Source organism: Xiphophorus couchianus, chromosome 20, assembly GCF_001444195.1.
Source record: "Xiphophorus couchianus chromosome 20, X_couchianus-1.0, whole genome shotgun sequence".
NCBI lineage: Eukaryota > Metazoa > Chordata > Actinopteri > Cyprinodontiformes > Poeciliidae > Xiphophorus > Xiphophorus couchianus.
Window position 1 is genome coordinate 4,597,830 of NC_040247.1, and position 217,157 is coordinate 4,814,986.

Sequence of the window (217,157 nt, forward strand, 5' to 3'; positions counted from 1 at the left end):
CTTTCAGAAATCATGTAGCTACTATTTATAGTTCACCTGTTTGTAATTTGTTTTTTGACAACCCAATAAGTCTTTTTGAGAACAAACAGCATTGTGAAGAGAAAGGAACATAGTCAACACGAAGGTTGTAGAGTAGAGTTGTAAAAAGCATTTAATACGAAACGATTTAAGATTAGGAGAAGTTCATCTTCAACCACAATGGCCTAAACTTACCTGCTTGTTTGTTAGAAAGGCTTTAAACCAGGAGTGTCAAACTCCAGTCCTCATGGGCCGGAGTCCTGCAGTTTTTAGATGTGCACTGGAGTGAAATGGCTTAATTACCTCCTCCTGGTGTAGATCAGTTCTCCAGAGCCTTGCTAATGACCCAGTTATTCTATTCAGGTGTGGTGCAGCAGAGGCACATAAAAGTTGCTGGACTGCGGCCCTTGAGGACTGGAGTTTGACACCTGTGCTTTAAACGGATCAAAACATGAGTTAGAATGGCCCAGACAAAATCCAGAGCAAAATCTAAGTGAGCATCTGTGCAGAAACTTGAAAATGTTTGCTTGCAGACGCTCTCTATCCAGTCTGACTGAATGTAAGAAGGATTTTACAAAATTCCAGTCGCAAAGTAGAGACTTACTGAAAAGCACTTTCTGTTGTGAGTGAGTGAAATAGATCTACAAACTTTCACAGCTGTTAAAGTTAGAGACATGGCAACCATATTCATGTCAGATTATGTGTAACGGTTGTCATGGAACCCACATTATAAACTTAATGCTTACATTAGAATCTTAATTAATTCTTTGCAAGCTTTTTGGTTGTTTTCCTCCTGCCCTTGGTGCAATCTAATTGGGTGCTGTTGTAACATCTCCAATGTTCTTTTAAAATTATTTTTTGTCAGTTATTATTATTATTACCTTTAATGGCAGAAAGAGAAAACTTGAGGCTCTCGGAGCTGCCTGAAACTATCAGTGAACTGCTTTGCTTTTCAGTGACATCCTCCGTGATGTAGTTTTATTCTAATAGCCGCTTCGGATGCGTGTCTGACACAAGTCGTGTGTCGCCGACGCTGGACTCCTTCAGCCCGCCGTCCTATCCCTGCTCTCTCCTGTTTGGGACGAATGGAAGTGATCCAGGCAAGCCGCCACCGCAGCTGCTGACAAGCTCCACTGAATTCAGAAGGAAAGGTGTTTCAAGCAGGAACAACCTCCTTTACTCCCTGGTAGCCTTCGCTTTTTTTCTCCTCACATAAACTTGAAGATATACGGGGGATGTGAGTGTGTTTGGCGTGCTGCTCCCCGCATTGTGGTGAAGGAATGGATGCGAGCAGAGGCGCACCGACCGAGGCAGCTCTGACACAGACCCAGCTCCAGCTCCTGTGTGATGCAGCTGTGGAAAACCCAGGAGGACGAGCCGACGACTGCTTTTAAAACATCAACAGACGAGAGATCAGCGGCTCCTTGTTATTCAGCACGTGTTCGGATTTGATTTGAGGATCTGGGAAAAAGCCATGTTGCCTGTCGACTCTCCTGCCTTACAATGAGAGAGAATACACCAGCGCTTTGATTTCTTAATTCCCTTCTCTTCTTGCTCTGATTATTCCCCACTCGTGTGTTCCTGCGCTTTGCTTTTTTTTTGGTGATCACTGTGGAAACAACTCGCTTAGATTGCAGAAGTGTGCAAGAGAAGAGGACAGCGCTGGCATCTCTCCATGCGCGCTCCGCTGTTTTTTTTTTTAAATATTAAAATTATGGAACTGTGACTTTAAACTGAGGCAGCAAATATCGCATGCTTCCTACATCTGCTCTGTGTACGGACTGAGTGTTCAGATGCGATTTTGAGTAAAATGCTCTGATTGAGGACCTTCTCTTTTTTTTGCCGGCTGTCAGTGACGCAACATCTCACACAGACTGCATGAGAAATACATGCGTAGAAGGGCGTGAACTTGGCAACGGCTAACATCCTCCTCATAAATAAAGCATCAACTTATTCATAAAGCCAATTCGCGCGGTTTGCAGCCTCCCAGTCACCATCCATCCAAACTCATCCCGCTGGAAATAATGGATCTGAAAGCGGACCCGGAGGACGTGGACTACAAGCGGCCGGCTCCCATTGAAGTTTTTGCCACCAGGTCCACGCTGCACGGCATCTCGCACATGTTCACTTATGAACGAAAGTACGTGAAGCGCAGCCTGTGGATTGTGTTCTTCTTGGCCTCTTTGGGGGTGCTGGTGATGGTGTGCGTGGACCGGGTGCAGTTTTACTTCGAGTATCCCCACGTCACCAAGCTGGACGAGGTGGCCGCGTCCATGATCGTGTTCCCCGCGGTCACCTTCTGCAACCTCAACTCCTTCCGCTTCAGCCAGGTGACTCACAACGACCTGTACCACGCTGGCGACTTCCTCGCCTTGCTCAATGGCAGGTGTGTAGGTCTAATTGAAACTATTAACCTGTGGGCGGTGCTTTCTGTCTGTCTGTCTGTCTGTCTTTTTGCTGATTCCAGCAGAAATCTGTTGTGTGGTAAAGTTTTGAGCCTATCCTGAACAGAAATTGGTTCATGAAAACATTCTTCAAAAAGTTAAAAAAGATAGACACATTTAAACTGTATGATTGGGAAAAAAATGAGTACACATTTCTTTTTGTCTATAGTTACGAGTTATCTCAAATTATTTTTTTCGGGTTATCAATAGCCGTGTTTATATTACAAATATGCGCAAAACTTTATATTCCGCAAATGTCGATAAAAAACATTTCATGAAATAAGAAAGCAATTAAAATCACACACGAATGAGTTTGTTCACACAAGTCGTTAAAAACATGCAGATTCTACAACTATTTCCTGTCTTCTTCTTCTTCTTCTTTGTGGTTTGTGCCAACACCATCCGGTTGTTAATGACATGACTGGTGAGATGCAGAAAAAAAAAGTGTTTTCATTTACAGTTTTGCAAAAAAAAAAAACCCACCTTATCCTAGAGCCCAAACATTTTATTGGAAAACAATATTTTTTTTCTCTAAATTGGTGTGTTTCTATTAAGCAACTTTATTTTTGAAATGTTAAATTGCACAAACATATGATCAATTAAAATATAGCTCGGGATACTCCACACACAAAGGGTTACCCCCAAAACTCTCTGCCTAGTCCAACTTTATCCAAACATGCTATTGGAAAATTTAGTGGAAGAAAAAATGTGCACAAGCAGAAGGGATGACTGCAGCCTTTAGAGGTTATGTTGCACAGCCGCTTAAAGAGTGCTTCACTGTCCACCATCGCTATGTGCTTACTCATGTCGAGGAATGGCTGCTAAGTCCATGATTGCAGTGTATAGATGGAGGTTTAGTAACCTTTAAAACTGTCTAATTGTGAGAATGTTGCAGAAAGGAACTCTTACGCCACATGATTTATTTGAAAAAAGCCCACCACCAATCTGCATCAATCTAAAGAATAAATTGTGGAAGGAATCTCCAAAAAAGCCGCCACCACACCTGAGTCTTATATACATCTTTAAAAACACACATTCCCATTATATCTGGTTTTTGTTAAAACTCAGCTGGCACCTCTGATCCTGCTGAGGGAGTTTTGTTATCGGGATGTGCCTGAAGAACCATGTCTTCTGTAGAAACCTCAGACAAATAGGGAGATATCAGGAGCCAGGGCTTATTACTGTCTTATAGTGAAGGAGTGCGTCTTCTAAAAACATTCCCACGTCTGTATTTTGGCTATGACACGACTCCCTTTTCTCCCAATAGGAATGAACTTATGATGAGCTGATATGAGGAAAATAAGTGTTAATCCATCATTTATGTAAGCTGTCGACGTCCCGGGTTGTTGTAACTGGATTTTTATATTTACACATAGACACATCCTGGACATTGGTCACGACTCCTTGCTTTTGAACTAAAGAAAACGTCAGAAGTGTCTTACCTGGGTGAAGCAGAAAAAGGCCCGAGCTGCTGCTCAGTGGTCCAAGGGCTTCTTTTATGATGAAAGTAAACTTTGTATTTCATTTGGAAATCAAGATCCAAGAGCCTGAAGGAAGATTGAAGTGGCACAGACTCCGAGTTCTTTGAGATCCTGTATGAAGTTTCTACAGTTGATGATTTGAGGAGCCATTTTATCTGCTGATGTTGGATTACTGTGTTTTTATTAAGTCTGAAGTCAGCATGCTTCCCTCTTCTGACAAGTTTTATGGAGATGTTGGTTATATCTTTCAGCAGAACTTTCCACATTCTAACATTTCCAAAATATCTGCCTCAATGTGGATGTTAATAATGCTATTCTTAAGTTCTCTAGCAACTTGATTTAGATTTTTTTCCCCAGCTGCAAACCATTTTCATAAAAATTATCCAAACCACATGTTTGATTTAGGCCATTGTATGGAACAAATCTATTTAATGTGCAAATTTTACTTTTGAATTTGATTTGTCAGCATTTAGTCAGAAAACTGAACACTTCTCCACGCCAGTGAGGTGATCTGATCACAAACGCTTCTTGAACCAGCTGGCTAGACGCTTCAGGCTACCGTTTCACTCTGAAGTCGTACAAACTGTTACTTTTGTGTCAAATCCTGTTTTCAGTAAAGAAGGCAAACTAAAGTCAGCTATGACGTCTGAATTGTCTTGGGTGATGCCATTTCTGCCACGCAAGTGCAGAGCACTGTTAACGTTGGCCTGCTTTGATTGTCACCTGAGGAGCTCTGGGAGATCTGGGAGATGTGCAAAATAACATGGACAAAGCATGCAAAGCCTTTTAAAGCTCTGAACTCCACTGCTCTTCCTCTGATGCAACTAAGGAAGATGGAGGGTCATGCATGAAAGGTGGCCCCTGAAAGCAGGGTGACAGCAAATTAAAGCATTAGCATGAGAGTTAATAATGAAGAGAATTATGAATCGTGTTTTATTGGACATTAACCCTTCCTGTGACGGTTATGTAATATTTTCAACATGAAATATGCTTCTAACATCAGTTTGTTGAGCTGTGATAAGTGTTTGAAAAAAAGTACATTTATGAACTGCACTTGGATAAGAAACCGTAACTGTTTCTAGGGTGATTTCACAAAAATACTTAGTCTTAAAAATAAAATAAAAAAAGAGTAATCTTCAGTACAAGTACTGATTAACTAATTTTTAAAAAATATTTGAAAAGAGCTAAAAAGGTTTGTGAAAAGATCAAAGATATGTGATTGCACACAGCGGTACAATAACAAACCTCTGTTTTTTTTGTTGAGTTTAGATAAAATGGCAGCATTATTCAATAGATTTAAAAAAGAAAACAGCGTGACAGAGCTGCGAACCGACCAAGTGACAATGTTTCATGTAAGAACATTCTGCTGATTCAAAGCATTCCTTTATTATTTTATTATTCATGGTGCACAAATATCCATGCATTAGATTAATGACTCCAGTTGACTTTAACGTCTCCTGCTGACAGTGTGGAGAGATGTGCGTTATTCACAGCTGCCATCTCTTCCCTCCTCACTTGTTGCTCCCTGACGTGCTTTGATCATATAGTATCATCGCAGCCTTGACAAGCTCGCTGTCTCATGTTGAAAGTGTTGAGTGTGAATATATTCACTTTTTGTTTTCAGTGCCACCCCTTCTTATTCTGATCACAATCCCTAGAAGAATACTGATGGAGACATTTGACTTTGTTCTGGAGCAGGCAAAATTCACTCGTCAGAAAACGCACAAAAATTAATATTTCATTAAAGCGAAAATAAAATATATGTGGAAACCTGACACATCTTAATCCCACCTTGAAAACATCACTCCATTTATTTTTAGCATATTGATCCACTAAGCTCAGCAGCCTAAGGCACAAAGCACCTCTCTGCATGCCGTACATGTTTGGCTGATGTATATCTAATTCCCTATTTTCACTCTGAGTATTGTTTTCCTATGACCTCTGTACATGCATGTATATTCCAGCCATTCTGGAAAGTAACATTTCCCTCTTTCTTGAGTCTGTAGCACAAATGCTTCAGACTCAAGTGTGTGATTTAAAAATCAATACGTGTATACTATATAACATGTTTTTGTGTTTTTACTAGCAGTTCTAATAAAATATCAGGCTGTTACACCTATTATGTCTCAGACAGAGAAACGGGTGAAAGACCAAGGAAAAATCAAAACAAAAAAGGCAAAAAAGAAACAAACAGGAGGCTGAGGGAAAGTAAATGTAGTTGCATTTGCTCCGAGTGACTTTGATGAGCTGACTTTAGATGGAGGGAGGGGACTACAAGCTGAGGCAATTAACTTGTGTCTCATAAGCTGTGTGATGAACACGTCTTTATCCCGCCGTAATTAGTGCTGTTTGTTAAGCTACAGAGTTGTCCCTCTGATTAACACTCTCCCATCTCCCATTGTTTCCTGCCCTCTCTGTTATGTTGGCTTTGAGGGGACTTCTATTTTAATTTTCTGCTACTCAGAGAAGTGAAGCATGAGAGATTTTTCTTAAAAAAACATTTTGTAGGCGGGTATATTCGGTTTTCCGTTGAAAGTAGAATGAGTCGTAGCTATACCAGGACCCATGTTCAAAACACATTGAGTCATAAAGTGCTAATGCTGAAAGTGGAAAGCTGATATTTTAAGTCTACTGGGCCATAATGTCTCTGTATTCAGTAATTATGACCAGGTTGTGTGCAGTTTGAAATATAATAAAGAACAAGAGGTACCTCCAAGCTAATTTACAAATTAAATTAAAATATTTCAGAGTTTAAGAATGTTTCAGAGTAAAACTTTGCTGCTACTTGATGCTGAAAATGAGCATTTCTCTTCCCACAATCAGAAAAAGGCAAAGAGTGATGTGACAGAATAAATAACTGTGACTTGACTAAAATGTGGTTTAAAATGGTGTATTTGCATAATATGTCCAACAGTAGTACAAAAAATGTTACAACCACACAGAGGAGGGATATTTCCTGAAATTAGTCATTTTTTCTCTATGGCTCCACCAATGGAAACCAGAAATTTAAAGTATGCCTGTATGAGGAGGCAATTCCCTTAACTTGAATGGAGTATTTTTAATGGCTTGTGTTACAACAGCTTTATAAAACTCCTGAAACGTAGCTACAGTTTTTGGTTTTGGTTTGCTACGCCAAGGTTACACACTAGACGCTCCAGTTTTGGCTCTACTGCCAACATTCAGACCCCTGATGTTTGCCAAATGTCATTTCTGAGACTTAGGAGGAAAGAAAAGTTCTCCATGACGTATTCCTCTCCCTACTCACAGTATTCTTTAATGCTGTAGATAAATCATTGATTTTCTAAACTTTAAAAGAGACGTATACCTCTTTTGTTTTTCTACCGGTGCATCATTTTCTGTGGTCTTAATATAAGCTTGACTTCTGCTTTAGTACAGAATGCCTCTCATATATATCAATATATATCTATTTTTTCTTTCTTGCAGAGAGTAAACTTTGTAGTATCTGACGATGCACTTGGTTCCCCTCCAGTCTTTTATTTGGAAAATGTATTTAAAGATGTATAAAGAAACTGCCAATATTGACTCCAGAGAGCAATCATCATCCACTGTGAATCATAACAGCACACAGAGCTTAAACTGCAAACTGGTAGAAAATCAAAGTTTCATGCTCAACTAAATGTACAAAGCTGTGCAAAATCTTTTATGCCCCGTTTATATTTTGTCACATCAAAACTGAAACATTCATTTCAGATTCATTTGGGTTCTGCAGAACAACTACACAAAGACATAATTGTGGACAGCAAGAAGTTAAAATTAGTTTTAGTTTCTTCTCTAAGTGTTCTAAAGATTGTGGTGCATTTCTGTTCAGCTGACCTGAATCAATTCTTTCTAAAATCACTTTTCCCTGTGAGTACAGCCGCAGGTCTTTTATGCAATGTCTCTACCAGCTTTGCACATCTGGAGATCAACAATTTCTCCATTTAATCATCTGCAAAACACATCTGAAAGCAGATATTTATATATCCGGTATACAAAAACACATCTTTTTTCATTGTCTGGCATTAAATCAGACATTGAATCAACATACAGTATGTCAGTTAGGGTTACCACAATTATTTAATTATTGGGTGACAGCATGAAAAGATCAGAAGAAATCATCAAGTACAGACATTTTTTGGCCTTAGCAACTTTCCTTCATCCCTTGGTACCATTTCTAGATTCCCAAAGATTACACATGCATTTCTTCAAAAAATTATATTCAAGTAAAAAGTATGAAACTCTCCAGGACTCTCGTGTAATTAGCTCCAGCTTCTCTCTTCTGTGCAGAAAAAAAAATCCCCACATGATTCTGCCACCAACATGTTTCTCAGAGGTGTTGTGTTTAATGTGATGAACGGCTTTTTTTTATAGCTTTGCATAGTATTTTGTGTCTACTCTCATGAAGTCAACTGTTTATGACTTTCTTTAAGCCACAATTTTTCTTCTGGCTTCTAAAAACAGTCAGTAGTTTTGTATTTTGTCTAATTCATCACTATTTGTGTATCTCATAAATCCCAATAAAACTTAATTTAAAGGAGTATGAATATTTATGAGGAGCACTTGCAAGTTCTATCTGTGGTTCAACCAGAAATGTCTAGAAGTCCTTATGAGTGTTTTTTTTTTTTTTTTAGAAATAGTCTGACTTTATTAAAATCCTCTACTACAAATACAAACTCTCTTCAGCCCAATAGCCAGCTGGGTCAGGTAATACATGAGTCATACTCGGTCAATATTTTCTCCATTACGCACCAGCTCCATAAATCTTTGGGTTCAGTTTGAATCATTTCTGTAATGTTTTACTTTATGTCTTTGACCACTTCATCACTCTGTTATTTTTTGAGAACTGTAGTTTTCTTGGCTTTGGTTACTGGTGCGTTCAATGGCAGATGGGGAAATTTAATCTCCTTACAGGGAAAGTAGGTCCAGCAAACTGCCTAAAGAAAAATGATTCTAATTTTAATATAGCTAGTCAGAATTTATCACAAAAAGTAGCAAAAATCATGGCAGAACATTATCAATGCATTCTTTTCTCATTCCAGTTTTTGTTTTTATTGGGAAAGAAAAATGCAAGGATAAAGCAACTTTTTTTGCCCTACAAATGGACTGTAAATCTGTAATGATCTTGAGTTAAAGTCGGAAGATCGAGATGCTTCTGAAATCTTTGCCTTCTAAAAATCTGAACTTCTCAGGTTGGAGGTTGAACGGAAAACAACAGGTCAGACATTACGTAGTGATGGGTCTGTGTTCATTAATGTCCTCATCACCGCTGCCACACTGTTTTAGACAACCTCAAAACTGAGCCACTACAAATTAAACCAACTCCACCTTCGCACTGTCTGTAGCAAGAAAAGGTGTGTGGGAAAAAAATCAATCTGTTTTCCATCGCACATTTGCAGGTTGACGTCACACCTGACAGTGCAGAACATTGCAAGTAAATTGCTCAGTTTTATTTTGATTATGTCGCAAAGGCAATTATAAGATAATTAAGAATAAGGTCATTTTGGAGTCGCTGTTGGCGGTGAGATGTGCTCCATCAGCTCATGGAAGTCACAGAGGCGGGTCTTCTGCTTACCACGGAGCACGGCTCCAACATGTTTCCTGAGCTTGCAAACCTTTTCCCCGATTCACATGAGCTAAGAGTCCAAAGCCACAATATATAACTGCTAGGTGGCTTTTTTTAATTATCTATTTCAGCATAAATGTGTCTTACAGGGTTAGTGTCTGAATTTGAAAGCACTGCTTGAAAATAAATTCAGAGAAAGATGATTTGTGCTTTTTAAATGTTGCTGCATTTGCATTTATTTAGTTTTTTTTTTAGTGTATTTGTGGACAAGTGAGAGAGGAAAGTGAGGGCAGACATCAAAAGCAAACAGTAATGACATCAAATGAGACTCTGCATGAAATGAGTTGCATGTTTCTGCTGTGTTTTGGATCGGCGGTTTGTGTAATTGCTCATTAATATGACAGAGGCTTGTTTTAGCTTGCTGCTCTTCACGGTGGCCCTAGTTTGCATTTGTATGACCTTGTCCAGAGCAGGATAGTAGCTGTGTCAGAGCCATGTTCAGAATCACCAATACGCAGGCAGGTAGGCCTTGTTAGTGCACAGGCACAATTAGCAACAATTGGAGAACCGTTTCAGATTGTTCATCTGTCAGATTCAGGTGTTGAATAAACAGAAATGCTCATTTCCTTCGTCTTACTTTAAGAACTGAATTTAGTTTTTGTGATGCTCAGAAAAGCAGTAGCTGTTTGGACTCACCCATAAGGTGGCAAAGTTTTGCAGATGCGCCTTCATTCCTTTTAGTTCCCACAAGAAAATTAAAGTGCTTGTGGCCCATAATCCAATTTTGTCTCTCCCACCCATACACAGAGAGTTTGCAGTGATTGCTTTAGGGAGCGGTGGCAGGGCAATATTAAAAATCTAGCCGTATTATTGTGATTGTATGCGCTTCAGCTAAAGCCTCCTGACTCGGGGATGTGAGCAGAGCTTCTTAAGTGCTCTCCTGGCAGCTTTGTGTTGCTTATAAGACAGGAGCTCTGGATACAATTCAATTAAGTTCGTAATATACCACAACAAGCTGTAGCTTCTTATTAAATTGTGACAGCGTAGTGATGTAGTCATAATGTAAGCCCGAGTTCTGGGCTGTGATTTTATGTCTTTTTCACTGAGTTTGTGTGATTTGTGTGACGGGTCTTTTGGAGTACCACTGATTAGGTCAATTCAAGCACTAATTATACTTTTTAATTCAAATTTTTTTAAATGAAATACATTATCTTGCTTTGATGTAGTTTTCTGATTTATTCTGAGATCTGTTTATGTTTCTTGATTATAACATTTAAGACGGTAAAACCTGTTAAGATTAGAGTAGAAACAGGACATTAAGTTCAAAATTATAGCTTCACCCAGTTTTACAAACATGCCTTTTAAATAAAGATGCAATCTATTAAAAATGTAACAAAATAGAATCGGATGATTAGTGAATACTGGTTGTTAAGACATAAAAGGCAAATAAATGAGTTTAATTATACTTTCTGCTGAACTTATACTGGGACAAAACAGCTCCGGTCAGGACAAACGTCCTCAAATAATAATTTTTGTTTGGTCATGGCTTTTTTTTAAGGTGAGAAATTAGCAGAGGAAACTTGCTCTCAGCTTTCTGTAGGATTCAAACTCTACAAATAATCGGTCAGTTCAGACTCACTACAAAACATCTGTTGGTAGAAAACAGCGAAATTCAAATCAATCAACATTTGCGACCCGAGAGGTTTTAGAATTAAAACGAATAAAACATTTACTGTCAACTAAAGTCCTAAATCTAGATAGCCTGTCTGCTTTATTCATTAAATGGAGCTGACTTTATTGCCAGAAATCGCAGAACACAACGTTTTATTTTTATTTTGTTTAAGATAAATGAGATATTGGTAAAACTGATCGATATTTAATGAGCCTGTGCACATCCTCTAAGTTGGTTTGCGACCAAGTTTTAACTCCCTTCTGATGTCTTGAGATGTTGCTACAATATTTTTATATATAATCTTCAATATAATGTTCCCGTCGGCCCATCAAAGTGCTGCCACCATGTACTTCACAGTAGGCCTGGTGTTGGCATGCTCCCGTTTTCCTCTCTATGTAACAATGGCCATTATGGCCTAGCTCTTAATTTTTCGTTTAGCCAGACTCTGGATATGTTTCCAATAATTTAGGTATTTTTCCCTGAGTGGGTTGAGTGTAATCTGGCTTTTTCTAATGCTTTTAGAGTAATGGTTTCTTTCACCCCATGTTGGTACAGGACTGGGTTCATTGCAGATAATGACACGATCTCAACAGCTTCAGCGAGCATCTTAACGAGGTCTTTGCTTTTGTTCCATCTCACACAGAAACATGTTGATATCTGGGAACAGATTTCATCTCCCTCCTGTTTTATAAATCAAAGCCGAGTTTAATTGACATGATTTTATGTTTCTTCTTGAAAGTTGTCACCCTGTAATTGATCTGGTTGTTGAAGCAAACAGAAAAGGACAAAACAAATGGATTTGTCCAATGTCCACGTCTGGTTTGCCATGCCTGGTCTGCACAAAAACACATTTTAATCTGTTGGAGTGACAATATATCAAACTGTGGGTGTTTCTCAATATGACTTACTGTGTGGCATTCACTTCGACTGTAACGCCAGCCGCAGTGTTCTCACTCATATTAACTTCATCCAGCATGAAGCATGACTGACCTAAATCTCTGTTCAGTTGCAAACATAGAAAAAGAAAATTACCCCCCTTTCAAATTACACCACACTCCGCGTGGCATTCATATTCTGAGTCTGAGGCGTGTATGCAAGCCCGCCGTGTCCACTGTGGAACATATGAAGGTGCTTGCAAGAGAGTTGGGAAATGAAACAAAATTGATCTGTGGTTTAATATTAAGGAAGTGCTCTCTAATTTTCTTTCATCTCTTTTCTAAGCCCAAACAGACTGACCTTGTGAAATTTTAAAAAATCCCATTTAGTTTTTTCCACTAATAATGATTTGAAGTACTGCCCATGTAAAAAAGAAATAAGCTGAGTGTCAGCATCAACAAAGCTTTGGACAGATTTATTGTTTAAACTTTCTCTTATTTTAACTTATAATTTTGAATCCTTTGGCTTTAGAAAAAGAGCTATTGATGCGTGTAAGTGTAAATTGAGCAATCCAAAATTATCACAATAGCATGATACATGAACTGTTTAATGGGATGACTGCCACTGTTTCCGGTACAGTTTTCATTCAATGAATAAATTAATAGTTATCAGTTATTTCTTAAAAAAAAAAAAGCACAAATCATTTTCCGTGTTCCTCAGTTTGCGTGTTTCACTTGTTCTTTTCCACAGTGCTTAAAATGAGGTCTTCATAATTTGGGTGCTTGCTCCGCTGATGGGTCATTGCTCCTGAGAGGTCATCAGAGGCCCATTCTGCTTAATTGAGGTGCATTTGGTTCTGTGAATGATGCTAGTTTCCTAATTGAGGAATATTATAAATGGTTCCCAAAGTGTTTAGACCAACATATTCATCATTAGTCATTCTTAGTCATGTGTTTTATGGACAATAAACTGAGCCTGAACAAAAGAAATTAACTATGTGTTTTGTTATACAAAGTTTTATTTAAAGGGGCAGTATTAGTGTTTTCCGGGCAGATAGTGACATTTTATAGCACAATCAACTAACTATGTTATCTTCAGTTGCTATATATATATATATATATATATATATATATATATAAAATATGTCTTAAAAGAAATTTGACTTTGTAATTTAACATCTTGAAATTGGGGGAGTGTCTTTTTAAAAACTCCTGCTCTTTCTGAAGCTCAGCCTTCAGGAAGTCATCATAACATCGCGCCTCTATTTATTCTTTAACAATGTTTTTACTAGTGTTGCACTGAGAAGCAGCTCGTATAATGAGCACAGCAGATGTAGTTCCACCAGGAGATGTGGCTGCTAATTGCTGCTGGCTAGTCTGAAGGAGCTGAATGGGGAGTTGTGGGGGAGGGATGTGAATTGCTGCAGTGCAGTGCTGGAGCTAAGTGTACAGTGGACCCCAGGATATTTGCTTTTCAGTAATTGCAGATTTACCTATACAAGGAATTTTTCTGTGAAATGTGACCCCAATTTATTTGCAAACTTTTTCACAAAGCATATTTAAAATTATTAAAGAAGAAAAACAGCTTAGGAAGCTGAAATATTTTGTTATAATGCAATATAAAATAATGCTGCTTCTAAAGAAGAGCATGGGTTCCAGTTGAGTTAAGGTAATCAGAATGTTTAAAAATCTTATGACTCGGATTCAACATCTTTAACCAGATAATATCTGTCCTCTGTTGTGATGGTTATGTAAACTTTACTTTATCTTTAGCAGATGTTTATTCTGATCCCTTCTCACTTCAATCCTTTGCCGGTTCATCGCCACATTTCTTACCCAACAATCCCAAACAAACCATTTCAGACCTCTTTACCAAAAACCACCAGTTTGCTGTTCTTTGTAGTTAAGTATTTTCATAAATTATCCATTACGATTAATAAAAATGTTTAATCCCATGCGTATTAAAATACAATTATATCATATTTTAAACTAAACGAGTTTGAAATGTGACCCAAATAACAATCACATATCAATTAACATCATTTTATTGACTCAGAAGATCCACATTGTGTTACAATGGACTGGCCAGAATATAGAGAATTATTTTAAGTCATTGTGCTGTCAAAGTGGTTTCAAAATGTCCCCAACGGAGGTGAAACTTCACGCCTGGTTGGTATCCTGAGGCAGACGGATTGTTTCTGTGGAAGAAGAAGTTGGGAACTACATCAGCAAAATTGCAAAGTTATAAAAATCTAACTGGACAGAATGAATGGCACATTTATCAGAAATTATTGTTGTAGTTCATTATTAACCACTAAATCTTTTTTTGCCACTACTTTGCTATGGAGGACTTCTTACATCTTTATATATGTGACATATTCTTTTCTATTAGTATTCTTTTTTGAAAATCTGTACTGCCTTTCTTTATTAGAACTAAAAGATTTTATAATTGTCTTTTTTTAAACAACCTTGCTTACAGACCACTGTGAGGGAAGTTGCAAGTTTTACTTTTGCAAGATATCTGCAGTTCATGTTGACTTTCATCGATGACCATTCCTCTGTATGTTTACCTGAGCTTAGTCATGCATATTTTTCTGCATAAGTTCTTGTCTGTATGCAAATTTCACTGATGCATTATTTTATTTTTGCACTTTAAAGACACAACTCAGATAAGTTCCTTTTCCGGGTGTTGAGAAATATCTTTTGAATAAAACAACTAACACAAAGAGATGCTTTAATTTTAAGAAGACATTTGATATGGACGGGCTAAAATTACACAGTTTTTGCAGCTTTTCTGCCTTACTTTTTATTTTAAACTAGTTTTATTATCACCATTGTTTCCCTTACTTTTCTAAATGATTAGAGGAAGGACTGTTTTGGATTTAAAAGTTCTTTTGAGTGTCTTGTTTTATGTATTAAGTTGAGTGCCTCTCTGTCCAGGTATGAAATTCGGGACCCACATCTGGTTGAGGAAAGTGTTCTGAAGATCTTGAAGGAGAAGACGGACTTTGCCGACTACAGGCCCAGACCCTTCAACATGCGTGAATTCTACGAGCGAACGGGCCACGATATTAAGGAAATGCTGCTGTCTTGCTCCTACAGAGGGACGGAGTGCAGCGCTGAACACTTCAAAGTGGTAAGTCTTAATACTTACACTGCAAAAGCACAAACTATTACCAAAGATTTCTGACTATTTTCTAGTGACAAAACTAACTTACAATTAACTTTTCAGCGAGACATTGGAGCTTGTTTAGAGTCAATAATGCCTTAATTTTGATGAAAGAATACTGGTCCCACTGGCAGATTATTTCACTAACAACATGTGAAAAATGTCATGTTATTAATGAAATAATATGCCAGTAGAATTAGTATTCTTTCATCAATATTAAGGCATTATTGACTTAAAACAAGCTCCTGTCTTGCTGAAATGTTACTAAGATATTTTTACTAGAAACTATTCAAAAATACTTGGTAAGATTTTATATTTCTGCAGTCAGCAGAGTGGTTTTATGAGCATGTTTGTAACACATGGTTGGTATTGCTACAGTTTTTCTTTTAGGGGTGTTTTTTTCGTTATTTTTTAAAGGCCTTCATGATGTGAGCACTGTGGAACAATTCTTACTTTTTCTTGCATATAGAAAATATTTTAATGACATAAAATGCTACGTTTAAAACATTTTTGCTCGACATTTAACAAAAAGTTAAATGTCTTTTAAAGGAAAGACACACCACTCGATATGCAACAGTCTCTTATACCATGTGTATTTGCAACAGTTAATTAAAAGTTATGCAACTCCTTCAGAAGAGCTGAAAAATATCATAATGTGTTTTCTTAAAATTGTCTAATCTTCTTCAGTAAAAACTGTGACGTTTTGCTTCAGCTCTTGTTTACAGCACCAGGAATTTAGTCATTTTCTTCTGTCATTGCTCCGCAGTTGTAATAAAATGCCTCATAGGGCTTGTTGGACAAGAGCTGCTTATTGCTATTGATGCAGGACTGATAAGTGCATTGATTCTCAATTAGACTTTAAATTCTGTGCAACAAAGTATTGAAGGAGGCCGATATTTCTTTGCACATTTGTGGCATGTCATTAATGACATCTTTAAAAGTGTGTTGAATAGATGATTTCAATTTCCTTAACCAGTCATTTACAGTAGTAGAGGTTTTTTTTTAACACCACTAAGTCACAGCAGAAAATCATCTCAGCGAAGTTTAAGTAAAATTAAACTTTTGAAAATACAGCCTTGATAGAACTCCTTTGGGTGACTCTTTGTATTTAGTTTTTGATCTTTGTGAAACACGGTTTTTGATCTAAAAGGCAGAGATGTGTAACGCCAAAACAAACCGTGGTGTAATCTTTCACTGCTACGGTGTTTAGTTTGATTAGAAGCAGGTCGGTAACATGAGCGTCCCTCAGAGTCCTCTAGAAGTAAGCAGGAGGCGTTTTAACATCAAGTGAAAAATACTGAGTGTAAATAAAACATTAAAACTCATCATTATTTTACAGGAAAACTGTGAACATTTCATCAAACTGTCGAGATACATTTGTGTGTATCTGTCCTGTCCACATGTTGACATTGTTTTACTTTTCCGTACATGTTAAATACTTCTCTTTAAATGTTTATAGTTTTCATAATTATGACTATTTCCATTGCAAATAGGAGCAGAAGCCATGGTAAATATTTCTGCAGCACGTTTGTTTTCACATTAACATGGGTGTATTTTGAACAAATGCTCAAACAGATTTTTAGTGAAGATGAGTGATGTCTTACCATTTCTGCGTCTTATGAGAAATATAAATCGAATTAATATATTTTTGGAAATCTATCCCTCTGTGCCCTTCATAGTTTCTTAAGGGTGAAACATCTCAGGATCCTCCAACCCCCATTCCTATAAAAGCATGTAGTACAGCAATACCCACATCATTTGGCTCCTCTAATCTGCTGATGTGTTCACATTAAGTCTAGGTAGTTGTGTTTATGGCAGATGGTGCATAATATGGCTGTACTGTATTATTAGCAGTAGAGGAAATGGGTGAACAGCTCAGCAGAAAGTAACTAATGGTGCGGAAAGAATCTCCAGTGTGATAGAAAGTGTGACAAAAAGAAATGATAACAGCAAACCTGATTCTCACTGTGTGGAGCTTCTGCAGGTTTGTTCTATGATGTGTTTTGCTAACGGACATCGATACATTATGCTGCTTCGTCAGAAGCAGAAAATGGGAATAAAGTTGCTTTAACTTGACAAATTACCAAAAAGCTTTGATTTTAGATTATATTTCATCATATATGACTGGATGTTTAAATGTAAAATAAACTTGTAAGCTTAATAACTTCGATTCATATATTTTACAGTCTCAACAACAGCAGAAGTTGATGCTAACATAGCAGGGAGTCAAAGTTGCACAGAAGACTCTAGGTATATGTTATATAGGTATAAAGGCCAACCAAAGGTCAAAGCATACCATGGAGGATAAGGGGATGAGGGTCATTATAAATAAAAGAAAAAAATAATATACCCATGAATATACTTGGATTAGCATGTACAAAACACAAGAAACTGAACACCTGACATAAGCTACATAAAAAATAGAAAGTTGTGTGATCAAAACGTATCATCATTTTAGTATCTATGGCTTTATTTCTACGTGAGTGACATGTGAACTGTCACAAAGTCAGTTGTACAATCTTGAGCTCTGGGGAGCCTGCTGCAGATAATATTCCTGTAAGTGTTTTTCCACTTTGAACACTCAAAGGCAACAGCGACAGACCTCAATCTGCAGCGAAAACTCTAACTTTGTGAGGCTCACCCTGCGGGTGCTAGCAGGGAGTCCAAGAGAAAGACAGATGACCAAGAGAGAAAGGAGTAGATATACAGAGACTGAAGCCTAGGTAACAACAAAGACTTGGGATGTAACTGGACATAATGGTCAAGTGCTCCAAAGAGACACAAAGGCACAAAATAACAGCTGCCACAACAGCAGCAACAAAGAAGTACTATCGGTGGACACCCAGCTTTGTGCTCATTTAACCTCCCAAAGACCACAGAGCTCCTGTGTATCTCCCTTCTCCAGCTGTCTTCTAGTTTTCCCTACACAATGCAGCGTGGCATGTCTCTTCTTTCCACTTATTTATTCCCCAAAATGTCTGCTTCTCCACTAACAAATCAAGGTAGAGAAAATCATTTTTTTAAATGGGTTGCAGTGATGTTTGGCTGCACTGGACAGATTAGAAAACATACAGAAGTCTTTGACGCACATAATCCATCAATCAGTTTGATATATCTATGTAGTGGTATTATTTTTACTACAAGCAACAAAGGTTTCTTTTATGTTATTGGCGTCATTTGTCCTCCAGCTGTAGAAGCGCCAGACAGGATAAAAGCTGCAACCTTGAGAGATTTGAAGAAGATCTCAACTCTGACTATAATCACAGTTTACAGTCATTTTTACTGATGTCACAAGTTACTTTATCCATTTTAAAACTGAACAGACGTGACAGAAGAAAACCAGTTCAATCATGTACTGATTTACAAAAGAGACAAAAACTGTTCTGTGATAACTTTTTAAAACGTTTTTCTACAAATCCAACAGAAATAAACAAACATTTTAATTTCTTTAGCTCTTTTGTCATTTTTGTAATTTTTTTCAGGATATCTGGGTCTTCTTATTATGTTATTCTATTAATACAAATACTATTTTATTATTATATACATTTTATTCTAAAAACATGAAACAAAAGAAAGCGTCAATTTGACCAAATTCTCTGCCAATTCTGAGCGCTGACAGTCGTTACAGTAATCAGGAACATGCACATTTTTCTCTTTTGACCTAAAGAAATCCATCATTAAGGTTTGTACAAGGTGCAACAATGAGTCCGAGAGCCTGAATAGGTGAAATGCAGAATGGTGCACTGAGCTTTTCAAGAGGGAAGATGCATACTGCTGCAAAAAAACAAAAAGAAAAGATGGTGCAAGTTTTTCGGACTGATTTTGACATAAATATTGCCCAGTTTAGGTTTTTAAGATATGGCCAACATTAGTATTAAATAACTTTTTTTTTTGAAATCAGGTTTATACCATCATTTGTGATAGACACCTGCCTTATCATGACACATTATTGTCCTACATTTAGTCTTCTTTGAGTTGAAAAGCAATCACTTTCAGTATAGATGTCTGTTTAGAAAAGCTTCCTGTAAAATCTTCAATGGTTGATTTTAGGAAACTGCTGCTGCATAAATGACAGAGTCATCAGCATATAAATATATCTTGGATGCAGTCACTGATATTAAAGTGGGGCTAAAAGGATCCTAGGAACACTCTTTGACATCATAGGTGAATCTAACAGTTCTGCATTGATTGTTAGATAAATGTGGCAGACTCCTATTTCCCAGTCTGTTCTACAATCTGCTTGACTGCAATGTCATTGTGGCATAAATTTAACCAGTCACAGGCTGGAACTAAGAAAACAAGAGATGACAAGCAAAGAAAAGAAAAACTTAACAAAGTCTGTTTTTAAGAAATGTAATGTAATAAAAAAAAATGTACAGTAGAGTAGAAAACTGTTATTCAACAGACCCAAGAAGTAAGAATACATGTGTGTTATTCTTCAAGGTACAAACATTGTGTGTTTGTGCACATAAATCAGAATGTGGAGATCTTGTTAAATTATTCTTGACTTGAAATGTTTATTGATTACAATAAACATCTGACTTTTTTTATTTCTCCATTGATATTCAGATTTCTCTGTTTGTAGAGTAAAGAGACTGGATCAGTACAGAAATCCTGCTCTCGGATTGAAGTTCACAAACTGTCTAAAGCAATATGTTAGCTTTATGCAGGACTTGTTTTGTCTTCTTAGAGAATTCAGTCATGAAATTTGAAAATTCATTTTGCTTTTCTTTGGTTTTGGTTTAGAAGTTCATCCTTTGGAGGCAGGAACTGTTTTCCTGGCTGAGTTGCTTTGATTGTTTTGTTCTGTGTAGGTTTTGAGCTGCAAAAGGTTTTTTTGGTACTTTGTAGGTTTATTACTGATGCATAACTTAAATTAGATCCGATAACCTGGATCCCGGCGTGTGTGTGTCTCAGACTTTTTGGAGTGTGTGGTCATTTATAAATCCCCGAAACATGCCATAAATCCGTATAATCATCAACTGTTTCTGACAGATTTCCCCTTTGTTCTACTCTTTCTTATTTATTTCTATTCTGGTCTCATCCATCAGCTTGAAGCTGATGATTCTGCTGTTCTTTTTTTGGCTGGCTGGCTAATTCCCACCCTTTTCCCTCCTGAGGATAATTCAATCAATTTGCTATTACTGTAGAACTCAAAGACATGGATCTATTAGGTTGTTGCTGAGTAATGAATGATTTTCTAATGAAAACAAAAAAAGAAAACAATTTCTCTTTTAGGGTAACAAGACTGCTGGCCTTCCCTGACACTAATTTTTCTTTTATTCTTATCTAGGGACAAAAATCTACTTATTAGGTAAAAAGATTTTGTAATTACTCATTTCAAGACATATTTTAATTTTTGATATTTTCCCCAGGCGTGCTTGTGCTGTTTCTCAACTTCACCACTGTTTGCTCATTTGTCATTTAAATGTGAAACCGGAATATGTGTCACAATTCAAACAGTAATGACTCTAACAAAAAAAAAAAAATTAATATCATGCTATTAAAGTTACAAACTGAGCTATAAAAACACACACCATAAAATGTGGCCATGGGTGAACTGCCTGGAGCCTCCATCCCAGCAGAGAGGAAAGCAATGATAACAGGCGACAATTATCTGTCAGAGGGATTTGGAGAACGCGCATCCCCTGCATAAATAATGCACCCCATCTGACCCCATGGTCATACTTTTAATTACAAAACGAAGGCCATGTCTTTATTTATATAAGATAGGCTGGTGATGAGTATGTGGAGTCGAAAAGGGTTCAGGGACAGAGGGTGAAACGAAGATGAAAGCAAAATTCAGAGCATGAATGGATCTAAGAAGCGGTTTAATCCGTGTAACCCGGCCTGGTGTGTGTTTGTGGGGGGGGGCACGCAGAAGGTGAGAGTGGTAGAAAAACGATTCACTGAACTGTACAAGCAGTTTGTGTTAACAACCATGCATGCTCACTCTCACACCTGAGGTCAGTTTAGAATCAGTAGTTGACCTTTAAGCACGTGAGTGTGGACCGTGGGTGGAAACCCCTGCAGAGAGAAACCCACTCTGCAGACACGGAGAGAACAGGAGAGTCCACACAGAAAAGCTCCAGCTCCAGGATTCAAACTGGTGACCTTTAAACCCTGGGCTTAACATGCAAACACACACACACACCGAACAGGAAACATTAAATACAAACATTAGCCACATTTCCGTTGACTCTCCAATTGTGGATTTTGAAATTTCTAAAATAAATTTGCTGAATTGATTCATGCTAATTTAGAAAAAAAAAACTTGTATTTCAATAAAACGTTTTGGCATTGGGTTGAGGTATTTTTTGGTCTTATCAAAATTGGTTTATTTTGCAAAACTGTAATGGAAAAACCTTTTTTGCATCATATGAATCACATGAACAACAGGAAAAAGACGACAGGAAGTGGTAGGATGATGATGGTGCTGCAGGTTTTTTAATGTTTTATCTCCTGAACAAAATTATTCACATGCGATTTTAACTGCATTTCTTATTTAATGAAAAGAAACACAGTTGCATATTTTTTTTCATTAGTGGAATGTTAAAGTTTTGTGCATATTTGTAATGGAGACGCAGCTACTGATGGTTACCTCTTTGTTTTGGCTTGTGATGACTGTGACACACTTATTGTCCTTGGTTTTAAATATTCATGATTGCATATGTGAATAGTTTAAGGTATTGTTTACTGAATGTTGTGGCCTATGAGACCATATGGTTGTAGAACAAATTCTTAATCTCAAAATCTGTTTACCTCTCTGAAAAATGAATAAAATACGAGCAAAATGACTGCTTATGCTGTTAGAGAAGATTAGCAGTTTGCCCTTGATGCATCTCGACTGAATTGATTCTGCAGGGCCAGGAGATTTGTTTTTCTTTTTTTACCCCATTTTTTGTTGTTTCCTGTATTCTTATTAATCAATAAGTTACTCTGCTGTGACGCTCATATTTTACACCATGTTATAAGGATCAATTCTGTTTTTCAAAACTCAAGTATTTCTAATTGAAACCAGAAAAACGTTTCAGAAAGTGTGAGGTCTCTGGAAAGCAAACAACCCTAGTTGATATTCAAAAATGATTTAAGCGCTTGGCAGAATCAATCAATCAATCAATCAAATTTTATTTGTATAGCACATTTCAGCAGCAAGACATTTCAAAGTGCTTTACATCATTACAAACACAGAATCACAATGCAATATAGAATCAATAATCAAAACAAAGCATTAAGTCAAGTTCCATCCATAAATTTGTAATTGATCACATTTCAAATACAATTCTAAACAGGTGGGTTTTTAGTTGAGATTTAAAAGAAGTCAGTGTTTCAGCTGTTTTACAGTTTTCTGGAAGTTTGTTCCAAATTTGTGGTGCATAGATGCTGAAAGCTGCTTCTCCTCGTTTGGTTCTGGTTCTGGGGATGCAGAGCAGGCCAGAACCGGAAGACCTGAGAGGTCTGGAAGGTTGATACAATAAAAGCAGATCTTTAATGTATTGTGGTGCTAAGCCGTTCAGTGATTTATAAACTAACAACAGTATTTTAAAGTCTATTCTTTGAGCTACAGGGAGCCAGTGGAGGGACTTTAAAACTGGTGTTATGTGCTCTATCTTCCTGGTTTTAGTCAGAACGCGAGCAGCAGCATTCTGGAAGTTGCCAGAATAAACCCAATATTGTAGATGCCAAAACTCAGAGTGGGTTGTGGGCACTGGTGGGAAAATTTAGGAAAATTTTAGTTATTCTTATCCCTCCGTGCAAATATTCAGCAGCAATTATCACATTCACATATTTCCTGACATTGTGGAGGCCTAATATTAATTAAACCTCAAAGCAACACACTATTTTACATTGAATTACATACCAGTCTAAGATAGGATTCTTTCAGTTTTGTCAAAATGATTTGTTATCAATATTATTGTTACATCCAGTCCTAAAGAGCTAATTTCACCAACATGTTTGAATCAGATGAACGGTTCGTTACCAGGCGGATGACATGCCGAACCGGGAATTCAGCCAGTTGGTTCAGGTGTGCTGGACCAGATATGCATGTAGAAGTTTTTAGGACTTTGGCTGCCTGTGGTAATGATCTGTGCCAGACTGAGGCTCATTTCCGGCTGTGGTTGGTTTGGCCAAGCTGAATGTCGATGCGAGACATGCAGTGGACGGGCCTGAAGAATTCCAGCTCAGCAGCAGAATATGAGGCAGGACTCGGCCGTCCCGGTGAACAGATCTGGGTATTCTCCACGCCGGTGCACAAACAGCAGACGTAAGGCTGAAATTCTGCAGATAGTTTGAGTTATTATTCACACGGTACTGACAGGTGGCAGCCTGCTTTATTAGGCAGCTAATTACCACCCAGTCATATTAGTGAAGAACACTTTTTTTCCCCTTCTATTTGTCCTCTCCCCATCATGTTTGTAATTTAGCCGTTCTTTTAGAAGCTTAATAGTCTGCCGTGGTACATTGCTATCGGAAAATTTCATTCTTCTCTACCACATTTGAATTAATTGAAGAAAAATGTGATTAATGGTTTTGGCATTTGAATTTGACTCTGATGATTACATCTGCTGATGGATGATGGTTGCCATAGGAGTCCATACTGTTCCCTCTGATTTTATGATATAGCTTTTGTCCTAACTGTATTATTGAATTTAAGACCGGAGGGGATGAATGACAGACGGGTCAAAAAAATGTTTCTTCATCCTGCGGATGACAGGGTACAGCTGTCATCTTGCACTTCTGTGTCTGGAGAGAAAAAGTGTGAAAAAGGAAGATGGAGCTGCACTGTGTCCTGATGGATTTTTATCTCACCAGGCATGTCTTAATTATTTTTTCCATTGTCTTCCTGGTAGATGTCCTATCATAAAAAACACCCAGCCTTTGATTCCCATCTCTCTCTTTTTTAGGTATTGATGTTTCATTGTATGGAAACAAATTAGAAATTGTTGGTTGTGATTAGAAAAAAAAAACTGTTCATGTATTCTTCTGTAGATAATTTTTTTCTTACTTCCAAATATGTCAAATATTAAGATTAAGTTAATTGGTTTTCCAGAGTCTGAAATGGTGACCATGAAGTTTTCTAGTTAAATTAAATGAACTTAAAGAGCCCTGTATTAAATGAAAACAGTTTACATAAACTGAAGAAAATCTAACAATAGAAAGTGATGAAGTATCTATAAACAGCGCAGAACAAAGTCTTCTGCTGCTGATAAATCCTATTGTTCTCTTTGTGAAGTACATCTGTGGTTTCCCGGCTCAGAAGTCTTGTGATGATTTGTTTTTTGATGTCGCTGCAACAGCAGAATCCACATGTTGTATCTGCCCCAGTTAGTCAGCGATTCAGTCACTCAGCGGCATTTTCATCTGAATTAATAAAAGATGCTTTAGATATTTTTCTGATGAGAACAGAGGCTTGTCACTCAAGGCACACACAACCTCTGTGTGTCCTTGCTTTTGTCTGTTCCAGCACCAATGCCTGCAGGCAGCAGAGCAGCCATTGGTTGTTGTGCATGTTGTTCAAGGTTTTGCAGTTAATCTTAAAAGATTCAGCTTTCAAAAAGTTGGGATCAGAATTTTATTGTTTTTTTTTTTCACTTTTTTGTTTCAATAAGAGACACCATTCCACAGAATAAAAAGAGAGAAATATTTAAAAAAGAAATCTTTTTATATGTTTTTCGGACTTACAGTACTTAACGGATGAAGGACTAGTGGAAGTGAACTTAAGGGCAAATAAATGCAATAGCTATTTATTTATTATAACATAGAATATCCACCAGTTTCTTGAGTATTTACATGACTCTGCCATGGCCATAACTATTTAAAATGTTTCATTGAGATTTCGTTTCTAAACTTGTTCTAAATTAAAACTAGCTTAATAATTTCTATTTGCACAATTGATCCTTTTTCTGTTTTCTTTCGCTTTCTACCAAAAACTGGATGAATAAAGTCTTTTGTTTGGTGTTTTGGTCTCAACTAACCTTTTTTTGGAAGGACAATTTAGTTTACAGAGACTTCATAATTAATTTCATTTGCTGTTCCTGTTGTATTGTTCTTTATTTTGGATATTTAAAATGTCTTCCAGTGTTAAATGTTCATTAGAAGTTTATTGATCTTTCAGAGTTTATTGTCCATCAAAATTAATCTTGACAGCCTAGTCATTTCAAACTTCTCACACAATGTGTTGCAGTTGTTCTGAGCACAACTTTATTTTTAAACATTTTTTGTAAACTCAGACTTGTTCTATTATCAGAGCTCGATTGAAGACGTTGTACGACTCAAATGTTTTAAAAGTCAAAACCAGATCCTGAAACTTTGATTAAATATCAGATATTGCTGCGTTGCAGACTTACGTTTTAGACTGACATAGCTTTTTGTCAGATTAAACTCATAATGGTAAACAAATAGAGGCGAGTAGATTCACAAAAAATTATTAAGATGTTTTATGTTAAAGATATTTTTCTTGTTTTTAAATTGCACTTTTCAAATTTTTTAAATATCATCGCACGATAAAACAGTACAAGAAAATGGATTTTCTATCATAAAGCATCAAAAAAGATTGATATTCTGAGTAAATACTGTTTATACTGTGATATAAAGAATAAGTGACTGTAAGAAAGTAAAGCATTTCTGACTGGTGCTTTATGATTTTGTATTAAAGATGAATATCAAAGCCTTGACATAAAAGTGATGAAGTCTTGGTGACACTAAGATGGCTGTTAGTTGCAGTTCTTTGAGCTCCAGAGGATTTAACAAAAAAAAAAACTTCCTCATCTTCCTTTGTCATTGCTTCAGTTCTTTTAAACCTGTTGATTCTTCTTATCATACATATAATTTCCTTGTAGCCCTCCTCTGCCTTTCTTGAATGGCATGCTCTCTTGTTTTTCTCATTTTGAAGAGACTGTATGTATACAGCAGGAGAAGTTCTGGATGACTAATCAACACCATGAGAATTTCAAAAGTACAGTATAAATTAAGAAGTAAAAGTAGTTTGTAGGAATTTCTTGGGGTGGAAATAATTGGTATAGCAGTGATTTGAAGAAATTGCAAGTTACTTTTGTCACAGAATAAATATGCACCAGTGGAAGATTTTACTTTCTCAGAACATGCTACTGGAATAAAAACTAGCGCAGTTTGGCTACAGACAGCTGGTACTGATTCCCCTCACAGGTAATTTTGCAGAATTCATGCCTTGCATTAGCTCAGTTAATAGTGCAAGACAGTGAAAATTAGGATGCATATTAATGATACCTAAAATTTCTAAAACCCTTGACTTCAATGCCAGCCTATACCTTCTTTCTTTTATTTATTATTTGAGAAGATAATATTCAGAACTGTTGATTACAGGGACGACTTTTCATCAACGTTTACCATTTCATCTTTTGAAAGGCTGAAGGCCATTAGTCTGGATGGAAGCTGAATTTTAATGAGGGAAAAATTAACATAAAGAATGGCAAGGAGGACATTTTGTTAGAATATAAATTATTGAACAAAGTAAGTATTGAGTGTTGTTAGTTCTTAACTTCAGTGGACTGTAAAATTGCTGATGAGAATTGGCTAATAATAGCAAATCAAGTTTCAGATTCCAACTATCAGTGCAGCAAATGATGCATTATTTAAAGATGAATTTGGACCATAACACAGAAGCGGATGCCTGATACTTCTACTTTGAGTGAGCTCTTTGATTTAACATTTAAAACGTTACAAGATACAATTTTCTGACTTTTTTATAATGTATAAATACATTCTTTGCTCCTCCTGGACATTTACTGTCCTGCAGGGTTTAGATGCAGCCCTGCTCCAAAACACCTGAATAAAATGAATGACTCAATATCAGGCCTTTGCCAAACTTGATGTCATTATGTCCGATGGTCTGAATAAATCTAAATCAAAACATCATGTTACCGATCAAAAAGTTATAAGCATGATTTTATTGATCAGGTGTTCCATACTTAATTCTATTTTTGTTTTTGCTGGAAATAAACATCATCTTTATTTTAACTTAAAAAAAAACAAACTCTCATCATCTCATCCTGCTTGTCTCTGTGTTTACTTATGATTAAAATGTCACTGTTATTTATTTTTTATTTTCTATCACCACAGGTGCTACTGGAAAAAAATTGGAAAGCATCAGACCTCCCTTAAATATTGCTGAATCCACAATTCACACCAGCCTAGATTACCATGTGGAGACCACAGAAAGGAGCAGGCAGCACATTCATGCAGTCCATCTAATTTATATCTCCATTCAGGATTTAAAACGTGTGTGTGCGTTCGTTGGCGTGAGTGTGTGTGTGTGGGCTGGTTATGCACTTATCTCAGGCTTGTGCACACAAACAGTAATCAGTAAAATTCCAGATTTAATATCCAACTTTAAGAGCTCTGGTTGTGCTGACGAGCAACTTTGTTAGTTAAATCTCTGAAAAGCAAAGGTCATGCTATTTTTAAATGTAGCTCTCTCTTTTGAGTCTGAAAAGTTGCCAGTTTGTAATTTAGTAATCTGGTGCAGCTCAGCTGCTCCTGCCTTTTTTTCTGCCTTTGATTGTGTTTGCATTACTGTGCTGCATGTGCATGAATAAACATGTAATAATTTCAGCGCTGCATTTGTTATTTATGGGGAAATATGTCTATGGGTTGCAGTTACTGTAGCTGCTGCAGCACTTCTTTTAATATTGGAAAGTATTTTTGTCGTAATGGCAGACTGACAGCTACAGCAACTTTGCCAAGGCCAGGTTACAAATCAGTGGCTGGAAGCTGACAGCAGAGATGAACCAAAGCTTAAAATACAGCTAGTGTACAATTAATCTGTCACCAACTTTATGCTTCTGCTTACTGAAGGAGCAAAACGGCTGGGTACATAAGTACAGGGATGATTGTTTATGGGAGGAGGAGGAAGGTTGCGTTGTAGTCTTCATGACCAGATTTTTTTCACTTTTTCCAAACAGAAGCACTGCGTTCAAGCTGCTCTGGGGTTTGACTTGCTCTGTTATCCAGTGTTTGACCCCCTGTGTTGGTGTGAGTAAAAGGTAAACAAGTAGTGCTCAGTATGCTGTGAAAAGTTTCACTCTGTCGAGGCCTCACAGCATATTTTCTGTTTTGAGGGATTTGAGGAGTCTTGTGTGTCAGCATGCTGCCCAGCCCCCATCCCCCGCTGATGTTTGAATATCTGCTTAGTTGAACTTTCCTGTTGACTCAGTTATATCTCCCCCAGGATACATTTTTATCTCAGCCTTGTCTAAAGAAGACTTTAGATAAGGCTGAAAAGAATCAACTTGGGCTATTATCACTTCAGCTGTTTAGTCCACAAACTAGTTCATTTCATCCCTTGGCGGGGTTCGTTTGTATGGATGTGAACATGACAACAAGGGTGCTGACCGAATCCTTCTGAAGGCAGCCTCCTCCAAACGGTTTCCCAAACCAACTCTAGAGCGCTTCGTTTATGGTGTGAACGTGATCTGACTGTGATCCAAATCAACTACCATATGAACACTGCAATCTGGATCCAAACACCTTCCTGTAGGCAGGTTTGTGTTGCATTGTGGGATGTGGTAAAGTAAGCTAACCACATTGGTGCATCTTTTTTCATATGAAAATTTGAAGCTCTCTAAATCATTCAATATACTTTTCAACTGTTTATATTTCTAGCCATTTGTTGGAGTGTTGTTGTTTTTGTTGTTTGCATTGACCTGCAGTAAAATTAATTGCCCATTAGGACATGAATAAAGAGTAGAATCTGAATCTTAAGGAAGCACATTGGTGTCCAAATGTGGCTAAAATGCTGAGTCATTGCTTGAGCTAAATTTTGAGTCAAAAGGACAAAATAAAGTACAATTTTTGCTAAGGTTGTACTAATAAATCAGCCCCAATTTCCTTAATTTTCATTGAATCGACCACCACTTTCATGTGAAAACAATTTGATCTCAGCAAAAGGTCAGCACAGTTGTATGAAATCTGTAATTCTTTAATACAGTCCAAGGCAAGTACAAAAAAAATTCTGTCCAAGCAGAGGGATCCAAGTCCAAGAAATCAAGATGGAAAAGAAAGTTGGAACAAAGGCTTGAATGCTTGATAGAAAGGATGAAGACAAACTGGCAAGGAAAAGCTGCAGACAATGAGATAAAAATAGACAAAGAAAGAAAGACAGAGACACAGGTGGATAGCATAAGGGTTTGGCAGAGTCTGATTATCAGAGAGAATCTCAGGAAGTTAACTTGTCTGAAATGAAACTAAAAATTAGCGCACAAAATAAAACCGTAAGTTCAAAAAGAACAATACCAAATATACAACTTTAAAACCCTTAGAGCTGGACATAACAGAAACGAGGCTTAATGCTTGGATTTGTCGCAGTATTTAGTTTACTGACAGAGTTACGAACATAGAAACTTTACCTTTATTTGAAGAGCATTAGATTTAAATACGTGACATTCTTGACAAACATTTATAGGATCTGTAATCTTGGGGGATGGAACGGCTTATCTTAAACCTAAACTGATCAAAGCTCTAAAGATTTGTATTTTTGACCTTTAAGATCTGAAAATACCATTTTTGTTTTTTAAGGTTGACGTCAGTAACGTTAAGTGGACTATCTTGTTTTGTGAAACTGTACAATCACGGCACAGACTGTCTTTGCCAATGTTTTAAAAAACGGACCTTATTCAATGTCATTTAGGTTTTATAAGTTTAATAATATTCCATTGAAGAAGTAGATGTATTGCTGCTGTTGATTTAATTTTTTTTTATGGCATTTATGTGGAATATGTCCAGCTTTGCACAGTTAGAGGCAGCAGTTTTTTCATGTTCTTTACAAAGTAGCTCAGTCAGATTAGATGATGCATGACTGACTACAACAAATTTTAACGGTCTCATAACTTCTTAGTTGGTTTTAGGTCTGCTAATTCTTTTTTTTTTTTTCATCCTCCCCTCCAGGGGTTCTTTTGTGGGCTCTAGTGTCCCTTATATGAAAGTAGGCTGACAGGAAACGGGAAAGGAGAAGGGGGAGATATGTGGTAAATGTCGCCGGGTCCGGGAATCGAACCCGCGATGGCCGCGTCGAGGACTCAAGGCCTCCAAACGTGGGTCGCGCTATCCCTTCAGCACGCCCCAGGTCTGCTTATTCTACCACAGTTTGATCAACCGATTACATTGTAGCTCTGGCTGTTTTTAAGTATTGTTGTGCTAGAAGTTGAACCTCCTTCTGAATCTGAAGTCTTTTGAAACCTACAACAGCTTTTTGTTTTTTTTTTTGCCAATCAACACTGACCAGCCCTTGTGTGTTTGCAGTAGACAAATAATCCCACAGCCCAATGTAGCCACCACCATGTTTCACTGTAGGCATAATGTGCTCAGAGTGATCTAGAGAGTTAATTAAGGCTATCCAAAAAGTTTCAGTTTGGTCTGATTTCACCAGAAGACCTTCCCCTTCATGGCTTGTGACAAACTCTAGAGCTTTTACTTTTTGACTTGTAGCATGCAGAACTAATAGCTGCCCTGTTGACACATTAGCTGTCCTCTTCTTGCCTGACCGTTAACTTTAGGTAAATGATCTAGTCTTTGTAGGTTCACAGTTGTCATTATTGGTGATGATTAAAATTTGGAATGTTTTTTTAAGACCCAAATTGTCTACTGTAGTTTTTGACTTTCAGTAGGCCTATAAATAATAAATCAAACGCATAAAATAAAACAAGCTCAATAAGTTCCATTTGTATGATTTATTATTTTTCTCTTTTCTCTCTCTTTTTACCAAAACTAGTACATTTGCCTCAACTAGCTTTTTTTTGAAAGATAATTTTGTTTACAGAGCCTTTATATTCCATTTTATTTGTTGTTTCTGTAGTTGTTATTTATTTTGAATATTTAAAATGTTTTTCAGTTTCAGTGTTAAATGTTTATCGGAATTTAGGGTTATTAATGTTTGAGCATGTCTTATTGCATTATTTTGCCCTTACCTTTACATTTTTAGAAAATGTTAAAATTAAAGCAGCAATATTATCATTTATTGCAAAAACTTCTGGGACAATTTATCATCCCGTAAAATGTGTTATAATGACAGGCTTATTTTCAGGATGCAGTTTGTTCACTTATGTACTCAAACAAGCAGAATAAAGTAAAGATGGATAAATACAAATGCATGCTTTATTTTAAATCAAGATTTATTTATTTATTTTTTTTCCCATTTTTTTCCCCGAAGAGTTTTTGCGGCGCTAGTGGCTCGTATTTTTTGTACAGTAGGCAGACAGGAAGGAGGGTGAGGAGAGGGGGGAAGACATGCGGTAAAGGTCGTCAGGATCGGGAGTCGAACCCGCGACATCCACGTCGAGGACTAAGGCCTCCAAACGTGGGGTGTGCTTACCCACTGCGCCTCCACAGCACGCCCCTAAATCAAGATTTTTAAACCATTTATAATTTTCCTTCCATGTCAGAGTTATATGTGCTACGTTGTTTATCTTGCGGTTATTGTGTGACAAAATGTAAAAAAGTTCAAGTGGAATGAATGTATTTTTCTCTGTTACCACTCTCTGCAAACACACTACGATATGAGTGTAGGTTTTCTTCACCTTCCTGTTTGTCTTCATGTTGCTTTTTTTTATGACCACACTAAAACAATCTTTATTGCATGTTTAAAGGCACTTGTTTTCCCAGATAACGTCACTATAATTAAGCGTCAGAACCCCCTATTTGAAAAAGATCACCTTATTTCTCTACCATTTGCTGCTGATCTAAATGCATGATGGACGATGTATCTTATAGCCACTAGTGTCTAGACGTCTTCAGCACTCTTCAGAAAACAATATCTTGGGTTAAATGTTTATGAGTTTTATATTTTTGTATATTTTCAAGCCCAGGTTGTAATTTATTTTGTTCTTTTATCTTTTTTTTTGTCATCTTATTGTTTCAGCCATGTTTAAAGTGTGTCTGCAGAGGTATTTAAAGCTGCCATTGTTGATTTGATTATTCCACTTGTTCTACAACTGCATTATGTGGTGGTGGAACAGAGTTTGATTGCATAAAAACATGCCAAATATGCTTCCAGTGCAACACGGGCTGATGACTTAGACATGTTTACCGATGGTTGGCGTCATTTATCCTTTTTTAAATCAGACTTAATTAATACTGACCCATTTTCCTATTTACTGTCACTCTTAGAAAGGCACAAAAATGACAGTATTGTGATTTTAACAATCACATTGAAAAAATAAAAACTATTTAGCTTAAAATTTACTGTATATCTTGTATACCCTTACTGACCCTTACTGTCAAATAGACAGGGACTATTTGAGTCATTCTTTCTAAATTGATTATTTCTTGGATAATCGATTTGCATTTGACAAAATGTAATGTTTGTTGCTTGTTTCACAACTTGTGACTGTATGATGCTTTTGGGATGTAAAGCACTTTGGCCTGCTTTGTTGCTGAAATGTGATATATAAATCGACTTGACTTGGAATAGATAGGACACATAAATTAATCTTATCAACATTCAGCCCTGCAGTGACCCAAAAACCTTCACTTTCTTATTCAAGATGCACCACACAGTCACAGCCAGACTAATCGGTTTGTTGAGCAGACTATAGAAGCTGTTTTGTACTTAGAAAATCAGACCCTTCTTTTTTTATTTGGCTATTTTCTGAAAATCCCACCACTGTTATATCTGAGTCTCACAGTGTCCTTTCCTTCAGAAGTACGGAGATGGCCTTTTTCTAGTTTAAAGCCTGGCTCAGCCGGGCAGTACAGCTGCACTTGATGTGCTGAGGAAATAAAAAGGTTTCACTTAACAACTGCTGTGCATGACTTCATCCTGCAGATTATACTCAATCGAGTGAAGCCTGAAAGCAGGGATTGCTGTGCCAAAGCAGAGGGTCGGTGCTGGTGTTGCCACTAAGGTGTCAGCATGGCACCGTGTAGAATCCATGTTAATGTCACAAATACTGAAGTTACTTTGTAATCAGCTAAATGTCATGAAATTATACAGCACTGTTTAAACACCATGAGTCATCCCCCATTTTATAGTAGCCTGAGTCTCCTGTGTGCTTTCCGAACGATCTTAATAAACATTTTTTCAGGCGTTCTGAAGCTTCTCCATGCTTTTCTTTCAAATGTCCCTGTTTTTCAATGATCTTCTTTGTGTCAAGTGTTTATTGGATTTGCTCTTGTAGTCTGGATCAAGATTTAGACTAAAATTTTGAGAGGTAAATAAAATCGAAAGGATGACAAACCTCCAGAAAGCCCAAATAGGTCTTAAGAAAATGTTTAGAAATTGTAAACAAGTATTTACATCATTTTAGAGTAATTCCATAAAGTCTGGTCTGTTGGAGGAAAAGTAAGTCGATAAGAGTTGATTAAAACTTTAGTACAAAGCTTAGCATTGCTATTTTATGTCACTAAATAAATTATTAGCAGTGGTGGACACACTTCCACTAATGTACTAATAGTTCAGCAAATTTTGTTTAGCGCTTTAGCACTTTTTCTAACTTTGAAAATTCTTAGCACACTTAGCTTGCACTAAATAAATTCTAAACAGCTTTTTCACATCTGTCGAAGTTTTAGTTATTAACTGTGTTCGACATTTACATTCATGCAAATATCTTTAAGTAGTTAAAGAATGTCTACGCAGCAGTTTCATTTCCTGTTTTGTTTAACTTCATATCAAACAAGTAAATCTGGTAAATCTACTGGAACAAAATAAAACATGTAGCATAGAGAACAAGATAAACCAAATATATAAGAGCAATGTAGAACATGTAAATTATGTCATAATTAAATTGGGGCTTGAGGTTGGTAGTCTTTCAAGGGCAGATATAATTTGAATTTACGTTGGTGCTTTAGCTTGTTAAATACGGTGTTGCTATATTAGCATTTGTGGTAATGGTACCTAAAAAGTTCAACTAACTTTTTAGTTAGCTGTTCACACCACTGATTATTAACTACACTTGCTCCATGTTGGGCAAAAATAATGGTTAGCTATTCCAGTATGTGTGCACTATATCCAGAAGACATCCTGCTCTGAATGTACTGAAGGTATATATTAAAAATATTCAAATATCAGCCACCCAGAGAAAGCATACAGGAGTAGATCTTGGTGCAAGTGTGTGAGTAAACACTTGATGTGTACTGATATGCATGATTACAAGTATGTAGATATCCGGGGCTCTCAGCTGGGCAGCCACAGGTCAGGGCTCTCTAACCTGATATGGATCTCAGATTTTCTAAAGGAGGCAATACCTGCCGCATTTTTACCAGCAATGTAGAGAGGAGCAGTAAACAGCTATTACTATGCGCTGCCACAGTCTGGACCAGCATTACAGATACTGCCTATATTTTGTGGATCTGCTTGCCCATTAGTGTCACACTTTAAATGTGTGGTACTGGGGGAAAATGCATATTTTTTAGCCGTTAAACAGGTTTTAATGAATCATCTGGGTAATGGTGCGGTAAGCCATGAGGCAGGGAGGAACAGGGAGAAACATGGCAGCTTGCAATGGCTTGTGTGTCCACTTTGTTATCACACTGCCCTTGCCTGTCACTGGGAATAGGTTTCATTTCCTGGTATTATTCCTGGTATTATTCCCTTCCTTTGTTCACTTACATCAATATTACACAGGCTAGTCATAAGGATGATATATGTGCATTATATTTCCTGGGTTTTAGTAAAGAAAGTCCAGCAGAATTACAATCCTAGAAAAGTATTTTGCTTTGTCAACATGTGCAGTGTTCCTGGTAAAGATGGATAATAAGCTCTGAAATGAATCCATCTTTTGTTGCTGCACCATAAACTCACATTAAAATTTTTAGTAAATTGTTCATTAAATCTGGGGGGAATTGTTAAAAATAATTATGCTTTTTCCAGAATCACTGGTGCCAGAAGGTTTTGCACCACTGCTGTCAATACTTTGTAGACTCTCTTTTGCCAACAGGACATCATTTAGTTTTCTCCTATAACCTTTCAAAGGGTTTGACCATTTTTCTTTCTGCAATCTCTCCAGACTGTCAGTTCGGTTCTCTCTTATGGTTTCTTCTCTTCAGCTCAGCCCAGAGCTTTTCTGTGGGATTTATGTCTGAAGTCAGAGACGCCGTGAAGAAGGTTGATTTTGTGTCTGATAAAGTATTTCTCTGTCGATTTGACCACATTTTGGATCATAAGGTTTTGGAAGATCAAATAAAGAGGCATTTTGAGTTTATGATGCCATACAGAAACTGACTCTAAATTAGATTATTGACGACACATGATGATGGGCAGAAGTGGCTTCTCCACATCATTCTTCAAAATGAAAAAAAACCCCTGAAAGTTTGTGGCAGAAGAATGTGATCACAGCCTCATTTGCCAGTTGAAGTTCAAGTAGAGCTGAGAAAATTTCATATGTTTACAATTACAATGGCTGTCTGGTTGTCTCATGTTCAAATTGACGTCATTATGATGACACTGTCTACAATTTTAGCTTCTTTTTTAGTGTCATTGTTGGAAAGTTGTCCCTGATGGAGAGAAACTCACTGAACTCGACTCTCTGATAACGACACTCATACTTTTTGATGAGCTCATACTCCTTCAGTCTGAAGACCAAATGTTAAAGGAACAATTTCATCCTGACTGCTATTTTGTTCTTAAACAAGTCTTAACTGAAGTATGCCTTTATCTTCTCACTTGTTTGAGATTACAGAGTCTCTTACATCCATGTCCAGCCTTGATGTTTTAAGCATTTTATGTTTGTTAGGCAAATGTTGTTTTTTGAGTATGTATAATTTTATTTTACCTAAATAGTTATTTAAATGGATGCTGGTCTCTGTTGTCTGTAAGACAAATCTACCTAAGTGTAGAAAAAGCTTTCTTGGCATATTGATGTCTTTTATAGAGACTTGGTGAGCTAAAGAAGACATTCCTGACAGTTTGTGTTGTGGCAAAATTAAACATTGAACCTCATTCAGCCTAGTGCAGACCAATGGCTGAAACAAATGTATGTACAGTATGTGTCACATCATATCTTTACCCCGGGGAAGCAGAAAGTCCTGAATCAGTTAGATGTTCCAGCAAACTCCATCTTTAGGAACCATAATCGCTGAAATTTGCAAATACTTGAGACTCTCTCTAAAACATTTACAACTACCTATTTTAATAGGTCAAACACAAGACAGCAGAAATACCTTGGCACTAGACACAGAAAACCCTGCAAATCCTGAACTGCAAATAAGTGGGAATCCACTTTGTATATTTAATCTAAAGGGATTTTACCCTTAATCAATCTGGTTTGTTTTGCACTTAAATTCAAGGCTGTGTTCTATATTTTTCAATGTGATTATTCTTCTGCTGCAGCAAAAGTAATTCATTTTAAGGCGTTTTAATCATCTTTACCAGTCAAGCCAATACCTGTGATACCACATCATCTAAGCATTTGCTCACCGTTTAATCAAAAAAGGTTTTATCAAACTCTCCCTTGGCCTGTAAGTCCCAATATGTCTTGTGGGCTGTTAAGTTTTAGAAAATATCTAGATGATGTGAAGGACTGTGATGTGCGAGGAGGTGGAGGAGTAGTTTACAACTTATCTGGGAAACTTTGAGTCAAGGCTTTTAATTTAAAACAAGCCTTTCTTCCTCAGAACCTACAGTGTAAGTATCCCTGAGCAAGATGATGAATCCAGCGTCTTCTCAGTAGCCATGAGTAAAACATTGGTAAGCCTGTAAGTGCTGAGGAAGCCGAGCAATAGAGAAGAAAGAAAATCCGATGAATGAAGATGATGAAAAGGTTTTATCATTTGTATTCCGAGTGTCGTCATTGATGGAAGGATGTCATCATCTTCAGAGCACATATTTCTGCCCTGAGGAAGACTTCTTATTGAAATTTTACTCTCTAAATTTATCCTACATCTATCATATCTTTTGAAGTGATGAAATAAAAAACAATATACAATTGTTATGAAAATTTCCTGCAATATGGTCAAAATTAAAAAGGGTCTTTCTAATTTTCCACAAGAATATGGTAAGCTCTGATAAACATAGTGTGTATTTCACTTCTACTGATTTGAGTATTTAAGTAGTGACTTTTGCTTCTGTGAAGTAAATACTCTTGTGGCACTTTACACTGAGAAGATTTTGTCAGTACATAATCACCTCTGTGGCTCTGTGCAATGCGGTGAGAAAAATTCAAATATTACCTCAATCAATGTCTCCTCTCAGTTGTTCAGGCAGCTTTTCCAAAAGCTCTAGCACATTATTTAACATTTAGCACATCTGACATCTCCAGACTGAGTTAGCTATTACCTTGTCTGTCATTACTTATCAAATAACAGTTATTAATCTATAATGCCTTACAGGTGTTAACATCTAGTCTCTCACAGCCCTCTGCAGAACAGTCACAGATTAATCATTTACAGGAGTCAAGTCTTGACTTGTCTTCCTTTGGCTTCTATTTTCATAAAAGATTCAAGTTGCTCTAATTCTTAGAGATTGAATGGGTGTATTTTCTGTCCTTACCTGAGCATTGTTTATCTTCTACCTGTAATTTTGCTATATATATATAAAGCAATATTACAAAAACTAAAAAGAAACAAGCGGTATGTTCTGACAGATTCTAGTCAGAACAAAGTTGATCAAAGTGCTGAGCAAGTTTAATTATCAATAAAATTACTTTCACAGACATATTTTAGTGTTTATTTGATGGAAAGCAAAATAAATCTGATACTTGGACAGACTGTTTTAGACTGCGGTCATGTTCACAAAATCGTTTCTCATATAAGTTCAAAACAACATCTGTTCTGGTGTTAAGGATATTCTTACCTGCATGATAGATGGAGACAAAAGTTGCAAGTGTCAGAATGCATTAAGATGCAGGATTATTTCTATGTTTCTTTTTATTCTTCCAAACTTACCTGGTCTTAAGTCACAGGAGGCGTTGCAGTAAAAACAAGATCAGGAGTTTTTATGGTTGAAGTAAAAGTATTTAAGATTAAAGCAAGGCAAGATGCACATATTCATATTAACTATGACCCAACATGTTTATGTTTATTGATATCCCCATTTGCATCAGCTATTTTTCCTAGGGTCAGTTTACATAAAAAGACATTACAGTTACAAAAATTTTTAGAGAGAGACAATTTTTTTAAAATATTTCATTTAAAGTTTCATTTAAAGTGTAATCTACTTGTCTGATACACTATGATGCTCTCAAGCATACCCATATACAATAACATTTCTACATTCATAAACACACAATCATATTATAGTATTATCAATAGTTTCATGAAATAAGAATATTTATTTAACAAAATAATGTTTACAAAGTTTTGTTTTCTATTCATTTTCTGAGCTCAGTGAAATTATATGTATGCTAATATGGCTAGAATCAGAATTAAATTGCTCTAATACATTGGTGTTTTATTTAGATTTTCACAAAAGACAGAGTAATTATATGCTTTGCTTTAATCAACTTCTAATTTTACAGAACTTACACAGAAAAAATAAAAGACAATGTTTGAAATGTTATATCAGTAATTTTCACATTTATTATGCTTATAGAAAAAGTTGGATATATTTAAATATCTTCTCCCAAGAGGCTCGTTTAACTCAATTTTGTCCAGGCAAGCAGAAATCTGGGCTCAGCTAAGTCTGGAATACACTCTCATGAAGTGAAAGCAAGACCTGGCAGGAAGGCAGAACAGAGCATAAGCATTTGCTTTTGATTGTAAGACTCAGACCTTGAATTTTTATTGTTAAGTTCATCCTGAGAATGAGTTCTCCTTGGCTCCCCTGATAAACATGTACATATAGAAAAACCTTAAAATAAACAGTTCTGGACATATTAGGACTTTCTGGCCCCCAAAATCCACTTTTTCTCGCACTTCTCCAACCTGTTTTACCTTTTATGAGTTGGCAAGAAAAATTTGGGTTCCTGCCCAGTCTTTTTTGTCACATTTCCAGTTGTTTATGTCTTTAAGTTCTTGTTCTCACTCTTGATATGGCCAAGTAAAATAAACTTGGCAGCCATTTTATGAAGATCAACACATTTCTGTCTTACTTGAGCATCAGATTTTATTCCCATTTTTAAATAAATTTGTTCTCTCTATTACTTCATATTTATACTCCTGTAGAACATCAGTTCAAGGTTCCTATGAACTGATCATCTTAGAAAAGCAAATAAATGAAAATGTGCTTTTTAAAAAATGTTTTAGAGGTAGCAATTATTCTGGCAACAGTGGATAAAAAGATAGCTTCCTATGAGGGGATTATTCTGGTATTAAATGAATGATTTTTATGAGTCTTAGAAGACTGCTGAAGAACTACTGACTGTCAAGATTTTCCCACAAGATAACAATCAAGATTTGAATTATTGTACATTTTACTAAACATGGCTGGAAAATGTCCATGACTGATCCTTAGATGCTCTTGGGCAACATGAGAAATGTATATTTTTAAATAACTGACAGTGCCTGGTGTTATAAGGTCGCAGTCACATTCAATGTTCCAGTTTTATTTGATTGAAAATCATTGAGCAATACTCATGGAAAAATACAAACTTGTTTTAGCTGCTAGAAAATTATTTGCGTATTTAACCTTTTTGTGTTAGAGTGGTCCATAGCCTCCACAAATATCGAGAGTCCAGAGTTAATTGCAAGAGTGCAAGACATTGTAAACTTTGTTTTACAACTGAAGAAATGGTAAAACATAACAATAACTCCAGACTGTTGTCTTCAAAATAACATGTCAGTCAAGAGGTTTGATTCAATTCAGATTATTTCTATGTTGTCAAGTCACAGCAAATTCCATCTTACAAAACTTTATTTTTTACAAAAAAATCATTGCAGTTCAATCACATACATTTCGTTTATCCTAGTCATCAAACAGTTGTGTTTGATGACTAGGATAATGTTTGATAATTACGCTCAATTATTCCAAATAGATTTAAACGTTTCTATGGAAACAGATTGCATCGTCATTTTTTCTCTTCTATAAGGTCTTTATGTTAGTTTTGCTAAAAGACATATTGGTGACATTTTATGAGATATTTTGAGTTGCATAACAACCATTGTTGATACTTTCATCTATAGTTTCATTTTCATTTTGTTGACTTTTTGCTTTCAATTAGAGATTATTATTTGGAAACGTTCTAGTTATTGGTGATAAACTAGCAATTTAATTAGATAACTAAAACAACTGGAATTTGGCTAAATTTATATATATATATATATATATATATATATATATATATATATATATACATATACAGTATATTTGAATCATTTTTAAACAAGAAGAATTAAAAACAAGTTTAAGTATCTTCTGTTTATCACTGAGTGGGGAGGAGATGTTAGACAACATGGTGCACATGGGTGCAATTAATATGCCAGAGTTCACCACGCTTGGTGAGTGTCAGGTGGTGAAAACGTGATCCAGCTCGCTCCCCAGGGCGACACGCACATCAATACCATTTCAGCCAACACACTGGGGGGAAATATAAGTTCCCCGTTCTCTGCGAAGACTCTGTAATAGGCAATTAAACAGCTCATCCGGTTGAGGAAAAACAAGGTTGTAGAAAATAAATGGTGCATTTAGAGTTTGACTAATTAACACTGGACTGGAAATTCATGCTGTCTATGCTGTGTAATGAACTCAGGCAGGTGACGAGTGAGTCTGAAAACTGCAGCGTAAAAAACCTGCATTTTACTGACACTTCTTCTTTAAGTGCAGCGTTGTTCATTATCCTCTGTTTGAATGCCAATCCAGTTCCTTGGAATGCCATCATCTACTATAATAGCAGTGCTCTCCGTGTGCCTAACAGTTTATTGTCTTCATTTAAACAGCAATTAGGTTTTCTTATAGGTCAGAGTGAGTCTTTTACTGTTCCCATGTGCCTTTAGGTAACAAGGGTGTGAAAATCAGAAAACATGATCATTGATCTGACACCTATAAACTTCCCACATAACCCTTGGTAACCTGTGCACCACAAGCTGAAACTCCTAGTGCGTCTTTGGATGAAATGAATGAAATTTTTCTAGCCAGTAACATAAAAATTCTTTACAACATATAGAAATTATAAAGGCTGTAAAGGGAATTGAACTTTTAATTTAAAAAAATCTCTGAAGCAGTTGGGTTGATGCTTTACTGCCTCCTTCCAGTGCTGCCTGTTCTCCAGTTGCTTGAGCCCAGAGCGTTGCAACATTTGCCACCCGGGACTAGATTTACTCCACATTCCTGTAATTACAATCCAGCCACGCCAGCTGAGATACAACTTGGAGCTTACTCAGTCTGGGAATTTGCTGCCCATGCAGCTGCAGCTCCTTATGCTTCAAAATATACAGTAAAGGTAAATTTCAGGATGTGAATCACCTGACCCTTACATGAACTTCCCACAGGGTATGTGATGGTATTTTTCTCCCATAATATTTTGGCAGACATAAGCATTGTTTGTGCTTCTTATCATCCTTTATGTTACACAATAATGCCAGAATGGTTCTTTACCTAAAATTGGGAAACTTTTAAACAGAAATCTCAGAGTTTGTCTCCATCTCTGTTGCCATGGCCGTCTCTGACCCCAGATCTCTTGAAGGCCTGTTCACATTCAGCGAATAGAAAAGCTAATTTGTTAGTCTAGTGGGTGATTATGGCTTTTGATGGTTTCCCATGTGAATTAAATGAAAAGCTTCACACTTTCAAAATCTGTTTACTTTGGCCTTGAGCGCTCTGTGTGCTGCAGAGTCCTCTAAAACAATTTGTCAATTTGTTCCGATTATTTTTGAGTGTTTTCTAACTAGTGAAAAAAATATTCAAAGTGTATTTGAGGTTTCGTCTCTGCTCTTATGATGGCAGTCTCTTAGAGAAACAATAAAAAGCAACAAACAAAAAAACAACAACAGGATTTTAAATGCTGCTTATTCTCCACTGCCTGTTTAAGGAGAAATCTCAAGCCCTGAATTGATTACATTAAATTTTTTTATGCCTTTTAGGAAATCTTTGCATTACATGTTCAAAAACTGCATTTTCACTTAAAGCCTTCCAGTACAGCTGCTATCAAAGTGCAGTAATTACTTGTGTGCTTTATTCATTCTCAGTACACCTTAATTATACTGCAGCGGCTGTTTGAACCACTTTCTCTGGGCCATGTCTGAACACAAAGTTAGCAGTGTGAGCTGCAGCAGTGAGTGCTCTCCTCCCTGTGTGTGTGTGTGTGTGTGTGTGTGTGTGTGCGTGTGTGTGTGTGTGTGTGTGTGTGTGTGTGTGCGCGTGTGTGTGTGTGTGTGCACAAAAGGCTTTCAGGTAATTATCTTGACAGAAGACCATTTCACACATTAGATGCGTCCGAAACACGAGCTCAACCCCTTTTACTGTAAACAAAGTAATCTGTGTGGCTTGTTGTAGAAAATCAGTGGCTACATTTCCAGTAAGCATGAAATTATGTAATACAGCATAATTTATAATTTTCTGGGGTCTCAATGTTATTTTTAATGTTATGTACCTTCTCTTTACGCTTGTATTTCATTCTCTTTTCATTAAGTGTGATGTTTTGTCCTTTGTTATTCCGTCTGCTAGTTTTTTCTTCATTTTTCCATTAATTTAATTTACAACAACAACATCCTCTTCTTCCGCTTCCTCTGTTGGTTATTTTCCTTTGCCTGTTCCTCACTCTTTTCCCTCCTTTCAGATTTTTTTATTCATATCCTTGTGGTAGAAGCAGTACTTCCGTCTGTATCATCATTTTTTGCTTATTCAGATTAATTTCTTCTCCTCCACTGCACGTCCAACATGTTCAGTGGCGGTCTCTGCATAAATGGAGACCCATCTTCTGCTGACCAACACTATACCAGAGGCACACCCACTTTCCCATAAAACAAATATGCAAAACAACAAAAAAAATGTTTATCTTAGGCAGAGTGACAGATCGTTTTCACTCTTGTCTTAATCTATAATGACACAGTAACAAAAAATCATGTTTTTTTTTTCCAAATTATGATAAAGGTATTTAAACATTTCTTTTGAATCATCGTTGTTCAGTAAATAATAATGCGATGGAGTTGCAGTTCAAATATCTGAGATTTTGGATGAATTCTGTTGAACTTCCTAAAAAAAGTGCAGAAATTGCCCTTTAATTTAGCAGAAACATCAATTTTAAATAATATACTAAGTTCAGCATCATCATCTACATAGATACACAGCAATATTTTCTGTTGGAAAAATAATTCCTGAGTGTGAAAATAATCAGTTGCAGAGTCATTAAGGATGCAACTAAAGATTGTTTTAATTTTATTATTATTTCAAATCATTTTCTCCTCCGTTGTGGCGCCCCTTAGTGTGTGCCACCCTGGGCTGTAAGTCATATTGTCTATCTCAGGTTCCACCACTGACCGTGAAGTTTGCCCTTCTTCTACCAGAAAACTGCCATTTTCTGCTAAACATCTTTCACTTTATGTTTCATATTTTTACTACTTATTTCTTTCCTTGTGAGCTGTTGCATTTAAACATTGTTCTCTCGTGGTATGCAATATTAATAAATATCATTTTTACAGCATTTGATTCCGCTGCACCGAATGAGTGCCAAAGAAAAGATTTAAAGAAAAAGAAACGGAAGTTATCAATTGCAGTTGCAGTTTTTTTGCTCTGAGTAATTTATGAATATAAAAAATATGCTTTGGTTGTCGTATCCATGAGTATTTTTTCTCATGTTATTCATATTTTATGGTGAAACCAAACAGAATGGCAGCATAAACATAAATCGTAATCCCCCCACAGAAATGAAGGATTATGATTTCCACCCGGACAAATTGCTTTTCTTCTGTTTTTCCCATTATGTTTAATACACTATGCTGCAAAGAAACAAATAATGACCAAACAATTACACCCCCCATTGTAAGAATGTCTTCAGTTTCTTCTTTGCTGCAAGCTCAGACATGTGTGGCTTTGTATTTTGCATACCGGGCAATTTATTTTCAATGTTTTCAGCATTTATCAACTCACCACGCTGAAGACTGCACAATCAAACTGGGTGATTATATTGCTATCGCCACTGTGTGTGGATTAGAGAGAGGTGAAGAGGGATAATGTGCTGATTTGTGTGCCGTACGTGATACGGTTGGCTGCAGCCTCTCCGTCGCTACGTCATTTCAGCTATTCAAAACAGCAAGCAAAGACTAAATGGGGAAAAAAAACCTCCAAAGAAACGCAACAATGTTCAATGTTCTCACAGTGGGATATATGTACAGTGTAGATGCAGACGCTGTTGAATGCTAATGTAGCTGGCCTGCTACAGCCCTGGCTGGGATGATGATGATGATAAGGTGCAAATCTAAAAGCCATTACACCTCCCTATGAGTTCTATTATCACCCGGACTGATAATTGCATTGGGCTGCTGTGCTATGAGCGAGACAGCCTGGTGCCTTTTTTTTACGGCGCAGCCTGATTTGATCTTCAAGCGCACTGGTGCGAATACTCGCGACGTTTTATGATGTCCTTTTGTGCCACACGGACCAGACGGAGCTGAGACGGTGATATAGTAATGAGAGGAAGAAGTTAATGCTAATTAACGGAGAAGAATGTAGGAGGGGAAAGTAAAATCAAATCCCATTTATGAGAATATTTACTGGTCCTCTGCCCTCCTTTTTATTCAGCCTTTTCTTTAAAGAAGAATGATGAAGAGGCTGGTTTCACTATGAAAGGGAAGATGGCTAACGGAAAGAGAAAAGGGAACTAAATAGTATCTCTCCTTTAAAGTGGTTATTACTGATGTAAGAAGACTTTCATCTTTTTCCATACTGTTGGTCAGTCATTGACATTTAACATTTTAGATGGACTTGGCTAAAAGGACTCCTATCGGAGTGGGTGGTTGGGATTTCTATTCTCCAAGAGAAATAATGAGGCAGCCGTGGTTACGAGTTGAGCCTAATAACCTTGTGGTTCCCTGTTGAGATCCTCAGAAACTCAGCTGTGGCTGCAAGAGAGCCCGCTCACTTACATTATCATTGGCAACAAAGATGCCTTGAAGCGAGTCACTAGATTTAATTAATCCACAGGTACAAGAGTAAAGTGTTGAGCTGATGTTGCACCAAGTGGTTGTCAGAAGAAATGAGACATAAAATGTGGGTTAAAACCCAGACAAATAAAAAAATTAAAAATTAAAACATGTTAGTTTTAGCGGGACACATCTTGCTAAATCTTTCACAACTACAAAAAAACTTCACTGAAACTAGATGCTACATTTTAGGTTTATTTCCATTTCCCTGCAGCGACATCATCCACATTTACATGGATCTTGTGAAGCACTCACAAGGTTGCTTATCTCCCTCTCTCTTGATCTTTCAGGGTAAAAAAGATGCATCTGCAATTATTTTCTCTTCTTTCCTGCCTCATTATTTTAGCAGCTGAGATCTCCCCACATCTCCCGTTTCGTCTTGGTTGTCCATCAAAGGCTGAGCTTTGATATTCAAGCAGATACATGATTGGGATTCAAAACAGATGCTTGCTGGGTCCTGGGTCATCCTCTTCTCTTCATCCGTTTCCTTTTCACCTTTCCTGCTGCTTTTATTTTTAACTCTCGTATCCTTAGGGTGTTTTGTGAGTTAATCTGAGTTTCTTTTCTGTTTGGTTCACACAAGAACACCAAGTTTTACACCTGGTTGAAAGCTGTTTGAAAGAGAGAGTGCTAGAAAATCAATATGGGGCCTGCATGTGCTTTTACAGGCCTAGGAAAAGGCTCTCTGTTGTTCATAGGGTTATGAATCAACAATTTATATTCAAATGCATCAAGGAGAGTAATTTCTGAACATGGATTTGAGGAAAGTTCTGACCCGTTGAGGAAAAATAAACACATTTAAGAAATAATTGAGGCAAAACCACTTGATCCGGCTTTTCCAGAGATTTGTGATTTCTTCTTGTAGACTGAATTAAACAAAACCTTTCTGCAATTTGCCTCCTGGTGTGCCTAAGCTGATGTCTGGGACATATCTTTTATTCAGTTTGTCACACACTGAGTCGGAACCAATCTAAACTGATGGTAAAAGGAAAGTAAAGTATCCTATGTCATGGCTTAATGTGCAATGTCAAACTCAGGGATAGAAATTTCTTGCTGTATTTCCATTACAAATGTGCGCAAAATTTTGTCAATATTCCTCTATTGTCAACAATTTGAAATTGTGGCTTTTTCATTACATAAGACACGCAATTAAAATCCAACGTGAATAACGTTCATGCGATAAGTCATTAAAACATGCTGCGCCATCATCCTCCAACTACTTCCTGTTGTTTTCTTTGCAGTTTGCTACAGTGGTGGCAGTTGATCATGTGACTTGTGAGATGCTAAAAGTGTTTCCATTGCAGTTTAGCGAAATAAGTCATTTTCGAATTGACTTATTTCGAATTTTGAACACCCCCACCACGTCGTAACGACAAAACCTTTTATTGAAAAATTTGTTCTTTTTGAAATTGGCATGCAGGCCTGATGCAATAAGCAATAAATCAATTAATCAATTAGTCCCATGATAAATTAAAACAAGCTCAATAATTTCCATTTGCATAATTTAGCGTTTTTCTTTCAACCAAAACCTGGACCATTAAAGTCTTCAGTCTGGTGCTTTGGTCTCAACTATCCCTTTTTTAAGGATGATTTTGTTTACAGAGACTTCATAATTCATGTTAAATTGATCTTTGTGAATGCCATTACCATTATATTAGTTGAAAATGGTCCCAAAACAACAGTATTATTGTTTATTGCAAAAGCTTTTGGGACAATTTATCATTAAGCAAAATTTGTTATCATGATAAACCGATTGGTGTGTTTCCATTAAGAAGATTTGTTTTTCCAAATGTGAAATTGTTTAATTATGGTCAATGGAAAGATAACCAATGACACCCACCTGCTCAGTCGTTTTTTCACAGAAACACTCAAACAAATGTTGTCGCCTGTGTACTGTGATGCAAACATGGCCTTTTGTGGATGTTAGAACCCCGCACCACCACCATCCACAGTATTTACACCACTGACCTTTTCAGACAGGATAGCTTGTACTCGGCTACAACCGTGTCCGTAAAACCAAAGCCAGTATCCGGTGATTAATTTCATTTGGCTCCTTGAGCACATCCTCTCTGCTGAACTGTGGCGCCCCAGGCAAAGAAAAAGCTGCAGCCCGAACCCGGCGGGGATGCTGCGCCCCCATCGTCCCTCACCATCAGCTCTCACACACTGTCACTTCCCCTTCCTGTAAAGCCGAGCTCCAGAGATGCAACAGCAATGGACAGGGATCAGCATTAAAAGGTTACTTGACTTGAACTCAGGTTGGGAACACATTGACTCAACAAGCTAACGGTGAACTTGCACAAAAGAAGAAGGGATAGTTGTCAGCGGGGTTCTGTTTGACAAGCAGGTCATATCTTTGGGATTCAAATCCTGTTGTCTTTTTCTTAAATTGAATAAGAGCAGTGGGGGGGAAGAGGCAGGGAATTGGGGGAAGCTGAAAACAGGCTTTGGAGGACATGAACCAGTAGAGCTTTGCCTGCAGCTAAAGCATTTGGTATTCACCCTCTGAGGGTTGTGTCAGCAAACTCTCAGAGGTCAGCATGAGAAAACGCGCCCTTCCCACACACTCCCACTCACTGAGATTGGATAAATATCAGAAAGTTTTTCAAAGAGATTTTGGAGCCTCATCTCACATGGGTATGTTAAATGTCATCCGCTGCTTCCTGGGTTTTCGGGGCCTTTGTGCTTGTGAGATAATTTCATGGTTTTATTTAGCAGATCATGTTCGCTGTTTTTGTGTCTTTTCTTTATCTCCATTAGGCTTATTTGTTCTGATATGAATTACTGATGCTATGTTTTTAAGAATAAAGTGGCTTGTCTTGTTTAACATATTTTCTTGTCCCTGTGGGGTGAAGCAGGAGATGGGGATTCGTCCTGTTCGAACCACGGCTCCTTCCATATCAGTCTTTGTGTCTTTGGGCAAGAAAATTCACCTGCCTCACCAGTTGGTGGTCGCAGGGCTCAGTGGTGCCTAGGGCGATGTAGCTTACCACCTTCAGGATATGAATGTGAATGTATGGGTGAATGACTGAGTCCTCAGACAAGATAAGGCAGTATTCCCATCTTTAGAAATGTAACAATCTGGTTTTGGGGACCAATGCGCTTGTCTATATCTGGTACTTGGACTTGATACACAGAACAGTTGAGAACTGGACAGAATTCACATGTGACCAATTTCCCTGAAACAAATAATTGTGAGGAACAGATTATTGACATAATCGTCAAGTAATTTAATAATCCATTTGCTGGGAGGACAACACACACAGAGCAGTAATTAAGTCAAAACTGTACAAAACACATATACATTTTGCATTTAGGACAAAGAAAGACAACTTTGTCTGTACAAATGTCCTACTCAAAGCTCCTCAAATGGCAAAGATCTCAATTCAAATTGAGTTTTCCACATGTTGGTGTTAGAAGTGCAACGTTTCCCCCAGAAAACTTGCTAAGCCCGGTGGTTGGACGCTAAGACAGTCATTCATCCAGCGGCTCGTCTTGCTTTTGAGTTAAAAAATGTTGACAGGAAGTTTTAAAATATCTCTTGATAATTACTGGTATGTGCTATTAAAAGATTGGAAGATTAATATCTGAACACCAACTGTATGTTTTTACATATTTCTAATACTGCGTAAAAAAAAGGCTTACATGAAAAATTTGCAGAATGCAACAATTTTTTTTATCTAATTAATCATCAGAATAATCGATAGATTAATCAGGAACTAAAATAGTTTCTTTAAAGTAATGAACTTTTCTTTAGGTGTATGGCATTCTCTGCAGTTCAAATTTTGAAGATAATTTTAAAGCAGGATTAGATTATAAAACAATTTCACAATTTCTGGATGTATCCATCATCTAGAAAAAGAGAGTATGGAACTATAAACCTACCAAGACATCACTGTTTACCCAAACTGACTGAATGTAAAGAATATGTGTCAACAGGGGAATTTTAAGTTCAAGTATTTACTCAAAGGGGTTGAATATAAATGCACACCACACTTTTCAGAATTTTATTTGGAAAAAATTATGCAAAACTTTATTCCATCACACACTTTTCAGTTACTTATGATGTAGAATCTCATTCAAATTTCTAGAATTTTGTGGATGTGATATGACAGAAGAAATAATTGTTACAGATTAGTGATTAGCTACTTAATGTTTCAGAAGAGAAAGTGAGTCATCTTGAAAGAAGAATCTAAAATAAAACTTTACATTAAGTGTGAAATAATTCATGTACTTTTTAATGTTGTTTTTGAAAAGCAAAGGAAGCATTTTGAGTCCTATAATGACTAAATATCACTGCACTAAAGTGTAGCATTTTGTTGCTACATTTGAATCCATTAGTAACATACACTCAATTTTGTTTGGGTTGTTTTTCAAAACAGAAGAGGTAATTACAAGAGAACATCTTATCACTGGTTCTAAGTGTCCATTAGCATCTATCAAACTGGGAAAAACATCCATCTCCCCCTCTTCCATCAGGAAATGATGGAATGATAAAAGCCGAGCTTCTGTCTGATAAATATACTGTGGTACTTGAGTAAGAGTTGCACCTCTTACAATGCAGGCTTCTTTGATTACAGGGTGAACACAGTCGCTGCCACCTGGAGTGTAATGACAGAAAAACACTCCTGTTGGTTATGTATGTGTATGTAAAGGTAGACTTTTTCTGAATGGCAATTTCAGTATTATAACTCTATTTTAATGCCATAAGAATCTAAATAACTTTTAGAGAAGGTAATTTAAGGTAATTGTAGTGAAATACTTAGAATTAAAAGTATCAAACTGCTGGGTGAGAATAAGACTGAGTTTGCTTTTAAGAAACGAAAAGGACGGAGAGACGTGATAAATGTTGTTGCTTGCATCACTTCTTTGATATTATATATATATATATATATATATATATATATATATGGAAATAGAAATACACTGAATATGTAAAATATATTTAAAATATATTTTACATATTCAGTGTATTTCTATTTCCATATGTTCTTTTTATTAGATTTTTTTTATTTTAATTGCATTTTCAGGCACCTGTCACTTATTCAGTTCTAATAAAGTCTATGCTTCACATACAATTTTATGTTCTCACATCTTAGCTGCCAAAGTTACTTAACCAAAACCTACATCAGTGAAAAAAATTCATACACTTTCAGAATAAATGTCTGATGGAAGATGTGAATTCTCTTGCAAAAGTGAAGCTGGATAAAATCATTTTCTAGTTTCTGTCTTCTTGCAGAAGAGTCTTAAATCTGAATGTCACTCAACATTTTGTTTTGTCAAACTCTCCCTGGTCAGTCGTTCAGATTTAATGAGTAAACATTCAAATCATATCAGCAGTATCATGGCGGGCGTAGTCAATTTAACTGTGATAAGGTCGACAGTGTTTCTCTAGTAATGAAAAACATTTTCAATTATTTCATGTGTTTAGTACTCTACTACGGTTTGGATTCTCTTCTCCCATCTCTTCGAGAAAAACACTTTGACTATTCATTGAGGCTACGTGTGATTGTTAATTAGGTTCAGAGAAAAACCAGCATGCTAACATTTTCACAATTACATGTTAACGTAAACATTTATTTGATTTCAGCGTACACAAAAATTTAATTCGACAAAAATTTGTAAGTCACCATATTTTTAATTAGGCAAAGTTTTCAGGTATCTTTACCAGATTAATGGGGAGTGTGAGCAATGTGAACAGAAGGACAAAGCAATGTATTTGATATATGCGTCTCACTCAGTGTTTCTTTTAATTATGTGCTGCAGAATTTGACGAAACGCTGGGCCTCAATTAGTATATCAAGGTTTAAGGGATAATTACATATTCTTTTTATTCTGAACACATCCCTCCTTTTTAATTATTTTAACAAATTAATGGCGGAACATTCATTGTTCAGCTCATTTCCAGTTCCAGTCGGATTTCAAGGCACTGAACTAAAGTTTTTCCAATGTCCTCAGCAGGAATCATTTGAACATTAATCTGTGTATTTGTTGAACACTAGTGAGTCTTTTTCTCTTTACAGCAAACCATACAATGGTCTTTCTGGAGTGTTAGTGGGTTGCTAATTACTTCTAATCAAGTTAGCACAGGTTGACATGGTGATACTGCAGAACCTTCTCAGTGAAGAGTGTATTATTAGCGATTCATGTTTGAATTTTATTTTCTCTACAAGCTTTCTGTTCAGTTAAAGCAGATGCTCTTTACAAGTATTAATTACAGATGAATTGTTTAATATGTTGTCATGTTACAACCACAAACTTTAATGAATTATATCAGTTTTAGATATCATAGAATTTAACATCATTTACAATTATGAAATGGAAGATACGGAATATATCTTTATAAATAAAGTTCTGAAAAGTGTGGCATGCTTTTCTATTCAATCTCCCTGAATGAGTATTTTTCATTCTTTTCAATTAAACATGAAAGCCTTTATGTTTATATGATCTGTAGACATCTGGAAACTGCGTGGGTAGCATAATTCAGCCTGTGTCAGAATGGATGCAGAACATCTAATGAACAGAGATTTCCCCATTTTTCTACAGATTCTCATTTTGATTTAGATTTGGACTTTGCACCGTCTTGTGAATGTGCTTTAATCTAAACAAGATGTGTCAAAACTGAGGCTCAGGGGCCATTTATGGCTCTTTGGATGATTTTCTGCTGTCTACAACCACAGTTCAAGAAAGTTGACCAATTTGTACTTTTTGAAATATTTTAGGAATTTATTTGTTTTTACCAACCGATTAATTTTTTTCCCCAATGGAACAGAATAAGACTGAAGAACACAAAGTATTTTTCTTTTATTAATACAAGTTTTTTTGCTGGTTGAAAGTAACGGACTGGAAACATTCAGCATTTCTTGCTCAAACATAAACTGGGCACGGTTTTCCATAAAACCTGGCTAAAAACAAAGGGAATTTGATTTAATTTAAGTTCTTGTTCTTCAGTCACAAAGGTGTTCAACCCTAAAACTGTAGAAAATTATTAAATTTGTTTCTTTTATAAGTCATTTCTTTTTTTGTTTTAATTAAAATGATTCGAGGATCCAACTTTTTAACAGACCACTTTATTCTTCTAATTAGAATATTAAATGTATTTTTCATTGTACAGAAGATAAAAGAAAAAAAATCTAATTTTTAATAGAAAATATTATGGTGTTTTTATCACACAGAAGATTTTCTTTTAATGCCCAGATATCCATATTTGGTCTCTTCTGACCAGAGTCTCTTCTACATGTTTGCAGTATCTCATGCATGTTTTTTTCTTTGCAAACTTCAAACAAACCTCTCAGCAATGACTTTCTTCTACAATGTCTTTTATACAGGAAAGGTTTCCCAGGTTCTCATTTCTGAGCTCTGGATCTCTGCAGCCATTCCAGAGTTTTTCAGAAAGCAGCTGAATTTATACTGATATTAATTACACACAGAATGACTTTATTTGCTAATTAGGTGACATCTGAAGGCATCTGATTGCACTAGATTTTATTTAGTGGCATTATCTTAACAGAGGCTTCATACACGTATCATATTTCCCGAAGCATTTGCGAATAAATAATTTTATTCCCCTTTCCTGTCACATAAAGTCCCACTAAAATAAACAGAAGTTTGTTGGATTTTAAAAGTGAACTTTTGTTGCAACCTCAGGGATGACATAAAATCATTCAACCTCGTCTTTGTTTTCTTGATAACCCCAGAGAGAGAGGGAGAGGTGCAGTTATCACTTTTGACACTCCATTGTGCTGGATCATAAGGAAGGGCGGTAAGCTATTCAATTGTCTTTTATGGGACAGTTCAAAAGCCTCAGTGAAGTCGTTCCCTCATTATGGGTTCTGCTGTGTCGCGGACAGCCAATGATCTCCTCGGGGTGTGAGACCACCGTGCGTTCACAGATTGGACTTCATTAAAGCACAGACGATTGCACCAGACAGGGATCACTGAGCCCCTCTTCTCTCTGTGTTTGCCTCTTTCCTGACTTCAGTCGGCCTCTCGTCGACAGACTGAACCAGTGTCCCGACGGCGGAGATTAAACAGAAATGGGAAAAAATGAAATAAATAAGTAATGTGAGCAGGGAAATTGGCGAAAGTTATCTTATTAAAACTTGAAAGAGGCATGTGAAAGAGGAGGAGGTGCAGGGTGCTGGAACTGAGAAGCATTTCCAGCTGAACTTCAGTTGGCCAGATGGCCATACAGATGGGTGACAAATTAAAGGGAAACTAGCATGAAGCTACTTGATAAGTTGTTTCACCACAAAGCGTTTCAGAAACTGCTTAGCTGTTGCTTTGTATTGATTCTACAAATCTTAATTTGTAGAATCATATTAAGATTGATTCTTAATTTGATCAAGAACCAAATTAAGAATTTGAACTTTTCCAACTTTCTGTTGGAAAAGTGAAACCCTTGGAAAACACTCCAGTTCAGTGTTATGATCAGCAACTAGCTGTATTTTCGTTACAAATGTGCACAAGTCTTTGTCTATATTCTGCTAATTTCTCAATTGCTGTGTTTCCATTAAATAAATTAAATTAAAATCATATGTGAATAAGCTTGTTCACACGTTAAGTCATTAAAATTATGGCAGAATCGAATGTAAACGATTACATGAGATTATACTCATAATTCAGCCATCAAAGAAGACTTCAGCGTCTTGAATAAGAGCTGTTTGATTGAACTTTATCTATTGATTGTTAAACACAGGCAGATTTTACTTGGATGTTAAGTTGAAGTTCAAGTTTAAAAGAACTTCTACTTCAATGAATTCTGTTTGCCTCAAGCAAAGGTATGAACTTCAACAGAACATTATTCTTGAGACATCTGGTGTGTGAAGGCACACTGGCTTCACTCTCCCTCTGTTGGAGGTTTCATTACATGAACAATAACTCTTCTGACCCTCTGCAAACAAAATGTTCCTGTTTAGCTTTCCCGTGAACTTCAATTTCTATTTTTTTCACTAACAGCCTCCAGATGTTTAGTTGTGCAATGGCTCTCTTTTCTTTATCTGGTGAAAGACACTCTTTTGAAGTACAGAAAAAGCATCCTGTGGTCAAACCAACATTTTCAAGCAAGCTTCAAAGACTTTAAGAAGGCAAGGAAGGGATATGAAAGACAAACCAGTTTAAAAAAATGAAAACATTGCTTTGGAGAAGGTATTCCTTTTTCAGTGTTCTGTTTTTGAGAACTGCTTTAGTAACAGCTTGAAGTGACTTTAAAAAGTTTTCTTCTTTTATGACAGATGGAAATGACTTTGTTTGAGTCAAACTGACAAACTAATAATGGATCTTGTGGCTGTAAAAGGGGCAGTATTATGCATTTTCCGGGCACATAGTGACATTTTTTAGCACAATCAAGTAACTATGTTACCTGAAGTTATATATAAAAGTGTCAAATATGTCAAATATGACTTGAAATCAATTTAACTTCATAATTTAATGCCTTGTAATTGGGTCTCTGTCTCTTTAAAAATTCCTGCTCTTTCTGGAACCCCGCCTTCAGGAAGTCATCACAACATGGCTCTTCCAGTAATCATTTAAAAATGTTTTTACTAGTGTTGCCCTGAGAAGTAGCTAGTATCACCAGGTGTTTGCTAATTGCTGCCGGCTAGTCTAAGGTGGAGCTGCGCCTCGAAGGCGGGGCTAGGTCCACCAGGACGTTTTTCACAGCTTAATGGTTGCCATGGAGACAAAATTGATTTCTCAAACATGCATGAAAGAATCAGGGCAACACTCCAAGTAACATTATAATATGATGTAGAGCTAAAAAAAAAGAGTTGATTTTACATAGTGCTACCCCTTTGAGTCAACACAGTAGATATAGGTAGACATCTTTGCGTTTAATTGACCTTTTTGCTACATTTTCCGTTAATCTCTTTGCCCACTTTGGTTTTGATCTTGGTTTACCAGTTGCTGGTCTATTACTTTCTTTCACACTTGGTTGAAAGATGTCCTTTGGGACACAGAGCTGCTTTCAAAGCAAGAGGAAAGTATAGAGTGTGGAATATATAGGGACCTAAACACAATTTTCCACATGCGCTACATCAAGCTTGGAGTTGATGTTAAGCTTAGATATTCCAGCTTTATATTCGTGTCAGTAGAACGTCATGACAAAACACTGCAGCTCAAATTCCAGTTGGACTTAAATTCTTTCTTTTACCGTCTTTCCTTCTGCCATCCTCTTCCTCACATAGTCTCTCTCACTACCTCCCCCGGGTCTAAAGGCCGTCCTGCACCGTTTCCCGACCCAGCAGCGAGTCAGCTGATCAGATGGCTCCAACTGCAGGGAAATTGGAGCCATGCATCACCTCCTGGTAGAATGACGATTTAAAAAAAAAAAGAAATTTCATTACAGTTTGTTGCGAATCTCTGAAGAGATATCAAAATATGGAGCTGAGAGCGAAGCTGAAGATCAAAAGGGACAGTGTGAATTTTTAAGCAGACAAAGAGAACAAGGGGATGTTTTTGATGAAAAATGGCCGGCTAGGGGACAGACAGGATAAAAGGGGTATTGGCTAGAAAGCATCACCATTACAATGCATCACTGTCAAAATGGCGGGACCAGAGCAGCAGTGGGACCATTTGAACCTCTTCACCTCTTCAGCTCTCCAAGGAACAGCGACACTGGAACTGACAACCACAGAGATATTTAGGATAAAAACTAAAACAGAAGATTTTACAGAGTTCAGAGTGGCTTTTGTACAAGATCTGAATGTTAATTTGCTTAAACCCTATTAGACCTTAATGATTACATATCTGGTTCTCAAAATTTTAAAGGTCAACTGCAGTCCCTATTTGACAATGCATTTTTTGTTCTAAAAGTAAAAAGTGACTCAGATCATGAGATTATGCTGAGGAACTGATATTTAATACTCATATCTTTTGGATTTTTTTAGAGCACAGTTTCAGCTTTGTGTTTTTCCAACATGCTGGAATACAGTAAAATATAAAGATTAAGTACTTTTTAGTGTAAGAACTCAATGCCTTTTTCAAAAGGAAGACACGTCCACGGCACCTCCAAGTCCAAACTGCTGATGTCTCATCATGTTGATGGATCCACTGGTAACAATTAGACATTATACCTGCTTTCAAACATTCAGCAGTAGTCTGTTACTGTCCAACTATGTTAATTATAAAGCTGCAAGTTGCATTCCAATATTTTTCACAGAGGCATATATACAGATGAGGTCAAACAAGATCAGTCTTAATCTATTTTTATTATTATTTGACATATTCAATTACATAAACTTTTCATTTTTCAGTAATATTCAATGAACAGATGTGGATTCATCATTCCATCTCACATCAAGCAGATGAATTCATGCAATCCTTTCTCCGCAGTGTCAAAAATCACAGACTGGTCCCTGTAGCTTTATATTGAACCTATCACACTTAAATTATGAACATGGACATGAATTGTGCACCAGTTTCTGTGTAATGAAGCATCTCAAGGCTTTGATCTTTAGAAGGAATCGCTCTACTGCCACACTGAAGACTGGAATTGCGAGCACCGTCAACCAAAGTTTTGAAATCAGTGAACATTTCTCTAATTGAAATGATCAGAAGTCAGTAAGAAGGTTAGCGGGAGGAAGTCCCTCGGCTGTGGTTCAACTGCACCAGACACGCTCCAAAGCCTCCATTACTTTTCAACACACTGTCAACTCCCAGATAGTGAGATACATTGAGTTCAGAGTCCAGGTCAGAGATGAGAATTATTATATTTTGTTATTATTGATTACTTTAGTCACCTGCACAACTTGTGCCATTTGGTGAAATTGTCTGCACCAAATGGTGTTTGAATTGTAATCCATCAAAAAGTTAGATTGGCTTCAAATTTTTCCGTCACCGTTTTTAAAAAAGATTAAAGGCGGAAAATATTTTGTTAATGCAGCCCCTGTCAGCTAAACAAGACATTATACGCATACGTAGCTACTATCTTCGGAATGTAACTGAGCCATTTAGCATATATGATGGAAGATAAGTAACTATGGTGTTAAAATATTTACAGCATTTTTTGGATTTGTAAAGTTGGCAATGCCTGTCTTTTTTTAGCCCCAAAACTTGTTGAAAATTTGACCTTTTATTTGTCACAGTTTGGTCTAACAAGGCTTAGTTGGCCCCTTTAGTTAACACTATCAGTCTCAGCCACACATAAGCATCAGTAGGTGTCTTTATGTGAACATTTTGTCACAGTTCAAACATAATTTCGCTTAGTCTAAACTGTAGCAGTTTTCTATTTTCTATGTTGATACTTTGAAAGTTTGCTCAGAATGTTGTTTGTTTTAGTTCAGCTGGGATCTGAAAGTCATTTAGAAGCAGATGAGATGTTGTGTGATGTCAGACAGCTAAATTGGAAAAAAGTAGAAAAGTTTCCATCTGTTGTTTTTAGCTGACAGGAAAAAATTTTACACGTCAAATGAGAAAAGTTTGCAAAGAATATGCACAAAATAAAGGACCTTCAGTCACTCAAACCAATACATTAATTCACATTTTCACATTTGTGTTATTACAGCACAGAAAGTGGAAGGTGTCTGTTCTGTTGTAAAATCAAGAAAACATCTCCGATGTCTTTGTTTAGACATGCTTGTACATATATTCCTGCATTTTTAAACTATGAGAAAATACATTTTTGTAAAGCTGTTGAATCATATGAACTAAGATGCAGCTGCAAAACTCCTTGGAGAAACTACTCACAGATGATTGAAGGTGAATTGCATGAAATTCCTATAATCTTACACTTGAAGTGATTTAAGCAGCAGAAAACCACAGTTGAGTTTGCTAAGAGGAAGTTTTTTTTTTTGCCACTTTAGTTTCATCTGTGCAGTACCTTCCAGAACCCAAACACCTCGGAGCAAGCAGTCAGGCAGCAGTGACAGCAAACTGATTTTATTTAAAAAGAAAAATAATTTAACCTAACATATCTAAAACATGGGCTGCACAGTGGCGCAGTTGGTAGCACTGTTGCCTTGCAGCAAGAAGGTCCTGGGTTCGATTCTCGGCCAGTGTCTTTCTGCATGGAGTTTGCATGTTCTCCCTGTGCATGCGTGGGTTCTCTCCGGGTACTCCGGCTTCCTCCCACAGTCCAAAAACATGACTGTTAGGTTAATTGGTCTATCTAAATTCTCCCTAGGGGTGTGTGTGTGTGTATGAATGGTTGTTTGTCCTGTATGTCTTTGTGTTGCCCTGCGACAGACTGGCGACCTGTCCAGGGTGTACTCTGCCTCTTGCCCGGAACGTAGCTGGAGATGGGCACCAGCAATCTCCCGACCCCATTGGGGACAAGGGTGAACAGAAAATGGATGGATGGATGGATATCTAAAACATAAAAATCATACCATGTAAACCTGAAAATGCCTCTCAGTTCTACTTGACTGTGATAAAACCGTTAGTGGTTCAGGACAGTGCTGGTCATTGTTTTTGTCAGTCTGGTTCGGATCTTCAGGTCTTTGGTTGCTGTCACGGCTCTGGAGTGTTGTTCTGTAAAAGAGCAACATTTTACTATATATAGATATATAACGATATGTCACGGAGTGAAAAACTCCTTTCTTATCATGGCAGAACTCTGCAGTCGCATCTATTAAAAGCTTGTTCAGCTTTCTCGCCAACATTAAGGTGCTTGTTCATAGTCACAAAAGCATATTTACCGTTTTCAAGCAGCAGATAATCTCTCAAAGCTAAAACTAGCGGAATAATCTTTGAACCTCTGTTGCTTTATGAACTCTGTCACATCTGTTATGCCTTTATCCCGTTATCTGTATTTGTCTCTGAGCCTGGCATCGTTTCCACTCTGTTGTCTTAAAAAGCAATCCTGATCTTTTATCTGAAAGCTAAACATCCAGACTCAATCTGTTTCTTTCACTGACAGCAGCAACTAAATTTGGCTTTTAATTAGGGCTGTCAATGTTAACGCATGCGATTAATCTAAAAAGGTTAGCGCATTAATATTACATAATGCAGATTAATCAGATTACCTATTTTGACCTAAAAGCCTCTCTCTATAAAAGGTTTATAGTTCACAGCAGTGCAGTCTTGTACTGCGGTCAGCAATGTAGAGGCGTGAAAAGATGACCGAAAAGAGTCAGACTGATGAGCTGAGTGGCAAAGTTTGCCTTAAAAAACCACAGTGATGGACTTTTGGATAAAACCAAGCTAGTTTGTAGTGTACTTACTGCAGTGACAAATTATCCTTCCACCGAATCACAACCAGTTTAACATTTCTAAATTAGTACTCAAAACAAAGGAATATAAAAATCTGGAAAACTGAGAGGTTTGGTTTGAGATAATAAAAGATATTTAGGAAAACATGCTTTGTTACATTTCAAATGTACAAAGTTAAGCATGCTCACAGCACAAGAGTATGATTAATTTGATTACATTATTAATCGATTGACAGAACTAGTCTGAACCGTAAAAAAAACTCATTAGTATAGCTGTATAATATATAATATAGCTGTATCCGCTATGTAGCAGGTATTTTGAAAGAAAATTTGTTGTGTGCAAAAACCTTGCCAAGCAGCCAATGACAGCGGCAGATTAAGGAAGCGATAAAGGGAGTAGAAGACACAGATGGGTTGAAAGAAATCAGAAGGTGGAAAGACAGACGCTGAGAAAATCAGATGGGCTGGGAGCAGACAGGACGCTGCAGAGGGTTCGCACAGCAGACGTGGGGGAGTTGATGCACCTGCTGAGATCCTACGTGAAGGACATCTTGTCAGTGTGTGTATGTGGGTGGGTTTATGTTTGTGTGTGTTCCAGGTTGTATTGATGCGTTGCCTTGTTTGAATATGTCTCCTGCTCTGTTTGTGCTCTGAGGTTTTATCTGTGCATGTGGTTGTGTCACTATATCTCTCTTAGCTTGTGCTGCTGCTTATCAGCTGAGTGTACTGAGTGTGAACAGATACCAAACATGCTGCGTTCAAAACATACTAATACATTTAGCGCCTTGAAAAGTGTTCACATCCCTTTGACTATTTCATATTTTGTGACATCATGGACACAGACTTCAGTGTATTTTCTATGATCGAGCCTCACAAAGAGCATTATTATGAAGTGGTAGCAAAATGACACCTGCTATTTTTACATTTTCGAAATGCAAATCTGAAAATGCGGGGTGTCTTTTCATTTACCCTGCTGTTCATATTTCACTGTGCGGATGGTGAATTCAGAATGATGTTTTGTCAATTTTCGTCTCGTATCACCCCAACATCTTCTTCCACACGATTGGTGTGATGACCAAATGATTTGTAGTAAACTGCAAATTTTATTGACACATAAATGCTAAAATTGTGGCCTAATAGTAATTCTGTCAGCAGATTTACCTGAGCTGAGGAAGAATCTGTTTCAGTGGACAGCCATGTCTTCATAAGTTCGCCACACTCTCTAAATCTTGGATGATGGATTGAGCATGTTAAAAATTTATGACAGATGTGGTCAAAGTGTGGCATGTGGGCCATTTTCAGCTCCCTGGAATAACTGTGTGGCCCTCCACTGTTATCCACAAGTTTATAGATTATACACAAAGTATTTTTCTTTTTGCAGCCATGTTTTTTTCTAGGGTCACAAATATCCAGCAATTTTTTACTCAAAAACAAACTTGCGCACATCGATTTATTAACCTTAAATAGAATCCTGGAAGAGTTTTTGAAGAAAGTTCTCATTTTTGTTGCTTGGAATAGACCAAAAATGTTTTCTAAACCATCAAAGCAATTCATCCAACAGTTACATAATTGTTGTACACCCTTCTTTTATGAAAGAAAACATCTGAGATCCTGTTTGGACATATAAGAATTTATTCTTTTCCTCTTCATTTCATCATCATGCAAGACAAACATCAAACTCCTGAGAAGGGAGTATTGTATCATATCATATAATATATTACTGCCTGATTAATTTATTTTTGAAAAAACAACAACATAATTTTTAAGCATTTTGTAATTGAGAAATAATTGATAATAATAATTTTGAGAACTTTACACAACAAATGTACTAACACTGAGATAAAATGACTACTTCAGAGACTTGTAGGTATTTACTTGCATTTAATTTTATTTAGGGGTCTCACAGTAAAGAGGCTAACCCCAAAAGCTCACCAAACATTTCAAAGTTTTGTTTGAAGACCGTAACATTTTTCTTCTGAATTGAGTTTTGTTAGATAATGTGAAAAGGCTGAAGGATTAATTTTGCAAAGCACTGAATAATAATATTTTGATAATTTGTTGTAATATATTTCCATTGGAAGGATTCTACTTTGCTGACCAATTTCTAAAGCTTATTGACTCATATGTACTTGTCAAGCTATTCCCTTAACATCGAAGTGAAAGGACTTTAAACCAGGACTTTTCATTTAAGAGTTTAACCAGAATGCATATTTATGACGACTCCTTTGATACCAACATGAGAAAGAAACTGGCTCTCTGTAATTTCTAATAACAGTTCCCTGTTATCATGCTGTAAGTCTATCGACAATCCACTGCTGGGTTATTGTGAAACACCAATCTTATCCCCAGACTCTGTTAGAGGAGGAGTAATACGTCAAGATGCCAGTGGCTCGGTTTGAGAAAACCTCCAAGGAAGGTCTTTATTAACTCAGTAAGAAAACCAGCAAATCTGGACATTACAGGCACTGCGCACCAACAAACCTGTTTAGAACTACTCTGGCTGAGTGCAGTACTGGAAGTAGAAGTTTGGTGGATTTATACCCATAATTACCCAAGGCCACAAAATAACATGTAATAAAAAGACAGATATGAGAATATAAAGATTAATGGCCTTATGGGGGCCAAATAATAACTATTTATTATGTATTTTACTACATTTTTATTAAAATATAAGGGTTTTATCAATGCTGAAGTCATTTATTGACGTCTGCTGGTTATGGTATTTTGCTACATTTGTCACGCTTAACAGTATTAGAAAACCAAGTTATAATGTTGGCTTCAAAGCGAAAGATAGGCACTAAAGATGCACCAATCTGATATTAATATCTGTATCAGCTATAAATAAATTTGTAATTCAGTACATTTATGTCTGAGTTAAATAAACACCAAACATTTCAAGTCAGTTCAGGATTGGTATTGGCTGATACTAAACCTCAGATATCTGTATCGGTATCAGAAGTATAAAAAGTGGATTAGTGCAAAAATTCACTCGAAGAGCTTGACAGCTGTAGTGAACTGAGGCATTTCCATTTTCTTGTAACTGTTTTACACAAACAAGCAATGGTAGAAATCACACTGAAGGACTTTAGATCAGGAGGACCTTCAAACTCCGCTTATTTTTATGGTTTACTCTTAAAACTTCAAACAACATTTTACCTGATTTGATTCAACTTTGAATTTTGTTCCTAAAATGTGATATATTTTGTCATGGTGCAGAGTCGCTTTGCATACTAGCTGCTTCCCCTGTGTGTGAGGACTTCTTTTGTCTGTTCCAAAAAACAGGCAACAATTCATCATGCATACAAAGCCCCACTAAAGTATGAAAGTTGGGCAACATTGTTTATGAGGTAGAATTGAAGTGTAAGCAAAGCAACAGAAATATTTAAAGATTTCAATAAACGCCCTCATGCTGTTGTCTCGTACTGTGAAACATCCCCATAAACAACACCTAAATCCCAGTGGCTCTGAATACTTTTTGCGACTGGAGTTGGCTGGTTTTGCTGCCTTCAGCCACACTGAATGGCCCACTGCTGGGTATTATCTCTACCACTGCCATATGCCTATGTGCTCTGCTGGCTCCAAGCTGTTGTCTACCTCTTTCCTCACGCTGCGTCTTTATGATTCCAGCGTCTATATATACCTACCTTTATCCTACACACATTTAAATATAGTAAAACAGCAAAACATTGAGAAGATTGTTTCTCTCTCTCTGCCTTTTTCTTTTTACTGTAACTATGAAACAAAAGTTTCCCTCTAAGCATCTCTCACAGGTACGTGCAGTCAGATAACAAATATACGTTATTATATAAATATTCTTATTCGTATTGCTTTTTGTTAAGAGCCACAATAACAAAAATGCAAGAAGTGAGAATAATGAAGGCATACAGTACATGTCTCTGCATAGACTCACACATTTCAAGTTTCCAGTGCTATCAGTGGGAAGTGAGCAGTCTATGGGATACTTTACATTATTGCAGTTTGGAGTGACTGAGAAATTCTGTTTTAAATATGCAACCCACAATTTCATCAGACACATAATGACTGTCATCAGGTGCACCTCCTTGATTCCTGATTTGTTATTTGATGAGAAGTTATTCTGGTTGACTTGAGACTTGACTCTGACTCTGGAGTCTTTCGATGCAATTAGATTTAATTAGGGTGAAACTAAACAGATCTGTTCAAACCATTTGACAAAATGATTAATTTTGTCCCCCACAGAGTTACTATAGGATAAAGAAATGCTTATTATTTTATCTTTACAGTAGTGTGGACTGGGACAGGGACTAACTTGGGGTCCACCCTGGCTTCTGGTTGGGAGCCCGTTGGTTCTCTGGGTGATGCATGTTTCCCAAGTGGGTAGGTAGCCATGGTGACTGGAGCTTGGGGGGAAAAATGTTTTGTAATGTTATTAAGTATGTAGACTTTAAAATTCAGGCTGGTTGCAAATATTCTTTACATTTAATTTTGGCAGAATAATTTGTGCTTCAAAAAACCATAACAAACTCAAAAAATCCCTAAATTTTGTGCTTAAGTTCACACACATTTCTAATTACTGTTTTCAAATGGCATGTATTATGCACAATTCACACTTTGCATATTTTGTACTTCCATTTGGGTTTCTGCTGATTCTAAAAAGAGCCCAAATGCTTAAAATAAAATAAAAAAACAGCCTGTTTTTGCTTTCTGGTTTCTGAGAAATGAGCCGTTTCAAAAACCGCTGGAATGTAAATGTCACAAATGAGCAGGCACTGCCCCTCTCCTAGCCTTCTAATGAGCCATCACTTGATCCAGGGTTGTTAAACCAGGTGATGTTAGATGTTCATTCTCCAAACTGTAAGTTTTATTAACAAATGTTACCATAATGACACATTTTATTTTTGCTTACAGCATTAGAACTTCTTCTATTTATTTAACAAGACCAAACAACATACAGTACGTGTAAGGAAATTTATACAGGAACAAGAATTTGTCTAATCTAATCTAAATGTAATTATTTAGATTTAGGTTATTTTGATTATGGGTATAGTTTAAGCAGTTTTCCATATTATTTCCAGTTCTAAACAATCCACAGGTTTTTCTTTCTGCTCAAGTAAAATTCCAATTTAATCATCATCAGCCAGAATTTGACAGTTTACCTTAAACAGTACAATCAGCGGATGGTGCAGTACCCACATGTATTAGTAGTGATTGGTAGACAGGCAGTCAGTCTCTGACTCTTCTGGTTGTCCCGGAGGCTGGATGTCTGTCTGCTGCTCTGTTCTCAGAAACCTGCTGGGAGGCACTGAGGAGTATGCCAGAGATATATAGTCCCTCAGTTAGTGTTTGTGGGGGTGTGCGTGTGTGTGTGGTTTTCTTTATGAGCATGTCTCAGACAGCAGAGATTGATAAGGCACTGGGCTTGGGTGATTAATTACACACTGTGGCTGAATACATAGGTGTACATATACCGACGTATGACGATTCACCCTCAGGCTGATACTCTGCAGCAGCAAAACATGCTTACTCTACAGCACACTGATCAAACACCTTAACACGTTTCCTTTTACATGCTATGCTCACTTATGTGCTTTTTTTTGTTGAGGAATAGATTTTCAGGACTATATTTTCCTGATTTAGATGTATTTTCTGTTGAATATCACATAATTGTCACTTACAGTAAGTAAGATTAATATGATTTTTGCCATCACATGAGGGAAACCTGCTGGAGCCTACCTAGTTCAGCTTTTCTAGAGTTCAACCCTCTTCTCCCTCCTCACCAGCAGCTCAGCCATCCGAAGTGATAAATAGGCTTCAATTAAGGGCTTGCTTCGTAGACTGCAATGTGTCATCTGTGCCTAGGTCGCCTTAACATTGATTCAATAAAGATTCAGCAGTGAGCAAGAGAGAGGGAGCAAAGACAAATGGATCCCAGACATAGCAGGTCATGTTTGCTGGCTATCTGGGAAAGAGCCTCCTATGATCGTTTCATTGGCGTCACTGCGGCGGTTTAGCATTGGCGTTGTATTTATCAAAACAGGCTAGAAGGCTTCTCGGTGTGATTAGGTTATTCCTTGGTTAACTAATAACTATTATTCTTCATGACAGGAGATTTACTCTGTCGCTGTGTTCACACAGCGCGCTACCTCAGGCTCATCTGAGCATAGGAGCAGTGATGCTTTTCCTGTCAGATCTTAATTAAAGGATAAAAAAAAGGAAAAGTGAGTCAAATCTTGCCTTCGTAAAGTTTTAGTTTAGACTTCTTGTTTGCGTCGTCACTGTTGGTGATGGAAATGCAGCGGTTGAGAAGGATGAGGGTTACCTGTCCTGTCGCTGGTTTTAAACTGCTCATTACTGTCACTTGGTGCAGAGCAAAGCAGGTCACCTTGGAGAGAATTGCTTTCCTGTTAAATTTGATTAAGGGCCCACTATGTCTTGTGTCATTTTAAATACCACGGAACTTTGCATCACCCCAGCACAAAGGGACACTTCGGGAGAAAAAAGTGCTGTCATACATGGTGGTGGTGTAAATTTTGAGAGAAGGGAGGGTGGGCAATTATATTTTTTTTCACTTAGTTTTATGAGTCACTTCATGAGGCCTGTTATCAGCTGCACTCATAGTGTACATCAGTAAAATGGTGGGATGTTTTAATTAAAAAAACACTAAAGGGGGCAAACTGCAGGTTTTGTTTTTTTTTGTCCGTAAATGGATCTCAGCTGTTAAATCTATATGTACCTACAGGCAATCCATGCTAGATTTCCGTTTATATATTGCAAAAACACAAAATCCTACAAAGTATTTTGTCTAGTTTATAGTACAAATATCTTAGTTCACTTAAAAAAAGACAAAACTAACTTTTCAGCAAGATATATAAGCTTGTTTTAAGTCAATAATTCCTTAATATTGATTAAAGAATTCTAGTTTCATTGGAAGATTATTTCGCTTTTAACATGAGAAAAAAAGTATTGCCATAAATGAAATAATCTGGCAGCAGAACTAATACTTTTATATCCATATTAAGGAATTATTGAATCGAAACAAGCTCCTATATATTGCTGAAAAAGTACTTGAAAGTTAGTTTTGTTTTATTTCAAATGCACTGAGATATTTGCACTACAAACTAGACCAAAAATACTCAATAATGTTTTCAGCCAACTGGAGCCACCAGTGGCCATGTAGTGGTGTTGAACTTGGACCCTTCTTCATTTATTTGTGTTGAAATTCTAAGATCATTGTAACCTCTGCTGTGTGAGAGTTTCTTCGTTGTGGATTTGTTACAAAGAAAACTTCTCTGCCAAAGTTTGAATGATGGAAAGAGACAGACAGGTGCTAGATGAAGGTCAGATCCTACAGAGGATGGATGAAAAATGAAAGAAGGTCTGTGTGGACTTGGAGAGAAATGTGACTGCAGAGCCTGGGTGGTGAACTGGTGTAGGATTTCTTCCAAAAGAAGTTTCACTTTGTTAGCTTTAAGGCTTGCAACATCTGTATGGATTGAAAGTCCTATGCTGGAGTCACATAGTGCACTCTGTGTTTATTCATTTCCTGTTTTTGTGTGTGTGTTTGCAAAGATGTGCACTAAGAAATACTGTGCAGCATGGTTCCCCCTGCCCATCTGTTCGTTCCCTGCTTCTCTTGCATCCCAGCTTGCCTTGTTTTGGTTCCATATCCCCCTGCAGGCAGTCATTTAGAGACATGCATCCTTGTGAGTCTGGCTCACCTCTACTGGAGCCGCTCAGGGTGGCTCTGCTCTGTAAGCAAGTTGACCTACGAGCCCCGTGTTGGAGCGTGAACTTCCCAGAATCCTTGGTTTCGATGGAGTCTTCGCCGGCCAGCTCATTATTTTGGCTGAGGAGACTCGAGAGAGAGGAAGGCCGGGTCTTAGGAGCTGCATCCCTTCTGGCTGTGCTTCATAGAGCTTTCCTGGCACATTATGCTGTGTAAACCCTGGTGTTCGTTTCTCTCTCTTCTCCCAGAATTTCATTGTTCCATCACAACAAATGAAAATGTTGTTCTAAACACAAACGCAGAGCTTTAATTGAGGCTTGTGCCTCTAAGGTGCAATTCATCCAGTTTTAACTGTATTGTTCTTGAACCCTGAGGTCCGTGCGCAACGTTAATTATCTGAACTCCAACAAACAATTAAACACATGGCTGGAGTTGCGTGTGTTGGAGGACATAAGTTTATGAAGAGATTGGGAAGACTTTATAAAGTACCTGATATTTGTATAACAGATCAATGGGTCACTGCTCACAGGAAATTGAAAATTATTCTGACCTTGGCAGTAACACGACACAATTAAAATTCATTGTAGCTTCTGTAGTGAAACGAAATCAATTTCAAACACATTTTAGGCATTTAAGATTAATAAATGCTTAAGTTAATAGAGTTAAGGTATCCAGTTTCAATGCACTGAAGCACTTAATTGTCATTTATGTATCATATGTGACTTTGCTATAAACTACCTGTAACTACCATTGGATAGATGTAGAATGAGAATACGTTAAAAAGCAGGATGCAGAATGAGGATTTTGTTTCAGTTTGATGTTCAGATTAAACTTTTTTAGCTAACATGACTGGTTGTCAAACCTTCCTACTAGCAACAAAAATATGTTTTTTAAATGTGTAATTATTAGAAAAGCACTTAACTAGCAATCAGTCATTTGTATGGATACAGTCTGGTATTCACAGGGGATAGGAACCAAAACTGCAGATGAACAGTTGAAATTGACAAATACTGGAGACGCCCTCTAAAAACTTTTATAACAGTTCAAACACCAAATATACCTTAATATGCATTAATGCGCACAATGGAAGCCATCTTGGTGCTACTGGAGAAGTTAACATCTGCAGTCTTCCTCACCTCTGCTCTTGGGTATTCAGTCAATCAACACCAAGGAAAATGAACATCGCAATATCAATCTAGGAACAGTCCAGCCATTATTTCTTGGCAGAATCCATATGATTAAAAAACAATAAGTACAAGACACATTTATTTACTCCTATTTAATAGATTATTATAAAGACTGCCCCTGCCATAACAGCAGATTAGTCAACAAGTGTCAGTTGTTGTGACACGATTCATTTCTTCTTTGATACAGAAGGAGGGGTATACATTTTGTTCAGATTCTGATCCTTTAAGACCTCTAAAGACTTCCCACCTGTGTGGTTTCAAGCAAATGCCAAACTTTGTATTTGCCTCCTTCTTGTTCGCTGAACTCAAACTGAAAGTATCAGACATCTTAATAATTGCAAGAAAATGTAACTGTTATTACAACATACAGTCTCCCACTCATGTCCCCACAGGCAGGACTACATATATATTTTAGTGATCCTGTCTTGACAACGTTGCTGTGAGTAAAACACCTCGCTTTTCCTCAAGAGACAGAGGAATGTCTGGAAATAATTGCCAGTCATTAGCACAAACTTCAGTTTTGCCCTCAGCTATTAGATTTAATTTGAAGTTTTCAGAAGCAAAGCACAAATTACAGTTGTAATATGAGCTGCCTGCGTGTGTCAACTTTTGCTGGTGTGTTTCCAGACTGTGTCTGTGACCTTTTTGAACATCCAAACATCACCTTTAGCAGAGTGTCATGACCTTAGAAACATGACAGCCTACCTGCTGAGCTTTAGGCTGCACAGGGAGGACGTTAGGAGCAGTTAGCGCTGTTATCTCACAGCGAACACACTCAATATATTCTCTGTCCTTCCAAAGCCGAAACACACCCACATTAGGTCAACCGGAGTTTGTAAATCATTCAAATGTTTGAGTCTTCCAGCTTCAGCCTACAAAATAAAATAGAAATACGTAAGAATGATGCCAGTGATTACTCATGGACATCCTTTTCAGCGTTTAAATTGTACATTCGTCATACAGTGAAGACTGCAGCCTGGAAATAAACTTAACCTGAATACAGAGATATGTATTAGTCACTTTGGTAAGATAAAAATACCTGAAACAAGTGAAACATGGAACTGAAGTTGCTGGGAAACAACAGATTAAAGTTTTAATTACTTAAATATTTGTTACTGAAATAGAAGCCACTTACACGTACCTAAAATAATCTTTTTATTCCTCTAGAATAAACACACTTATTGTGGCATTCTGGAACAATCTCAGACTTCATCTTGATGTTTTGGGGTCACAGTGATGAATCTGTCCAGCTAAATTCTGTTCAGCTGTTGGGATGTAGGTACAAATTAACATCACATTTTCAAACACAAAAGCAGTTTCATGAGGCGAAGTCCTTTCATCGAAGGGAGAACGCGTTCAGAAAGTGTATAACAAGCCCTTTGAAAGCTCATGTTGGGGAGAAAAAAAGCTGGACTCAGCAAAACTGTCAGCTGCGTTCAGAGGAGCTCCTACTTGTTTTCTACGTCTCTGATGAATGAAAATGCCATTCATGCCATTTGGTTGGAGTTTTATTGCTTTAGACAGAGGCTTGGATTTTTGTATTTAATCTAAACCCAAACATAGTTATATAAGTATTTGTCTGTTATCTTGTCTTACATATCATTTTGTCATTCACATTTGCATTTCCACTCACATTAACAGAATTTTTATCATGAAATTAGGAGAAATGGGTGCAGTTTTGGCTCTACAGTGTTTGTAAACTATTCCAGTGACTGCTTGTGGAACATGTGTTTTTTCTTCTTGTGGAGGATGTTGGAAAAACAACTTTTACCATGAAAGAAGCAAGTCTTGGCAAAAGCTTTTAAAGGGGACATGTTTGGAGTAGCAATGAGTGGAAGGGGAGGAGAGGGAAGTGCTGCTGGATGGAAACCACTTCTGTCTGCCTCGTCAGTAAAATTTATTTTCAACTTTGATTCAGTCTAGAGAGATCCAGGCAGGCTATTTAATTGGAGTCCAATAAACATTCTCTCCGCCATCAATCTGCCCATTAATCTGGGGTTCATTTAAATTTATGTGCTGCTTTACTGATGTTTGGAGCAGGACCGCTTTTTGTTTCCGATAGACAAAACAGAATTTCTTTGTGGGGAGAGACGCAAGAAAACAAGACAAATTCATGCAGGGCTTTATCTGACAAATAGAGCCACATGCACTCTTTATCACAGGAAATCCTATTTTGGCATTTGTTCAGCTATCTTCCCAGCTTAGCAGGGCTTTTTTCCCCCCTCTCTGTGACTACTTTAGAAGAGCAACGTGGCCAAGTGGCACAAGCAGCTACCAGAGAGGGTTGTTTCTATCTTTATAGACTCATAGAGCTATCAGGTAAATCAGGTTACTCAAACAGGGACTCTGACAGTCATGCCTCTTGTCAGTCGGTTATCTAGCCTCTGAGCCTCCTGCAGATACAGTGCTCGTCAAACGGTGCTGTCCGATTTACTGAGATAAAAGTTGTACAATGTGTCACCTCAGCTGTCACTCTTGGAGAAAAAATATATTTAAACAAATAAAACTAACACTTAAATATCTAACTAAGAGTCAAAAACACCCACATGTTGAAAAATTACTAAATAAATTATAGAGATGATGTTGTTATTCATTGCTTGTTCTTTTTTTCATCTCATTCAGTGTTGAGATGGCAACTGACCTCAGTTTTGCCGTCATGTCAGTGTGCCTTCAGGCAGCTACTTTTTAAAAGCCTCAGTAGTGCTAGAGTTTGTGTTGAATTTAAAATGCTTCCACACGTCGTTTTTAGTCACAGTTTATACTCTGACAAATACAACATAAATGCATATAAATGAATCTAGATTATGCTGCTTTTTGAATAAATTGGATCTGATTTCAGTAATATCTTCAAAGGTTAAATAGTTTGTTTTTGGGACTTGTTTTGATCTGGTGGTTATGTTTTAGTGGTATTAAGTCTGTCAGGTCTATGTTTAATATATAGTTTTTTGTTTTATTTATATTCCAGTAAAGTGACCAAGTAAAGAATTTCCGCACCAAATAATGCTGGATTTAGTTTCACTTATCTGAGTCCTATGCAGAACAATTAAAAATACTCAAATTCAATCTGGAATAACATGGTTGACCTCTCATCATCTGTTTTCTTTATTATGTAGTGAATAGTACATTTGTAATTAGAAAGAAAAAAAAACATTAATGAGTGCAAATACCTTGCAAATATCTTGACACTTCATTTTGATCGTTTTCTACCAAAAATGTCAACATCTGACATATTTTTATTACTCTAAATCAGGGTGGAGACTATTTTATCTGACTCCAATTTGTGAACACTAAGAGTTTATGACATGCAGTTTTTCCATTACGAGGTAAAGCAGGTATAGAAAGCAATGTCAACAACAAGGTTTAGAAAAAAAACAGGAAAAGCTACAAAAAGACACAGAGGGCCAGAGGTACCACTTGGGTTGAAACTCAGGTGTTGAAAGAGCTTCAGGCACTATCAGAGTTATAAGTACCAGACTGTTGATATTAGAGACACTTATTTGCAGGAATAATATAATAAAATGTTGTAATTTGTGTACATAATATGTCTTTATATCAGAGAAGAGAAGAGATTTTAATTCCATAATTAAAACTATCTGATTCCACAGAGTCTGTTTTATTTATTTTTTATTTGAATTAACTGTAGTCACAAACCTAGTTTAGCAATGATTTGATGAAGAACTGTAAATATACTTCCAAGTAGAAGATAAATAAGGATAAGTATAGCATAGGAAGATAACATGACAGCATATTCTGATACAAAGTCCTGTGTTTCCAAATGTGGATGTGTTTTATGTAGTGCATAAATTGCCAACACACATGCACATATCCTTGCTAGTCCAATAGAAGGCTTAATTAGCTGTTCTTTGATCATTATTTACACAGCATGCAGGCAAAGATGCTGCGCTTCTTCTCACATTAGTTTGTCACAGCGGTAAGACAACAATCTATACCTCCTTTCCCCTCCCCTTTAGTCATCACACACACACGGACACACACGCATGCAGGACTCATATTTCTATCTATTTTTTTAAAGGACATTTTATTGATTTCCATACGTTTCCTGGAGACTATTTGCTTAACCCCAAACTTAATCCAGGTCATAGTTCCATAATGTGATTATGTAAACAGATTTATCTTCTTGCAACACGAGTCACACATTTACCTAGACACACACACACGCACACACACACACACACACACACACACACACACACACACACACACACACACACACACACACCAGTTCACAGTTTACTCTAAATGCTCTGTCTGTCAGTTGCATCATGTTACATTTTAACAGACTAACACCATCCGAATAGCACAAATTGTACACAAAATATGAAGAGGCACCACTCCAGAGTCCTCTGTTCCGTAACTCACTGCAGAGGTGGACTCACAAGCTAACGTACAACAAGATGCAAACACAAGCAAAATGCCCCAAGTCGATCCAGCTTGTTTGTGACAGATGGTTTCGGTTCCACAGCCTCTGGCACTGCTGTGATCTAGCTAGGAGGAAAGAAGCACATAAATAATAAGGTAAATTTACACTGAAAGACAAAAAGGTTTGCTATAACACAGGCTTCAAAACATCGGTTTATAGTATCAGAATCTTCTGCTTTCAAGAAAAGGCAAAAATAAATCCTAGGAGTCACTTAGTTACAGTAAAAATCAAAACAATGTGGCTGTTTTTTTTGCTGTGCTTGTCAACAAAACGAGCATTCAGGAGCAGATCCTTCAAACTCAATAGATGCTTACTGTGTTCAAGTTTCCTGTGTTGAACCATTTTCACTAATTTGGTTTAATAACCAAATTAGACAGTGTGAACACATTCCTGTTGCCCCAGTGGTGGAACCAAACTCAGTCATTATATGAAGAGCAAAGACTTTGTCAATTAAGATATACATTATATTTCCTAAAATATTTGCTCACCTGCCATCATGCTAGGGGTTTATAGTTTATCATTTATTATTTATTCTGATAAATTTGTCTGAATGGTAAGATTTCTGATTTACCGTTTTTATGATAAATTACAATTGATGATGTTTAAAACCCCCTAAAAATGTCCATGGTTTTGGGATTGTTAGTTTTACCATTTCCTCCACTTCCTTCATTGTTCAATGAAAGTATCAATACATATTAATTCATTTGAAAATATGATTAAATGCAGTTAATGCATGGAGTTTGGTGAAACAAAACACACTTCTTTTTGTAACTAGTGTCCTAAAGAAGCATATTACAAATGTTTTTCAAGAGCAGTATTTGTGTTTGCAGGACTATGATTGTTAGTGCCAGATAAATGTTCCTTACATTGTCCCTAAATGAACCTGAGTGGCATCCCATTCTTAATCCAGAAAGCAGACCGCCCTACAAACTACAACTACAAGAGGTTTAACTTTTCTTCCAAACGTTCTTCGCTCTGTTTGGAACAAAACAGCCCCACAGTATAATTCTGTCTGTACCAAACTTTACACTCGACACCACTTTTAGTCAGGAAAAGGGTGTTTTTCCTGGAAACCATCAATGTGTTTCCAGACAGAGAGAAATTATTTGTCACTCCAGGAACCACTTTTCCTTGACGATGTGATTTGCAGCACTTTGCATTGTAAAGTTTTGTACGGCTTGGATGCTGATCCATTGAATGAAACCCGGTGAAGCATTGTTCTGGAGCTAAACTGGTGGAGTTTACAGGTCTGTAGCAAAGGACTCAGCTGAAAGCACTGCATGCCTCAACATTCACTGACACCTCTGTGTAAAATTTACCACTTCATACTACTAAAAGTAGAATATAGCAAGAAAACTGCATGAACTGACTCACTGCACAGATGGATCCCACGACGGTTTCGTTCCAGAATTCATTTCTGAGAGCGACCCATTCTTTCACAATGTTTATTGAAGCATTCTGCTTCTATAAAATGTGCTTGATTTTATACACCTGTGGCCATGGAAGTGATTGGAACACATTAACACAGTGATTTGCTTGGGTGGGCCAGTACTTGAGGCAAAATAGTGCATCTCAATTACATCAAGGCCACAATAACTGTCTGACAGCACAGCAGAATGTGAAACAACCGGAGTATATATTAAAACACAGCAAACAGGTGAAACACATGGACAGGCACAAGCAAAAGAAAAAGTGCTTTACCTCAGTGGACATTCCTCTTGCATCAGTCCTTCAGAAATACTTCGTCATAACAGATATTTCAAAATATAAAAGATCAGTCGGTGTGAACAGAACATAACAGTTTAATGGAGGCTGTTGCAAGCATTGTGTGTAACAATACCTACAAGAGTTATGGACATAAGCCTTACATAGAAACATTCATTTTTTATTTTTTGTAAAATTTAATACATGTTGTTGTATAAAGTGTACAAAGTAAATTTGTTATACAGCTTTGAACCAGATGTTTTCCTTCAGGTTTATTTTGTTGATTGCTAAAAAATGCTGATATAAACTATTAAATATATTGAATCATTTTAATGTAAATTCAAGTTTGAAAATTTACATAGCAAATCAGTTATCAATATGAAATTCACAGATTGAACAAAGGTATATTTGTAATACCTGATTTATAAATAAATGGCATAAATTGATTGTAGCTTTTATTCTATATTTTCAAAGAAAAGGATTCATGTTTGATTTAGAGAAAACTTCAAGATCTGAACAGTGTCCTCTGTTTAATAGCAAAGTTTTAGAGGTCTCGATGCTTTCAGCCACAACATCTAAATTATTATGAATATAGAATATGAAACCAGCTTTAACCACCCCCAAAGAGCGGTCATGATTGAAATCGGTCTGTAGATCTCTCATAACGTCTCAACTGTTCACCAGAGTTTGAAAAATAAAGGAAACTCTACAAAGCACAGCAGAGGGAGAAAGTCAGGCAAGGACATGTGGAGTAAATAATTAAAAAACACTGATTTATCCAGAGGGTAGAACATGCAATGACTTCACTGCATGCTGGGCATCTGCTTTGCAACACAAAACAGACTTGTTTATTTGGAGATCTGCATGAACCTTGACGACAATTCTTTGTAAAGTATAAAGAAATCCTAACAAGTCTCAGGGTTTTTTCCACAAACATGTGGCCCAGGTGGCTGTGTGTAATGATAATGTTTTATTATCCTATTTGTTCAAGCAGCCAGTGGGTCTAAAGAAAAGCACCAAGCTTGTTTTCATTTATTCACACCATTTCCCTTTCACTCTAGCCCCACAGCAAGTGTTAGAAAAAGAATGAACATTTTAGATATGCTTTGATTCACCTTTACTCTCCGGCTTTGCACTTTTGTCAAAATATTTTAAGCTCACCAGCTGCAGTGTTTGGATAAAATAATGTGCACTCCGAGCTGAGCTGTTTATATTTGAATCCAAAACGCATAAATGTTCGCCAAGCTCGACCTTCTAAAAGGAAGTCGTCGATGAGGACAGATGATCTTATTTGTTGAGAAAGGGCAGAAAGAAACAGTGGCAGCTTCTGTGTTGCCTTAGTAATCGCATTACATCTATAGCACATCTGTAAACGCCAGAGTACTTCACACTTAAACCAAGAAAGAAAAAATCTGTGGCAATCGAAATAACCTCAAATGGACTGAATAGGTTTCAAGATCCTAATCAAGATGGTTTTTATTTATTATTTTTGAGGAAATAATGAAGTAAGCACGAGGTCTAAGCTGTTTACATTTAAACATGTATTTGTTTCTTCTATTTAAGCCCGATATTACTCATATTCCCAAGGTTATATTTATGAAGTTTGTTTCTTTTAGGGAATGAGATTAGCATCACTTAAGATAATGAAACAATGACAAAAAACGACTATCAATTTACAACAAAAATATTGTTTCTGTGATTGGTTTTTATTTTCATCTTAATAAAAAAGACAAGTAGGAAGGAATAAACAATTCTCAGCAAAGTATGGAAACATCCTTACAGCAATGGAACCTTCTTTTGACCCAGATCGGCTTTTTACATGTTTTTACTGGTATTTACACAATTCATCCTTAGTCATGAGCTTCATGAATACAGTACACCTCCTACAATTTATACAGTAAGAAGAAAAAAATAAATTGTGATTAAATTAAAAATTCATATTTATCAATGCAGTGTTTATTTATATTTCCTATGTGTCTGTTAGTTTCTCTCCTGTCATATGTTGCTAGTGTGCCCTAATGATTGAGGTTTCTAAAAATAAAGCAGCAGTAAACTAGTTTCTATAATTTAAAGAAAAACAAACTCCTCCATGAGTCTTTGCTAACTATAACGGATGATTATGCGATGCAAGGATTAAAGAAGTTCCTTTTTTCTTGGAAAACTTATTTACTATCTGCAAAGTTTTCCCAGATGCTGGGTCTTTATGACAACTTAGCACACTGTAAAGAGCTCGACTATCCTTATAGGTTATCATTATCCTATAAAGCTGCGCTATACCAGACTTTTGCATTATTTAGTATGTTGGGAAATCTTAAAAGTGGAAAATTAAGGGGTGTACATAGTTAAGTATTTCATGTACTTTAAACACGAAGTAACCAAATACAGTCTTGCTTTTAGTGTTTTCATTTCATCTATAATATGCATGCTGTAGAAGAGAAGAGAGCGGCTTCAGGTCAAACGAGGCACATGTTTTAGATTGAATATCCAGGATCAGTTAGTCTCCCTCCTTCCAGGCATGATATTTTACATCAAAGGACAAATTATAGAGTATTATTTATAGACAACACTTAAAAGCCATACAGAGAGGTCATTACTTTTATGGCTAATAGTACAATTTAGGTGCATTAGTGTGGCATATTTTACAAGAAACTGCTGGCTGGAGGAAAATCGTTCATTTATCTTTACAGAGAATGCCGTGAGTCGTTTCACCTTTATGATTTATCAAACATTTGTGTTTCCAACCAGGAAGTCCAGTTGTATAGGTGACACTCTGTCTGATCTTTAACATCAGCAGTCATTGCTGACAGACAGCCGATCACTCACAGAGCACTGCTGTTACGTTCTGACATGCTGTTCACTGACCTCTTCACTCAGATTGACACGGCTTAGCTTCCATATATCACTGATACTGCGTTGATGCTGCTGGACATGGAGCCTGTGCAGAACATCTCACAGGGTTCACACACTGCGCTGGCAGGGTCTGAGTGGCTGGCTTAGAAAAGCAGCTCACTCTATCTTCACTCAGGTCTGTAGTTTGAAGTTTTCTGTTGATGCATGATTCCAGATAAGCTACAAGACAAAAAGTGATCCATCAAGATTTTATGTGTCCTACATTATTGTGCATTTGACCTCTCTCATATGAGCTGACACATTGCCTCTTGGTGATATTTTAATGACACTGACATTCATGTGTTCTGCTGTAAAGGCAGTGAAGCTTGGTACTGATAACAAAAAACCTTTACTGCAAAGCTTCATGGTTGTATATTTAAATAAATGAGATTTTTTTGTTCTTGTTTTGTAGGATGTTAGGAACACTAAATAGAGTTTCTGCAAATAAAGCTTTAAAGTCCTGAATCTACTTGGATACCTCTGGTAAAGATGTGAAAAAGCTGAAAATAAATGTATGTTTTATTGGACAAACATAATCTTATAATTAAAAACAGAGAAATCCCAAATTTAAATTTAATGGGGCAATATATTGTGTCCCCTGGGAACATAGTGCCATTTCAGAGTGCAATCAAGACAATCAAAACATCAATCAAGTTTATTTGTATAAAACATTTCAGCAGCACGGCTGTTCAAAGTGCTTCACCTCATGAAAACATAAAAGATCATAAACGCATCATATAGTCAACAGTTGTGAAAACCAATAACAGACATTACATTTTGCCAAGTACCTCTCATTAAAATTATACACTGCAAATATGTTGGTCAATGTCCATTTATTATGGTTCGGAAGCAACTCTAAAAGAGGTAACTGTTACCTTCAGGTGATATAGAAACACATTTTAAAAGAAATAAGACTTCCTAAATTGATGCTGTGAAATTGGGCCACTGTCTCTTTAAGAAGCTCCTACTCTTTCCAAAATTTCGACTTTAGCACATTATCTCAATAACAGTAATATATTCTTAGTCCACAGCTCCTAATGTGTTCTTAGGAGCTTTGGACTGAGAAGTAGTTTGTATTATAAGCTCAGCAGACTCGCAGTTTCACCAGGAGTTTAGTAAATATTTTGGACTTGGTACTTTTCTCCCACAAAGCAAAATATGTTAAATTCCACTTCTAGATTGCGAAGAGTGTTAGTGGATCTATGTCCAACGCTTTTTAATCTTTTTCTCCATCACTCTCCTACTTTCTTTATTATGTTCTGTAGATCTAGACGGCAGATGACCTCCAAATGCTCCAAATGCAAATGCTCCAAATGCAGGAATTGTCCTCAACGATTACTGATTTCAGTGAAGGTGTACCGCAGGTACCAGTGTTGCAGATGTGATTGACAGTGTGGGACATAGCGGCTTTGACCCAAAACAGTATCTGTCGTACACGGTGGAGTTTGCAGCAGCACGACAGACACCAGATGACTTACCACACTCACATTCACAGTCTGTCAACTCAAATCAGCTTTCAGTTAAAAAAAAAGAGAAAAATGAATTCTCAACAGGGGCTTGCTTTCCATCTTGCTATTGATTGCTCCAGTGTTTTTAAACAACAAAAATTGTTTTCTGTCATCCCTGGAGACAGTCATTTGTCTACACATGTAACATATCGAAAGTTTTTCTTGTGGAATTTAAATGATGTAAGAAATGACGCTCCAAATTTAGTGAGAGATGTCTCTGACTTTCCCCAGTGGATTTGAATATTGGTCTGTCTAGACACAATTGACTGTGCAGCTCAGGATCACAGTTAAGCTGCGTATAGACATACGAGACCCAGCACACAATTGTTAATGACTCTTATGATTAATTTAGCTTTTCTTTTAGCACCGCCATGGAAGAAGATCTGTGCTTTTTATTGCAGAAATATGGTGTAGGATGGAGACATTAAAAACACGGAAGGTTTGAATGAATTCATTCACCATCAACATCATGTTTTATTATTAGTGGATAATTATTTGATTTATTCAATAATCTTGTCAAATTCTGTACATACATTTATTGTCTCTGAGATAAAAACAACTTGAAGATTTATTTTGATCATGCCTTGCTGATGATGAGTAGTTTGAGTCCGACTGGACTAATACTTGAGCTAATCAGTTAAAGCTATAACATTTTTAATTTTATTCAGAGAACAGGATGAGAAAATGATATAAGAACTACCAGGCAGTATGTGGCTGTTTGGTGACTTTATTTAGAAAAACCAACACAGGATATATTGTGAAAATAGCTCTGTGGTTATTAAAAGAACATTTTAAATATTATGCAATGATTGTGTTAAAAATAGGATGTTCTTTGCTTGCGTTACAAAAGTTTATTAGCACTATTATGTTCATGCAAATTTATTTCTAATAGGTCACCATTAGATCAGTGCAGAAGGTTTGAAATGCAGGCTGTATTTTATATTTCGATTAGCTCCTAATAAGTAAATAATGTTGTCATTCCACTTATTTGAGGGACTTGATTTATAGTCGGACCTGATATAAATGCTATAATCTTTTTTTCAGTTGCATTTTCTCTTTTTTCGTGGATAATTAAATGTCAATACTGAGTGAGCTTCAGTAAAAAACTTTCATTTATTAGCTGCAAAGTAATGCTGTTTGATTTGTTATGACAACTTAATTTAAAATGAATTTAATTACTACAGGAAAGCTTTTATAGTCCCCTTCCACAAATGGTATATTTATTTACTTTTAGATTATTTAATTATATTAAATGTATAATGCTGTTGGCTCATTTTCCGCACTAATTTTGCTTAATGGTTTGGAGTGTTATTAAGACGCACATACTTTGCTTGAATTGCAGTTTTCAGTTTTAGTTGCTTGACGAGAATATTTTCCAGGTGAAAATTACGACTGTGATGGTTATTGATTCAAACTTCTTTCACAAGTTCATTTATATAGTTTTCAGCTATTGTTTGACTTTTAAATCTGGCAGAAATCTTGAAAACAATTATTTTATTGGTACAAATTGTTTTTACGTGTCCCCAAGAAGGCACCCATAAAACAAACCAACCTACAATGTTTTGGGCTTCAAATGAGAAAGATTTAATTTTATCCAGCTCAATTTAAAGAAACATCTTACAGTTTGTCAGTCCATTGCTTAGCCTTGAATTGTGGGGATTTTTTTTTTGGCATTCTGTTGTAAGTTTGTTAACTTGTACTTGTGACCTGCATAGACTAACTTTACCAATATGAAATAGTTTAGAGAATCACAAATGGAAAGTATTAGAAACAGAATTCTGTTTTTTACTGAAGTAAAAAAAAAAGAGTAAAAAGTTAGGCCTTTGACACTGATGAGTCATGGTTTTAAAATCTATGCTGGTAACATTGAGATACTTTTTTATTTACCATCTTATCTCTAAGCCGCTGCTCCTGTTTTGTAACGGCCGCTGCTTTGAACTGGTTCAAACTGTGATAAGGCCGGGTCCTATCTCTCTGATACACTTTTCCCTTTTCCCCTGTCCATATCTCACAGAGTCCCAACTGTTTGTTAAACTTCCCATCTTGTTGTGGAAAAAATTAATTTCCAAGCACTGTTAGGTGAAATCACTCAGTCAGGTTTATTTGTATATTGTGCACAGTATAGAGAGCCTGTAGGACAATCAATAATGAAGCAGGTCTGGGTGAAAAGCTCTGCCAGGCAAAGACAACACATGAGTTTTATACCAACATGATATGTTGTTGGTATATGGAGCGAGACAGTCTGGTTCTGATGCAACTGTAGAAAACAACTTCCAACCTTGCACATGTAACCCAAATAGTTTTATCCGGTGGAAATATACAAGAAGTTAGAATACACATAGAGCAATATAACTAGCAGATATTACCTTATATTAACTTTCTACTACAATCTCTACTGCACCTTTTCCTCTGTCGGCATGCTTAGGAAAAGGGTGGAAAATAAACTGTGATAACTTATTAATTTCATTTAAATAAATGTAATTTATTGTTGTATTCTCTAAAACATTGATTTCTCTCATTTTTCTCATATTTAAATGTATCACTTGTAAATGTATTATCAGTTTTAAGTCACGTTTAATCACTTTTTAAAAGTTTCTTTAAGACTTTCTTCATTTCTGAGGCAATTTAGTCAGTGAAGAAGGGACAGTTTTCTGCAGCCATTAAGAGGCCAGTTCTGCTTCATCAACCCCTCCCTAGTTTACACTTCTGTTCCTTAGAAACACATATCAGGAAAATACACAACACAGCTAAGCTACAAGTTTATGCCACCAGTTATCACCTCTGTGTGAGCTCTATGCTTTTACAGTAGCAGTGGGCAAAATAAGTAAAGCCATGCTTGAACAGCCTATTGTCTCAGGTGAAGCAGGTTTGGCTTGTATCCCGAAGAATCAACAGAAACATAACATCTCTGGTTTTCAACATGAGTATATATTAGTTTTTTTTAAAAAAACACATAACTTCTGATTAATTTCCTCAAAGGCCCTTTGGTAGCAAATCTCCCACACAGTAATAATTATTAACCCAGATTCATCTCCAATGGCAAAGAATCACACATAAAATCTACCACATAGTAAACATCATCATATTTATAAGTAGCAGGTCTTTTGATGTGATATATTTCACGGTAATTTGTATCTTAAAATCTCTAAAATTATCCAAATAATGTAATTCAACTTCTGGTGAAAAGAAATTAAGTTTTAAAGTGTATATATTTTGTATATGTCTACTTTGTTATTCACAGCCATTTCTATTTTGGTCTTTTTCTTCCTTCTGCGTTCTAGGCTTCAGATTAGATTTAAATAGTTTAAATCATTTTAGAACCTGATATTTTTGAATGTGAAAGCTCTAGGACTGGTAGGGTCAAACTGACACAGTGCACTTTGTTAGTCAAACTCAGTCCTCCAAGCAAAGTTCATCAACTGCAGTGGTATTTATCTCAGAGATAAACACAACAACATAATTGGTTCCTATTCCCTAAATAGCTTGAAGAAGGAGGACATTAATACTTTTGTCAGGACACATGACAAGGTGCAGCAAGATAAGTAGCCACAACAATGAGAAGAAAACCTGTCTGCTTGCTAGGCTACTCATGGACAGTTTTAGTTATTGTGTAAGATGAAAGTTTTTTTCTAGTTGCTCAGGAGCAGTTCACTTATTGTTCGTATTTTTATTAAACACTGGAGTACAATATTTTAGACTAAAACGTCAAGTAAACACAAAACAGTGTTTTGATAGATGATGAAAAGAATCATAATCCTTTTATTTTTTACTATCTCACAATGTCAATTATATACAGGAATGAGTCTCTTACATTTGGTTGAAAATACAATATAAATTTTAGATATGTGCTCATCTTATTTATTTCTGTCAATTTCTATCTTTCTTTAGCTGAGAAAATAAGTGAAGCCCTTAAAGTTTGGACTGTCTTAACTTCTTTTGGCCTGACAACTCAGCTTGATGACATTTCCTAAAAACCTCGGCATCCTTCTGCCCAAACAAACTCCATGTCCTCATAATGAACACAGAGCTACTTTGACACAGAGAAGTAACTTATCTGCTGATCTTTTTTTTCTATGCAACTCCTTTTCTTTCTCTTTAGCTAGTACATTTTGAGTTTTCCACTAACATTTGGCCCTTGTTGCAGAAAAGCTGGTCTTAGATCAGAAAAACACAACCTGCAGTTATTCCCTTGTTAATTGGCTGAAAGAATAAGTGACCTTGAGTCAGTGCAAATTATCGACCTGCACATTTTGTGCGCCACTGCTGGACATTACATTACATCTCCAAGTCTAACAACACTTAAGTTTAAGAGGCTTCCTTAAGTTGAAGACGATATGGTATCCTGATATGGATATCCATCTCCAGTGTTAAAATCTGATTATCAGCATATTTTCCCCATCATGCACATTATGTAGTGTAATGGCACCATCACATCATTAAAATCCTTGTCATCTGATATGAAATAGCCCAATAATTCCCCCTATTTGGATGGTGTATTAGCTAATTTGATGCAGTGAATTAACTCAACTGTCAGTAATGTGTTCACAATGAATTACTCTGTGTGGGCTGTGCTAGACAGCAATATGGGTACATTAAGGATATGTCTTGACATTATAAGATTACACAGAGATTTAATATCAGTGACGGTCTGAGATTTCAAATTAGATCATCTCTCAATCTGACACGACGGATCAAGTTCATTTCATTTCATTTATTTGCTTCTGAAAACATCTCATCGGTGTTTGTGTTGAAGGATGTTTACCGTGACCCACAGCAGATCAGTGCGTGACGGACCGGTTGCACTGCACAATCCTTTTTTTCTTATCAGATATCTATCAGTCAAACAAATTGGAGTATTTATCGTGCATTTTCTGCTGCATTCACAGTGATTACTTTGTTATCGTGTGGAAAACGAATTTGCATGCTGCTGTCAATCACATTTATCTCCTCTCAGTCACCTTAAAATTCACTGGTCAGGTGTTTAGGTTTGTTTCAGGTGAATCTCTGTAGATTGTTTCATTCTTTCTGTTATAGATTTGTCTTATAATTGTGATTTATTGTTTTCATTCTACCTACCCTGAATTAAGCTAGGGAAGAAACTTATGTGAATGTTAATATGTGAGACAAAAATGGGTAGAGGTGTTTTTACATTGTCAAAACTTGTATCTTTTAAATGTTCACATTGTGTTAGCTTTGCATATGGCCGTTTATACTCCAAATTACATCAATTAATACTTAAAGTACAATTTTTTTCTGACTTTTACTGCAAATTTTTCTTAAAATTGGCCAAAAACAACCCCTCCAACCTAAGCCCTCCCAGCTGGCTGAGACTATAGCTGCCTCAGCCAGCTATAGTCCGTGACCGATGTGGCCCGTAATGAACACATTTAGCACAAATATAAAAGAAATCCTTACAAATGTTTCTAACTTAGCACCACAAAATCTGTGATTTTGATTGTCAAAAAAAACAAAAAACAAAACAAACAAAAATCACACACACACATGCGCACACCCAAATAATCAGAAAAATCTGGAAGGACTGACCAGGGTGAAAAGATGTTCAATATTATTTAATTTTGCTTATTCAATACTGAAACAAAGAACTATTTATTGATATTTTAACAGTTTGGTGATTTTTGTCAATACATTCTGGCACAACAAGCCAGAATGTATTGAAACATTCTGGCTTTAGAAACATTCAGATTTTTGATATGGCCCAAAATGAAAATGAGTTTGACACACCTGTACAGTGGACCTATGACCCGAGTTTTCTTTTGAAAGTAACAATGAATTACTATGAAAAACCTGCCAGTTAGCAGATTTTTAAAAATAAATTTCTTTGTAGAAAATAAATATGTATATGAAAGAATATTGGGAAGCTGAAATGCCTATAGACACAATGTTAGTTGACAAACTGTTGGGTGGCATTTGCAAAGCAGCAAATCCAGGTGTGCCATTTACTTTTGTTGCCACTGACTGACTGAACCCCAAAAAGCAGAAATAAAGAATACTATAGATATTAAATTAAGTGGTGTAAGAGGACTAACATATCTAATATGTTTATTGGTTATAGCTGTAACAGCAATATTAATATAAAACTTTTATATCGGTGCATCCATATGTTTAATCTTTAAGCTAATAATTGATTAAAATTAAAACACAATAATGACCACAAACCCATGAAACCGTTAAGCTCATGTGAATGAGTTTGTCATCTGATTCTTGTTGTACCTGCTTTTCACAGCTTTAATGGATTTCAGAAGCAGTGTGGAGAGAATAATTGGACACCAGATACTACTTATGTAGCAGTACAACGAACCATGGAGAGAGAATATCAGGACTTTTGTTAATGTTTGTCCTTCAACTCAGGAAAATTACTTTCGGCTTGAAAATATCACTGAGGATATTTGGAAAAAAAGTAGTTGATTTGTGAACTACAAGAGAGAAATACCCTCTTGTACCTGTTGGCCAATAGTGGTAATGTTCCTCTTCATTCTCATTAGAAGCAGCTGAGCGTCACTACACAATAATAAATGACAAGGAGAAAAACACACACTATTAGTGATGGTCTGCCAGTAAACCAATGACACTCACTTATTTCATCTAATGCGCTTAAACAAAGCTCCCTGAATGTCGACAACAGAAAAATAAGACCACCACTGGGGTGTGGATGTGTACACTCTTAAGTGTCGACTTCAAGCTTTTTTTTCTTCCAGCTCGGTTTGAGAAACACGCTTAAGCAATTGTGACTCAAAGTGTGTTGCAATCAATAAAAAGGCAGAAGACCAAAGGGCAAGCATTCATCTGCCTGCTCAAATCAGCGTCTTAACCTTCAGCATATCTGCAGGCCTGAAATGCTCACCTGCATCTCTGACAAGCAGCGGAGGCCATCTTGTGATTTGGCCTTTGCAGTGTGAACACTGACTTCCTAAACGGTGTTTATAACAAAAACGTCTGAATTTTCTATCCAAACAACTAGACTCTAGTTAGACATGTTCAAACCATGGCTTTTTTCAGATTTTTTTCTCCCTTTTTTTTGTTTACTCTGCAAAACTTGAATGTATGACTTTTTTGACAATTAAATGAATGACTGAACATAGAAAAATACTCTGTAAATCCCTCTGAGTCATGTGTTAAGGGGTCATGCAACATGGATCCTCCTGAGGATTTTCTTTTCTTCCTCTTTCCTGTTTCATCTTTTTGAGAGCAAGAACAAAAAATCCTCCATGCTACCGTTGCCTTTAAGTTTCTGCTCCACATTCCCTTTTGTCTTTGTTGTTGTTGTTGTTATTGTGTCGGTTTCCTGCCTCACAGAAACGACCAGTGCCATTGGATATCTCTGGCTTTGTATTGTCCCTCTGCTCAGAGAAATCCGTCTGTTTTTAATGAGCTTTGCGTCTGCGCCTCTCAGCCCGAGGCTTTCCACCGCTGACCTGTTGGCATTTGCTTCTCTCTGTCTTCTCCTGTCTCTGTCTTCCTCTTCACTTTTTTCTCTTGCTCCTTTTTCACTTAGATTAAAAATTAAATGATGCTGGAGACGCTTCGCTGTTCAGTCCTCTGAAGCGTCCTATTGGACATTTTTACTTGAACCTTTTGTACTCACCAATCACTTTGGTTGAAAGAGAAGCTTTAGAAAAGGCACCTTTGTACCTTCTTTGTAACCTTCTCTGCTTTTCTATGAGCAGAATTAATTGTTTTACAAACTAATTTACTTTTGCGCATGAATCATCATTACTTTTGTGGCTTTGTGGGATATTACCCACCAATCTTTTCAGCATAATGAAAAGCGCAAGGCTGTGGAGGCTGGAACAGTTGGCCCAACAGGCAGACATTTGATCTTTACTCTGCTCTCCGTCAGTCTGGAAGGCAGTGGGCAGCTGATGAGTACAATGACCTTTAGCAGCTGAGGTAGATGCCTTGGCAACTTTCAATCACGGCTGACTGAGAGACAGGGCTCAGTTGCCAACCAAACCGGAGGTGGTGTGCTGCTGTATGACTGGATGCAACAACTGCTCATTTCTTCAAATTAAAGACAGAAAGCATTAACTGTAATTTGAGTGGGCAGCATCACCAATGCACAACTTCATCCAACTTTTATTTTTGTTTTTCTAATTTCATTTTGTACTCCATGTTGCATCGATATTTATAATTTATGGTGTGACCTTTCCTTAAACCTACCCACTTGCTAGGCAAATTCCTTTGAAGCTATGCTTGACATATAAAGCAATTTATAACATGTGAAGGTAGCATACTTTATTGATTGTGCTATCAAACACTATTATGTGCCTGGGAAATACATAATACTGCTCCTTTAAAGCTGTAGTATGTAACTTTTACAAAAAAATTTTTTCCATATTTACTAAAACTGTCACCATTTTGTGACAACATGGTATGAGACAGATAATCTGTGAAAAAATCTATCTCTGCCCTACTACTGTAGCAGTCTCTAAAAATGCACCAAAAACAATCAATCAGAACCATTAGGAGGGTCTTATTGCTGTCAATCATCCTTGTGTACAGTACACTACACAATGTGCTAATGATGGAACAACTACTTACTGTTTCAGGAAAACTGTTTATCTGTGGCTATGCTAAGTAGCCTTAGCATTGGTGGCAGGCTATGTTGTTGATTGACAGCGCTAAAACCCTCCTCCTGGCTCTGATTGGTTGTTTCTGACTTAGTGATCTACTTCTGCAGTTTGTACTGAGAACCCTGGGAGAAGGCAGAAGCTCAAATTTCTCACTGATCATCTGTTTTATACTGTCACAACATGATGATAATTTTAAGAAATACATAAAAACTTTTTTTAAAGTAAAAGATACATACTGTAGCTTAACAGTGAAACTTCTGTTATCCTATTAGTAACTGTAAAACTCACTTGTCTTGACCATAAGAAACCATTCTGCTGGAAAATGTTTACATACTTAGGTTTATGTTCAGCTCATATTTTTAGTCATTTTTTAAAACAAGCATAGTAACATTTCAACAAATCAGAATTATTTTTTCTTATTTGTTTCATGTCAATAAAATAAATAAATGGTATAGATCACATACTGTGGTTACATTTTAGACCGTTTTAGAAGCAGCAGGGATAATTGATGCTTTTCTGTTTTGAATAAAACTAATTGTATCATGTTATGTATTTTTGTTTAAGATTTTTATGTTGAAGTAAAAACATGAAATCATGGTGTTTTTCCTCACCGAATGAGTCTCATATCACCCTTTACCTATGCAAAACTATAAAAGGCTGTGATGGATGTATAGTTCAGAACCTTATTTTTAATCAAAGAACTACTTTAATTTTCTTCTACTGACAATTTTTATATTTTACGTTAAGATAAAAAACCTATTAGTCACAGAGAAAGTGAAGGAAAAAAGCAGCAGCATATTGCCTCATTTACAACATAAATGTCAAAGTTTGCATCAAAGATATTTTGATTTATCATTTCTAAACATAATAAAGAGATTTTCTGGGATCATCTCTGGTTATATTAGGGTAACTTCAATCCTTTTTCTGTCTGTATAGTGAGATATACTTAATAAACACTGCTACACATTTTAAGTATTTGTTTAAACATTAAATCATCCAGTGTCAAAATTCTTAATAATTTTATGAATTTGATGGTGTAATTTGCAGTATTTCTGACAACTCTGTGATCCACTGCAAAGAAAGCAATTCAAAGCAGCTCACTGTGTCAAACCTGTTTGTTCTGCTGTCACTTTTTTATAAAGTACCAAAGAGTCAGCTGCAGCTGAGTATTTGTCGCCCTCCCCGTATCTCCGTGCAACACAACCCACCCCCAGAACCAAACACTGTTGCTGCTCCTCCTTTCATATTCTGACTCTTTTTTGTCACACCAGCCCCCACTACTCGCATTCTTCATGTGGTTTGACAGGAACAACATGTCAACAGAGACGTAAATGCTCTGTCGGATATGTTTTACAGATAAACAGAGAAGCCACGAACAAGGTAGAGCAGAAGGTTTCTGGTGATATGATGATTATTTTTGACATGAAAATATTTTAGGATTTTATTATTTATCAAAGCATCAAACTGCATTTCTCTGTGAAATCTAAAACAGGCAGCTGGTGTCCTTGCAATGTCTCTAAGAAGATTGAATCCTGAATTTTTAGATCCACAAACTCATGTCAGCCTGTAAGTTCAAGCCCACTACCACAAATTCCTAACAGTTTCAAGGTGGCATTTCTTGTAGTTAACTGTAGTCTTACAACAAGAAAAACTACAAGCACAGTTTTAGCAAACAAGAAAAATAAATTAAAATACTATTATAATAAATGTTTGGGTTTAAGTTGAATCCTAATTATGTAATCAGCCAATGTATCTTAAAAAGAGCAATGTAACACTGGTAACATTTAAAAGTAAATTAAATTAACATAAATAAAAATGCAAACAAGGAGCCACCAATCTGATCACTTTGAGGCCAAGAAATAAAAACAGGGAACTCCTAGTGAACCTGTATGCTATTTTGGCATCTTCTACTTTTTAAGACACAGGCCGGATGTTGACTCACTACATGCAAGGGTTTTTCAAATCACTTTTTCAGAGCCTTCTAGTAGTCCACCTTAACTAATTCAGTGTAAGTTTGGTGTGGTAGTCTCAGTCATGTAGTTTGGGGAGATCAATGATATCTATGGTGGCTAATTTCATGTTTTAGCTGCCACTAAGGCATTTAAATCTACCAGTTATTGCCTCATGTTCCATGTTAATCTCCGGCTCAAAGGCTTCAGTTATTGACAAGCCTAGAATATGAAAAAATTGTTGTATGGATTGGCTAATCAATCAACTTTAGTCTGTAGTGTTCACATTATTTATTGTTTACTTTGGAGAGTTGCCATATCTATGCTAATATGAGCTGATATTAGCATAGATATGAGCTATATGAGATATTAAGGCAAGATGTGTTTTACTACATCTTGCCTTAATATGTGTGTCAAAACCAAACGTTTGGACACACAGTCGTGTCCAAACTTAATCGCCTATGCAGTACTTATCCAATAGGAGGCTTGTACCTATTTGCTTAGTTAAATCCAGGTGGCGACTTTTTTTTGGCCAGACAGTGTATATATACAGTATATCTGTCTATCTGTCGGTCTGTCTGTCTGTATTCATATATATATGCATTGAGGCGAAACATTTCAAACTCGGGTTCATCAATATGAAAATAAAAAATTAAACCAATTGTCACCACGCAGCAGTTCTAAGAATTTTTCAGCCTTTGTCTCAATACAGATACATTATTCAAAATGTGAGTACAGGGCTTGATTTGTGACAAAATGTCCCTCATTTCTTCACATTTAAACGCATGTAGGATGCATTTTTATACACGACAACTCATATACAGCTGTCCTGAAGCACTTTTTAGAAGACTTGAGTAATAATTTTGAATAGTTTAAGTTCACCGTGTTTATCGAGTTAATTCAGAGCTTTAGTTTGCATAACCTGCAAGCCTGACAGGCCTTTAAGCCATTTTCATGCATAAAATGCTGCTGCTCGAATCGGAGGGTCAGGGCTTAGAGAAGCTTATACAGGCATAAGGATTTGGGCCTTCCTCCAGCTTATGGGAATACTCCTGTGGTTTTATGTTTGTTTGCAGACATACATAATATGTAATTTTTTGTGTGTGTGCTTTTTATTTTTAATAAAACTGTTTGCTACATTTTTTTTGAATGCATAATAAAGAAAACTACTGCCTTTTCTGATGTAGTCAAACTAGCATAAAAAATTCTATGCTTACATGTCTTAAACATCAATGACCTCCCTAACAGTTCCAGTCTCTTATCGCTTTCATTTTTCATACCCCTTCCCTTTCTTTCTCTCAATCCTGATGCTATCTGCCCAGAGGGTTTTGTTACCAAGGGCATTTGCTGGAGCTGCAGTTATTTTCCCTTTTTCCCAAAATATGTAATGCACTCCCGCCTGTCGAGGCAATCGCTGGTGACTGGGCTGCTGGTCAATAAAGACGTGCAACATGAAGCGCTTTCTGGAGGATGGGAGTAAAACATCTTGCACGCAGGGAGTCATCACTCTTCTGCTTAATTGGCCTTCACAGGAGAGCAAATTAGTCTTTTCAGTGTGACATAGTACTTCTAGAGACACCTGTCCCTGATTGAATGGGTAGGGCTTGTACACAAGAGAAAGCTTTGGTTAATGGAAATAACATATATCATCTTGATCTAATGCTTTTGGTGTATTCTGCTGTAAAGAAAGTTTTTGCCTTGTATTATTATTATTTTTTTACATAACTGATCAATCTTTCTCTTTTAAGGTTTGTTCGAACACCCAAAGACTTCACAGCCATATCACACACACATTACGAAGTCTGTCAGAAGTATTTATTCTAAAAACGTATAAAGGAAAAGCCTTAAAGTATAATGCCTATCAAGTAGGTAACTGCCTGCTCTGCAGTCCCCCAAAAACGCAGTTTGTCAGAGATATTTCTTCCATCGCTCCATCAGTTCTCACTCTCTTTCTGTCTCTCTGTGCCAGCTGTAATAAAACACTAGCAGACCTGTTTGTGATATTGCACATCAAAGAAAGAGTGAGCTAAGTAGCACAGAGCCTCATTTCCATACCCTTCCAAAGCAATCTGGAGAATCTGTCCCTAGCTAATGTAGCTGCCATCATTACACCAATGCAAAGGTAGGGATGAGTCTATGTTTAATTCCAGCAAGGAGCTTCTGAGCTTCATTTAGGAGTAGATTTTCTTCACCTAAGCTGTATAATAATGTTAATGTGCAATGGGGAAGGTACTCAATGTGGAGAGGAAAAACTCCTAGGAATTAATAAAACATTATCTGTAACTCTGAAATGTCTTTTTGATCTAAGGTGGTGCAAAGTTTACAAGTGAACTAATTGACTTTCTCAACTTTAAAATGACTCATTTAAGTTTGTGTTAGACTCTGTAACCCCAGATGCTGATCTGACTTAATCTGTTTTAAATTTCATGTCATTACTGTAAAATCCAAAGTAAGTACCGCTAACATGATGGAAACTTTTGTATGTGGAGACACCTTTAGGTAAGATGGCCTTAAATTACTGCTCTCAATTTCTGTGACTCAGAAAACTGAAAGTTTCAAAGAGTATAGTTGTTAGGAAAGAAGCCTTTAAAACAGAGAAACAAACAGGTGAGCACATTAGAGGTTTGTTCAGTTTTAAAAGTGAAGAAGCTTCTGTGATAACGACATAATTACACCTTTATTAGCCCTAAGTTGTTGGAAAATGCTGCAGGCTAAGCTGTTGACTGAAGGCCACATGGTGGTGTTTTATCACAGCTTCCTTACAGCAAAAGGGTTGAAAATCAGCTGGTGTCTTTCTGAGGTAGTTCCATGTTGCATCCCTGTGCGTGCATTCTTTATTTAGAAGAATGCATGCAGACTGACACTTAAAATACAAAAATATCCATGAGATTGGTGATTTTTAGGTAGATTATAAATCTGAATAGAGATGGTTCCTTTTTTCCAATAGGTATGTTTTTATTTCATATGGTCCAAGTTAACTTTTATAAGACAAAAGAGCCCAAACATTAATGGCCCAGAACCCCGTTTCCTGCAGAGTTACAGCTACGTTTATCAATACCATTCATGAATCATGATTTATTATTGCGTTAAAAATTCATACGGGGTGCAAAGTCAAAATGCCATAATGTTTCTCAGAGGAAGTCTGTCTCTTGACGTTTTGTGTGGTTGCAGTCAGCAATAGGTCATAGGTCAAGATTAGCATTAGCATTTCTCTCAGCTAAATTACAACTGCAGAAGGTTGTGCCATGTTCAAATTCTTTATGTTGCAAAATTTTGGGGACTCTAGAAAAAAAAAAAAACCTAAACCTGTTAGAGGAAAAGATGAGACGTGTGTTAGCACTGTAAGGAAATATTGCCGAACACTGCCGGTCAACGCCTTACGGTGCTGAAGCTGTCATTTCTCTTAAAGCTTAGCATCGGCTAACACAAAAGAAACCTGAAATACTCCTGGTGATGAAATGGCAAAATATGTGTTGCAATAACTCATTTGCTAAAACATTTCAAATGATATTATACTGAACAGAAATTTTGTTAAAACCTTGTGATCTGTCAAATATTTACCTTTATTCAGAAACATCGAAATAGCCCTTTATTAACTACTTCCTTTTTTAGTGTTTTAAAGATGCATCAGCATATCAAGCTTAAAGCACACATCTTCATGTCCAGTGATTGAGGTAATAGCTTACATTTACTTCTCTGGATAACATCACATAATGACCTTGCAGGACAGATTTCTTTTTAATTTAGAATATTCTGACATTTTAACAACAATGTCACCACAACCCTACTGATTACAGATCACGTGAAAGAGTTTATAATTTGTAAATTGGGCACTGTTAATTTTAGGACACTTGCCTTTTTTGCAAAACATTTCTGCCCTCACTAGTCGATCGGTCGTTATCTTATACAGCAGTTACTTTTTGAAAAAATAAGCTGGCAGGACAACGGGAGATATTGCGCTGCATCAATATCAGCTTCTACACATAAAATTATTTTTAGAACTAATGATGGACAGACTCAAGCAAACACTCCAAATTAAAATTATGTATCTCCCCTCCTCCAGTCAAAAATTATTCTTGTGGGTGAGTTTTGTTTCATAGTTGTAAATTTTGCTGTTAGCTGGTAAAAAAAAGTTGAAGAAAGTTATTTTTTAAAACTCATCTGATCTCTTATTGTGAACCCAACATCATATATAAACTCCATATTGATTGGGGCCTGTGTTAAAAGCAGACAGAATGCTCAATTATAGTAATGAATGTTCTTCATTCATATAATTGGAAGCTTGAGTTGATTTATAACATCATTATAGAAAATAGAAACGTGGCATCCACTAACATGTTTATTTGCATATTGAAGATCAAAACACTGCCGCTGACATGCTGTCTCATAGAGCCGGTAGTAAAAACGTTTCCGTCCCACCGACTGGCAATGACGAGAAATTATTCAAGGCTACATGGAAGAAATATTCTTCAACACGTAAACACATTTATTCTGATTTTATCACCTACCACAATGTAGCCTTAACTTTTATGGTTATGTCCTCAGGGAAGCAAGACATTTATAAGTTTATCTGTGAATAACAGTTTTTATGAGAGTTTGCAACCTACATGGTTTTTAAATGGTCACTAGTGGTGGCCATAATCATAAATTCTGCTAAAATGCATTTTGGGTATGAAAAACCACTGGTGCTAGTATATTCACTGGCTTTTCAGTTTTTTAACTTTCATTTAGAAGCAAACTATGTTGCTATTACAGTTCGGTTTATTATTAATCACAGGTGTCACCTCAAGGCAGTCTATAAGACAAGAGACACTAACAGAAATAAGAAATGAGCTTTCAAATGACAATCTAATTAACTAAAAACAGAAGTGGAGTTTTTCTTACTTTTCTACTGTAAATTGGATTGAAAATAAAATGTTTTTATGACTTATTGATCATGTTTCTTGCCGCGCTAACATGGATTAGGTTTATCTTCTTCACAGGCTCTAATCTTGTAAAAGTACATCGGCACATTCCACTCACTTACATTTCCACTCATGTCGCTATCTAGGAGCAGAGCAGCGAGGATCTGTGGGTTTGATTTGTTTGGAAGTGCTCACCGGAAAGTTTCTGCTCAGCCATGCCTTGAATATAAAGCATACGCTCTGTGGGCTTCTTGAAAGTGTAAACTACTTTAAGCAATACTTCATCTGTAAGTGCTTGTTCCCATGTAAATTTGCAAGCAATCACAATTACAGGACATAAATGTCCTCTGTCAGCAGTGGTTAGAAAGTTGAGGCAGAGCGACGGGCCGGCTGGAGAGCTTATAGGTTCTGAATGGGTCAAATGGAGACGTATTGATGCAGGTATAGTTCTGATGCACTGCTACACATGACTGCTCATGAGGAAGTTAGGCCACAGGGAGCTTTCTATTAAAAACAACAACTGGAAAAGATGGGGGGAAACGGATCTAACATTGTCCTGAGCCGTATGCAACGAAATTTTGTTCTGTATACACCCTGTGCATGCAAAATGACAATAAAGTCAGTCTAAGTCTAAGTCTAAGTCTAACACAATCTGTATGAGGGAAAAAAAGCAACTGTAAATGGTCCATTCTCAATCACATGAGAGAGCTGCATCCCTGGGGTGTAGTTCAAATTAAAGTGCATGTGGGCGTGCATGTGTGTGTGCAGAGGTGAAGAGAAAAAAGAAATACAAGAGCAGTGAAGGTGGTCAGAAGTGGCATGAAGAAGAAATAAGCTAAGTTAGTAGAGAAATACAGAAATACTCAAAGTTAAGGTCACACACTATAATGTGTTGTTGGACCACCTCTTGCTTTGATTACGCTGTGCATTCATGCATTGCTTCAATAAGTCTCTGCTGTGTCACAAGGTTTATTTCCATTCAGTGTTTCATTAATTTTTCACTAAGATCTTTTATTGATGACTGGAGAGTCGGACCAGTATGCAAAGTCGACCCCTGTGTGAAAATGATGTCTCCTGCTCCCAGAGCTACTCTTCCTCAATTTGAGCCCGATGAATCCTGGCGCTGTCATCTTGGAACATCCCCGTGCCACCAGGGGATGAAAAAAATCCATTGATGGAATAACTTGGTCATTTCGTACATTCATGTAGTCGGCTGATCTCATAATGATGCTGAACCTGGACCTGACCAGCTGCAGATCATAGCACTGCGCCCACAGGCTGCTACAGTGGACACTATGCATGATGGGTGCATCACGTATCTGCCTTTGACCGGGACATCACCATGGAAGACGTTAAACCTGGTCTCCTCAGATCACATGACCTTCTTCCATTACTCCAGAATTCAAGTTTTATGCTTCCTTAATTGTATAAGGAAGCAGTATTTGTCCAATAGGAGATTCTTTCCTATTTGCTTAGCTAAATTCAAGTGCTGACTTTTCCTTTGCCAGATAGTGAACATAAAACTTTATTGTTTTGATTTTTGGGGGGAAAATTAAACATCTCAGCCAGTGTAAGTTCACAGAAAATTTCTTCCAGCCAGATAATGATGTTATCTAAAGTAACATTATTAAAGATTATCAAGCAGACATTAGCATTTCAAACTAAATAACAACACATTTAGTTAATGATACTAAATATCATTAATTAAATATGTTAATGATATCATTATCTAATTGCTGTGTAAATGCAGTTCATTATGTGTCCATTAGAGTCGACTTCATTCATCACCGGCTATATTTTTTTTTAACCTAAAATCAGACAGCTGCCGTTTCCCTTTTGATTATTGCCATAACTGTTATATTGTTTATTCTTATGGAAATGATTCTTGTTAAAAAAAAATATGCAGTTTAACAGGGTGACATGAGGGTTGGGGGTTAAAAAATTAACATAAAGCTAAATTGGGGACACTTAGGATTACACTTAATGGTATGAAAAATTTAATCAAACTAAAATATTGGGTCACTTGGAAATCACTTGAGGTTCTTTACTCAGGATATAATATTATTAAGTTGTTAATGTTAAAACAAGCTTTTCAAATTACTTCATTATTTACATTTCAACAGAAAGTTTCATGAAAAACTTCCTATAAGGTGCTAGATGCTACTTTTTCTGTCACTTTTGAAACATAGATTCTTTTTTAACACAGAGACACTATAAGATTGACCCTGAGCCATTAAAGCCATCAATCTATAGTGTGTTTCCAACACGGTTTGTAGTAATTACAGCTATATTTAAAAGAAGCAACACCTTATTAATCAACACCTTATTAATAATCATCTCCTTCCCAGGCTGGAAAATTATTTAAACGTCACCACAAGCCTACAAAATATTCCATTGTAGGCTCTACCACGTCATTAATACTCCAGAATGGAGATTTTTAGAAGAATACAGGGAGCTAAAACCCCTGAAGTACAAAATAAATAAAACCCTGGAATCTGAGGTGGGTGTACTTGACGACTGTACGTGTTCAGCTGAACGCCGTTTAGCTTTCAGCATTTTGAAACGGCAGCAGAAATCTTCTTGTCCGACACTCGTCATATCAACTGTCAACATCTGAAAAGACCTTCAAGCTAGAAGCATGTTGGGGTTTTTTTTTCCCTTTCTTGCTGGTATTTTTAGCTGGTCGCAGCTTTTCCCTGGGGGATTTCTCTTTGAGATGCCACAGATCACTGTATCGTTCCACTCAGATACATATGGTGCTGCTTGTTGGCAGCACGTCCTTCATGAATCGGTCTCTCTGCTTGATTGGTGCTTGAATTGTTGCTAAGATGCTTAAAGCAAATCCCTTGTTGGCTTCTTTGAGTCAGATTATTGAAGGTGAGGACAAGGATACAAAAGCAAAACAAAGCATGGGACAAAACAAGACAATGAAAGGACTGAATATTGGAAGAAATATTAGTCAACACTTGCATAGAGTTGAAAATATCTGATAATTAAATCTGTATTATCAGATTTTAAAAGCACAATAAAGTAACTGTTTTTTTTCAGTTATATTAAAAATGCTGTCACAGTCAAAAATGGCTTAAAAGAATTTTGATTTGGCAAACGACACATTGGCTTCTGAAGAGGAGCTTTGTTTGAGAAAGTATTTAGGCACCAGAGTGGTTGCCGTGGGAGATTCAAGGGTTTCTCAAAACATGCTTGAAAAAAATCTAATTAACACTCCAGGTATGTTTTTGTTTAGAAAATTACATTATAATTTCATATAAATCTCAAAAAGTTTATGTTAAATAGTAAACCGCCTTTAAAAATAACAAATAAAGTTAATTATGTGCAAGTGTGTATTGTAAGGTGTCTTTAAGGTGCCTCCAAATTAAATGTATTATTATTATTATTTAAAGTCAGAAATTATGTCAAAGTCTAAAAATGCACAATATCGGGGTACTGTCAGAACAATAATGATAATCTTTTATACAATCAATCCTTAATGTATTTTAAATGACAGACAAATACAAAGTACAGGAAATCTATGACGTGAAAGGAAAAGGATGCATCTTTAAAAAAAGAATAAATAAATATCTGAAAAGTGTGGCATGCATTTCTTCACTGCTCTTATTCTGATGGTGCTAAAGTTAATGTAACTAAACTATTGCACAACTTAGTGTTGTGCACTGCTTTTAGTGATTCTTAGTTGAAAAATAAAAACATAAAACTATTTTTCAATATCCTGTATTTTACAATTAAGAGCAACTATGTTGTTCGTCTGTAAAAAAAAAAAACAATGTTTGAAATAACAGAAAAAGTTTGTGGGGTATGAATATTTTTGGAAAGTAAAGTGGAAGCAATCACAATAGATTGATAATTATTGGTTTAGTGTAGTATCAGACATCATAATTGTAAAGAGACATGAAAACCTGTTAGCATAAACTGAACTGACAGAACATGGAAGGTGCTGTGTAGGATTACCACACAGCTTGTACGTGTTGCTGTTTCATCAGGTGAATAAAGACAAAGTCACCGTGATCCGTCGAGCTTCTGATTTATTTTTAAAGCCAGCTAATCATGATTGAATCGCTGTGGGTCAAATTGATTGGCTGCACTGACATCTATGGGAGTTGTGGTGTTCAGCTGCTGTGACTGTTGCCTTGATTATCAGCGAACTGATGAAGATGATTGTAAAGAAGTATTTTTAACTGGGAAATGCAACAGGTTTGTTAAAATTTCAAGCATCCAACAGGGTTTATTAACCAAATCATCCACAAAGAAATGACAGGAATTGTGAAATGAACTCAACACCCTGCAGTGCTCTGTTCTTTGAGTTTTCCCTCTTTCCTCCACTTTTGCAGTAGAGCCGTTCCCGCCTTCATTCCTCATGCGCTCACCTCAACACTCCATCCCCCTCCTTATAGCAGTGCCTGATTCATTTTCCCAGTAACGGCCTCAGTTCCCTGTGATTTATATGTTTATGGTCATTACTGACGTTGAGTAATACATTTCCGTTTTTCTCCTCTTCTCCATCTTACCCCATCTCTCTTTTGGCAGAGCCTCGAGGTCCTGCAAGGAATATCAATTACTCTGTTTGTGTTTAATCACAGTCTTTTACTTTCCTTTGCACCACTTCCAGACAGGGAAAAAGATGTTTTATTTTAAGATATCTGATGGTTTGTTGTCGCTTTCGCGTTAGCCAAATGAAATAAAGTACGGTAAATTATAAATGTCATCATAATGTCTGACAACTTCATCGACTGGATTTTGGTTTCATTTATCATTCTAACACTGCAAAAACACAAAATCTTACCAAGCTTTTTGGTCTAGTTTCTAGTTAAATATCTTAGTACACCTAAAGTAATTAATTTATAAATAACTTTTCAGCAAGATATAGGAGCTTGTTTTTTAATAAATTATTCCTCATTATTGATTAAAAAAAAGTACTGGTTCCTCCTTATAGCAGTGCCTGATTATTTCACTTATAATATGGGAAAATGTCTTTTTAAAAGTGAAATAATCTACCAGCAGAACTAGTACTTTTTTAAAATCAATATTAAGGATTTATTGAATTAAAACAAGCTCTTATATCCTGCTGAAAAGTTGTAAGGTTTGTATTAATTAAAGCATGCTGAGATATTTGCACTAGAAAGTAGATAATAATAATACGTAGTAAGATTTTGTGTTTTTGCAGTGATCTGGCTTTGTTTTTCTAGTCCAATGCAATTAATAAGTGGGTTGGTGCTAAGGCTCTTTTCATAATGCAATATTTCAACGTTTATTTTCCGTCGTGGTTTGTGATGCCCTTTTGGATGATTGGGTGAGGGTTTGCTAGGAAATTAGCAACATTTACACAAAACAAACTGGTAAAGTTCAAAAACTGACCCAAAAATGTGACCCCCATCATCCAGGCTCTGTCTCCCACTGACACTGAGAGAAGGTTAGCTAACATTCAAATAGTTAGGTGAACTTGCAATTCTAGTAAGCAAAAAAAAACAGAGACATATTTACGTATTTGTACCGTGCTGACTGATGAAAATTAAGTTTTTCACAACATCCAAAAAGTACATTTAGATGCTGTGGATCATGTGGTGCACATGGAGATTCGTATTTGTAAAACAAAACTGACAATTGGCCAGCATGAACTATATCTGACGCATAATCTGCCCATGGACTATTAGCATATCACAGCCAACATGCTTTTGCAGCTTGTTTGCTTACTGAGATGAGAGCAGCGTTTGCAACACAAAGATGACAAAGCTTTGACAAAGACGTGCCTGCAGGATACCACGTTGGACAGATTTGAGTTCAGATTTGTCACAGTATTTCCATATGAATCATCATTTCCAGCCTCCATTGACTCACACAAGCGCTCATGTATGCTAATGTTATTGTACCCTTGTTAGCTGTCGAGTTATTTACCTGAATGATTTGATTTGACGTCTAAAAGTTGATTTAGAAGTTCACATTGAGAGTAATTCCAGATTTTTTTTCTAGACTACTAGTGATGATAATACATTTTATTTGGAATCATCTTTCATTTCACTTAAGGTCACTTTACAAAGACACCAAGAAACATCAAATGAACAATTCAGATGTCATTTAGATGTATTTTCAACCAAATAAATATTCAAGAGTCACTCATTAGCCGGAGGTATAATGGCTCCATTTAGCATTTAAACAGTGGACTTTAATGTTCAGCAGAAGAAAAGAGATGGAGCTGAAAAGGCAGAGGCTTGCACTATCACCGTGCTAAATTACAGTCATTTCATTCAGAGAGGGTGGAAAGGGTTGGGCTGAATGGCGCTGCTAGACTGAATGCTAGCTTAGCCTCCTCAACCAGATTTTTGGTTTTTGCTTTGTTGGGTTTATATATTAGCTAACTGAACCCAGTTTCATGCTATAAAATCCTGCTTTCTCAGCACTGAGTCCTAATGAACCGAGACTCCCTGTGCAGAACGACCATGCTTTGTTTTTTTCCCCCATGAATTGATATCATCTAGTCAGGTGGCGTTCCAGAACATTTATCAAAGATGACTGGGGCGCCATACATTTATGCAAAGATTTACATGACTGCAGTCACATATACAATGCTTGGTGCAGTTAACACAAATTTTTGTGAGCTGAAAATAAAGAAAATCACTGACAAAAGTGTAAATACATGACCAGTTTTAGCCTCGTAGATCCATTATTCAGGAGAAGACAAACACAGTGTAAGGAGCTTACTAAACAGGCAAATGAAATACCAGCCGAATTAAAGTTGCAAGTAGTGCTGTCCTTATCAGTCTGATAGCAGAAGATATTTTCCCTCCCTAAGCTGTGTTTTCACCCTGCAACTTCTCTGCCTCTGATGCAAATATCATCTGGTTTGTAAATTGGGCATGGTGCTTTAATACCAAACTACTTAAATCTGTCACTGAACCTCCTCGGGACATTGTTTAATGACTGCCTCTTGTTGGTGCAGGCACCATGTGGGTTTTTTTCTGCCTCTACTGCTGTTTCTAATTCTTAGATTTGATTTTTTTTTCTCCCTCCCTTTTGCACTTCATAAGTAAATCCCCACATATTATTTTTTTATCTGTATTTCTCAAGTTAGTGAATGCAAAAACTGGAAAGTTGTGTTCACTTGAGTTATAGTCAAACACTGAGCACGGAGAAAATGCAACAGAAATGTCCATCGTCTGGATTAATGATCATACATTTGCAAATATTTCCCATGAAAGCTTCAAAATGAGATGGCAGGAGAAGAAAACTGGAAGCGAGGAGGAGATTACTCGAGCGTAACAAAATAGAAGTGACCTTCCATCATTCAGTTCGGGTCGAATTAACTTTCCCCACCTCTCTGATGTAAACGCCATAGATGCCTCAGCACAGCCCGGCTCTCATGTTTATTAATTTATTTGAGCGAGAGATGTGCTAAGTCATTGACCCTCTTTTAGTGCCTTGTGCTCCATCTGAGCATGGGAACGAAGAGGCTGTATTGATTTTGCCCTCCTCTAATCAGTCGGCAGGCCCTTATTTGGGATGTGAAAATGGTAAATCTCATACAGTGAGCTCCTGTCAGGACCTTTGCTGATCCTAATCTTTACTAGTTGATGGCTCCCTAATCTTTTCACCAACTACACGTCATGTAAACCCTGAGAAAGTAAATGCAAAAAATGAAAGATCACTTTAATTTATTGAGTACTGAAGGTTTTGATCACCGTTTAACAGTTATGATACCCACTACGTCTAGATTTAAAATGTAATTAACATGGTTTTTGTGGTATCCACTAATAATCACAATTAAAATAAATCCCTTCCATTTCTTTTAGAATGAAAACTCACAAGTGGTGATAGCAAATGATAAAGGTGAACATTATTAAAAATGCTCCGTTTATTTGCTTTATTTCCATCCATGGATCCTATATCCTTGAAACCTGTTTATTAAAAAACTGAGCCAGCATATGAAGCTTTTTCTCTCTTATAGTGGACCGAAAATAAGTCTTAATCATCTCCTGCAACCCAAAGAAAACACCTTTAGCTTATCCACAGTGAGGGAAGGCTCATTTTCTCCATCAGGCTTTAAACACAGATATGCTGAAAGTACATCTTGGAACAGATTTGGACTCTGCTCTTGAAACTGAAAGGCTTTTGTCATGTCTGTATAAAATAAACCTAAAAAGAACAGGAAATGGCTTCCTTTGCTGTGTGAATTTGAAAACCTCACATTGATGCAGAGCTTTTAAGTTTATTCTTAATGTGAAGACAATAATTTTAAGGCTGATTGTTGTACTGTTAATTTCATAAAACCACTAAGAATAGCAATTGAAAGCAACACTTTAAACAATTTTTTGGACATTGAAATAAGGAAGACATATATTTTACTAATTACTAGTGCTTCAAGTTTATTCAAGTTGAATTATTTGTTTTTTTTTTACATCATCAGATATTTCAGTCCATCGTCCATAAAGAAAAACCTGGTTTTCACTTACTTATTGGATCAGTAATCCTGGTAAAAAAAAAAAAAAAAAAAACCTTTTGCTTTACACTTTCTTCTTTAATTTTAATAAATGTTGCATGTTAACTCCTTTTTTATGTATAAAGATCAGAAATTATGCAGGATTCAACAAGATTTTTTTTTTTTAGAAAAGTTGTTTTTAGGCCTTGTCAAATGGACAAGTTAATTACTTAATTGGTCTTACTAGAAATCTTGTAGTCTGTAAGCATAAAATACACTGTTGTGTGTAGAAATCCAAAACGTACTGTAGTGGAGAAGCACACAACCTCCTAAATACATTCCTGGTAAATGTTATCTACAGATTTCTGGAGGTTCAGGGGTTCGGTTTGCTTTTTCTGAGTTCATACAGTAAAACAACAGTTTGTTCAATGAATAATGAATACATCAGCAAGGAAAATTCATACTTTTACCAGATATAAAATTCAGACACTCAGCAGAGTTGCAAGGAAAATGAAAAATGTTTTATTTAGTGGTTTCGTAAATAAAACCAAAACAAAACTGGCAGAGAAGAACGGACTGATCGTAGTGATTTCACAAAAGGAGCTGATAAGCCCAGATCTTTGAACTTTAACTACAATTTTTATTTATTTATTTTTAAACTATAAACGTATCTCTTGAAATGTGATGCTGCCATTTGAATATTAATGGCCAAGTTTTGAATTTGGAATCAGTATGACTGATAAAGGGAGAAACTCATAATAATGAAGATACTAATTTGACTCTGTCAGTGTAGTAAGACGCATTGTAATACCACTGTCATGATTTATATGAGAAGGAAGGAATCTTCCTCTATTTTCCTCTCTACTTTTATCACATAATTGGTTCCTTGCCTTGAATTTGACCTTATTTCTGATATTTTCACTCTGCATGTAAATTCAAAGTGTTCCTTCGTCGTCATTGTGCCAATACTTTAATTTTGTGTGACTACTTTTCTTGTAGTAACATTTTAAGAAGAAAGCATTCACAGGGATCACTTCTTCAAGGAAGTTCTATAGTAAAAAACATATTTTTTAAAAATTTAATGGACATTTCTTTCAGGATTATACTGAAATGGTCACAGATATGACCAGAAGGACTGTGTTTTTCTGTATGCCAAAACAAATTTATTGCACTCTTTTGGAAAAGAACAGATATTTTGGATTAAACAGATGTTATCAACTTTACCTCTGGAAAGAGTTACATACGTACATACAGGAAGGGAAACAAAAGAAATTTAAGAAGCTTTTGGCTTCATTTTATTTGTTAAAGATGTAAAACTCCTAGTGGAAGAAAATTAAATATAAGATTTGTGTGATCTATATAAATAATATTAATGAAATGTTTGGAAATTTGATTGGTCTTTATCTAAGAGCTTTTTTTGTCTTCTTGTGGTATTTTTACTTAACCGTTTGGTCATTTAATTCTGACCTTAATGTTAAGATAATATGTCTATTCATATACGGATATGTATTTGTAATTGGAATCCATACAAACTTATAATTGCACCTTCTACTATTATTAAAAGCAAAACAAATGTATTAATGATTCCTCAAATAAATTTTTTTTTTTTTTAAGTCTTCTCCACTACTGTGGGAATTTATTTACCTTTTGCAATAGGATGGATGGACAGATGGCACAAACTATCCATATTTCTGACATTTTTAACTTCAAGTCAAAGATTCAATATAGCCAGCTTAGCAAATGAACAACATCCAATCGTGTTTCAAACAGTGATAAGTAGGTCCCTGTGAGAGCTGGCTGTCATAGGTACTGCAAATAAATCGAGGTACTCTAAATAATCTAGTTATAAAATCCCCCTTGGAGCGTTTGTCATCTTATCTCACATGACAAATAGATTCAGGCTCAGGCATCCGGCTCCCAGCCTCTGCCTCTCCCACTGTTTCAGCTATGTCAATGTTTTGCTTTTATTTCACCATCCCTTGATCAGCTCCACCCTTTCTCCGATGAACGCTGAAGTGAGATGAACAAGGTGCTTCCAGTCATAAGTTTATGTGTAGTTTTCTGTCGGCAGACAGCAGCAGGCTGTGGCCTCAGCTGGTAGTCCATTATCCGCAGAAATATGGCGGCAGGACAAGAGAAAATGTGTGATGTTTGGAAGGATTTTCTTTTAGCAGTGATAAAGTAGCTTTCAAACATGTTGGGGCTAATGTTTTTGGTAATGAGTGAAAACGCTTCACTGAAAACTTTGACTGCCTTCATAATGTGCGTGTGTGTGTGTGTGTGTGTGTGTGTATGCTCACATCTAACGGTGTGCTGATTGTGTTTGTGTCCAACTCTGACATGTTCCTCATTATCTGTTTTTTTTTTATTTGCCCTTCGGCCTTGATTAAAGCAAATATGTGTGTTCTAGCTGAGCAGTGCTGGTGGCAGGTTTTAGCTGCCGACTCCAGCAGCTAAGGTTAATGGTATTTTGTTATCATGACTGTTGTAAGTGGCCATATGATAAAGGTGCTTAAAATCTCTGCTTACCCTCAATTTCTTCAACTTCTTTGTTTACTTTGGGTGATGAATAAAAAACAATGAAAGTGGAAGTGAATACTAACAACAAGATAAAGACAATTACATGCAATTCGCCTGTTGGTTTGGGTTTTCTATTGTTAAGTAGTCAGTTATTCAGTTTCATTTGAAATTTAAAAAATACTTTGCTAATTCCAGTATTAAATTAAATGTTGTAAGTTATTTATGCCAATAACTTTTGACAGGAAGGCTCTCCTACAATAGTCTCCAGAGGTTACACAGAAGAAGCACAATGGAATAATGATAACACTACCTATCTCACCTGCCCACACTTACTCTTTCATGATTCAAGACATGTTTCGCTTTTGTTAGTTTTATACTAAAATGGTGCATTTAAAACTTAAGCACACACACTGCACAATATGCAGGCAAGGGCAGGAATAAGAACTGGACAGAAAATATGTGAAAGAGCAGCCAAGATCCACAGAAAAACTTTAAAAGACCTTCAGAACAATTTACATCCTTGGAAAGCAAAGTGTAAATGAATTAGGGTTTGTTTAAAAAAAGCCCAGTTTGTCTATGAAGTCTACAAAAAATGTGTCTTGTGCTTCAGCTCCTTTGGCTTTTAACCTTTGGATAAACAGGAGGTATTTTGCTAAAGTTTTTCCCGAGAAATACAGAAGCTTTCAAAGTTGGTGTTTCATCAAAAGTTAACAGATGCTGCATGACATGAACAAACATGCCCACGAAATATACTCAAATATATTCATCAGTCATTACAAATACAGAAAGCTTCATCTGAAGCTTTTACAAAATACAAACTTATCTTTTTGATACCTAAACCTTTTATCGACTGGATCAATTAAGGAGGGTAAGATGACCTCACATAAAACCTTTGAAACATTTACGGTTGATTAAATGTATTGAGTTCAAATTGGCAGACACTGCGATACTAATCTCAGCCAATAAAACTGATTCTAAAAGGACATGTTGAAGTAGTAAGGAACACTCAGTAGTAACAAGTAACTTTTTCAAAAATAAAAAAACTCTTTGAGTTAGTGTGGCTGTAGGATGAAAAATACAAACCACTCTGGAGACTGGAAACACAAGCACCACTTTAGCCAAAGTTCTGAAATCAGGGAACATTTTTCCAATTGATGTGATCAGAAGTCGTCAAGACTCTCTGAACAGGTGATTTCATGAGTCGTTTTAGCAATAGGAAATCCTGCAGCAGTGATTCAGCTTTTCTGTTGTAAGTTGTTTGAATGTTTTCTGAACAGATTGTTGTTGAAAATGAGAATTTATTCTCAATCAACATATCTGGTTAAATAAAGGTTAAATAAAAAAAAAAAAGCTGCACCAGACGTTCTCCAAGGCCTTCTGTCCATAACTCTTTAATGCACTTTAATGCGAATAGATGCTCCAGATCAGAGATGTTCCACAAATAAAATGTTTTTTAAAAATTTTTTATCAAAGTTGCAAATGTCTGCCTCCAGTGTGTGAATAGCAATCTGTCTAAATGTTGAATAGTCTTCTGATTTTCCTATCACTGTTTAAAAAAACGGTTCAAAGACAGAAAATGTTTTGTTCATGCGACTCCTGGTCCTGATTAAAACATTCATAATGTTATCGGATCATCCAAACTTTTTTTTTTGTTAGTTTTTTTTGTTCTCAAATTACTTAACTGGAGATTAAATTACACATTGTAGACCAAATGTTCCAAATCCAAGCCACAAAAATAGAACTTCAAGATAAAAGTTGTGGGCTTAAATATTATTTAATCAGCCAAATTAAATCACTTTTTATTTAAATATTGCTAAATATTACATCAATGTGAAAAGATATTCAATATAATTTAATCTTAAGAAGCACAAACAGAATGCAGAAAAGGCTATGATATGTAACAGTTTGTCAATATATAGTTTTATTAATGCATTCTGCCCATGATATTGATGTGGCCCGAAATGAAAATGAGTTTGACACCTCTGGTCTAGAGTGTCAAATGGAGCCAGTGGTTATGGAGCGTTATTGCAAGCCAGGTATGCAATAATGGAATGAGGACATCAATTTCAGTATGATATTTGTTCTGCAACTGATGAAAATTACTCTGAGAAGAGTCACTATTCTACAATATACAAAAAATGCCACAATCATCACGTTATTCTGGGAGGGATATACACCGCTGTCAGACAGAGACTTTATGTCTGAGCTGGGAAAAGCCTCAGTAAATCTACTAATATGAATCTAAATGTAAGATGATGGTGAAAACCCCCCAAAGGATCTGTCCTACTGACTATTAAAAGGGCTTGGAGCAGATTGATTAAGTGTCAGCATCTGGAGAAAGATTGCACAGTATGTGTTGGTATTTATGAACTGATGCTAATCGAGGTTTTAAATGCAAGCTCAGAATCATGGGTCCTAGTTTTAGGATTGCTTGTGTGATTATGAGACCTAGTTGATGAAAGGGCTTTATAAAAATTGCACATTTTAGCAGTTCTACTCGGTTTCTCTTGACACTTACACCATTCAGTGACTTAGTGATTCAGTTCATTGATATAGGAGAGAAATTATAGGAGAAAAAATCTGGAGGAATCAAATACAGGTCAACTAAAGGTGGGCTCTGATAAGTGGGAAAGAAAGTCAAAGGAAGGATGAGGGCCTCACTGTTGGGGTAATGGCTTAGTCCAAGAGATAAACACATTCAAAAGGCTGCTGACACGGCTGTGTAATGCAGCAGGGCAGAACCAATCACAGAGCTTTTATTCTTCCTCTGACCCAGCTCTGTTTACATTTGGAACGTCAATCATACCTGACAGGAAGAGGAGCTCCTCCTGCTCCCGACTGCGTTCAGAGCAGGCCTTTGCTTTTATGGATTTTATCGATCGGAAAACCAAGCGTATCATGTCTCCACTGATTCCTGCTGTCTATCACTGCTGGGACGCGGTCCCTAACATCCGTGCAGCACTAATTGCACTGACCTTAAAAAAACATTGACGTATTTGTGTGTTATTCAGTCTGTTTACTTTTTTTAAACACAAGATGCACTCATCAGGCTGCGAACTGCTTGTTCTCATCAGCTACCTTCGACCACATAGTGTGAATTTCAAGTGTGTCATAAATATCAGCACCACTTGAGATTCAGCATCCATCACCTCCTGCAGCTCGCCTGCATATGAACAAATATTTGAAGTCGTCTTTGACTTTGATTTGCATCACAATTAAATCCTTCTAAAACATTCCCTGCTGGCCAGAAAAAGGTTTCCCATCCACCAGTTCGATGCACTGGTTTCCAGTGAGAAACCTATTTGTTTTTTCAAATTTTCCCAAGTTATTTTATTATTGTTCACTATGGAATCTTTTTAACCTAAAACTATTATCAAAAACTAATTTAGATGACTCTACAATTTATGTAGATTTCTTTTAACTTTGAAATAAACCTGAAATAAATTTTAAAACTGTTCAGTATAAAACTGATTAAAAATGTGTCTTGATTTTCTTCAGTGAATAAAGTAGCATAAGCAGCCAGAACCATTGGCTGGGACAATAGATGTAACAAACAGTCAGCTTTTTTAAATGATGTTTTGATATTTTGGGAACCTATTGTACCAGCTGTACCTGAATGCAGCATGCGCAGCTGTTGGGAAAATCCCCTCTTTATAAGATGTATGGCGTTTGGGCTGATTAGATACTACAGGCAGCAATTTGGGCTGGCTGACTTTTCTGCAGTATCAGTGATATTAACGTTCAGCTAGATTTTAGAAGATGTTTCAGCTGAGTAAATCAGTTCTCATTTTCGAAAAAGCGCTATCAGAACGTTTTGTTTCAGGCCAACTTTCTTTCCTCCTTTCTTTTGTTTTGTTTTGCTGTGGACATTGTTTTCCACACATAAACATTCTGCATGTTTTAAGGCAGTGGTTCCCAATGTGCCCCCTAGGGGGCAAGAAGCGGTATGGATGAATGCAAAAAAAAAAAAAAACACACACAAAAAAAACAGTTGCACAAAAGTGTTTCACTGTAAAGATGGTTTGTAGTTTGTTTTGTTGCAACCTGAAGTGTGAAATAAACTTCAGTGGAGTTTGAAAACAAAATGTGTGTATAGGTTTATGTCTGGTTGAACGATGTGTGTGACCAGTTTATTTTTTTTCCCTTTTTGTGGGGGATTTTATTGTAACCCACAGGGGGGCCCAGTAAATCTTTGGGAACCACTGTTTTAAGGTATTAACCAGTGCTGTATCTGTTCAGTCAATGTACCATGACACCTGTAGTACTTTGATAACATTAGCAGCATTTCCATTACAAATGTGCACAAATCATAATCAACATTCTGTTAATGTTGAAAAGATACAATTTCTCAATTGCAATGGTTCTATTCAATAAGAAATAAAATTTTAATTGCATGTGAATAAACTTGTTCACACAATAACTGATCAAAAATCATGACAGAGACAGACGTAATTCAGGTTTTGACCTGAAGCTCAAAACATTGTCCTGAGCCGTATGCAACGAAATTTCGTTCTGTATACACCCTGTGCATGCAAAATGACAATAACGTCAGTCTAAGTCTAAGTCTAATTAGGTATATTAGATATATTTAGAACACAGCCATCTTTCAGTGATCAGGGGAGACGTTGGCATCTTATTCAGCCGTTGAATAATAGATGGATGGAACCAAACTTCCAGGATGTGAACTCAAGAGGAAGGGCTTGGAGCAGTCTAGTTTGATCAGATGGATTATTTGAATGAGAGGAAAAACCAAGAAATTAATCCGAATGTTACAAGCCAAAAAACCTTAAAAAAAAAAAAAAAGCCAGATTGGAGTTCACCAATATTCATATTGACAATCCCCAAAGTTTCTGGGAAAATATTCCTCCCATTAATGAGACAAAATTGCAGCGTTTTGCTGCATCTGGTATGAGGAACATTGAGTCTCTGCAGGGGAAAGTGAAGTCTTGAGACTATCAAGACTTCCTGGAGAGAAACATACACTCCAGTGTCAGAAAGCTGAGCTGATCCTCCAACTTGATGACCTGGCTGAAAGCATGTACGAATGCCTGAAAGTTTTTTTAAAAAATCATTCTTAAATGATTAATGAACTTGAAGATGTGAAACTTCAAGTGTGGAGGTGACACACTTCAAACCTGAGACAGCTGGTTCAGTTTCCACAGGAAGACTTGACCAAACTACCTGTTAGCAAATGTAGATGTCACAAAATTAAGCTAAATGTTTGTATATTGTTTTCTTTGTGTTCTCATTTGATTAATTGCATTCCATATTCAACTGAATCAATAATCAAAAGCAGAGTTAGATTCTTATTTAAAAAATGCAGGACCACTAAAAAGGGTTGTTTTTTATAGTAGCAGGGCACCAACAATTGTGTTTGAGTCTGTTTTTCTGTCTAGTACCAGGATGCCCTCCTGAGACTTGTCAAAGCACAACTCCGCTTTTATTGCTCCCTGTCAGAAGGTCAATTCCATCTCGTTATGTCATCCATATTGTTCTCCGGGTCATGGAGTCGTGTCTCACCTCTGCAGTGTTTAAAATGAGAAATGTGTTGTTAGGCAACAACATCTCAGCTAAATAATCAGGTCATTGTTCGCTTCCCGTTGTTTCCGCTCAGCAGGAGATGTTTTCTGAGAATGACGCTCAGATAGCAGCAGCTTCTCTTCCAAGGCGAACATGAAAAACTGTCGGAGTTTAATTTCAGTTGGTCTCTTCCTCAACCTACCTTCCCATCTTTTGGGAATGGGGTGGCTCAGAGTCTTGTTTTTCCCCACAGAAAATCCCACAAATGATTTGAGAACATGAATGATGGACAATTGATTGAACACTGCCTCCAAGCTAGTAATATCCCTGCCTGGTGTGTGGGCTCTGTTTTTGGTGACATTTTCTTTTTTCCTCATCTCTAACTCAAACTTATCAGATTTAGGAGGAAAACACAGAATTGGCCTCAAAGTCTGTTTACATGGATATTCTCTTTTTTGTTTGTTTTTGTTGTGTGTGTGTGTGTGCGTGCGCGAGTGTGTGTGTGTGTGTGTGCTACCGCAAGCATGTTCTGAATAATGGGCTTTGTGCATCCTCTCTTGCTGACGGCCTGGATGTATCCATGGCAACGGCAGGTCGATCTGGGCTGTAAACGGAGCTGGTGAGAGGGACTTGAAAGGGAGCGTTAAAGCTCTCCTCTCATCTGCCCCGTGCTCCTCTCTGACCATGGCGAAACGCACGCGGCCTCGGTGAAATCTCGGCCTCGGGGGTGCGAGCCGTGGCTGTGACCGATGGCTGCAGTCTAACGCAGCACTGCCACCTTTTGACCCAATGCAAAAGTGTTTGGAGAGGTTTATTTGTGGTTCTTGTTCAAGAACGCTAAAAATCAATCAGTTCAAGATGGTTTCCTTTTCTGTTTGTGGCGAGCGTTTTAGTTTAGAAAGGTGTTTAATGAAAACAAGAAGAATTTAGATTTTAAGAATTGATAGTTCCTTACTTTCAGTGTAGAAGCTATTTTAATCTTTTCACGTTAATTACTGGGACATGCATCTTTTTGTTTGAAAGGCTTGGATAATTTTGTTTTGGTTGAAAAGCCCACATCTGATTGCTGGGTCCCAAGTAATCAAAGTTTAGCAATTATAACGTTTTTTCTATAGTTCATAAGTTTTACTCTATACTAAGGTTTTTATTAGTTCGTTTGATATCAATTGTTTTATTTCAGTCAAAACCTTCAAATGCAAAACCATAGGAATTGTTTTCCAACCTGAGGGAAGGCTGCAGGATTAGATGGCTCGCTGTTGCCCCCTTGTGGGTAACAACCTGTAAGTGGCAGAAGAGTGAGAATGAAAGTTGAGAGACAAGAAAAACATACTGAAACATGCAAACATGCTGAAAAACATACTTTTTGTTGTCATAGATGCCAAAATAAACATGTTTGTAACAGCCTTGTGTACTAATCAATCTCTGCTTACATTGTAAGTAAGATATTGTCGGAAATCTGAAACGGACGGACTCAGAGGGCCGCTGAACTGTGGATTTTTCAACTCTCTGCTTTGTGAAACATCCAGGCCACTGAAGAAATGTGTTAATATTCATGCAGCTGAGGCCCTGGGGCTGTGACCTTCTTGTTAAGTCAGGACAGATGCTGAAGGCTATCTACTGATCACTAATACATAAGCAGGCCACCAGGTTGGCGAGCGAGCGCCAAGATATGAGATGATTAAGCCCAATCGTCCACTGTTGTGTTTGCTCTGTGACAAACAGCCTTCACAGCTGCAGCTAAACACATATTGACTAAAGCTGCAGCCATTCACACACTCTCATGATATCATCACCCCCCTCTAGACAGACCGTGGTTTAAAAGATTAACAAAGTATAATGTGTTTTGTATTGGACTTATGGGTTTAATATGGCTGATTCTTTGAGGTATCATATGCCATCATTAGGTTTTATTGTAAAGGGGGCAGCTTTCCCTTTATTCGCGTCTAGCATTTCATCTTCTACCACCATCGTGTTGCTGAAAATAATCCGTACCTTGTCTAATGGCACAGGATCAATACAGATGGATAAGTCTCGTAAGTTTCCTTTTCATAACCCAGTCAGCACCAGCACCTCTGGGAATCTGCATTTATCACCATATTCAATCATGCGAGGATCCATTTAAGATGTTTTCTTCTCCACTGCTTGTACATATTTGCTTTCAGTTAATCTGTTTTGCACAGAAGTGCTCGCAGCGATGTTGGGGTTATGTAATTTCAGCTAGATCTGAGGGTAAAATGAGCCATTAGATTCGAATAACATCGAGCAAATGAAACTGCTGATTAAATTCTTTGACTTTTCTCCATGCGGTTTGCTGCCTAATAGCTTTGCTCATGACTGGCCATCATGCTTGAACTTAATGCTCCTATTTCCAGGATTGCCTTAAAGTTTATTACAAGATCAAGCCCTTACAGTAAAAACATCTCCGTTCGTTTTTTCTTTTTGCACATTCAAATGTGGCTGATTTGTTCTGTAATGTCAGAGCATCACATGGATCTGATTACACAACTATGCTGAGATGAATGCAGACAGTCCGAACATTAAAATCAGCAGAAATTTAGAAGCCTCTTTAGTGCTTCTGTAGCTCTAAAGTCAGACTCATACCTCTGCGTCAAGCCTTTTTTTTCTGGTAAATGGTGAAACTCTGCCCCAGCTCGATGACCTGTAGCTGGGCCTGATGGGAATATTATGTGTCGTACACAGCACTGCTGTCTCCTTTTCTTTCCCGTCTTCCTCCTTCTCCCCCTCCTTTTCTTCTATTTTTCTTCTTCCCTCTTTGGAAGTTGCTCTAAGGAATGAGTCTCCCCCCCCTCATCACAAGGACAAACCCTGGAGTATGAAGGGTGTTAGTCTTCGGTTTGCCTCTTAGCTCATTTGCAGATGATGTTTGACTTTGACTGGTTCCACATTTGATAGCAAACTTTTTTGTCCTACTTGTTTTAAAGAACAGAAGAAGAAGAACCCTTGCATTTTGGGACTTTTTTAAGGACTTTTATCGCTGAACGTATCTGACTTTAACTCCTGCCACCATGCCGGTCCGGATCATGTGCACCATCTCTTTTTCTACGGATGACGAGCCCAGCAGAGGATACGGTAAAGATGGTTTTGACGACTACTACAAGCGCATAAAGCAGGACTACAGCGACAGGGGCTCTCAGGACTACCTGGACAGAGCCAACGAGGAGGAGGATCTGGCTGAAGAAGAGGATGATGCCAGCGACGTCGACGACCTGGCCGCTTTCTTCGGTGGCTGCTCGCTCCACGGGGCCAACCACATATTTGTTGAAGAAAAGAAGTTTGGCATTCGTCAGGGTTTGTGGGCAGTGGTGTTCACCATGGCGCTGTCTGCTTTCCTATACCAGGTGGTTGACAGGGTTGTATACTACCGCCAATACGACCACATCACCATGCTGGATGAGAGGTCAGCCAAGAATATGACCTTCCCTGCTGTCACCATGTGCAATTACAACTTCATTCGGAAGTCCCAGATGAGCTACAGCGACCTGATATTTACCAGCCCCTTGCTGGGCTTTGAGGAAGGCATGGCGCCGGGATTTCCTCTGGCTCCGGAGCCGGACCGCCCGCTCGGGTCACGCTTCAGCCTCGATGAGTTCTACAACCGCACCCGTCATCGGCTCGATGAGATGCTGCTAGATTGCACCTTCAGGGGGTTAGAGTGTGGCCCGGAGAACTTCAGAGAGGTAAATCATTGCAAGGACTGCAATGTTTGTTACTGGTTTCTCAGTTGGTGACTATCTGTTGTTTTTATGCGGTTTTACGATGAAAAGCGCTGGGTTGCCGAAATGTGTAATTGAATAATTAGCTTTTTATACACTTTAGCATGATCTAAGCTTCAAAGCCTCATCATGTTTATTGTTGAAGGTTGACTGATGGATTAGATTAAATATGATGGCCTTAAACTGGAATATAATCCAAGAAACATTCAGGGAAGCAAAAAACAGATTTTATTGATAGCGTCCTTTGTTCTTTTTGATTCAAAGGATCTTATGCAGTTAAAACCACCATTAAAACGAGCTGCATTGTATTCCTTCTACAGAAACGTATCGTACTAATGCAGATTAAAATGTTTAATCCTGTGGGGCCATCCACTCACATTCCCAAGCCAAAGCTGTAAATAAAAATGTTTCTTTGAGTCAGCATGTTTGCACAAATGAAACTTGATTGTAAATAACAAAAACAGCCGACATAAGCAGCATAACTTATAGGGGAGGTGTTGGCAAGCAGTTATTGAATTAAACTGGCGTTGAGGAAATCTGTTGTTCAGGAATCAAGAAGAGAATCAGAGATGAAACTTGCAGCTTCCCAATTTATTTGAGTGATTTTGTGTCTGTGCGTGTGTGTGTGTGTGTGTGTGTGTGTGTGGGTGTGTGTGTGTGTGTGTGTGTGTGACCATTGCCCTTTGTGTTGCTTTCACCATGCTTATCGGACACCACATGAGTGAAATACTGAACCGGCGAGCGGTGTTGACGGTATCCATCTATCGGTCTGTCGATCTGTCTGCCCTTTTCACAGTTTTATGGAAAGGTATGTGCAGACTGCTGATGGATCTACAAGAACCTCTGGAACTGCAGTTGAATCATTTAACACATCTTTACCTCTGCAAATAACCACAAAACATGATATTTTTATTTATTAATCTGTTTACTTGTTTACTTAATCAAAATGGAGGCAAATTTACTTGATCCTTTAACTTGAGTTTGTGTATTTTGTTGTTCTTGAAAAAGAAATAGATAACAATTTGTTAATTCTGAAGCCAGGACTAATAGTGCTAATCCACAAAGTAAAATATTAATACATTAAAAAAAAGAAACAAATCAAAAATGATTAATATATTAAAAAAAGGTATAAGTAAAATTTCTCTGACTCCAAAATAATATAAACTGACATCTAATCTTTTACCCCAAATGATTAAAATGCAGATTGAAAAAACTGATGTGAAATTAAAACCTAAAATCTTTCCCATAAATTCAATGATTTTTTATAAATTCATCTATTTTACATTTTATCACCACAAAAAGCAACTTTGCCTTTGTTAGTGACTAAATTTTAAAGCTTGATTCTTCTGTGATGAGGGTCATTGAAGAGGAAGATGTAAAATAAAATAAAAGCTGTAAGCAGGCGGTCGTCCTCATCAAGACATTTTACTTGATTTGAGCAGAACTATTTTTAACTTAAAACAATTTCTCTGCAGACTAACAGTAAACAAATCTTCTCTGTGCCTCTTGATTAACTTCATGTTTGCACAAAATGCCAACAGATTTGGTGTCTCATCCAAAAAAAACTTTATAAACTTTCCAGATCAGGAAGGAGACTTAGAAAAAAAAAGATCAGTGCCCTTGAGGTGAAAGAGAGCCAGCTGTCATCCTTCGCTGACGTGCTTCTTAAACAAAACCAAGTACAGTAAATGCAGAGCAGTGAGCCATTTTATTATCATAAGAAGGAGGCACTGACAAGGCTTCGTTCAATGATAGATTTTACTGCAGTGGTTTAGTGCACAACTCATTCCTGCATTTACTGTGTTTCACCTTGAATTTGATCGCCTTCCTACAATACTGTTTCGTATAACAGTCTGCAGCATATGTCCTTATAAAACCAGTTTTACTGAAGATAAATCAGTTTAAAGCATATATATATATATGAAAGCGAAAGAACTAAAGCCATAGATTGTTGGAATGTCCTTACACATAAATGAGAAAGTAAACTTGAAACCGTCCCTTTTGTTCCTCAGAGAGCCGTTCTCTGTTTATGAAAAAACACCACAGCGGATAAATGCTTTGTACTGTGACTCTGAATGCCGTTGATTATTGATGAGTGATGCATGAGCGCGTTAGAGATCAGACCAACACAAATGACAGGTAATCATTTCTCTGTCAGCTTTAATGGGACTAATTATAGCTTTTATCAGTCCTACGAGATCTTTTCTAGATTACAGCTTCCCGCTAAAATAATGGCTGATTGTTGCTTTAGCTCCTTCACAGCCAGAAGCCACATCTTTGTCAGAGGTTTGCTTCTCTGTTTTTAAAACAGTCTTTAAAAATTAAACATGAATTTTCACTCCTTTGACTAAAGGAAATAAAGCTCTGATTAAAAAGTGCAGGAAGTTCAATAAATGTTTGTAATATTTTTCAGAAGCTGAGTTTACCGCCTGATTATTTACTTTATGGGATGTCTCAACATTTGATAGGAATTGTATTTTTTCCTTTTTTATCTTGTCAAAGTGTTTGGCTCCATCAGGCAAAACAACTTGAAACTACCAGAAAATTCATAAAGTACTATCATTTAACAGAGACATCCTACAAGGAATATCTAAATATAAAACAGAAAAATGTATTTAAGTTATTTGAAAAATAATAAGGCTGCACAGTGGCGCAGTTGGTAGTACTGTTGCCTTGCAGCAAGAAGGTCCTGGGTTCGATTCCCGGCCGGGGTCTTTCTGCATGGTGTTTGCATGTTCTCCCTGTGCATGCGTGGGTTCTCTCCGGGTACTCCGGCTTCCTCCCACAGTCCAAAAACATGACTGTTAGGTTAATTGGTCTATCTAAATTCTCCCTAGGTGTGTGTGTGTGTGTGAATGGTTGTTTGTCCTGTATGTCTTTGTGTTGCCCTGCGACAGGCTGGCGACCTGTCCAGGGTGTACCCCGCCTCCCGCCTGGAACGTAGCTGGAGATGGGCACCAGCAACCCTCCCGACCCCATTAGGGACAAGGGTGAACAGACAATGGATGGATGGATGGATGAAAAATAATAATAATAAAAAACATTTACATGAAAAATGTAATTTAAATAATCCTTTAAAAACATAAACATAGATTTTTTTATTGCATTTATTATTTTTTTCACATTTCTTTGAAAAATGTCATTCTTGTTCCTTCAGTTTCACATATCTGGATTATTTTCACTTGTATTAATTCATTTACATCTTTAATATTACAATCATGTTCCTGTTAATTTTATTCACACGTCTAATGTAAAGGTTTGGGATGTAACGTATCGTCATTGTCTTTAACAGAATTTATATCCAGGTATCACACCAAAACCCTTAGGAAAATGTATTAAAATGTTAAAATATAAGCAGATGGGATAATAAAGGTTATGAGAGGTCCTTACATATAGTTATAAAAATGTATATTGCCTGCTACTCTGGGACAGAAGGAAGCAACAAATCAAACAGGCGTCAGTAGATCTGAACAATGTGTTTTGTTCTGATTGTTGCAACCACCACAGGCTACTTTTGAAACTTCAATTTATTTATTGTTTAAAAGTTGTTCAAAAAACTATTTCAGTATAAATACTTTATTGAGCTTTGTTTTTTTTTTTTAATGTATTTTATTTTTATTTGTTATATACACATTAATAAGCTTAATATGTATATAAAAATCCACCCTCTCCATATCATTGTGAATATATTCAATTCATTTATTGTTTTATTTATTTTATATACATAATAACCTTATTTTTTTGCATACATCTTATGTATATAACAATCATCTTAAAATTATATTTTATTATTATTATTATTATTATTATTTTGATTACCTCAATTTATTTATTGTTAAGTTGTTCTAAAAGCTATTGAAGTATAGATAATTTATCCACACACTGTTTCTGTAATTTAGCTTTTTCTCTCTTCTTTAAATTTTGTTAATGTATTTTATTTTCATTAATGCTATATACATATTAGCCTTAATATGTATATAAAAACCCACCCTCTCTGCATCATTGCCAGTATATGCAATAAGACAATAAGAACATATCGATGCAACCTGCTTATAACTTTAAATTGACTTTCAATTGGTAACAAAATATTCAAAGACGTTTAGTAAACTAAATACCAATCCACTGAATGGATTGGTGTAATTAGGGCAGGGGAAGGTAGCAGAAAGTGGCAGTAAATGAAAAACAAACGTAACGCTTGTAAAGAACTTGTTTAGAACGAGAGCTTAGCATAATTACTGCGCATTTGTCCTTAGTTATGGCTAAAAAGCAGGATAATACGGTTAGCCTGTATTATTCGTTTCCTCCTTTATTTTTCCCTTGGACAGCAAATCAATAAAGTGCATTTATTTTGCATAATGTGGCAATTGGCAACACCAGCGGTTGTGGACCGCTGCTGCCTGTTTATTATGTTTCACAAAGAGCCACTAATGGCTTCAGAGACTCTGCTGCTGCTGTAAAGAGCAGAGCAGGCGAACAGATTGATCCCTTCCTGTCCCTCTCCGTCTCTGGGGCGTTCTGTCCATCCTTCACCTCCTTCTCTCTCTATCTGCACTTGGAATTATGCGTCAGTGTATCTGTGCATGTTGCAATAAGCTTTATCTCAGAGCTGGGTCAATAGGGAAGCTCGGCTCAGATTGCAGCAGTTCTGACCCGGAGCAGAATGTGAGCCCCCTCAGAGTACTGATCTAAATCCTTTTTCTTTTTTTTTTCTGCCACTGCCCTGGCCTATTAGATACAGCTCCACTTTCTCCCAAACTCAGCACTGTCAACAGAATCAGCCGGCGGCTCTGATTACGCCCTTCCCTTGTCTTCTCAAGAGCATCAGTCTGCTTGCCAGGAGCGCAGACTCTAACAGATTGACAGATAAGCAGAAAAAAATGAAGGAAGTCTTTCCTGAGAATAGAAAATGTAGAGCCGGAGCTGGGCTCGCCTTCTGGCTCTGAGCTGTAAATATCTGGTGTTGTTCACAAGACTTTAAAGGCAACGCTATGAGTGAAGGTAATTGAATTACCCCTGAAAACATCCTCTGGTGTAGAGATGAGAACTTTCAGTGTCTAGAGATTTGATTCCGGGTCACGATTCAATTCAGCAACAATTATTTTTGATTCAGAAACTATTTTTAATTGAAACAATCTAGAGATTCTGCTTAAGAGAGGAAAGATGTGTAAACATTTATTCAAAACAATTCTATAACGTTCCGTACTGTATCAAATTCCATCAGTTTATATTTTAACAAAAAAGATGTAACGTCTGTAGCTAAAATTACCAGTAATAGCTTAGCCTAGTTTAGCTTTTTCTTTAAAATATAAGCAGACTGAAATCATTTGAGCATTTTGAATTGATTTAGAATTTTCAGGTCTAGGAATTGTGATTAAAATGTAAGTGCTCAGTATATTGTCTAAGAAAACAGCTCTGATTAGTGCAAAAACACAACATTTATTCTGATTAGTGCAAAAACACAACATTTTTTCTGATTAGTGCAAAAACACAACATTTTTTCTGATTAGTGCAAAACCCCAACATTTTTCCAAGTATTTTTGTCCAGATTCTAAGATTCTAGTGAAAATATTTTATTATGCTTGAAACATGATAAAATCAGCTTACAAGTAACTTTTCAGTAAGAAATATGAGCTTGTGTTAAGTCAGTAATTCCTTAATATTGATAAAGTATTTATTCCAATGGGGAAAATTTCCTACCATATGTGAAATAATCTATCAATGGAATAAGTACTTTATAAAATTAATATTATGAAACTACTGACTTAGACAAGCTCCTATATGTTGCTGAAAAGCTTTGTGTCCGTTAGTTTTGTCTTATTTTAAGTGTAATAAAATATTTTCACTAGAAACTAAACAAAAATACTTGGTAAGATTTTGTTATTGCAGTTATATCACTATCCGTTTCACCATTTTCTTCTTATGCTATGTTGCTCCTTACCCCTTAAACCAACTACATAAATCCGAAGGTCACTTGTTTAAATTGGAAATTGATTTTTCCGGGTCTGGTCATAATGTGCAGCAATTGTTGTACTTATCCTCTGATCCACCTCTTAAATTCAGCCATTTAGCTCTTTTCACTCCATGCTCCTTCATTAACTGGAAATATGCACCAGGGGGGAAACTAGCGCCACAATTTACAGCCACTTGTAAAATATACATACATCTTAAGAACAATAAGCGTCACCAGATAAATATCTGCAGCTTCTAAAGGTCTTATTTCTCCAGCTGCTGAGCCTGATTCTGGGGGAGCTAATGGGCTGATAAACCCAGGAGTGGGTTCTGTCTAGAGGAGGTCATTAAAACGTGCGCTGCAGAAATACTTCCTCCTCCTGTATGAGGTGACAGCACAGATATATTAATTATTCATGCTGTCACTCACATTCAGATGACTGGGACTTCTCTCCTCTTCGGGATCATTATTACCTTTCAGCACATCAGGAGTTTGTACTCAGAGATCAACCTTTAATGATCGCAGTTTTGGATTATTTCACTTCTCTTCACGCTCACCTTGTTTTAAAACATGCACAATATTACCAGTAATCACAAGGGGGCAGTGTTATACAATCATTTTAGAACCAGAACCGCCTCTGTTGGAGTTCCTGGCAGTGAGAGGCAGGATGCTGTTCTTTTTATCCTTGTTGTTTGCTCGTAATCCCTTGGAAATGGGCTTAATCCTGTCTTTAAAAAACTCATTGATTCCCACTACATGGGAGCCGCAGAGCTCCAGTGACCGCTCTCCATTCAAAGCGTCATGTAGAGGCAGGCCCGCTGCCAGAACAACACAGCGCTTTTTTTATTTTGGGAAAAAGCAGCTATCATGAGGGATTAAACTTTATTTGTGGGTTTTTAGGGGAGTGGGAATTAAACAGAAATAAATACAACAAATACTACATGAGCTGACATCTGATCAGTGTTTACTCTCTTTCTCTTCTAAGCTCACAAAGTTTCTGTAGATAAACGATTACAGCAATCAAGGTGCTTAATCTGTATTTTTTCTTTTTTTTTACCTTTTAATTGAATATCTTTTTACTCTTCTTGAGAGAAGGTGCAGCAGTTCTTTGCTTTGATCAGTCCAATGAGTTTTAAACCTGCGACCTTTTTAAATTAGACAGATACACCATTGAGTCTCTTCAATATCAGCCAACTCCTTAAAACAAATGGCTAATTATTCATTAAAGTGGCATAAATGAAAGGATGGAAACTTTCATCTTATTGCCAAACTAAGATAAATGACAACTAACGATGTTAAAATGAGAGTAACATCAGACTTGCTGAAGCAAATTATTTGAAAAAGATGTATGACAATTGTCCCATATGGGGCCAACAGCCACTTAGGAGGAGCTAATTAGGCTGATGAGAGGGTCTTAATGGTTTCCTACAGGATTCTTCACTGGTCTTAATACCACAGCTGGCATAAGTTGTTTCACTGCAGATGGCAGGAACGATGTCATCAGAGCTGCTTGGAGAAAGGTTGTGTTCTTTATGTCCTTTTTCTCTGTCCTCTGTAACTTTTGCCCTATCTGGGAATGTTTAGGAGAAAGAGACTGACACCTACAGTGGTATTAGTTCAATTTGCAATTTGGAAATATTTCAAAGCAGGAGAAAAATTACTTTCCATGATTTTATGTGGCTAAAGTAGCTTTATTCTGCAGGGTTTCTTAGATGACTCCATCTGTTGAGGTTTGCCTGAAGAACTGGTGTGTGATTGGTTGCAGGATGTAGCTTCAACATTTATGGTGCTTCTGCAATACAAGGGAAGGGGATTTTTGTGCATAACCGTTATTTTCGCATCTCATTTGAAGCAGATCGTTTAGCAGCAATATATTTTATGGCCACAAGAGGGAGAAAGACAGACAAACACACTGCCATTTTGTAATTTTTGTTTGATTTAGATTAACATAATCTCTGACTGAAGTGTGACAACACTTGCCTGCTGCAAGACTTTTAGAGTACATCTCCTTCGGTTTTGTACATCTGCAGATTGATATCTTTCTCCCTTCTTCTTTGCAAAGAAGTCTCTGTTGTGTTCCTTGGACTTTATGAGTTTGTTTGTTCACTAAAGTTCTCTAATAAGCCTCTGAGTCCTTCACAGGACAGGTGTAGTTACACTGAGGTTAATTTACAGGTGAACTCTGTTTCCTAACTATAGGTGCCTTCTGAAGCAATTGTTTGCCATGGATTTCATTTAAGGTCATCAAAGTGAAATGGGGTGAATGTAAACGCACTCCACAATTACCAAATTTGTATTTATTTGCATTTTTCTTCCACTTAATTGTTAATTTTTTCTATCCTGTCACATAAAATCTTAATAAAATACATTCATAGTCATTGTTATAATGTGATACAGTTAGGCCTATCACAATAACAACTTTTGCTATATGATAAATTGCCCCCTTAATTATTGCGATAAATTATAAGATTGTTTTTTGAGAGCTTCGTCAAGTAATATCAAATATCAATAAACTTTAATTTTGTAAAGAACACTTAACACTGGAACTGCAAGACTTTTCAAATGTCCAAAAATAAATAATCAATAAATAAATAAAATGGAAATAAAAGCCACCCACACAACGGACACCATAACTATAATTGCCCTTCAAAAAATACTAATAATCACAATGGAAATTCTAATGAGTTCATTTTACTCTGTCATTTGATTAATTAGTTATTGACAGTCTTGGATACGGTGGAAAAAAGTTATGATTGACCAGAAGATTCAGAGTTGTTTTTTTTTATAATGACGATTAACCAAGATGGAAATAAAAAACTGCCGTTGCAATTAAACGCCTCTCGGTTAATGTTTGAAGACTGACTCAAGGTTTTAAACACAAACAAAATACTCGATCACTATCGGCGAACAGAGCCCTCTGCGAGCGTTAATCTGAACGCACATCTGGTCTGACATAGTGCATCATTTGAACTGGAACAGCGGCAAACTGCTTTATATGTGAACAAGCTCAAAGCTACAAACAAACCCCACTGAGCTAACGTTAGGAGACAGTGTTTTGATTGAGAGGAGTTTTTTTTCTGCTGCTGTGACTGAGGCGTCAGAGTCTGCAGCTCTGAAGCTTTTTCCTCAGGGCAACACAAAGGGAGGGAGGGATTAGAAGATTCAAGCTAATATCCACAGCTGACGCTCACATAAACACCAACAAGGTCTTCTTAAATTACATATGGAGAGAGAATTACTGACACAAGCAGGAAGATGCTTCGTTTTCCTTGGTTTAGATCAGGTCATAATTGTACATCCAGGAGTTATTAAAGGCAAAAAAGGGAATAAATCTTTTCCACAATTAGTCCAATTTTCTGAACATAATACACCAGAAAAACTGCAAATATATAGGGGAAAAAATCTAACAGAAAATCAAGTAAATTTCAAAGCTATCTTGAAGGATTTACATAAAGGATAACACTCACAAAGCTTAGCACTGGGTTTGATTCAAGCACAGATCTGGCTTGCAAGAATTTGGACTAAATTCTGTTGAGGATGCAATCAAAGAGTAGAAATTATGTGCATGTAATAATATGCATTAACCTCTTTTTGTTTTTGCTTGGTTTGTGCTTGTGAGGTTTAGGTGTCCTTGTGTTTAAAGTGTTTTTTTTTCTTGAAAAGCATCATTGCATCATCTCACCATGTTGGGTCAGAAGCTATTTAGCAAATTATTAAATCCATTTCTTACAGTTGTTAAAGATTTCAGCATAAACAGTTTCATTTGTCATCCAAAGATAAAAATCTCACCTTACCCAGCTTTATTGCCTGTTTGGAAATACTTTGGTAATTGCATAACTATTTCAAAAAATTAAAAAAATAGATTTCTGAAATCATGACAGCTAAAAAATTTGAGTTCTCCCTTCGGGACATTCACCTCCACATCCTATAAAACAAGAGGATGGATTTAGTTTTACAAGAAGGAATCATTTGTAAATGTCAGACAGTGGGAGACCATTTATTTCACAAAGCCCCTTTCATTCATATCTCCCTCAGCGGCAAATAGGAGCCACAGGGCCCTTCGGGACTGGGAGACTGGTTGCTGTAGCTAGCAGCCATACTCTGAAAGTCATTCATCAGAACCGCTTCCCCTTCTCCCCAACTCTCCCCAGCCCAGCTGTCATGATGCTGCCAAGATGAATTAGCTCTGTCACCCTGTGCTTTTCTAGTGCAGGCAGGGATACTTTCATTGTCCCGTGAGCGGTAAACATAAATCTGACGCATTCAGCCGCAATATTTATACAGGATGAGCCCAGAATCTTCTTGTAGGTTTATGCATTGACGCGGCGCACTGCAGAACTTCCCTTGGTTGTCCGGCCACAATTATAAAAGGTCAAATTATCCACAGCTTTTTAAATAGACTGCAATTTATCATAATCATCTTAAACAACAGTACCAACAAAAGACCAAGAAAACTGCAAAGAAAAAAAAGAAATTTATTTAGTTTTATTGCCTTGAAGAAATTTCTTGGTGTCTCTAACTCATTGCTGTTTCATTTCAGGCGTGAGACATGATGACACGGTAAGATGAATTTCAGTAAAGTGGACTGTTTGTAACATCTGTGGGCAATAGTGATCAATACTGCTGAAACTAACTCGGATCTTTGCTTAAGCATTTGCTTATTTGAGAGATTTTTCTGGAAGAATGTATTATTCATTCTTGGAAATAAACCTGTACTTGATTCCTTTTATTTCTACTTATGTAAATTTTTGATGTGAGCTGATTTTTATTCTGAAAGTGGCCTGTTTAATCTTGAATGCAATTATGAATCTATAAATATGTTAAACTTGAACAAAAATAATTAGTTTCTTATATTTCTTTCATCCATCCAACTTTTTGAAATTCATTTTCACTTAATTTTAGTTTTTGTATATAGCCCCAATTAATAACAAATTTCATCCAAAGCCACTTTACAAGAAAATAGATCCATTTGCAAAGAACTATGTAGTCAAACCAATCAAATAATCACACAGTCCAACCTGGTATCTAAAGATGCCCAACAGTCATTGACTTTGCAACAATCCTTCCTCCTCAGTATCAATGTCACTGTCAAGTGTTTTTATATAGCACCTTTAAAAACAGGTTGAAATTGTGCCAAAGTGCTTTACAAGGACACATAACAAATATAAAATCAGAATAGAATAAAATGATGAAAGGAAAAGAAAACTAAAACATCACAACAGAAAAGTTACAGCATCAGATCTCAAATAAATGCCAACAAATGATCAAAAGTATTGAAGAAATAAAAGTTACCTCTTGCAAGAGTACTTGGATGAAAAAGGTTTTTGTCTGCATAAAACTGTTAGCACTGTTATAGCTGCAGCATAAATGCTTTGTGACAAAATTACATTTAATGTATTCCAACTTTGCATTTCACTGGCAAACCCAGCCATAGTTTATTGTTAATTCCAGTGGGGGACACACTTCTGCTAATCCTCTAATGGAGCTAATAGTAGAGCTGATTTTTAGCTTAGAGCGTTATTAGTTCTGCTAACTCCAAAAACATTTAGCACACTTAGCTTCTCCTATGTTATTTTTTCTGTTGAATAAATTTCAACGTCTGTGTTAAAGTTCTGGTTTTTGAATGGAGGTATGATTTAACTGATATCTCTAGTATATAGACCAGCTGATTTGAGCTAACATAAATGTTATATTGTGATATCATCCCTGTCATCATCCTCATCAAAATGGTACTAAAGGGTAAAGAAAGTGTAGTGTGATTTATAATCTCATAAATAGTTAAAATAGTTGTAGAAATGCAACAGTCCTACTGACAAAAGTCAACCTATTTTTTTCTTCAGTCTCAACCATCTGTTCAATGTTATTTTATTTATTCTAACTTTACATTTTGCTTAAAAACTCAATAATACTTAAACACATTTTGAGTATGCAGTGCGCTAATAGTGGCGCTAATATGTAGCTCAACTTATCAATGCTGAAGTGCCAGTTTACTTGACTGTTTTGGAAACTATCAGTACAATAAAGTTCAACATCAGTGTTGAAATTTTTGTTTTCGACTGGAGATATGTTTTAATGTAATACATATTTTCTGTCTATAAACAACTAATTGGAGTTATCATAAATGTCATATTGTAATTTTTTTTTTATCGTCGCTATGGTCACCAATGTCAAAATGATACTAAAGGGTCTAAAAGTGTATTTGAATTTGTAATCTCATAAATAGTCCAAATAGTTGTAGAAAAGCAGCCGTTTTACTGACAAGTCAACCTAAATTAGCTTTTTGTCAGTCTCAGCCATCTGTTCCTCTTTTAACTGAGCGTCTCGCTGCATCTTTCACATTCTTTCTACAGTAGTTTGGCACTTAGCTGATGCAGTATTAAATTTTGCCTTACAGCTTGGCAGTTTGAGAAGCTGTTGTAGAAATGGCCTTTTTGACATATGTCCCTAACAGCAGATTATGTACACAATTATCCTCAAAATTGTCTCTGTAAATCACTAGCTGCTCTTCTGTCAGCCCCTCGCAGCCACTGGACCCTGACTGGTGCTGCTGCCTGTGCCTCCAGCCTCTTTCTCCTTCTTTTGCACTCTGCTCAGCCTCCTACTCTCCTTCTCTCTCCCCCCCGTTTTTTTTTTTTTCTTTCTTTGTGGACGCTTTGGCGCCAAACATTCCCAGAGGGAGATAGAAAAGACAGCAGCAGTCAAGTGAAGCAGAGGGAATGCAAAGATCACAGAACGAGAAAATGAAGGCGGCAGGTTGGAGGAAAGAACAAAGAAGTCTACTTTTAATGAAAGAACACGTGAAGGATAAAGGGAAGTGCATTACATTTATTCCCTTGTACACAGGGAGCTGTGATGAAATCACAGGAATAATGGATCGATGTGATGCAATGATAGAAGTGGGGCTAAAAATACAGAGAATGATGCTAGAAGGAAGATCAGGAGGAGAGTTGGTGGAAATGTCCTTCATAGAGAGCATAGCACCAAATAATAACCTTTGGGCTGGTCACCTTTATCCAATTCAGGCTTTAAATGACAGCTTGAATAATTGCCTACGGTGTCTGAACACCCAAGTGCTTCTCAGACAAACCTTTTGATATCGGGTTGTTCCAGAAGACATGTGGTAGAGACTTACTTACCCCTAGTCTCCGCCTTATGTGTCATAGTGCATATTTTCCACATTCTTACTCTTATTCTGTTTTAAGATGTACAATACAGAGACAGAAATATATTCTATAAAACTCTGTTTGCACAATTTATTCTACCTATAAATAAAATTCAGTGCAACCAAATGTCTTCACAAGGGGGGGAATTAGCAAATAGAGTCCAGCAGGGCTTTGAAGGCTGCAGAGGTTTCTTAGGGTGTTTTCACACCTGATCATCCGTGTGAAAACGGATGATCAGTCTGGGATCAAAATTGCAACATTGTTACATTTTCAGCTGCTGCAGCTCACTTTCTCACTGATCTGTGTCAAATGAACCAAACCCTTTGAAAAAACTTGTTCCCCTCCTCACCTGTGGTGTCGTTGCACCAAGAACCACTTAAGGAAACATCACAAAAACCTCTAAAGAAGACCAGAGTGCTACTTCCTTCTTCAATAAATGTAAGCAAAAATGGAGAGGCGCCAGATTTCAGTGGTGGGTGGATTTTACTTTTATCTTTGGCAAAATACCATATGCATTCAAAGTGCACCAGAGTTCACTTCAACCAAAGTGGAGTTGATATTTTTGGTTAAATGAAACAAAATCAGTCCCTTTTACTCTGGTGGTTGTTCATAATATTGAGATGCTTTTCTTTGGCACGGGGAATCTAATTTGAATTTGTGGGAAGATGGATTGTGCAAAGTACAGAACTAGCCAAGAATAAACGCTGCTTTGTCCTCTAAGAGCCTTGAGACAGAGACAGAGAGCCACCGTCCAGCAGGACAACAGCCCTAAACATGCAGCCAGATTTACTACAGAATGGTTTTGAGTAAAGCACATTCATTCGTTTTGGGGGTTTTTTGGCTGCCTTATATTTACTAACATTTAATCAGGTGCTTGGTTTGTAATATCCACAATTTCCAGTTGGGGATTGCTGAAGTATTTCTGACTCTTACGTGATTCTGATGTGTTAAAATGGCATAGTAAAAGCCCAAACCCAAATCCAACTGAGAATATGTGTCAAATTGATTTTAAAATAATGTTCTCCATCTGAGAACCTGAATCTGGACTGATTTGCGCCAAAGAAAGAGCAAACATTTGTCAAAGCTGGTAGAAATCTCAAAAGGCCTGCAGCTGTAAAGCCGTGAAAGTTTTGTCGATTTATAAATGCAAACCTCACTTTTCATCATTTTATTCCAAAAAACTGAAAGCATTGTATGATTTTTCTTCACCACATTGTCTTGGTTTATTACATAAGATCTCAATGAAATGCGTTGGTAACTGACAAAATGTAAAAAGAAATTTTAAAAATAAGTTCAGTGAGTTTGAACACTTTCAAGGCACTGTACCGCCAACAGATGTTATTTTATAATATAACTAGGGTGGTATTTTCTGAAGTTACCCAAGAGGCATTAGAGTACCCAAGAATCCAGGGACGACTTCAAAACTGATAGGAAATGCCTGAGTGTGACCTTGTTGCAGCAACACCACTGAAGTGAAAAAATGTATAATCTTTCTTGAATCAAACATCAATTTTTCTCCTGAAAATCCTCATTTTGAACCATGTAATAGTAATTAGTTTGTGCTAGGCTACAGTGCAAACTGTTATACAATTCGGAAAATATATACTGCAGATGTTTATGCTTATTCTTTCATAGTGTAAAAAAACAATGCTATTTTCTATTTCCATCCATATACTTCACAATAAAGATATAAAAAATGGAACATAACTGGCATCTTTGTTTAATAAAGCTAATAAATAAACATGTTTCTATTAAGATTGAGCTCATTAAAATGATATTGCTTACATTAGTGTAAGCTTAAAATGCACCAAGCTGAATGTGTGATCTATATTTCTGCAGAAAAATGTTACATCGTTTGGAAAAGTAGATGTATAGCTACATGCTTTATTATATTAAATAATGCAGCAGCTTTTCCCCTCTCATTCACATTTAGAAAAAAAAAAACATCTACATCAAAAAAATTCTATCACCATAATTAAAAACAAAGTTTTAGACATGAATGTTTTTCAGGCCTTTTGTGCCTCGTCTGGAGTTTGAAAGAAGGATGTCAGCCATGAAGAAAGTACATACTGGATCTTAAAGGTGTAGTCCCCCTGTGCTGTGCCAAAATGACTGATAAGGTTTGACTCCAAGTGGAAACATTTAAATAACTCTGCTCGTCAGAGGCTTTTCATTTATCTCCACTCTGCTTTTAAACATTCACTGCTCCGCTGACCCCGCTGATTGAAACTGAAGTCTTTTTTTCCTCATTTAGATTAACTGTCAGGGCAGAAAACCAGCCCTAACATGGCTATGTGCTGATCACTCACTCTCACATTAGCTCCCAGTGATCAAGCAGCTAATACTCTGTGAGGCTTTATGGCCTGCGATGGATACTCACGACAGCTTTGCAATGGATACTGACATTTGTGGACAGAAAATGATGATGTAATTACACCCTGTTTGGTTTTATTGTAGGGCGGCACGCAAGTTTGTAAAATTGACTTGATCAGCTTTTTGTTCAGTAGCAAAGATTTCATCCCATGTTTTATCAGTGAAATGACCAAAAATACACATATTTGCACTTTTATATGAAAGATGGAGAGCTTTAATAAAGTTGTTCCTCTTAAAATCAACTACTTTAGCATGGTTCCTTGTAGAATTTCATAAAACGAGATTTTTGAATTCTCGAAACCTCAAAAAAGGTCTTCATTTTAATTTAATCAGGCCTCTGTATCTCTATGTTCACCTGTTTTCTAATTAAAGCTAAAGCATATTTTAAAAATGCTGTCTTTCGTTTATCCAGTGAAAAATTCAGCTCCCTTTTCAGAAGCTAAACAATAGAACAGGATGTTCATTACTGCCACAGCTGCTTTGGTATTAATAAACTAAAGATATGTGCCTAAGGTCCCCTAACGAATATCCGTGCTTGCTTTCATAATAGGTTCATTAGTGCAACTCTTTAACCGCGGATTTTAGAGCAGCTTTCATTTGTTATTCCGTTGTTGTTGTTGTTACACTTGTTGTGGGATTGTGCTTGTCTGTCAGGCAAGTACATAATTATCCCTTCACCCAGACGGATTAGCTTGTTGCACAGTGCCTCTCCTCCGATATGTCTCTCTCTTGATGAGGTAGCTGGGGAAACGGGGCTGAACAAATGCTGTTAAATGCCACAAGTGTCGGGATCTGTCGCCAATGGATTCTGATGCACCACCCATCACCTCATTTGAGGCACATTACATCCATCTATAGGCGAGTCAAGCCACTCAAAGAAGTTCTGATTGAGTAATAAAAACTAGAACGTGGTCTCAATTTCTTACCGGATTCACTCAGTCTTCTCTTTATTGTCAGGTGGTAATCTTGAAGCCAGGCATGTGATGGCAGCGTCTCACTGAGATGCAATCAAAGGCCAGTGTTTGAGCACCCATTCTTCATGATAGATTCTCTTATTAAAATAGAAGTGATAACCTCAAAGGAAGACTTTATTATCCTCTAAGGGAACATTACAAAGGGGGCAGAGACAAACTGGCACCAGGAGAACAGCAGGCTGCTTCTTGTTCCAACCCAGAAACATGGAATCGGATCTAACTTCTTTTAGTTGACTGATTTTCTCCTTTATGGTCAGTTGAGCGTACTTTCCCTAATGGACAAAACACTTTGAAAACAATCTGGTCTTGGGTTACATGCAGTGGTGGAGAAAGTACTCATACAATGTACTTAAGTAAAAGTACAAATACACAGACAAAAATTTACTCAAGTAAAAGTCAAAGTACCACATTATTATTTTACTTAAGTAAAAGTAAGAAAGTACAAGCTTTTAAAACTACTTAAGTATTAAAAGTAAAAGTACTTGCCGACCATAATACCTAACGGCTTATATAATGTCATTAAGTGTACCTATCATATTTAGTTTTAATAAATCAGTAATGTACCATTTTAATGAGCAATGCTGCAGATAAAGCATGTTTTTATTGTGTTTACCCCCTGTGACAGTTTAGATTTAGATATTTTATTCTATGCATCAGAATTCCAGGGATGACCTGCAGGGTTACATGTAATTAGGCAAAATGAGAGAAATTATTATACCTTTGAAATGTTTTATTTAATTCAAAATAAACACGTTCAAAAGAAAATTGTTTCCCTGAGAAAAGGGACTTTAAACTGACCTAACAAACATCAAGCGATTTGGAAACATCTAGTCTTTCGTCCTAACAAAACATGAACTTAACTTTTTTGCCAGCTATTTTGAGAGAACTCTTAACAGAAAGGGGCTGACAATAAACACCTTCCAGGCAGGGGGGTCCGGCTGACTCTGTGGGCGGGCATGTCCGCCAATGTCGCCGGACTTGCGACAATTGCGTCTCATTGGAACCCATATTCTAATTTATTGAATATGACTGTAACTGTTACATGGAGATTATTTTAATGGCGCTAACATTTATTCAATAACCAGGACGTGAAGGAGTTTAGCGTCAACTTATATGTAACATTCATGGCGGGAGACGTGATCACGTCCGCAGTAATCACTGTTACTTGCAAGTTCATGCTAGCTTATAACAATATACAGTAATCGTATTTATTTACTGCAGTCGAGTTCAACAAAAAGCTTGCTAAGATTACATAAAACTTCACTAACACAAATTAATTTAACATCGATAGCGTTTAGCAACTTAACTTACCTCAATATGTTTTTTCAAATTTGATGGTGAATTTTTGAAAGATAGAATTTCATGCTTTCGGGGAAGGCAAAGGCGGCATTGGAATCTCCAGGAAGCGTTTTTTGACCCAGTTATTTCAGAGAAATCTTTTAAATAAGGCCATGGGTGGGGCAGGTCTTCTGGAGGATGACTATCCTTGGACTCCATTCTGGGAGTTAATGATTCTGCAGGTCCTGCGTACTGCGCTGCTCTTCTTGAGGGAGGGCCTAATGGTTATTTCCCGCTTTGGATTGGTTCAGCGGACTGATTCTGCTCTCGCCATTGGATACTTTCAAACTAACGAACAAATCAAAAAACTGAAATGCGTCTTGGATGTAACGAGTAACGAAACGCTATATAGAAATGTAGTGAAGTAGAAAGTACAGATACTTACTGTTAAATGTAGTGGAGTAAAAGTAGAAAGTATCCATTATTAAATCTACTTAAGTAAAGTACAGATACACGAAAATTGTACTTAAGTACAGTAACGAAGTACTTGTACTTCGTTACTTCCCACCACTGGTTACATGTACAAACTTATTGTTCCTGTTGAAAAATACAGAAACACTTTTATAAATTAGAACTATTAGACTGTTTTCCCTGTGTAATATCACTTGAACAAGCCTTTTTTTAAGAGCTTTGTCACACTACAAAATAATTAATGAAAGTATGTGTGATTTGTTCTTATCTCTTATCAGGTCAAAATCGGTATCGGGCAATACTCAAAACTGAAATATTGGTATTGTATTGAAATTGAAAAAGTTCTATTGGGACTCCCTTAGTGTTTAACTCACTAAAACAAACTGCTGCTTTCAGTTTGTTTTAGAAGTCAGAACTTGTTTAAAGTTGATAACAAGTATGATTTTAATATTGTTGTGATCAAGCTTGTTTATTAGTAAAATAAGACCATAACCATCTGATTCCTTCCATTCTAACTCAATGAGCCACAAGATTGTCACAAATTAGGGTTGCACAATGCATTGTGTCCCATTTCATTAAAATTATTTAACTGTTAGATTTGCAAAAAAAAAATTTGTTTCCTGCAACTTTAACAACTTTATAAATATGCAATAGACACGTCTATTGATCTTGGAAATGCTAATGTTCATGTCCAAACACACTCAAGCATAAAATATTGTAGTTCAAAATTAATTTAGGCTCTGAAATACACAACTACTAATATAACAAACTCTCCTTTGGCCTTTGTAAATCAAATCACCTTCATCTCAAATTTCGAGAGATGAAGGTCCACATGTGCCACAGCTTTCTACAAATAAACACATCCAGTCATCTCCTGTAATCAGCATCACTTTCTGTGGTCACATCGCCGCCCTCTGCCCATCAGTTACTGACCTTGGAGCTGAAATGGACTCCTAACTCTGCCAGATCTCCTTCCATTACCTTTCTAACTTCTCCCTACCAGATGCAGAAAAACTGATCCCCACCTCTATCGTCTTCTATGTTGGACTATTGTAATGTCCAAACGTCTTCAAATGTCCAAAACTCTGCAGTTAGGTTCCCGATGCAAGTGTGAAAATAGAAACACATTACACTTAGTTCACTAGTGAAAATCGGTTCACTGGCATCATTTGCACCGATCCACTTTTTTCACTACCAATACAGATATCTGAGGTTTGATATTAGCCGATACCAATCAGATTCAGAAAATCAGTGCTGAATTGATTTAAAGTTTTTATTTTTTTATTTCCAGCAGTCACTGGGCAAAAGGTTAATCACAAACACAAACATCTAACGACAATTTGAAAACATCTTATTATATTTATTGAAAATCTTGATCCTGACTTTATGTCTGCCATATAAAAAAGGTTAAAGACTTTCAAATCATTGGAATTAATAAAAGAATTGTCTTTATTTGCAAGCTAGTGTAATGCAAATAGCAAAAAAAAAACAAAAAACCTCCACAAATGTTTCATTAAAGTTTTCGTTTTGAGTGGAGAAAAGGCAAACATGGCAGACATGAAGTGTGTCTGGCTTAGAGTTGCACGTAATTATTGGGTGTCGGATCAATCTGTCTGTTGAATGTAGAGAATAGAAAAGTGATTTTTCTCCTTCACTCTGCAAAGTTTAGACACTTAAATTATGATAATTGAGCAAATTTATAACTATCTCAAAACATGAATCTGATATTACTTTTGCAGACCTGAGCTTGTTGACTGTTGTTTGCTTGACTTAAATGAACAAACACCCAACTTTCCACTTTTATTTGATTAGTACTTTTTGAATGCCTTTCCTGTCATTGTCTTCACGTATTTTAGCAATTCTCCACCTTTCAGAATAAAGTCACAAGATGTGAAACATTGATTTTCTAAGTACTTCTCTGCTGTCTTCTCTTCCTCCTCTCATTCATGCTCAGTTCTTTTTCCTCCGTCATGCACGAAGCAATAAATCCACACTCTCAGCTTCAGAGGTGGAGCAGACACTTTGCACAGCAGCTCTTACTCTCGAATCTCTGTGTGTGTTGATGACCAACCAAGCGTGAGCTACAGCTTGACCAAAAACCCCAAGAGGGAGATTGTTTTTGCAGATGCTTTGTCAATGGCTGTACGTCCTGACAAAAGCTCCACTCTCGATACAACCAAACCTGGGTGTAACGGAGTCAAAAACACCCACCATGCAATCAATTAAAGGGGCACTTTAGCGTATTTAGACTTCATCCTTCAAAGATGCATCACAGGACTTTCATTAACTTCCCAGCAGCATCCTGATCTTTCTGTTTTCCTTCTGACGTTACATGTTTGACTGAGGCATATTTGGCAGTTCTGTAATGTCAGCTTTACTTATCCTTCATGCGAGTGTGAGCGATGCAGGATAATGAGTAATGTAACTGGTGTCGCTCTCATGTTGCACACAACATCCCCTCTACTATTAACCTTTGTAATGTAAGTATTAAACACTGAGTGAGAAACTGTGCAGCTTTCAGGAGTTAAGGTGCATGTGTCCCCAAAGCTATTTATGTGTGCGACGGAGTTGAAAAGGAAGACAAATGATCTGCATTTACTGAGCCCAGAGATTTCAGTCAGCAAGCTTCACTAATCATATTCAGCAGGAATCTATAGGTGCATCTCAGTAAATTAGAATACCATAGGAAAGGTCATTTATTTCAGTAATTCAATTTAAAAGATGTATATAGAACTGTTCCACACAAATGGATTATTTCAAGTCAGTTTATTTCTGTTAATCTTGAACACTGCAAAAGGTATTTAATTTTATTAGTCTATTGAAAAGTGTCTGTGTACAGTATACTATATACAGACTCATTCAATAAATTAGAAAATTATTGAAAGGTCCATCTATTTCAGTAACTCTATCAGTGAAACACATTACAGAGATCAATTTGGCAAACATTATGATTTCTCTCCATCATGTTGATTTTCTGCTAACGGCTAATGAAAACACAACATTTAAAATTAGAATATAACATCAGACCAATAAAAAAAAATATTTTTAAAAACAGAAGTGTGATTTTAATTAAAATAATGTTTAATGTCTACTTAAAGGTTGTTATTCCCAAGAGTTACTTGTAAGCTGACAAATGAGACTAATCGGGTTATGACCGTACACTCAATAATATATAATAAATAATAATTATAGACAGACTGCAGCGAATAAAGAAAGCCCTCAAAGCATTTTGTTAGCTTAGACTCTGAAAGCCAGTCAGACACAGTGATGTGCGGTCATTAAGATATGGTCCTTTTGGCAGTAAGGATTCATAAAGTGCAGCGAAAATGTCTGGTAGACAACTGTGTTAACTTTGCACTTGATAAAATGCAGTAGCAAGTAACATGGCTCTTCAAATCATTACAACTTCACACTGGACCTTAAGCAGCTTGCACACTTTTTCCTTCCACTTAACTTTTCAAGAATATGATTGGATACTCTTTAATCAGCTATAGAACATATGAATAGTTGTATGTCGTCCATGACAAATGTGTGAAGAATCCCTTTTTATTATTCAAATTTCCTGAGAATCCTAATATTGTGGTTTTATAATCTGCAATAAAATCTACATAAACACATAAAAATATCAATCTCTATGTAATAAATCTATAATAAATATGAGCTTCACTTCTTAATAGTACTGAAGTGTACTATTATGATACATTATATCCTATAATACATTAGGATATAATGTATCATAAATTAGATATCCTAATTTATGATACATCTCCGTCTGTGGGGGCGTGTTTGTGTGCGTAAAACACACACTGTGTTTGGGGGGAGATGTCAGAAATTGGAAAATTATATTCTTGGAAGCAGGCGGGATGAACGTGCTATGAAATATGATTGTGTGATTTTAACTAAATCTGTCGTCTCTTTGGAATGTATTCTCGGAGTTTTACTGCTTGTAATTTAGATGAAATAATCCCCCTGACTCCTGTTGCTGCACATTAGCGCACTAAATCATTCTGACTAACTTCACTTCCCCCTCCCGGACATGCTCAGGGAGCGCTGCGCGCCTGACAAAATACTCCCCCATCACCGCCTCAAGCTGCTGCTCAGTGCTTGAGAGGACCGAGAGGAGCTGCGTGCGCTTCAGCCTCTCCTCTCTTTAAAAAATTCCTCCCACTAACTGCATCCTTCCGAGTGCGCAAAGACGAGTCCTGGCTCCGTCACCCTGACCACGGCGGGACCCATGTTGAATGTGCGCACCGGCGTTTCCCGAAAATGTGCCCGTCCTCTGGATCCAAGCCGAGCCCGGGTTCTCTCACCGAAGCTGGGAAACTCTTCCTGAAACACACAACCCTGCACGGTTTACGGCACATCTTCCTCAGCGGCTCGTACCCACGGAGAGTTGCGTGGCTTCTTGCGTTCTTGGCGGCCGTGGCTCTGTTCTTCACCTGGTCCTCCAACAGAGTGCGGTACCTGCTCTCTTCGCCCATGTACACCAAGGCGCACATGGTGTACGCCAAGCGGCTGGTTTTCCCCGCCGTCACCATCTGCAACCAGAACCTGCTGCTTCCTCGACGCATGAAGAAGACGGACATATTCACGTCCGGGAGGTGGCTGGGGCTGCTGGAGAAGGAACCTGACTCGCCCAACTTACAGGTCTCCCCCGCTGCGAAAGAGGCGCTTCTGGCTCTGCTGGGTGACGGCGGAGAGAGCGCGGGCAGCGAGCCGCCGTGGCTGTCGCGGATTTTAGACTTCAAAAACTTCCTCCCTCCTCCTTTGGAGTCCCAGCCTAGTATGAAGGAGCTGCTGGACCGGCTGGGACACCAGCTGGAGGAGATGCTGCTGTACTGTCGGTACCAGGGAGAGCCCTGCGGGCCGCGTAATTTCAGCATTGTGAGTGTTCCCAAAGTCCCTTTTCCCTTTGTTTTAACTTCCTCATCTCCCCAACAGGTTGACCCTGTTTCGGAGTCTGCTACAGACTTCGCTTCTGGACCAGATATTCATTATTTGTCGGATTATTTGACTATTCGTAGAATGCCCTTTTGTTTCTTGAATTTTATTTAAAAAATATTATCAGCAGAGTCAAGCACAGTCCCGTTGTTTTCGTGATGCGCATCAGTAATTAAACTCTGTTTCTTTACAGATTGATGAAGAGACCTGCTTCGTATCGTCACCTTCCTAAAATAATGTCCCAAGTCATTTTTTCTCAGTGATTTTTTTTTAACCTAAAACATCCTTTGGAAAAATAGAGGTGGCCACTTTTTTATTTATTTATTTTTATTTTTATTTATTTTTTGGGCCAAAATCACTTATGTGAAAAAAGGACACCGGCCATTATTTTAGGAAGGTGACGATATGTAATTATGGTAATCATATATAACAGTAAGGACTAGTAGCCGTTTGGATTGAATGTTTTTCATAGATCTTCCATCATTCATTTTTTTCGTTTTTCTGGAACAATATTGAGATATTTCTTTTAGAAAATGCTCAGGGGGAATGCACTTTATTTGCAAACAGTTGTGTGTGGTTTAGTGTCAGGATCAATCTGTGCTCAAAAGAGACCAATCTGCCTATAATGAAGACTTTTTGATTCATTTAGGAATGCATTGCAACATTCACTGACAGCCAGAGTGCATTTAGTTAGAGTGCAGCCTCATTGATTCCATTTCATTACTGTGAAAACAATGTAAAGCCAATGTTCTCCCATCTCACTACCTCATTACAACAACAAACACATTTTTTTTCCTTGTGATAATTTCAAACTTGGCTTTATGTTTTAGAAATCGTGTTTTTTTTTCTTCTGATTTGCTGGATTAATTTTTTGGGGGGTGGAAATATATTTAGGTTGAAGTTGAAGCTGCTCTTCTTTTCCTCTTTTCGTCATCTGACTGAGCTCCAAAGCTGGATCATGAAGTTGTTACAGCGCAGTTTAGAGACACAAAGCAAGCTATCAAAATTCAACACATTTTCTCCTTGACTAAATATTTAGGGATGCTCCTTGGAGCCACGGCAACCTGTTTGAGAGATAAACACGGTCCCAAAGCCTGGAATGTTGGTGATGTGTGCTGCTGCGTGGATAATCAATGATTCCCTTCATGACTTTGAGGAAAGCAAGTTAATCTGTTGTCAGGAGCCAAACCAGAGAAGTTGAGTCACTTCTTAGAGGTGAGGGGTTGGAGACGATGCTGAGCCTGGCTACTTTCAATGGGTGGCAGAATATATAGATTTTTTTTTTTGCGTTGCAAACCCATCCCCATGTTGCAGTGTGTCTTTAACAGCTCCACAGATGGTCCGCTGGCTTCATCAATACATCTTTCCCCATATTTTATGCGTCTGCCATTTCTTCTTCCTCCGACTTTACCCACACTCATTCTCGATTCTCACTTCACTCACGCAGGTCTCAGGCATTGATTTTGGTTGAGAAATCAATCTGAGAACATCCTCTCAAGCACCCTCTGCCCCCCCTGCTTACCACCACAGATTTATTTTTTTCTGTATATTCAAATGTTTGGGGCATTAGTTGTTGGTATGTGGAGATGATAATACATCCTAAATATTCTGAATTCCATTTTCTAAACCAGCTGATCTTACAGAAGCGGAGTTTCAGTTATTTAAAACAGCAACCCAGAAGTTGCTTATAAAAGTTTGCAAGCAACGCCACAGACATATATTCGTAAAGCCGTTAGCAAGCTGTGAGCTTGGTATTACCAATCTGGCGTCTCTTTGCACAAACAGAGCAAGCAGAGAAACCTTTGCATGAACTCAGGTCTTCACAGAATCAATATATTTTTTTTTCTTTCTGGGCTATTTTTGTCTTCTCTGTTCATTGGTTTCTTCCTACCTTGGTGGGTTTTGTTTGGTTCTGGACAGGTGCTGTGCAGTCAGTGTTTTAGATGGTTTTGTACAGAGACAGATGTCTGCCTTGTGTAGAAAAGAAGGTGATGTGAGCTGTGGCACTGCACCAAGAACAGTTTAGTTTCAAGCAGTTAAGCAAATATGGCCACTTTGTCACTGAAAATGACTTTTTCATATTACCTCCTGCACTATTTACAACCGCAAATTATGCAAACAGTAACTGCTCTTTCAAAGTTGATTACAGTTTATGATTATTTATATAAATGCCACCACCAGCTCTGTTTTCTCTGAAAACTTTCTAAACTGCAGAGCTTCTAGTCAGTTTTATTGTTTTTGCCAATGTTTTATTTTCTCAGTTATTACTGAAAATGACTTGGATCAAATGGCAAAGGAACAATAACTGTAACCAGGTGCATATATTCAAAAAATTCCCCAGTCATTAGGCAACACTGACAACAGATGAACTGAAATAAAAAGTTTAGAGATAAACTGAGAAATAATGACTTGAGTTTGAGATTCCTACTAAGTCACAAAAATAGAGTTCAGACTTGACTCTGACTTGTGGTCTGAGACTCGAGTCTTAGTGTGTTTTCGTACCTGATAGTCTGATAGAATTGAAACATTTGTTACATTTTCATTTGGTGCAGTTCATTTTCACAAAGCACTGTCAAACCAACCAAACCCCTTGAGCAATCCTTTTACTCTCTGACCTGTGGGGGCGCTGCACCAAGGACCACTGAAGGAAATTACTCGAAAAACGCCGAAGAAGACACTAAGTGTAACATTCTTCTTCACAAAATGTAAAAAATGTTGCGCCAGATCGTAGCAATTGTAGGATTTCTCTTTTGTCATTGGCAAAACACCACCAACCATTTGTCCTGCTGCCGCTAAACTCACACATTTGTTTTGATTGTATTTACCCAGAATGCCCAGCGCTGCAGTCCACTTCCTGCTTTTGGAGCACTCTCTGGTCCGCTTGGCGTTCACATATTGAAACTGCACCAGAGTTCACTTCTATTGAACCAAAACCTGGGTTTATAGGCGAACCGGAGTTTGTCTTTTTGGTCTGCATCAGAGTTTGATCACAGATTCCCTCCACCCCAAATGAACTGAACTTTTTAGACTAACGAACTAGAGTTTAACTAAAGCGAACTTAACAGGGCTGGTGTGAATTTACCATAAATAACAGTTTTAATCTCATGTTACCAGCCAGTATTTAAACTGCAGATTGCAATTCCTGCATATGTTTTACATTGGAAGAGAAAAATTATTATTAACCAGTAATACTGATGGACTAGGGATGTTAATGGCTTATAACAATCTTTTCATGTTGGCAAATATCATAAAAATGACTACATAATTATCCCTTCAAATGAACACTGTATTAAATGACTTTTAATCATTTGAGAAGCAAAGGTTTTGTTCACACAAATCAGATTTTTTTCTGCTCATATACATTTCCTTTACCACTTTCCCACAGTCTGAACAGCCCAGTTCTGATCTGATCACACTTCCATACTAAATCGGATAATGTTCAAAGTGTCTGCAGTCAGAACGGTCATGTTGCATTTTGTACGACTTTTACATCAATGTGAGACGTGTGACATAATTACGCTTAAGAAGAAGACAGTCATAATCAATCCGGATGTAAACAATGGCTGAAGCAATGGCCGACACTATGCCACACCCATGCTCAGCAACTTTAAAATTGATCCATCTATTATTACTTTAGAAAAAGACATAATAATAATAATAATAATATAGCTTTAGTAAATCACCCGGATAAAATTAACTTGTTTTCTATTGTATAAATACTGTAGATTTGGTGCATTTTTCCTACATGCTGGTGTTTACATCTTCAAAAAAAAAATCTTTGTAATTACAAGGATGTTTTTTTTCCCCTGGGATGTATTTGTTATTACATTACAGTACATTTTTGCTACACAAACTAATGTCTCTTGACATCTGGATTAATGAATATTTACATGACATATGGTCACAATAAATAATGCAGAAAAAACAGATGTGTTGGCTTCAAGGTGTAATTTTCTGCTATTTTTCTCAGTAGGATGGAGGTGCTATTGTTAGGACTGTTGTTTTGCAGCAGGGAAGTCCAAGGATTGAGTCCCAGCTAGGGCCTTTTCTCATGGGTTCTCTGCAGATGCTCTATCTTTAGTTCTTGGCTCTGGGTGTTTGCATGTGTAGTTGCTTGACCTTTGTGTCTCCATGTAGACTTTGTGATGGACAGTGTTTACACTGTGCGTGGTCAGCATCTCACCCTGATCACTGGTAATGACATGTGTACGTGCTCTAACCATACCATGAACTTGCATGATTGCGAATAGTTTAAATGTCGAAGGAAGTCCATGGCCATTGAAGTTTACCAAGAGACAGGTTTAGTGCCTATCAGAATTAGTGAGACCTTCTTTCAACATATTTTATTTGTGATTTACTTTCTATTTTATGATTCCTTAATGTAACGAGTGATAATGGTCAGAGGTTTAAACAGTTTTTATTGTCCCATTTGTCAGAGATGCATTAATCAGTGAGGCGGAGATGGAAAATGAACAGTTTTCCCCCAATCAGCAGATCTGTAAGCTTATTTGAAATTAGAATTGGCATTATGTAAAGGTCCCACAACTGTCCTATTGTGTAGTAAGATTGTATTTTTCTGAACCGTGGTAGAAATATGTATATATTTATACTTTTTTAAAGTTGTTTTTCTATTGCATTTTGATTCCTAACTAGTTGAGGCTCTCTGAGTCTGATTCTGCAGAAAGTTAAAATTGAGTTGTTGTTTTTTGTCTTCTGACTGACTAATAATGTTTTCTGTAGATTTATTGGGTTACTTTGTGTAACGTATGTGGCAAAACTTCTCTCACTCTCAATTGGTGCAGAAGTAGAACTAAATTGATCAAAATCAAATTTAGAAATCACAACATTCTCACTGTCGGTGTCTGGATGTTGTAACCTTTTCCTCAAATTCCACAGTTGTGTACACTGTCATGATTTATTACGAACCTTTACTAATCAGATTAGACCAGATTAAACATCCAACAGGGGTTTTTTTGAAACACCCATTTGCTGTGCTGCAAATAGTTTCAACAGTTTTAATATATCTGGGTAACATCTCAAATGAAAACAATATAAAATGTTATAGATTTGATAACATGGGATTTTTGTTAGGAAATAGTTTAATATTATTGGTGACACAGGGTCCAGCTATCGAGAGAATTTAAAAGTTATATTTTACCTGCATGACTTTAGGAAATCACTGGCTTTCAGCTCTGCTTCTGCTCATTTTTCTGTGCTGTGATCTGCCGCCTCCACTTCACAACATTACATTTTAAAATCAGAATCTAATATTGCATATTAAATAACAGTTATGTGGGACCAGGACAACAGGGAGTAGGTGCTTAAAATACACTACACCTGCAGTCCTGTTATGAAACAGTAGTTGTTGCGGCAGCTAAAACAATACTTTACACAAGCATACCTAATCTGTCCGTAGACAATTTTAAGACAACATTTGAATAATACTGTTAAAAGCGATAGCTTTGCTACTTTCAACCTGCAGAATTCAAAACTTTGGAGTATTACGGTACTTTTTGCATTGGAATTGGTAAATTAAAAATGATGCATGAAGTGTTGTGTTCCTACTCTAAGAAGATGGCAGTAAAATTCCCCTGTTTTACTTGCAGCCAATCATTAAATTTGAGCTTATTACTGAGTTGCTCAGTAATAAGCAACTCTTAGCCATCTTTTCTCTCTTCAATACAGTTTTTATGTTTTTAATGGGGTCGATTGTGGCTCTGAGGGTAGAGTAGTCATCTTGTGATTGGAAGGTTGTAGGTTCGATTCCAGCTTCCTCCTGCCACATGTCGGTGTGTAAGGCACTTAACCCCAAATTGCCTATCGATCTGTGTATCGGTGTATAAATGTGTGAGTGCGAATGGGTGAATGTGGCTCTAGTGTAAAGTGCTTTGAGTGGTCAAAATGATGTTAAGTACTATTAAATAACAGTTTGAAAGAAGGAAGCTAATAAAGTTATCTCATTGTGATTAATTCCACTTCAAGTGGAAGTGGAAGTGGAAACAAAAACTGATGTGAGATTTTAATTCTTTTACACTGTAAAGTGTGATTGCATTTTTCATTTAAACTATTTACTCTGACAGCCTGGAATAACATTCAGCAGATGGTGCTTAATTAGTAGATTGATTCCATCTGTTGGTAATTTATACTTTGTATAAATACAACTGTGGTCTGAAACCGCAAAGGTTTCTTGGACGATGTTAGTGAACAAATAGCACAGAAAACACAAAGGAAGACAACAGAAATGTCAGGGGTAACGCTGTGAAGAAAAGTAAAGAGGAAATAGATGATTGAAATAATGTTTATTTCATGATTGTTCAATCCATCATCCAAAAATGTAAATAGATTATGGCATAACTGCAAAATTACCAGGATATGGCCGCCGCCCACCTGACCGGCCAGGCAAGGAGGACAATAGTCAGAAACTTATGGTACCGCTGGAGGGGTTTCTGCAGAGATTCAAAATCCTAGGTATGGTATAAAACCAACAGCCTGAATACGCCATCTCTACAGTGAAATATGACAGGATCGTGCTGCTTTTCTTCAGCAGACACAAAGAAGGTGTTTCCAGTCCATGGATAGATGAATGAAGCTATTCTGGAAGAAACTCCATCTGAGACTGAAAAAGACTTGAGACAGGAGCAGAGGCTTAATTTCCAGTAGGTCAGCAACAGCAGAGCTACAATAAAGTCATTTAGATCGATCCAATTGAGAATTTGCGGCAAGACTTGACATTTGCTGCACTCTTTATCCAACCTGATTGAAAGTGAGCTATTTTGTAAATATGGATTTCAGTCCCTTGATGTGCAAAGATGGTAAGGATGTAAGCCAAAAACGTGCAGCTGTAACTGCAACAAAAAGTGGGTTTGTAATATTTTGACCGTCCACTTTGGTTTTTTAACAGTTTGTGCCCCAAGTCCACACTGAAACTTTCACTTTTTTGTTCACCATTCTTCTTGTTTTACGTTGTGTTTACAGCTAACCTCATGTGTCCCACACTTCATGTTTGGCATCATTTACAGGTCTGGGCGAGAGAAAACAGCTTTTTCAGGCACTCTCTCTGTGTTTCTGTGTGGATGAAAACATTTCCGAAAACAATGAGCCATTCTCGGGAAAAAAACATAATAAAAAATTCCCTTGTAGACTAGGCCTTAAAGGTGCTGCACACAAATGCATGCCCCACTTGTCACATTTGTATTTGCAAAAGAGTTTGAAAACCATGTATCATTTTCCTCTCAGTTGTTATGAACTAAATATGAACTACAAACAAATACAGAAAGGCTTACAGTTCTAATATACAAAGGAACTACAAATACTTTAAGTCACTCTACGTAGCATCAAGAGATATTTTTATGTGATAAATGTGATTTTCTTTTTCTGCAAAATCTAGTTTAAATCGCCAGTATAAGACAAGGTCTTTCTGCTTATACATTTACGTCAGAACTGCTCTCTGCTTCTGGAAAAGGTAAATAGAATAACTGTATAAAACTGATAAAATAATATCACATAAAGATCAATTTTGTGACTCCTCAGGAGCTTTCATATGGCAAGGTCCTCTTAAATTGATTGAGTTTGATCGGTTGCCATGGATCCTGATGTTAGCGGAGGCTTTCATTATCCTCAGCAGCTCTCGGACTTATCCGCCATATTGATATGCTTTTTTTTCTTGCTTAATGATGAGGACTGTCATTGATTAATTAGACGTGAAGTACAGAGTGTTTTTGAGAAATATTTAAATATTCATGTGGAGTCATGAAATATGTATCCAGATCATTTGTTTTCTATTTCATTGTGACTCTTTTCTTCTGTTTAGCTGTTCTTGTTCTTTTGAACAAACAGAGGCTAAACGCAAGAAGGATGAAATTATGTTTTTGTAACTGTCTTAGCTTGCTGCTTGTTTGAGCTCACCGCTGATCTTAAAATCAATAGAGGATAGGGAAAGTGGTTCCCTGGCAACTTTTAAGGAACAGCTTGTTCAGCCTTGTCAGATTGTCATTTGAAGGATAGCCGAGAGCCATCTGAATTCTCTCAGCCTGTCTCTCTGTGAATTATTTATCCTAGGAAAAGGCGGTGACATTTTTTACACTATGCAAGAACAAGGAGGGTGATGTCTCTCTCTCTGTTTTTTTCCCCTCAAAGGTGAACCTTATTTAAATATTTTTTTTCCTGGTGAAAATTGTTCAGAAGATGTGGTGGTTTTTGGTTTGTATTAAGGTGTGAAGTGTTTAGTGATGAAGTGTGGAGAGATCCAGACTAATACAGACTTTACTTACCTTTGTGTTAAGCACTTCAGAAGTAAGTACTTTCAAAATCTCATTTCATGTCCTCTACAGCCTCTCTATGCTTATGTTTTGGCACCCAATCATTTCTCGATGCATCACATGGGTGAAGGAGTAGCACTTATCAAATGGATATTTTTCTGGGTGATTCAACGCACGATTTATAAGCAGCTCTTGCATATAATAAGAAAGGTGTTTTCTACGTTATACCATATTTTCATTCATATCCTAGATATTTACATTTGTTATGGTAATGTGCATCTTCCCTGGCAAAAATTGAATGCTGTGGTTCGCCAACAGCTGTTGCAGGCTGAATTACTGTTTACGTGACATGATAGTACTTAACTCCTATGCAGACAAAGCTAAGCTAAATAAACATAAAAAGTTATTTTGAGAAGTTATTAGTTTAGTAAAATAAAAGACTATCCAATCCAGGGTTGTAATAATTCAGGGTTTGTCATTTTAATTTTGTTGTGACTTTTTGTTTGTCTAACTCAGTTCTAATAAATCTTTAGAGTGTGTTTGCTAGTTTTTATTAGTTAGGTTATGGTGTGCCGTTATTTGCTGACAGCCGACGTAAACTGCTTGTGTGGGGGAACAATAATCTATTTCACATCAGTTGAATAGATTCATAAACACAAAAACAAAGGCTACGTCTATAATTTCAGTACATTTTAGTTATAAATGCATAATATCGTTCCAGTTAGATATAGTTTTTCTCCACTAATTACCATTTTTATTTATCTCAGTTAATGAAAATGTTTAATAAATTTTTGTTTTTGTCTTTTTTATACGTTTTAGTTAACTATGTTAACCTTGGTCCATACCAGCTATCCCTTTGTAAAAATAAAATATTTACCTGTTGTTAAATCGCAAATTTACTGCCATTAACCCCATTCATTTAATTCCATTTTATGAGCTGCACTCCGGCCTGGTTCCTGCCTGAATGAAAGAATCTCTTAAACCTGACTGATGACACAAAGTATCCCAGATCTTAAAAAAGCAACATGTTCAGCCTTGATACAAAGACACTCAGAAACAGAAAATAATTGACATCTGTCACTCTGCAGGGTTGAAAAAACTGCCCTGGACTTTTTTTCCCGCTTCCTCAGCCCCTGGAAAACACCAGGAACTCCTGAGTAGAAATACCCATCACTGATTTTATCACCTTAAGTTCACAGATACTTATGCAGGAGGACAATGAGCCAAAACACAACAGCAAGTCCAACTCTGAATGGCCAGAAAATTAATATTTTTGGATTGATCTAGTCAAAGTCTGGACTGAACTCCTATTGAGGTGCTATCAATAATGCTGACAGTAAACAGCAGCCAATTTAAGCAGATGCTTACATTTATTTCTGGCATAAGTTTATGCTTGGAAATCCCCCCACTGGAGGTTGTTAAATGTAAACAACCTCCACAGTGAAGTCAAAAATAGACTGCCTGTTATCACAAATACTGGATAGCATGTTATTACATTTATGGGGTGAGCTCCTTTTCAGATACTGCCAGGTGCATAGTTTTTACCCTTAATGAAAACTGCATTTTATGCTTAGTCAGACCTAAGATTTTTTTTGTTTTGTCTGACACTAAAATTCACTTGGTGTTTCTGAAACATTTAAGTGAGACAAAAAAATAAAGAAAAACTCAGAAATCTGTAGAGGTTCATTCATTCGACAGCACTATTGGACTGTTTTTGCTTCGGTTTGCATTCGAGAAGCAGTGTCCAATTATGATCTCCAAGGGCGAGTTTCCTGCATGCTTTAGACGTGTCCTTGATTTAAATAATGTAATTACATCCCAGCATGTTGTGTAGAAACCTGATGATGGCCCGTTGATTTAAATCGTGTAATTTAAAGCAGCGGCTCATCAAAAACATGCAGGGTAACAGTCCTCAACAGCAGGGCATTAGACTGCTTCTGCATCGAAGGTGATTGATGACATCTCAGCTTTTTGAGGTATTATTTCAGAGTCCCAAAATCCTCCCTACAGCTAGACATAAGACAGGTATTAAGTGAAATCAACTTTTCTGAGTTTCATATCAGGTTTTAATGTTATTCCTTCATCAAGAGCATACCTGGAGTGTTGCTTTGATTCTTTCTTGTGTGTTTGAGAAAGTCTTGAATCTCGTGGGTGCCTAAATGCTTGCTCATACAAATCAACATCTTTTTACCCAAAGCTCTACAGTGGAGATCCAGTTCCCAGCCGAGCTGGTGTGGAACTGTACATCTGCTGAGTTTGTCATACAAACTACTTCTCAGTCTAGCACCCCTAAGAACTATGGGTGCACCAATTGCAATTTTCTGGCTGATTCTGATTTTGAGGATACCAATTTTTTTTTGTTTGAAGTGTCGCTAAATATAGCAATAAAGTTGCAGAGTTGGCAACAGTGGTGTGACTCTTGTTAACTGCAAATGTGCAGAGATGACCTGGTGATGCCGGCATGTCCGTCAAACCTCTGTCACTGCAGAGCAAAAGAGGACAGTGGCTGATTTTTAGCAAATAAGATAGCAGATAAATTAGTACACCCCTTCTAAAAACAGCTGTAAACGACATAACAGACGAGTGTTGTGATAACATGTTGAATTTGGAGTGTTGGAAAGAGTAGAAGCTTCTTAAAGAGATCGATTTCAGATGCAAAGTCAAATTTCTTTTAAGTTATTTTTGAAAATATCAGCTAAAGATAACACAGCTGCTTGATTGTGCTATAATATGACTCACTGTACCTGAAAAATACATAATGTGTAAAAATAAGTTTTATAAAATGTTCATACAACTTTAATTAATAAAACATCACTTAATCTGCATGTCTTTACCAAACTTTTCATTTCACTCACAACAAAGGTTGGATCTTGACAAAATAATACATGTCTCACGATAAATTATTGAGAAAATGTCACAGTGTGTCTGTGCTGCCAACAAGCTGGACAGCTGAATTAGCCTGACAGGCTTGTTGACAGACAGACGTAGAGATGCATGAGACAGAGCAAACCTCGGAGTCTCTCGCACACAATGAGGATCCTGACTCCCCAAGGTCAGCGGCACCATCCACTGTTGCTGCTCGTCACTCAATGAAGCCGGCACAATCTCCTGGTTACCACAGCAACTCTCGACTACGGGTCTGCTGTAGTCAATCACCACATTACAAACACATACACGCAGATGGCAAGTAGGGGGGCTGCATGCATGCACACAAACACATCGTCTCCTGGGCAAACACAATCATTCATGCTCTCGTACAAACCGGCTTGTGCAATAAGAAACAGACGTATGCGCTCTCGCACATTTGTTACAATCTCATCACTGTTTCTGGTAAATGCTTTCTTTGAGTATGAAGACTAAATTCCTCTTTTGTTCATATTTCTCTTTTAAAAAAAAAAACAAGAAGAAAAATATTTTGTACAAGAGACTGAAAGAAATTGCAGTAACAGCCGAGTTGCTGCAATTAAATAGTTTGGATTTTTCCAGTATTTTGCTTAGTTAAGTCTGAAACTCAAAGCAAGGATTTTTTTTCCTGCAGGTTTAATCCATTTGCAATTGTCAGGTACTTTGTTGGGTGAAAGGAGGCAGCTTTGTGATATTGTAAAAATCTTCTGTCTTTATATTCCAAAGAGAAATGACAAATACTAATCTGATTACACTGAGAGAGAGCTCTGGGACAGAAGATGGATTTCAGGGACATTTTATTGATATTCATATTCTGCACATAAGCTGGTATCATAGGGTCTGTTCTTGGCTCAGATTTGCCACCTACACTCTTGAAGGTCACATCTCATATCATGTTGGACTTATCAGAGGGCTTTTCATTACATTTCACTGCATTGTGTTTTACAGGCTCCTATGAATAACCGTGCCTCTATTTGATTCAGGTTTCACTCTATTCCACACACCTCACTAAGCAGGATTCACATTATTTTAACTTTTCTTTTGTGAGGGATGGCTGTGTTTGATTTTTTTCAGCTTGGTGCATCTGGTGTTTGTGGCATTTGAGTCATGAAGCAATAACGTCTGACTCATAAGTCAACTATGTAATAAACGCCTTCTTATCAAAGTTCTCGCATAAAATTCAGACGAAAGGCAGCTTTCTGAGCGATGACAGAAGGCTAAAAGTAGACTTTTGTTTTATTAGCAGTATTGCAAAAAGATCATTTATACATCCAGTTTATACAGATAGATACATTCTATCTTCTTCTGTGAAATGGTAATAAAAAATAAGTTATTAAGTTTATTTCCTGTGTTTGTTCTCTTAAAACTAGCTTCCTGTTTTAATGTTCCAAATATTAATGTCAACATGTTGAAGGTTAATTCTAAGTTAATTAGGAGCTACGATACTGTAATGCATGGATCTCAGCATGTGACTCAGCAAACAAAGTAGGAAAAAATTTCATTTTGGACCCTAGGTATGCTTTTTCATTTTCTGGATGTTTCTGATTAGATTATACATCCATTAGTTCACCAGCAATCGAGTCGTTGCCAGTGGGACATACTGTAGTTTGCAAATGCTACAGTGGCCCAGCATCAGGTTCTGCTGTACTGTACATGGATGAACAGTCAAGTATGTTAAAGGTTTGAAGCATTCAGGTTTTCTAATCTACATTTTTTTAACCCCAGTTTAGCTGTTTTGCTATATATAGCACAAAAGCATTTTGAGTTTTTATCTACTTTGCTCATAGAAGAAACTTATATAACAATTTAATTAGTCAATGATTTATTTATTTATTTATTTATAAATTGGAATAAATTCACAGATCTGTTTCCAGCTTCTCAAAACTCTAATTTTTTTAGCAACGCAGTTTGATGACCTGGACACAAATAACGGCAAGTAATTTATTCATCTCATACATATTACATGTCAGGTTTTGCTGTTTGATTAAATCTAAGGGCAGGCAGGAGACGGGCAGAATCATGGAAAAGATGAAAGTTAACAGAAAAACTACATCCCAAATGTACAATGGTGATGAATGAAAGCAGCATCCATAAAGATGATGTGAAAAGATATGCACTTGAGGAACTGGAAGTATGAAGAAGCATGATGGAAACGACACAAGTTCAGCTAATATTAGCTGTTGTTGCTAATTGTTTTGTCATAACACCACTTTTTAAGTTAAAATATTTGTGTGCTCAAGAGTCTGGGTCATGACATTTTTACTTCGTGGGTCAAAAACGGGAAGCTTTGGAAACCACTGCCCTCGACTGATCACCAGTTCACCACAGAACAACACTAACATGCTAATTTAATCCAAAATCCAGGTCAGGGTTTGAAACCTGACATTATTGCTGCAGGGCAACAGTACCAAAAAGCAGCCTGGTGTTATAAACCAGTGAGTATAAGTAACTGAAAATGCTGCAGCTCATGGAAACCCTCAACTAGGATAACTGGTGGAGGTTAACTTAATGTAAACACACAAAATGATGAAAGAATTGCTAACAAACACAGGAGAAATGACTGATTAATATAAACATAAATGGAAGGAAACAGAGAAACTGAAGAAGTTCCATGCAGATTAGAAATATAAACTGAAAATAAATTTTGTTTCTTGCTGTCCAGTGCTTTGGGCTTTTACTCAGACATACACCACAGATACAGGTCAGAGCCACAGACCATGCAGCTAACCATGCTATCAGCTGTTAGCTTACAGTACGGTTTGTAAGTTGGGGTTGAGAGATGTAACTGTTGGACTGGTCAAGAACAAAAACACATTGGTTACTTATGGATGTACATTCTGTATACCTCCTCCAGCTGTAAATAATCAAACTTGTTATCCAATTATTAAATATTAGTAATTCAGTACTAATCCTCTATAATATCTTACGTAAAACATTGAAGAATATTCTCATCTTGATCAAACTCCTAATGCTTTGGAGGTAAGATCAACTTTTTTCCCCAGATCAACTGTAGTTGCTGTAAACTTGAGTGCTACCAAACTATGCATTTATGTTTTGTAAATCAGACCAAACCATCTATATACTGTATGCAAGTTTGTTTTTGCAGAATATTGGATTTTTTTATTTTGAAAGCCCATTTGTCTAGCTCATTTTTTTTACATAATTGCAGAGAGCATCAAGTCTCATAGTATATTATTACTCCATGGGGGTTTCAGCCTGAGCGTTTCAAAACGAAACCCTGCATTTCAAATGAAGCTGTTGGAGGCCATTGTTTAAAAGTTCTGAGTATTTTCCACATACATGCACAACTTTTTAAAACTTTTTTTGTAGATGTTGTTTCCTGGCACAGTTTAATAAGATGCATGTTAACGGGAGTTCAAACCACCCTCGCTATCCTAAATGTTGAAACGTAGAATGAATGTGTTTCTATTTCTTCTTCACTGTTTCTTTTGTTTTCTTTTCTCCTTTGGCAACATGAACAAAAAGTACACATTTTTGAAGCAGCAAAATTGTTTCAGCTGCATTTTGTAAAACAATAGGGTTTAAGCATGGCATTAAAAAGCATTAAAAGTTATAAAATATATTTTGTTAAATTTAAGGCCTTAGATTTGATTATAAATGATTAAATCTAAATCTCAGTGCCATTTTTTCTAGGTTTCAGGGGAAATAAGGTGAGTTCAACAAATCCAAATTGTTCAGCTGAACTCCCTCATTGGGGAATTTATGGATTATTGCCAGAAATGTACAGTACAGACCAAAAGTTTGGACCCACCTTCTAATTCAATGGGTTTTCTTTATTTTCATGACCATTTATAAGGCAAGAAATCCCACTTATTAACCTGACAGGGCAGGTTGACCTATGAAGTGAAAACCATTTCAGGTGACTACCTCTTGAAGCTCATCAAGAAAATGCAGAGTGTGTGCAAAGCAGTAATCACAACAAAAGGTTGCTACTTTGAAGAAACTAGAATATAAGGGGTATTTTCAGTTGTTTTACACTTTTTTGTTTAGTGCATATTTCCACATGTGTTATTCATAGTTTTGATGCCTTCAGTGTGAATCTACAATGTCAATACTCATGAAAATAAAGGAAACTCATTGAATTAAAAGGTGTGTCCAAACCTTTGATCTGTACTGTACATCAATTTTGGAAACTGTTTCTAGCGGCTTGGTGTGTAATTTTAGGAAGACGAGCAGCGGAGAAAATGAGTAAGTGCAAATTCCAGCCGAGGTGGAAGGAGATTTGTAAATTAAGATAAGCCCAGATGGTAATGAATGACAAAGGATTTCGTGTCGGACGCGAAGAGATTAATGCCGGGAGAATAGATGTCAATGCCTTGAGATTACACATGAAGTCTGACGACCACAAATCGGCTGTAAGAGAGAAAAAACGCTGAAGTCTCCATAATCAGGCACATTGTGCAAAATATGTTCACACTGTGTGTGGATGGTTCAGATTTCATTGACATCATGATGTAAACACTGTTTCTGACCTGGGGTGGGATGGCCATCTAGTGTGCCGGGCAATACCCGGTAGGTTAACGCACATCCATGGGCTGGTCATGATTTACCCAAAAGAATGTGTTAAAAACAGGAATATGAAACTTACTGATGTGTTTGCCACCAATAGTTCATCTGCGGCAGGAAAGGGAGAGTTAGCCGTTTAGAGGGATTTGTCGAAGGACGAGGATGTTGATGGCGGTGTGCATCAGCCTTCAAACGGTAGCTGATCAACTGGCTTAGCAGGCTAAAAACAAATCCAGCACAATGATGGCTGAAATGATCAAATGTACCACTATGAGAAAAACTGAAAAATGTTGAGTTAGAACTGGAAGGAAAAGTTTGCAAACTGAGGCACATGAGCTGATCTTTAGTTAAAACAACACAAAAATGTGTAGTAGTTTCTGAAAAAAGGCTTGTTTTAGCTCTAAAGGAGGTAATATTTTTACGTTTTTGTTGGGGAGGGTCAGATATCTCAGCGCCGTCTTGTGTGAAATTTGCCAGACAGGTCGTCCAACTCTGAAACAAAAATCATGTCCTGTTTTCTCAAGCACAAACTAAATCATGCAGTATTGAGAGCGGACAGGGTTCAGCTTGTGAACAGGCTCTCTACATGAAGGCTTCTGAGATCCGTGTTTGGTAGCACAACCTGAACGGATGCTGTTTTCTTTATTTTTTAATCCCTCGTAGGAAATAAAGTCCGAAACTCTTGTTATAGAGAATGTCAAACATTTGAGTTGTTATTAAAGCATGGACTTTCTGTGTGTGTTTCAGATATTTACACGCTACGGGAAATGCTACACGTTTAATTCAGGCCAAGATGGACGACCCCTACTGGTGACGATGAAGGGCGGAACGGGCAACGGCCTGGAGCTGATGTTGGACATCCAGCAGGATGAATACCTGCCTGTGTGGGGAGAGACTGGTAAGATCAACTGAAAGGCTCATCACATTTAAGTTGTCTGCAGATTAAACTTGAAACCAAACTTTATATTTAAGTTTTCTGCTTGCTTAGAGTTTAATAGAGTAATACATAGTTTAAAAAAATAAGTCAGAAGAGGAGCCAGATAATTTCAGATATGGTGATTTATTTAATATCAGCGGGGAGTAAAGCAACCCTTGGGATTCCCGTCTAATCCATAAGACTTAGCTTGAAGACGCTGGATTGCATGCATTGTGAGCTCTTTTTATGTAACCCTGGAGCCTTAAATCCATTTATTGAAGCGATGCATTAAATTTGTTTTATCTCCAGAGATCATATGAGCCAAAAAGTTAATTTGTCAATTCATACTGTTCCTCTTAGGGATGATTTGACAGAGTCTACACACTAATGAATTTTACTGACTGATCGATATTAAGATTTTTTAAATTATTTTTATTAAAATGCACTACAACAACCTTGCAAAAGTACTAGCACGTCTTGATACCTTTAGTAATGGTACAAACACAAACTGCAAAGTATTTGATTGAGATTTTGTCTGATAGAAAAACACAAAATAGTAAATGATAGTGACGTGGATGGAAAACAATAGTTTTATTTTTTTAACAAATAAAAATATTAAAAGTGTACACATTTAGCCCGGTTGAGTCAAAAGAGCCATTATTAACCGCAATTTTAGTCTTGTGGGTGTGTCTTTCACATTTTTACATCTTCGGCAATTTTGGAGTTAAGTTTAGTACCTTTCAAGAAATACTTCAAGACACGATCAAAGCAATGTTTTGTTTCTTTTATGGCTACGTTCACACAAGTCTTGATGTTCAATTCAGATTTTCTTTGCTGAAATGAAGTTTTTTTAATGACCGTTACTGCCACTAATTAAATGTGATCAAAATCAGACTTTTGTTAACTCGCTATGCACAGAAGAAGAACGTTGACACAGCAGAGCACTGTTTACATGTTTACAGACATAGTAACGGATGCTACTGTTTATAGATTGATTTTAAAGTTGTTGAACAGAGTCAGCAGTATTTTCACAAGACAAGAAAAAAACAAAGAAAAAAAAAGTCACATCTACTCCAGCTTTTGTTTACGTCCAGGCTTAACACGTCTGGCTTCTTCTGGTACAGAACTACCAGAAGATCTGAGACATTTTATCATATCTCAAGTCAATCATAAAATGTGACATGACGCATTTTAAATGCAGACTCTTTTAAAAAATATTTGGATACATGTATGATTCAGTGGCACAAATCAGATCTTTTTGGGGTGTGAAAAGAGACAGAAAAGTGGGATATCGGTTGCAAATGGGCAAAAAAATGGGCCCAAAATTGAATTTTTACTGCATGAGGAGACTTACTATGGCTTTATTTATTTTAAACTCTCAGCTGTGCGGGATTGACCATTTTCATTGGTAGTTTATGAATCACATGGAGTTCAGAGGTGTTTGTCTTGCAGGCTTATTACAGAAATCTTCTTTTCTATTTTCTTCCACTTTTGTGCCCTTACATCCTTTCATAAAGGTATTGTTTGTAGACCGCTTGACTAACAATTGCTTTGTTGACAAATTCTCTAACTTGACTTTTGAATTTGTCTTTTAATTCACTAATTGGTTGACTTTTGGGATTTTTTATTTTGGGATATCAAAGTAACAAAGGCTGAATATCAATGCGCAGGAAAAAAACAGACAGTTATGTATTTAACTTTTGCTTCAGAATTATTTGCTTTCTTGTGTTGGTCTGTCATGTCAAATGCAATTAAAAGACATTAAAGTTTATAATTGCAATGTGTTAAAAATTTTAATGGATGCATGAAGCTCTTTGCAAGACACTGTAACTGTAAAGAGCCATGAGTCAAGAAAAGATCAGAACAGCTCAGAGACTCAATCTATGACGTGTGTTTGCTCATCTATTCAGGTTCCTCCTATCTGCAGAGAGGCTTTATTGGCCTCCGACTCTTTGATTTTAATGCAGCTGTAAATGCTGCTATGTGTTTTATTTCAGTGTTTTATAAGCACTATGAAAATAATATCACAAAAAGACCGCACTGGTGGTCATCATTAAATAAGATGCTCAACACAGAAAGCTTTATCTGTACTGCAATATTTAAATATAAGCCACAACTACCTCACGCCTGAATGATTGAATTATAATATTTATTGTCCTTTAGGTAATGTTATTGAATAACTGTTTGGCTTTACTACATGAGAAATATGAATTTTATTGACTACTTCTACTTCTTTTAAGAGCTCAGAGTTTTTTAATACTCTCGTCACACATTTAAATATTTTTGTCTTCTGTTTGGTGATAGGAAGATACTCATAGAAAAATATTGATGCTGCATTGCTTAATAACATATTAAGTTATTAGTAGCATACACAACTTCATCACCGCACAATCTGGTTGCTAGAGATTATTTGGACATTCACTTCCCCACAGAGCCTCACTTACCTTTGGATGTTGGACTTTTGGAACTGAAAGGGAAGCTTATGGCATAATTTACTTTTTGATTAATTTGACTAATTGTCTGACCACTTGGGGGCACTCATAGATCACATAAATATTTATTGATCCTTCTAATATGTAATAAGATGCTGACAACATGATAAAGTAATGTACCCGGTCCTGATGCAGCAGAATACTGTGAATTCCACAGTATTGATCTCAATACACAGATATGCAGTCTGTGTATGTGAACACCACAAAATCTTCTAATATCCCATTTATATTGTTCTTACATTCATAAATAAACCAGCACACACAGCAAAATATGAAATGTGACTTTAGATTTGGTTATTTGTGTCTGATATGACTTCTTTAATTCTGAGAGAATTGAAAATAACATTCAATATGAAAAAACACACACAAACCAAAATGAAAGTCTTAAATTAAAATAAGTTGGAGGAATAATCATTTATACTATGCTGATTTGCACAAGTAAGAAGAAGTGGTCATAAATATTTATGGTCATTTCATTTTATACAATAAAGACAAAATATCAGCCAAAAGTCCAGAAAAAGACTCTTTACATAAAAGTTCCAGTGTATTTCTGTGTCTTTGGGAGAATTTGATTTTAGAAAACCAAATCGGATTTCTGTTTCCTACAGTTTAATTACATTTCCAAGTGTCACACAGGTTATAATCAATCAATCAATCAAAGATACTCCTGACTTTAATATATTTTATATTGTAAACATACCTTTCCACAGAATCCATTTCAGATTATTTAAACAAACAAATGTTGATGATGAACTACCATTAAAAGGGTGTCTATCTGTTTAAAAGTGATTAAACTTAGAAAATATACTAAATGAGTTGGAAATCAAATCCAATACATATATTCCTAAATTCCTAATCACAGGTTTTGTTTTTATTTGATGCCTAAATATTGGCCAGTGATTAGCTGTATAAAGACACCATTCATCAATCTGGCTTAGTCCTCCAGATTACATAATACGTCATTTCATCCTCCAAGAATTTCTCCTTGGAACAAGAAGAAAACTGGCATTATCAAACAAATACTTGCATAATTTAATGCATCACTTAAGAATTACATTTACCCAAACACTCAACAAAAGCAAATTTATATCATCTGTTGTAACAAATTGCTTAGACGCTGGCAACAAGGCTCTATTGCAAGACTTGGATGCAGAATGGAGGCAGAAAGCAGTATTTACTTACATAATATCAGCATACAGTGAGCCAGTTAGCGATTTAGGCAAATAGTATCTGACAAGAAGAAAGTTGGGATGCTGCTCTGTGAGTGCAGAGGTAAATTTCCTCTGAAGATCAAACACATGAAAGGTTTGAGTCCACTGCATACAGCTTTGTTAATGGATATATGTAGTTTGTGCTCAAAAATTATTTATACTCTTGTGCTCTAAAAGTGTATGCTTGATTTTATACAGAAAATATGTGCTGCTGTTTTGAAAGTTAGAATTTCTTGTCATTTTTTATTCCACGACCCTAAAAATGCTTAGAAGTCTTATGGTGATTTTCCAGTCACTGGCATTTCTTTTGAGTTTTGTTATACTTTTTGTTACTTTTATAAGCTTTTTAACTGACTGCTAAAATGGGAGTGTTTTTACTTTTTGCTGATTATGGCACTGACCTATAGTTTGATTCATTTAAGGATAAAAAAGGGAGCAACTTTGTGGACAGCAACCTCTCGTCACATAACAGACAACTTACATGAGTCAACATAATTTGTTGCAGCATTTCCATTAATTTGTTTGGTACAATATGCAAAACATGTTAAAAAATAGATTTGGCAGATGAGCAATAGTGTTTTTGTACTTATTAGAAGAAATCAAATCAGCATTTTATTCAGTATGATGCTAAACAGGAGTGTTACCCCATTAAAAATGACATGTCAAAACAAAGCAGCTAATTTCTGTTAGAATCTGTAAATGTGTTCATTTTTCTGTGTGCTAATATTCCTAAACGAAGCTCCAGTACAATAATTGCATACTTGAATAGATAAGCACATGGTGAGACACTACAGGTCATGGATTGGTCTACACAGAGTCTGGAGTTCCTCTAATTATGTAAAATGATAGTGATAAGTGCAAATAAAAATGCTTGGGCAAAATGAAATAATCTGACTGGAAGGCAAATAGATGGTGTGGTGAGAAATACACATGGGTTTTTAAAACGAGAGAAAACAAAACAGTAAGCTCGAAATATTTACCAAACACTTAGAAAACATATCATAAAAAGCTTAAGGCTGTCAGAAGCACTTCCAGGGAAGGCTCTGGTGTTCCTAATGTGAGATTACTTGTTGATAAAAATCACAAAGCAAGACATATAATAGGAATAAAGGCATAAAGCTGGAAGGTTTCTGGCTAATAGGGTAACCTGCCAACCTGTCTGAAGACAAATAATTTTGGGGTTGTTAGAAATGGCCGACTAAAGCCACATAAGCAGTTTCAGTGATATAGGATGCAAACGTTATCAAAGATTTTTCAGTATGCAACGTTTCACCTCAAAAAGTCTCATCGAATTAAAAAAAAAAATAAAAAAATGGCGAGATCCAAACAACTTCATAGTTATAAATAAAACATTTAATATGCATTTTTTTTTTCTCGACTACTTCAGATCTGGGTTGTCTGAAGCTAAGTATTGATAAATAGAACTGTTTAAGCAGTAGATTAATGCTCTGTGTTATACAAAAATAACACCTTAACATATCAAAGCAATTCATCAATTATTAATTATTACTTTAAATCTTTTTTTAATTGTCTTGCTACTTAGCAATCTGCATAACATAAAGCTTACCAGGCGAATGCCCAATGGTGCAATGCTTCCTCAGTGGCAAAAAATCCCCAAAATAGGCTGTTTATGAAATAATCTTCTACTCTAGTGAATAAATAACTTTACAGTAGCTGCATCTTATTCACCCACTCAAACACTGATGCAGCAGAAAAACTCCTGACTGTTTGTAAGAAACGTATGTAGCCACTCAGACATTACCCACTCATTAGGCAGCAGAGCTGCAAGTTCAAATCTGACAGAACAAGAAAAAAATTGCATTTTTAAGGCAATATATTCATATGGATAGAGGCTTACTGACAGTATATAATGTGTAATATGGCTTACTGAGTAGAGCGACGTTTTATCAGGATGGTACGAGAGCTCATGCAAAACAAAAGAGTTAGTTTTGTCCAGAATAAGTTTTCTATTGCTTACTGTCAGCAGCTCCGTTTCCATTGCAAACGGAGCTGCTAATGTTAAAAACTACAGTTTCACCATCAAATAATAAATTACATTAAAGTCACATGTGAATAAACTTGTTCACTCAATAAAATATTAAAATTATGGCCGTGACGGATGTAAACAGTTACAGGAGATACATTAATAATTCAGCCATCACAGGAAAGGTCGCCGTCTGATTAAGACGTTGCAGCGACAAACTCCTCATACTAGGAGCGGCTACATTGTGCAGAGTTTTGGAGAAATGGTAGTCGGCCATTTTACAGATGAGCAACGTTGGAATGAGACAAACTTTTATGAAGTGTGTGATGCTGTGAGATCTCTGGTGGAGCCAGCTGAAAATCCTCCTACTACTTCCTGTTGTCTTCTTTGCCATTTCCGCCAGTAGCAGCATCAAGCTGTTGATCATGTGACTATCGTGATCCAAAAAAGTGTTTCCATGGCAGTTTTGTGAAATACATCTATTTTGATACGGCTGAAAAAAACACCACATTATTCTAGCCCAAAATTGTTCAAAATAATCATGTTTCCATTAAGCTAATTTATTTTTGTAACTTTATTTGCATGATTTTATGGTGCAAGTGGATTTATCATAATATCTTATAAATCTCAAGCATAATTTGAGATTTCTGAAACCTCTCTTTTCGAAATAAAAATGAAAATTTGGGATATCTGTGTAACATTGGGACAATTTGAACTGCACCGAATTGTTCTAACTGTTGTGATTCAGACTCCTGAAAGCAAAGTTTGTGAAAGCAAAAACAATTGATTCTTGACTAACTTAGAAACGCAGTGAAGTGTCCTCTAGTCTGCTCATCAGTAATCCAGTAATATGAATGTGCATGCTGGTCACAGAAAGAGAGACTCACCCGGGGTCGCATTCATTCAAGAACTGCCACTGAATATCATCGGAGAACAAAATGCCACCCCTGATTTAATTTGAAGCATTGGATGCAGCTAATGAAACCATAATCTCATGTGGGAAAAGGCTACAAAAACAACTTTGCTGCTGTTTGAATGAGTCTGTTCTGATCAGCTGAATGCTGTCGACGTACAATGAAAAGTCGGAGTCGACCCACCACCTTTATGCTCCAATCCGTATTGGGACGTCGCCACATGGACCATGATCTCTGAGGCAGATTTCATAAAGCCGGTCAGAGAAGTCAGATAAAGAGGAATCTGCAAATAGATATGTCTTTGTGTCTCTTATTGCTGCTACTATTATGCTATCTCTGGTTCCATGTTTGCAAAGGCGACTCGTGTCTCCATATTCCAACAAGGACAAACAATTGCTCTTGTCATTTTTTAGAACAGTGCATTTCCTGCTCACACCACCAAACTCAGCCAATCACAGCATCCCTTTAAGTCTCAAATTTCCTCAACAAGAAGACAGAGTCAGATCATGTCTATAACAAAGAGAATCTAATCAGCTGAATCTATTACAGATTGTATCATTTTGAGGACTTGCTCTTCTTTAAAAGCACTGAAGTCGATGCTGAAATAGTCTGCATGAGGGTTGAGAACCAAAGATCAACCAAATATTTTATACTGTAGAGGAAATGATCCAAATACACATTTTATACACATCTATGTATTTTTGCTTAACTGTTATTTTACCTGAATGTCCCTTATTTTTTTCCATTATACCTTGAAAGCTAAATGTGCAGACAATATTTACATTTTAAGCTTAGAAAGTTAAGCATAGTTATTAAATGTGATTAATAACAGCACAAGTGTGATTAGTCTATTTTGTAATAGATTGACAGCATTAGTACAAAAAAAATTACAAGAATAACACTTAAATATCAGAACTTCAGAGATATAAACAAGCCTCTCTGGTTCTGCGTTATCTGAAAACAAACAACATCCAGTGGATCAACTAGTATAATTGACAAATTGATCAGTAAAAGGGGTTTGAGGTTGCATGTTTATTGAAGAACTATCAACCTAAAAATCTAAATGGCAGAGGGGAAAACTGCATCCGATATAAAGTTACCCTTGCTTTGATTTTTAGACTCTACTTGTCTCAATTTTGTCTCTTACAATGAAAACTTTATTGTGTATTGTATTGCAATTTCTTGAAATTATTTAATGTCCCAACCAGTCAAGTAAAAGGTTAAATGTTTCTTGAATAAACTGAAGAAAAATCTTTGGCTAATTTATTATCTTTCTTTCTAATAAAGAGGAGGTAACAAAAATATTGATAAAATATTCATATGTGAGGCTAAAAACAGCTTTTCTAAAGTCTAGTCACTAAAGAAAACATCCCAGCCATGTCCTAGTCTCCAAACTAGAATCGTACTCATTATGCTTTGACCTCTTTCAGTAATAAAGAAAATACTGGGGATGCTTTAAATAGCATCGTAACCTTCTGCTTTAAAATGTTAGTATTCCTAGAAATGAATCATCTACTACAATTTCAGGGAGTTGTTTCTTAACAGCAGCAATAAAACATTAAAAGTGACACTTTTTCTGATTTAGCATATTTAAATGACCGTGTCCTTTGCAAACAGAAGGGTGACGTGTGCAACAACAACAAAAAACTGCCACCAGATCAGCAGAAACACAATTCTCCATCCTTACAACAAGCACAGCAAATTTGATCTCAACTAATCAGAAAACTTTCAGGAGAAGGTTTGCAGTCCAGATTAGACTGTACAAATAAGAGGAAGCTAAAGGATCGTGAAACCACAGAGGTGGTTTACCCAACAAGATCAGCTGCTCGAATAAAAATATCTTTCTTAGGAGAATGTAAAAGTCTTAGGATAACCCTCCAGAGTCATGACCTAAATCACACAGAGCTCCTTTGGGATTTGATGGAGAAAATTATGTCAGCTCTGATTTCTTTGCCGACATATACAAAACTTTATGCAGTGTTGCTACAGGAGATTTTTTTAATGGTAAAAATAACTTCTGTTCAGTTTTTTCCATTATTTGAAACTTGCCAAACACTTTTTTGTGTCTTATTAGCTGAACTTTTGTGACTCTACTCGACATAAACAGGGCTTCACAGTACAGATAAATAATACAACGCAGGGCACATTTTCTGTTTGGGAATTGCATGTTCCCTCAAATGCAATCAAAAGGATTTAAAGAAATAGTCAGTCTGTTATCAGCACCTGATGACATCATAATGGTGCTTCTTCTGTGTGCTGCCTGCTCTCAAAGCTGACTCAGACTAATTGAGAGGAAAACGAACAAACGCCAAGAATAGAGTCGAGTGGAATTAAAGAAGTTCAACCCCAACAAGTGTGATGAATCCTGATCCACTTGGTTAAAGTTTGGTTGCAGAATAAATTATTTTACATGACTGTTCCTTAATATTAAACCTCTGGTCTTAAAAAGCAGAGTTGTTGTTTTTTCTAAGAATATTCTCCTCTCTAACCATATAGCTAAATCAGAATCCATTTCTGTCGTGCTCATGCAGACAAACAAGGAATTTGAATTTGGTTCCACGTTGCTCTTCTGAAAAAATTTAAATGTGTAAACAGAAAAAATGCTTGAGAATATTACTTAAAAGCCCATTTATTTCAGTAATTTTGTCACATTATAAAGCTTAATTACACACAGATGAATGTTTGAAAGTCTTTATTTCTCTTAGTCATGATAATTTTCCACTTACAGTTAATGAAAACATGACATTTAAAATTAAAATATTACATCAAACCAATATTTATTACATTAATGTGAGCTACATGAAAGTGAGTTAAATGAAAAGTATGTTTAATACCTCCTTAAAGGTTATTTTCAAAAGGTACTTTTAATCTGACAAGCAGACCTGTGAATGCATATTATAATTCATTAAAAATGACCGCTAACATCATCTCAATTCAGATTTAGTGAAGTCTGGGAGAGACAGCCAAGTTAAAGGTAATCACTGAACGTTTTTGTTTCTGTGTTTGTTTTACTGAGATTTTTCTTTAGGAATAAACAAAGCTAAATTGCAAAAATTAAACTTATGTCACCATTCTGTAGCTATTGAAACACAACAATCAATGAATATAAATCCTTGCACTTTTAAAAAGTAAACATGTCCATCCTTTTTATTTTAAATGCTAAACAATTTAAAATCTGATGTTTTATCTATGATAAAACAATTTAATCGGATTTAATATCATTCTCAATAAACCAATGCTAATATTTTCAATCTGTGATCTTTGTTCAAATTTAAGGATTCATCTTATTGGCTCACTTAAGCTCTACTGAGTACTAAATATTGTGTATAATGTCTGCAATTATTTTTGAATAAAATTAATTTAAACTTGAGCTTTAACTTTGCTTTTTTGGTTGTGAAATGGTAATAAAGTCACACTTGCAAGTTACAATGACAACAAAACAAACCAGAGTGAAATATATGTCTAAAGGTTTACATTTTTGTTTGAGACATATTTAGACTCCTAACTGGCAAAGTTATGATTTTTTTTCTCAGCTTTTCTTGGACATTGATTCCCTAACAAGAATGTCTGTGAATACTAGGAATTCACAAAAAAAGTGATTGTTATTCTATGAAACCCTCAACGGATGGCCATGACTGAAGCATGGCATGTGGATTTTAAAGCAGAAGATCGAGATGCTTTCTGTTTTTGTATATCTATCTGTCACCTCTCAAGCATTTTCCTTGGCAGCAGAACAAAACGGCTCGGTATTCAATCTCACTGGACCAATATGTAGCAGTTCAAATCTGTCACACTATGTCGAAGCTTTCGTGCTGAACTCCTGCCACAATTCACAATTTTTAGCTCCCTAATTGAAAATAGTGAGAAAGCCTTTCCGCTTAGAAGATGATGCCGAGTGACAACCGAGAAGGGGAAGGGAGGGTGTGGGTTGGCAGGAAGCAGACACTGGACATTATCACCAAGCTGGCTCTCAAAGGAGCTGAATCGCTTGCTGCATAATTAGCATTTTAGGTCAGTGTTGTTGTTAAAGAAATATGCTTGCAGAGGTGTTGCTTTAAGTCCATGTGTCATTGAGGGGCTTCCTTCAAGTCTAAAGAGGCCCATCTCTTTGATTTAAAATCTATACAGCGGAGTGCTATGGGGAAGGAACCTCTCAGCTGTATTGATTTTGTTTTATCCTTATCATCATTTATTTAATAATTTATACATTCACTTTCATTTCCTCTGCAGTAAGCAAGGCTACAGTGAGGCAGGCATTGTCATCGTCTAATCTGTTTGGAAAATCCATTCACTTTATCCTTTCGCTCCTTATTCAAGCTATTTAACCCGCAAAAATACCAAAGTGTTTGTCATTCATGAGAAATGATGATGTATGGAGTGATTTAGATTTTGATGAATAGGCAATAATAGCTTCTAAGATTTTCTTCAGCTAAGACTTTTCAGTTTTCAGTCCGTTTTTATTTCCCTTGCTCAAATATATTCCAACACTGCAACACGTTAGCACCTTCTGGTTAGTAATGATGGTGTAGGCTCGTGTGTGCATACAAATCATCATCCCTGTTGTAACTGTCCTAACCTTTTACCATCAACAGATGAGACATCATTTGAAGCTGGGATCAAGGTTCAGATCCACACCCAGGACGAGCCGCCGTTCATAGACCAGCTGGGCTTCGGAGTGGCTCCAGGATTTCAGACCTTTGTTTCCTGTCAAGAACAACGGGTATGTCCTGGAAGAGATCACAGAACGCTGAAAACATGCTAAAATATGTCTGCATAGCCTAACAGTAGCTGCATTTCCATTACAAATGAGTGCAAAGCTTTGTCAGTATTCCATTAACGTAGGAAAAACATAATTTTGCATTTGCAGTGTTTCCAGTGAATAAGAAATGCAGTTAAAATCATACGTGAATAAGTTTGTTCACGTGATAAATCGTTAGAAAGCATGCTGCACCATGATCCTCCTACTACTTCCTGCCATATTCTTTCTCGTGGTTTGCGCCAGTGGCAACATCCAATTGTTGATCATTTGACTCAAAAAAAGTGTTTCCATTCCAGTTTTGCAAAATAAGCCAATTTTGATACGCTAAAAAAAAACCTCATCCTTATGCCAAAACTTTTATTGAAAATGAGAGTCTTTTGAAATTGCAGTGTTTCCATTAAGCTAATTTATTTTCAAAATGTTAAATTATGCAAGTACATGTTCAATGCAAATGCAGATGATGAACAAAGTGATTGTAGCTTTCATTACAGTCCGATTTCAAAAGTGGTAAATATTCATTTACTCCTCTAAATGGAATCAGTATCATTCAAGGTTTCCCGTCACTGGAGGGTTTGGTACTTTTGGCTACTTATCTGTGCAAATTTTTTAAACTCAGAAAATGTTGCTTACATCAGTCTACAAACAGGAAGTTGAACAACACTGTTCCACATGCTCTAAGTAATCTGCGTATTCTGACAGCCACACGGACTTTATGCACAATGTCTGCGGACCGTTGAGATTTCATAGTCAAGCTTATTTCATACATTTCTTGTGACAAATTTCTTAATTGTGGGAGTACCCCACAATTAAGGAATGTCTCAGAGTCTGAGCCAGTCTTCAGTCATTTTACTGACTCATGAGACACGATTCGTCATCTACATTAACTCGATCACGTAGTCGCTACTGCTACATACTAGCAGTAACCTGAATCCATTCACAAAACCAACTAATCAAAACGCAGCTCTAGCAGCGACTGATCAACTTGGTTGAGCTCCAGCAGGGGCGGATCAGTGCGGTAACGATTCAGCTCGGTTCAGCTCCAATAAGAACGAGACGAATGGCTGAGGATGAGAGAATGGTTTTCTCTCAGCAACAGTGCGCTCTCTGCGGGCGGTGGAACCCGTCTGTTTCCTACTCTTTGCTGTCCGCTCCTGTACTCTGAGTATAAATTTATTCATCTAGTCTAGTACGGTGGTAATAAATTTTCAACTTGTTCTGTTGTATTATTGTGGAGGTAAGGGTGTTAATCACTCACCGCAAACAGTATGAATTACTGCTTGCAAGCTACAATGCGTGAAGAAAGTGTAAAACAAAATCTGAGATAAGAGAAAAAAAATTGTTTGTTTTCTTTTATGACTAATGGATGATATTAAATACACTTACATTATAGTACAGGGTCTGCAACCTGCTGCTCTTCCACAATCACTCTATAACTTTGGCTGAGATGATAAAATAAAAAACAAATAACGTTTGTAAATATGTCTTCCTCTCAATATTTTGTAACTATGTGCTTATTTTTAATATACTAAATAATGCATCCATCTTTTTTTGCAAACATCTAATCTCATAAATGGAAATAAAATGACAGCAGTTTCCTACATATTCATCAAAAATGAGAAGTTGTCTTTTTCAAAATGTTATGCAACCTGTGCGCCTTTAAATAAGGTTTCTTAGCTGCAGGTAAAAATGGCTCTTTGGACTATTAAAAGTTGCAGACCTGCACTGGTTTTGGGTGTGGTGTGTACTGTGCTGTACTGGGTAACTGACTCAAAAACTCCACTCACTTTGGTGACTCACAAAGAATCAAGTCAGTAAAAAGAACAAATTTCCCATCAACTACTTCAAATCTGACATGATTGCAGGTGAACGAGCAGCTCATATAAAGAAATCCACCTGCATTTTTAAGTTGTGGTCACAGATTTAATATCAGTAAATGTTGGTGATCTGGCAATAATACCAATATTAATATCAGATATTGACATTGGCCCATTTTTTTCAAATCGATGCATCCCTACTTAATACCATCACCTTTTTCTATTAACTGAATAGAAATCAGAAATAGTTTTTGCCCTTTTTACAACACAAGTTGACAAATGTATGATGAAAAAATACTTCTTACATACAAATAAGTGAAAGGTATGGTAAATTGCAGTAAAATTAGATTTTTTCCCTTGTTCCCCTTGTCTACAATTTTTTGAAAATCTACCAATCTTTTAGTTTATACGTAAATGCTTCACAAACTTTTATGCTCTGTGTAGTTGTTTCGTTTCAGACAGAGATGATTAAAGAAGATATCAAAGCTGTTTGAGCTCAGTTCGTTTTCCAACTTCAAAAATATCAAATTCTCGTCCCTGCGGACTCTACCTCAAACTCAATCCAGCATAATCCATTTATCGTTTTTGTGCCAAACAGAAGGCTTTTTGCAACTTTTTCTTTTTTTTTACATGTGCTCTTCTACTTCTCAAAAACCTTCAGCAGCTTAGAGGTGCAAGATAAACATTTTCCACTGAACAGCTGAAATATTTCTTATTTGCCTTAAAACATAAGGCATGTATAAATCTGTGCTGCACAAGATGCAGGATCATAAGGTCCTGTGCAGCTGTGAGTTTTATCCGTGATGCATCTGTGTCCAATCCATTCTTTCATCGTTGAGCGCTTGTGTCTTTGGGTTGTGACATTCCTTCACAGCCCAGGTGTCTCTGGCAGGGTTGATCAGTTTGTTGTCAGTGGAGCAGCAGCTCCAAACATTTACGAGTTGGGGTCATAACTCTGTTCAATCTTTGTTTTTCATTTCAGGTACCCCTTTTTTGTTTGGCCAGTAGCTTGTTTCTGACGTTTTCCAGAGGCTACATGATGATTTATAAAGCAGGATAATAATTGTTATGACCTCCTTATTCTTCAAGGTTCTTATAAAACCTCTATTGGGGTTCTAAGAGGGGAAAAAAGATGCAGATTTTCTGGTACAAACATGTGACAGGGTGTTGTTTTTGAACAATCTCTGTTACTACCATAGCATTGTCTAAACTGGTTGTGAAACTTCAAAACAGCGGTGCACACAACCACACATCTGCTTACACATTCTTCCAGTAAATTTCTTTATCCACCATAATGCGATTTCACACAAAAACATTTCATAGAGGGAACATCAGACTGTGAATTATTAAAACAAAACTTCCTTTTCACACTTAAAATTACGAAGGTCATTGTACATTTTAGAAGACATAAGAAGAGAACTTCATCTCCATCTCCACCTTTGGGGCGAGGTTACATAGAACTGGACGATTTTAACACCGTTTTTAAACATAAGAAAGAAAGAAAGAGAAATGAAGACATTGACTATGCAAAGCTACAGTAAACTCCTTCCAAGGTGTACAGTACAGAGACGTGGTTCAAAATAAAAGAAACAAACTAGGAATTAAGAGAAACGGGTTTGTCAAAAAAAAGTTGTGGGTAGTAAAAACTGTTTTTTTACTCTTTAAATGAAAAAGATGAATAAAATTGTTTGCTAAACAAATATATTAAGGTTATGATTGCATTATTTCTTTTGAGTTTGTCTACAGACTCAGTTAGATTTCCATGAAGATTTGCTTTAGAAAAATACACAGGAGAAATATTTCTCTTTTCATGATTCTGTATGAATAAAATAGTGAAGTTTAATAAACGTATGCATTCATGTATACTGTTTTCAGTCTACACTTTGTGTTCTTGCCATTGACAAGAATTTAAATATTATTTTTCTATTTCTGTATTTGTTTTGTCTTGTTTTATTCTTTTGCATTTTTTGTTTGGTTTTCTTTTTTCTGCATTGTGAGTTTAATGCTAGACAGATAGTCATACATATAAAAAAAATACAGTTCCGTAAAAACTTTTTTATTTTATTTTGTAGTTTATTTAAAATATGCAAATGATGCCTACCTTCCCACTTATTACAAAATAACATAGTTCACAGTATCAAGTAAACCTTAAGGAAGCACAATAACTGTAGAACACCATAGCCAAAGAAAATAGCTGACATATTCATAATACTTGTGATATTTGCAAATGCACATGGTCAGCAGGAGGTGTTGTTCAGCCTTATGGCGCCTCTCCAGTTTCTTTGTTCTCCAACTCAGAAGCTTGTAGTTATTACTGCGACTGCTTCTCTGAGTGCCCAGAGCCTCCTGCAGAGGGTGTGTGTGGTTACAGAGGATGGCCTGCATCGAATCCTCTTCTCCCCAACAGAGTCCGCTCCGCCACCCATCACAGACATACACTTTCTGATCCCACACACGGATGCTCCAAAAAGCAGCATCAGTGAATGCAGCGCTGGCCACAACCAATTGATTTAAAAAAATGCAAAAGAACCAACTGCACATATTGAAAGATTTTCCTGAGAAGGAAGATTCTGCTCAGTTCTTTCTTATTTGCCACATGTGTTAATAGTTTGTTGTCAAGGTGAACTCACAGATATTTATAGGACTCAACAAGATGTTTTCTCCATCCATTGTAACAGGCGGATGCTGAAGCTGATGCTGAGTACAGCGTTAAAGTAAAATGTCACTTTCTAATCAAAAGTGAGGATGTAACAGCACTTATGTAACAACTAGGGGTGAAAGTTATTGGATAATGTGTTAATCTAAAGCTGGCTGATCTTATCGATCGACTAACGATTTATTGATTGATAAGATGGGCTCTCAACATGGCCAACCATCTTTCCATAACATAAAAAAATATAATTTTCCATAATCTGCTGTCACTGCTCCATCATGCAGCACCTCAGTTGATTGAGCGCAACTGAGGTGAAAACTGATGAACTTAAAATGTATTTTGCGGGGGTGTGCTGATAGCGCGACCCACATTTGGAGGCCTTGAGTCCTCGACGCGGCCGTCGTGGGTTCGATTCCCAGACCCGGCGACATTTGCCGCATGTCTTCCCCCTTTCCTGACAACCTACTTTCATATAAGGGACACTGGAGCCCACAAAAGACCCCCTGGAGGGGTAAAAAAAAACATTTATCTTGCATCTCACACTGGACTCTGCTTGGACCGTTTCTCTTTCCCGTTCTAGTATGGTCCCGCCATCTTTATTCCTGTTTCAACTGGCACCACTTAAAGGATGACCAGTGCCACCCTCTTCTGGATGGTGACCAAACTGCAACACTTAAAGAAGGTTTAAGCAGACTTTATCAATTTAATCAATTGGAACTCATTTTAATCTCATAAAAATTAATTGACAATTAATTGTAAGTCGATTAATTGCTTCCTTCCTAAAACTGCAGAATCACTTCACTTCACTACAAAAGACACACAAAGCTCCAGATGAGGACACATCCTTACACTGCCACCACACGTAGTAAGCAGCATGCCAAGGGAGATTAAAACAGAAATCATCTAACGCTCACTGTTGTCAAACTGCAACAAAGGTCAAAGGTCTTTGTGAAAGTTATAGTTGACTCTGTGCTTTCCAACTGACAAAAATTGGTTTACAAATTAATATTTACTTTTAATTCCAGCACCATTTCTTTTTATTAAAAAGTAAACCAATGTGTCTTATTTTAGTCCAATTCAGTTTTAAAATACTTTTTTTTATCTCAAAGGGAAATAAAATGTTTTCCCCATGTCATCCAAGTGCCTTCAAAGAGTTCCTATGGATGGTGGTGTTGTGCGAAGGAAGTATTTCCAGTAGCAGTCAGTCTTGCAACAAATCTACAGATTCCTTTGACTGAAGAATATTGCTATATTACTGTCATGACATGCTAACAGCTTAATCCACCATCTGCACTGCTAATCCATCTCATTTGCTTTTGCTGCTTCTCTTTAAATCTCTGGTTGTATGGTTAGAAAACTGGAAAGAGACGTTGGAGTTGGGAATTGTTAGAAGAGATGGATGAACTTTAATCCTCTGAAACTCTTCTGAGAGTTGGGGTCATAATTCAGATATTATTTGTTCTGTTGAGATGCTAATAAGCTGCTCGTGATTGTGACAAAAGAAAACCACATGGTTGCCATAGTTATGTGTCATAAGAGCTGTCCTAAAGTCAAAAATAAGACTAAAAATCCTTCCAGCAACATCTTAACCAAAATACTATGAAAAAACGTCTTCAAAAAGGACAAATCAGGACTAATATAACAAACTACTCCAACATGCTGCCACCATGAGCAGCACAATTCTAGGTTTCTGTAATATGAGATTTTTTTCCCACTTGAATTAAAGGTTTCTCCGTTTTCAGTGTGAAATTATGCTTCTGTAGTAAATAAGGAATCTGTTTTATAATTCTCTTAAGACATGACTACTAGGGGTGCCAATAAACGTGGCCAGCACTGCGCTTTCACTGAAAGGACAAAAGGATGGCAAGTTATACGAGTGAAATTTTATAGCCAGTTACTTTCTCCATTTTTCACTTTCCTCAGAAATGGAGCTCTGAAAGAGACTCGAAATGCTAGCTGCTAGGGAATGATATGTAGCAGCATGGTCACAGATCAAACCAGACCTCAAACACTATTTGTTTTCCACCACTGTGAAATATCTCCACAACATATTTGTTTTCAAAGCTGTGACCCCATTCCCCCAGTGCTGCTCCTTCATACCCCCCTCCTTACTGGTGCAGCCACTTCTAGCATGAAGATCCCGTGACATCAGCATTTACTCAGCTCTCTGCTGCCCTGCTAGCTGCTCTGTTTGCTCTGCGGCTTAAGAAATGTTTCTTCGGCTTGAAAACATGCATCAGCTGTTTGACAGTAAAAACAGATCATATCCTATTCAATCTTGTAAATTCAGCTAACTCGAAGGGTTATATATTTATCATATTTATCACTCACTGTTTTTTTTAGATATCTTCATTTTATTTTTCATTTCATTCACTCAATAGTAAATAGGAATAGTTCGTGTAACAACTAAAAGAAATAATGAATGAAAAGGAGCGGAAAGTAGCATAAACTTATAATATCTGCCCTGAATTCACATGCAGGAAAATTTGCTATTCAACTCAGACTATTACAAACATATTTCAAATACACAAAAAACACCAGTTTAATCAATGCCATATTGCTATATCATAATGATTTTCAAATTTATTTTAAATACAGAAGAAGAATTAGATTGTTTTATCTCATTATCATCTCACTATTACTTCAATTTTTTTTTACTTAAGCAAAAGAAAAAGTTTAAATTGGAATTACTCAAGTTGTAAAAAGGAGTCAAAGAGTAAGAAGTATTTGGTAAAGAGTCTACTCCAATACTTCGAGTAACAGATCAAAAACTCAGTCAAAATTTAAAAAATTTCCAAAAATCTTCCAAATTAATTACTTTCAGATAAGATTTATGAAATTTTTACAACAAAACAAACTGTAGGTGTTTGTCTTTGTCTGGTGAATATTTGGATAAATCAAGCTTCTTGTTCTTCTTCCAGTCAAGTTACTTACAATGGCTGAAGTATCCAGAAATTTTACTCAGGTAGCGATACTTCATACCAATTTTACTCGAGTAAAACTAAAAAGTGCAGCGTAGTTAAAAATGCTCTTTTTCCAAAATGTTACTCAAGCAAATGTAACTAGTTACTACCAAACTCCGGGGTACACATGCATTTTTTAAAAAAGCAATCTTGATTTTCAGACAGAGGGACGAAAACATTTGATACAAACATATGAGAAGATGAGTGTGTCTGTTCTAATCCTCTTTTGATATGAGATGGGATAAATAAAGCTATTTGGCTGCTGAACATGTTTTAACCTCTAAGCCAACAGTGGTATAATGAGGTTGAAGGGCTTATTCATGTTTGCATGCACCTTAGAGACTTCAGGTTCTTGTGCAACCCTCTCACAGAGACCCACATGGGGCTTTAGCATAAATAAAGAACAGACTTTGCCCAGTGATCTTGTCACAATTGGTCTTGTTCAGTGAAACAAAGTAAATGTGGGTTATTCCTCTCAGCTGTGAATAATTTTTTGGATGCGATGGCCAGTTTGCAGCCAGACAAATCCTACTCTCTGGTCCCTAATATGCAACAGATTCATGCATAATGAATGGAGCAGAGAAAAGGGGGATTTTGGTGGTAATCTCAGTCCGTCCACGTCCACACAACTAGTCAGTGCATTCCTGTGTCAGCAGGCTGCAGCAGGATTTTGCATGCTGCCAATGTCGCTTCTGCAGGAAAGTATGCATCTCTTTTTATCTCTCATTGGCTCCATTACTGTTTTTCTTGCTCTCCAACATTCATTACAATTCCTCTAATACAATTTCTGTCTTTAATATCATTCTCTACATTCTGCTTCCCTTCAGCCTGCCTCTGTTTATTTATTCCCTGGCAGGCTCATTCTTCATTAATCTAATGCAGTTTACCCCACACTCATTCAACTCTGCTTCAGCAATCCTGTAGTGCAAAGCTGCCACTGACTTTTCATCTGGCCAAACTGTCACTCACCATGATCCCATTAAAAGACAGAAGAAATGCAATATCTGTCTCCCTTTTTAAAATAAAAAGCAGAAATCCTGCAAACGTCTCCTCCGCCAGCATATCTCCATCCTCCCCTTTATCCTATCCGTTGGTTCACACAGACTCCCTCCTCTCTACCTTTTATTTGCTCTCTCGCTCAGTTAATGAAGGGAGAATTGAGGTCAACGTCTTATCGTGATTTGTTTCCTTCCTTCTGGTTGTTAACCGGCTAACCGCACTCTTTAAATTTTTAAATCTTCTACACCAGACTCACTTTGGGCGAAGCTGGTTGATGGTTCTCTCCGTGGAAGTGATGTTGACAGTTTTGAAATGCATGGACCATTTAAAATGGCAGAACTATTGTGATTGAACCATTTATTTCCTCCACCATGTATCCTGTCCATGTGACCTTGAATCTTTTCTTGATCATCAGGTTCCTTGCAGCACTTATGTTTCCTCTGTGTTTTGCATTAGGAAAGCTCTTTAGCTGTGGGTACCTGTGTTTTCTAAAAGTGCATCGTAATGTGTGTGAATACTTTATGCGCATGCTGAACATTGCCCTGGGTTATTAATAACCAAATCCAGTTCGCTGCACCCGTGGCTGCCTCTGCACTCTAGTACAAATTGTAAAATACAGGTTCCTAAATCACAATGGTGGCCTTTTAATTTATTGCTCTGTGAGCACTCAGTGATGCACACTTTGAGCCAATGAAACGGAGACACACACAAGCGTCCTTTTTTTTTATATTACAGCCCTCTTCTTTATTTAATGCATCAAGTTTAGAATTTTTTCAGTTGGATTAAATGCAAATTAGAGCTGCTGATGTTCTTATGTTGAAAAAAATATTTTCCTATGACGGAGGCTTACTGTGGTTCCATCAGCAATGTCATAACTTGAGTAAACATGCAGTTCACTGAAGTTCGGTTTGGAAAACAAGGTATATGGATTTTTTTTATTGAAATTCACAATTAATGTTACAGCTATTTTACTCAGCTATTATATATTAATTTAATTGTTTCGGTTTCCTTAACTCTTATTATTACACACTAGTAGAAAGACTGGATATTTATCTGCCTGTAGCTCTTATGTCTCCAGCGGTCAGTAATATGATCTCATGCTTATTCATATCTGTGTATTTGTAGTTTGCTGGTTTATTCACTACTGGGGATTCAGTTGCTTTCTTGGTATTTTTCCTAAACTTTTCTTATGGGTAATTATTCTTTGGCTTTTCATAGACTACATCTTTTATTTATGTCACAAAGTTTTGATCTTGGTCTTAAACCAAACATTTAAAAAATGCAGAAATTGTATATTGGAAAAGCAGAAAAGCAAGTTGTTAGAAGAAAAGATGAAATTCAAGGTTGAAAATAAATATGCTGTATTTCTGAGTGCAATTAATTTATACTTATTATATTTAAATCAGATATAAATGTATTCATTAGAATACATTTATCTATATTGTATATAAGACTATAAGCAATGAATATATATGTATATATATGTATATTCATTGCTAATAAATAAAATCTAATAAGTTTGGTTTAGTTTTAAAAATATGAATACTTACCCTTAGATCATTGTTTGTTTTGGCTTGTTCAAATTATTTGTGACATAAGAAATATGAACAAATCACTTTTCTAACAAATAAGAATGAAATCTAATTGGTTTAAATCTATATTTCAAAAATAAAAATCACCATAATCTGATTACATAAGTGTCCACACTGTTTTTGTACCTTTTTTATTTAATTACAGCCTTCAGTGTTCTTTGTTCGCCATCTGTCAGCATGCTACATCTTGACTTGGTGATTTGTTCCTACTCCGCATCCAAAAGCTCTCCAAATTTATTAGAGTATGGATTTCCTGTCCACAGCCCTTCTTCCTATTTTTTTTGCAGATGTTGGACTATCTCTGGTTTGTGCCATAGTTTTTTTGTGTTTTCATTTATAAATGAAATCTCTCTTTAGAATAACCTTTCTGTCAGACAGTTGAAGGTTTGGGGTCAAACTATCAGACTTTCAGGGCTGTTTATAATTTTGTTCATCTTCATTAAATGCTACTTCAATTCAAAGAAAAGAATACCTCAGATCCTAATGCTGCCATTACCATACTTGGCTTTGGATATAGACTTATTTTGTGTTTGTGCAGTTTTGTTCTTCTGCCACGAGTATCTTTGGGAGCTGTGGCACTACAGCTCCCAAAGATCTTTCATCTGATCAAATAAAATTCTCCCATAAGGTTTTTAGATTGATGTTTTCTTTGAAAGAAAATTATTTTGTACTTTAGTCCTAATTGTGGTCCAGATTTATAGAGAATAAAAGAGATTGTCATCACAAGTGAAACACCACTACATTCTTGTAGTTCTCAGCCTTTTTTCCGCCTTATCGATCAGTTTCAGCTTTGTCTTTTCAGCACTTTCAGTTCATCAATTAGTTTTTGTAATTATTCTAGAAATATTGATGACTGTCCTCAAAGAACAATGATGTGTTTGTCATCTGTAAAAAATGTGTACCTCTCTCCCAACTTATACATTTGAGCAGTTTATTCTTTCTAACTGTCATCCTTCCAAACTGTAGCTGTAGCTAAAATATGCAAATAAGCAAATGCCATTAAAATAATTCACTTAACTTCATTGGTTCATTTCTGGTTCAACCTTTCCTTCTGCAGTGGCTCTTTTGGAGGAACATTCATTCACTATTAGATTTCTGGCTAATGTGACTCCAAGTTGAATCCTCTGATTGAAAGGATCTATTTCTGAGCTCATGCTCTTAAGTTGAGTTTGATGTTGAGGTATGAAGCAGATAAGGTTTTATTTCTGCTTTGATGTATTCCAAAGAGGTTCACATTATGCAGCACCCTTTATGTTATGTGAGCGGTCATAGAAAAGTCAGATTATAATCAACTACTTGTCTGCCAAGTCTGAAGAACTTCAGTGTTTAATTTTGACATAAGGCTAAGATATCATAAGTGTGTTTAGAAATCATGTTAACCATATGAACGCATACTGGCACAATTCAAAATCATACTATACTCAAGGTTTGGTTTCAATTTCTAAATCAATGAGTTGATTTTTTTTTTCTTTTGCATTCTTACATTTCTAATTACTTTGTAATATGAAAAGTATATTGTATAATAGCTTGTATTTGGTTAAAATCTCTGTTTTAGGGCAGTTAGAATTACCAGAATTATTTCTATTTGTTGAATGCCAGAATAATGAGTTTTTCTCTTTCTTTCTTCAAATTAAAAACCAAAATGCTTTTCTGGATGTGGAAGAACCATTTGTATGTAGTGAAGTTGCTTCAATAATGTCCACATAATGTTATATACCCATGATGTCATTTATTTTGCAAAGTGCACCAGTCCCTCCTGCAGCAATGCGTTCACACAGCATGATGCTGCCAGTCTGTAACAGGTTTGCAGGCTTCCCTGTTTTTTCCTCCAAATGTAACAATAGTTATTATGGCCAAACATTTCAATTTTACTTTCATCAGAGCAAAATAATTTTGTTGTTGTTGTTGTTTTTATATTGACGGACAGAAATTTGTCCTTGAGTGTATCTGGAAATTGGGATCGGTATTTTTATATTTTTGGTCTAATTTGATGGGGGTTTTTTTATAATTTATGTTTTTTTTATTTTGGATTAATTCACCTTTCAGTAGCCTTTCAGCCCCTGATGTTAATGAACTTGTTTCACTGTGTATCATGGGTGGTATGGCACAGAAAATTTAACTAATTTCTCTTTTGGACCAGTTTCATGTTTTACCTTCACAGGTTTACTTTAACATTAAGTTAAAAGTAAAAGTGTTGTACATTGTGATAGGATCACAGTTTTCATCAGCAGGGCCCTGCAACCTGCAGCTCCAGAGCCACAAGTGGCTCTTTGGCTCACTTAGCGATGAAATATTGCCATGGGTTTTGTTTTGTTTCATTCTGTTTTTCCATGAAAGAACAATGACCTCATCTGTTACTCCTGGTAAATTTGGTTTACAACCACCATTGCTGTGGTTAATCATACTCTCTGCCACCATCAGCCAGCATCTTATAAGTCTTTAGCTTAGCAACAGAGGTTGCTATGCACATTTTGGACCAAAACACCGTCCTCTTTGGAAGACTCATCCCCTTTCTGAAGCAGTATGATGGCAGGACATTTCCATATTGTTTTTATTTTTCATTTACATATAGCTGTTCACAAAGTGGTGCTTTCGGACATCTAGAAGTTCCTGAATTCTCTTCCTGATGTCTTTGCTGATTTCTTTCATTTTTCCCCATGAAGTTAAGGAAGAAAGCAGTTTGTACCTCGACTTAATTTCAATAAATCAATGACAATATTGTGATAGACACGTGATCAATATCAGTAGATAATACATCTGATAGAATATCCGGTAACACTTTATTTGACAGATTGTGAATAAGTCTGTCATGACACCGTCATAAACATGACATAACACCTGTCATTAACATGAGTAAGTCTTCATGAATATTTATGACTGTTGTCATAAAGTGTAATTCGGTAAATCATGACACTTTTAATACAAAGCTGACATTATTCAAACTGTCTTCGTTATGACAACTTGACATTAAGTAAAAAATCATGATCTGACATAAATTTGTTATAAAGGTATTACTGATTAAACTTTAGCTTTAATAACATAAAGCTACATAATTTTTAAAGTTGCCAAGACACTTTATGACAACAGTCATAAATATTCATGAAGACTTACTCATGTTCATGACAGGTGTTATGTCATGTTTATGCCGATGTCATGACAGTCTTATTTACAACCCGTCAAATAAAGTGTTACCAAATATTCAATATTGAATATATAGAATATTCACTAAACTCTAATCAGGAACCACATGTAGGCAGAGGAAAAACGGAAACCATTCAAACTTTCATGGCCTGCTAAGCTGGGTTGATGGCATCAACTCATTCACTCACTCTTTGGTTACCTAGCAACAACCTGTTGAGTAACTGACGCAGCAACAGTTTCAGGTTTTGCCTCACAACTGCTTAAAAATAAAAAACATGGAGTGAAAACTGTGACCTAACCAGGAAAGGTCACTCCATCAGTTTGGCAGGATTTCAGTTATTTAAAACAAAATCCAAATAAATAATCATCGATATGAAACACTTATGTTGTGATGCATTTTTACTGCTTCTTACAATAATGGTAATTATTATTAGACTGGTAATCTTAATGGATCAAAATGGGAATTATTTATTCGGATTTTAATGTTAGACTGTGGAAAACATAGCTATAATGTATGTAAATACCTGGTTTCAGTTAAATTATATGGATCTGTTGAATGCACCTGCGGTGAGAGTGATAATTACACTTTGGGGTCAAGCATAAAATCATTCACAGTAGACTTTTGTGCAAGATTACCACCAAACATGGACAAATGTCCGTGGGAGTAATTTACCGATGTTGCATAAGAATTGCATAAAACTTGTTGCTTTAAACTCAGGGTGCATTGCTTTAAACTCAGGGTGCATGGGGTTTTGCTCCACTAAAGAGCTGTGGAGACTGAAACTCCTACAGCCGAACACTTTCTGCTACACAGCTGGTGCTATTGGGCTTCTTATGAAGAGTGGTACGATGAGAGCCCAGAAGGAGGCTAGAAATAGGAGAGCGTAGGAGACCGGCTCCAACAATAACCATCACTGTACAGATGTATTCACCATGAAGTAAGAATGGGATTCATTCTCTGAGTCTAATGCAGCAGATGACCTGTGTAATGTGCATTGTCTGTTGGGAAATGGCCTCTGCTACAGACTGAGTAACACGTTTCTCATCTTCCTGACAGGAAGTACAAGGTCAAATGACTGCATTATCATCACACAAGCAGGGAAGGATTTTTTTTAACACTTTGAGACTAAAGAGGGTTTTTATTTTCTCTCTCTCTTTCAGCTGACGTACCTGCCCCCACCGTGGGGTGACTGCAAGTCCACGGCGATGGACTCGGACTTCTTCAGCAGTTACAGCATCACTGCCTGCAGAATTGACTGCGAGACGCGATACCTTGTCGAGAACTGCAATTGCAGGATGGTTCACATGCCCGGTATCTTTCACACACACACACACTGCTTCTTACAAATGCATTTATCAAGTAGAAAAGTGCCTTCGTGGCTGTTGTTTGTAAACTTATTGTAAAAGTGTCCGTGTGAAGTGGTGGTGACAGTTTTACTCGTGGAATCAACACATTCCTGGCAGCGGTCTTAGAAAATCACATACTTTCACACTCTAGTGGATCGGAAAACTCGACCATTTTCCCTTTGTGTTTGTGCAGTGATTAAAGCTGGCGTTTGCTGTCTACCTCTTACATTTAATCACAGTGTGAGATCTCACATGGCAAATTGAAAAGGGGGGCTTTGGCACAGAGGAAACATTTGGATTGGGACTCTGTTAAGTCTCACTCACCTGCCTCCCATCTAACGTCTCTGTTGTCAGTCACAGAGCAACCCGACAATCTGCCTGTCTGATCACCAGGATCATATGCTGCCTTGATGTGTGTTTGAATATCCTGAGTCCACAGGGAGCGAGATAAGAATCCTCCACCCATCGTTTTTTGCTCTGGTCGTCATCGTCCTTCAATCTTCCTGTCAGATGTGTACTTTTTAGGGAAAACTCCATGAATTATTGCCAATAGCAGGAAAGTAATTTCCTGTTGGTCCACAGCACCATGGCAGGTCTTTATTCAGTGTTGTTTTGATGGATTGAAATGAATGGCTGGACTTCTATAATGACATAGATTGGAACAATGTTGGCAGAAACTTTAAGCAGTGATAAATAATATTAGTTAGGAGACCAGATCCATTTTATGACAGTATCCAGTTGTGGAAAATAAAAGTAATGACTCAAAGCAAATGTTTAACCCATTTTTAAAAGCTTTTCTTCTTTCCTTCACACTGTTGCTGCTTTTTCTTTTCCCTGCCTGTCCTTAGGAGATGCCCCGTACTGCACCCCGGAGCAGTACAAGGAGTGTGCAGATCCTGCCTTGGGTAAAAAGATAAACCAGCATGATGTGTGTATACTGTATATGTATCCCACTGTTCAGAGCTCTTGATCCGAGCTGATAACAGATAATAGTGTTCCTTCAGCATGATGGTACCACTGAAGCTTTCCTTTTCTGCCTCACCACCAGCTAAAACCTCTCAGGCCTTTCATGTCTGCTGCTTGTTTTCTTACAGACTTGCAATCTCTCACTCTTTCATGGCATCACCTCGCACGTTGCCCTGCTGTCCCTCTTGCTCTGTCAGCATGCGTCTGTCCCATTTTTTTATATTCTTTTAAAGGTCTCAGAGGTCGCCTCTACTTTGACGCCTCTCACTCAGCTGGCATTTTGTTTGTCACGCTGGAATGACGATAAATTAATCCGTCCCTGTCTTCTCTTTTTGGATCTCTGTCTGTTTTGCCTTCCTCTTCTCTCTCCATCTGTCGCCATCATTTTTCTTTTCTTTTTTTTTTAGATTTCCTTGTTGAGAAGGACAATGATTACTGTGTGTGTGAGACCCCATGCAACATGACTCGATATGGCAAAGAGCTGTCCTTTGTTAAGATACCCAGCAAGGCGTCGGCCAAGTACCTCGCCAAGAAATTCAACAAGACAGAACAGTACATTGCGTAAGTAGTGCTTTTTTTTTTATTTACTGTGATGTTTATCCTGTTTGCCTCATTATCATTTTGATTATGTTCAGGGCAATTTTATCCTGCTGTCTGAGAGGCTGCTTCACTTGAAGCAGCTAAAAATTGATCTTAGATGAGTTTTAAAATGCATTTAACTTCTCTGGATTATTCAATATCACAACTTGATTACTCTTTTGAGAAGTTTTGTCTAGTTTCATAAAGTGTGTTGCATCTCTTTGTATTACTTCATGTGTTTCAGTTCCACCAACTCAAGGTGTGAGGTTGAATAAAAAGAGTTGGGCAATAAATCTGTAAAAATATACATCACAATAGATACATGATGAATATCAGTAAAATGCACTGGATATAGTTTGAGGAAAAGCTTTTTCCAAATAAGCAAGGTGGGTGGCATTAAAGAACTCACTCATTGGGTGCCTGCACAAGTTAAGTAACTTATGCAGAAACAGTTTTGTGTTTCACCAGCGTGCCTCATAACTACTTAAAAATAAGAAGAGAGTGGAGTGATAATGGAAAATCAGTTTTCTCTTATAAAACAGGAAATGTCACCACTTTGACAGTATTTCAGATATTTAAAGCAAAAAAAAAACTAATAAATAATTATCAATATTGACTGATATGATACATTTTTCAGCCATGTCGTCCAGCCCTGTGCATGTGATTGCCCTGCTTTACTCTGATACGGTTAATAAAATCATTGACCTTTAAGAGGTCAGGTACAATGAAATCACTGAACATCCTTCAGTGAGTTCATATTTATTTGGCAGAAGTTTTGTGTAGCTCAGACTTTGATCTCTTTGAATCTGACTGTAAAAGATTTGTTTCCAGCTCTGCTTGCTTCATCTGTTGACAGTTATAAGCGCCTTATTGTTCTGGTGCTCTTGGATCTTACAGCAGCTTTCGATTCGTTCCAAACACTTTGTTGGTATCCACAGTACTGAGTTGGCTTACTTCCTACCTGACAGATAGAACATTCTGTGTCATGATCAATAATTTATTCTCCTCCAGCAATCCTCTTTTTATGGAGTGTCACAAGGCTGTATTCTTGGTCCCCTTCTCTTTTCCCTTTATATGTTCGTTAGGTAAAGTTTTAGCTATACAAACTGTCCTTCCCTCATTATGCAGATGACTGCATAATAAGAGATATTAGTAAGTTAAGTTAGGTGTGACTAATGCGGTTCTCTCTAGTTTTGGACTTCATAACGGCTGTAAAACAGTGGATAAGAATAATTGATCATAAGATTGAATGTATTTTATTTGGTGACATTGCCACAGCTGACGTCAGCGCTGTATCTTTAATAAAACTGTTAAAATCCTTAGGTTAATCTTTGATCAGGAGTGTAAATTGACTCAGAAAAGGATATTAATGTGTTTATTAGTTTTAGACTCTACATGATGTCCCTCTGTCTTCCCTAAGGCAACTTCAACTTGTCTAAAATGCGACTGAATGTCTTTTAACCAACATCTCTAGATGTGACCATATCAGCCCTGTTTTATCCTCTGTACATTGGCTTTCTTTCCATTTTAGAATTGACTTTAAAGTTTTACAATGCAGCAGTTACGCTGATTGAAAACACCTGAGTTTCTTCTTCATCCCTATATAAAAGTCTGAGGTGCTTTTGTTGCACAGAGGGAATATTGGACCTTTCTCTCACCTCGCTTGACCTCCTGGGTTTGGTTTGCAGGCTTTGTTTGCTTGACTGGTTTAGTCTTGTTTGGTTAATTCAACTTCGTTTCTCACAGGATTAATTTTCTCCATTAAAATAAACATGTAAATATTATATCCTCATGTCCTTTTCCTTTTTTGTCACAATCACTCAACCAGGTTGTTCAGTGATTGTTTTTAAAGCTCATAATCATCTTGCACCATTTTATTTATCTGAATTTTTAAGTTTTTATGTACATGGGAGATTCCTGAGATAATTAAATAACCTTTTACTAGATTTCCCATGAACAAGGCTAACAAAGACCTCTGATCCTTAAGTCTCAGATGAAGACTTATTTCTTGAGACAGACTTTTTATACCATGTGGCATAGTGACATTTTCCCTTATTTCTATTGTTAATTTTACTGGGTTTTTTTCTTTTTGTGTGATTTTTTTTTTTACAATTAGTTACCTTAGCTATTGTTAAGTGCTCAATAAATAAATCAATCATCATTCAACAATGTAAAATGTATCAAATGTAAAGACGTAAGCCTAAGCTTGGATGCTCATCCAGCTGGATAGTTATACTCAATATTCTCTGAAAAGATTTGACCTCAAAACAAAAAATGAAGAACTGAAAGACAAAGAAGGATGCTGTAACCCTCCAAAGGTTAACTACCCAAAAACAATAACTTCAGGTCCGCCACTGAATATGTTCTGTGAACTGTTAGTGAGTCTCAAAACAATTACCTGCAACTCAAGAGAGCTCACCCATTGAAAAATGATAACATTTGTGATTCCAACATCAAGACATTATTGAGCAACAAAGGTGTGCATATTGAATATCAACAAACAGCAATCCACCGCTGTCCCAAAGGAGTTGCGTATCTGCAATTTAATAAAGTTTACACAGAACAAGCAGCGTCAGAAAATTGTTTTGGGGATTCACAACAGCAAAAATAATGCAAACTGGTGTTTAGAGAAAGAAAAGAACAGCATAAAATACACTATTAGGACAACACATAATTTGTTTAATTATCTAAAAGGTGTTTTTTTGCACGGTCTCTCAACAAAATGGTTGGATATTAATTTTCTTTTTTTTTGTATGGCAGAATATGTTTCTTTTGAGGTTGATGATTCCCTTAGATTACTTACTTACTTAGGTTGACTTTTTAAAGCTTTAAAGATTTTCTTTTAATTTTTGAAGTATGATAAAGAGCTCCAAGTGAGACTTTCAGATGATTAGTCAGTCAAGTAGAGAGTGTTTTATTTTCATATAGAATATACCAAAAAGATTAAAAGAAAGTTCAAGAAAATGAGAAGTGGGTACAGTCGTAGCTGAATCTTTTATTCATCACTCCACGCTGTTGAGGGTTAGATAATTACTGCAGCACATGTAGCCAGAGTGCGACCAGAAAGAGAAAGTTTCTACATTCCCAGAGGACGGTTTGTTTAACAAGTGGCCACATTCCCAAGAAATGAACATTTGTGGAAGGGTCTTTGATATTCAGCCTGCTCTGTGCTTGGTGGTGTGAGACTGAAGAGTGTAAAGTTTGACTGTCGGGAACCTCACAGAGAAGGAGGCTCAACTAGGCGAAAGCTTTGGTCCGCTATTTGACAGCAGCTCTGATCAGACGTGGGTTAGGTTACTCGCTGTCAGTGAGGAAGCATCGCTTTTACATCAGGGTGACACCTCACACAGGAGACCTACAGACCAGAGGGAAACAGACGGAAAATACCAGAAAAACTGTCAGAAATAAAACAAAAACCTCAATATATTCGACTAGGGACAGGCTGCCTATACTCCAAAGGCTATTAGAGCTATGAGAGTTTGACGTCTGTGGAAGTTTCAAATTTATAAGACGTCAAATCCGAAATTATGAAATTAGTTAAAATTATAGTTTTAGGATTAATGTGAATGTAGTGAATAAACCTTTAAAAACTGAACCTAAATTAATGGAGGAAAACCATATTTTGTTACATAATAGCACGGCAGTTGGTTCCAGCTCTTGTACAGGACTGCATTTTCTTTAGCATTAATTAAATAGTTTTAATAGGAACCAATGCAATCCAACCCCTGGGGAAAACAAGTGGACTCTGACCCAGACAGCAAAGAAGCTAAAAGGTTTTAGTTCAATTAATGGCATCAAGATTAGCTGAAACATGGCCTAATTTAAACTATTACAATACTGCATTCTAATCGTATTACATAAGTAGTCCCAGAGAGGTCTGTCTATTCAGAGAGGCTCGTTATTGCAGTTCATTTTGCAGTTCAAAAAGTTTAACAGGATCTCTTAAACATCTTTAGAAAACTGCAGCATCGGGTCATTGTGACTCTGTAAAGTACAAGAACTTATTGGATTCTGCAAAGATGTGCCCAAACCTTGCAACAAAAAAAAGACAATGCAAAGTAGCATGCTTTTTTTTTTTTTACATCTTAACTGCAAAATCTTGCAGAACTACGATACCACTATACTATACTACAATTACTAGATCATCGTTAGTTAAAAATAATTGACATTTAAAGATACACATGACAACATTAAAAATTAGCTGGAACATGGATAATCTTTGAGGGAAAACTCTTTCATAAATAGGTCATGGGGAGTCATGAAGGAGCTATTATTAGTATTAGGTCATGATATTTGGTTAGTTTAGTTTGGTTGTCAGATAATTTAAAGGAGAACTGGCCATTGGGCTGCAGAATATTGAGAAAAGATGTGATAAAATGGTCAATTCTCTGATAAATAAACGGTGACAGTGTCTTTTGGTTTGAGGTTCAAAGCAAATAGGCAGCAGATAGTACATAATCTATCCAGCTTCTGGAGAAAATAAAATTTGATTTGATTTATCTGATATATGTGAAAACAGCTGTTTCTGACTGGCATCTTTATGCTGCATTAAATAGCATAGAGCCTGAATACATGGCTCATTGACTAATAAGCTCACACTTATTGCAGATCAGGCAATAATTAAGTTGAATACAGTGATATTGCAATGGCAATAAATGTGCAATAAATTTTGCAGCCCTAACTGGCCTTTCTGGCTAGAGTTTAGATTTATGGCCCAAGCCAGACCTAAAATTCGGGCTGTGTCGTTTTTTACACTTTACCAAGCACAGCGCATCGCACAATGCGCACATCTCCTCTCTTATCAATCACACATCCCAGATGATTTCCACTTGACACTCTGCAGTTACAACAAGCGACAAAATGGAGCTGGAAGATGTTAAACAAAAACTAAAAGCAAGAGAAGTTACACTGCTTACTCAAATTATTGCTTAAGAACAAAAGCAGTAAAATCTTAAGAAAAGATCAAAACTCAAAAAGTCCTGTCTTCATGTCAAGGCTACAACCTCATCATGTCCATTCCTGGCCACTAGGGGAGCTGCTGTCCTCCTGTTGCAACAAAAAGGTCTCGCCAAGCAGCTGAAGTGAACGATATGCAACAAATAAACAAAATTAATAAACAAAATGCATCATGTTCATAGACTTTGTACATAAAGATAAGTGTGCTACTTGTTGCTGGGAGACCGAGTGAACCTGTCTGGACTCCAAGTTAAATTTAAACTGTGTTGTCAAAAAAAAACCTTGAATTTGTATTTAGTTAAGGAGATGAGAATGAACAAGTGTAAGCAGCTGCTGGATGTGGTTTAAAATATAAATATAATATAGTTCCAGCACAGTTAATGAAAAACAGCTTCAGATTGGTGTGATCCATTCAAAGTGTTAAAAAAAACATACTTTAGATTTGGATTTTGTATTCATGTGTCCTTTTGATTACAATTGCCAACATAAGCTGGCAGACCACAACTTTAAATTTGTGCTGCATGCTTGGGGGATGTGCTGCATTTTATTCAGAGCCCTACCACATTCATAGGGAAATTTCTCAGATTTTCAGGAGACATTTTTGTGCAGATATAATAACTGTGGCAGTATCACTGTAACAGGATGTGTTGGAAAGCTGCAGGGTGAACTCCAGCTGCCAAATACCATAGAATGCACCAGGGCCATGCTTGCCTTCACACTGAAATAAGGTTTTTCAAATTTGCCACAAACCAGTGACATTTGACTGGATTTAAAGATCCTAGAGACAGAGGGCTCATTCCTAATCTGATGTGAAGGAAAGCCAATGCAACCCAAACATGGAATATTCTGCAGTTATTACTAATGGTGAATTCCTCACATTGTAAAACAGACATTTTACAAAAACTAATCTACAAAGTCTCTGTTGCACTCAAGAAAATTCTGGGATTCTGAAGCAAAACAAACTATTGATGTAAAATATATATTTCATCATTTTGGAATTTGGCAAACAGAAGTCATTTTGTAACTTTGATCATCACTAAAACAGGAACACTTCAGCTATATTTAGTGTCAGGCAGTCAGAAAAATATACACAACTGTTGTTTATTACGTCTTATATAAATATCTAGTTTCAACTATAGGCATGTTTTCAGTGCTTTTCATAGAGCTCTTAGTAAAATCAGTGCAGTTCAGCAACACAATTCAATATAAATATTTGTTGTTTTGCACCGACATCACCATCTTTCTGTTAAATTTTGCAATGTAAAGTCAGCTCTTGGCTTCACCTGATCTTTTCAAAGAAAATCATTTTATACTTTGCTCAGATTGAATAAAGTAGGATAGCTACTAGAGAATTTTTAAAACCTTCGAAGCGGTTTTGATCTAAAAGTCTTTGGGGTCTGTTTTCCCCCAAGGAGAGGGAACTCAAAGAAGAAAAATATTTCTCTGTTTTGCCTTGGACCCTTAAGCTAATCCCTTTTGATTTTCTTTCCGCTGAAATCAAACAACTGTAATCATTTCCTCTGTACACCACGATGATCAGGCCCACTGAGGGAAAATTAGTTCGCTGTGGCAGGTCATCCGCTCAGCACGACACATCTGCTTTGGTCTGTGCAGAAATTGGAGTCGACCATCCTCTTTGCTGACAGCCCGAGAGAAGCATGTGTAACATGTTGACGACTGAATGCCTGCCTTTCACACTTCTATTCTTCCCTTTCTGTTTGCAGTGATAACATTCTGGTTTTGGATATCTACTTTGAGGCGCTGAACTATGAAACCATTGAACAAAAGAAAGCCTACGAACTGGCAGGCCTTCTGGGTAAGGAAATGGCTGTCAAGTATTTTCTTGGGAAAAGATAACATGCAATGTGCCGCCTGACAGACGCTTTTCATCCGACATGAAGGCACAGCCAATGTATGCATTTTTATAATAGGTGTTCAGGTCCCTGGCGATGTAAAAACTGCCTCTTTAATCTATTGTTCGCTTTTCAACTGCAGATTTGCAAACATCTGTGTTTTCTGTTGCCTCTCTCGTCATTCAGCCGTACAGATTAAAGCTGGAGCTCATGAATGCGGTGAAATGATTTCCATCTAGTTTAAAGGCTTTCTCACTTTTCTTTTCAGGCGATATCGGAGGTCAGATGGGTCTCTTCATAGGCGCCAGTATCCTCACCGTTCTTGAGCTGTTTGACTACCTGTACGAGGTAAAATAACACCTGCCATCAGCTCCGACGCTCAACGTGTGCTCTAGTAATTAGTGAAATGAAAGTTTGAGATAAACAAGAAAGAGAAGCTGTTTTTTTTCTTTCTTTTTTCTTTTTTTTTTACCACAGGGAAGGCATATTTATAGAAGCATGCAATCATTGAAGTCACCTGATCCAAACGTGGGCTTTAGTTATAAAACAGGAAAATATTTGGATGGTTTCCAGAAGCAAGAAGAGAAAAAGTAACTCTATTCTTGTTTGTTTGTTTTTGTTGTTGTTGTTGTTGTTGTTTTTTTAGGTGATCAAGTACAAGCTGTGCAGATGCATGAAGAAGAAACACAAAAGCCGCAGCAGCAATGATCGGGGAGCTGTGCTGAGCCTGGATGATGTGAAACACCATGTCAGTATAGGCTGCTGCCGAGTACTTTGACTGTGTCAGACCGCATTGCTTTGACAGGAGCTAGCTCCTTTCTTCTTTGTCTCTACTGGCCTCAATTGCCGGCAGTCAGGGTGGTGTTGGCGAGAGAGAGAGAGTGAGATAGAGGAAAAGCGATTGAAAGAGGCTAAAAGAGAGCGATGCAAAGAAAAGAAAAGCAATTGGGATGAGAGCGGAAGACTGAGAGGGAGTCGAAGGAGAGGAGGCTTGGGTTTAATCAAAGCAGCAGGACAGTACCAGCAGGGACAGGCCAGAATTAAAGCCTCAGACGCTGTGACAGCTTACTTATATCCAAGTGTAAATGAAACCGGCTCACTTTAATTGTGACTCAGAGCGCAGGCAGAGAAAAGTGGAAAGGCGCTCCTCCTCTGCTCCTGCCTCACTTAGTAGTCCTCCCTCTCCATCCACCTTCATTATTTTTCCAAGTATTGCTCAGGAATCTATTATTTCGCCGCTCCCGACCCAACCTGTTGGTCTTTTCATTTTTTTTCCAAAGACACTTTCAAGATTTTCTCACTCGTCTGCACATTTATGTTCCCTTTCCTTCAAAGCCAATCATCTTTCTGCTTCATTCTCGCTGCCATTCCAATTTCTTTGTCTTTTTCTCTTCAGGCTCCTTGTGACAACCTGCGTACGCCGTCTACATATCCTGGGAACATGCTACCTCACCATCCGGGCCAGGGCAACTTTGAAGACTTCACCTGCTGAGCAGACCTCAGTAAAGCCTCACCGTGCGTGTTATGCAACCAAAGCCGACCGTACAGCAACAAACTTTCTGACGCACAGACAGTGAAGAGCTGATGCTGATGAACAAAAACAGAGGCATTTTTTTTACATAGAAACTGAGAAAGAAAAATCAATCAAACACGATAAAGGATTTCCATCCAACGGCCAAGTAAAAGAGAGAGTCCTGAATATTAAGAAGTATATTTTGATCTTTAGAGAAACAGTTCATGCAGCGGTCCAAACTCTTTTGTGTTTTTCCTCTGGAATACTGCCACAACAGGTACTGGCGGAGAAAGTTTGCCAACAACAACAAACTCTCTTACAGGAATAAAGAAAAAAAAGAAAAGAAAAAAACATCCATGGTTACTGGAAAATGTACAGGAATTTCACCGCAAACAGAAAAGAGCCTCCATGCCTCTATGTGACACAACACTAATCCCCTTGCCCCTCCCCCACCTGCTTCTGTGACGATCCTCAAAATGCTTACTCCACTGTACATGTAGCAACACAAGGAAAGGTTTGAGAATGTATCTCTGTTCATGCCTGATGGGGAATGGGTGGAAAACGCAACAGCAGCACAGGTGCAACATTGACCATTTGAAAAATGTACTGGTGAAAATTTCAGGTCTCATCATCATGGTAATGCATGCTTGTATTTGTCCAGTGCATGTTTTTTTCTTTCTTTTCATTTCTACTTCTAGTTGATTTTTATGTCTTTATATAATAAACATATATAAATATATAAATATACATTTACATTGTAATTACCAAGTCTGCCTCAGTGATAAGCAGGTAAAAGGAAGATGATGCGTCTCTTATATTTCTGTGTTTTTGCTTATGTGTGTGTGTGTGTGTGTGTGTGTGTGTGAAGTGTGTGTGTAGGGTGTCAAACATAATGCCCAACCAGATGAGTCTTTAATTGTGCAACTCTCAGTTTTTATGTTAACTTCTTCACATGTGCCAGATGAGTTGAAGAATCTTTGCTCATCTTCATTTATGCTTATATTGACCTCGATGAGAGGTGATTTTAAAAAAAAGAATAATATTTTTCTTTTGGTTCTTTTCTTAACTTTTTATTCATGAATTACTTGCGGTTCTGTAGGGCTGTTAGGAATTTCCTGTATCTGTGTTCTAGTTGCAAAAGTCTTACTGAAGCACAATATTGCAAGTACGTAGAGGTGATATAACAGAAAACGTACTATTCTTGATATGTCATGTTTTTTTATTTTTGTTGACTTTTCTTTTCATTCTTTCATGTCAAACTTATTTAGTTTTGTCTGACTGTCTCAATCCATTCAGGTTTAGAGGCCTGTCTATTTAGTTATTGATGCATAAATAAAATGTAACTATCATTTTTGAAATTTGTCTTGGGAGGATTTCTTCTCAGTAGCAAATTTACTTTCAGAAGCATTTATATGCTCGAGCAAACAGAGGCAAAATAATGTATTTTTCATCACCAAATAGAGTGAACATTCATTTTTAATCACAAGTAGCTCTTGGAAAATCAGATTAAGCGTCATCAGGGGCTACCTCTAATCATGTAATCTGGAGTGTTTCCTTACCCAACACTTTCTTTTAAAATAAGTAGCATTAAGGGAAAAAAAGCGTTTAAGGGCAGGAATGTGGTACCAAGCAAGATATTGCTTATCTCTGTCAAGCATTCATTTGAAACGCTGCAAGCCACAATGTTGGTGTTTTTTCCAACTCATGCCGTTAAAGCGTAATTACACTTTCAGTAGTTAGATGACAAAAGGACGGATGGGAAATATCTTCCACTGCCAGTTTAAGTTTAATCAAGACTGTCAATCAACCAGCAGCTCAAAAGTCTGGGTGACATCTCGTTTTTTTTATGGTACATCTGGTGCTGCCAACTGGTGCACATGTAGCAGGGTTTTTTTTTTTTTCTTATTTGTGATGCATGACTTTGTGAATATTGGAAACAAAAATTGTGTTTGCTGCTGAGTCTGAGGTGCATCGGTCCACGCCGTGGGTCATCCGAGGAGGAGAGTGGTCGTTTTGCCTTATAATTCTTTCATGATTTCTCTTAGCGGAGGAGGCACACATTTGGTGTTGCTCATCAGAAGTGAGAGAACATTCATTTTTTATTAGTTCACACGAGAAGCCTCTGCTAGTAGCCACACAAGCTTAAAACTTCACATAAAGAATCTCTTTTGTCTGCTGAAGACTCAACTGTGTTTAATGTGCAAAACGTGACTTTTCCCCACTAATGGTTTTATGATTTTGTGCTGTACCAAGAAGACAAATTAATTAAGAAATAAAGAGCGAAGGTGTTCATTTCCTGCTGGCATTTGTGTCTTTGTCGCCGCGACAGCCTGCAGCTCAGAAAATTGTGAGGAGGGTCAGGATACAGGAGAGCTGCCTGCCAGTAACAGAAATCCTGCAGGAGATGCTTGCTGCATCCTGATAAGTCTCCACAGGCAAAGCAGGGTGGGGGGGGAGGCTGTGTGGGAGGTGGTAACACCAGCAGGAGTTCACACAAACTGAAAATCCTCACAAAAAATTTGGGATTAACATGACTTTTGCTGCTGTCTCTAGGGTCTTAATTGCTTAGTTTCTCATGTAGGCAGATTCAGAAATCCTGGCAACGGCATCGCTGTTCTCTGAAAGAGGTTAAATCATTAGGTGCTCTCTTTCCCTCCCCAACATCACAATCAAAGATGACTGATCCTCCTCTTTTAGCTCTCACCTTGGTGGCTGACACGCAGCCAATCTCAGGATGGTATAACAAGCAGATGCTCCTATAATGGGATCTGTCCCAAACTGTCTGGCCTTTTTTAAAATGCCGGGACGCCCTCAGATAATCCCTGCAGGCGGCTGCATGCGTGCTGCACAGAGGGGGCTCTTCTTGTGCTGGGAATCTCTGATGATTGTGGTTTTTATGAATTCCATATCTGCTGATTTAATCTTGCTGTCTGCTGCCACCGAACATGCACTCTTACACAAAGAAGAGGTAATTCCCTCTTAATCCTGTTATCATATTATCAACTTCTCCACAGATATTACACTCCTCCTTCACCATCCCTCTGTGTGGCGAGCCGCGTTTTGTCTTTTTCTTATGAACGCACTCCAAAAGCCAGCAGGTCGGAATGAATCTGCAGGTGTAAGTGCATCTTTTCTTTTTGTTTTCACTTTGTGAAACCTGCAACTCAATGTAGTTGGCAGCAAAACCATGAATGCAATTTTTGCAGTAAATACAAAATGCTTGTTTTTAAATTATGATTGAATTCATTAGGGGATAAAATCTATCCAAACCCACCTGGCACAATATGACAAAGCAATCGCCCACAAACCTAATAACTCTTGCAGCCGCCCTTGGCAGCAACAACTACCATCAAGAGTTTGCAGTAACTGCCAAGGAGAGTTTAATGTCGCTGTGGAGAAATTCAAAATTGTTTTAATTAAGCCTCATATTCCGGTTTTCAGAACCTCTTTAAGCTCATTCCATAGAATCGGATTAAACCTGAACTTTAACTAGACCACTCCAAAATCTTAACTATGCTTTTATAAGATGTTGATCCATTTCAAAAGCAGATTTGCTGGATTTAGATCATTGCTGTGCTGCATAACCCAAGTGCCCTTGAGCTTTTAGCTCATGAACTGATTGTCTGACTCCTCTCAGTCATTAGCAGGACTCTGGAGAATTTGACGATTGACTTGCAAATTATTTACTCTGTACTTTAACTTGGAGATATCCAAAACTTCAAGATTATGTTCTGCATGTAGTGCCACTTTTTTTGCGCCACCAGAGGGCATTCATTTGTTGTGAGTTAAATGTTTCTGAGTGCACACAGTGAGAAGAAGTAAAACAAACCAAAGGAAAAGCTGTTGTGAAATTCATTCAATTCAGTCATGTTAATCCCAAAGGGAAATTGCATTATGCCAAGTTGGGAGGCCATAAAAATACCTTAAAATCAGCAAAACCTCATAGTGCAACGCTCCTAAGAACATTATTAAAGGATTAATGGAGAAATGTTGTGATGATGTGCTGAAAGAGCAGGAGCTTCTTAAAGAGACAGAGGACCAATTTTAAGGTGTTAAATTTTGAAGTCAAATTTCTTTTAGGTTATGTTTGATATAGACAGCATTTTTTATAGCAACTGAAAGAAGCAAATTTACTTGATTGTGTTATAAAATGGCGTAATGTGTCTGAAAAATATATAATACTACCCTTATAAAAATTGGTTTTTTAAAACCTTTCCAGACAAATATGTGTTTCATCTGTTCCTGAAAGTCTTTAAGTTATGACTCTTTGTAAGATCCTTGCCTGATTCCTGTTATCAGAAAGACTCAAATGGAATTGAATTAAGTTTAAAACTGCAGATTACAGCTTATTGAGGATTTTTCGGAGTGGTATTTGATTACTTTTTCATACAGTTAGGATGGTTTGGGTAGCTTTTTTCTCTTAATAAATGACATTACCATTTGAAAAATGCATTTTGTTTATCTGATGAAACATTTGTGTTTGACAGAAAAGGGGGAAAAAAATAATTAAATCTATAACGGAGCAAATACTTTTCCACATCATTTCAAGATTGACTTTTTACAGATTAAAAAGAAAAATTAGTACATCATAGTCATGTTATTTTCAGAACCTCTGGTCAAATTCAAATTATTCTCACCCAAAAATAGTCGCTTTTGACCCCGTAATTCTTCATGTGTTTTATATTTCTGGATCTATACGGCGCTGAAATGAATTTTTGATCTTTCTCTACTGCTTGTTTCCGTCTTCGCAGCCCTTCCCGTCCGCGTGTCATATCAGTCACGTTTCTGGTGCAAATTTATCCTGTCAAATCTTGCGGTGCAATTAGAAAGCCCAGCCGTTTGTCATTGATAAGGCTGTGGCAGCTCCTCTGGGCTCCACTTTACTTTCAGCTCATTAAGAAGATTAATTATTGTCATGCAGTCAAGTCTGATACCCCTAGAAGATGTTGTATTAGCCTTCGGATTTGGGCCTGACTGATTTGGCCTTCCATTTGTTTAAAGTATGAACCCTGCATTCAGCTGTTTGATATTAAACCTGTCGGGAGGCCTATTAAAGATAAGCCCTATCACTCACTTGGAATGAAAAAGTTCATGTAAAAACTGGAAGCCCATTAAATGCAATCAGATATTGTTAAGTGCTGAGAATGAGGATTCAGTTGCAACCTGCTCAGAAAGACACATAACCTCATTTTCTGCCATGTTTTGTTCAGTTTTTGCTTCATGTTTGACATCAAGTTTGCAAACTGTTGCAATTGTTTCAGGACTCCTTCTGATCCGCTCAGCATTGGTGCTAACTAAATATATAAGCAACTTTAATGCTCTATCTGCCTCTGCTGTCTGAGAAAACAATTAGAAACATGTAGATGATGAAACACAGAAGGTCATGGTGGTGCCATGTGGAAGTCCCTCAGATGCAAAATAAACATGGGAGATTTACTCATTTATAAGACCCTGCTGTGATTAAAGGGAATGTAATGTCTGATTTGTGGGAGAACTCATTAGGAAACATGCAGAGGGAAAATTATGTGACTCTAAGTTCATGTAGGCGATTGCAAAAAAAAATTAATTAGTGCAAGTCTGCAGAACCCTCCACCACTATGTTACCATATTACTATGTTTTCATCTTTTTTCCCTTAGAAGATGTTTCACATTCTGTCAATTGTAGAAGCAGCAGTTTAAGACATTACCAGCCAAAGCACCCTGCCTTGTTAGAGCGTCTCAGTGGATTCTCAGATCCGGTGGTTTGTGAGGAGAGTCTCTGCGGATTTCTTCCAAACCCAGTAGACCAATTGCTTTAACTGTGATAGCAAATATGTCAAACCGGAGACTCTGTTACAGCTAAAACATAGGTTCACCAAGCTGAGGAAACACAGTGTTGCTTTTCCTGTCTACAGCCAAAATGGTGTTGCTTGTTGGTGTAATTTATTTGGAATAAAAAGACAAACTTGTTATTATACTATAAAAAGCATAAATGTTGCACTTTAACTTGTAGGTGCTAAACCCAAGAGATCTTCAGCGTTGTTCCTGGAGTAAACTTGAGGTCATTAGACTCTGTGGTGAAAAACTGCCTGGCTCTTTGTCTAAGTTGTAAGTTTCAGACTCTTTGATTACTCTCAGCACATCAAAGAGTCAAGAGAAGAAGACTGCTAACAAAGTCCAACATAGAACGAAGTAAAGAAACAAGAAAGATGATCTACAGCAGATGGTTGTAATGTTTTGAGTTACATAAACAGGAATTAGATGCAGGGATTCAAGGCAAGTTTTGGTTTAAATCTTATTACTGGACTTGAAATTAAATAAAGTGACAAATAAATCTTTTTGGGGGCATTATTGTGAAAGCTTCAGTACTTTTCTTTATGCTTAAAAGTTGCTTCAACTTTGAAGCTTTTAAATTGTTACTGAGGGTTTTAGATGCTGCTTTTGTTTTAAAGTGATTTAAAGTGATGTCCTGGGTAGACAGTTGCTATCACATTTAATCTATTATTTGCTCCAAGGAAACCTAGACACAATAGTCTTATATATTACCAATAAATTCAGTTTTGCTTCTATAAACACACAATATATCTTGTAAAAATATGCCAGACACAATTTCCATTTAGCTTTCATACAGTAAAATAGTTCAACATGACACATTTCTTTTTAGTAGCACTTGTAGTTTACAAAACATCAAATAAACATAGAAATACTACACATACAAGACTGATTTACACAATACATGTACTTTTCGTTTATTTGTGTATTTTTTTGTTTTGTTCTAATGTATACTTTTTCAAATGTTTGTAAAAAAAGAGGTGATGTCATAATGATAGAAATTTTGTTTTGTTTTCTACCAGTTTCTCAGTTGATGTGAAAATGGTTTGACCTTAAAAACCTGCATCAAATTGGTAAAAAGGCTCGTCAGAAAAAGCCTGGAACAGTGAAAATTGAGAGGATTAGCTAAGCTTTTCACTTTTTGCACGTAGAAAATAACTGCAACAACCCTGTGATTTGACTAGAGGAGATAGATCTAATTTCTTTTAAGTGTTTTGCCAAGAAATTAATTTTGATTCGACTAGAGTTGTGCACTAATGAACACCTTAGTAATATAAAATCACTACTAAATAAACATGATTTAAACAACCAACGTGTTTTATGACTATTTATATAGTGAATTTATTCAAATATAAAAATTTTCATTGTTCTTAAATCCAACACACAAAAATGATCATCATTTCCTCTCTTCATTAAAATTTTATTCTATTCACATAAGATCATATTTTCCTATTTAAGCATGTAATTTAGGTTTAATTTTTTAACTAGACGTTTTTTTGACACATTATTAAGATGAACCAAATGCAAGTGTTACAAAAAAGACAGATGAAAATTAAACTTATTGTTTGCTCCAAAGCTGAGTCACACCAAAGAGGAGGACTTCCTCTGAAACAAACTGATGCTGTCAAAGACAAAGGATGCATGGATGAATGGACAAATACATAAATAAATGCTGAACACAACCTTTATGCCCCAATTAACTGTGCCATATTTTCTTGACGATACTGAAGCATTTTTTTAATTGAGAAAGATCAAAAAAAGAAATTGCAAGTGGTTATACAGTATATACTACTACATTATGGTTCACAGTAAGGTCTGAAACAACTCATTATGAGTTTCAGATGGATTGAAAAGTATGCATAAGAAAAATTAAACCTGCAGTTAAAGACATTACTAAAAATATATTTAAATAGTTTATAAAAACAAAGTTCAATGTTCTTTTATATTACTAAAAAATGATGGAAGTGTGGCTCCTCTATGAAGTAGAAAAGATGCTAATTAAAATTTGAACAGTGTGATGTGCAATGTGTAATTTCAGATGAAATATTGCTCTACCAACCTCAAACATACAGAGATTGAAAATTTTACACATAAAACTGTAGTCAAACATGATGGAGGGCCTCTGAGAAGATTTATTTTCAAGTTTCTTCTTTAGATTTTGACTGGAACTTTCCAATATATGAATATGCTATAATCTAAACCACTCCATTAAGCTATGTCTATTCTTCCATCAGCTCTGACCAACTTCTCTGTTTCTACTGAATAAAAACATCCCAATAACATGATGCGGCCTGGCATTAATTTTTTTTTTTTTACAGCAAAGGTGTATTCAGAATAATGCAGCATTTTGCATGTAGGCTAAAGTTGTTTGCTTTGGTCTCATCTGAACAGAGTACTGTTTTTCTGATTGCTATGTTCTCTATATAACACATATTAAATGTTCTGTTGACACCTGACCTTTGGGTCTCCACATGTCCTCCAGAGATACCATGAGCATTTTGACCTTTCCACCGTTGCTCTTCTTGCCAAGTCAGTCAGCTTAGCTGCACAAACCTAACTATAGGCTGTTTATTAATTAGATGAATTTCAAAGGCAATTTTTTGAAAATTATTTTTTTGAGAAAGGCACGCTGGGGCACACCGCTTTACTTTTCAGTATTAAAAGTCATGTCATTTTTACGTCCACTTGACATTTATGCACTACATTTTTGTTTATTATATGCAAATCACAATAAAATTACCGGTACACAGAAGTTTGTGGATGTGAGAAAAAGTGAAAAAGTAAAGGGATACTGATACTTTTGAAAGGCAGTTTCTCACACCGTCAGTTTGCGTTTGTACTGAAAATGAACAGCAGAGGGCGCTGTGTTTTGATAAACACGTCACGCTTCACGGAGGTCTCGCTCTCGCGGTAGCTGCGCTCCAGCACCGGCGGCGATATTCAGGGAGGAGATGGCGGCCAGAGGGGGATTTCAGTCAACACCGACTGCTGGTGGCGGTGGAGCAATGGGACCTGGGCCACCGGTACCAGGCGCAGCGCCAGGTATGGGACCTGGGACTCCCTCTGGAAGAATGGGACCGACGTCAGGCGCACAGAACCACATGTACCGCTCTCCGATGCCCGGGCCTGGGTACCCGGTGAGTTATCGCTCCATCAGTCCGCTAGAACAAAGCCGCTCACCGTTGCTTTGTCACAAGTGGCTAACACTATCCTCAGAAACAGTTCAAAGCGAAGTTACCATTACCTAACAGATGGAGTCAGCCGATGACTTATTTTAATCACTCACTTTGAGTTATGGTCGGAGTTTCCAGTTTGAATTTGTTCCCCTGCAGTTTGCTAACATTAAAGTTAGCTCAGTCCCAACTGGCCTTTAGCTTAGCTTGCTAACGTTGCTAACTGCGCTTCGGTAATTTTTTCCCATTCTCGCTCAGTATTTTTCACAAAGGGACTCAAGCAATATAAAATTTGCCCTGAAAGTAAGTTTAGCGTTTTAACATCTTGCTTTGATGAGGCGTGGCTGTGTGATACAGAGAAGTTTTAACCTCAAAACTACTTTTGAGTTAAAAGCGTCCGCTGAAATCAGGACTTTTACAAACCAGATTTCCGATAAGAAAAGTTCAGAAGAGGGTCAAACTAGTTGAGTATTTTCTGTTTTTGGTTGATATGGGATAAATTGACGATGCTCTCTGGGGAAAATTTTGTATACGTGGATGGGTTTTAGTCTTAGTGAGCTGTAAAATGTCTCTTCGTCTTATTAGAATTTGTATGTAATTATCTATCATCATCTCCCCTAAACATCTGCATCACTTTAAACTTGAAAATTAGTTTACTTTTTAACTTCTGCATATAATCATGAATGCGCAGTTAATCTGTACCATTAAAATAACATTTAATGGTTGATTAAGAAACATTGTTTTAATGAAATGGGTTGCTACTATCTACAACCTTCTGGTATTTCCTCATTATCATTAATTCACCACACATATTTGGAAACAAACAAACATTTGTTTATTTTGGACGTTTAGCAGTGCACACATTGTGTCAAAGGAATATTACATGTTCTGCCAGCCTATTATAATATAATCATTGCATTATGCGACATCTGTAGATGCATTACTATTTCATATGTGTAGTCTAGCCATTATGTGCCCAAAACACGTTTTTATAAAAGTTACCAACTGCAACTGCAGTGTGAACCATTGTATGTTAATTTATTTCTCTTTGTAGTTAAGTATTTATAAAAGTTATGGTGTTAATAATTAAAATAAAATCTCAAGCTGAATTTAATTTAATATTGTGTTGAGAAAATGTTGTTTTACAGCCATTTTCTATGGTTCTGATTCCAGCGGTCCACGGGATATGATTTTATTTTTAGTATCATAATGACATACCTTAACAGACCACAAGTAGATGATGGAATATTACTTTAAAACTTGCTGTTTTTTAAAGAAGAGACAAGATGTCCTAAGGCTTATGTGAATTGACACTGCGTTCACACAGAAGGTCGTGATCCTCTACTCCAATATTTTTATTTATTTATTCACTTTTTGCTCATGCTACTAATAAAATGCAAATATAATCAGACTTCTGTTTGAACAGTTCATAACCCGTAGCGACCTGCATACGCAGATGCTTCCATCTGTCGATTAATGTTAAAGTTATTTAGAAATGGGAGCCAACAAGATTGTCAAGATCATAACAAGACCAATATGGCTGTGGAGTCGGACTCTGGGTGATGTGATTGTGATGTGATGCCTTCCACTGACAAAGACTTCTTTCATGAGTTCATAATTATAACTTTCAGCCACTTTTTACATCCAGATTTGCAGCGTTCTTCTGGTGCAGAATTACGACGCGTCTCGCTTCAACCACGTTAAGATCTAATAAAATACGGCATGACAGTTCAGACTTTGAATGCTTTGAAAACTATTGGATATGTCTCTGATTTAGTATCCTATATGGAAGTGACACAAATCAGGTTATTTTTTTCGATTGGAAAGAAATCACAGTTGCATATTGGCTAAATAAATTGTGCTTGAGGCAAATTTCACTGCATTTGCCTGCTGTTAGAACATCAGCATGGTGGTTCAACCACACCTGCATTTTAGCAAAGATGGCATTTCAGCTCTTCATATCTTGAAATATAAATTTGCATACAATGATTGCATTAACCTCACTGTAATTAAAGTATTTCATAAGTGTTTTGTCCAGCGTTAAACTTTACAATTACATACGGTTGGGTGAAAACTTATTTGTTACGAGGCCTGTTGCAATAAATTAATTAATCGCATGATAAATTGAAACAAGCTCAATAATTTCCTTTTTTGTGATTGATTGTATTTCTTCTTCTCTCTCTCTTTCTACCAAAAACTGAATGACAAAACCTTTCAGTCTCAACTGGCACTTTTCTTGAAAGACAGCTGTCTACAGAAACTTCATAGCTCATTTTATTTGTTGTTTTTGTATATTGATTTTGGACATTTAAAATGTCTTCCAGTTAAAGTGTTAAATCATAACACTTAAAGCTTATTGATTTCTGATAATGTGTTCTTTCATTATTATCAGCATTATATTCCTTGAGGAATATTATTGTTTATCGTAATAACCTCTGGAATGATTGTCATTCCAGTCACTGTCCAGCAAAATCTATTGTATTAGAATTAATTGAAAATGATCTCCATATGAATATGACAGACCTACAAAACATAATCACTATTTTTAAAAGCTCAGTTGTATAACAGAAGAGTTGGCTGGTTTTCTTTTGTCTTATCACATTATTAGAGTCAGACTGAAACTGAGTAATGGCAGACATGTTTTCTGTAAGCTGATAATACATGTGTTGCTTAGTGATCGGCTGTACATGAGAGGTTAGTGTTTGTATTTTTTAATGTATGCCCTTCATCTTGTCACTACACACAGCTTTAAATCATACCCTCATGGTCGCAGTGATTCATGGTTAGATAACTTCTTTTATATCTTCTAGATTATAGATTTTCCTTTTGCTAGTGGTATTGTGCCTTAATTCAAAGCCATAATACTGCTTGATATGGTGCAAATAGTGATGATTGGGATGATAAATCCCTTATTGGCGGTTTGCAGAATGCTGTCAGTGTGGAGCACAATTCAGAGAAAAGATGCTGCATCTCTCTCTTTTTTTCCTCCAGTGTCCTTGGCTGCTTTCACTCACACAGGCAGCCTTTCACAACACAGTGGGGGGAAAAAAAGAGAGGATTCTTGTTCTGAATGCTTCACATCACTAGTTGTTCCCAGGCAATGCAAGGTCGTACTGATGCACAGTGTAAAAAGCACTAAATGAAAGCCATGCAGTCTCCCTCTGCCTACTCATAAGTGTTGTGTGGAAAAGGCAGAGCCTATATTGTTGAAGTCGGGCACTTTTCCTCCCTTCCAGCACGGCTTGAGGAAGGTGTGTTTTGCTCTCATCTGTCCCATTTGCTGGACTTACTGCTGGAGGAAAAGCTGCAGTCAGCGTCTCGTGGTTTATCTTCTCTCTTCTGCACTCATGCAGTCAAACACAAGAAGTCGTCTGTTTGAGTTTCTAGCACATGGCTTGGTGAGTTGACTGAAGTTGTTACTCTGTATTTGCCTGTCAGGGAGGCATGGGAAGAATTTGCTTGTCTGGTGAAACCTACACACACCCAGTATGTTTCCTTAATGTTCACTACTACTTTTGGGTTTAACGAATTCTATAATATTTGCACTAATGTATAAACCTTGTAGGTATCTTTAAAGTTTATTGTGCATGCATTTATGTTGTTGCTATGTGAACAACTATGTACTTCATAACAGTATTATTTATTAAAAGGAACTAATAGTGAAGCTAAATTGTCATTTTGACACTGGAAATATGATTTGTGTTCTTTGCAGTCGTAGCAGGAACTTTTGTATGGAAATTTTATTGGTTATTATTTGCAGACATAATAATTTTTTTTAATGGGAGAGTTATGCTGATGTACCAATATTTCTCTAAATACTCATTTATCCTTTTTGACTGAAGTTGTAATATTTGGGATTAACATTTTGAAAATATGACTGCTGAATGTGCTAAAACCAAAACACCTAGATGCTGGAGTCCTAGCTAAAATGTTATGATTTTTTTAGGTGATAAATTTACATAATCAGATATTGAGGATTAAGTTGGAGAAAACTGTTTATTATTTGTACTGGGAATACACAATATATGGGCTTTAACATTGGTTACGATTGATGTTGCTAATACTCTAATGTTCATCTGTTTATCATAAGTAAAATGGGCTGATATTGATAACTAATGTTGTTTTCAATCTCACTGCCTTTGTGGTATTGTGTGGTCATGTGATAGTGTTGAGGTACAAAATTGTTGGGGTTTTAACTGAAACCAAGAATATCAGTGGAGTTGTGGATTTTTTATGGTGTCAAATGAGTAGAGAAATGTGTATTATATCAGTAAATATCGGTTATCAGTCATAACAGCCTTGAAATGTTGTGCATAGTGGCACATAATAATATTGAATATCAATATTGAATCAAATTTTCATATTTACAGATCACTAATTTGTACTGTCTTAACCAATTTTAAGGCCTGGAAATATATTTTTTTTATTGTACATGGGGTGCATCAATAAATTGGCTCCCATTTCCTTGATTTTGGTTGATTTGTAGATATTTTCCAGGCAAAAATATTGGTTTCAGCCAAAATCTGAATCGGTAGTCCCCATGAAAAGAAACTTAATAAAAGAGCTTATTATTATAATTTGGAGTTTTTGTCTTTTTCATTGCTACATTTGCAAGGCTATTATTTATTGATTACTGTTGGAACTTCTATTAGTAGTTCCATTAAAATCAGCACATTTGCTTTAGTTATCACTTTGCTTAAGCAAACTAATACTGCAGTGATTCAAACAATTATTCAACAATTATTTGCCAGCCTGCCAGTATTTAAGTAAAAGGGGAAACATAAAACATCTGTTGCAGTGTTTTAAAGATTTTAAAAGATTCTGAGTAAACAATGACAGGCTGGATTAAGCAGATGTTTGATGATGAGTAAAAGACTTGATATCACACACTAAACGTCTGTACCTGATGAGAGATAACAGACTGCATGATTTGTCAAAGGAACTGAAACCAACAGAACACAAAACTATCGTTTGCTAAACTACTAACAATTTAGTAGTTTAGAAAACATTTTGCCAACTACTATTAAAACTTAGAAGATAGAGAAGAAGACAAAAAAAGGATGACAATTTTGCCTATTTGTATATTCATTTTTTTTAATTTTTTTTTTGTTTTTGTTTTTTTTGACAAATTCTGTATTCAGAAAATTACATTTAAATACAAAAATGACTCGTGCATTTTAAATGATCTTTCAGTTTAATGTTTATGTCTAAAAAGTTACAAAAACCTCAACACTATGCAGACGTTTTAAACTATCCTATATAACTGACTTGCTTCCTTCCTGTGAACTCTAAATATTGGGTTGATTTCCATTTAAATTTCAAACATTAATCTTAAAACCATTAATTTTCCTTCTTATAACAAGCTCCTGTGTGTTTACATTGATGTTGTCCACAGTGGGTTTACACTCTCCGCTTCTCGTCAGCTGTTGACAGCCTGTTAGTTGGGTCGATAATTACTTCATATTTACCAACCACATCCAGATTCAACTCAGAAACTTCAGACGTGCTTGATTGACTGCGACTGAGATGAAGTTGAGTCTCTTCCCCTCGCACCACTTAAAGATTTAAATCTTTCCTTTTGTCACAGTGTCAGATTTTTATGCCAACTAGCCATGGCAGACTGGTGCTTTCTTTACCCAACTGAAAATTATGGCTAAAATCTAAGGGAAGAAAAATGTGTCCTCAGCTTAACTGGATGTTTCCTTTACTGCCAAGAGAGTTTACATCTCCAAAGAATAGATTACAAGGTTTTGTAAATCCTGTATCTCCAATTAAATCACTGCATTAAAATTTTTTTTTTGTCACATTTGGTGAGTGAAAATAATTGAGCACCTCACATCTACAACACTTTGCAAAAATGGAGAATGTTTTTCTACCAGCCTGGGTATGAAAATAAAAGTAAGAAATACAACAGGAGTTAATGTTTAACACCTGAAAACCTTCTTTTCATTCATTATTTCTGGTGAAATTCAGCAACATTTTTTAACGATCTGCTTTGTGTTTTGTCTGCAGAGACCGGGCATGCCCCCATCCAGCCGTATGACCCCGCAAGGCCCCGCCATGGGCCCACCGGGTTACGGCAGCAGCCCCGTGTCTCGCCCTGGGATGCCCGGCGTGATGGACCCGTCCCGAAAAAGACCCGCTCCTCAGCAGATCCAGCAGGTTCAGCAACAGCAGAACCGCAACCAGCAGTGAGTTCCTCAGCTTTCTCGATTGAGCCGTGCAGGAAGCAAAAAGATCGATGCCGAGAGCTGGAGTTTAATTATCTCCATTATAGCATTAATACTTAAAAATGTTTTAAATTTTACCAGCAGGGCAGATATCTGTTTATGCAAACAATCATTGTTTCTCGCAATGACTTATTCAACAAGAATGAAAAACTATTATAAAAGGAAGTAAAAAACAAACTTTTAAAAATGTTATTTGATGGGTGAACAGAAAATCTTCCTCTGATGAAACTCTGTGTTAAACTGTTCATCAGTTATGCTAAGCAGTTTTTGTTTGTTGAGTTGTTTAGACCACACCAGATAGCCAGTGATCAATTCCAAAGCTAATGATCAAATTGCACATTGGTCCAACCATTGAGATTTTATATAACACACCTCGAAGTTTATTTTTAGTCAGTAAGCCTAGATGAAGTGGCTTTGTTTAAATTGGAAGGCAGATGGAAAATGTTTGTCTTTCATGTATATGTTTAATTTAGTACGTTTGCAGCTGCAGGGTTTAAATGGCTGCAGCAGTTTTGATTCAATTCCAGTCTAAATGAGGAATTTAATTATGGTGGTAATGCTTGGACTGTTTTCTCTGTGTGTGGGGGGGGGTTCTTTTTGGTCTCTTTATGATGAGAGATCTCAGATTAAAGCGAACTTGCACTCATCCATTTTTTTTATTTGCTTTTTACAGCACAAAGAAGAAGAAGATGGCTGATAAAATTCTACCTCAGAGGGTGAGTATTTACTTTGTGAAAATTAAATGAATTATGAACTTTTCCAACTAAACTCTTATTTTGCCCTACTCTGTTTTGAAAAGGTTTAGTTATAATGTAGGTCAGTACAGTTGATATAACATGGTTAAGATTTTTGACAGTACCATTTAAACATGATGGTGTACCACAAAAAATGCTAGTTTATTTTTTTGTATATCCGTTTTTGCAATATTCGCTCAGTTGAAAAGGGTACATCTTAATAAAACAACAAAAAAATGCTTCAAATTTTATTTAAAGCTTTTGACTTGATGCTTTACTGGCCTGGTTTGTCATCCACTGTTCTGTACTTCTGTTCACTTTGAAAATTGTAGTTGTTGTGACATGGTTTGTCTGTAATTCCAGTTTTGGTTCTCCTGAGCAGAAAATTTTCTGTCTTTTTCTTAGCTTCTTAAAATGGATATATCATACTTTTATATTCTTCATTTTTCCATGTAATTCATAAAGTTGTTGTCAACATAAAGTGGGACTGCAGTGCTTTGGCATCAATCATTATTGAAACTGCACAGGCTGTTCTGAGGCTCATATAAGAGCAACTCCTGCTGGTGCTGTCTTTTTAAATACAACACCAGCAGTTTGATTCTTGTCTAAAATAAAGTATATTGTCGTTTTAGCATTATTTGCGTCTTGCCGCTTTGCTGCATCCGTCGTTTCCATAGACAGAAGGAACTGACCGCTTAAACAGAAGTCTTTCAGCAAATCCTTCTTAATACCAATGGAGGCTGAAACACTCATCCTTGAAGTGCTTCATGCAAGCAAAGAGAACTTCAGAAAATGTAACTAGGAATAAAGAAAATTGAACAATATGGCCCAAATAGAATATAAATATCTACGCAGTTGTGAGAGAGACTCTGTTAAACCTTTCTGCACTCCTAGAGACTCCAAGTACACAACAAAATGTATTTAAGCGATTTTAAAAAGTCGATTTTTGCATGATGTCGTCCCTTTAGGCTTGAAGTGTCGTCCTTGTTTGTTTGGTCCTAGATCAGAGAGCTGGTCCCAGAGTCTCAGGCTTACATGGATCTTCTGGCTTTTGAGAGGAAGCTGGATCAGACCATCATGCGCAAACGGCTCGACATTCAGGAGGCCCTAAAAAGGCCTATAAAGGTATTTTCTCTTAAACTCTATAGCCTTCTAACTAATCAGTTATTATTCAGTAAATGCTTTGGCTTTCAAGTTGTTTTCACGATACTGTTTATGCTCATGTGGGTTTATTTTATGATGATCTCCTTGTGGAAGCTCTTTGGATATCATGTTTAAAGAAAGTGTTGGTGCCATTGTAAAGCTGTCAAACCTGTCTTACAAATATAGCTCTACACTGACTGTCCTTTCTGTGTTTACTTTCTGTAAAGCGTTACACACTTTATTTTTAATCAAGCTGACTGTTTATGTAATTACAAAAACATAAAGTGAATGTTTTCTTGCATGGTTCTACAGCAAAAGAGAAAGCTCCGGATTTTTATATCCAACACCTTCAATCCTGCGAAGCCTGATGCTGAAGATGGAGAAGGCACAGTTGCATCATGGGAGCTGCGTGTTGAAGGGCGACTATTAGAAGATGTAAACTGTTACACTAATATACACTTGAATTTTGATTTTATACAATTCAATTCTCTTTAAAACAAATGTGTAAATTGCTGTTTCAACCTGTTTGCAGACTGCTGTGTCCAAGTATGAAGCTACCAAACAAAAAAGAAAGTTCTCCTCCTTCTTTAAGTCACTTGTGATCGAATTGGATAAAGACCTGTATGGACCAGATAATCACCTTGTGGAAGTACGACGGATTCCTTCATTTACTGATCTGCTTGTGTCTTTGTCTTTTTTTTTTGTTTGTTTTATTCTTCCATATGATTGTTTTTAGAAAAATAGATTATATGATTGTGAAACCAAGTGTTTTCAAGGTATTCACACATCCTTAAAAAGTCTTAAGTTAATTTATCTAAAATGAACTTTAGATAAATGCTTTAATTTAAAATGCCTTAAATTAAATTCCCAGGTCTTAACTATTTAATCTCGTACATTCTATGTATTTTTTTTTTCTCCTGGGATTTTTTTTGTCATGCAAAAATTTGAATCGCGCTCAGACATCGTCATCGCATTCATGACTTGAGATGGCTGAAGCTACTGCTAACTAATTGCCAATATAGCCTTTCTTGCTAAGTAGCTAGCATTTTTGCATGAGTGCAAGTTTATCGCCATTTGCCTGGAAATGTAGGTGTTAAATGTTTCTGTGGAAATGTAGGTCTAAATTCCATCCATAATTCACTTAAAAAGTTTGTGAAACATACAGAAATTCTGGTCTTGCTACAGTAGGAATTGAATATTGTTAAATATAAGATATCCTAAAATGTTGTGTGCATTATCTTAGTGGCACAGGACGGCCACTACCCAGGAGACGGATGGTTTCCAGGTGAAGAGGCCCGGTGATGTGGGAGTTCGCTGCACCGTCCTGCTCATGCTGGATTACCAGGTGTGTTTTTGTTTTGCTGGAGTTATTTAAAGCCCGGTCCATTTTGCTTTAAATGACCTTGTGTTTGATCATTGTTTCAGCCTCCCCAGTTCAAGCTGGACCCCCGACTGGCCCGTATGTTGGGTATCCACACTCAGACCAGACCTGTCATCATCCAGGCTTTGTGGCAGTACGTCAAAACACACAAACTCCAAGATCCGCATGAGCGCGAGTTCATCAACTGTGACAAATACCTCCAGCAAGTGAGTAGATAACCTCTGCACTTATTGTCCTACTTAGCACTGATTTTAATATGTCCAATAAAACCTGTGTGATCATGATGCTGATGTGTCGGAGTGGATCTGGTTCTTGTCTTTTCGTTGTTTACAGTCTGACTCTCTTTCTCTGTGTCCTTGTACGGCTGTAGTTTTGTTGGTGTCCTTCTGGTTTCCTAGGAATTTCAGCACAAGTTCTTTGCCAAGATAAACAACCTAAAAAGGATTTATTTTACTTTCCATGTGTGAAATGTATGATGTTTATATAGAATATGCTTTCATTTGTTTCAACTACAACAATGGAGCTTAGAGATGTTGAAAAGAGCACAGAAATATTTAGAACTCTCATTCCTTTTTAAGAAACAGCAGCAGGGATTACCAGTTTGCCATTATAGCTAAAACTTACAGAATATTCTTGATGTAAACAAATATTTTGCTTCGTGTCTTTTGCTTAGTCAATGCTTGATTCAGCCAAACAACTGTTGGAATCTGAAACTTGTGAATACTTTGAAATAATTGGAGGTTTTTACTTTGAAATAACTGGAGTTTTTTTTTCCCTCTTTAGATTTTTGAAACTCAGCGAATGAAGTTTTCCGAAATCCCACAGCGCCTGCATGCTCTGCTGATGCCTCCAGAACCAATCATCATCAACCATGTGATCAGGTAAGGCTATGAATACAAGAGGCAGAAGTTCCATGTGAATTTAATGTGTTTTAATGGATTTAAACAATGCCTGTTAAGTTTATTCAGACTTAATTTTAAAAGCCTGGCACTATTTACTGTAGTTATGTCTTAGGTCAATAGTTTAGTGCCACATATTTTTATTCATAAAAATGTCACATATCCTAAACAATTTTAGGACAACACCAATACTCGACATAAATGTTAAATGTGATATTTTTTGTGATTTCCTGTCTTTTTTATATCACTTGATTTCTGCATGAGTTTCAGCATTTCTGTGTAAGTTTTGTCTATAAAGGACAGTTTGAGTTAACCGTCGGACAAATATATCACAGGCATGCACAGCATGAAATCATGGGCCTTGAAGTACAATCGCTGACCACAATTACATCCAAACAGTCGTTTGCAACTGTTATTGTGTAAATATTGATGCTGCGCTGACAACCATGTTTGAGTTTACTGTGCAGAAGTAAGCTCAGATGTTTTCTGAAGTTATTTGAATTTGTTTGTCTTGTTAAACACATTTAAAAACGTTTTCCAAACAAAATGGCAAATCAAAGTAAGAAGGATTGGAAGAAAATCCTTTTTTTTTTTGTAAGTACTGGTTGGAAAGGGTGAAATCCAGAGTTGATGGGGAATATTTCTCATCAGTGTGGATCCCAATGATCAAAAGAAGACTGCTTGCTATGACATTGATGTGGAGGTGGATGACACGCTGAAGACACAGATGAACTCATTCCTGCTCTCCACAGCAAGTCAGCAGGAAATAGCAGGATTGGATAACAAGGTGAGAACCTCGACCCGAGAGTCTAGCAGCTTTCTGAGGCAATTCCTAGTTTATACTCTGTCTGGGTGTTTTCTGAAGGAATTGTGCGGAAGTATTTTCATGTTTTTACAGATAATATCAAATGGTATTTAGGGTTTTAGTCAGTTTTGAACTCCACTGAGCATCTATTTTTTAAGATTCAGAGTTCTCTCTTTGTTTGTTTTTTTTATTATTCCTAAGGCAGATTTCAGTTCATTTAATTCAAAGAAAACAAGTGAAATTAGAGTTACACCAATTAATCAGCCCTGATTTTCTTATTTTGGGCAATTGGCAAATACTTGCATGTGAAACTGATGTTATCCATTAAACTAATTTACATTTTAACAGCTATTTTCTTATTGCACTAAAAGAAAACCTAAAGGTCAGGACACTTTATTGGTGATTTTTAAGATTGTCCTCACCTGACCTCAAACCTTGTGATTCTGAAAAGCAAAATGCTGCTGTGCAGTTAATTTTTGGTGAGAGGCTTTGTTTTTAAGATGAGAAAAGTTGGAGGAACTGAATGTATGTTTTAGTTATTTTAGTAGTTTGAACATTAATGAAAAGCTCTGAACTTTTCATTTATATTTGAGAACACTACATCATGTGCAGGTAAGACAGGTTTGCATTGTAGTAAAATAAGACCAAAACATCAACCTTCTGACACCTGACGGTGTTTAAAAAGTAAAATTACTATCGACCAAACAAAGATATTTTAAAGATCTGTGATCGTCCAGATAACAGCAGTCGGTGCACCAGTAAATGAAACCTTTTTTCGTTTACTTTTTTTTTACCTTGTTGTCAAACAAGTTTTCATTTACCTGAACCATCTCTGCACATTTGCATGTGCAATTTTCACATGAAGGAATTGTGAAAATTGCTATTCCTCCTGCCTGACTTCCTGCTAGCAGTCATTACCTTGGCAGTGAGGCCTGTAATCACACTGATGAGGCCTAAAGCTGCCCTGCTGAAGGACGTCCCCCTGGCCAGTCTTTGTTCTGAGACAGCTTAACGATGTAAATATACAGGAAAGTCTTTTACTATTTAAGGGCTTCGCCAGTGATTTTCTTAGGTTACTTTGACTTTGGTGAGGATTGCTTATTCCTGTGAGACTCAGCCTTTATTTGCCCAAAATTTAACAACCTTCCCAAGGCTTTTATCTGTATCTGTTGGCATGCTGCCATCACCTACAGGCCACAGGAACAGTTCAGGACCGTCAGTAGGAGTTTTCTCACGTTACAGGAAACAAATCAAAATGTTCAGTCCTACTAACTTGTGCGGAATCCCTTAAAAATTTAAGGGATTCCTTTAGATATGAGCTTAAGATTTATGTTATATCTTAAGCTCATATCTAAAGGTGCTTTACAGATTAAAATAGTGACAACAACCACTCTGAGAGAGATTTATCAGCCTTCCTACCTCTCATAAAAAAAAGCCCAGAACATTTTGGAGACACCTCTTCAAGGGTTTTCCTGATGCAGCATTTTTGGATGAGTAAATTATTAAAGCAGCCCTTGTTCTCAGATAATCAGTGCTTCTGATATTCTGTTTGATTAGCGCTGATCAAATATGTACATTTATGATTACTTTAAAGAGATGAATGAACCCTCCCCTGTCAAATTTTCCTCAGATCCATGAAACTATTGAGACCATCAACCAGCTGAAAACCCAGAGGGAGTTCATGTTGAGTTTTGCCAGGGATCCTCAGGGCTTTATCAACGACTGGCTTCAGTCCCAGTGCAGGGACTTCAAGGTGAGTTTGTGTGTCATGACCTCAGACTGGCCCGCTTATCTGTGCTTCAATGTTACAGCGAATACCGCGCAAGTTTAGCTACGGAAATCCTCCCTCAACTCTCTTCGGTTATTTTCCACAGAGGATATGGCACATGATTGAATTCAGAAAAATATTTCTCTCTTCTGATGTTCTGAAGCATAGATATTGGTTATAATGTCAGGTTTTCAGATGAGTCCAAGCTGAGTAAGCCCTTCTGTGTGATTGTGCTATTCAGAATAAATTCCCTAAGGGCCTAAAAGATGAAAACGCAGCACCGTCTGTTTCTGCACACAGGATGCATCACAAAAGTAAATTGGCTTGACTCATTGTTTTTCACCAATTACTGACTTTTTTTTTCTTGACGGAACATATTTTTGCATTTAGATGTCTTCAAATAACATTTATTTCTGTATGAAAATATTCCATCTTTATTTTGTTTTTTTTTCTAGGCAGATTTGAAATTTGTCTTCAGATGAAATCAGTGCAGCCTTAAAAAAAGCAAAACCTGCTCAGGAGGGTTCAGAGGCCAAACACCATGAACATTTATCGTCTCTTTAAATGCGGCATCCCAGAAATAAACTGCGACCAGTTCCTAGTAACTGGGACATTGATCAATATATTTGATGCTGAGTTGCTTGATAATTTTGATGATAATATTTTACATAATCTAATTTGTAGATTATGTAAACGTCATGCAATCACTAGTGGGATGACTGTATGATGTTTATATGGTGTAAAGCATTTTAAACTGCCTTGTTGCTGAAATGTGATGTGTAAATAATCTTGATTTGACTCGTATGGGAGAGAACAAAAAGTGAATCTTTGCAGCACAGGAGGGTAATGCCGATTTAAAATAATATGAAAGCAGTCCTTCTAACCGAGACCATGTGCTTTTCATCAGCTGCAGTTCCTGTTGAAACAGAATCCCATTTACTTATATAAACATATAATTTAGAATTTTTTCATTTCCAGACCATTACAGATGTTGTGGGAAACCCAGAAGAGGAGCGGAGAGCAGAGTTTTACTATCAGCCGTGGGCTCAGGAGGCCGTGTGTCGCTACTTCTACTCCAAAGTAATGTTTTAACAAATTTATTTAGTTTTAGTCTTTATTTCCTTCTACACTGACCCAAAATGCTTTAATGCATTCTTTCTGGTGACTTTTTTTTCTTTTTTTTTCTGGGTTTAAAAACTTCTTTAAGGTCCAGCAGAGGCGGCAGGAGCTGGAACAGGCGCTTGGAATCAGGAACACTTGAAGAGGTTTTTCCCCACGAAACATCCCGTCAGGATGGAGATGGGCCAAGTTGTGCTGTTGGAGTTGATTAGTGTGTGTGTGTGGGTGTGTAGGCGTGCGTGTGTGGGTGTGTGTGGGTGTTCAAACTGAAGTCTGCAAATTTTTCGTTAAGACTCTGAAAGAATGGATGTCAAACGACTTTACTGTTAAATATGATGTTACTTTTTCTTTTTTTTTCATGCAGATTAACAATTAGGTTAGTTTCTGCTTTAGGTTTTATGTAAAGTTTTTTTTTTCCTACCACATTTCTCTGAGCACAGGTTTATTTTTCTGCTGCTTGGTTAGCTTTATCACATTCCTTTTGTATTTGGTACACTGACACAAACCCAGAGAGATGTTGGATTGTTCTTGGAAATTTTAAATGTAATACTTCCCGGGAAAAAATGTTGTGCCCGCTTTTGCGCCTTTGTTCTGTTGTATTGAGACTAAAAATGACCTTTTGCGCTCCTGACCAGCCTTCAGGTTTTCACCCCTGGAGGTAAATATTGATCGTGACTGTTTGTGATCAGTTGGGCTTCTTTGCTGCATATTGACCATTTGTGTGTCACTTGGATTTTAGCTGTGTTGGTTTGTTTTGACAGCGCCACAGTCGGTGTGTGAGGCATTTTACGGCTCAGTGAATCGTGGGAGAACACTGTTGCATTACGACGGTTCTCTTTCTTTCTTTCTTTTTTTTTAAATGTTTCCTTTTAATATGAAGTTTAGTAATTTTTTTGCTATTAGTGATCCTTGTTTTAAAAATATGTATTACATCCATACTTGTCTTGTTAGATAGTACAGATAATCATGAAAGTAGCTAGTATGGGTACCTCTAGTCTATTTAGTTTTGTAAATACTGAGCAAAAATAAAAACTTCAGATGGATATGAAGTTAACCTCTATCTTTGTCTTAAGTTTTTGTCTACTCGGATTGTTGCCATAGTATTTATATTAATCGACTAGACTGTCAGAGCAGTTATTTGGCTTTTTGTTGCTCAAATTCACTGAACCACCTCTCTTAACAGCAACATGCTTTCAAAATTATGTTGCCTGTCAAATTAACTTCACATATTTCACTAATATAAAGAGACACGGTGACTGAGGCCGATAAGACGCACTCTAGTTTCTTCCTGCAAATCGGGTTGTTTCCCCGTCGCAGGTTAAGAGTGTTGGGAACAAATTTGACTTGAGAGTTTTATTAATTCAAAGAATACACTAATGTGGGTTTGGGGCGGTGTGTGAGTTGGCCTCTGAGATGTAAAAACACTGAGTGGACAGTAGAGCTGTGTGAATCTGCAAACTTTTTTTCATGGACCAAACCTATTTTCTGTATGTTACTGTTATAATAAAGGATATGTAAAACGTATTTGTCTCCTCTTGTTTTAAATAAGTCAAAATGTAATCACAATAAGATGTTTTAAGCTGACCTTCAATTTAAATATCTGCTAATAATTCACTTTGATTTTAGTTTGACCATCAGTTCAAATAAAAAAAAAATTCTTCATTTTTGGAATTTCAATGGATCTTAATAAATAGAAATATCCTTTATTGTCCCACAGTGGTGGGATGCTTTATGGTCAAATGCTATGATTTAGTTCACAGTGGAAATAAGCTGATATTTGGCTAACTGTATGACCTTAATTCACGCTAAGCATGGCTGATAGAAAATTGACCTTTAAATTTGATCAGTTATATCTTTGTCATATTCTATTTGTAGAAACATGACGGAGTGGGCGCTCTTAGCAACAAACTGTCTTTGTCATAAATTTCTGTGGTAACCATGTCAACAAGAATGTAGGCAGTAGAAAGTAAAATTACTCGAACAAAGTAAAAGTTTCCCAACGCTGGAAAACTTTAGTGCGTTTGGAAGAGACGTGTTTTTTCTTTGGTTGATAAGATGTATAGCTGCGTATTTAATCTTTGAGTGTCGCATTAAGATTTATGTATGAGCTGCTAATGCATCTTGTTCAGGTACTAAATGTTCTTGTCCTAGTTAACACTCATCCTAAAGGCCCCAACATACTCGGACGTCCTGTCCGCGGACGGTTGGGTCTTCATACTTCCTACTGATTACCTAAATTTCTCTCGTGACAAATTCCTTTATTTTACACAATAATAATGACAACTAGCAAGTTTGATGAACTATCTGGGCGCCTCGCTCTGTTTCTCCTCCACCTGGGAGGCTTTAACTCATCTCTCAGTGAGAGACGGAGAATGACAGTCACATGTCGGTTCATCCGGGAAGGACTGAACCGCTGCCCGGGCCGAGCGCAGCCTCCTGCTGCGGGCAGAGGAGCAGCAGGAGGCTGCGCTGGCTTCAGCTGTAATCAGGATCCATTCAATAAGCTTTATTATGTCCCGAAAGCACAATTGTGATCGGTGTAATAATTTGTGCAGCAATAGAAAATGAGCTCATACCCGATTATCATTTCCTTGCCGTTGTTCGAGGAAAAAAAAGTCAGACTCAACTTTTCGGACCACCTCTCTGCTGATAAGAAGTCTGGGATGATGTCTTGTTTTTTGTTCTTATCATTCTGCATAATTCACCATGTCAATGTTTGCGTGAATATATCAAACCTGTTGCTGTTAAGCATTTTCGCTTACGTGTCTATCACGTCCCCGTGACAACTTTAGGTTGACTGTTATGTTGATGTCAAATTTGAAACAATTTGATATCAACTCATAAAACCCTTATTCTCAACCTTATCAGCCCGGTGTCACATGAAAACCAGTTCGATGTGAACACTGTTTCCATCGGGTAGTTTACTGTGCGACACCGAGTACCGTACGCTGTCATAAAAATCTATCCATGTCTTTCCATGGATACAAATCTGTTGTATACAAGTTACCAAAAAAATCAATTTATTAAAAACATCTTCACTTAAGAGAAACAAGCCTTGTGTGGATATCTTTTAATAATTGTTTGCTGGCTATTTAGCTACATATAGTCACGTTGTGACTACTATATGTAATAGTCACATATGTATATATGTACACATATAATGTACATGTACACTGTATGTATAAAGCAGCGTTTCTCAATTCCAGTCCTCAGGCCTCCCTGCCCTGCATGTTTTAGGTGTTTCCCTTCTGCTACACACCTGGATTGAATCTATGGGTGATCAACAGGTTTCTGCAGCACTTGATGGTCATGCAATCATTTGAATCAGCTGTTCTGGAATAGAGGCACATCTAAAACATGCAGAGCAGGGGGGCCTGAGGACTGGAATTGAGAAGCACTGGTATAAAGTGACTATATGTAGTCACTATATCTGACTACATATAGTCATAACGTGATTATATGTAGCTAGCCAAGACTATTTCAAATGTATAAAAAACATAAAACTGCAATGACAGAGATTTGTAAATACCAGCAAGGATATAAACACTTTTGTTTGAGAGCTCTGAAGTTTAGACAGGAATTTCAAAACACTGATCTAATAAAATAATGCACCAAGTCCATAATTTGTCATTACATTTTCAGATTATTGCGTAATCTTCCCACTGCACTTCAACAATGGGATGTGGGAAGGTGGGCCCTACACTGTTTTATTTAATTTTCAAAGAAATATTCATTGACAACATGTTGTGTAATGCATGCTTAAAAATTAGCAAATTAACAAAGGATGAATAATTGTCAAGACAAAAAAAATCCAACAAAGACCTGAGAGATACATCATCCTTTAGTTGATCATCTACTTTACTTAGTATTTTGTACTTTAATAACTCCTATGTCAGAAATGGAAGGCACATAAAATAGCATTTTACTAAATGGAAGAAAATGTCCGCAGCCCAATTAAACAAAACTTGTTCAGCACCACTAATGTTACATGACCTCTTAAAAAAAGACAAATAATTTTATTTTTATTTTTTTATAAATGTCGACTACTTTAAGGACCACCATTGTATTTTGATTTTTAGGTTTTAAAATTAAGGGGGATACATTTTCTTCTATGCAATGTTATTTCTGGAAAATATGGAAAAAAAATATTTTCAACTTAAAGACAAGACAAAAAGCAT

General features: G+C 36.8%; 2 protein-coding genes across 4 annotated transcripts; both read left to right on the forward strand.

The window, feature by feature from the left end:
• Window positions 1-932: 932 nt before the first annotated feature.
• On the forward strand, window positions 933-192,211 carry asic1b (acid-sensing (proton-gated) ion channel 1b). Of its 3 annotated transcripts, XM_028003458.1 has the most exons (11): window positions 933-2,404; window positions 14,994-15,189; window positions 154,012-154,162; window positions 165,374-165,501; window positions 179,864-180,014; window positions 180,898-180,954; window positions 181,423-181,576; window positions 188,275-188,366; window positions 188,672-188,751; window positions 189,050-189,151; window positions 189,800-192,211. In XM_028003458.1, exons 1-11 carry the CDS (start codon window positions 2,043-2,045, stop codon window positions 189,893-189,895), a joined length of 1,569 nt encoding a protein of 522 aa, XP_027859259.1. In that variant the 5' UTR covers window positions 933-2,042; the 3' UTR covers window positions 189,896-192,211. The 3 variants fall into 3 exon arrangements, with proteins under 3 accessions (XP_027859259.1, XP_027859256.1, XP_027859257.1); XM_028003455.1 differs by lacking the exons at window positions 933-2,404; window positions 14,994-15,189 and adding an exon at window positions 113,582-114,389; XM_028003456.1 differs by lacking the exons at window positions 933-2,404; window positions 14,994-15,189 and adding an exon at window positions 136,464-137,518.
• A 6,418-nt stretch (window positions 192,212-198,629) lies between these two features.
• smarcd1 (SWI/SNF related BAF chromatin remodeling complex subunit D1) lies at window positions 198,630-214,499 on the forward strand. The gene is made up of 13 exons (XM_028003426.1): window positions 198,630-198,864; window positions 204,913-205,091; window positions 205,804-205,846; window positions 206,867-206,989; window positions 207,320-207,442; window positions 207,540-207,656; window positions 208,251-208,352; window positions 208,433-208,594; window positions 209,172-209,269; window positions 209,939-210,074; window positions 211,723-211,845; window positions 212,839-212,940; window positions 213,068-214,499. Exons 1-13 carry the CDS (start codon window positions 198,679-198,681, stop codon window positions 213,119-213,121), a joined length of 1,548 nt encoding a protein of 515 aa, XP_027859227.1. The 5' UTR covers window positions 198,630-198,678; the 3' UTR covers window positions 213,122-214,499.
• The last annotated feature ends 2,658 nt before the right edge of the window (window positions 214,500-217,157 follow it).

Bases quoted from the DNA above. Each gene is read 5' to 3' on its own strand.
- asic1b (XM_028003455.1), top strand. From the start codon at position 113,718: ATGCCGGTCCGGATCATGTGCACCATCTCTTTTTCTACGGATGACGAG. The intron at 154,163-165,373 runs GTAAGATCAACT...TACCATCAACAG, and splicing joins GCCTGTGTGGGGAGAGACTG to ATGAGACATCATTTGAAGCT. The intron at 189,152-189,799 runs GTCAGTATAGGC...TTTTCTCTTCAG, and splicing joins TGGATGATGTGAAACACCAT to GCTCCTTGTGACAACCTGCG.
- smarcd1 (XM_028003426.1), top strand. From the start codon at position 198,679: ATGGCGGCCAGAGGGGGATTTCAGTCAACACCGACTGCTGGTGGCGGT. The intron at 198,865-204,912 runs GTGAGTTATCGC...TTTTGTCTGCAG, and splicing joins TGCCCGGGCCTGGGTACCCG to AGACCGGGCATGCCCCCATC. The intron at 205,847-206,866 runs GTGAGTATTTAC...GTTTGGTCCTAG, and splicing joins ATAAAATTCTACCTCAGAGG to ATCAGAGAGCTGGTCCCAGA.